The sequence below is a fragment of the Lycorma delicatula genome, chromosome 2 (assembly GCF_047948215.1).
Source record: "Lycorma delicatula isolate Av1 chromosome 2, ASM4794821v1, whole genome shotgun sequence".
NCBI lineage: Eukaryota > Metazoa > Arthropoda > Insecta > Hemiptera > Fulgoridae > Lycorma > Lycorma delicatula.
This window is the reverse complement of record NC_134456.1, coordinates 166076656-166288973: the sequence shown is the minus strand read 5'-3', so window position 1 is coordinate 166288973 and position 212318 is coordinate 166076656. Positions and strand designations below refer to the sequence as shown.

The 212318-nt window shown below is 32.3% G+C and overlaps 4 protein-coding genes across 9 annotated transcripts; 2 read left to right on the top strand and 2 right to left on the bottom strand.

Annotated features, from left to right (window-relative positions):
* The first annotated feature begins 15868 nt into the window (after nucleotides 1-15868).
* LOC142319403 (uncharacterized) lies at nucleotides 15869-120145 on the top strand. 2 transcript variants are annotated; one of them, XM_075356647.1, is made up of 22 exons: nucleotides 15869-15993; nucleotides 21358-21510; nucleotides 31598-31737; nucleotides 34719-34902; nucleotides 41000-41190; nucleotides 43966-44140; nucleotides 49775-49928; nucleotides 52014-52189; nucleotides 57875-58098; nucleotides 63745-63964; nucleotides 65356-65533; nucleotides 69388-69583; nucleotides 71850-72010; nucleotides 74531-74655; nucleotides 82421-82563; nucleotides 86055-86178; nucleotides 88102-88320; nucleotides 98978-99307; nucleotides 108426-108714; nucleotides 114726-114871; nucleotides 117124-117254; nucleotides 119747-120145. In XM_075356647.1, exons 4-22 carry the CDS (start codon nucleotides 34741-34743, stop codon nucleotides 119919-119921), a joined length of 3519 nt encoding a protein of 1172 aa, XP_075212762.1. In that variant the 5' UTR covers nucleotides 15869-15993; nucleotides 21358-21510; nucleotides 31598-31737; nucleotides 34719-34740; the 3' UTR covers nucleotides 119922-120145. The 2 variants fall into 2 exon arrangements, with proteins under 2 accessions (XP_075212762.1, XP_075212763.1); XM_075356648.1 differs by lacking the exon at nucleotides 31598-31737.
* Nucleotides 19821-25103, bottom strand: LOC142319405 (uncharacterized). Of its 2 annotated transcripts, none has more exons than XM_075356650.1 (2): nucleotides 22063-25103; nucleotides 19821-20497 (listed from the first exon to the last, which is right to left on the bottom strand). In XM_075356650.1, exon 1 carries the CDS (start codon nucleotides 25101-25103, stop codon nucleotides 24363-24365), a length of 741 nt encoding a protein of 246 aa, XP_075212765.1. In that variant the 3' UTR covers nucleotides 19821-20497; nucleotides 22063-24362. The 2 variants fall into 2 exon arrangements, with proteins under 2 accessions (XP_075212765.1, XP_075212764.1); XM_075356649.1 differs by having other exon boundaries at nucleotides 22098-25103.
* Nucleotides 26012-26425, bottom strand: LOC142319999 (uncharacterized). The gene has a single exon (XM_075357679.1). The coding sequence runs from the start codon at nucleotides 26423-26425 to the stop codon at nucleotides 26012-26014; it is 414 nt and encodes a 137-aa protein (XP_075213794.1).
* Nucleotides 120146-148125: 27980 nt separating the features above from the next.
* LOC142319402 (histidine protein methyltransferase 1 homolog) lies at nucleotides 148126-200199 on the top strand. 4 transcript variants are annotated; one of them, XM_075356645.1, is made up of 8 exons: nucleotides 148126-148377; nucleotides 152741-152941; nucleotides 154925-155094; nucleotides 165009-165136; nucleotides 167082-167180; nucleotides 186586-186701; nucleotides 194476-194567; nucleotides 199727-200199. In XM_075356645.1, exons 1-7 carry the CDS (start codon nucleotides 148317-148319, stop codon nucleotides 194517-194519), a joined length of 819 nt encoding a protein of 272 aa, XP_075212760.1. In that variant the 5' UTR covers nucleotides 148126-148316; the 3' UTR covers nucleotides 194520-194567; nucleotides 199727-200199. The 4 variants fall into 4 exon arrangements, 3 of the variants coding, with proteins under 3 accessions (XP_075212760.1, XP_075212759.1, XP_075212761.1); XR_012755193.1 differs by lacking the exon at nucleotides 199727-200199 and having other exon boundaries at nucleotides 186594-186701; nucleotides 194476-199684; XM_075356644.1 differs by lacking the exon at nucleotides 199727-200199 and having other exon boundaries at nucleotides 194476-199684.
* The last annotated feature ends 12119 nt before the right edge of the window (nucleotides 200200-212318 follow it).

Below are 212318 nucleotides of genomic sequence, written 5' to 3'. Positions count from 1 at the left end.
CAACGTGATGCTGGAATTGCCGCCGATGGCATAACCTCAGCACCACGTGCGTCACGGACACACCACCTCACATTCATACAAATATTTACACATCTCATTCACACTCTACTTACAAAAATATATATATGCACTGTACACATAACTCCTGACAGTGATGCCGACCCCAGACGGCAAGGCTGCGTCCTCCAGGAGCCATCGATGACGACAATGCAAGGGCACCCCCGCCATCCACCTCTGAGAACTGGCGCTCCATCACCGCTCCCACCCGACATCTTCACTCTCCTCCACGTGTTCTTCAACTAATCTTTGCCGAAGTACTCCTCGGAACCATTGAACATACATGTTCCAGCCCTCACCGGAAGATAGCATCAACTGCATGACACCCTCCGGTGAGTCCAAATCTTCCCGAGGTTTCTCCTCCAGCCACCTTGGGCAGTCAAAAAATGTATGTCTTACGGAATCCACCTCTCCGCAGTATTGGCAGCGATCCGTCTATCTTCTTCCAATTTTACGGAGGTAGAGGTAATGGATAGTTATATTGTCATTGAATAAATAATATTTTTTCTACAGTCACTTGCTTCTTTAATTTTTGATCGACTCTCACACCTTAAGAGAATTAATGTAATATATTAAGATATATGATATTAATGTAATGAACCTTAAGAATCATTCGGTTTTAAGACCTACTTTCACGAATTGAATCTGACTGAAGATCTGGTCACTAATGAAATGTCATAATTAAGTGCAACTTCTGTGAGAGAAGTTTGAAAGCATGATTCCTTTAGAATTGGAAATTGATATATGAACTAGTCAAATTGATGGGGAAATATTTGTCGAAATAATATCCGCCTTGGTATATGTAGTACCTTGGTTAGGGTAATTACTCTACGTATTTACCGCTGGTTCAAACAATAAATAAATATAGACATTTATCACTTCGTAATTAGATATGATCCTTTAATATTTGAATGAATAATACAAGATTATGTATAAGTGTATAAAATGCTTTTAATGATTCCATAAATGATACATTGTTAAAGAATATACAGAGTATTTCTAAAATGGTGGGCTGGCTATAGTTTTTCGGATTCTACTTGTAAAACTAAACAAAAAATATCCTTAGGAAAAATGGCAATTTATCCTTCGTTCTCCCTCTGTCCGCCATTTTGTTATTTTTATATAAAAGTTTACATCTCAAGTTCGGACAGACAAATCACATTAATATTTGGTAAGCATCTTGGTAATAAAGTTTTAAAATTAGGACTTAAATACCTTTGCAAATTACAAAATGGCGACCATATTTATTTTTCAATCCGTTATATCTCCGTAAATCATAGTTTTATCAAAATTTATGTTATGCTAAAATATTAAGCCTTTTATTTTTAACAAGATGAGCAAATTACGGCAGATAATTGATGTAATTTTGTGTCTATTTTCATGTCCGCCACTTTACGTTCAATTCGATGAAATATTAATTGTTTTTATTTAATGTTAAATCTAGTATTGTAAATTAGTATCAAATTAAGTAATAATTTTATTCACAATAATAGACCTAATAATCATGACACAAAATTACAACATCATTTTGCTCCCATCACTCAACTATTTGTTAACCGATTTAAAAAAAATAAAATATCATTTTGTTAAAAATAAAAAGCTTAATATTTTAGCAAATAATATAAATTTTGATAAAACTAATATTTTTGGAGATATAACGGATTGAAAAATAAACATGGCTGCCTTTTTGCAATTTGCAAAGGTATTTAAGTCTTGATTTTTTGCTAATTTTAAAACTTTATTACCAAGATGCTTACCAAATATTAATGTGATTTGTCTGTCCGAACTTGAAATATAAATTATTATACAAAAATAACAAAATGGCGGACAGTGGGAGAAGGAGAAATCGCCATTTTTCCTAAGGATATTTTTTATTTAATTTACAAGTAGAATCCGATAAAGTATAGACAGCACATCATTTTAGAAGACTCTGTATGTATTATATTTTGTACGTTCAGTCCATGAAAATTGATAGAAGAAGGCTGGAAGAAGACTGAATATAGTGCGGAGCCGGCTTATATAGTGTGGACGGAGCCGAGTGCAAACTGATAGAAAGTTCTTCAGATTTTAAACTCCTTAAATAAATTTTTAATCATATGAATCTGAACATACTGCCCGCCAAAAAATATTACAATGGTTTTTTTAAAAAATAATATTTAAATGAAATGTTGCAGTAAAAATATGAATTGGTAATAATGCTTGATTTGTAATTTATAATTATATAATGTAGTTAATGAATAAATAATATAATATACATGCATACAATGTATAATCTAAATGTGAATTACAAATATGTAAATTAAATTATAAATGCTAATACAAGGTTTATGAGTGTGCTAGCAATTTTAATTTATGTAGGTCTATATTTCTGCCCGCCATGATGAATCATAATGGGACAGATTGAAAAGAATTTGTTTGCGGTAGTGGTATACATCACTATAACCGATGTAGCTTTGTTCTTGGTTTGAATGTTTTGATTGTGGCTATATAAATTTTGATAGGGATCACTTTTATTATTACTATCATTATTATTGTCGTTTGTATTAATGTTATGATTCGTTTTTGGTACATTCCATTTCCTTTGTTGTAAATTAAAGGTTTTCGTTGGCATCCGTAGGTTTTTGTAAAATCAAATCGTTCCTTTTTAGGGCCTTTCAGATACCGTATATGTGTATGCTACGATTGAGGAATATTCTCTTGAGATAACTTACGCGATCTATTTTGATAAATATTGTCATCTCGTTGCGACAGATAGTTATGATCATCATCGATGTTTGAATGATCTAGTTTATTCTTAGAATATTGTAAATAATGTTTATTATTATTGTAAAATTGTTTGATCGATACGTTAGGTTGTGGTTTCTCAGTAATAAAATGTCTTCGACGTTCGACCCTTGTCTCATCTGGATTTGTTGATGCCCAGAATCATGTTCTATTAACTGTCCTTCGATTATCTTTTTCTTTATTACATTGCCAACATTTGATATGTATGGTTGAACTCTACCAATTTTTCTCTGTGACTGATTCTTAGATAAACAGTAAGTATTAATTTCAGAGATTACTTTCTAATTCAAATTTAGTAAATTTGTACATATGGATGACTGTATTGTGTTTCTTAGCACATATCTTGCATATTTTTTTTAAATAAATATTTTTAAAAATCTTACATTTAATTTTTTTAATAACATTGATTAGTGGAATCGCCTTTACGCAGACAATTAGAACAACAATTATTATTTTCTAAAAAGGCTTTATGTTCAGTTTTTGGTCAAGGTCGCAGACACAACGTTGTTCGAGAAACCACAGTTTTGCCGATTTCGCATTAACGGACTAGGGTTTGTCAACAAATCAGTGCATGGTGTTATAAACAACAAAACCCAAGGTTGTTTATTATTACAATTCTGACCTGTCTGCGAATGCCGTTACCAGTTGTCGCCAGTCTGCTCTCTGTCTGCGTTGGGTGTGTTAGCTTCGGTGCTGTGTATTGTTCTTTTGTTGTTAATATATCGTCGCGTCAAACTCTTCACAAGATTTTAGTTTTCTAAAGTCTTAAGTTTTAGACTTCGTTTTCTCACGGCTGTTTCTATATTGTCGGAAAAGCTAGAATTAGATTATTTTTTTAAGTGAAATTTTGTGCTCGGTAAGGCTTATCGTGCTGTGTGTTTTTGTACTGTGAGTTAAAATTATATGTCTGAATTACTGTTTTCTTTTTTATTCTGTGAATGTAATAATTATTCTCAGTTTAGTCTTCTGTTCTTGTGTTTCTAGTATAATTATAAATTAAACTAACTTCAAATAATGTTGATGTGCTGTTTAGTCTCTGCTCGCTACGACAACCCTCGCCTGCTCACCTCCACTCAAATCACCAGGATCCTCGATGCACCACCCATGGCCATCCATCAGCCAGCCACTTGAACAGGTTGCTCTGTACTACCACTGAATCGCTCAACGCTCTTTGTGCTCTTCAGGTGCTCTTCAGTGGATAATTGTGACGCTTTTTCTGTGATCATCATCAGTAAGAATCTCAGCCCAGCTCTCCTTGAGGCCTGGGAATACAAAGTCGGTCAATCCACGATTTTCCCGTCCCTGTCGGAGCTGCTCAAGTTTCTCGAAGGCCGAGCCCGTGCCATGGAGACCATCGAAGCCCGGACAGTTGCACAGATTGATGCTCGGCTTTCTGGGTCATCTCAGAACCGCTTTCGCTCTTCTCAGCAGACATCTCTCTCAACACAAGCGGTGTCTCATGACACCAGCGCTTCCAAACCGTCCAGCTCAGCTCAAGATGGGAATTCATCTGGTACTGAACGGGTCTCCTGCTACTTCCGCCAGGGTGATCTTTACATCGCATATTGCTGCTCTTTTCAGCAGCTCTCGGCATCGGAGCACCGACAGTTTATCACACAGCAACGTTTTTGCTACAATTGTCTGGGTTGACATGTTGTGCAGGCATGCCGCTCATCTAGACGGTGCTTAATTTGCCGAGACCGTCACCACAAGTTGTTACACCTGGAAACCTGCTCAACAGTGCCTGCCATCGAGCAGGCTCAGGCTGTTACACCGGCTTCACCACCTCCAATTTTAACGTCAGTCAATGCACTGGCTGTCAGCTCGGCGGATTACTCAGCTCGGTCATCCTCATCGCTGCTGACGCTTCGCATCACCAGGTTAGAATTTTACTGGACTCCGGTTCAAAACTTTCTCTACTCTCCAAACAGCTCGCTACACGGCTGAATCTTTCTAGCATGCGATCCTCGGTGTCGATCATTGGAGTTGGTGGTGTCTCTTCTGGGCGCTCATCTGATCTGGTTCAGCTCATCCTTCATCTCGCTTCTCGGATTTCACTCTCGATTGCTAAGCGTTCACACTCAACAAGGTCACTTCCTCTCTGCTTGCCATTCCCCGGTTGGAACTCTCGGCTGCCGTTCCCCTCAGCCGGCTCATTCAGCATGTTATCGACCAGTTCAAGAAGCCTGAGATGCGAATGTTTCTATGGACCGACTCCTCGGTAACTCTTGCCTGGATCAACTCTCCTCCTTCTGGAAGGAGGGAATTCGTTCGAAATCGAGTTGCCCTCATTCAGGAGCTCACGCCCACTGCTCAATGGCGGCTCATACCCGGGAAGGAAGGAAACTGCGCATCAAGAGGATTGTCAGCAGTTCAACTCGTTCAGTCTACTCTTTGGTGGTCCGGCCCTCCTTGGCTCATTCAAAACTCATCTCATTGGCCTATGCTCGAGGTTACTCTTGATCCAGCTACACCTCTCGAGGAGGTCTCAGGGATCTCTCTAGCATCCTCGCGGTCACCGCAACATTGGGACTTATTAAACAGATATTCATCGCTCTCTCGACTCTTGCGTATTACGGCTATCTGTCATCGCGCTCTTGTCCGGTTTCGGTGCCTTCCCGGCTCCTCTCTGCTCTCGCCAATAACGCCGGCTGACCTGGAAGCCGCTCAGCTCTTCTGGGTTCGCTCCACTCAAGCCACCCATTTCGCTGCTGAACTCAGCCTTCTTGCTCAAGGCCATAAATTATCAAAATCGAACCCCCTCACCCGCCTCACCGCATTTGTTGATTGGAGTGGGATACTCAGTGGCCGTCTCCAGCATGCTCTCATCGGGGAAGACGCCAAGCATGCCATCATATTGCCTCATCACGCTCAACTCTCTCATCTGCTTATCCAGGATGCTGATCTTCAGACTCTTCATGGAGGAACTCAGCTCACTTTAGCTCAACTTCGTCTTTTGGATTCTTGGTGGCCGCGCGCCGGTTCGCACTTTCATCTTTAACTGTGTGGTCTGTGCTCGCTTCAGGGGTCAGAGAGCTCAACAACTGATGGGTCAACCTCCTGTATGCAGGGTGAATCCCACTCGTGCCTTTCTCTCCGCGGGATTTGACTATGCAGGTCCAGTTTCTATTAAGTCTTGGAAAGGGCGCGGACATAAGTCCTTCAAGGGCTGGTTGGTCATTTTTGTGTGCATATTCACGTCAGCGGTTCACCTGGAGCTAGTATCAGACTACTCCGCTGACGGATTCATCTCGTCATTCCGGCGGTTCATCTCGCGTCGAGGTCGCGGTCAGTCTTTGTATTCTGATTGTGGAACCAACTTCGTTGGAGCGGATCAACAACTAAAACGGCTGTTTTCTCGCGGGACATTGGAATGTGCGCAGCTCTATCGTCTGTTTTACTCAACGATGGCACTCAGTGGTCGTTCAATCCTCCTGGTGCTCCCCATCTTGGAGGAAAGTGGGAAGCAGCCGGGAAATTAGTGAAGTTTCACCTTGCTCGCACAGTCCGGGACGTTGTGCTCACGTACGAGGAGCTCAGCACGCTTTTAACACAAGTTGAGGCCGTACTCAACTCTCGGCCGCTCGAACCACTCTCAGAGGACCCGAACGATTTTTCGACGCTCACACCAGGTCACTTTCTCATTGGGGAAGCTCCCATTACGGTACCAGGACCTTCTCTGCACCAGCTTCCAATCTCTAGACTTACATGATGGCAGCTCATTCATCAACATCTGCAGTCGTTCTGGAAGGCCTGGTCATCTAGTTATCTTCAGCAACAGCAGTCCATCTTTAAGTGGCACCACCCCACTCATGACATCTCAGTTGGCTCCTTGGTCCTGCTCATAGATGAACGGTTTCCCCCTTCAAAATGGCCGCATACTCGTGTTCTTGCTCTTCACCCTGGGAAGGATAGGCTCGCTTGATTGGTTACACTTAAAACCGCTATCTCTACTCTTACAAGACCTACCTCAAAGCTTGTTGTTCTGCCCATTTGCCCCCAACCCTGATAACACTAATAAGAATTCTATGTGCCGACCGAAAATCGTCAACAACTCCATTGCTGACTGCCGCGGGAGAATGTTCAGTTTTTGTCAAGGTCGCAGACACAACGTTGTTCGAGAAACCACAGTTTTGCCGATTTCGCATTAACGGACTAGAGTTTGTCAACAAATCAGTGCATGGTGTTATAAACAACATAACCCAAGGTTGTTTATTATTACAATTCTGACCTGTCTGCGAATGCCGTTACCAGCTGTCGCCAGTCTGCTCTCTGTGTGCGTTGGTGTGTTTGCTTCGGTGCCGTGTATTGTTATCAATATATCGTCGCGTCAAACTCTTTACAAGATTTTAGTTTTCTAAAGACTTAATTTAAAGTTTCACTTTTCTGCTCACGGCTGTTTCTGTATTGTCGGAAAAGCTAGAATTAGATTATTTTTTTTAAGTGAAATGTTGTGCTCGGTAAGGCTCGTCGTGCTGTGTGTTTTCGTACTGTGAGTTAAAATTATATGTCTGAATTACGGTTTCTTTTTTATTTTGTGAATGTAATAATTATTCTCAGTTAAGTTTTCTCTTCTTGTGTTTCTAGTATAATTATAAATTAAACAAACTTTAAATAATGCTGATGTGCTGTTTTATTTGTTTTTTTTCTTATTCGTAATCACTACCCAATCCAGACCATCAGATCCTCTCAGAACACTTTACGATCATCAATTGACAAATTTAAAAATTGGGATAAAGTTGAGATATTTGGAAAAATTGCATTTATGGTCCGATTTGGCTCATATTCAGAATAAATATTAGTTACGTGAAAAGAAATATTTTTGCGAAAAAGGGAAGAAGGGAAGAAGAGAAGAATTTTTTTATCAAACTTTCATTTGTGTTAATTTAAAATCTAGCAATAGCGAAGCATTGCCGTGTCTGCAAGTACATATATTTATATAAAAATGAATGGTATGCGTTCCTATACCACTCATCCGATTGCGGTGAACGTTTGGTGAGTTGTGCGCACGTCCTTAAGGTTTCTGAATTAATCTGGACCCGCTAGGTGGCGATATATTTCGGAAAATTGTATTTATGGTCCAATTTGGCTCATATTGAGAATACATATTACTTATGTGAAAAGAAATATTTTTGCGAAAAATAGAAAAAGGGAAGTAGGTAGAACGGGGGAAAAGGGAAGAAGAGAAGAAGGGAAAAGGAAAAATGAGAAGACGAGTAAAAGGGAAAGGTTAAATTTTGTGAAGTTCTGTAGTGTTCAGATTTTTAATATTTTATTAAATATTTATTTGTGTTCATTTAATCTAAATATATACTCAAATCTAGCAATGGCGAAGCATTGCCGGGTCAGCTAGTATGTTATAAAAATGCTGCCACTCTAACACATTATCTCTAGGCACAGGTATATTGATTTGTTGTAATAGAGTTTGTTTAAATATTGTATTTGAATTAATTTCTTTAATAGATGATTTTTTATCATTATTAGTATCATTTATTAAATGTTGCAATTTGCGTTCTTAATACACAAATCTTGTTCGACTTGTTCACGATCCAAAAATAAATCATCATCAAATTCCATTTCAAATTTAAATTGAATGATGTTATATCTATCTTGCAAACCAAGAAGATTTCTTAACTTGATTTGTAAGTCAATTCTATCATCTTGTAAGGGATCAAATTTATCAGTAAAGTTCCGAATTCTCGTTATAGAGACCTTTACTGACCCTCTTTGTCTAATTAATTGTTCCCTATCCAAGATAATAATTTACATTATTATCATTATCAAAAGAACAAAAAACACATTTCAATTTTAAGGGGTTGGGGTTGATTTTTGAAAAAAGTTTTCATTAATAAAGGAGAGAAGGCTATTAAAGAATTTGATATTTTGATATCGCCTGCCGATTTTCTAAACGGATTATCTAATTTTTTTTCTTCATGATATTATTTTAAAATCTTAATATGTGGCTGAATTTGATAGGTTTTATCGTTGCATGTACATCTTATTTCATTAACTAGTTTATAAAAAGGAGGTACAATGTTCTTATTGTGTTAGAACATTATCATTTGACTCATCTTAGATCAAGTGAACGTTTCTAATGATGCAGAAAATACAAAAAAGAAATTGTAAATGAGTTTTTAATTGGTTAGGTTGTATTTTTCTGTGCAAAGTAATCATTTTAACTTATATCCGGGGAAAAGAAATTCAAATTCAATTTTTTCGGTCCTGTCCGTCGGATTGCTAGAAGGCAGTAGTTTTTAATACTCACCTTTATTTGCTGTATATTTCATTGTTTCCGTGAGATATTTATAAAAAATATCAAACATCTTTTTTAGTAAAATTCTTTTTGTGAAAATAGTATTATAATCTTAGCTCTGTGTATATGTTCGTTTCACATTAGATTTAATTAATTTTGCGTTTTTGCAATTGATCCCTTGTTTATTAAATTCTATCAGTTTCTATACAAAAATAATGTTCGCACAAAATTTTGTTATAAAAATAAAAATTATACATGAAAAATGAAGATACTAGGATTCAACTATTTTTAATTTTGGTTACTGTTTCCTGGATAGTGAAAATTAATATAAATAAAGCCTAATAAATAATATAATATTATGTAACACTATATTGATTTGTGTCTGAGTCCATACACAGACAATAATGTTGAAAACAGCAATCTATTCTCATGCTAGAAGTCACAATTAATTTAAAAGTACCACTGGAACGTGACTATACACAGCAGTAATTTGTAAACTCTCGAATATGCACCTCGCCTTTTCAACTAGTACTATCATTTCGTGAACAGTTATATGTCTCGATAAAAATTTTAAAAAGAAAAGCAGTTTAATCTGCTATGTGATATATGTATATATCTGGTGATTTTTGTGAGTCTGTTACTCTTTCACGCCAAAACTACTCAACCAATTGAGCTGAAATTTTGCATGAGCAGAGTTTTTATACCTGGGAAGAACGTAGGATTATTGCCGTTTCAAGATGGTGGACCTTTTAAATGGCTTACGATACAACCCGCATATGCTCCTTACCAATATTCAAATTTACTGGGGCAAATCGTTGGTCGAATCATGTTCGGAAACCACTTGCAGTATTGGAAATAAAATCTTTTATAAAAAGGTTTCTTGGTCTTTCTCTATATCTCTTTCGGTAATTGAGATAAGTAGCTTTAAATGTACGACGTTGTGTGGTATATATTCCTTCAGACTTGCCATTCACTTTCAAGCGCTTCCAGTTTGAACTTAAAGTTGCTTTTTCGGTGATAATAAAAAAAGTCACAAGGGTAGACGCTTCAAGTGGCTGGAATCCATTTGGAGAATCAATGCTTCTTGCATGAGCAACTATTTGTGGCTTGCTCCAGATTCTGCTGTGGAAACAATCTGTATATATACCAACTACAGAGAGAAAGGCTGTAAATAGTGCATACAAGACCATTTATTAGATTATGTTGTTTATAAACTGTTATACAAAAGAAGTTAAAAACAAAACAAAAAAGATATGCGGATATGCGCATATCAAAAGGTATGCTGGATTAGATTATCGTAATTTTCTGGCTTCTCAAAAACTTGATGGCACATTACTCTTCTAAAAAATGTAATTAGGTTTCAAGAATTCTCCGGACACCGACTTAATTCTGCATGTATACCATTTGTCTTTAGTGCTTTGATATCCTTAGCTTTATTCACTCCCGTTATCAGCTCTGTATACTTTATCGGTGAATCCAGAAATCCATTCATTCTAATCGAAACGGTATAAGCTGTGGGGATTGCACAACGATCAAATGACAGCAAGTTATGAAAATGTTGCATCCATGTTTCTGCCTTAATAGCCACTATACACTTAAAACTATTTTTTTTATTTTTCTAAACATTTAAAGTCCTCTGAATCCCTTAAGTTACAAAATCTTTCCCTCAACCCATTGAAACCTTTATTTTTTTCCTTTTACATAAATTAACATATTTATTTTCTTCCAAATATCGAAATCTTTCTGCTTAGTATTAATTTTCCTATGAAACAAAAACACTTTTCCTGGCACTGTTGAATTTCCAATCAAACCAATTTTGCTTCTTCGGCCTAAAACCTTTCCCCGTATTTACAACATATCCTTCATTTGCGTCATAAATCAAAGTCAATATTGTTTTTATCCTCCGTTGAGCGCTTTTATATATATTTACCAAGTTTCAATCATAAAAGTATCGGCATAGATGTCAAACTGCTTTATTACTTTTACTCACCTCCAAAACAACTTTACCTCGATCGGTGATTGATCTGAAAAATCAGTAGGAAAGACTTTAAAATTATCAATAACTCTTAATAAACTGAACAATACAAAACATAAATCAATTACGGAACTTCCTACATCCTCAGTAAAAGTAAACTTGTCCTTTCTTTCGCACCTAGTTCTACCATTCAACACACACAAATCAATATGTTCGAAACTTTAAGACTTCTTTTATTCACTACTGAACTTTTAGATCACATAATCGTATTCAAATTCCAATTACTCTCAACTATTTCGTCAGTCAGCTTTTGATTGACCTATATTCTATCATTAAAATTTATTTAAAAAAAAAATTACTTCTTTGACCACTTAATTCCATTAAATTTCACACAGCTTCAAGGAATCTTCTTCCCTCATCCTATTACACCTGAGCTAGACAGACACCACATAAATTATTTATCGCTCCCATATTTTATCGACAGAACATGCTGTACAAGCCTACCGGCTTGAATAAAATCACACTGTGCCCCAACATTCAAATTAATTTTATAGCCATCGTAATAAAGCCTCCGTTGCTCTCCCGAATACCTAGTTGCCGGTACAGAAATAATTTTATCTTCATGAACAGGAAATTCCTTCCCTTTCAGTCTGTGTGTAATTTTCAGGAAAATTCCACTGCTTACAGAAAGTAAGCTATAACTGGTGGCTTATCCTTTTTTACCTAGAGAATGTGCTCGGTTTACAACAGTCTACTTGTTATACTGCAATTTATTTGAAAATAAATATTTTACTATCTCACTACACAGTCACTATCACGTTTGTATTTCAGTCCATTTAAAACTGAGTCGTTACGCAAAGAACGACTCTCAAGATGTCCAGCCTACTCAGAATTTTTATTTTTTCCTCCCTCAGATGTTGCATCTGAGAGATGCAATCACTTTAATGATTTATTTTCCTCCACCAAAGTACAGAAGTCAACCGATACACCCATTGCCACCCTTTGTTGACAAAGTATTCAGTTTTTTCAACGAACGCTCCATATCTTCCTGCAATTCATTTTCACAACCCGAGCTACATTTAACTAATTCAGATGTACTCTCCACAAGCTTTGTGTACGCCCTCGCTTAGTATCCCGACTTTGCGTCATTATAGACTTGTCCAAAATATATATAATTGCCATTAAGTTGTATGGCTGAGAATAGTCTAAGAAAAGATGAATCATTGCATTCCATAAGTCACGTGTGTTGCCTACTGCTAGATTCTAGGAAACCCACCGTGTGAAAGAATGCAAGGCAGCTGCAATCTTTGTTTCTTTATGTTAATTGTAATAATAATTAGTCAGTCCTATACTCGCTTCGTTACAATGAAATGTAACTAAAACGTTCGTGTATGGCACTCATTCAGTGCACATCATCGTCTTATTATTATTAAGTTTGCATGTACGCATAACTTATTTTATATAATTAGTATTTGCGTTCATAACAAAGAGAAGTATAATATTAAGTGTTTATTAAAAATAAAGATTATTTTTTAAAACACTCATTCATTGTGTTTTAACATAAAAGTCGCAGTCGGTAGGATACCTTGAGGACAGCTAGCGAATATAATCAAACTTTGGTTTTCAAACCATTAATAAGGTGAACTAAATAAAAGAAGGCGGCAATCGATGTAGTTATGGGGACTACCTGATCGATTCAAACTTCAGCGACATAGAACTGAAGACATCTCTTACAAGCTGTTCCAATCGGCAGAATTAGTGAATATAATCCTGATCGACGACGCGCTCATCGAAGGCACGACCAATCGTCGAAGGCAACGGCAGACTATGAAGGCAACTATCAGAAAGCAGACTATATCGGCAACTCAACCAATCAACGAAGGCAGTGCAATCAATCGAAGGCAGCCCAATCAACGGAGTCAACCCAGTCAATCGAAGGCAACAAATCACCATGTATATAATGATAAAAGTAGTACTGTGAGTAAGAAAATATTTAAATAGTATATAAGAAATTTTGTGATATATATACAATGTGTATGTGTAATACAAGAAATATTCATATTAAGATTTTTAAGACACAACAAGTGTTATGTAAGTTACACAACTATATAAAAAAATGCAGAACATAAAATAGTATGAAAAAGACAATTTTTTATTATTATTGTTTTCATTATATTTTTAACTTACGAATAAATATTAATATTTATTTATATCAAATATTTTGGTTATCCTTTGTGAACGCTAATTATGAGTTGTTTTTTTAATATCTTTGATCATTATTATTTTTATTGGCATATTTTTTTAATATTCCAAAAAATCATACATTTTTGATCATTTCATCAAATTGATTGTTTTAATTTTTAATAATTTTTCAAAAAAAATCATAACACTTGGACAAAAAAATATGTAATTTTTCTCTAAGTATGATAGTATTCCTTGATTTGTTTTTGCGTTCATTACAGATCTGTAAATACAATTTTTTTATTCCCCTTAGTTTTAAATAAATTACGCTTCAAAAAAAATTAAGGGAAAATATAGTTAAAATCTGTTAAATTTATAATTTTGCATGACCATACCTGTGTTAGAATGATTTCGCTGATGATTTTCTTTTATAAATAGCCTCAGGCACATCTCGTATTAATGCTCGACAGCAATCGGCTAGCATGTTAGAATTCCATTTCCCTTTACAGCGGCTTACCATCACCGAAATTTCTAGGTAGAAACATTCACCATGTTTGTCACTTACGTCACTGAGGTTGTCCGGGGAAAAATCCAGATCTGAGTGGAGGAAAAGTATTTTCAAAGAAATATTACATCCCATAGCTCTGTATGGAGAAAGAAGTTGATTAACAATGTCGTGGTAATTGTCGGATTTTTGTTTGCCGAGAAAATGTTTGCAAACGTCTTTAAATGAAGCCCAAGCTACACTTTCTACATTATTTAACACTGAGTTAAATACTTCATCTTTGACCAACTCTCTTATTTGAGGACCAATAAATATTCCTTCTTTAATTTTCCTTCACTTACATTCGGAAATTTCTGCCTGATGTCAACTATCCTTCTTCATTGCTTTTACAAAACTTCTTATCAATCCTAGCTTGATGTGGTGAGGCGGGTAATAATATTTTTTTGGGTTCAACTAAGGGCACATGAATAATATTTTTTCCAATTTGTAGTTAAGTTGTCTCATTTCTTCCACTCTTTGTTAACATGTTTTTCCCTAGCTCGGCGTTCCCATTCACAAAGAAAACATATGTATTTTGTATAACCTAACTGCATACCTAACAAAATAGCTATAACTTTCAAATCACCACTTATGTTCCAGATATGTTTTTTATAATTTATTTTTTCAAGAACGTCTTTCGTCACATCATATGTTACTTTCAAATTAACACTATAAGCGATTGGTATCGAAGGATATTTGTTACCGTTATGTAGTAGAACCACTTTGAAACTATACTTGGACGAATCTATGAAAAGGCCCCAGTCCTCAGGTTTATGAACTTGTCCTAAATACAACATAAGCTCGTCAATATTTGTGCAATAAAACAAATTAATTATTTTCATCAATAAAGTACTGAGAAAGTTCTTTTTGTCGGCTTCAAAAGCCCGAAATTTTTGTATTTTTTTGAAGTAAATTCCAACCTTGCAGTCTTGATCCTAACAGTTCAGTTCTTGATTTTTTGATAAATTTAAATCCCTAACCAAGTCATTTAATTCACCTTGTGAAATAAGATGTGGCTTATTGGAAGATAATTCAAAATCAAAATCATTGTTGTCTTCTTCAGTACTGCCTGATTCTTCATCGCTGCTTTCGAAACATACATTCACTGGTGGCTCAGGAACTGGAATAATTTCACTGTGAGGTACAAACCTGATTGCAGATTGCAATGAAAGATATTTTACAGTATGCTTAGATTTTTTAGAAATTCCAGACACACTTGCCAAACAAAAGTAACAATCGGTTACATGATCCTTTGGTTCATGCCAAACCATAGGTATACCAAATGGCAAATCCTTCCGTGTACCTTTCAGCCATCCTCTTAAATATATAGAACAATTAGTGCATACTATATGAACAATTAGTGCATACTATTTCTGTTTGATTTTATGGTAAACTCACCACAAACATAATTTCATTTACATTTCAAACATTTACACAATTTCGAGGCATTATGTCACTGTTATTGTTAAAAAACATAAGACAGCAATAAGACTGAACAAACTCAATTCATTCCTAAATCCAGTGCTTAATACAAAAATACAGCTGTGTTTTCAGCTACATTTTTTTAACCTGCACAGACATGATTAATCTTGTCCACGAAGGCTCAGTCTTCAGTATTAGATATATTGTCAAAATATGTGACTATGATATCTTATGTAACAATATATTTGTAACAATATATTTATAGCTTACAAATTATGTTAATAAAGTTAAAAAATAAAAAATGAGCTAACAAAATACAATGTAGGAGCTTAAAATGCTAACTATATGTTGAAAAATGAAAAAAATCTAATTAAAATTTAAAACTTTTTCAAAAATGGTTGGTGATAGAAAGATACTGAGTTCATATTCGTTTTCAGCATCAAAGTACATATTAAAATCATGCATCACATGTTACAAAATAAAAATTATATTTATCAATGCAATTTTAATTGTTCCTTATTTATAAAAACAATTTTCTTCTTATTATTATTATTGTTAAGACTTATATAATAGTAAATGAAATGACCATATTTGTTTGTGCATGCAGATAATTTGTTAATCTAATCTATAAATAATTCAGGAAGAATTTTATTCATTCTTTTTTTATTGATCTTGACGTAATTGTTTATAAAGTAGTCTTTGGTTTTCTTTCATTTTAGTTATGCTTTTACTTCAGACAAGTAGACATTAATATGGACCAGTGCAGTATATCACTGAGTAAGTTTCTTTATAAGTTATAAAATGCACATCTATAAGTTATAATAATTAAATTATGAATATAATAATATTAAAAATAGTAAGAGCTTCTCTATTTGATCTATATGTGTTTTTGTGTATGTTCAAGTCTTATGCTTCACCAAACTAGATCAGTTTGATAATTCCTTTTTATTTTGTGCAGGAAATAAAGTGGTGATCCTGTTGTAAGCTGATGACACATAACTTAAGCTGAAGATTTTTTTAAACAAAGATTTTGTATTGTATCTAGATGATGTGAAGATATTTTTCTTTTTTTATCATCATTGCTTAGCATCACATTGTTATAATATAATGATACCTTGATGTCATTCTGATATTCAAAGGACTTTTTCTCAAATATTGAAGAAAATTTGTTGGAAAAATTAGGATAAAAAGTAATATATATTTCCACATCCCAGAATAACTTAGCTCATTTTTAATTGCAGTCTTTTTACATTGTCTCTCTCCATTACTTTTCTTATTTTTGTCAAGTTATGTTTGCATTTCTTGCAAGAATTTTTTCAAGGTGAGCAATATTTTCTGTCAGCCCACAATATTTTTTTTTTTTTTTTTAATAGTGCCATCCTAAAATAATGTATTAAAAAGTAATATATTTTATTTTTTCTAGAATTTCAATTTGTTAAGGATACCAAATTAAGAGTTATTAAATTGATGATACTTATTATTAAATAAGTACAAACTTCTAAACTCAAAATTTAAAGAGAAATTGTATTACATTTTTAAATGTAATTTATTTCAATAAAAATGTATTACATAATTTTAAAAATATATATAATTAAAAATCACGCACTTTCTAAATACAAGGAAATGCCTTGCTTACAGAAGATTTTTTCAGAACTATGATATAGTTCTTCCTTCCGCATTGGTAGCACATTAAAAACAGTAGCTGATAATTACTTCCTGAACTGATTAATTAAAAAACCTATTAATATATAGTCAATCAGTTTATTTAATCTGTTTTGCTAGCCTTCTTATTTTGTTTTTGGTTAAAAAATGCACTATTTGAGCACACATTAAATGAGTTTAATGTGTCCATTAACAACAACGCTATCTACATTATGCATTTTATTCAATTATGCATTGACAAAGAACTGCATCTTCATTTTGAAATAATTTTTTGAAGTATACTTCCATTTACTTAAAGTAAGCTATCTTTTTTTCATAAAAGTTAACCCACGTTTCACATCATGCTGATCTGCAAGAATAAATAAATTAGTTTTCTTGATTTTAAAAGCTAGATTTTCAAAAACGATTTGATTTTAAAAACTGTTATTCAGTTATGTTTTTAATTATTTTTTAGTTTTTCCCAAGAAGTTTTTATTTAGTAGTAGTAAGCTTATGTAGCAAAGCACAATATACTGTTATAACTGATATAATTACACTACGTATTATGAGAAAATAAGCTTGTATCATTCATGAGAATTTTCTGTTGTTCAATTTTGTCACCCAATTATGAATAAAAGCCAAAATTAATTAAAAAAATTATATTAAATATTTCTTAGAAGCCCGTGTTTATATATTTAAAAATTGTTAGATTGCTAAATTTTGTTTAGAAAACAGTTTGTTATTTTAAATTTTCCTAAATAGAATCAGTTAATTAAAAGGGATAGTAATTTTATTTTTTCATTATGTATTATTAAGAACATAAATGAAATAGTTATAAATAAATAATGGACTGGAATAATATCTTGTATTTTGTATTTTAAAATTGTAATTGTTGTTTATATTGTGGTAAAAGAATTAGTTGGATTTCTGTTATACATAAGTGAAATAATTTGGTTTAGATATTTTTTACATAATTTTGATCATGGGAAGAAGAAGATAAGCAGCATGTAATTTAAATTTTAAAATAATTAAAAGCTTTTGAACAAGTGAGGGGTAGCATTTTTGAATTTTCTACACAAATTTTTTTGTGAATAAAAAAAAATAGGATGGAGTAAAAAAAAATCCTGCATGATATAATTAAAAATAAATATAACCTTAATTTTTCATGTATTTTAATTTTCTAAGAATAATTAATTCACAGGATAATCTTTATTCTCTCAATCCTTATGTTGTAACTAAACTTTTCTTTTTTAGTGAATATGTTGCTATAAGATTTTTTATTCTGTGAGTCTTTTTATTAGTCGTTCTTAGGTTTCACTGGTGTTACCTTCATTGTTGTAGAATTTCATTCATTTAATTTTTTTTCTGAAAAACATTTCAAATGTTATCATTTACAGTAAAGTAGTAGTTTAACTACAAGTATGTTTCTGAAATAATAAAGGAAAATACTAGTTATTTATTTTTTGCAATTTACAGAAAAGAATGTGAATAAAAAGATAACACTTTAGAATGAAAAATTGTTCTCTGATTTTGTTTTACTAATAGAAATCCTATTTTTGTCAAAGAGTTTTGATCTAATTTGCTCAGATTCAAGTTCTCTTATTAAACATTTTTTCAATAAAAGCTATTTCTTTGAATTTATTATTATTTGATGATCTAATGATGTGATCAACTGCCAACTCTGGAATGCCCCTTGGTAGTTTTAATTTCAAACTGTACAGGACAATGATATAAAAATGGTAGTGAGAAATAACTCTTAAAAGTTTCTTAAATACTAAACAATGAGATTTGAATCGCAACTAAGTTCAGGAATGAAATGTACAGGTGATATTTATTTCCATAAAAATTAAGAAAATCTATCTGGTAAACTCTCTCATTTTAATTTGCTGTCTAGATAGAACTATAGCAGAGCGATAGCTTTAGAACGGAAAGTATTGTAATCGGTTGAATTTGGGCATACATGGTTTTCACCAGATCTTGACGTTAAGGACCTAAGGAACCTAAGGAACTCAAAAAACTGGATGGAATTTTCCGGATGTTAATGTTCATGTGAATGGTGTTAGCCTTTAAATAACCTTATATCTCCAGAATTACTGGATCGAATTTGACCAAACTTGGTAAGATTACTTCTATATATTGGGGGGGGGGGGGGACGTTGATGCCATTAAATTTTCAACTTAAAAGGTCAAAGGGATGAGGCTGTGAGCAAGGTCACCCTCAGTATCTTGAGATTTCGCCTAATTAAGGTCATATTTTTCTTAGACATATTTGTTATCAATTAAAAAATAACAATATTGGCAAAAATGTTTTGCAAAATCGCACCCCTATCCAAAAATATGCTGTTGTAATTGTCTGCTATGTTATGAGGATAACAGGCGAGTGGTAGAATTACATAAATGTATAATATTTAAAGTGTAAAAAAGTAATTCGGTCTGACTGGGTTTTGAACTCGATCGCCCGGTTAACTCGGTATCTGGTGCGTTAAACCTTGCGGTCACCAATTAGCTGACTCTATCAGCCGAATTTGTTCTATGTAAGCTGTGAAATTACATTAGTTTAGTTAGTGCCAACCGTCGCCGCTAGTACCGCCATACGCGATTAAATACGAATGCGAATTAAATACGGTGTGCGCGTGCGCCGTAGTTAGAATCATTGAATTAAATAAAAGAAAAAAATATTATATTTAAATAAAATTTTAAATTTTGTGTGTAAGCTGTGCATCAGAAACAATCCGGAGTTGTAGGACTTTCCCGTCTCGCGGCTGAGCGAGACGGGAAACTGTGTTCTTTGGTGGTTGGGTTTCAATTAACCACACATCTCAGGAATGGTCGAACTGAGAATGTACAAGACTATACTTCATTTACACTCATACCATCCTCACTCATCCTCTGAAGTATTATCTGAACGGTAATTCCCGGAGGCTAAACAGGAAAAAGAAAGAAAAGTAAGTTAGGCTGATCCTATATTGTGAAAAACAAAAGAATATTTTTATTATAATATTTGCCAATAAAAATAATAATTATAATAATTTACATTGTGATAGGTTAGATTAATTTATTACATAAAAATACAGATGTAACAAAGTGTTTTTATGGATCACTGTAGATTTTTATGATTTTTTGTTCTCCTGTATGTATCTGATTATATCAGCCCAATTCTATATTCTTAATAGAGAGGATATACTAAAAATTAGGCTGCTTTGAGTTTAGAGCACTTTACAATCTAGTTGTAAATTCAAATTAGACTGTAAGTACAATATATGTAATGGGTTTTCTTAAAGAGAATCTATTTTTCAAATTTCTGAATATATTATTTCTAGAAGACTTATGTTGCAAAATCTAAGATTATAATTTGCATCTATTATGATTTGCATCAAACTCTTTAATGATAAATCTGTAAAGTTCACCAGAGGATTTGGTACTCAATCATTTAATAAATTTCTTGGAGAATCAGTGATTTATTGCAATTTTAGATAATGTTATGATGATTACAGGCTGCTGGTCCACTATAATATACATAGATTTTTTTTATGAGATGTTTAATGTCATCAATATCCTCAACCTGAATGTCCTTACACACAACTGAGTTTTATTCTGTTGAGGGATGAGAGAACTGGAAGTTTTATATGGCATTCCCAGACCTGTAAAGAGCAAAAATAATTTTGTTTGAAGTGCCATCTGCATGAGAATATGATTGTTAACACATTTTACCTCTAGACAATGATAATGAAAACATATTTTCCCTGGCTGATAATAAGGTCTTGTTAATGATATTTTATTAATATCTAATATATAGGTTAATATCTAATATCTAATATATAAGTTCAATCTTATGCATCCCACTAAAAAAACAAATATTAATAATCCAGTTGAAAATCCATAATATTAATTACTCAACATACAAATCACCTGTGAAAAATATTAGATATTATCTAGGTTTATAACCATGTATCCTTTCAATATTCTTGACCATAATCTTGAAAATCACTTTTTATGATAAAGAAATATTTAATTGATATATTTCCAAGTTGAACCACAATTTTTTATATATTTTGGTTTACCAGGTACACTAACATGAAAATATAACTAAAAAAAGAATGTAATAATTATTATTTTTTCATAATTATTTCCTCTGTCTGAATATACTCGTATTATTAATAATAATTCAATAAATTATTTTGTCATTCACCATTAAATTATTTTTTACTTCACCATTTTTTTTTTGTACCTACTCATAATTTCCAAATTGAATGAGTTAACTAAATAATTAAAACTGGCATGAATCAAAATAATTGGTATTTTATCAAATTATTTTAATCAAAAAAAAGAAAAGATTATTATTATTATCAATAATGATTGAAGATAGAAGAATTTTAATTCAACATGAAATGAATTTAGTGATGGTGCTAAAAACTAATGTTTGATAAAATATAATCATGATAATTATTTTTCTTGAAGTTCTATTCTTTGAATTTAGAATGATTTGTGGTACTTTTTTCAGAACTCTGTATTTGGATCATGCAAAATAGAATACAGTTCATTCCCAGTTGCTAATAAAAGTAGACTTGTTACAAAGGTGTACTCTACAAGCCACTGTAAGAAGTCTGCAGTTCTGAGTAGATACAATGCAAACAGTGAACACCAGGAATTAACTGTGAGTGTATTTAAATTTTTTTTCTGAAATAAGTATATTATGATTAGTTTTAGAACTATTTGAATTGAAAGTCATGATATATGAGAGTTCTTATTCTATTGTCTTGCAGTTCTCATCCTGTGATAATGTACTTACAGGTGTAGATGCTTGGATAATGGGGATGTGTAAAAAAACAATTTTACTGAATTTCTGGCATAATCTATGATCTTCTGCAGTGATGTCATAATATCTGTGACAAACGCATAAGACTTTCTTTGCAGCTTAGTAAATGACATATCACCAATCTTGTTTATTCTATGTACATTTCAAAGCATTTTGTAATGCTAATGAAGTAAGAAATTTAATATATGGTATATTTTATACTGCATAATCAATTAAAACTGCTCGGTCTCTGATTCATTTGCATGTATGGAACTGGCATAACAGACTCTTCTAATAATTTGTGTTACGAGCTGTACGTTGTAGCAGAATAATGGACTGTATTATGCATAAATACTGATTGATAACTAAATAGACTATATTTATAAGATTAACAATATTAAACTATATTACTATAATGCAGAGGCCGTACTGGCGTGCATGCTTACTCTAAGACTGTCCAACTCCGACTGACTAGTATACAGAATGTTCTTAGTACTAAAGCTACCCATAGGCAGCGCTGAGTGTCTGACTTTAAACCAAACATACTCCCCGCACGTTGATCTTTGATCAATATTAATTACGTTGTCTTCTTTCACTAGCACTACTAGACCTGGTCGAATATTTTTGGAGGGTGACTTCCACTTGCTGCGCTGCTGCAAACCATGGAGATAATCATGAGACCATCGTGACCAAAGACTCTGTCATATCTTCTGAAGCTGCTGCCATCTGGAAAGCTTGTTACATTTTATATCTAACAAATTGGGTTCAGGTAGTGCTATTAAAGGGTTACCAATAAGAAAATGTCCAGGTGTCAAGTAAGATGGAACGCTAGGGTCATCGGATAAAGTAGAAATAGGTCTAGAATTGAGGATAGCTTCTATATCGGATAAAAGGGTCGAAAATTCTTCGAAAGTTAGATAAGTTTTACCTATGACTCTTTTGAGGTGGTATTTCATTGACTTCACAGCTGCTTCCCACAGGCCCCCAAAATGAGGTGAATTAGCTGGTATGAAGTGCCATTTGAGCGGTGACTTCGCAGCGTAATTTTCAATGTCTGTATTAAATTCTTTATCATGAAAGAGTTTCCTCAATGAATTTAACTCGTTGGCTCCAACAAAATTGGTGCCGTTGTCACTATACAAGTTGGCGACGTGACCTCTTCTTGCAGTGAAACGTCTTAAGGCTGCGAGGAAGGCTTGTTATGTTATGTAATGTTATGTAAGATTACTGACTAGCTCTATGTGAATAGCATAAGTTGCAAGACACACAAAAATTGCATAACATTTGGTTGTTATTTTATTTCTCGGATTCCCATACTTGATTTGAAATGGTCCCGCATAGTCTACTCCTGAGTTAAGAAAAGGACGACTAATCTCTACTCTGTGTTTGGGCAGCTGACCCATTAATTGATTAGCCGAGGATGCCTTAAATCGAAAACATGTTACACAGTTATGAATAACACTTCTAATTACCTTTCGAGCTCGTGGTATCCAATATTTGAGTCTTAGTGAAGCTAATAATAATTGAGGTGCAGCGTGCAACAACCTCAAATGTTGAGCCTTGATGATCAACATCGTAAGATGGTGTTTTGGTGGCAAAATAATCTGATATTTAATATCATACGCAATATCAGCATTATTCAACCTTCCTCCAACTCGAATTATGTTACGATCATCGAGAAAAGGATAAAGATTAAGAAGCTCACTTTTTTTAGGAACGGTAGAAGTTGATCGAAGATCATTAATTTCTTGACAGTGTACTTCTTGCTGTACCATCCAGATGCATGTTTGTAATGAATCTTGAATGTCTGCAGTATTAAGATTTCCTGTTTTCTTCTTTTTATTACGACAATTATAAATAAATCTCTTGCATAGGGCAACTATTCGTGATAATCTAGAAATACTTGAAAACTTACAAACTAAATCGTCATTTGGTGGAAAAACACATGTCACACTAGTTTCCGTTTGTCGTACTTCTGGAATATCTGAACATCATAATTGTCTGAATTAGGCCAAGAACTGTAGGGTAAATACAACCAGATTGGTCCACAGCACCAGGAGCTTTTATCTAAACTCTCTGGATTGGAACCTGTGGAAATGAGATCAGCAGGATTGTCTGAAGAAGCGACATGTTTCCAGTCATTGATGTCTGTTAGATCTTGAATCTGCGAAACTCGATTCGCAACGAACGTTTTCCACTTCGATGATGCAGGAGCTGAGATCCATGCCAAGCAGATTTTGGAGTCCGTCCAAAGATGAAACCTTTCAATCGACAAATTCAGGATTGGTAATGTTTTTCGTAACAATTTTGACAACAGTAAAGCGCCACACAGCTCTAACCGTGGTATGCTGACAGTTTAACTGGTGCGACACGAGATTTTGAGCAATGTAGTTGAACTGAAATCTCCCCCTCAGAATTGACAGAACGCATATACAGACAAGCACCAAATGCATCTCAGAAACCGTGAACTTCAATATCTATAGGATTATTGATAATAACTCTTCTATTTATTTTAATATCATCAATTAAAGAAAGTTTTGACACCAAAACATGCCATTTCTGGAGCAATGATGATGGTAAGTTATCATCCCAACCAATACCACTACGCCACAATCGTTGCAAAAATATTTTGTAAGAGATTACAACAGGACTGATTAAACCAATTGGATCATAAATGGAAGCTACTGTAGACGCTACTTCTCTTTTTGTTACTATGTCTTTAAATGGTGGATTTTTGGAAGAAAAATAGAAAACACATCTGGTTGAGGAAACCACTTAAAGCCTAAAGTTTGAATGCTATCTTTTTTCTCAAGCTGAATTGATGTTTTTGTATTTACAAGTTCTTGAGGTAATGACTTTAAAAGCGATTTATGATTAGAGCTCCATTTTCTCAGTTGAAATCCACCAGACCTTAACAACTCTATTAACTCTGATTGGATTGCCAGAGCTGTGTTGATGTCATTAGCTCCAGAAACTAAATCATCCACGTAGAAATCACGACATAAAATTCTGGCTGTAGTTGGGTACGTGTGTTTTTCTTCTCCTGCTAGATTTTGTAGGGACCTTGTAGCCAAGAGTGGAGCCGAGGCAGTGCCATAAGTAACCGTTTGAAGCTCATAGCATTGAATTTGATCAGTTGGTGAATCCCGCCAAAGAATGCGTTGTAAGCTGCAATCGTCTGGATGAATTTTAATTTGGCGGTACATTTTCTCAATGTCTGCTGTAAACGCAACGGCATGGGTTCTAAATCTTACCATAATCGAAAATAAGTCTTGCTGTACAGTAGGACCAGCCATTAGGATGTCATTAAGAGAAGTTCCCGTGGATGTTTTAGCTGAACCCTCAAACACTACCCGAAGTTTAGTTGTGGTACTATTTTGCTTAAAAACGGCATGATGAGGAAGGTAGAACTGTTGTTTACAATCATTACCTTGAAGAGGCTCTGGCTTCATGTGACTGAGTTCCTTATATTCTTGAAGAAATTTTGAGTATTCCAGATGAAGTGAATGATTCCTTTGAAGCCTTTTCTCTAACGTTTGAAATCGCAAACTTGCTTGATCGAATGAGTCTCCTAAAGGTAAATGATCTGGCTTTGGAGGAAGTCTGACGATAAGACGACCTGAAGAATCTCGGGTTGTTGTGTTCCGATAATACTGTTCACACTCGTCTTGTTCCTTAGCCTTGGGTAGAACAACCAACTCTTCTAATTCCCAAAATTGTTTGAGCTGTTATTGAAGTTGAGCATTTGTTAATGTTAAACATGTGGTTTGAGGACTTGAAGAGGTATTTTCTGATGGATATTTTTCTGATAGAATCCATCCTAATTCAGTTTCAACGATAACTGGAAACCCACCTGGTCTTATCCTTTTATCACATTTCATAATTTCGAAATATAGCTCAGCGCCTATTAACATGTCAATACTTCCTGGTTTATAAAATTCTGGATCAGATAATTTTAAATTCGAAGGCAGATTCCATGATTTGTAGTTGATAACATTGCATGGCATATTGCTAGTTATTTGTGGTAACATTAAACAAGAAATATTTGCACTAAAATCGTTATAAGTAGAAAATAATTGTATGTCTACACTATAATTTATTTTAGTAGGAGTATTATTTATACCCATAATTGGAACTGACTGACGAATTTTTCTTAAACCTAAACGTTCAACACAGTTTTCAGTAATGAAGTTTGATTGGCTAGCTAAATCTAATAGCAATCTACATGGTTGTAATCTTCCTTGATTATCTTGGACCTTAACAATCGCTGTAGAAAGAAGAATATTCGATTGCACTCTTGATTTGAGCGAACAATATGTATTAGAAGAGCTATGATGTGAAGCTGGAGAGATGGAAAATTTTATGTAGAATTTTTTAACTCCCATTCTCGTTTGGTTTTTGCATCTAATTTATCTATATACAGTTGACTTAAAATTACTTCATGAATTGGTGTTTGAATATTTAGAACATTGAGAGCATTAAAATTACTAATCGCCGTATTGATGAACTGACGCAATTCGTTGGCGTCTTCCTTACTAACTAACTTAATATTAATTATTTCTCTAACATGAGCCGATGCAATCAATCTCATGTTTTCGTATCGGTCTTGTAACAATTTCCAAGCAACCGGGTAATTAGCATCAGTAACAGCTAAGTTTTTTATTAATTGAGCTGCTTCATGTGTCAGTGTAGAATTCAAATAGTAGAATTTCTGAATTGGACTAACGTATTTATTGTCAAGAACCAATACCTTGAATGCATCTGCATAAGGCATCCAATTTTAGTACGTACCGTTAAAACGAGGTAAACTGATAGTTGGAAATTTTACTGAAAGTTTATTTTCGTTAATAACGCAAGATTGATGTGAGTTGAAGTGCTGGGTTTCTGAGACTGATGTTTCCTTTTAATATTCTTCCATTTGCGCCCTAATTTCATAATAATTATCTTCAAAATCTAACCTATCTTCTAAATGCGTATCGTAATTTTTCTCGTCCTGTACTTCTATCAAACTCTGTGTTTTATTAAAATTAATAAAAATATTTGGCAATGCATCATATCTAACTTTAATATTACTTTTTGGTGTCTCATTATTACATTTATCGACAAATGTTTTTATGCGTGTTAATTGAGCCTTACATACTCCTAGTTGTTTTTTCAAAGTTGTAATTTCTACTTCAAGAGACATAATGATAATTCTTATAGATATAACTATCAACGTAAATTAAAGATTTATAGGAAAATAAGAAATTAATAATTATTAAAAATATAGACGATATGGATGGAATTAATCAGTAAGAAATAATAATGTGAATGATAAAGGAATCAAATGAAGGATTAGTGAATGTAAATCTATATCATAGATAGGAACATAAATAAGGAGCTGATAATTCCCAATTTGTATTACTTATCTGCAACAATTAAGATAAGCGACGGGCAGCAGCTTGCCTGGCTTGAAGGTCATGACGAAATGGCTGTTTACTTAGCACCAATGATGTCGATGTCTGCATTCCAAGTCGAATTGTAATTACTGTATGATACATGGATATTAATCGCACTTCTTATCGATATTATTACGCAACTATATTATACTATATATTACGAACTATATTATACTATGTATTACGATATATTAAACGCAAACTATGTTCTGCACACAATAAAAAAATCCAGTTCGGACGACCAATAAAAAATATCCGGCCCGAAAGGACCAATGATACGGGCTGTACGTTGTAGCAGAATAATGGACTGTATTATTCATAAAATAATTACACACTGATTGATAACTAAATAGACTATATTTATAAGATTAACAATATTAAACTATATTACTATAATGCAGAGGCCGTACTGGCGTGCATGCTTACTCTAAGACTGTCAAACTCCGACTGACTAGTATACACAATGTTCTTAGTACTAAAACTACCCATAGGCAGCACCGAGTGTCTGACTTTAAACCAAACAATTTGCTTTATTTATTTACTAGTTCTAATGAGATTTTTTCTTTCATCAGTTATCTTTGAAAAAAAACTAACTCAAAGCAATCTTAAGTGTTTCATTGAAAAGTTCTGAGATAAAATAGAAAAGTATGAAAAATGTCAAAACATTTTTTCATAATTAATGCATTAGCTGTGAAAAATTTATTTTGTATCTTTAGTGTTGAACATAAAATTAACTCTTCTGATTATGACCACCAATTAGTAATATTTATTATCTATTGTTTTTTAATCTTACTTTAGCCCATTTATTTCAAGCAAAAAGAGATACCTTTTAAATAACAGCAAATCTGTTATTTTTTTATAATTGTTTTAAATCGTACTTTAAAATAAAATACTTTAAATGATATTTTCTGTTTGCTCAATGAAAGATATTTGTACAATACATTAAAAAACCTAAATAATAAATTATGTGTTTTTCACATATTAAATAATAATAATTTTAATTTACCACAATGTAAAATAATCTAATTTAAATATTACATAATTAAAAATAAATATGAATACACAAAAATTCATTATAAACACTTAAGAAGCTATCAAAAAAAGTTGTTTACGAATACTAATCCATAGTGACCCTACAATCCAAAGTGATAAATATAGGGAATCTCATATAATCACTGAAACAATAAATTACAGTACAGGAGTATTCAAAATATTAGCAGCCATAGATTACATGAGAAGACATGAGGTAACTGCAAAAATTGATCATCAACAATTAGCAATAAAGTTTAACCTAAACTCATAAAAAATCCCATATTAAAAACATACATCTCATTCAACTTATTCTTGTAAATTATATTTACAAAATTAGAAGAAGAAACTGCTCACTATAAATAATGTAGACTACAGTCTGATCAGTTCAATCATAAAAGAAAATGTTACCTTACAGTCTACAACCAAAACTTAATTTTCAGCTGTACTCTAGTTATACAGTTTATATAAAAATAAAGTATCCACTTACCAACAATTGTGAGTATTGACTATCCAAGTGCTTTTGGATTATTCCTCCATCATCAGGGATTACTGATTAATTAGGAATTTTATAGTTGTGCATATAAATTTTTATAGAAGGCAATTAAAATGAAAATAAAATTTAAAATTATTATGTTCATAACAGTTGATTGTCAATAGCTAAAATAAATCAACGTTAAAAAAACATCTTGTCAGTAAGATATTTACAACTGTTCTGAAGTATAAATTAAATCAGTTAGCCAACTTAATAATTAATAATTATTGTATAATTTACTTAAATAAAATATCATTATCAAATATGATTTGTTCATTTATAAATTTATTATTATTCATACATATATATATATGAAATTTCTCCAATATACTATTTTTATGAATGTTGTTATTTAAAAAAAAATTAATTTGGATTGTAATTAAGTTCATTCTCTACAATATGTTTAGCAAATTTAGATAGATTTCTACGATTTTTATTTATGCAATTTATGTGTTCTTTAAATCTAATTGAGAATGAATGATTTGTTATACCAATATATTTCAAATCACAATTTTTACATTTAAGACTATATACTCCTTGTTTTTCTATATCATATTTGTTATGATATTTTATTGTTTTAGGAGAATCCTTATTATTTATGTAATTTACTATTTTGTTAAGTTGTATTTACTGCTTTTAATTTAAATGTTTTAAATATTTTATTGAACTTATTATAATTTATATCATATTCTATTTTAGCGTGTTCTTCTGTAGTATTATTATTTGTTAGTCTTATTTTGTCCTTTATGTGTATTTTAAGTTTTATTTTGGTATATAATTTATCTATTAGTTTGCATCGTGACCCTTATTTAATGTGATATATTTCATTCTTTAGTTTTATATTATTGTGTTTTAAGTATTTTACTGCTCTGTAAATCAATGAATTAAAAGATGCTATTTTCTGATTCCACTGATGAAAAGAGTTAAAATGTATTACGTGTCTTGTTTGGTTGTTTTTCTATAAATATCAACATCAATTTTATTATTAAAATTTTTATCTAAGTAATCAATGGCATTATTATTTTCCCTGCTTAAAGTAAATATAATATCATTATTCAAAGAGTTCATTCCTTCAATTATTATGTACTCTTCATTATTATATTGTTGATCATAAATAATTAGAATGTCATCTTCATAGCTCTTGTATAAGATAATTTGACGTTTATTTATTATATCGAGTAAAAGGGTGTTTTCCAATTCATTCATAAATATGTTGGCTATAATAGCAGAAAGTGGGATCCCATACTAAAACTTTTTCCTGCTAATAATATTTATTATTGAATTTCAAATTATTATATCTAACAGATAAATTTAATAAATTTATTATTTAATTTATGATATTATTATCTATTTTTAATTTAGCTAGAATATTATTAATTACATTCATATTTTTATTGGAGTCAATGTTTGTATACATATCTTTTATATCTAGAGTTATAAATTTGGTTTTATTATTTATATTTATATTATTAATTATATTTATTAGATCGCAACTATTTTTTAAATTATATTTATTCTCAATATTAATGTATTCTTTTAATTTATTGGATAAAAATTTACTTAAGTTATTCGTGAGTGTATTTTTGTAATTTATTAGAGGTCTTATGAGCATATTATCTTTATGTATTTTATGCCTTTTTTTTAGTATTGGTGTATTGGCATTAGTTAATTTAAAATATTGTTTAGTGTATTCATCCTGGAATACATGTTTGCATTTTTTAATAATAGCTGAGATTTCTTTTTTAATTTTATTAGTAGGATCTTTTATTTCTTTGACTTTATTATTTTCTATTAAGAAAATTGAATCTAGTTATACTCTTAAGAATGTAAAGTTTTATCTTATAAAAAAGTAGTTTTATTAGAAATATTAAAAACTACAAAAGTACAAACTATTTGTTTTCTGTTGCCTGATTGGTTTAATACTTTAATAGATTTCTTCTTAATTAGGAATATTATATTTCGTTTCTTATAATTTAATTGATGTTTTCTTTTCTACACTTACATTTTAATTGTAGCATACACCTTATATCCTACATTTCATTTATGTAATTTACATATTATAAACTCTTGTCCTCAAATTTTTCAGTTCAGTTCTAGAATGTCTTCCATTATTAAATAAATCCTAAGTGCCTTAAGATGTATGTAACCATTCAGTTAACATTTGCCTTTAATGCTTCGTTTTCCTCCAGTTTGTCTTAAAAATTCATTATTTAAAAAGAGTAATTATATTTTTTTAGTCTCAATTTTACTATAAGTAAAATAAGCATTTGTTGGGACTTACCACACATTACATCATAATTATTCAAGAGCCACTGAAAAACTCCCAGTGATCTGCATGTCTAAAATTATTGTGTTTAGAACAGCTGTGTGAGATGTTTTCTGAACTCTATTACTTGCTTAGATTGAATAAAAAGATTTTTGATGGAACTCTTGTTGCATATGAGCTACATATTGGTATTATTTTAACATGATTTTGTTTGCATAGATATTTACAGATAACTCATTCTGAAGTTTTTTCTTCATCTTTTTGGTGAAAGTTGAAATGACTGAATATGAAAATTGGGAAAAGTTTAGTACAAAAAAATTTATATTTTTCTTTCCTATTTCATCTGCATCTGTTCTGATCTATCTATAAGAAACATTTTTGTCGGTGATAGCATTTTGACTCTATGTAGATTTGGGGTATCATTCTCTGGGGTTGAATATGGGATTTCTTATGAGTTAGGTAAAACTTTATTGCCAATTGTTGGTGATAAACTTTTGCATTTATCACATACCTTGCCATGTAATCTATGACTGCTAATACGATACACCTGTAATGTGATTTATTGTTTCAGTGATTATATGAATTTTCCTATATTCATCATTTTGGATTGTAGGGTCTCTCAGAATATACTCTGGTGTTAAGCAATTATTTTTTTATTTTGTGTTATGATTTTTTCAGGCTGCTCAAGAAACAAATGTAATTAAAAAATATTTATTGCCTGATTTATTGCACGATTTACCTAGTAAAATTGAAACAATTGAAAAAATTCATGGTGTTACTCATGAAGATGGCAGGGAATCAAACTTTGTACTTATTAGGTATGACCATAACATTTGTTTCTTTATTGTTTATTGCTCTAAATGAAATGGAAGTGTTAAAATTTAAGAAATCCATTGTTTGTACTAATTTGTGTTGTGTTTGTTGAATAATATTACTATGAAGCATGTCATTACTTTTTTTAACATGATTAAAATGGGTAAATCACTACCATTACATTTTAACTGGTCACAGGACATTAAATTCGTTTTTCGTCCTCACATTAAGCTAATATAATATAGATTTCTTTTCAGACACAATATAAAGAACAGGAAGACTAGGTTTTGCTGTCAGAAATTTTTTTCTCTTAGCTCTATGACATTAGTACTATGACATCAGACACTTGTGTACCTTACTCTATGCTGATTTGATTGTATTAATATTTTATCACCATTCTAACATTGTCACAAACAAGTTAATATGAAATTTTTATTGTTCACAGATTAACATTAAGCTTAAATTTATCATTAGATTACATATACAATGAACGTTTTATAAATCTGAAAAATGCAATAAAACAAATAGGATGTTAGTAATGAAAAAACTGAACACTAAAAATTATTTTCCAGCTAATTATAAAATATTCATTATGAAGAAAGAATATGAAGTCAACTGTGTGATTTCTTATTACAGAATCAAAAATGGTTACTAATATTAAATAGTTCTATAAAGACAAAATGTATTTTTAAACATTTCTCTTTTTTTCAAATCAGCTTGTGCAGATTGTCACTGAATGGAAAAAGCCATTTGATGTCTTATTTAAAATAATTGGTCTGACCTCTTTAGATCTGGCAGTTACACTAATAAATATTAATATGAAATTTGATAATTTCAAATAAATGATCATAAGCGTTCATTTGGTTTGCCAAATGATCAGCTTTATACAGTACTTGTCTTAGTTCAGCAAGCATTTGCTGTATTTAGTGTTGGCCATATAATCAATTTTATAGTTACACCAACCATTTATGGCCGCTATTTAAGGCAATCATTTGGTTTAATGTGATGAAGGAGTAACTTGTACGCTCGCTGACAGAGTCACCCCTTTTTCTCAAAGAGACTCCCTTTTTCAGTAGCTGGGAGAATATATAATTTATCAAAAATTATAACCCCTTCACTGTAGAAATAATATGTATTATAATATAGCATAATGTAGAAATGATATAATGTATAAATAATATGTATTATAGCAATTATTAAACACAAAATCCAGTTAAAAGAGATAAAAACCCTTACCATAACTTCTCACATTTGACAGAGAAAACTTTCTGCTGTGATAAAGAAAAGAGGTTATAATTTATGATAAAGATATTTTGGTTTGATATTTAAAATGTTTAAATAGTAATATTTTTAATTTGTATATAATTATTTTGGTAAGAATGAAAATATTTCTTGAAAATGGTATTTTTGGTAACTGTTTACCTTTTTTTAACTTGTGTTTGATGGTTTTATGGTTGCTGTAATACATAAATATATACCAGAGTGTACAAGCTAAAGGTATCCAAAAGTAATGCCCCATATTTAGAAAACCAGTCGTAACTTTTAAACATAGACTCAATCAACAAGAAATATTTTCAGATTTGTTCTGCATACTTTCAAGGTCAGTAGAATAGACATGTGCAAGCAAGCCAACTCACAATGCAATTGTAGTCAGTAGTAGTCAATTGAAGAGTGGACTGCACAACAAAAGGTTCAGTGCTTTTTTTTGGTTAGCAGAGTTTCAGTCAATTATGCGTTCAATGGTGTGAACGAACTGAATGAATATCGATCCTCCTATAGCCAAGTCGAATCATCAGTAGGATACAACTTTAAGAGAGACTGGAAGCTTGGTTTCACAAACTGAAAATCATAACAAAGTTTCAGTTAGTGATGGGACTGTGGATCATGTACATGATGCATTCACTGCCAGTCCTGGAAAGTCAATTAGGCAGGCTAGTGACAAACTGCAAATCCCTCATTCCATTGTTCACAACATTGTTCATAAGCAACTGCATTTGTGAGCATACTAGTTACAACTCCTTCATCACATTAAACCAAGTGATCACCACTATGATATCAATTTGCTGCAGAGGTGCACCATGCACCATGTCAAAAAAATTTTTAATTACTTGATACATACTTATTTAGTGATGAGACAACCTTTCATATGGTGGAAAAGTTGACAGACACAATTGTCGAATTTGGAGTACTAAAAACCCCCATGCAGCAATCGAAGATAAAAAGGGACACATCAAAAGTCAATGTCTAGTTAAGACTAACAAAAATTACGTAATCTGTCCATTTTTTTCATGGAACCCACTGTGATTGGATACTCATACCTCAACATGCTTGAGAATGGTACTGTTCCTCAGAATTCTGCAGGCTTCATTTTCTAACGAGATGGTGCTCCATCACACTTTCATCAAGGTGTTATCATGTTCTTTGAACAACACTTATCCGAGATGTTGAATCGGAAGTCCAACTGCATGGCCACCTAGATCTCCAGATATCACTCATATCACTTGAAATTTCTTGTCTAAAGATGTGTGTACCAAAGAAAATTTCAAAATCTGGATGATTTAAAACAAAGAATTGATAAAGCTGTTGGTCTAATAACACTGTAGATACTCCTAAACACCTAGCAAGAATTAGATTATTATCTGGACATCTGCTGAGATAAAAAAGGTGCACACATTAAACTTGATTAACATACATTAAAACTTAGTGAGTTGCTGTTTTATTTAAAAAAATAAAAATAAAAATAAAAACAATTATTAAATATTATTAATTGGTTTTCGTAATAAAAGCTGTTACTTTTGGATACCGTTAGCCTGGACATTCTGTATATACGATGCCATAAATTTCTTTTTATATATCGATTCACAGTCAACTATGAAAAGGTTATGATTTTGAAAACTGATTTTAATAATTATATTAATTAAAGTGGTCTCACAGTTGTCAATTTTGTTTGAAATATATTTTGGAATGTATTTAATTTTTTTTTTAGACAAAACATCACTTTGACAAAAATGGAAAATATAAATATATTTCTTGAAACTGATTTTAAAAACGATAATACTTATGACACAGTTACTTCTCTGCAGTACTCTAAGGTAGATTCACAAGGTCAATATGGATTGTTCTATTTCTCAAATGGAAGGAGCTCTAGGAATAGTTCTCATTTCGATATGGTAAGATTCATTTTTTTATGTTTCTTTAAGGTTATTTACTCACCTCTACTTAAAATTATTCTTTGCTTTCAACAATTTCTCTAGAAGATTTTATAATTTAATTTTTTTTTAAATTTATTTACAGCTGTAGTGCTGTAAGTGCTGTGTGTTGGAGTGATGCATTTCTCTTTCTGTGCTGGAGGTAGACAGTTTAAGACTTGGTGGGATCAGCAATATTTGAATACTATCGGCTCCTCTATGTTGCCTTTTACCCACAATTATGTTGTTCATTTCTAATTAACAAGAGTAAGGATTACTGGTTGTATAGCATCATTCACCTACACATTCTCCTTGGGGAAGTAAGTGTAAGAAAACAATGCATTCCTTATATGGGTGTATATCATAAATTATCACCCATGTTACATTTCACTGGAGATTATGAACACAAAAATCACTCAGATTTCTTGACCTCGCAGTATTTAAAATAGAAAAGAGACACACCTTTAAAATTTATAGTAAAGCCACAACAACTGACACAATCAAACTACCAAACACAGCATGAACAACCAGCATTCTTACATATGATTCAATTAAATACCTTTGTCAGTCAACAATTACACTGATGAACTAACTGCAATAAAAACATGGAAGTTACAGTAAAGCACAGATTAATGGCAATACACTAAGTTATAGATAACATGTATGTAATATACAGAGTGAATCAAAAGCACATCTAGCAACAGAAAATAATGACATACATCAATCAGTATTATACAAAACTGCATTTCTGGAAAAAGGTTACTGTGGTGCTTCCAAAACTACAACCAAAATGCTCAAAATCACTAAATAAACACATACTGGCAAACACAACAACCAGGAAAATACAAATTAAACTGCAGCAGTTGACTAAATAATGAATTGGAGAGAATGGACATTGATTTATTGGTACATCATATATTAAATTTGAATAAAATATAACACAACTAAATGTTTAATTATTTGTTAAGCACTAGTTAGGGAAAATATATATAATATTTTCTAATTCTGTAGTATTGTATGATACTGAACTGGGGTAAGTAAAATTGATTTAATTTTGGAAAAAAAACAAAACAAAAAAAAAAGTATGTCCATATATTTATGAACTGTAACAACTTTACGCGCAATATGAGATTTTATGCGACCATATCTTTTTAATGACATTTGTTTACAGGCCCGTAATCATTTCTGGGAGTTCCCTGTTGGCTCACCCGATGTAGAGGCACCTGGCTTGGTTTTTTTATACACAAACTCTCTTCCCGCCTTTTCACGGTGGTTCATCTAACACGGCGTGAGGCCTTTTCCTCACACCTTGCGGTGTAGGGCCCTCTCGGCAAATGTCTGAGATGGCTGTCCTCGGACACGGCCGCTCTCCCGAACAGTCTGCGCACTTGTGCTATGCTTACTTCTGACACGGGTTTTATGTCCGCGTCTTAGCAAAGTGTGGCGTTTTTGACAAACCACGGCGCTCCGAAAATCGTCTGCAGCGCCTTGTTTTGGACGGCCTTCAGCTTTTTATGGAACGTGGAGCACAACAGAGTTCCCCATGCCGGGTAGGCGTATGTCAGAATTGGCAAGATGTAGAGTCGGTATATGAGTATCTTAGTCGCCAGCGGAATGAAGCTGGCTCGATTAAGCACTGCGTATAGGGAAACCCTGGCGGCCTTTGTCCTCTGGGTCACATGTTTTACATGTTCCCTTAAGGTAAGCCGTTTATCCAGGACCACTCCCAGATACTTAACTTTTGTCTCAAAGGGTATTTTTTCTCCTGAAATTTCCAGCTGTCTAGCCTGAGCGCGTCGCTTGCACGTGAATAGCACGGCCATGGACTTTTCCTCGTTGACCCTGATTCTCGACATATCAAGCCACGGCTCCACTAAATCCAGCAGCCGTTGGAGTCTCTCGACCACGTAATCCAAATTTTGGGATTTGTAGTAATATGCCGTATAAAGCGGTGTTGACACCTTCCAACAACGGCATATCGTTTGTATATGCAGTGTACAAAATCGGCGAAAAGACTGCCCTCTGCGGAACCCCGGCGGTTATCGCCCTGGTAGTTGATAAGGATCCTCCAACGCGTACTGCGAACTGTCTTCTCAGTAAGTAACACCTTATTAGCTTTACATAGCGGCCAGGAACAGTCGTGTGAGCGAGTTTATATAACAGGCCATCATGTTAAACTTGATCCAAGAAACACATGTGTTAAGCATATCCAAGAAAACGGCCGCGGTCACCGCTTTCCTGTTCAAGCCTCCGACAAGGGTATCCACCAGTCGAACTAGTTGGAAGGTTGTCGAGTGGCCCTCTCTGAGCCCGAACTGCTCAGGCCGAACCTCTGGCCCCAAATATTGCCGAAGTCGCTCGAAGAAAATTGTTTCGAAAAACTTTGACAATGCAGGTAGTAAGGAGATCGGACTGTAATTCTGGGAGAATAAAGAGTTTTCCCCGGTTTGAGCAGGCATACCACCTTCGCCGTTTTCCAGCATTCTGGAAAATACCCTACGTACAAAATGGACGTGAAAAAGGTGGCCATGGTCGCTATGAGAGTGGGATGAACGTTTCGGTATTCTCGGTCCTTGAACCTGTCCACCCCTGAGGACTTATCGGGGCTTGTGGCCTTGGTAGCCGCGGTAACTTCTGCTTCAGTAACGCGGTCTATTTCGCCGGAGGCATCCTTTACTTGAACGAAGTAGTCCGTAAGGAAAGACTCCACTTCGGTTGAATGGTCGTTGTTCGGGCCGGCGGTGTTTGGAGTGAACTGTTCCTCCAGTGTCTCCGCGAAGACCTCCGTCCGGTCCGAATCGGAATATGCTGTGAAACCTCGTCGTTCCAGCACCGGGTGGCGAGGCTTCTTTCCTTCGCGTAGCCTTTTATTCAACCTGAACACCTAAGAAATATCATCCGAAATCGAGTCGAGGTAATCTCTCCAAGATTATTCGCGATGTTTTGTCAGCAGTACTTTCATGTCCCTTTGTCTGTAAAATGCCCGCTTGTCGACGGGGGACAAGGTCAGGCGATATCTCCTTCTCAGCCGGCGCTTCCCCAAGATTGCCTGGAGATGTGAGGTGGAAGATCGTTACGGGGGGGCGTGCGGCCTTCTCCGTAGTGCTATAAGACAGAGCCTCCTTTATGGACGACATGACGCGATCGAACGTATTGTCGATGTCCTCCAGTAGGGTCAGGAGTTCTGGATCTACCCTTCTAAAATCCCGTTGGAGAGCCTCATGGGACTTTCTCCAGTTCATTGACCTTCGGTGTGTTGGTGGTGGGTCTCGCCCGGCCTTTACTAGGCCTAATTCCAGTAAGACCGGAGAATGGTCCGAGCTGAGGTCCTTGATCGTTTCTATCGCGAACGGCATTTGTACCGCCCTCAGAATTGCGATGTAGAGCACGTCAGGTCTCGACCGACCATTTAAACATACGAAGATGGGCACTTCAGGGCTTATGACGACTAGCCTGCGGGCCCTCGTCTCTTCGCATAGCAACCTTTTCTTTTTCCTGTTTGGCCTCCGGTAACTACCGTTTAGATAATTCTTCAGAGGATGAATGAGGATGATATGTATGAGTGTGAATGAAGTGTAGGCTTGTACATTCTCAGTTCGACCATACCTGAGATGTGTGGTTAATTGAAACCCAACCACCAAAGAACACCGGTATCCACGATCTAGTATTCAAGTCCGTGTAAAAATAACTGGCTTTACTAGGACTTGAACGCTGGAACTCTCGACTTCCAAATCTGCTGATTTGGGAAGACGCGTTCACCACTAGACCAACTCGGTGGGTCTCGCATAGCAACCTGCCGCTTGCATTACGTTTCTATTCCAAGACGTGTGCTTAGAATGGAGATCGCCCATGAGTATGAAGGGAACATCCCAATTTTCCACCACGGCATCTAGGTCAGCGCCGGATACAGCTGAGTTCGGCCTGTTATATGCCAATACCAGTCTGTATACTGTTCCTAGATGCTGCTCATATATACAGGTCTGTTCCATGAAATCGGTGTGGATCTCGACCCGCATATGCGTGATTCGTCTTTCCAGAACAAAGGGCGAAGAGCGTAGCATAAACAATAGACATCAATATTGTACTTGTTTGGATTGGATATTATATACAGTTTATAAAAGTATAAATAAATATACATTGGTCTAAATACTAATCAGTAACATAATAATAATAATCATGTAACCGGATACATTAATCAAATAGTATTATAAACCCGTGCTCATTAGGCAGCAAGATACACAGCTATGCTGTTCATCAGATCTGTGCCAATTCGGCTTGGACAAGCTTAACGTACAAATTTATGAGTTTTCCTAACCTTTTCAAGTTGGGTCTCCTTAGCAAACAGTACTACCAATATAGCGGGTGGTATAGCTGCGCACATTGCGTGCGAGAGGGGTAGAATGATAGGACGGGTGGAACAGTTAGATAGTCATTCCTTTACGAAAACATCTCGTATAGCTCCGTATACTTACATAATATGCAGTATGTTGTCAGAGTTGTTCAGGAAAGATAATAACGCGGTAAGCCAGCCGTCAGCCTAAGTGCACAGCAATACGCCGCGCGGTATAACTCCACTAACAAAGGTGCTTCTAATTAGCTCCAAAGCAAAAATACTTTGGAATAAAAAGTTAATTATTTTGAAAATGAGTCATCTAGTATTAAATAATTTTAATTAATTGAAAATAAAAATAATAATTATTATTTATGTATTTTTTTAAATTTTAAACAATTTTTTTTCTTTATTTGAACAAAGTATTAACTCAAAAATAATGAAGGTTAATGATTTAGTAACCCTTGTTACTATTATAAGTAATTATGTGTGTTAAGTTATTGTTTAACAATTTTTCTGATAATGCAAGTCAAGAGCGGCGGTGGCTCGCGTATAGGCAGTGTGGAATTGCAGCACCCCTATTTCCACTTGATATTATCGATAACGTTTAATGATTCCTTTTTTCTTTTCTTTATACTTGTACAATAATATATAATTCTTAATCTTAATGTCAGTACCTATCCCCTAGTTTATGAAAAAGATACAAGAATCTTTTCATGGAACTGTGCGCGTCTCAGTTTCAGCGGTGTGGTGTTTGGCTGTTATGCGCATGCACACACTCTAAGCTGCACGCGAGGGAGAAAGAGCACTGTCGCTCCAGCAGTGCCGACTCTGGCATGATGGTGGAAGATTTTTTTTTTACTCGCGTGTGTGTAGAACGTTCCTTTTTCAATTTTAATCGGTGGAAGGAATATGAAAGTGGTTTAGTTGTTTTTTCAGTAGTGATCAGAAGATGGCAGAAAGCAAGGGTTCTTTGATTGCCAAATCTGTCCAAAAACACACTGGAAGGATGAAAGAGAAGATAATTAGTAAAACCTAATTATGTATTTGTTTCTGTGTACATACAAGTTTAAATTAATCACCATTGGACTATAGTGTTTTTAAGCGGACATTTTATTAAGTTATTATCTAATAGTACTTTCTTTCTTTCCTGTTTAGCCTCCGGTAACTACCGTTTAGATAATTCTTCAGAGGATGAATCAGGATGATATGTATGAGTGTAAATGAAGGGTAGTCTTGTACATTCTCAGTTCGACCATTCCTGAGATGTGTGGTTAATTGAAACCCAACCACCAAAGAACACCGGTATCCACGATCTAGTATTATCTAATAATACTAAAAAATATTATTTGTACAGACATTTTATTATTTATTCGGTTAAACCGAATATGGTTTAACCATTTGTGTACCATATTCTTGAATGTGATAAAGTGTAGAATTAGATTATTATCCTGCTTTCAGCTATTCTATTAGATACATTTTTTCGGTTCTTTTATTTTGCAGAAAATTTTAACTATGGCCTTGAAAAGGTCAAAAAATTTTTCTAGAGCAGCACCCCCACTAATTTTAGCTACGAGCCGCCACTAGCTAAAAGACACATCTTCAATGTAAGTAGGTATTTAAAAACTACTCTTTATGTTGCTCCGTGAAACTTATGTTGCCTCCTAAGGTTCGAAAATACGGAAAATTTACATAAGTACTTCTAAAGTTTGTTAACACAATTACTGATTAATATTTTAAATGTTTCAGGTTTTTGAGAGGCTTGAAAAAGCAGCTGCCTACTTAAAAGAAAATCATTTAGTTGAGGATATAGAAAAATTCTCTAATTCTCAAATAATAAATCAGTTGTTAACGTCTCTAAGATACCTTGATTTAAAACATATAGAAAAAGTTTTCAATAAATTATGTTCTGATTCATCAGCAGATGATATCATAAAGAAGTAAGTTCAACTGTTTTGTTAAGCTATATTTTTAAATTAAAAAAGTTATTACATTCTTTTTACTACTTTTTTTACATATTTCTGAATAATAAAATTTATATATACATTGGTTTTAATAGGTTTTGTAGATGTGATGACAGATTTGTTAACCGTTTGATTTGAGGTTTGTTAACAAAACCTCCGAATATTATTTTATATTACCATAAACCCTTTTAACAATAGAATTTGACTTTTGAGAGAATGACAAAATTTTGCTCTGTTAACGGAGATTTTATCAATTGAACAGTTTTATTTAAGGTAAAACTATTATAGTATTAAGTATACTATATGAAAAGCAATATGTAAACTAGATATGATTTTTAGTGTTATATAGTATATTACATTTATAGATCTTTTGTTTTGCAAAAAATAATTCAAAAATATTTAAATAGATTTTAAATCTTTATAAATTTATTAAATCTTAATTAATCTTGAATTTGTATGGAAAACACAAATTAAATAGGACGTATTCTTTAAATAAATAATGCATTACATAACATACAGTAATATTAATGTGAGTTAATTAAATTTTTTTTCAGCAAAAAATAAAAAATATAAGGAAATACAATTTCCTTTTAAAATTGGTTTCCAAAATTTCCACAATGGTGCATTATGAGTTTTTTCTTATTTAAAAAAGAAATAAATTGGAAATCTTTTAAAAATTAGCTACTGTAGACTATATTTAAATATGAATGTTATAAAAAATTATTTTTATTTGAGTTAGTTTTTACTTCCTTGTACGAAGTAAAGGAAGAATTGTGATCCTGAAAAATTTTGGTTTTTAGATTTCAACGGAAATATCCATTTTCACCATCTCTGAATTAATTTTGACTAGTTTTGGCGTGACGTCTGTACGTACGTACTATGTATCTCGCATAATCCAAAAACGATTAGTCGTATGCTGTTAAAATTTTGAATTTGGGACTGCTGTAACGTCTAGTTGTGCACCCCTCTTTTGATTGCAATCGACTTGACCAAAAAAGCCCAAAATCCAAAAAAAATTAATTTTGGATTTTTTCTTAAGGGTGTAGTAATAAGCCTTCATTGAGAACTTTTAATAAGTGGTAATTATTTTCATTGGTTCCAGGGTTATAACCAAATTAAATTTTAATTAATGAAATATTTTGATCTTACAAGGGAAAGGAACATCGGTTTGAATTCCACTTCATTTCCTTCTTTTTTTAAATTTAAATATATTGATTTATTAATAATTATTAATCTGTGATTGTAAAAAATTTTCACAATAAATAATAATAATTCAATAATAACAATAAAAAATTAAAAAATGAAAAAAATCAGAAGTTATTAATGAAATAAAGTTTTATGTACTTTTAAAAATGTGTATATGTAATTTAATAGGAATACAAGGAAGTCATGTAGTGTCCACATCAGATTTTTTATCAACATTAAGCTTCTTCAAAGAGTGCTGAGTGATACAGTGCTGTGGGTGAGTAGTGGTGCTTGAATTTGGTTTTGAAAAAAATTTATTGTTTTTGATGTGTTAAAAGTGTACTTGATTTAAACTGTCTTTGTTCAGTTGGGAAGTGTTTGTATATTTTGAGTCACTCAAGTGTGTCAGATGTTCATCCTTCATGGTTTATATGTAAGATTTTCATATTGTTTTCTAGTCAAATGTGTAAAACTTCAACATAAGAAGCTTATAAATAAACATAAAAAAATGACATACTTTAGCAATTTAGATTACATAAACAGAAACATATTAAAATGCACAAAAACAACAATCTAAATGAGCAGACAGAATTCAAATTGTACACAATTTTGAACCCATTAAAAACAAAAAATATCTTTCTAAATCCAGTTTAAAACTGCTGTTACATCTAACAGCACCACATCAATCAATGCTTCTATGAGTAGTCCCTGAAGCAGCTAGCTTAGACAAAGGATATGGTTTTGTATATTTCTTCCTAAAATAAAATGTATTATTAATATGCTACATCTTGAATATTAAATGCAAACTTGAACTATTATAGAAACAAGATAAAAGGAACCTACCGACTTTTGTGCACAGTAAGTTTTATTTTATTTTAGAGAAAATAGAATAACTTAGGATGCAAGAAAAGCTCAAAAATAATTAATAAAAAATGTTTACTTAAAATTTTAAGTTAAATAGTTATTTTGATTGTTAAACAGTCATTTGTAGATACTGAGGAAGCAGTACATTAAAAAAATAATAGGTAAATAAATAGATTTAAAAAGTAATAATGAAGAAATAATAATTATTATAATTTAAAAAATTAGCTATACTTATGAAACATTATAAAACAAGTATCTCTAAAAGTGCTAATAAAATAAAAAAAAGGGTAAATTTTGCTTATAAAATCCAAACTAAAGAAACTTCCTACTTATGTTGTCCATTTTGACCTATCATATAGAGTATATAGAGTTGGATAGATTAACACTTATATTATTGTGTTTGATCTTTTCTGTGTTTCCATGCCATTTGTGAAGGTTATTTTCAAATTGCTTGTGCAAAGTAGTCCTATGGAGAGCTTTTAATCTTAGCATAATCAAACATTCTAAAATAAATGAACACAATAATGATGTACTAAATGTGCAGACAAATTCAAATCCAATACACTTTTAACCAAATTTGGAATACACGTCTACTTAACTAAAAAAAAAAAACCCAACAACAACTTTTTAGGGCAAATTTCATTACATTGGTTTTATTTTTTGTAAACAGTTGATTCTATTGTTTTATTTTTTTTTTTTTAGGAACTTATTTTTACAAATATTACCAATGATAGGAACAGAATCATCGCTGTCATTTATTGCTAATTTACTGAAGAACAAAAACAACCTAGTAACTAACGTTGAACTGCTCCATATTTTAACGGCATTGCCATTTTATGTTGTTAATTATGAAGTGAAAATACTTGATGAGATGCAGGTAAGAATTGTGTACTACAGATAGTTTACTAATTTAAAGCTAAATTTGCTTTTCTTTAAAATTATGCAGTAAAACTTCCCAGTACTGGACACTCCTTGGGAACAACATCTCTGTTCATTATTTAGGAGCATCTGCTATTCAGAAAAATTTACATCAGTGGTATCCCAACTGAAGCCTAGCTGATGACTGTGAGATGTAATCAGTTAGACGGTCTAAAGGTGACTTCTGGTAAAGCCACTCAGGCTTTGGAATGGAGGGGGTGGTGTGGCGACTGGAATCGTCACAAGATCGTCTTCTCCTATGGGGTTGGGATGCACTACTATAATCAACCAACAAAATAAGAGAATAAAATTTCTGTACTTTACTGAAATGGAATAAAATACAATGTAAGCTATAAAAATACTAATCAAAGAAGCCATAATATACAAGAATCAAAACACACGTTAAAAAAATAATGTAAAAATCAAAACAAATCAAATATGGATACAATTTATTTATATGTAGATGGTTTAAAATAGCTATCTATTTTGGTTTGAGCTAAGTCCTGGTACATATTTTTTCTAATAAGCGACTGCACTTCTGATTTTAAAATAACGCCTTCTGGTAATCCTTTTTCTAAGAAATATTGATTTAATTTTCTAACCTCTTCTGTTGCTTCCTTACTCATGAGGTAAAACCGGGTTCATCGTCATTAGAGTCATTGTCATTTGTTTTAGAAGTAATCAAGTCTGAGGAAGCAAGAGCATGGATCTCAGTCGATATGTCCTCTGTGGTGAATGAATCGTCAATCTCTGGGTACTCTTTGTAGTTTCCAAATGATTCAATAAGTTTTTGTAATTCATTCTGTTCCACAGAATTTTCATTTGGTTCAGTAAGAGTTTTTAATGTCGGAATGGAAGTTTAGTTTGTAGAGGTTTAATACCGGTTTTTATGGAACAATTTCTCACTGTCATAGTAGTACCTGCTTTATTGCCATACGAATCCATAAAACTGCACCCAGCAAACTAATAATTTAAGAAAGCTCATCAGCTCCTGAACATCATTCACTGTTAACACCTTCGCACCATTGTTAACACTGTAACACCTTTTTTCCATATTGAATTTTGAAGCTGTGAATGATCCCCTAATCAAACAGTTGACATACTGCAAAACTATTTGAGGGAAGAAATATCCATTTTACATTTTCTTAGTTAACATTAGGGTAAGATTTTGGGATTGTCCAAGAATATTATAACTTTCCTATTTTGCCTTCTCATTTGATCAAAACTTAGCAACCAGATTATCATTATTTTGCTAATCATATAAGCTTTTTAATTTGAATACCATTCAATTTATAATGAATTTATGTTTACGCTTTTAAAACATCGTGGCTTTGCAGCTTTGTCGATTATTAATGGTTTTACAAATTCACCTGACATATTCACAGCCAACATAATAGTCTTTCTTTTGGTTTCTTTCCCCTGTACATTTTTTCTGTTTTAAGACATTGTTTTTATTGGGCAAAGCCCAGAAAAAAGACCACTCTCATCACAATTAAAAATGTTTCTTTCATTGTAATTCACGCAGATTTCATTTAACTTTTCCTTTCACTGAGACACCAAAATCTCATCTACACATTTATAACTGGACTTTATATAACTTTACATCTAGACATTTATAACAACTGCTACTCTTTCTTTTAATGTCAGGTGTTTATGTTTGTGAGATACTTTAAGTTGCGGTAGCAATAATTGTAACGATTTTTATAAAATATACAAAATTGAACATACATTTTGTGTAGAAAATTTTTTACAGTAAAATATACAGTAACCATAACAAAAATATTACACATGTTCAATGTACAGTATATTCTTACACAGTAACTGATGATGAATCATGCTGGATAATGAACTGATTGAAATCATAACACCAGTGTCTAGTCGGGAATTAGTCACTGAGTATTAAATAAAATAAAAAAATTGCAATTTTTATTCCTGCTGTTCGTTTTTCAGAACTGATTGAATAGTTTTTATAGGTAAATTTCTTGTCCAATTTATTTATTTAGCTGCTAGTACAGTATCCTTACACATCCTTCCTAGCTACTTCAGCTGTCTTCACCTATTTATCTTTAACTTATACATCTACTACTACAAGAGAAACATTAACTTTTTTGTACATTTGATTACTCAAACAATTAATTATTTCTCAATCTGGTCAAACAAGTAATTGTCAGTTACTTGTCAATTTCAGAGAATTTAGCTGTCAGTAATTATTATCTAAAAGTAAAGTAGTAGTGTACTCACTCCTGTTATCTATATCTGATATTTAAACTGACCCACCCAATATCCTCACTTTTTGCTACTGTATGCAATTGACTTGCACATTTAGATAGCCCCGTATATCTTTGCTTCTCATTATTAACATTGTAAATTTGTTTTTACTTGTTGAGTAAACAAAATAAGTACCAATTTTCAAGCTCTTTTATTCAACAGATTATATTCTTTTTTTTTAATATACAAGTTTCAGTTCTGATAAAAATATACCTTAATTTTAGAGCAAAAAAATGTAGACAGAAATACATATTGAAATAGATGAAAAAGAAGGAGACTGAAATTGTAAAGAATTTTCTCATTCTTGTTAATACATTGACTATCACATTAAAATAGGAAAAAAAATTAAGCATTACTTTCATCAACAGATAGTGCAAGAAAAATAATTAGAATGTTGTAAAATGTGTTTCACTGAACAGGTTTTTGTTATAAGTAAAGCTAAGGGATTAATTGTTTAACTTGCTAATCAGGTTTAACTGTTTGGCAAGGGGCTATTTACTATCCATTTTAAATGAATATTAGATGGTTAGATCATTTTAAGAAATCATATAAATATTTTAATATGTTTATGGAATGTAAATACAGTATAACCATTACATCATACTTCTGAATTGTAATAGTAAAAAACACATCCCGTCAAGTGCTTTTTGTTATTTAATATTTATATTGAACCCTGTTCATGTATACAACCATGCTTTTTCAAAACAGAAATTGGTTTGGTTTCTGAATTTATTTTCAAAATTAATGATCATTCTTTTTTTTACAAAAAAGATTATTTAGGAGCAAGTATGACTTTAAATTAAACTCTATGGACAATCCATCTTCAACTGTGTGCAAAAAATGTAATCAAAACACATTCTGTCAAGCTTAAACTTTCTTTCTATCATTTTCCTACTACAAGAAGTTTCTTTTATATTTCAATATAAGACGCTTTTTTCTACATACAACTCTATGCCTAAACATATTTATGTTGAGTTAATGTTTTTTGCAAACCATTTATATAGTAAATCTCAAAAAAGAAATGTGATAAACAAAATGTATCACAACTTATTTTTAAATATTATTCTTAATAGTGTTTCATGTCTTATTGAATTCATCCTGTAGATTCATTGTAGGACAAAAACAATATACCTTGTATTAAAATGGGATCCCTCTAGAAAAAGTAAAATTGCCCAAGTAACCCATATTGTTACTTGAATTATTTTCAATCAAAAACACGTGGGACTTTGACCATACTTGACCGGGCTGCCAAAAAATCTTGCACATGTAAAAAATATAACTTTATCCAACTATGCTAAGAGTTTTTTTAATGAATTACTAATTTTCACTTTAATCTTTTCATTTGAATAGTTTGAATTTTATGCATAATTGGATTAGATGAAGTATCTCCCTAACATTACTTCAGTACCTTCTTTAACTTTGAGAAGATTGAGGCTCTATATTAGTTTTTATCGTACAATGAATTCTACAGTGAATTCAGTAAGATACAAAACACTATTAAGAATACTATTTAAAAATAAGTTGTGATACATTTGTTCATCAAATCTCTTTTGTTGAGATCTAATATATAAATGGTCTGTAAAAAAGATTAGCTCAACATAAATATGTTTAGGCATAGAGTTATGTGTAGAAAAAAGTATAAGAGAAACTTATATTAAAATATAAGAGAAACTTCATGTAGTAGGCAAATTGTAGAATGAAAGTTTATTCCACTATGCGGAAAAAATACTATACTACTAATAAATTATGAAAAATATTTGACAGGATGGGTTTTGATTTCGTTTTTATCATAGTGTAGTATTTGAAAGTGAATTGCAAATAAGTCATTGAATTTTGTGGAGCTCATTAGTTTGAGGTAAAACATACTCGACCTTGGAAACATGGCTGAATAACATGTGTTGTTATAATACTGTATGTTGTTGCACTTATTTACATAAATGATATGAAAATGCAGCTATTAGTGTGGCTACAAATACAGCTGTTAGCACCTAAATTTGTCTGTTTTATGTTATATTAATAGTTGAGAGGGGTAACATTTTTCTTTCTTTTTATTTTTTTTCCTCTCAAATACATATATCATCTAATCAGCTGAGACTGGTTGGACCAATCGTAAATCTGAAGTCAAAAAGTATAGTTACTGAGATACTTAGAAGGTGTCGAAAAACCCTATTTTAAAGATTAAAGAGGTGTGTTGCCATCTCTCTGTTAAGTTGTCATACTTGCGAGAGGGGATGCTAGTGACACCCCTCGATATTTAACTTAATAAAAATGAAAATAATGCACAATAATGTTATTAAATCTGATATTATCCCAAAATCATTTTAATGTATCACCTTAATTTACATAGTTTAAAGATGTGTAACACTTTTCCTGATAGGAGAATGTCAAAGTACCTCATATGTTTACTAACACTACAATTAATTGTAAAAGTGTCACTACAGTTAAATTTGTCTTGTGATGCAATTTTATTATGATTTAAATATTTTATTAAATTATTTTTTGGTTTAAAGATATGGTATAATTTTCGGTATTTTACATATTAATTATTTTATTTTTATTAAACTATGATTTATACTTCTTGGTTTTAAAAATAATTAAATGGAATTATTGAATTTTTTTGTATTCTCTTTAGTGTAGTTTTTAACTGCATTTTCCATAAATTATTATATGCCTTTTTGCTTGGTATAGACTTTAATTTATTGTAATTCTTTGCCTAATTCTTTTTAAAACCTACAATAGCAATTTCATTAGTTTCATTAATATTTACTTTTGCATCTAAACAAGTTCTTATTCTATTAATGTCACTGCAAAGTCAATTTTAATTTATCATTAAAGGAATTCAATTTGTTTAAATGATAAATGTTAATTTTTATCCTTTAGTTAAATATTATTAAAATTTCATCTATACATCTTTTCATAAAAGAATATTATGTGTTGACCTTATACATATACTTTTAAGATAATGTATAAAGATTTCAGATGTAACACCTAGATAATGTTAATAGAAAAACCAAATCAACTAACCAACTGTATCCAATATAAATCAATCTTAACATTAAGAATTAATTCAGTTAAATCATGATCACTATCAGTTTTTATATGCAAAGATGGAAATGTGTTACCATCTTTGCACATAGTGTTTATTAATGATAATGAATTCCTGAAATTAAAAATTTTTTTTGTACTTGGTTTACATTGGTATACTATTTTGGTGAGTCATAGGTGATCTGTTTTAATAATTATTGATAGCAACATAACAGACAATATATATATATATATATATATGACAATAAATTGACTGTTATTACTTTTAATTGTTTTATAGGTGTTATTAAAAGTATCTGATCAATTTGGCCCTGAAATTCAAGATACTGCTGTTCTAGCCTATTCAATATTGTTTGGGAAAGTATGTACTCAGAAGTTATGTTCAGATCAATCTGTTCAAGCAATTTCAGAAGACTTCTATAATAAAATTAATGGTGAGTGATATTAAATTCAGTTATCCTATGTTCATATTTAGTTAAATATGTACAGTATACATTAGTTTTATTAGGTGTCTACCCAACTAAGAAATATCAAACGTTAATATCCATCACCACACAAAAAAAGGATATTTTTGTCCTTTTTTTTTTAATAAAGAAAAATGTATGTGTATTGTATCACTCTCCTTCCGTGTAGTTGTTATTTGAAAAATCGGTTAAATACATTAATACATTAAACCCAACTCAATCTGCTGTGTGATATGTGATTAGTCATCATCATTGCATCTCAACAAAAATAATATTTGTTTAGAGTGACATAGGATTAATGTTTAAATTAAATGTTTAAAATACTGTTGTTTAATTAAATATTCTTCTTACCATTTTACTCCTTGTTACCATTACTACTGTTGATTCATAGTAATGTCTCTGGACTTGTTTTAATAACACTATTCACATACAGTTTGTAGGTTCATGTATTAACATATTGTTAGTTGATATTCTCAGTGTTGTAAAGAACTTGGGTAAGATTTATCAAAAAGAAAACTCATTAAAAATTAAAAACGTGTAACTATGTTAGTTAATGGAACTATTCTTCCAAAGATCTTTTTATGGCTAATGACAATTTTAGTAGAATTTCCTTCCAGTAGCTCTGTTGTTAATTGTGCCTGTCTTGAAGAAATACGAAACCTCTTATATACACATAATCAAATACTAATATTCAGTTTGCGTTTGTACGAGTATAATTTGTTTTTGTCAAATTTAGGTTGTTTAATATTTTATATTTTTCAAGTGTGTTGAGATCTTGCTTTTACGTAAAGTGTATATATTTTAATGTTGTAATTAACATTTCAAGGCATGCCAATTATGATCACAATGTGTAAAACCAAGATCTAAGAGTATACATAAATATTTGACATTAACAGACACAAATTTGACAGAAACAATATAGATCAAGCATATTATTCACTTGCACACTTAAAGGGTCTCTTTATCTTTTCAAGTTAACAACAGCATTATCAGAAACTCCAATGATAAAAGAACTCTCCAAAGCCACAAACCTCAAAAGACATTATGAAGAGTAGTTCCTTTAATATGAAAGAGTCATGTACAACTTTTATTAATTTTAAAATGTTGTCACATTTTATCATGCTGTTCAAAAATTTAAGAAAGTAGCAAGCAAAATAATGTATTAAAGACAATTTCTTTTTCAAAATAAAGGATTTCAAACTTTTATTCTTTAAATTTATATTGTGATTTGTTATAAAAATGGGTTTAATGAACCATTTATTAAACACAGTTTTGGTTATCGGATTGTTGATCATTACTTTGTGCTCTAGTTTTTGTAGATATTATTGCCTGAGAATTTTCAGGTATTGCAGAAAAACATCAGGTTGTTACAAGATGTAGTTTACTAAAATAAACTGAATATGCCAAAAAACATTGTTTTAAAACTCAGTACTGTGAAGTGTTTCAGGTGATATGGAATTATCAGGTTATAAAAAATACAGTTTCATAAACTGGCTGATGAAATATGTTAACATTAATTTAAAAAAAAAAGAAGAAAATATGATGTTGCTTTCAAATTATATTGGTGTTCTGCTTCCACAAAATTTGTTTAGAGCTAATTATGCAGTTCCATCATCAATGGAGTTATGGTTGCTTTGCATTATTTTGCCCATTTTAAAGACAAATTCTATGTTTGGGTACTCTCAATACACATTTTAAAAGATTTTTTGCTAATTCCAAAAAGTATATTTGACACCAGTAGAATTTTTTCTGCTCTGAAGCTTTCTTTGCTTATAGCAGGTCTGCATTTGATGTTTTCTTCACTTCACCCATTCTTTGAAATTTTACTCTGAATAAAAATTTCTGAAACTTTTTGAATACTTTCCTCCTCTTGTTTTTAATTCCTCACTATCCTGCAGTCATTAATTCAGATTTTCAAATCACTCCCTTTTAAAACACTGGATTTTGTTAACTGTAGTCAAAAAATTATAATTTGATGTATAATTTTGTACTTTAGATGTTATTATGTGTATGTATGTATTTTTAAATAATATTACTGTTGTTATTCTCTTTCAGAAAACAAAGATAATTACAAGAAACAACTTGTATATGTAGAAGGACTGAAAAATTTGATGACAAAAGATGCAGCTGACTTTTTAGGTAAAATTATTTCAAATAAAGAAATTTCAGAAGATCTTAGAATACGAGCTATTTTTGGTCCAAAAAATCCATTGTTGAAAAATCCTTCCCTGGTAAGTGTAAAATGAGAAACTACAATATTTATATTATTCAGATTATATTTTATAAATTTAGTTTTTTAAGGTTGAAATTGTGATTTCATCTGTATCTACATAACCCTTTTTTTATTTTGTTAAAACTAAGTAGATTGTTTCTTTTCTCTTAAATATTGCATTGATGTAATTGTTAAATTTAATTAATGTGATGTAACTGAATTTTCAATGTTTAGATACAAGTTATGTTGTATTTAATTTCTAATCAATAATTTATTGACAAAGCTGTTAATAAACTGAATGTGTATGCGAATATCAGTATTTAGAACAATGCCGAACCAAAATAATAATCACCCTAGTGCAATTAATATATGAATAGAAATATCAAAATCAACATTCCTGAAAATTAAATTGTTCTTCAATTTAAAGCATTTGAATTTAAACATAATAATTTCATATGGAACACTTACAGCTTTTCAATTTTGTTTTGTGGTGCAGAATCTTGGAAGCTTAGAAAACTTGATATGAAGAGAATCGATTCATTTGAATTATGGATACATCGCAGGAGACAAAAAATATCATGTATCAAACAATATAGTTCTTATACTAATGTATAATAGAGAAAGGGAATTTGCATTTGAGATTCAAAAAAGAAAGCTGGAGTATTTTGCACATGTCATGAGAGGACCAAAATATGAAATACTATGAATAATTATGTCGTGTAAAATAGAAGGTTTAAATGGTTAGATCTATAGGAAGAAGATTGAAAAGAATCCTGGTTGAAAAATCCAAGGAAATGCTTATACTGTCTCATGTTGATCGGCATCATTGGCGTAAGGAACCAGCACCAGAAGAACAAGAATTTTTTAATGTAATACTTTCCCAGAGGAGAAGTATTGCGATCAGTTAAGATTGAACCCTTTCTCCAGCCTTTTGCATTTCTCAGTGTTTTGAGGTCCTCACATTACATCTGGTATGATAGCATGTATATATGTATGTTACTGTTGTTAACAGTAACAACATACATGCATGTATCTCTGTTTCTTAACAGAGATTGATTCTAATAAGATTTAGAAAACTCATATCAAGACTGAGAAGATATTAAAAAAAAATGATATATCTTAAAGGGGTTTTAAACTTAATGAAAATTTTATTTATATGCTATATATTTTTTAAAGGTTATTAAAAAATAATGTAGTTAAAAAGTTTTAGAAAAATATGAAAAGTTCCCTCTAAAAACAAAATCAAAAAAAGGTTCTTTTACCTTAATGACGTTTCAAGCTGTCTAAATGTTTAGACATTTTTTTCTAAGCGAGGAATTATAGGTATGGGAACAATCTTTAATCTAATGAGAGGTTGTGATGATGTACTCCATAAAATTATAATTATATAAATAATTTTTTCCTAACTTTTTACTATTTCTATTAACAGTACACTTTTTCTATCTATTATTATTTTTATTGAGATAAAAATATTTATAGTTTTCAAACTTTATCCTGGAAGTTGGAGATAAATTTTTTTCTGTCCCTATTTGCAGTGCAGGAGGGACATTATGTATCACATAATCTATTTTCTGTTTCTCAAATAACAAAATTTTTCTGCTGAAAACATCTTCATCAGACAACCATTTCTTTCATGGTTAAGATTTTATTGTTCTAATTGCTGTTCTTGAATTCTATCCAACAATGACTTTATCATAATTCTACTTCAAAACAATCTTACAAAACAAGCAAATGCTTGTTTGTTAAAATAAATTTTCATTAAAAAGTACAAGGTGTAATGTTTTGGAAATTAACCTTTTTTCCTAAATCAGTCAACAGCAGTTACATAACAGAAATATATCTGAACTCCACCAGTTTGATGCTTTCCTTATCTATTAAGGTATTTGATCCATCAGCTCCAACTACCATATGTATTATTTTTTTACATTGATATCCAGTTCCTACTTATGCTCTTAATCAAGTTACAAACTATATACTCTCTTCGTCTTCCATCAAAGCATTGTGGTCATTTCTGAATAAAAGGGAAAAACCTGATTGTTTAATTCTGAATTCATATTTTGTGGATATCCAGGTCCATTCTTTGCCAACTAAGTTTACTACAACTCTAGTTTTATTAGTTGTATCTTAATATCATCTCAGTTCTTTATGCAGTTTCTAAATTTTTTTAGAATGGCTTAAATTGATGTTTATTTTTAAATATAAACAATCAACACTCCTTAACTGACTCTTCTACTTTAATTAACTCAACTGCAGAGAAAAATATTGTTATCTATAATTTCGATCCCATATCCTTTCCTCTTGATTTCAGATAAAGCAACTATGTCCACCTGAAAGTTAGTTAGAACTGTGTATTTGTCAAAAAGTTCTCAAATGTTTCATCATATTGTTTTACCATATATCCCTGCCAAAAATCTGAGGAATAATTTTATTTTTGGAGAACTCTTCTGTGGGTGATACCATGAAATATGTACTTTTTAAGGCCAATTGAACCCATCATTTCATCCTCTTTCATCCTGTTATACAACAGTAAATTTTTGGTTTTTATTACAATATATATTTATGTTCAAGTAGCCTGAAATTTCTTAACAGACTGTATAACAGTCTTGATGTAGAGTAGCTTATCAGAGGATAAAATTGGTCACATTATATAATGTTCTAATAGTTTAACAAATTAATCTAGAATACTTTTTCATAGTTTGCTTTTGATAATAAAATAAGAAGATCATAACGGTAATTAATTTTCAATTTTATTCCTTTGGAAATTGTTAAATTTACAGATATACTTAATTTAAAGAAACTTCAAGTCATTGGCATCAGGTTTGTTTTTCAAACTTAACTTAATTATTAATACATTCTGGGACCACATAACATCATTTGTGAACTATGAGTGGTTCCAGCAGCATCACTTCAATAACCTTAGATACCAATAGTTTGCAATTAGCTCATACTCTGAAAATGTTATGAATTACAGACAAATGTTTTTACATTAATTTCAACATATTACTTGTATTCTAGGGACAAAAGGGCAGTTTTTAATAATTTCGTTATTTATGTAGTTAGGAACTACATTTGTAGTTAGATTAGATTCGATTATGCAACCCCCACGTGTGCATTTAGATGATTTTTCAATGTTTTACTATATTTTATTTTTACAATTGATCTTCCTACTAAAATTTTTAAGCGATAGGATTCATACAGCTTATGTACAATTTAAAAGACAATTTCTTAATCATTCATAATAATTCAACTGGTATCAAGAGACTTTAATTTTAATTTAAAATGGGAATACTGGAAATATTTAGAAATTAGTTTACAGAATATAGTTTTAGTTTCAAATTATAATCAGCTTTAAACAGCAACCCTGAAGAGGTCAGATATAAGTGCAGAAATATAATTAAATATATAAATTAAAATAAAATATTAGAAAACCTCAAACATTGGATATTTTCAGACAAAAAAATCTTACACATAAAAACATTGACTCATTTATTAAAACATTCAATTTTTAATTATAAATTAAGTAAAATATATTTTTTTTTAAATCTGAAAATTGAAAAGACTGTAAGCTCTGTCATTATTGGTATTACTGATTTAACCCACCGGGTTGGTCTAGTGGTGAACGTGTCTTCCCAAATCAACTGATTTGGAAGTCGAGATTTCCAGCATTCAAGACCTAGTAATGTCAATCATTTGTAAACAGATTTGAATACCAGATCGTGGATACTGGTGTTCTTTGGTGGCTGGATTTCAATTAACCACATATCTCAGGAATGGTCAAACTGAGACTGTACAGACTACACTTCATTTACATTCATACATATCATCCTCATTCATCCTCTGAAGTATTATCTGAACGGTAATTACTGGAGGGTAAACAGGAAAAAGAAAGAAAGTATTACTGATTTAAACAAAAAAAAGTTATAATAATATTAAAATACAGGAAGTGTTTACAAAAATGAATATTTTAATGTTACTGTAAAAAAAACAGGGGTGTAACGTATTGTTGGTCAATTCTCAAACCATGAGCATTATTTTGTATTGTATTTATTTTATTGTTGAAAACGTGTTTCATTCTTCTTTTTCTATTTAACAGGACAGACAGTGATCAATGTAGAGAAGTGTTTTTATTTATTATACAAAGTATAGGGCTTTGGTAGTCTATAATCTTGATAACATAACACAATGGTCATTGTTTCATTTATGTTAAGTGGAATGTAAAGAAAACAAATACTGATTCGAATTAACAGTTGTATATTAGTATGTTCATGATTTAATTTAATTTGTATTACATTATTGAAAAATATATACAATTTAATGTATGTACATGTCTACTGTATGATGTGTAAAGTTTGACTGAACAATATCAGTCTTCAAGTGATAGATCGAGACTAGACTAGACGAGACGAAACTGCCGAGTCTGGCTAGATGAGACGAGCCTAAGACGAAACTAGATTGACTAGACGAGACAAGACTAGAAAATTCTATTGTTGAGCCGGCTTATGTAGTGTAGATAGAGCCAAGTGAACTGCCAGGAACTGTGTGCGGTACATAGCTGAGTGAATCGACAGGAGCTGTGTGAATCATACGGTGCCGAGTGAATCATACAAAGCTGTGTCTCAACATACTGCCCGTCATAATTTAACACATCTTACCATAATATAATAAGATTGAATCCAACAAGCTTGGCGACTAGGACGTATCTTATGGTTGCATGTTACGCACTAACAATTAATGAAAAAAAAAACACATGTTTAATAAAATATACAAACAAATTATATTGAAAAGAAGGAAAAAGTAATATTTAACATTACATGGTGCCAGACAGCAGTGCTGCTGGAACAGTCATCTTTCAGAAGAAATTATAACATTGAATTGATTTTAATGTGAATATCATAAGAAAGCATTTTACAGCAGTAACTCCATTATGAAGACAGTTGGTTTCTTATACCGTTTGACACTTCTGTAGTTAGAACAATAATTAGATAGGTATTAACCAATATCTCCCATTACATGTTGTAATTTACAACCACTTCTGGCTTTTAAATCAGATCTATAATTATCAGTTATATTAACCAGAAATAATATCAACAAACAATACATGAAATTTGTGTTGTAAGTGAAATAGTGATGCTACCTAAATATTTTCAGGAAGGTTATATGGGAAAGAAAAGTTGAGTGGTCTATAATTGCAAGTAAAAGATATTAATGATACCAACCCTATGAGCTTACAGAAGTCATCCCTATAGAAAAATGCAGTATGATTTATAAACTGTAGTGCTGCTGGAAAAATGGGGGTTGTTCCAGCAGCAAATGGGAAAATGGGGGTTTTATCTTACTCACATCAAAAAATCCTCCTAATTATTCAGAGTCAATACTACATCATAGATTTTTTCCTCACTAAATATGTCAAAAATCCCTTCATAATCTATGTGTAGGCACTCAGTCATATGTTGCACTAATAAAAATTGCCTATATAAATATCCACAAATATGAAAATTCTGTAAATTGCAGTGTAAGATCCGCCCCTCCTTTTTCAACTAAATAGCTTAATTATTTTAATTTAAAATGTTTTAATACTGTAGTTAGGTGTTTGTATCTATATTGTTTTGATATTTGGTGACTCCTGTATTTACTATGTTCATGTTTATTCATATTTAGTGGTAACATTTTGTTTTCTTATTTTTTTTTTTTGTTTCTTTTACAGCTTTTTAAAGTATGTTTGCCCGTCTTGGTTGATTTTAATGAACATGTTGATTTAAGAATTGCTGCTCTTTCAATGATTATTGAATATCATATTTCTCATCCTGATTCTTCAATGTATACTTATCATTGGCATATGGTCGGTGAACGCTCTCCCCATGTTTACAACTATTACTACACACTCCTACAATCTTATGCTGAGAGCAACAATCCTCATCATGAAGCAATGTAATTATTTTTTTCATTTTTGTGTTGGTTGTTATGTTCACCATCAATTTATTTTGAGATTTACTATAATTTTAATTATAACAAATGTCACTAAAAGAGATTATTCCTTGGTACAGAGAAATATATTAAACTGTATCCTTTATCTTTGTAAGAGTGGAACTAAAAGTAGAACTAGACTACAGATCACATATTAAGGCAACTAGGATTAATTAATTCAATTATTAAAGAATTGTAGAGGGTAAACACTGAAAGGAAAAAGGTTAGATGTAGTGAACATTTTGAATTAAAAGATTTACACAGAACAAAATGGAGAACAAGTCAAGCATCTGAAAACCAACAAAAGAATGAGATTAAAAATGACCAGTAATCATTGCTTGATGGTTCCACAGCACTGATTTCTCATAGAACAGCTTCTGAAAAACCAAAAGAATTTGAAGTAAAAGTGAAATTCTGTTATTAAAAGTCATTTTATTATACTGATTCCTATAAATCACTTAAGTTAGGTAATACGGAATACAATTTCTGTCTGGTATATTTTAGCTAATGATGTTAGTTGTTTCTCTCTACATTATGCTAAATTTATATCAGAATTATATGTTTGTTATATTAACTATACTTTTTATCACAAATGTGAAGTTAAATTTGGGTTGTTGTTGTGACGTCGACGGGATGCCCTTGTTCAACAGTGTTGCAGTAGATTTCAGAGGGTGAACTGTATGTGTTCATAGGTGATGAATGAAAACAACATCTTGTTGATTACTGAAGGATTGTTAATTGGTTGCCGTCTTGGCGGTTTAAAAGAATTTTTTTTCATAACACTTGTAAATTATAACTTAACTTTAAAGATAGCAAACATGTTAAATAAAAGTTAAAGTAATATTCATCCGAACAAGAATTGAGAGAATCCGGACACGACCGCCTTGGGTCAGGTATGAGTGCATACTGGCTTAGTAGACGCTATGTACAGTGCTCGAGGGAGCAGCTTGTGACGTGGAGCGGCGTGATGGTTTCAGCACCCGACTGCAAGAGGGGGTGAAAATGTAGCAGTTATTATGATTGGACAATCAGCTATATTTCAAGGAAACTTCATGCTTTGCTTGTTTTCTCTTTACAGAGTGTTCGTAAAGTCGAGCAACTCAATTTTTTCTGCATTGTAGGAATGACAGTTAAATTTGTAAAAGATATTTTAATTATGGTAATTTTTTGTGTGATAGAATAATATATAGTAACACTGCTAGATCACGCCTCCGGGCAACAGTGGGCGTGGCACCAAGCAGTTTGTGTAGTCCGAGCTGCAATGTCTTTTAGCAAGGTCCACGCGCCTTTATTGTTGTGAGTTACTTCGAATCGAAATCGTACGCAAAGTGTCAAAAAGATTTTTTAAATGCCTTTCCAGATGCTAATGAAACAAATCCACAATATGTCGTTTATTACTCGTTTTCTGGATACAGATAGTGTGCATGACCGTAAGCGTACCGGAAATTCAAGTGTTTTAACTGACGACAGTTTGCAGACGATAAACGAAACACTTTTTCGTTTTCCAAAAAAGTCTCTTCGAAAACTTTCTAACCACATTGTGCTATCTTATGGAAGCATTCATAAGGCTACTTAAGTTCTAAAATTACATCCGTACCGGATTAACGTAAGTCATCAGCTCTAATAATCAGATAAGGAGAAACGAATGCAGCGGTGGTTTAGAAGCTTCATTCAAAATAACATATCTATTCTAGACAAGGTTTTTTCAGCCATGAAACTTGGTTTCATCTTAGCGGATATGTTAACAATCAAAATTACAGAATATGGTCTTCAGAAAATCCACATGTGTTCCACGAACAGCCATTACATTCGCAAAAAATTGGGGTGAGGTTTATCTCGTCGGAGAATTGTCAGGCCTATATTTTTTCGGAGACCATCCCAGATGAACGGTATCAAGAAATAATCATGTAGTTTATAGCTCTGCTACGTGCTCATGAACGTGATTGCTGGCTGCAGCAAGACAGAGCAACTGCACACGGCGAAAGTAGTATGTAATTTCTTCGATGACCGGATAATTTCTCGTGGGCTATGGCCTCCTCGTTCACCAGACCTGAGTCCTCCCGATTTTTATTTGTGGGGGTTTTTGAAAAATAATGTGAACTCAAATAACCCGCACTTTTTAGTCTTGATGAATTGAAACAAACAAAACAAATTTTGATTGTATATCAAATATCACTGCTGCTACATTAAAAAAGGTCGCATACATTGTAAGAAAATAAGTTGATGCATCCATTGGAAATCATGGAGGATATCTCCAGTTCTTATTATAAACTAAAATACTTGTATAAATGTTAATATTATTTTGCAAATTAATAAATAAAAAAATAATAAAAAGGCTTTCTAAAAACAATTTGTTGTCATTTGGGTTGCGCAACTTTACGACACTCGTTATATAAATAAAATATAGAAATGTAAACTACTAATTCTACGAATATCATTTTGAGTTTGATTCGGTTGTTACATAATGAAACAATTATGCACTCTATTTTGATTAAAAATTATTAATTAAAAACATTGAACTGTTAGGTATAAGTCTCTAATAATAAAATGTTTTGAGTTTAATCTAATCCTTCTCCCATCACAATGATCCACGCTAGATTAGCGCTCTGCGAAAATGTGTTGGTATCTGATTGCCTCCCTTCAGTCTTATGCTACCCTCTTGTGAAAAAAATTACAGTATATTAAAGAGATTTAACAGATTCTGACAAAAAAAACGTTACAATTGGATATTTTTTATGCCTGTAACAGCAATAAAATTGACACAGTACAAAAATTACGATAATTTAATTGCAGAATTTTTTTGCGCATTTCTACCGCGTTTTTTATTAGGGAATTTTTTTTTTGCTTTGCGTTTATGAAACATAGTTTACTTATTTTAAAAATAATGCTTTCAAGCAAATCGGTTGAAAATTGGGCAAAATGAAAAACCCGTGTCATAAATCACAGATTAGTAACATATATTAGTATAAGTGAAAGTAGATTCAGAAAACTACGTTTTATAAAAATTGCCACCACTCAAAAGGCTATTCAGATTGACAAAAAAACCATTTTTACTATACTAGTCATACTTTACGTAACAAATTATCTAGAATATAAGCTATCTTATTATAAACATATCAAAATATTTTGTATAGTAGGCCTACATTATTATCTGAAAAAATACATGCTGTGAATTTTTTGGATACATTGTTTACGGTTAGAAGGAACGGTGTTTTTAGCGGTTTTAATGGCTTCATTACTCGTCAACCCCTTTGAGTAACAAAATAAATTTTATATAGTTTTAAAGTACATAAAAAGTACTTACTACTGTAAAAATTTCAAATTTTTGCCACCTGTTCCACATGTGGGCTTTGGGTCCCAAAATTGAGACATTTTCAAAATCTTACGATTTGGCGGCTATTTTTTTTAATGAAGGACTTCGGTAATAGTTCAATGTTTTTTTTTTTTGTAAGTACTAGTAGTAACTAAGAGTTAAAAAGTATAAAAGAGGCCTGTTACCCTAAGCCCTTCATCATTTATTTTGGACCCAACATTTGAAAAACCAACAATTTGTAAACGTAACTTCACAAGATTTAGTTGTGTAACAAAATGAATTTTCAGTACACTAAGATGAAGTTCTATCTTTACTCTTTACAAAAAGCTCTTTTTTGACCTCTGTATGATGTAAATTAAGAATGCTACAGCTCATGGAAAAAGTAACGAAAATGGCTGTTTTTATCTGCTGGCAAGCTAGAAAATAGTCTATTACTCAAGAAAAAATTTTTTGTAAATATAAAAAAAATTTTGGCCTCTACGATGTGGGTAGTACCAAATATAATCAAAATAAAAAAATAGTAAAGCAATAAAATTTTTGAAAATTTGTTCAATTAAAATAAAATACCCCAATTCAAAATGTTTCCCAACCTAGCCTAGCATATTTCCTTTCAGTTTTTACCCTCTATAATTCTTTCATAATTGAATTAATTAGTCCTGTTTGCTTTAATGTGTGATGTATAGTCTAGTTCTGCTTCTAGTAAGAATTTTTTATTAACTTTAAACTTACATTTCAAATTTTTTAAACCTGTTTAATTTTCAGGATTCTCCTATATATCTTATTTTATATGTTTACTGTTGAAATACTCACTAAATTCAAATATTTTAAAAATAATCTCAATTATTTTTTTGTCTCAAAATCTTAATCTATTTATTTTCAATAATTAATCTTTTCTATAAAGATTCTCCTTCTTTGTGTTATCTTGCTTTTATATTTCCCACGTACTGCCCATCCTTTGTAATTTGACTGCCTAAATAACACAATTCCTTGATGTCTGGTTCATAATCTTAATTTACAATATTTAATATATCGCCTGTCAGTTAGGGCTCACTTCGCTTACCACTCTTCCTTTCTAGCCAGGGAGCTCTGCTTCCTGGACTTGCTATGTTCATTATGGTTGTGAAAATAGTACTGATAAATAATAATTGAAGACTGAAAAGCTCTTTTTCCTTTAATGTTTCCCTCATTCTTGACATAGAAGCTCTGATACCTCCTCATATCCCCCCAAGGGTGCTAGGACCCTGATTTATGGCTTAAACCCTTCCTTGGAATAATATGAATGTGTCCTAAAAGTTTGAAAGCAATTGATCAGTTGATTTTCACGTGATGCTCTGATAATACCCCTCTGATTATTTAAAAAATAATCAAGTATTGGCAAAGTGCCAATTGATTCATCAGGTCATTTTTAGTCCTTTCTTAAAATACAAAATTTGTTTTTCTTGATTTTGTATTAGTGTTACACGCATACATGCATGTATGTACACACACTCACTCACTCAGTTTATTGATGGTATCTCCTCTGTTCTATCCCTTTTTTTTTAACTTATACTTCCAATAATGAATCTATAACATTCACCATTATAGTTTCAGCTAAAAGAATAATAGTGAATCTTAACATCTTAATTTTCTTAAATTTTTTCAAATTGTTCTTTCAGATCTTTTCCATAAATAAGGTAAAAAGCAGCAGGAACATAAGATATCCCACAGCACTATTTCTATATTGTAGGCTTGCCGTTCTTGGTTTCTATGCTGCTTTCAGCTACAAAATTCTAGTATTGATTATAAATACTGGTATTTCTTTTTATTATAACTTTCATTCTTTAAATTGTTAAACATTTTATTCTACTCACAACAATGACCTCAAGATTTACAAAAGTATACATTTACAAATGTACTCATATAGTGAACTTTTTTTTATTTATTCATTTTTACTCTGTTTAGAAATTTACTAAGAAATAAAAACAGATTCTTAACTGAATTTGTACAAAATTTAAATGAAGATTTTTTTTGTCTAGAATTAAATTTAAATTAGTGAAAAGCCTCTTTTTAATCTTTTTTCTTTCAAAAAGATTTTTCTTTCTTGAGGTCAACATTTAATTGACAGTTATACTGATATCAATTGGTTATAAATTCTAGAAATATATTTATATAAATCCTGTAAAGAGTTTTTATTCATATTTAATAACAAAAAATTATAAAAAAATTAGTTTTATCTAAAGGAATAATTATAGTATATTTGATGAATTGTGTATAATCTGTATGAATTGTGCTAAGCTCTAAGTTATTTTTTTTTACAGTAAAAAAGTTTCTCAAAAACTTCTAAAAATATCAAAAAAGCCACATTCACAAATTACATTTGAAAGTTTTGCCAAAATTTACAACTACATTAATAAAAATACTGGTAATGGCCATGAATTTATGTTTAATATGATTACTGATCCACAAAGAGGTTTACCAAATACATTATATGGTGAATGGAATTTACTCTACAATGATAATGTACTTAATGTAATTGGAGTAAGTATTTTTTAAATTATAGTTTTTTAACATTTTTTTAGCTAATTATTTATTTATTTTTGTTTTGATTTCAGTTATTGCCTTGAAAATTCAAAGTTCTATTGTATTGAATAGAACTGATTATAATTAATAAGTATTGTAATTACTTTATACTATTTCTTCACATCCTTCCAATCCAGCTCTGGTATTAGCTTCTACATTTAAACGGTTATAATATATTAAAAACTTTATATAAATAAAAATTAAATGTAAAAAAGGGAACTTCTCAGTTATCATTTTTAAAGACTGCATAGTTCAGTTTGTTGTAATTAAAGGAACAATTGTTTATAATGTTATAGTATGAATAACAAAGATTTTATTATAAAATAAAATTTATATTTTTCATGCTTCATATTGTTCATCATGAATATTAATTTTGTGTAGCTCCTACTGCATCTTTGAGAATAATTTTTCATGAAGTGTATCTTAAGTATGTACTACTAAATCATGTGTTTTCCTTGCGAATGGGAACACCGAGCGAGGGAAAAACATGTTACCAAAGAGTGGAAGAAACGAGACAACTTAACTCCAAATTGGAAAAAATGTTATTCATGAGCCCTTAATTGAACCAAAACAATATTTGTACCCCCTTTCCATATGAAGCTAGCACGAATGAAAAATTTTATAAAAGCAATGAGGAAGGATAGTACCGGATTTTTGTATATCAGGCAGTAATTTCCGAATGTAAGTGAAGGAAAAATTAAAAAAGGAATATTTGTTGGTCCTCAAATAAAAGAGTTGGTCAAAGATGATGTTTTAACTCGGTGTTAAATAATGTAGAAAGTGCAGCTTGGGCTTCATTAAAAACGTCGGATTAAAAATCCGACAATTACCACGATATTGTTAATTAATTTCTTTCTTCATACAGAGCTATGGGATTTAATATGTCTTTGAAAATACATTTCCTTCACTCAAATCTGGATTTTTCCCGGATAACCTCTGTGACGTAAGTGACGAACACAGTGAATGTTTCTACCAAGACATTTCAGTGATGGAAAGGCGCTCGCTGTAAAGGGAAATGGGATTCTAACATGCTAGCGGATTACTGTCGGACATTAATTTAGGATCTGCCTGAGGCTATTTATAAAAGAAAAGCATCAGCGAAATCATTCTAGTACAGGTATGGCCATCCAAAATTATAAATTTTACAGATTTGAACTATATTTCCCTTATTATTTTTTTTGAAGCGTAATTTATTTAAAATTAAGGGTGATAGGAAAATTGTATTTATAAATCTGTAATGTACGCAAAAAAGCAATTCAAGAATTGTTATCACACTTAAACATTACAAAATGTTTTTGTCTATCAGTGTTATTTTAATTTTTTATAAAATTACTGATGATTTTTTTCAGGTATATATGAGAATTAAAGGTTTGCAAGAAACCATTTTGAATCGCATTTTTAAAGATGTGAAATCTTTACCAACAATGATAAATGAAAAAGAATTTGATGATCCATGCCATATAGAAATAATTTCCCAAAAACAAGGTTATACTACGTCTGTTACCTACTACACTGACGCAAATATAGGTATTTGTAAGCCATATTTAAAAATCTTCTAATAATACAGTTTTTTACTTTTTTTGTTAATATCTATTAGAAATATTATATATCTATTAGATCCACCCGCCTTCACTTATTCATGGAAATTTATGAAATAAAAAGGAAAAAAAGCAGAGAAGCATTGAAAATTGTCATATGTATTTTTGTTCACTTTACTTACTCTTTCTAGAATTAATAAATTCAATACATGATCAGTAACATCACTTGTTCTGGAGAGGGAAAAGTAAAATTTGTTTTTTTTTACAAATGTGAGCATATAAAAAAGATTGTAAAAAAACGTTCAAGAAAATTTTTATAAAGCTTTCAGAATTTCTTAATTTTGTGTTTTTGTTTGGTTGTTGATCAAACAAAAATTGACTTAAATACTGTTTGGAAGTTCTCATCGTTATGGTCCACTTAAAAAACCTCATTTTATCACTGCTTTTACATAAAAATTAGTTGTAATAATTTTTTAAGTTAGCATGCTTTAAATTAACATACTTTTCAAAATCGTCAAGAATAGATGATACTAATTGTTGTGAATAATAATTTATAACTTGTAAAATAATAATTTTAGAGTAGTCAAAGACTACTACTACTTTGAAGTGTGAAAGTAAAACACTGCTTTTCTGACTTTCTATGACTGGTAGTAATTATCCTGAAATTTTCAGTTAAATTAAAAATTTTTATATTTAAAAAATGCGTTTATTTAAAGCTGAAAAATAAATTTGTGTTCTTTTTCATCTCAAAAAAATTTGAAAAATTTGTGTTTTTAAAAAAATTAAAAAACATCCATCTTATCATCCCAGTATCAGAGACTGTGTATCAGATCGGAGCACTACTGTCTCATTGGTATGAAAGAGACAGTATCACTGGATAGGTGCTGAAGTAAAAATTATGTTACATGCGTTTTTTCCTTTATTATTATATCTACAAAAATATAAACAATTAATTCATGTTCATCTATAATATAAGATTAATTGTTTTTTAGTATAAATATTAATATTAAACAAACATTTATATTTTTTTAATGAAATTTATTTTTAAGATTTCGTTCAAAATTAGATTTTGAATGAAAACTAAAAACTATAAATGTCTTTAAATGACTGAAATATTTACTTAAATAATAACTTCATGTACAACAGTGTTTTAATAGCAGCAATATTGTATTAATTCACAATTTCTACTTCAGGTCAAATTTTTCATGGTAATAAAATATTTTTATAAAAAATATGAATTTTTTAAATCACTTTTGATAAAATAAGGCTGTGTATTTCTAGCTCATTTTTAGCAATTTAAATTTTGGTTGTCTTGGGTTTATCTCTACCTATAAAAACTTGTCCTGACTGATTCCTCAATGCCCAGCAAAAATTACTGAAAATAAGTTGTTGAAAATTTGTACACATGTTTTTAAAGTGTAAGTGCACTAAGTGATTTTTTGAAATTCTGAGTTTAAAGGGTTAAAATCAAGTAACAATAAAATTTACTATTTTTTTTATTTCTCAGTAATAAATCAAGGTATCACCTTGATTTTTGGTGGGTAATTGTCATGTAAATATTTATAAATTCTATGAAATTCCAAGTTTTAAAGTGTTAAAATGGATTTTCAATGTTTTTTTTTAACCTTGGCTATTTTTTGGAAGTTTTCAGTAGTAAATAAAGATATCAACTTGACTTTTGGTGTGTGTAATTTACACATAATTATCTAAAAACTAATTTCTAGATTTTCGAAATTTGACCTTGAAAGCGGTGAAGGGTAAAAAGATTTGGACAATGATTATAAATTTTCCCCACTTCCGACATACTAAATGAGATTTCACTACATTAGGGCTTGCATTCTTAGGGCTTACATTAGGGCTTATTCTTCATATAAATATCAAAAAACCATTAACGGGTATTTTGAGGTTTCAATTTTTAAGGGTGCGATGTGTGCGGCTTGACGTTTTAACCATCATATTAAGTAATAAGTATACCTCATATATTAAGTAATACTTCATTGAATTTGGCGGGTTTCTTCAGCGACTATTTAATTTTAGAATTACAACCTCAGACATGTCATATAAAAATTTTAACAAATAATATGAAATGAATGAAATAATAGGTGAAAAATGTCACCCCAGCTGGAATTTAAATCTAAGATCTACTGATCCAAAAATCCATCTTCATTAACATGTTTATTATTAACTGGCTAGCCAGATGGTGTGCTGTTATTGAAACAAATATGCAATTTTGGAAATTTTTGACTGTAACTTGATTAGATTTTGTCACACAGCAGTGAAATAAGAATTAAGCTTACTCAAAAAATTATCAGCATTATTATTAGGATTGGGAGAAACTAGTGCTTCATCCACGACGCCATCATCAGAAAATGGACTAGACAGCAAACCGACTTCTTTCAAAACCTCCAACCTGATTGCCGTGACAATACCCTCAGACACCCTATGCCATATTTTTGCCATCTTTATCTATGCCATCTTTATAGAATAGCTAAAAGAGATCAGCCTACGTGCATGTACTGTGTAGAACAAGATGATGCTGAGCATACCATTTTGATGTGCCATAAATGGCATGAGTTATGGCAGCATGCAGGTATTAGTGGAAAGACGTCGAAGGAAATAATTGACTATATGCTTGAGAGTGATGTAAAATGGAAAAAGGTTGCTGTTTACATAACAGTTTTAAAGCAAAAGAATATAGATGAAAGAAATATGGGGTACTAGATCGTTAGGTGGGGTGGACAGCCTCAGCAGTGAGAGTCAGCATGCTGAGGTGTGCTGGTTTCAATGATCTGCTGAGTACTCCTTGGGTGTGTTTGGTAGGAATAAAAAGATCAAAATATCAAAAGATCCATGGGCTACACCATGGCTTTGAGGTATGGTGTGGTGCCATAAAGGACAAAAAATTAAATAAACCTCAAAAGAACTACCGGTTAGCCTGACCTGCCATGACGGTATATAGCCGGTAGGTGGGGAGGGCTAATTAGAGTAACGAACACTCCCCTGGGTGGCGTAATACCATCAAGTCGGTCCGGCCCAGGGGAGTAGAGAAAAGAAAAAAAAAACCCTATGCCATATAAAGAGGGACTTTTGTTGGTCAATGATATTTTGGACCATCTTACCTTGCAACTCAGGGAAGCACTCCATCATGATGCGGTGCACTTCAACGCTGTATGGTTTCTTTTCTGTTTCCATTTTCGTTGTTTGAAGGTAGGAGCAGTAAAGGAATGTGTTTATTTCCATTGTCCATTTAAACCGCTTCCTGCCACGGGTTGTAAGAATGGGCACCTGAGTTTCAGGTGCAACGTCGTCTACAACATTGGACGGTCAGGTTGCTGCTCACCAAGCGACTGAGGAGTGAGGCAGCTGTTCTCTTCCCCATAAGGAGCCTGTCATCTTAGTGCGCCAGTTGCAGGCTCATTAACTGGCAAATCCGAGGCTTTGCTTCCAATGATTGGAGCAATTTATGCACGGCAGGTGAGCTGCTGACACACCTGCCGGTTGCCTGTTTTGGTCTGCGGGTTGTATTTCATTTCCCATCTACATATCTGCCGAGCATTCCCCAATCCGCCACCTGGGGACACGCCTGATGGAGGACAGGCAACCCTGCATGGTGTTTGTTTTATATTGTTTTTAAGAGAATTTTTTATATTTAAAAAATTTTTATTTTAACAAGAATTTTTACATGTAAAAGCTAATAGAGTAACGTGTAAATGGAAACAGTCTAAAGATTACTATATTGTATATATAGATTAATATATATGTAATAAATGATTATATTTTCTAATTTAGTATAATTAATATTTTATTACAATTAACAAAAGATATGTGTTTTTTTCTTTTTAGGTAATGGATTACAGCAGTTAATGAAGTTTAATAGACAGATTATCTCATACATTCATCTTGATGAAAAAACTGTAATAACTGATATTGGTGTACCTTTGGTTGTTGGTTCTGCTCATCCTTTAGTAACATCTGTAACTGGATATACAAAATTTGATGCCCACACATATCAAGCAGTTGATATTAACTTGGATATAAGGTAATAAATATTTTATGTATGCACCTTTAACTTCTGTCTAATTAAGACAAGTAACATAAATGAATGCCATAATTTCAGGAAGTGATTTGGGGTTTTCAAAGTGAGAATGTAAATTCATAAATATGTATCTAAAAACACTGCCTGTCTACCTTATAATGATTTTTTTTTCTAATAAAAATTAATATCGCAAGAACAGTTTGAAATATTCTACTAAAATTTGTCTTTATGTGGAAAACTCAGAGTAAATTTTGAGCCATTTTTAATTTCCTCCTATCAAAAAAAAAACAAATAATAAAAAAAAAAAAATAGATATTGCTTGTTAACAGATGATCTGGAAATACTTAAATATATTTTCATTACAAGATCAAAAAAATCTGATACGGACACCACATGTTACATATATTTTATTACTTTTTTTTTTTGTTATTGGATTATTATTTATTAAATTTTTTTTACATTCAACAGTTAATAATTATTAATATATCAATATATTTAAATTAAAAAAAAAAGTTTACAAATAAAACGAAATGAAGTCGAATTCTCGTCAATGTGCTTTCCCATTGTAAGATCCAAATATTTCATTAATTAAAATTTTATTGGGCCGTAACTCTGGAACCACTGAAAATAAGTACTACTTATATATCGATCAAAAGCTCTCAATGAGCTTTATTACTGCACTTAAGAAAAAGTCCAAAATCCAGATTTTTTGGATTTTGGGATTTTTTTAAACACTTTTGGTCCAGTTGATTGCAATCAAAAGGGGAGGCTCACAATTAGATGTTACAACTGTCCTAAATCCAAAATTTCAACATCCTACGGTTAATCGTTATTGAGTTATGCGATGTACATACATGCATATATATGTACAGACATCACGCCGAAACTAGGCAAAATGGATTCAGGGATGCTCGAAATGGATATTTCCGTTGAAATCTGAAAACCGGTATTTTTCACGATTACAATAACAATACAAAGAAAAAATGCTCTATTGACATTAATAGAAATAATTTAATCTCATAAGGTTAAATTTTTTTTAATACAAAAATACAGCTCAGATTGACTTGTATCTCCTACAGTTAATTTTTAAAACATGGTGTACAGTTGTTAAAAATACCAAACTTTGATGCAAATGTCAACATATTGCAATAAAGATTTTTGATCATGTTCAAAATTCCTTGTAGTGGTGGTAACGTTCCTTTTAGTGTTAAATTTTTATGCATCTTTACTGTTAAATATGAAATAGTTTTTTGTCTAAGATTTCAGTACTGTACACAAGTCCCAGTAACTTCACAAATTCAGACCCCCACAGGATGTAGTCTGATGGATTCAAATATCATACTGATCATTGAACTTTGAACCCTTTCTACCTAATGTTGTAATGGTTATACACTGTCAAAATACTCCCTACCAAGATTTAAAAAAATACTTAACAGTATGTTTAACTATTACTTAAACAATATGTTGTTTAGGCTATAAGATGTACAATTGACATCCAACAAAATTTGAAATATTGTTCTGTATAATCTTTGTAAACTGTACCATTTAAGTATGGAGAAAGGTCTTTCTTTTCCTGTTTAGCCTCTGTGAATTACCGTTCAGGTAATTATTTCAGAAGATGAATGAGGATGATATGTATGAGTGTAAATGAAGTGTAGTCTTGTACAGTCTCAGTTTGACCATTTCTGAGATGTTTGGTTACTTGAAACCTAACCACCAAAGAACGCTGGTATCCACGATCTAGCATTCAAATCCAATGGAGAAAGGTTTAAGACCCTATTATCTTATCCATGATAGTTCTGTACTGCACATTGAAATTAAAATGTTCTTGACCTAATTTCGAGCATGAAGATTTTCTTATGCTTAAATATGGTTGTTTTTGAGAATTTAATATACCATCCCTTGAGAAGTCTGTCTTATTTGGAAATACAATTTGACCAGGTAAATTTATACTTTGAATTTGGGTTATCAATAGCTAATGATAGAACTCTTATCAATCTAAATAATTTTGTACCAGAAGTTTCTGTAATGCTATTAGTGTTCATGAATAATACTGCTGTACATTCATGTATTTCAATCCTCAGATTCTTCTTTAATTACTTAAATATTTTTCTGCATTCCAGTGTATTATCATGTACTAAAATGAGTTCACTGACCAGCCAGCTGACTGTTGTTACTGGTGAATTGAATGCTGCATGTTAGTATGTGATTGTTTGTGTAATAAAATAAATATGTTGGTTGTTTAAAGTTAAAAAAATCTGTGTTGCAGGCAATGGCTTGATGGACATTCCAATATGGCTATCTTTAATCCAGTCTCAGGCACTTGGCACACCGTAGCTAAATCATTGTCACTTGATACCCAGTTACCTGTTAATGCTAAGATCTCATTGAAGAAACAGACTTTTGAATTCACTGTTGAAAAAAAAGAAGGTTTGTTCTTTCATTTATTAAAATAATAGTAATTTTTATATATTAGAATAAAAAAGATACTAATTATTCTTAATTTGTACAGTTTTCTTTCTGTGTTCTTGTTGATGTGCACTTGAAATGTTTTTCTACAAATCTCGGTTGTCAAACTAATGATTCAGTTATATGAGTTGTGTTAATCTTTAGAATTACTGTAATTTGTTGTCTGATTTATTTTTATAAAAAATGTAAAAACCTGGTTGGATCAGTTTTAGTGTTGGGCTTATCTTTGTTTAAGCGTATGGCACCAGGATTTTGGTAGAAATTTAAAAAAATTGTTACAAGTGTTATTTAATAAAAGTTACTTCCAAGTTTCATTGAATTGTCACTAAGGTTGCTAAGATTATCACCTATCAGTTTGGTGTCAACTTTGTGATTTTAACTGAACATTGGCAGAAATAGAAAAAAATATTGGAAAAATCAGTACATTGTGCTGATTAATAGCACAGATTATTTATTAGATGATTTTATTGGTAGAATTCACATGAAAGAAGGTGTAAAGCCATTTTTGTAAAGTATAATAAAGAAGGCATGTTTAATTATACAAGTAAATTTTAATCAAAAATGGACATTGAACTTACTGGAATTCATAGATAATAAAACAACAATAGGTAATAACTAAACAAATGTTGCTGATAGCAAGTTTGATAAAGAAATAGTGATGATCAAGTGTCAAGTTATAAAGTTCTCAATAAATAGTAGTGAAGTGATGAATGGTTATAAAATAAAAAGAGCTGTGCTCCAAGAATACAGCAGAATTAAAAATGAGGTAGGACTGGTCATATGTGATCTGAGAAAATGAGCTTAATTTGAAACTTAATAAACTATTTATTTATTACTTTTTCTGTTAGGAAATAACAACTTAAAATAAAATCCCTTCAAGAAATTAATTGACGGCTGAAAATTTACTGAAATTAAGAAAACAGGTGAGGAAAAAGTATATTTTGAGAAAAGAAACAAGAAACCACTATGGATAAACAAAGATATAACAAAATTTAAAATAAAACAAATCTAAAAAAAAAATACAAAAAGCAAAAAGGGTAAAAATCTCAAGAAATTTAAAAGCATCACTGAACCTTAACTTGATAGTTTGGAAATTAATAAATTAGGAATAAGATGCTGTTAATCTGAAAAGCAGTGACTGTCAAAGGTGGCACATTTCTAATAAAAGTGTTCATCAGAAATTAAGTTTATATAGAATAAAGAAAATATAACCAACAAAGGTTCAAATTATCATTAAGATAATTTACCAATTTATTCTATTATAGAAAGACAGAAAGACTATTGGTTGTCGGGTTGCCAAATGTTCATGGTGTACCGAGGTGTCTTCGAAAGCATGACCTCATATGCAGCGCTCATTTGGGCGCATAGGTTGGATAGCACCAACTTTTGGTTGGATAGGTTGAAGTACTTGTTCAAAATTTAAGGAGTGCCCAGCGAAGAACCTTAATTTTATGCACTAATGTTTTTAAAACAACCTCCTACGAGGCTACCACTGTATTGGGAAAGACTCTCCCAGTCGATTTAGTGGTGAAAGTTTGGGCAGCCATGTGGAGATTGTGAAGAGGCAGGGAGGCCGAGGTATATGGGATATGGTTTTGAGCAGGGTCTGTACCGGAGTGGAACAGTGATCTCAATACACCGGTTTTAAATTTCAAACAGCTGCCCATCTCCTGCCTGCGAAGGAGGCTTTACAGTCTTTCGATGGAAGCATAGCAGCAATAATGGCATGCCACAACTAAGGGAAGGTCCTTGTATAGATTTACACAGGATTTGGGAGGATGGTATGCCTCTCCTTTGTTTTTAAGGGCAACACGAGCCCAAGTGCTCTCCAACTATGTAAATTTAAACCAATATTTGTTTCGGTTCTGCCTAGCAGCTGATGAGCTATGTGTCTGCAGGGAAGTTCAGTCAAATGAACACATAATGTTTGACTGCCCAGCTCTTGGGAGAGCCAGAACTCAGGCAACCCTGGAACTTAGAGGTTAAGGGGAAAATTGGCCACTCACAAGTGGCGAGTCAATGTGGCGAGAGCCGCATTGTTGGACAGTGTGGGAGTTCCTTGATGCAGTTGCTTTGTTCAACCGATATCAGTAGTTTACCTAAGCGAAAAGACTCCTACCATGTTGCTGTAGGAAGCTAACATGTCTGGAGTTGTTGCTTTGGCCTAGCAATGAAACCATTGATAAAATCCAACCTCATTACTGAAGTAGTTGCATTTTTGGAAAATGGTGCAGAATGAATTCTGTTTAGCCATTTAAAATATTTATTAAATCTAAAATTTATTTAAAAATTAAATCTAAAAAAATGGTAGTGTAAAATTACAAAAGATTTTCAAGAAAAAGTTTGGTTTTAGAAGATAAGGATTTTTATGATAGCATCTTTGTTATAGAATGGCCATTCCATCTAAGTGGTAATCATATCATACCACATCATATAAGGTATAAAACATGATGTTATTAAAGATAATAATATTTTTTTTAGGAGATGGTCACATTGGCATGCAAGCATCTACAAGAAGTTACTCAAGTATTCATGAAACAGATAATCCAGTTCCTATGAGTTTTACACTTATGAAGCAAGATGGTCTAAAGAAGTTGAGTCAGTCTGTAAGTTTTGTTATAAGATAGGTTTTTAATTATTCTTGTTCTTGCAATTAGCTACATATTATTTAAAATAATTAATTTTTATTACTCTTATTATAAATAATATTAAAGAACTTTTTCCTTAATGCTCGGTCAGTACAATAATTTAATTTACTGAATTTTTTGATTTAAAGTGCAAAAATGAGCTTATAATTTTTTTATTAGGCACATTTTGTTGTGTATCAAGAAAATATTAGTTGCTATTAATTTTTAGCAGCGTTTATAATAATTTCTTGTTAGTGTCATTAAAAAGTTACCAAGTGTTGTAAATTTACAATTTCTGATGTTTATTTTGTACTTTATGGATTTCTTTTCCATCAAAATTCACTGATCCCGTAGTGGAAGGCACTCTCTGCCACCCCCTATGTTCCAAGCCCTTATGGGCTTTACTGCAGGTCATCTTTGAAACCTCAACTTTTGACTTATTCCAGTCTGTCTTGGCCAGGATGCCACCAATGTGAATGCCACGAGGGACATTCCCATCAGTGTACTACTATTTAATGAACTCAAAACAAAACACATCTCACCGAGTCTTATGTAAGACTGAAAGGACCTAACTAAAGGAATTGAACTACCTACCTGTAGAAGGTAAGAGTGAGTTCAACACATAACACGAAATATAAAAATATTACACAAACAATAACAACACAGTAACATTGAAACAAAACAAAACAAGGGGCAAAAACAACAAAAACAGAAAACAAGAGAAATCCAAGCAGAGCTCTAGATCTCTGTAGCAATCCTTTCCTTTGCTAAGTACACTATAAAACTCTCCACTATTGGAGAGTTTTACACGGAGATGCAATGCGGACTCGATAAGATCAAGGCGACAGATGGTCGCCTTGGTCACTCATATAGAACATGGTAGGTGTCGTCCAATTGTCCACACTGACACATCCCTGAATCTGCCAGGTCGAATTTCTGCAGTCTGTCTCTAAAAGCACCATGGACGGAAAGAAATTGCGTCACATATTTATTAGGGTGTACCCAAGAGGCGTCTCGCAAACCAACAACATTTGGAGAGAGATCATGCGTATAACGCCCACCATCTGCTCAACCCATCCGGCCTGCTACAACGCATTGCCATGTTGTTCAATTTCTCGAACTTTATCCGAAGTTAACTCACCGGACTTCTTAGCAACACACCGCTGCTACTTCTCAGATGCAATCAAGTCTATCGGTTTCACGCCTGCAATCACTAAGATTGCCTCCCGTGAAATAGTACGGTAACCACAGTTGCCGTTAACAATATTAGGCATTGAGCCCTTAATAATATGTCTCTATAACTTTTATATTTTAGCTTATCCGCCCAAGACGCCGCGTATAGAATAACCTCGCACACGCCTTTATACAGAATGCTCATGGTCTTAAAGTTTAGACCCCAATCAAAATTGGCCACACGTCGAATACCGAAGAAGGAATTGCAGGCTCTCTCCGCGACGTATTGAAGGTGCTTCTTAAATTGCAGTTTCTCATCAAGAAACATCCCGAGGTACTTCTGAAACTGAACATACTTTATACGCTGGCCTGCCATCGAAACACGGACATGCAGACTCATTGCCAAACGCCTTTGAGGAGCATCATTGTGGTCTATTCCGGGCAAAACTTCAACTTGTTTTGATGACCCTACAGCTCAAGCATCCTGCAAGCTTGTGTGGCTCGGAGTTCAACTCCCTCCGCGAGCTTCCTTCGACCAGCAGGAACCCATCGTCAGCTAAACCACGATGCAACACCCGCTTGGTAACCTCAGCCACAGGAGAAAATCAAACTCCACCAACCACAATAATGGACCCAACACACTGCCCTGCGGACAACCTTGCCAACCTCATGGCTACCCTCATGGAGCAGCACGTCCCGATGACTGAAGTAACTTTCCATAACTTGCATTCACTTACAGTACATTCTTTTTTTTGGAGTTGGTAAATAGCAGAACACCACCATAGATTATTAAATGCTCCGGATATGTCCAGGAAAATTCTCAGGACATATTCTGTCTCACTGGTCGTTACCACACTCATCACACGGAGTATGGCGTCCTCAGTACCTTCTCCGGGACGAAACCCGTACTGATTCTCCATCAACAATCTTTGCGAGGTTAACCTCTCACTTATACGCAGATACAGCACCTTCCTTACCAATAACCGGAAGTAACGTCAGAAGTCTATACGACAAACTAACAGCAGGATTCTTGTCGCCAACTTTAAACAACAATTTCACAATCCCCTTCTTCTAACAATCATCCAACCCGTAGGGGAAGACACTCGCCTTGTGACGCTTCCGGTCACCACACCACACCCCTCGTTCCTAGCCATGATAGGTTTTAACGGTAGTCGTCTTTCGTCTTTTTCGAACTTTTTACATCTCATAATAATAAGCCAGGCGTCGTTGGAATGCGACTGATGTAAATGCCTCGGTAGACGTTTACATCAGTAAAGTTACAACTCTTACAATCACCCCAACTGAGCGAACAAGAAGCTCCGCCATTATTCCATCAAAGCCTGGGGCCTACCCCTACCTAAACTACAGATAGCTTGACGCACATCAGCCTCGGTAATATCCTAGGACACTGCAACCCCGCGGAACTGACTTCTCGCTGCATTCGCAGATAGTATTCGATCTCTCCAGCTTCACTATCATCAGGCAGTAAATCGTTAGTAATTTTGTAAAATCTCAGAAGTATCCGAAATTACACCAAACCTGGTCGAGAGAACAGACAGAAGACCGTCCTTTCATCGTTTGTGTCCCAAGATCCCATATATACTATGCCCCAGGGATCCCTGTTCCCCTGCTCATGAACAAAGAAACGTTCCTTTTTGAACTCCGGACTTTATGAAAGTAATGACATCTCAGGGTCCTGTATTCAGCAACAAGGACTGCCTCCGGACTGTCGTTCCGAATCACCCTCACGTTGAGAAGCTCTCCGCAAATGACAAACCACCCTCTTCTTGCTGGACAGTTCCCTATTCCAACATGATGCAATCCTCTCTCAACCAGAACTTCGGGAAATTGAACATTCAGCGGCATCAAGAAAAGCTACCGGCAAACCAATCTTCAAAATCCAAGACATCCAGACTTCCACCTAAAACTAGGAGCCTGGTCGGAAATAAATCGACAAGTTTATTCCAGTGTGCACGCCTGTGCAAGGAACGACCCTGCTGTATCAGAACGTTACATCGGTAGCGCTCACTCAAGCCACCATCAATTTCACAGACAATCAGTCAGTCAATGATCACTCAAGCAATCAACCTTCCCATTATAAACACTGGTAAGGATAAACCTACCAATGGTAACATCGATGTTCGTTCTACCGAACAATCGGCGTCCAACTATCATATCTACGTAGGTGGGTAACTCACCAGGAACATTATATACCTATAGATCATGCTGAGCTAAAAAGTCCTCCATTAATTCACCGCCAACATCAGCGAAACCGTTATGCCACAAGAACGACTCAGCGTTCACATCCGCATCAATAAAGATTGGATCAGTGCCAGAGAATAGTAGGATTTTATCCCAGACATGAAGATGACGATCAGCAGGGTCTCTATACTGGAAATATAAACTAGCAACATGCAGATGCAAGTTCTGAACATCCACACCACAGACAATGACATGATTATCCGAGAGCTGTCAAATAAAGACACAATAAAGTTCCCTTCTACAAAAAACAGCGAACCACAATAGAACTTCTTCCAACGAGAAAAACCTGGCAGATCACCGGATACAATATATGAATGCTGCAAAAAACTACATCCAAACGTCTACATGATACAATCTCTCCAAACTCTACCTGAGCAATATAAGCACCCTGAGCATTTAACTGACCAAATCTAATCATTTAATGAAATAGAATTATAAAACATATCGAGAGCTCTCTGAACACCCACAATCTTTACTGTTCATAGAGTGCTTATGATCCTTCCGAAGACGTTTGCAATTAACACAAGTCGGAACCTCCGACTTCTTTGGACACTCCTCATGCATGTGTCCTTTATCACCACAATGAGCACAAACTGCAGGATGTTCACAGAACTTAGCCCTGTGACCAAACCTGCAGCACTTAAAACAGCGCTGGATATCTAAATACTCCTTGACCTTACACAAAGAGAAGTCTACGAACAGTCTGCCATCTGCAGTGAAGCTGCCGAAAAGTTTAGGACTATCTTCAAAAATCCCATGGTAGCGCTTCACCTCGCGCCTACCAATTTAAATAATAATCTAAATTCAGACTTGAATGTAGCCTCATCCATCTGAGTATTTTGTTCCCTAATGAAAGCCACTAATTCTTCATGAGACAGCCGTCCATCTATGTCATAAACAATCACTTTAGGACACCTCTTGCCTTTAGGGTCGACTTTCATGTCGAACTTTTCGACTTTAAAGGAGTCAGAGATGACCCACACAATTTCTTTGTCATCAACAATGACGACTAAACCATTCTTCGTCTCTCTAATTTTATAAATTCTTAGTTTCTGCCTCTTATGTCAAAAGACGGCCTGAAACTTGTCCTTCAACTCCTTAGTTGTTTTAGTAACTGCCCCTCTCTTTAGGTTGACGAACACAACCTCTGGCTGCTTATGGAACAGACTAGCCTCCCGCTTTTCTTCCAGCACCTCTGCGTACCATTTACCTTGCAGCAATCCCTGCTGTGGAACCATGGGAGGGACGGAAACTATCTTCCGCATAACCTCTCTCACCTCATGCTTAGTGGCCAATCTTTCGTTGAGCCAAGGCTTTTACAATGAGTTTGAGTTCCCTGATCTTAGGGAGGATCTTACCTAGCACATTAGCCTTAGCACCTTAGCACTTGGGTTCTCCAAACTTTGAATCAACAAACTCCAGCAATAACGGGACTGGAACTCAAGCCCTCCCCCATTACCTTCAGAAAACTTCTCAATCATTAATTAATCTTTACTCTTCCCAGCCCACGAAGAACCGGAAGCATTTGCTCCCTACCCCTAATTTCCAGAAGTGGATAGTTGTAGAGCCTAACCTCAATCGTCTCTGTAATCTCTTCGTGAGGTTTAGCCCACTTGGACTTACCCTTTTTTACTTCAGTTTTAGACATTTCCGAAATCATAAATACAGTATCTTAGGCAATGGTAATTAATTAACACTAAACAAAAAATTAATGAAAACAATGTTTGCTTTCAAACTATAAACACAAACTCATAAAAAGAATTGACCAATAACAAGCACACACAGTAAAGACGTTGACCAAGAAGAAGCTACGTACAAACAAAGATCGTTGCTATCAACAACAGCTGTTAAAAAGAAAATAACAGCTAACTTAATAATAATAAAAAATGTCAGAAACTGAAATAACACTAAACAATAAAAAGAAACAAATATACAACAGAACACAATAGAAATGATAGTTTTACCCCGGGTGTGCAGTTCAAAGGGAATTTAAACTACACAAATTAATATCAAACAAGACTTAGATACTCCAGAAGCCCTAAAACAAGTACAAAACCATAAACTAAATCATAAGTCTAACTAACACAATCAACTAAAAAACTATAATACAACAATAAATAGCGGATAATACATATAAATAATATAATACAACACCAAATAGCTAAGCCTAACACAAACTCAACCTTTCTTACTCGTGTCGCGTGTAGAACTCCATCAAAATCCACCAAATCATTTCACTCACACTGAGATACCATATTCAAACACTGGCCCATGTGTTTTGTCACTGAGTTTTTGTTTATTAAAACTCAGGCCATTCAAACAAAATAAAAAAGTATTAATATACCTTGTAACTAAATATTAGTGTCATTGAATGTAACAAATCTGTACTTTAAATCTTAGTGATAGAAACACTTTCCATTCTTAAAAAAACAAATTAATGCAATAAAGTTTGTTTTTTATGTTATTTGTGTTAAATTACCAGGAAGTGTCTGGCACTTTTTCACATATTTAATTTATCTCTTCTTCAATGTTAAAATAAGTGCAAAAACATATACGAGGTGAATTTCAGATATAGAAATGCTAAACTTTAAGTACAGATTTCACATTGGTTGAAAGGGATATTTTAGCCAGTGAGGAAATTATACTATTGCAGTGTAGAGGCAAAACACACATGTGATTTTCTCTCTCTCTCTCTCACTCTGGTGTGTATGTCTTTCTAAAGGAAGCAGAATCATGTTTTATTCCTCTTCCTTTCCTATATATTACCATTACACCATTTACAAACATCAATCATACCCAGAGACGAGTAAAATTAACTACTAGGCATTAACCAACAATGTTTACGAAAGTTAGACTTTTTTTTTTCTGTTTAACCTCCGGGTCCACAGTTAAGCATTACTGCACATTGGATGAGATGAATGATTTGTAGTGTGTGTGAAAAATGCCATGCCTGACCGGGATTCAAACCTGGGACCTCTGGGTGAAAGACCGAGACGCTACCACTCGCGCCACGGAGGCCAGCATGAAACTTAGACTTGCTATACCTTAAGAGCATATCTTAGAAATCATAAACATTACGCAGAAAAAGTACTTTACATTATAAAACAAATATTACTCAAACTAATGGTTTTCTTTCATTTTGTCCTACGTGTTCCCCTACTTCCAGTGACCTTACTGAAATATTTCTATAATAAATAAAACTAATATACATACACAACAACAACAACATTCGTACTCACAGAACAATATATTGGAGCAGATATTGATGATATGATTTTATTGTACCAAGACAATGTGAACCATCATTAACATATGACACAACAAAACACATCACAAATTAAATGTTATAAATACAAACAAAAAACGAATACTTTTTTAACCTCATTATACAAAAAAATAAAAATAAACAAAAAATAATATACTTTTAAATATAACATAAAAAACAAGGATAACAAATATTCTCATTAACAATACCTCAAATCAACCAACCTCACATAAACTATCTGCTTTTCAAAGCATCTCCATACACAGACTACTAACATGAAGTACCTTTACTAACACTCATCACCAGAAGTCTTCCTCAAAAATGGGTATAATAACAACTTACTGTCATATTTGTATATTAAATAATTAAAGTTAATAAACAAAAAAATACATCACTTAATACACACAATCAAAGACTCAGAGAAAATAGCTCATAAATTTTTAAAATCTGGATACAATGTAACCTTCAGAACAGTAAATAAAATAAATATATAAACTAAAGTTTTTTAATAGTACAAGGTTCTAAATTGATCAAATGAGATGAATTTTAAAACAATGATACAATGAATACTGAAAAGATCTTTGCAGCAAAATAGACAACAAAAATTAAAATCTATAAGTATATGCTACTCTTCTCAAAGCTGTGTGCTATTTAAGCTCATAAAAGTGGATCATTTATTTATTCTTATTATATTACACCAGTCCAAGTTACATATTACTCATTAAAGTTAGTTCAAAATTTTTCATTATTAAAACCCTATCATTCATAATCTATTTCTCTGTCAGTGCACAAGACCAATTACATAAAAATATTAAAATCCTTAACTACATTGGAAAAAAGACAGCATGAAATGCCGATTTACACAGGGCTTATCATAGTTAATAATGTTTATGTAGAAAAATTATGGCTATTAAATCTTAATCGTTATTCCAGAAATATTTAGAGCAATTTTATTTTTCTGGAAATAACTAAAATGTTTTTTTATTATAGTTATTAAAATTAAATTATCCAAAAATATTTTAATTTTGGGTATTTTTTTTTCAGGAATCTAGTGCTTTAAATAAAATAATAATGTTAGAAAGCGAAGCACTAGCTTATTCTGCTTTCATAAATACACATGAATGTAGTACAAATAAAGAAAATTCAAACGAAGATGGTAATACATATTTTGAAAACTTTAAAGACAAGTAAGATTCTGTTTAATTACTTTTGTGTAAAATTAACTATTTTAACTAGAATGAATTTAATTGTTATTTGCTTGATTTATGATGTAATTCTGTTTAAAGAACCTGATTCTTTTTAAAGAAAGTCATACGCTGAGATGAGAGATAGCTAGGAGGATTGTTGAAATATCTCTGGAATCAACACAGCTTCTTTACAATCTACTTTTCTTAAAATTGAATTAAGTAGTATTAATTAATTAGTTTGAATTAAACTAATTTTTGTAACATGAGCAGTAGGAACAACTCCAGCTTTTGATACACTAACATCTAAGGAAAAATTCCTTTTATCACCATTTGCCTCTACAATTTGTTATGGTTATTATTTTTCTGATGCTGCATCATCTTCCTGAAAACAATATAAATATGAAACGTGCACAGAGATAAGATGTGTAAATAATGATTTATAAATTCATAATAAATTCATTATAAATATATATAATAATGATTCGCTAAAGAGATTACTTATTTAGCAAATTACTTTTATTCCAGCGTTTTATTGAAAACAACTTTCAAGCGTAGAAATACTGTTCATATATTTGTATCTCAAATTGGTATTTTTCAATGTTTTAAATACCTAACCATGTACTATAATCAGGAAGGAGATGCTATTTTAATCATGTAAGCGGGTGATTAAAATAAAAAAAGATTTTTTTTTTCTTTTATCATTATTCTTAACCTGTGAAGTGAAATTTAATTTATTTTTTGGATTCATCCTGTAATCTCATTTTGAGATTATATCCCCATTATCAGGTTAAGTAAAAAAAAAAAAAAACACATTAAAATAAATGAATCAAGTAAAAGTGATTTTCCTGCACAAAAAAGTAAAATTTTTCCAGAAAATTTTGTGATAAGATTTTGATTAGAACTGAATGTCCTCTAAGTAGTACTACTAGGTAGACAAAAAAGAAATTATATCTTTTAGCTAAACTAAACAGCAGAAACCAATCTGGAGAAGTCCAGATTAACAATCTGAATCTGTTCTACATTATCTAAAGACTAATTGCCAGAATACACTCAGCAACTTTTATGCACAATAGAAAATTTTCTTTTTCCTGTTTAGCCTTTGGGAATTATTGTTGAGGTATTATGTCAGAGGAAGAATGAGGATGATATGTATGAGTGTAAATGAAGTGAAATCTTGTACAATCTCAGTTCAACCATTCCTGAGATGTGTGGTTAATTGAAACCCAACCACCAAAGAATCAATAGAAAGTTTAATTTGAAGGAAGTCTCCCCCCCAAGTGACAATCTGAAAGGACAATCAACAACTGTTTTAAACAGTGCATTCTGATCAAGGAATCTGGGGAATTGAAATCAATATACAAAATTAAAAACCTGATTCTTAATGTAATACAGTGTTTAAACTTAAATAGTAAAGGAGAAATGGAAAAATTATAAAAAAAGAAAAGAAAAATTTAGAACCCACAAAAGTGAATAAAACCTAGAAAATAAAAAATTATTTCAAACTACACCAAACCAGAAAACTTTTTCATTCTATAAGAAAGGAAAGATTGTTTCACTGACTCTTTCAAAATGGATAAATATAATTGAAAGAAAATGTTCTAATTTTCTAAAACTCTTTAATAGAAAAACTAAATTAATTTGGTTACTAGAAGTCAGAAAATACTGGTAAAGAAAAACGCGTCTGAAAAGGAAATCCAATATTGGGAAATTTTTAGAAAAAGATTGAAAAATTGGAAGATTTCCAAGTCAAAATAGAAAAATGAAGGAATATTGGAAAACGAAAACAAAAGAATAAGATGAAATAAAAGTTCTACAAGGTCCAAATAAGAAATAAAAAAGTACTGCATGCATATACAGAGTGTTTCTAAAATGGTGGGCTGGCTATACTTTTTTGGATTCTGCTTGTAAAACTAAAAAAAAAAATATACTTAGGAAAATTGATTTCTCCTTTGTTTTCCCCCATCTACCATTTTGTTATTTTTATATAATAATTTATATCTCAAGTTTGGATAGACAAATCACATTAATATTTGGTAAGCGTCTTGGTAATAAGGTTTTAAAATTAACAAAAAATCAGGACTTAATACCTTCACAAATTACAAAGTGGCAGCCATGTTTATTTTTCAATCCGTTATATCTCCATAAATATTAGTTTTATCAAAATTTATGTTATTGCTAAAATATTAAGCCTTTTATTTTGAACAAAATGACATTTATTTTAGAAAATCAGTTGATAAATAGTTGAGATATGGAAGAAAGTTGATGTTGTAATTTTGTGTCATGATTATTAAGTCTATTATTGTGAGAAAATTAATACTTAATTTGATACTAATTTACAATACTAGAATTAACAATAAATAAAGACAATTAATATTTCATGAGTTGAATGTAAAGTAGAAGACTTGAAAACACAAATATTTACAACACCAATTTTCTGACATTTTGACTCCTTTCCATCAGGCTTCAATCTCTTCCTATACAATTCTATTTTCATAATTTTACTATTCTCTACTATACCTTCATATCTCTCTCTTCCAAGTATTGGCCCATTCTAAGATAGTTTATTGTAAATGTCTAATATTTTTGTTGACCAGAACAATATCATTAGCACCCAAAGAATGCTCAAACATTGGCTTCAATTTCAAGCTATCAAACTAGTACTTTCTTGTTCTTTTCTTGCACTGCTAAATGAAGAGAGTCCAAGAATATTATAAACAGAAGAGGACTGAAGAAGACTCCCTTAAGGAATGTATAGGAAATTGACTGGTCATCTGACTTTGAATTCTTGATATTCTCTCTCTTCGTGCCATCCGTACTGTGTAATATTGCACCTGTAATAGTTCACATTTTAATACAATTAAAAAAAAAAAATAGAAAAAAGCAGTCTCTGGAATTTTACTTTTTGTTCTTTGAGCAAATATTATGTAAACTTTCTTTAAAAATATCCAGTATTTTATTTTATTTTACATTAGCCATAAAGGAGTATTTCATTATTTAATAACTTTGTATTATACTGTAACTTGGTTTAGAAAAATAATCTTGTATTCAAAAGCTTCTTGTGCTCCTTTCAAACACCACTGACTTCCTATCAGTGTCCTTATTAATAAATGCACGCATAATGACTCAGAATAACTTGATGAAAAAATAAAAGATGGTTAAGTTATTAATATTTGTTTAGTTATATTGTTAAGTTTTCTAAAATTCAATGTAAAATAAGGAACAAAGGAATAACACCAAATGACTGTAAATAACTTAAACAACTGTTATTTGTTATTTAAATTATTCTGATAATCAAGGCTGAAAGTGGTATATAGAAAGACATCTTAGCAATGGTGACTTCACTCTTATTACTAATGCAGTGCATTTATTAATGTCCATGATACCAAGTCACTAGTTTTCAGTGGATAGAAATCTTCATATGTGTCCAACGTTTTTCTTTCTGGATGAAATTGGTTATTTTTTGGTTACAAAGTTATTTTGATTTATTACAGAGATAGTCCATTTTATTTTCTATGGATGATGCTGGGCAAAACTACCGTAAGAACACCACACTCGTTTGATAATTGTGCTGTTCAAATATTTGCATCTCCAACAACGAAAAATTCTGGCTCTAAGGTAATTGATTCAACAACATTTTTTTTTCTTTTAAGTTGTTAACTTGAAATAGTTTCAAATTATTTGTTATTTCACCATACATATTAGTTATCATTAATGATGGTTTATAAAATCATAAATTATCTTTCTTAAAAAACATCTTTTTTCCTATTTCTTCTAACTTACACTGCCATTCATTGTTCCTTTCTTTTTTTATTTCTAAAGCATTTCAGTGTATTTCTACATTCTGTTCCTAATAATTTCATTATTTACTCATTAACTTCCTTAATATTGTGTCTCAAAAGTGAATCTGTCCAGTCATTTATAAAGTGTTTTCTGAAAGTCTTATCTCATCTTCATGAAATTTTTTAAACAATATTATCCCATTATTCTCTGTGGTAATTGATGAGACAAGTTTTATGTTGGTCAAAATATAAATCTAATCCAATGAGCAACACACGCTGTCCTTCAGACTATTCTTAATCTGCAATCAGATCCAGTGTCAGTAAAGTATATCAGGGAAGACACAATGTTTTATCTTTGCAGTATGGATGTTGTGATATTCAGATAATTCATGTAGTTAAAAAATGACAATGAAAATGAGCATGTATCTGGTCATCTGACTTCCAATGAAGAACTCATTGTGAGAGTGAGAGAATGAATTCAAGCATTCTGCTGTACAAGTATGATAATCATTGCAGGTGATTGGTATTAACATAAAAACAATTCAGCAAATTTTATTTGAAGATTTGGGTAAGCAGAAAATTTCTTCTTAGTTTGTGTCACATTTCTTTATCACATGATCCTCATAGATTCCCTACTTCATAATAGTCATACTTTAAACTGGTCTCATAAATGAAAATTCTAGAATTTGATTGTTTTGGAGGTGAGAATTTATGTTTTTGCTATGGTCTGCAACAAATATCAAAGTGTTAAATGAAGACCAAATTCTCACCACTGGTTGATTTAAACTGAGGAACTGGGTGTATAATTCCATCTTTCTTTAAGTATCTGATTTTAGCAGAACTGATTAGAGAAAATGGAACTTTTGAGTGATGAATATAAAAAGTTATCTTTTATTCTTTGTGTGATTTTCAGAAAATATTAAATATTTTAGCATGGCTTACTACTGAAACAGTAATCTTAAGTTGAAGGCTAAAAAACCAAATTGATGAGAGCAGAATACCATAACTTGATAATTTTTCATGTACAATACTTGTAGTAGTTTGTAAATTACCATTTAAACAAATTTAGAAAGAATCTTTAGGCTTGTGCAGAAAACTAAAAATACATGGAAATAAAGAGATATGATATACAGGGCAACCTATTAAAAATATATGAATACAATTATTAATTATGGTGCTTTCATTTATTTATAAGGCAATAAACACTTTCAAGTAACAGTTTAAAAAAAATTTAGGCTGATTATTTATGATACAAGAGATATAGCAGGTAGATGTAAATTTCCAAAGGTCCATGCAACTACATTATTTATATGTGAGCAGAGTTGTATAAGATAAAAGTTCATGGAGAAATATACTTTATAACATTAATAACTGTGATAATAAATGTCTTTCATTAAAAGCTAAAGCAGCCTTTATTTAAAGTTAAAGCTTTAACAACCTTTAAAATGTTTTACTTAATTGAAGAATTACTCATTTTCCTTAATAAATATTTTTAGGTTTAGGATTGGTAATATACTGAAAAGTGTCTTAAGGGTTGATGTAAAAAATGGTATTTGAATATATATATTTATATTACAGATTACAGATTTTATATATTTATTTATATATATATATATATATATATATATATATATATAAATATATATATAAAATAATTACTCCTACTTTAGTTCTTTATATTGGATATGCTGTTTTTTTCTGTAATTTACTTTTGTGTCTATAAAATGTATAGAAAAGTTATGTATTTTTTTTTTTACAGTTTAATATTAAGATTAAAGTAAATGGTGGAGAGGTTGGTAATCACCCATTACCAGGATATAAATTCAATGTGGTAGGAGATGTAGAATTGGTAGGAGAATCAAAAGACAAGTCAAAATCTTATTCTTTTAATTCTGATGTTGATAGTTCACCAAATGGAGTTAAAACTATTATCAAGACGAAATTTTCAACAGCAGTTGGTGGTGTTCCTCAAGGAACTGTAAGTATAATTCTGTTTTTTTAAATGTATAACAGCAATCATTTAATTTAGAATTTTAGATGAAAGCATCTTTTTAGTAGTACTAGGAAACTTCTTATAAATACAGGAAAACTGTTTTCTTTTTTCTTTACATGCACACAGTTGCCATTATTTTATAAATGTTTGGACAATGTCTCACCATTGAAACAGGAATCTTAGTCCAAACAAGCTCAAGCCAAATTCAAGGCCTAAACTCAATTATCTGAGCAGCTGAAGCTTGAATCAAGCTTTCTGTCTGTTTGTGGGTTTGCTTCTGAGTAATGAGTGATAGGTGAGGCACAAGTGTAACTTTAGAACATAAGATTAATTAGGCAGAGTCTCTTTTCTACATCTGTTGTCATTATAAAAAGAATTCTTTTCAACAGATTTTTAAATTACTATATGACAATGACATAGAAAAATAAATATATGATGAATGTGAGAAAACATCACAAATCCACTAAAGTTAGGAAACTGATTCTTCTTTATTAGAAGTTTATCACTAGGATTGAAAACATTTTAAACTACTTCTCACTGTTCCCTTCTGATTTACTCCCATAAAAAATGAAAATACTCAATTTTTTTTCAAAATGGATTCTAGTTCAGAAAAGTATACAACTACATAAAGGAGTGATTTATATCCCATACTCTACAACTGGCCCCTACCGCCCCCTACCCACCCCCCTAACCTAACCTTTCTCTACCTGTCCCCTAACCACCAAAATAACAGAAATTAAAGTACTGCTTTATTAAAACTTTTTTTTTTTTAAATCATAAAGGAGAAAAAGAAAACCTTGCCTTCTTGCATCCTTAACAACTCATGCTTCCTTGTCCCCCACATACATGAAAAATAACAATATCAAATCATTTTTTTCTACAAAGGTCCTACTATCTGAGAAAATTAAAATACATCATGGTATCCAAGGATTTCAGACTTTCTTCCTCCTTCATAACCCTCTAATCATTTTTAATTCAGTCAACTAAATTATCAAAAAATTGAAGTAAACTTGAATCATTCCTTCTTTCAAAAAGTATTTTATCTTCAAAAAATTTAAAACCAGTTAGTAGAAGGTTTGGGACTACTTTCCTCCAATTATTTCATACCCCCTCCCACAATTAACAAAAATTAAAATGTTACAATATTTTATTGTTCTTTTTTGGAATATTTTTATTTCAGAAAAAATTCAAAAAAAAAATCATAATGTTATCCAAGAGTTTGGATGCTCTCAGTGCCCTCTGTGATGTCATCAATAGATTCAAAGATTTAACTGTTTTCCGGTATTCACAATTATTCCCAGTATATTCACAATTATTAGGGGGATTGTCAGTCCACGGTCTTGCGTCCAGTTACTTACAATGTCCAATGCTATGTTACTGCCATGTTATGACGTTCTTCTATTTTGGTTTTGGTTCCATCTTTCACTAAGATGGTGATATCATCGGCATATGCCAACTCTTTCGTGCCCTCTGGTGATTGTAAATTCAACACACCATCATATGCTAGGACCTATAGCAGCAGCGGTTCCAGCACTGAGCCCTGCGGAACACCACCAAACCCCACATTTGGAATCTTACTTGGTCTTCTTGTGCATCTATCATATTCCATCTTTCAGAGAAGTATTCTCTAATCTGCCTGCATAAATACCGACTTACTCCTTTTACTTCCAAAGCAGACATAATAACTCTCCAGGGTGCGGTGCCAAATGACTTTTTAACATCTAAGGATATGAATCATTATTTTTAAGAGGTGGAGGAATCCCATTTACGGGCGCCGTAGCAGTGTCGGACTCGCTAACGGGTTCCACATGATAGTAAAAAAGGCGTATCTATTCTTGTGCACTACCGACTAAACCTCCGCCCCTGGCGACCCGACCCTCCTGGAAGTAGCTGGTTTACCCATTACTTCAGAACGGGGGGGGGGGGGGGGGGTAAGCGCTCACACACACACACACACACACACACATTCAGACAAAGCAAATAGCAAGGGACATACACACACATAACTAAAAAACCAGCACAAAACAACACCAAGCAGACTTGAACCAAACATACCAACACATATACACCACCCGTGCACATACACACGCATACCAACAACTCTCACAACACTCATACTTACCATCCGTATACTTACTTGCTATCACTTTAACTTGGAAGGAGGAAGCCCTCAGGACCCCAGTCGGTGAAGTGACTGCGGCTTCATTGCATCCAGCCGACCCCCACAAGATCGGGGGGCACTCTAGACACTTGCCCGCGGCCTTGTTCCCCCACCGGGACCCAGGCCTCTATTTAACTTGCAGCTTTCTTCGGCAGAACGAAATTTCTCCATAACTGCTTTAGCATATCGGGCAACAGCCGCGCAATGATTCTCACTGATTAACATAATTTCCTGGAGGTCCTCAGGTTCAAAAATGTCCTCTTTGCCAATAGCACTCACGATCTCCTCACGCTCTACCACAAATCTAGAACAGCAAAAAATACATGAAAAGGCTTCAACCCCACAATCAGGGGAGCTATCTGAGTGGACCAACCCAAATCTATAGAGATACACCCTAAATCCCCCATGGCTCGCCAGCAACTGACTAAGATTAAAATCCAAAAATCAAAAAGATTAAAATCTTGAGTTCTCCCAGACTATCTTCCAACATCACATACCAACCTGTAGGTCCATCTGTTCTTCGCACAGCAGTTCTATCTCTTCTGCCAATTCCTTTATATTTCTTCAGTAATTGTCACACTCACGTCTTTCTTTTCAACTAAGGTCATAACTCCGTATTCACGCATCCTCTTTCTATACATAATCACGAAGTCAATCAGGCGCAACCCGGAAATGACTACCACGGCCTCCAAGGAGACAGTGCTGTAGGCTATCGCAACCCTGAGACAACACTTCCTATGGAGAGCCTTCAATATGCCTCTGTATTTCCTATACTTAAAATAACATACGCCCAAATTTCAGCACCACACAATAAGGTTGCATATGCCACTCCGGTGAGTAGCCTCCTCCTCTGTTGCCCTGGGCCTCTTAAATTAGGTAAAATGCCCGCAATCTAGCACATATCTTTCTCCGCCTTTTCAGAGGCTTTAAAAGTATGCCTACCAAATCTCAGTCTAGCATCGATCCAAATGCACAAATATTTTATCATGACCTTAGATTTAATTCGCCTACCCTCCAACTCAATCGTCAATGCTGGCCTGCGTTTAGCAGAGGAAATTACAACTATTTCGGTTTTCTCCGGCGCCGTCTGGAGTCTAGCTTCCACCATCCAAGCTGCAACAGAGTAATAGGAGTCGCTGATCTTCGAGGCAGCGTCCCTCCGTGTATTCGCCTCGGAACAAGTAATAGAATATCTGCTAACCTATGATCGTCACCTTCGGAGATAGTGGGACACTAAACACTTCGTCGTAAGTTATATTCCAGATGGTTGGTCCATGGACCGACTCCTGGGATACTCCTCTGTCCACTTTACCATCGAGGACGTCACCATCAACATCACGTATGATACATCTGCCTGTAGATACGAGCAGATGAACCGAACTAAGTATAGTGGAACTCGAAACCTTTCTAGCGGCCGTCTGATCGCGACGTGTGAAACACTGTTGAACGCTTTCTTCATATCCAGTGCGACCAGAATGCAAATCCTTCCTTTGCATCTCCGGCGGCCAGCAATGATTCGCTCCGTCAAACCCCATACATCTGCAACAGCATCCAGTGCAGATCGGCCTTTAATGAAACTGTACTGATTTCGGTGGAGTCTATCCTTCCCTTCCACCGCGCAGGTTAACCGTTGCAGTATCATTCTTTCAAAAACCTTGGCCAATGTATCTATCATAGATAAAGGCCGATGGGAGGACGGCAACGCCAAGTCCCTACACGGTTTCGGAATCAAGACCAGGAGCTGGCGCCTGCACCTCCCACCTTCAAACAGGTGTTATATACACTTAAAACACCTCAGAATCAGCTCCAACTGCAGCCTTAACAACCATATTTGGCAGGCGAACTGGGCCCAGTGCCTTCTCCAAGGTCACTCGCAACATCGCTGAATTGAGCTCCCCTACTTCAAACAATGGCAGTGTCCCCACATCTAGTTCCACATCAGCTAGTGCCCCATCCCTGTAAAGAAAGAGCTCCTCAATTATGCGCACAACCTCTGTCGCATCTCGGGTCACTAGTGTTCTGGTGACCTGTGTTCTGGTCACTAGTGTTCTGGTGATTCTCTCCTCACTAACAACCTGTAGGGCTTTCCCCAAGTATCCGCCTCTTTCTCTTCAATTAAGCGTCTCCAACATTGCCTCTTCGTATCCTTTATCAGCCGTGCCAACTCTCTCTTCTTCTCTTTATATTAGGCCAACAGACTTAGTCGAGTAGAGATACGACTCGTCGCCGCACGCCTGGCCAGTAATCATTCCCTTCGCTTATACGCTTTCTCAGCCGCCCACCAGAATAACGGAGGACGACCTCTCCTACTGTATTTTCTACGGAGCTGTAGATCACGCGAACGCAGTAACAATTCGACCAAGTGAGTAGCTTTGTCCTCTGCATTGTGGGCTTAATTCACCATCCGAAATTCAGATTCTCTGCAAAGGCAATCGGGTCCATACCTTTGGCGCTTCAGCCCTGTTGAACACCAGTGCCAGGGTCAGTTAAAGTCATAGTCACCGCCTGATGGTCACTGGGTGTGAATCCTTTGTAGACCCGTCAGTCCCGAATTCTCGGAGCCAGAGTTGAAGCGGCAAACGTGACATCAATAATAGAACCAGTCTCCCCTCTTCTGAATGTGAACACTCGCCCTACACTCATACACACCACATCCAGTTCTGCAATGATATCATTAAGCAGCCTGCCCCGTAGATCGGTCCTGACGGACCCCCAGGATGTAGACCAAGCATTGTAGTCACCCTCTAATAACGCCGACCGATGAATAGAAATATCCCTAGCAAGGACGACCAGGATCTCTCTATAAGCTTCTGAGGGTATATTGGGCGAGAGGTAACAGGACTAATAATACACCCCGCCAACCCTCGCTCTCACAAATCCTCTCCCTCGATGGACATCCCGGACAATCCGATGGCCGCACCCCCATCTTCAGACAAAACTCATTCCGGCTAAACCCGGGGCTAATAAGGCTCGGAAATGAGCACAACATCTGCACCCATCTCCGATATATACTCGAGAGGGATGTCCTTCACGTACCTTTTCTAACTTCAGCAGACCAGTTTACTGCTCTAGATATTACTTGTATCGCCTAGCGTTTTTTTCCAAAAACTCATATTCTTCGCGTTGATCTCTGCGCCTTCATTTAACTCCTGTATGATTCGTGAGACCAAAATCTTTACAACAACTTTTCCCAAAGTATAGATGAGACTCAATGGTCTGTATTCAAGTCCACCGTCATTGTGCTTACTCTTTGATAGAAAAACCACATGAGACTCTTTTCAACATTTAGGAAATCTTATTATCTACCAGTGTCTAGCAACATCCACCATCGTCCAAGGAACTTTATCTACAAGTCCCTTCAACACGGCTGCAGGTATGCCATCAGGGCCATGACTCTTTTTATTGCCGAGTTGGCGTATAGCGGTCGATACTTCGTCAAGCGTAAAGCTTCTCTTTTCACATTCCACAGTCTCGTCTACTACCTCCTCAGCACAGGGGAATAATACTGAAATCTGCGATCCAGCCTGCTCTTTAGTTAACACTGGCAGACGCCTACCAAAGCGCTTTGTCACAATATGATAGGCTTAACCCCATGGGTCGTCATTTAATTCTTCACACAGTTTGTGCCAGTGCTCACGCTTGGATCTTTTGATTTCCCTGTTTAAGGCTCTCCTGCATACTACATACCGTAACACTCGAATGACACAAAACACTCGATCCAAAACCCTCGAATGACACAAGTCCTTATCCCATCATCCGTCCAGGATCGTAAGGTCTAAAACTGAAGTGTGTCCCCTGCCCTCGTACGTCGGGTCCCGTCGATTCTAGCATATCGGTGAACACTTCACCACAACGATTGTTGTACATACTTCCAGCAGCAACAGCCTTGCTGTTAAAGTCACCCATCAGTGTTACTCTTTTATTTGTACTTGTGACAACTCTGTGTAATGAATTGGTGAAACCATCAAATATCACCTGGTCAACATTGGGAGAAACGTATGCCCCTATGATCACTGCGTTATCAAGCTCAATGGCAATGAAATTTCTTCCTCGACTGAATAAATGCCAGGCAAGTCTTCTAATCACATCATAGATCGCGACGTCACCTTCAGTGTCCTCACACCAGCCAGTCCTAGCGGCAACATATCTGTTGGGCTCAGTTGTTATTATTAAATCGGCACCTCAATCCTTCGTGGGCTCCCGCCCTAAATCATGGGAGAGCGAGCTCCTATTTGAGTTTGTGAGCATTAACTAATATATAATTTTTATGAAATAAAGCTATATATCATCGCAGAAATAGATGTTCTTAATGAATAAGGGGTTTTTCGATAAATATGTTATAATCTTTATAGTTTCACGTTTTTTAATTTGAAATTTTTGTCCTTCTAACCATGATTTTTTTTCTCCTAACCCGTTTATGAATCGCGTTGCTAGATAGTAGTACTTGATAGTGTTAGGTAGCGTACAAAACCTTGGTAGTGTATACTTGAAATAATAAAATTTAAAAGAGATTATAATAGTTTTATTAATAAAAAGAATAAATAAAACAGAAATAAATTGTTAAAATTTTTATTCTACAATTAGAACTATTTGGTGGCGTTGGGGTCGTGATATCTCGAAAAATTGTATTTTTGGCCCGATTTAGCTCATATTCGGAATACAAATTAGTTACGAGAAAATACATATTTTTGCAAAAAGATTTTCATTCATGAAGATCGAGTGCTTTATTTGATGAGAATTTTTAAATTGTTTTTTTTTCATAGAAATAAGAAGAATCTTCTTATTAACAAATGACTATTTATTGATTAGAATTGATACATCGTCCAATCAACCAATTGCATGATTTCAAATTTAGAATATTCTTGATGTTCTATTCAAGTTGAATCCTTTATGCCTGAAACTAATTCTATGAAACGAATACTATGTAGCTGATTGTAAAGTTGAAAAGCTTTTACCAAATGCCCTGAAAAAATTTAATCTCTGTTACAGAGCAAGATTCAACTTGATCTGCAACAGAGATTAAATTTTTTCAGTGCATTTGGTAAAAGCTTTTCAACTTTACAATCAGCTACATAGTATTCGTTTCATAGAATTAGTTTCAGGCATAAAGTTTTGTCTGATTGAAGGCAAATTTCGATGATATCCAACATAACTTTCATATTTACAAATCTTAGATTATATGAAATATTCGACAATTCTGATGAGATGTTTGGTTTGAAAAACGACACATTTTATTATTTGGAGATTTGTTGCAACTTCAACCAGTGCGTGCAATCCAACTTACATAAAAATTACTTTAGATAAAACCAATAAATACTTAAGATCATTTGGTACCTTTGATTTATGGAAGACTCTTTTCCATTACGATGAATTGACTATCAATATGCGACAAAAAAAAAACGATTAGAATATTCAGAAATACTATCTCGAATTAAAATCGGTTACTTGAACAATGACGATTTAAAACAACTTAATTCTGGAAATTTGTTTTTACAAATACTGACTACTATAAGAATTTGCTCGATAAACTACCAATGGATAGGTTATGTCTTCTACCAACCCGTTACATATGTGAAACATTAAATACAGAAATGTTAAGACGCTTCTCTTCTGAAGAAATTGAATTAGTTGCTAACGATTCATTAGCTTGTGCAACCTATTTGAGGAAAAAATCAATAAAGCTTTAAAATCAGATGGTGAACATTATTCTAAGACTGGAGATTTTCCTAAGAACATTACTATAAAAATTGGTGCTAAAGTCATGTAGACGAGAAATATCGATCTATTTCAAGGATTGGTTAATGGTACCGTAGGTATTGCAAAAAATATAAAAAGAAACGTTGATGATAAAAATGATGTTCAACAAGTAACGATTACTTTATTTTCTGAGGAATATCGTACAATTGAAAGGATAAATGTTAAATTTGAATTGATGGAGAAAGTTTTCGTTATGCGGAAACAATTTCCTATTTACTTAAGCGTTGTTATCAGCGTACATAAATCACAAGGAATTAATATAAAAAAAAATTATATAAATAGAGTAAACGTAGACATGATAGAAATAAGAAAATTTGTACATGAGAATTTCAATATTCAACGACAAGATGCTGATGAATTTTGTACATATTTAATTGACAAAGTTGAACCTTTCAAGAACATTATAGAACACACTATCCAGTACACGATTATTTGTGCAAATGATAAATGTAAGTATGCTTCAGAGCACAAAGAAAATTAGTGTTACACATAGATATTAAAACGTATAGTTTAAAGAAAAATAACAGTTTAAGTCTCCGAAATTTAATTCATAATTTTAGTGAAAAACTTATGTAAAAGGAAATTGTGCTGAATGAGGAAACACAGATTTCATACACAGAATGGAAATTCATTCTTTAGGAAAACTGTTGATCATTCAAATAAAATTATTCGAAAACGACACAGTATGTTTACGCAAAATAACTGAAACTAAAGGATCAAAAAAAGTGTCTATGATGCTTGCAAACTATTCGGGAAAAAATATAAAGTTATAAGTGCAATATTTCATGACGGGTAGTCAATGACAGAAGGACATTATACTAGCATGATCAAAATTGAGAAAAATTAGATTGAAGCTAACGAATGATTTAATAATTGCAAAAAAGGTTTGCCACGAAATTCCAAAAACGTTTATGTTTTAGTTTTAAAACAAATTTGATTTTTTTATTAGATACCTGAATACAATGGACGAAAAGTTATTAGCAAACTCACGATAGATACCAGAATATTTATAAATATAAAAATAAACAGTGAATGAATAGAAAGCAAAAAACAGATGATATCTGAACTCCAAAGACAATAAAATTGTTAAGGTTTCGGGAGAGTTTGCCGTCAGTTGAATACATCAAAATTCAACAATTTATTTATAGTTATTCAGAAAGTCAAGAGCTAAATAAACAAATGTAGATATGTATGAAAAGCGAGATAATTGTTATATATTTTTCCTATTTCGTTTTCTCAAACACAAAAATGTAAACCTTAAATATTTTCTTACTATATATTGGATATTAAATGTTCATAAATATTTTATTCATCTACTAATATTGTAACTAAATGATAGAAATGTTTAATATAAAACAAATATGAAATCATCGAGAAATAATTGGATAAACAATTTTTTTATATACTTGTATATATACCTAATAACACAAATCACATAATAAAAAATTCGTCAAATTTTCTCAAATATGTTGATTGAAAATGCAAAGACTCTTGCCAGCCCGATTTCATACTTTTAAGAACGAATTTGATCGAAACTTCAATATTTTACGCTTAACATATCATTTATTGTTCTACGCAAATTTATTACGATCTCAAAAATGAATTCAACTTTGTCCGTTACGGCGAAAAAAATTTATAAAGAACAATAATCAATTTCTGATTTCAATAACAAAAAAATCACTTAATGAACAGATCAAGTGTTCAAAGATCAACATTATGTGAACTAATTATCATTCGTAGGTTTCTATTGATATATTTATCATATGTTCCTAATTGGTAAAAAGCTAGACAATATTACTCATAAATCTTTAATAAAATGTTTCCTTGATATTCTGAAAATTCATTTTTATTAATTCATTAATTATTAAAATTAATAAATTAATATAATAAAATTCATTAATTAACTTGGAAAAAATGAACTTATTGAATAAAAAAATTATTAAAACATATTTCAGTTTTGTGATCGAAATGTTTTGTTTTGCTGTTTTAAAATTATACAACATTTTTTTCTAGAATTGAATTAATTTTTGTAACAAAGAAAATTACGAACAGTTAATATTTATTCAGCTAATTAATTAATTATTTTCAATGATTGAATCATTTGATACTGTCATGAGTAAAAATTGTAGATCAACATTTTTAGACATTGTCAATTATTCAGAGATAAAAAATTAAGTAAATTAGAACTAGAGAATGATCACACTCATATGATTTGCATTGTGAATTATCGTCTTTCAAAAGCAAGTAAAGAAGTAGAAAACTCTCTTATGGATCATGAATTATTAGGATTTATTAATTTGTTTATGTTACATATATAAATGCAGTCAAAATTTCAATTTGTTAAACCATCAGAAAACGTTTGAGAGAGATGGTATTACAAAAACTGTAACAGGTAGCAGCACTCGTTTAAGTTAATATGCAATTTTCATTATTTTATTTTAAATTTTTATTATGCAATATTGGAATTATTTCAATCATGAGTGATAATGCAGTTCTTGTAGAAGTACTTTATGAAAAATTATGGTAAGGTATGTCTTATTTCAATATTTTGTTCTACGTGGTTTATTTAAAAAATGTAAACATAATTTAACAGTTCAGAGGAATAATATGAATTTTAAAAAGCTTAAGTTTTGTAAAATAAAAATATTTGTGTTTTAATATTGAAAAGTACATGTTTATTTGATTGCATGTTAATGAAAATGTTTTTTTTTATTTTACTTTCAGCCTTATGTTATTGACTTTGAAAAAACATACCCTCCTATTGGTGAAGATCCCTTTAAATATGGGTGGGGTGATGAAAGTGTTAAAACAAAATTATCTTTCTCGGGTCAATCAGAAGAGTCTTTGTCTTTATCACTTGACATAGTAAGTACAGTATCCGAAGAACAAAAACAGATAGCAGGAAGTGATGTATATCCATATAATCAATGTGAAGCAGAAAAGAAAAAACCAGAATGGCAAGGACCACTTTATCCAAGAACATGGGCTTGCTTTGAAGGTGCTGTAAGATTGCTCTATGCTCGACAATTAAAGATTGGAATGAAGTATGATAATGTAAGTTGTATTAATTTTTTACATTAATGCCACTTTCTTTTATCTTTTTATTATTATTATTATTATTATTATTATTATTAGTATTAGTATTAATTTTAGTTTATAATAATATTTTTTTCACCAAACTATAATACTTCTCAAAAGGATTCACAAAAACTATAATTTATGCCAAAGTCTTCATCGCAAAGGGTAAGTAACCGAAAAAGGACGAATTCTTTTTGATAGATGGGCATTATAGAGTAAAACATTCAAAATATAGGATCCCAAATAGAAAATTTCTTATTTATTTATTAGCTGATTAATAATTAAAAAGAAAAGTAAAATAATTTGATTTAGTAGCTTTTGAATATGCATGTTTTCCATTCAAATTATTATTTAATAGATGACTAAAAGTTGTTTACAGCTGTAGTGTAAAAGAGGAGTGTTTAATTATTCAGTCTAATCCAATTTTAAACAAGAGAGAGAGAGTGGAAAGGGGGAGAGAGGGAGGGAGGGAGATAGAAAGCAATTGTTTTTTTTTGTTAGAACAATTGTTAAAACCAAATTTTAAGATCACCTACAACTGGTTTAACTATTGCTGAAAAAATATTTGACTGATTTGTGTTTCAGGATTGATATAATGTCATAAGTACGAAAGAAAGATCACTTTCATTTCTTTGCTTCCTCTCTGTTGGAAAGTCAATTTTTTTTCTGCAATGTAATTGCTTATCTCTCTACTCTATTGTGTTATAGATTTATCCTCTCTGAATATGTTATCTTTTTGTAAAAGTAATTACAGTTACTTTACTTCAGCCTCTCATGTCCTCACTTTCAACCGGCCTACTTTGCTGGAGAAGGTAAGAGTGAGTACTCATCGATTGGATGTGTGGGCATTTGTCCCACAGCCAATGAGATGCTTTAAGTGCCAACACTTTGGCCACACCGTTCTTAGATGTGAAAGACCGCAAACATGCGTGTGCGGTGATGAGGTGCATAAAGGAGAGCCGTGTAAAGAGGCCTCCTACAGGTATCAATTGCAAAGGACAGCGTTCTTGTAGATCCAGGAACTGTCCTGTCTACAAAGACGAGGTGGCTGTGAGGAAGTAAAAACCCTGCAAAAAGTCAGCTACTTCGAAGCAAAAAAAATAGTAAACGCCCGCAAACCTAGAGCAACAACAACCTAAATGAGATGCAAAAAAGCCCTAAACATCATAAAATGTTTATCGAACATCAATTGGGGCTCAGATAAAGAAATATTATTGACTGTATAAGGCATTGGTACAATCGAAACTAGACTACGGATGTATTGTATATTCATCCGCTAGGAAGTCGCATTTAAGAAAGTTAGAAGTCATTCATAATAGCGGATAAGATATGCGACAGGTGCTTTCCGCACAAGTGTGGTGACTAGTCTAAGTCCGAATCCGGAATAATGCTAATATATTATAGAAGAGAGATCCTTTAGCTAAGATATGCAGCAAACAAATGGGCTTTTCCTGCTCATATAAATAATAAACTTTTTAATAACCATCCTTTGGCTGCATTATATGAACATTGTGCTACCTATTCCAGACCAGCCGGAATTAGGTACCACGAATTAAGAAGAAAACACGAAATTGCTATTCCAGACACACTAGAAATTTCCACGAGAGAAATACCGCCATGGCTCTTGCCAGCGGTAAATACAAGGTTGGATCTCTCTCAGGAAGAAGTAAAAAAGAAGCCAGCAGTTATCATCCAACAGAAAGTTTTAGCAACAGTCAGTACCCGCGAAGAACATATCAGAATTTATACTGACGGCTCTAAAACCGAACATGGTGTTGGATGCTTCCATATATGTAAATGGAGAAGCCCACTTTTGGAAACTGCCAGATATGGCCAGTGTCTACACGGCAGAACTTACTGCCATACAGCAAGCTCTTCAGAACACAGAACACTATTGCAAAGAGAGAGTGCTAATATTTTCTGATTCTCTAAGTGCACTTGTTGCAATTCGGAACAAGAACATTAAGGATGTCGTAATTGCAAACATCCTGTCCATTTTGTACGTTCTAAGTCAACGAGGACAGCGATGCGTATTTGTATGGATCCAGGGCATGCTGGTACTACAGGTAATGAAAGCGCAGACGAAGCTGCCAGAAAGGCAACAGTCTGCGATGTTTTGGATGCAATTCCTGTAACGGTGGCAGATGTTAAAAACTGTCTAACTAACATAATAAGAAACAAGTTGAATATTGATTGGAAGAGTTTAAATACAAAATTAAACTCAATAAAAACTCCGTATAAATGGAAAAGCGACGTGAAGTTGACTCACGAGAGCAAGTGGCTGTGACCAGACTTAGGATCGATCACACGTGAATAAAAAATTCATATTTGTTAACCGGTGAAGAGAGACCAATGTGCAGTGTTTGTAATAAAACACAATTAAGCATCTAATGGAAGAGTATACCATATATGAGAACCTCAGAAAGAGGTTCCTGGTAAGAAATGATATTGCTGCTGATCTGGATAATAGAAATGAAGAAAAGATAGTTGCTTATTTACACGCTAGTGGACTTCTTAGAGGTCTATAAAAGTGAAAAATTTAAAGCTGTGTTAAACAAACTCTAAGAGGCAGTTTTATATATATAAGGGAGTCTCGAAGCGTGGCACGTATAGTGATGGGAGGTAGCCCTCTTGCCTAGGCCACCCTGGTTCGCCTGCATTCAAGAGCAGTGAGTTGGGGTATGTCCAATGATGGCATGGGGGACCCTCAAGGGTGGACTGAGGGTGCGCTTACAGGGTGGACTGGCATGCATTGTGCTTACTTGTAGCCAAGTAGGTCAGGCCCGGGAAGGGTAGCCTCACCGCCGAGGGGCTTTTTGGCCGTCCTGAACCGGTGGTCAGATTGCTCTTATGATGCAGGGAGGACCCCGATGGGTTACGTCCTACGAGACTGTTTGTAGGGGGGACTGCCATGGCATCCTGGGGCGACTGATATACTGCTTAACGGCGGTTCTGGTCGCCCAGAAGGTGCTAAAATTAATAAATAAACGAGACAGGTAGAAGGAGATAATGGTATTGTATAGACTTATATTTTTACTTTCATGTTCTTTGAGAATTTCATCTCAAATTTTAAGATCGGAGCTCTTTACACCCCTTAAGTGTTGTTTTTTTGTTGTTGTATCTTAATGTTTGTGTGTAGTTTGTGCTTTTAAATAAAATGTAAGGCCCTTTTACACCCTTACATATGACGACCCTGATGGTGATACTAACCTCTTTTTAAGAATGTGACAAGGGCTAATGACCTTAGCAGTCAATGCCCGTAAAGTACAAAAAAAAAAAAATTATTATTATTAAACTGATTTCTGTATCTACCAGAAGTTAATTTTATGTATATATTGCAAAATACAAAGATTAATAAAAAAAATACTTGAAAGGGTAGTTTTCAAAGCATTAACAAAGTGTGGATAGAAAATAATTGAATGATTAATGCTTCACTGGAAGAATAAATGTAGTATGTCGGGTATGAAGGGGACTGCTAGGCACAGGAATATCTGTTACCAGAAATAGTGAACTAAGAAAAGTGTAACTATCACTAGAAAGTTGTGGTGAAATCTTCATTGGGAATTACAAATCTCAAATTACAACTCTTATAATCTAGAATTTTAGACTCAGATTTCACATAGAACTGTAGCCTTTCAGGTACAGAATTACTAACGTATTTTGAATGTGTCCTATTTTCTTCAATTTGGAGTATACATGTGAGATAGATTGATTAAGAGGTACATTGAACACCTTAAAGGAGTGCAGTGAAGACAGTAATATGCTGGTCTCCACAGCATATTACGATCGCCATTAATAAATTGATATTAGCCATTCCAGTAGAAATCAGCAATGTTGATGATTTGGCAATTGTGTATGCCAGCAACAAGACTGCTATGGTGAAATATAAATTACAACGCGTGATTAACGCTGTAAATGAAGTTGCAATGAATAATGGATTCCAATTTTCACCAGAAAAAACATGCTGTGTACAATTCTGTAGGAAGAGAATTCCTCACCAAAGTCCTATTTTGACAATCGGCAACAATCCAATACAATATAAGCACAATGTGAGATTTTTAAGACTGGTATTGGATAAATCCCTTACGTGGGGATTGTGGGGACCTCCACAGAATTCCTTGACTTCTCAACGGTCAGAATTTTGCATTTGAGTAAGCACAGCAGTTTCCGAACATCCAGACCATTTGCACTGGAAAACAGTGTACCATAAAATATTGTCCTGAATATCAGTATCAAACACTTTCATCTTAGGTTTTTGGATCACATTCGTAACAACTTTCCTTGCATTAATGTGCTATCATTACGTTTTAATCTAATCCAGTTGTGACTCCTCTCTGCTAACAATGACTCTTATAATGATTTAACTACATCATATACAGGCACAACATTCTCTATAAAATACTGTTTGAGAAGTAGGATGAATTATTCCACAGATCATTCCCAATTAATAGCACCAATGATTTTTTGAGCTTAGTGTATATTGTCTACCAAAACAAAAAATAGAAAGTAAATCATAGCTTGTTAAAGTATTTTGAATTAAACATTGAAATCTGCATTGTAAAAAAAAAATTATGATCTGATTAAATTAACGTAACATATTGTGAAAACAAAACAAAATGGAAAAGTTACAGTTTTAAATCTTCTAAGAAAAAACTTTAATAAATTATTTAGATTTGTTAATGTGATAAAAAAGAATTTCTTTTAAGAAAACATTTTCTGTATTATTCTGAAAAAATTAATTTTAAAGCCAGAAAAAATCTGTTTATCCTCTTATATTGAAAAGCAAGAAGTAATGTAAAATATTTGGATTTTGGTGATGAAAGAAAAATGTAGGAGAGTGATAACATCAAACTGAATTATAGAAAGGGATTCAACCTGGTCTGCATTAAATTCTAACAATTCTACACATTCAAATAATTATACTGTATTCAGTTAGCTTGTATAGTGAAGAACAACAAACGTTGTGTTTGTGTGAGTTAGTTTGTGTCTTGATTCGCTGAGTCACGTCCTGTGTATCAGTGCTAATTCACAATATGGCCAAATGTGTAAACAATGTTATAATCATCTCTCATACTCATATAATATGTTATATATTATTCTCATATATTAGTCCTTATATAATTTGGTCATATAGTAACATTTATATAATGTAATGTCTTCTCAGTTCTATTAAAAACCTTGATCTTTTCATATAATCATTCTTTGGTTCTCGCATTCAATTTTTACATTTCAGTTATTTATTTATTTACTCTGTTATTTAAAATTAATATAATGGAATTTTTTTAAGTTTACTGGAACATGAGTGTTGTAGTGTATGCCTATATTTGTGTCTGTATGATTTGAATTGTACCATTATTTTAACACCATTTCTGATACCAATTCAGCTGACAGTGCAAGATTACTGATATCCCCTCTGAAAAAAGGCCATAAAAAAAGCCTTGTCATGCGAAAAAACACATCATTATAAATGCTTACAAAAGTGAATTACAGACTAATCCAATAGCATTGATTTTGGATATGTGTAGCTTATCCAACCGGTAATAAGAGTCATCAAGTAAAGGTAAGTGTCTGATAATTACGCGTATCAGCTGTGATATCGGGTTCATCAGTGGTGGTCTCTGGGTTCTTGAATCTAAATCTACAGGAGATGTATCATAACGAGATGAGTGGCATTTCTTTTGAGAAATGGTTTAGTGATAAGTTACCTCTTCTGGAAGATAATTCAGTTATTGTGTTAGACAATACCCCTTATCATTCATGTAAAAAGGAAATAATTCCAGCCATGTCTTAGAAAAAGAATATCAAAATGTGGCTTAGTTAAAAAGAAGTGATTTTTTTCAAGAGGATGAACTTACGGTATAATTATTGCAAAGGGTTTTCGCCTATTAAAAGTAATTTTAATGTGTATAAAATTGAAGAGTTAGCAAGATCCAGTGGTAAAACTGTGCTTCAACTACCTATCATTGTGAACAACCCAATTGAGTTAATCTGGGGACAAATTGAAAGTTATTTACTATCAGAAAATATACTTTAAAATTATCTGATGTTAAAAATTTATGCTAAAAAGCCATGGATAAAATGAGTTAGCAGAAATGGAAAAACTGTATAAAACATTTTACAGATACTGTTGGACCAGTTGGGAATTGGATATATAATGAAAAACAAATTTGAGTCTCCTGTTGTATCTCTTAATACTGACAGCATTATAAATTTCTCATCAAATGACAAAAAGTAATTTGAATTTATTTTTGTTTATTATCATAGACACTTAATCTAAAATATTAGTGAACTTTTACTCTTAGTGGTCAACTGACAATTAAGTAACTCTTTAAAAAATCAAGGAAAATACATAATAAAATAATTTGAATAAATAAAATTCTCATTAAAACAGAAATGGTGTTAAAATAATGGTACAATTCAAATCATACAGACACAAATATAGGCATACACTACAACACTCATGTTCCAGTAAACTTAAAAAAATTCCATTATATTAATTTTAAATAACAGAGTAAATAAATAAATAACTGAAATGTAAAAATTGAATGCGAGAACCAAAGAATGATAAATAAAATTCTCAAGATTACACTGGTCAACATTATTTTTGTTATTATTAATGCAGTTTTTTTATCCTGTTTTCAAATATGTATTTGGAATTTCTCCATCACCCACAGTTTTTTTATTTTAACTTTTTAAATTTTTTAAAACATTTTTTTGTCCATATGTTCATTGTCAAGTAAAAGCTGCTAGATCATTGTAAATATGATAGAACCAAATGAGCTAACTCAAAGGGTAGTGTTGCTACTTTTGTGCAGGTTCAGACATATATAGACATGTACAAACGTGATATAGTGTAGCACACATTCATCAGAACGATGCCAGTAGTGAGATAGTACCAGTAAACACGTCATTGTGAGTGCTTTGTGTGTCTGAATTGTTGTGTATTACATATTTAAAACTTTATTTCTTTTAATTAGTCATTAGTTACAAAATGCCAGTTTGTTTAAATCATCCTAACAATTTTTGTCATGTTTGTGGTGAAGTGACACTCAAGTCCCAAAGGTGAAACCTTACTCCATTAGTAAAAAGGTGTTATGAACTTTATTTTGGATGTAAAGTCGAGGACCAAACAAGGGCATGGGCCCCACATATCTGTTGTTTATTGTGTTCTAGGCTTCTTACAGAATGGAAAAATGGCACACGCCACATTCCATTTGCTATCCCTATGATTTGGAGGGAACTCAAAGATCACTCTTTTGATTGTTATTTCTGCTTAACAAATATTAAAGGAATTACATCAAAATCAAAACAAACAGTGGTGTACCCTAACTTTCAATCTACAATGAAACCATTTGCACACTGCGAAGAATTGCCCATACCAAATTATGCAATGTATGCATCTTGGTTACACAAAGTATTGTTGTTTTTTGTGTGAATGGGATAGTAGGGGCAGACTAGACAATTTGATTAGAAAAGAATGGATTGGATTAGAAAACATGAATTCCCCCATTTCTAACAGAAAAATGTGAAACACGAGCCATTGTGTAATCCTAAAAATGTGTTTCTACTTTCATTATGTATTAAACTATGATTAATGAAGAATTTTGTCAAGGCCATGGACAAAACATGGTTTCATGTATTTAAAACAGAAGTTTCCTAAAATTAGTGATACAAAAATTAAAGAAGGAATATTTGTGGGTCCACAAATACGATCACTAATTCATGATGAAAAGTTTGAGGAACTATGAATCTACTGGAGAAAGCAAGTTGGCAAGCACTCAAAAATGTTACTCAAGAGTTTTTCGGGAAATTGAAATGCAGAAAATTACCATGATATTGTCAACGATCTTACAACATCTTATAAAAATTTGGGTTGTAATATGTACTTAAAAGTACACTTCCTACACTCGCACCTAGATTTCTTCCCGGAAAATCTTGGTGCAGTGAACGATGAGCACAGGGAACACTTTCATCAGGAGATTTCAGTTAAGGAAAAGAGGTATTAAGGCAAATGGAATCCTAATATGCTGGCCGATTATTGTTAGGCCATCAAGAAGGATGCTCCATGTAATTTCTTACTTTCTAGGTATGTCAGATGTTTGAATATTGTGTAGTTAAGAATGAAGAAAGTATTAAAATGTTTGAAATTATAAATGCTTGTTTCTCAGAAACTTTGCGTGATGGGGAAAACTGATATTATATTTGAATTCAAGTGAAAAAATTCTATATCAGTATCAGATATATTTCTTTCTGAGAAAAAGAAAATTCTTTTTTGTTTTCCAGTGTTATCAGCTGTGCCGAACAAGATAAGAAATTTTTTTTTATCATTAATCATGTCAGTTTATTGAAATTTAAATATACATATAATTTTTGTAAAATATAATAGCGCAAAGTTGCTGAATAATAACGTTGCATAGTTTCTTTTATTTGCATCAAGATTTTTTGCTTGTGAATTAATCTGCACACTCATATGCGCAGTCTGTTTACTTGAACTCTATAAGATAACTGAATTAGGTATAATCTGTTACATTTTCATTCTGAACAGATTGTACCTGTATCTATCCTTTCATAATTTGGGAATAATTTTGCAATAGTTACTCAATTTTATTAAAATCTCTAAAACTATAAGTAAAGTATATATTAACAATATCCCCAACTGTGAAATAAATTTACACCCTGGAAACACATCTTAGCACATATTGAGATGAATAGTAAAAAAAAAAAAAAAAAAAATGATAGTTTGAATATCAATATTTAAAACATTGTTTACTATTAGTTAGAAATTGTGTATAAACTTAACACAAAGAAAAAATTGATTTGAACATTTGTCATTAAATAGTAGTTAAAAATTATAATCTGGAGTAAAATATAGTTTATCAAAAAATCACTTTTAATGCTTAGAATTTATGGTCAAAAATGTATTAGTTAGAATATTGGTATTTGTTTCAAATTTTTATATTTTATTGTAACTAAAATATAAATATAATAATTACATATAAAAAAATATATTTTATGAACAGGTACGTCTTGAATGCCTCAGAATAACTTGTCTTTAAATTTCATGTATTGTAAAGTGTTTTTTAAATTATTTCAGATTCCTGTCCTTAAAAATATTATAAACGCTCTTCCTACTATTGCCAGTGAATATGTTGAACAAAATATAAATAAAGAATCAACTTCTGTTGAAAATGGCAGTGGAGCAGTAAATATAACCTTACTCCATAGAGTTTCAAAACCTACAATGGACATAGAAGTATTAACAGCTGATAGATATCTTAAATTAAAAGATGTACCAGATATCAATAGAGACATATACCAACTTCAGCTGGATAATACACATTTCTCAAAGTCACTTCAATTAATAGAATCTACAGGCTTTGATAGTAAGTTTTTTTTTTTCAGTGACATCATGGTAAGCATTTGAATGACAAATGTTTATTATCACTGTTACTAAAATATTAGTGGTAACTTAATAAAGAAGTCTAATTTTGACTAAATTTGTAAACTGTTGTAATACAATTGTTTTCATTTATAAATCATTAATAGCAGAAAACCTAATTTTTAGTGTCCTGAAAATAACAAGAATAGAAATTAATTTAGAAATATTTGGAATAATGTACAATAAATGCAATTGAAATAATAGTAGATTTAAAACAGTTAAAAAGCTATTCTTAAGAGTATATTCATGAATTTAAATTCACAGAAAGTCTCATACTGAGATTGATTAAGGAAAGACTGTATCAATTGATGAAGAATCAATTGCTACAAATTTTTGATTTGTTGGTGAAATTTTAATTTTTTTATGTTCATTATTATTATTACTACATTAGTAATAACTAAAAATCAAAACTATTACTAATTTTTTAATCAGACTGAAAAATGTGTTAAGACTGAAGAATACTACTGCTGGGTACTTTTGTTTAATATTCTATTTTGATGGTTCATCTGATAGTTCGATGCTGATAATTAGTAAAATAAATCAATAGTAAATGTACACATTACTCAAATCAAATGTTCAATGTATAAATTCATATAATTTACACATAATTTAATACTAAGTATTTACATATGCTTTAAACTAGTCATATTAAATAAATCAACTAAGTTAGGATAATTTCAATACAACGTATTCTAATTTTCTCTTCAGTCATTGAAAGTCTGTGTTGCAATATATTTGTTCAATTTAGTCAAGTATCTTCTTTTACTTTTTACTTATCTAAAATATGGGCAGTGTTAACATATGACAGTATTTAAAGGTTGTTAAAACTTTTCTCTCTACTGCTTCAGTAGGAAGAGTGTAATTTGCGGTTCTGGTAATTGTCATTCATAGTTTATGTATATAAATCTATAGTATATATTTCTATCTTATATATATATATATATATATATATATATATATATATATCTCTAACAGAATAATCTCTACCTTTTAACCTTAATCTCTACCTTTTTTTAATAATCTCTACCTGGATGTTCTAGATTCAAAACCTGGTCAGGAAAATTGTTTTATTTTGTCTTCAATCATTTGAATGGTTTGATGCTGCTCTCCAAGATTCCCTATCTAGAGCTAGTCGTTTCGGTATACCCCCTACAACCTACATCCCTAACAATTTGTTTTACATATTCCAAACGTTGCCACCCTACACAATTTTTTTCCTTCTACCTGTCCCTCCAATATTAAAGCGACTATTCCAATATGCCTTAATGGTCTATAAGTTTGTCCCTTCTTTTAGCTATATTTTTCCAAATGCTTCTTTCTTCATCTATTTGCCATAACACCTCTTCATTTATCACTTTATCCACCCATCTGATTTTCAACATTCTCCTGTAGCACCACATTTAAAAAGCTTCCAAGTTTCACTTCCATATAAAGCAACGCTCCAAACATATACTTTCAACAATCTTTTCCTGACATTTAAGTTAATTTTTGATGTAAACAAATTATATTTCTGACTGAAGGCTCATTTCGCCTGTGCTATTCGTCCATCTTTAGTAATTCTACTTCCCAAATAACAAAATTCTTCTACCTCCATAATCTTTTCTCCTCCTATTTTCACATTCAGAGGTCCATCTTTGTTATTTCTACTACATTTCATTACTTTTGTTTTGTTCTTGTTTATTTTCATGCGATAGTTCTTGCGTAGGACTTCATCTATGCCGTTCATTGTTTCTTCTAAATCCTTTTTACTCTCGGCTAGAATTACTATATCATCAGCAAATTGTAGCATCTTTATCTTTTCACCTTGTACTGTGACTCCGAATCTAAATTGTTCTTTAACATCATTAACTGCTAGTTCCACGTAAAGATTAAAAAGCAACAGGGATAGGGAACATCCTTGTCGGACTCCCTTTCTTATTACGGTTTCTTTCTTATGTTCTTCAATTATTATTGTTGCTGTTTGGTTCCTGTAAATGTTAGCAATTGTTCTTCTATCTCTGTATTTGAACCATAATTTTTTTAAAATGCTGAACATTTTATTCCAGTCTACGGTATCGAATGCCTTTTCTAGATCTATAAATGCCAAGTATGTTGGTTTGTTTTTCTTTAATCTTCCTTCCACTATTAATCTGAGGCCTAAAATTGCTTCCCTTGTCCCTATACTTTTGCTGAAACCAAATTGGTCTTCTCCTAACACTTTTCCACTCTCCTCTAAATTCTTCTGTATAAAATTCTAGTTAAGATTTTTGATGCATGAAATTAAACTAATTGTTCTGTATTCTTCACATTTATCTGCTCCTGCTTTCTTTGGTATCATGACTATTTTTTTGAAGTCTGACGAAACTTCCCCTTTTTCATAAATATTACACACCAGTTTGTATAATCTATCAATCACTTCCTCACCTGCACTGCACAGTAATTCTACAGATATTCCATCTATTCCAGGAGCCTTTCTGCCATTCAAATCTTTTAATGCTCTCTTAAATTCAGATCCCAGAATTGTTTCTCCCATTTTATCCTCTTCAACTTCCTTTTCTTCCTCTATAACACCATTTTCTAATTCATTTCCTCCGTATAACTCTTCAATTTATTCCACCCACCTATCAACTTTACCTTTCGTATTATAAATCTGTGTACCATCTTTGTTTAACACATTATTAGATTTTAATTTATGTACCCCAAAATTTTCCTTAACTTTCCTGTATGCTCCGTCTATTTTACCTTTTCTCTTTCTACTTCTGAACACTTTTCTTTAATCCACTCTTCTTTTGCTAGTTTGCACTTTCTGTTTATAGTATTTCTTAATTGTCGATAGTTCCTTTTACTTTCTTCATCACTAGCATTCTTATATTTTCTACGTTCATCCATCAGCTGCAATATATCGTCTGAAACCCAAAGTTTTCTACCAGTCCTGCTGTTTGCTTCTGTTGTTTCCAAAGTTTGCTTTTGCTGATTTATGAATTTCCTTTTTAACATTCTCCCATTATTCTTCTACATTTTCTACCTGATCTTTTTTACTCAGACCTCTTGCGATGTCCTCCTCAAAAATCTAAATCTAAATTCCACAGATTCATCGTACACCTTTTCTTCTGGATTTTAAACCCCAATCTACATTTCATTATCACTAAATTATGGTCGCTGTCAATGTCTGCTCCAGGGTAAGTTTTGCAGTCAATGAGTTGATTTCTAAATCTTTGCTTAACCATGATATAATCTATCTGATACCTTGCAGTACCGTCTGGCTTTTTCCAAGTGTATATTCTTCTATTATGATTTTTAAACTGGGTGTTGGCAATTACTAAATCATACCATGTAAAACTCTATAAGTCGGTGTCCCCTCTTTCATTCCTTTTATAAACTGTAAAATTTGTAAAATGTATGCCATTTTCCACATGTTGAAAAATTAATTTCAAAAGAAAAAACTGTAACTGGGCATCAGCCTACAGTTGCTGGCCTAGACAAATAAATTGGAAAAGTATTTATTTTAATGAAAAACTATGACTAGGATACTCATATTTACATATATACATGTTATTTGACAGTTAAATTAAATTTTTTTTATAATAAATTTTTACAAACTGTGGATTCACTATGAGAATACAGTAAACCAAGCCACTCATATACCAATCATATTTTATGTTTGATTTGAGAAGTATTTATTTAATGATTGGATAGTTCTCTTATTCTACATAATAGGTAGACAGTTGCCAGATAAACATAAATGTATGAGCTGTTTTCTCATTTACTATGAGAAAACAGTTAATAAAAAAAAGAAAATTGCGAAGCATAAATGAGCAATGCTTGCAAGCTGTTTATCATAGAATTATGTGGTATGGCAGAGGACAGAGGTGTCAAACTTTCACTCAGCCTTCAATCAAGCTCTTTGTTTGGCTTCCAATGCAATAGGCTTTTTGAGGCTTTTTGCACTCTTGGCCACTCATTTAACTGAGTCTTGCCATTTGTGATGAGATCTTGTTCTGAATCTTGGGCATTTTGAGTTGTTCACTTCTACTTTCACAAAATCATTGATAAATATTATTACTCCACTGATAGTATTATCATTAATCTATAGGTACTCTTTCACTCCTGAATCTCAAGTCAGACTGATGCAGCCGGTGGTACCTAACTTATACTGTAATATCATGGCAAGATTTCTAAAGATGGCCATCTTTGTTACACCCCCTCTTCACAACTCACACATTTGCCACAACCGTTTTACAAATATATGTCTTCTATCCAAAGGTACATAAATCATTAATGTAATTTTATATAATCATTTACTTCTAGAATAACATTTCAAACTTTACACTTTTGATCATCCAAAACTCCATTCAGTACACTCTTACCAAGACTTAAGGAAAGTTATAGTTTTACATCATAAATCTTTTTTATTTCATATTTATTACATGAGAAAAGAAGTGTTCAAAGTTCTATCATTCTGCCATTATTCATGACAATGTTTAACCATTGATTTTTCAATCAACAGTTTGACCAGTTCAGGTCACTTGAATTTGAAGAAAATACTATTTTAGACAATTTTCTGGCACAAAAAACATTAAATCACATGTACATGATGACCACTCAATTTTACTTTGGCATCCTATATATTCAATAAAAGTTTAACTGAGGTGATCTCTAAGTTTAAGAGCACAATGAGAAGGAACCCTACCTTACTGCCAAACATAGGATTGGTCAGTTGTCTAATACTGAGATTTTAAAAGTTTGAAAATAATAATGTTCCATAATATCTCAAAATATGAATTGCTTGTAACATTTCTATTGAAGAAATATGGAAACAAAACTAATTTTTTGTGATCATACATAAAACAAGAAAAACAGATACATGAAGTTCCTTCTCCACAAATATTGAGGAATTTCATCAAACCAATAAATACAATTATAATTGTTTATTAGGCCTTCAGACTGTATCCCTGTGCTGGAAATATGAGGAACAATTTCACCACAAATCATAAATAAATTCTTCACAGATTCCACCCTTCTTTAAAATCATCTCCACTAAGTGTGAGAAGTCATTTTTAAAAGTACCATTAAAATATAAATTCCTTTAGAATGTTTCACAAACTTGTTCTGGGTATTTCCAGCGTAACCCACCGGGTTGGTCTAGTGGTTAACGTGTCTTCCCAAATCAGCTGATTTGGAAGTCGAGAGTTACAGCGTTCAAGTCCTAGTAAAGCCAGCTATTTTTACACGGACTTGAATACTAGATCGTGGATACCAGTGTTCTTTGGTGGTTGGGTTTCAATTAACCACACATCTCAGGTATGGTCGAACTGAGAATGTACAAGACTACACTTCATTCACACTCATACATATCATCCTCATTCATCCTCTGAAGTATTATCTAAATGGTAGTTACCGGAGGCTAAACAGGAAAAAGAAAAGGGTATTTCCAGCATAACAGATGCCTTTCTCGTTCACATTAGAGGGCTCTTTATTGTCTCCAGAGTAACTATTTTTAACTCTACCTGATCAGCTTATACAAATGTTGATAGTTACAAAACCAAAACTATTCACCTTTTTTGGAATGTTACAGGGGAACTGATTTTTACCTTGCTTGTATTCTGTTAATGAATATATTTACTGATATTTATTATGAACTATATATAAAAAAAATTATCTGCAGTATAAAATTTATTTGTATACATTCTATTTTAAATAATAAAAAAATAAAAAATAGGTAAAGAATTTATTTTATTTTTTAATATTCGATTACATATTTTTATGTTATAATTTTAATGGTTTGAATTTAATGAATTTAATTGGCTTGTCTGCATGCAGTAGTATATTGGGCTTAGCAAAAGAAGATAACCCCTAATAATCCTGGGATGAGATGACAGTAATTTTTTAAGAAGTTAAGTAATTTTTTAGTATTTTTTTAATTTTTGTGTGTTACAACATGTTATATCCTTATTGTGTGTTTTCTTTATTTTTTAGAAAATTGTGTTATAAGCTCAGCATCAGTACTGACATCAGATAATAAAACAGTAAGCCATCAGCTTGGTTCAGACTTTGAAGTTCTTAGTAAATTTAGCAAAAGCTCTAAATATTCAGTTTCTGCAAAGAAGAGCTCAAATGGACTGGTAATTATTATTTTCTTGTTAAGTTTAAAGTAATTATTTTTTTCAGCTATGATATTTATTACTTAATGTTGTAAACTTTTATAAACAGATCATGAAATATAGAAGTCTCTCACCCTACTTAACAAAAAACAACTTAGTAGTTTTTTTTAAAGATCTCCATGTACTTTCTATGAGAGTTATAGATGCTACCCCCTAGTTATTCTAAAGCTTAATTATAAACACATTAAAGCACATATGAAAATGTTTAGAGCAACAATATATTGTACACTATAGCAAGTTGTTGCCAACTTCTGTGGCAGATTGATAGTGCCTCAGTGTGATGTGAAAGGTCAGATAAATGAAAGAAGTCTTTGAAACTGTAACTGACTTACATACCTGTAGTGTAATATCAGCTTAATTTCTTCTACTTAAAACAGTTGGCAATAAAAAATCTTGATACATAAATTGAAGGTTTATGTTATATCTGTAAAAACTGTATATCTGTTGTGGAGTACTCATAACAAAGGATATAGTACACTTAAAAATTTATAACATAATGAAATACAAAAAAGGTGAATGTGGTAGTATAATCACAATAACAGCAGTCAGTATTTGGGAATCATAATTTCTTTAATAATGTGGTATATGTGGTAATCAAGAAGCAGAGCCACATTTGACAGACTGCTAGAAAATATTTTCATATGTTCAGATGAACTAAAAAAAAAAAAAAAAGCTGCATGAGCTAAACGTTTTTTTAGGCAGTAAATAGTCTGTTTATTTTTAATTGCATGTTTATAGGCTTTATTTAATAAACACCCCAGTCTAAGGTTGGTCATTTCAAACATCTTCCAAATAGGTATCTAGGCAAAGCCACCTTACCAAATCACATAAATGTAATATAACTTCTACAAGGCACACATCCTTAGTATGGACAGAGCAAAAATCTAGCAAAAAAAAACACTGAACACTCTGGAGAAGAAGAAATCGTTGTAATTGAAATGGCTAGATTGTAAGAAAGGTATAATGTATCTGTAAAGAGACTGCAAAGACATACTCATTTAGTGAGAATATTCTGAATCCTCCAGGTAGTGTATATACATACCTCTCCTGTTCCATAATACCTTGGAAAATAAAGATGTCTGTCTGTACCCAGTATCAGAGCAGCACTTTAATGATTAATTATTCTGTAATAACTAGGACTAAAATGTGTCACAATAAATCAATTTTTTCTCCTCTAACCAAACAACCTTCTGCAAGCTGCCTCAAGTTTCACTAAAGAAAACCCTTGCTTTTTTATATAAAATTGATGACATTTGGCCATATTTAAATATTTTGATTTATAGTAATCTGTTCCTTATAAACTAATTAAGTGGACTATATAATTAATCCAGAAAACCCATCATCATTCCGACTAATTGAAGTATATAATTGAATAACAATTCCATTCTTAATCAATTACAAATCATTGTATCATAAATAGTAGATGTATTTCATTCATGAACAATCCCACAGTTAAAGTATACCCAATTCAATTTGGCTATACACAGGACAATCTGATGGGCTAATGTATGACCATAGGACATAATATTTAGTTTCTAATGACCATGGGTCATGATGCCACTGTAGTTTAATCTATTTGTTGCCTGCAGTAGGCATTCTGATTAGAAAAAAAATTATTTATTGATAAATTTAATATTCATGATATATTTATTGTTACTAATTACTTATTGCTATGATCATGTAATATATCAATATCCATGTTTTTAAGCCATAAATAAACATTGAAATTAAATGAGTCGCTGAAATATACATTAAGAATAGTAGCAGACTTTCATAAATTTCTGTACATTGATAGATGGTTTATTATAAGTGAGACATATCAATTTTGAAAAGATATACTTATCAAAATATTTAATACATCTTCTTCATCTCTTTTACTTTATAATCTCTGTCCATACTGAGAATAATTCAATATACAGGTGTACATTGTGAATGTGAATGAACAACCAGCTGGAAAACTTGATTTGCAAGTTCTGATTTGAAAACTTGATTTCAAGTCTTTTGCCATAAAATATAAATGAAAAAATATCTTTTTTTAAACTTTACCTTATAAAAGGGGTTTCTATCTTTATTTTTAAAGCAATGAGTTTAAAAATTTAAATAGTACTTAAGGATTACGTTTTCTGTGATTTTATTTATTAATGCAATTAGAATTAATTTTGTTTCTTTTACTCAATAGACTTCATTCAATTTAAATGGTTACATTTTTTCAGGTTGCTCAAATTGTAGTTGGTGATGCAACAGTAGAAATAAGTGGTACTACTGCAACACTGAATGGAAAGCCAATTCCAGATATTGAAAATGGTTTCCAGTATCCTCCTGATGAGCCTATTTATTATTTCAGGTGAATTAATTAGACAATTTAATAAGTATTTATTTATTATATTTGTTTTTTGTAAATACACAGAAGATACAGTTATTAACATTCACATATTTGCAAACGTGTCCGAACCTTATAAAAATTGTTTTCAAAATAATTTGTCAAATATTAATTTTTGTATAAATCACGCTATTATTTAAATGTCCTTTTAAATTATTTTATTAAATGTGCTAATAAAGTCAGTACAAATTGAATCGCAACTGAATTATAACAGATATCAGTTAATTGTGTTATCAGCTTAAATGCTTACAACCTATATTCTGAATAAATTTACCAACTTTTGTTCACACTTTCTTATTATTATTGTTATTATTTATATATAATTATATATATATAATTTTTCTTTTGTACCATATTCACAAGATACTTTTTATAAGAGTGTATTTACAGATTTAATTTTTAAATGATTGTTTTCTTTCGATTTTACTTAAAAAATGAGTATTATAAAGACAGCAGAATTAAAAATAGAAAATTAAGTAACGGACTGAATTTTAATATGAAACATGACTGCAGATGTTCAACCTATGTATAACTAAATTAATAAAAAACATTAAACATCAACATAATTGTTGATGTAAGTATGTTTTGATTAACATAATTTTATTGGAAATGTTCAGGAAAAAATACGTTATTTTAGAGAAAGACTGTGAGAAGCATTAAAAAAGGGAGTAAATCAGTTACATAACTTTTTCAAATGAGCTAGTTCACATTCAAGTGTTTATTGCGGGAACTGTAGTAGCACAGGCAGCAGTATTTTCTATTAAAAGGAATTTACACTAAATATTTTTTTTCTGTTTAGTCCTCCAAAATAAATTCTTGTGTCATTTTCGTAATAATTATTTTTTTCTGAGGTATGTTTAAAATTACAACATGGGACCATTGATTGTGCTCACTTTGTAAGTCTAATTTCATATATAGTTTTTAAATACTAGTGTAATAAGAAAAATGCACGTAAAGAAGTTAAGAATAAAAAAGATGTTTAGAAGTTAGTCAATGGATGAGTGACTGACCGGTCAAAATAAATTACGAGTATAAGTACGCTGTAATACATAATCTTCTGAACTTGGTGATACTATATGATCTCAGAATTGTATAATTAATGAGATGTGGCTTACACACAATATTTTTTTTTAAGTTTTAAACTCCTGAATATGAAATAAACGTAGTTATTAATTTAAAAAAAATCTGATGTGGATACTACATGACTTCCTTGTACGCCTATTAAATTACATATACATATTTTTTGTTGCACTTCTTTTAAACTTATTTCATTTGAAAGTTATACAATCCTCCAGTTTTTTAATAAACTGGATAGTTACATAATTAACATCAGTTAATTAACATCAAATATTTATACAATTATTAAAGAGGAACAACACGTTAGGACCAAGAAAAGAATAAAAAGTTTAAGAGAGGATGATAAAGAGAGAAAAAGTTTGAAAACTGGAGTACGTGTATACAAATTACGATCAGAATTTTATCAAACCAAAGAGTGATTAAATAATTGGCAACAAAAAACAGATAAACGAAATGATGACAAGACTCTGACGTAGGGAGAATATTGTCAAACAATATCATAGGAGGAATGAACTAAAAGATAAGAATATTTTGCAATTTATTAAGGATCGGGCATGTATGCCTCAGTGTGTATATGTTCTTGTGAGAGTCTATTTTTCAGTCAGTCTGTAGTTAACTTTAATATGCATAAAATTAAACAGAAGTTCCAGAATAATTAAATAAAGTTAAACTGAAATTAAACTAGAAAATCCAAAAATAATACGATTCTAAATTATAATTTTCAATTATTATTAAATAATCAGATGTTTCACCAAATCTGTTACATATACACATACACATACGTAATAATGCCTATTACATACACACATTTTTAAAAGTACATAAAATTTTATTTCATATTTTTTCTATTTTTATTGTTATTGAATAACTATTTATTGTAAAAATTTTTACATCCATGGGTTAATAATTGTTAATAATAAATGTTTTAATTAAAAAAATAGGAGATGAAGTCTGATTCGAACCGATGTGCCTTCCCTTGTACGAACCAAATATTTCATTCATTAAACTTTTATTTGGCTATAACTATGGAACAAATGAAAATAAGTACCACTTATGATACATTGTTGAAAAGCTCTCAATGAGAGCTTATTACTGCAGTTAAAAACTCAAAAATCCAACCTTTTTGAGTTTTAACTGCAAATTTTTTTTTGGATTTTGTGCTTTTCTGAACACTTTTGGTTCAGTAGATTGCAATCAAAAGGGAAGGTGGACAAAATTGTTCGCGATCAGAATACTTCCTTTACTTCGTACAAGGAAGTAAAAAAGGATGAAACTCAGGAATTTTGTCAATCCCATTCTTTCCATGATTAGAATAATAATTCAATTTAATTTTAAGTGAGTCTGTAAAAATATTTTGGTAATTTAATGAATGTTTTCAGGATATGGAGTAATCTTGGGCATGTAACACTTTACTCAAGACGCATTGGATTTTATGTTGCTTATTCTCCTGTGTCAGTTGCTCTGGAACAAACTCTTCTCTTTTCTGGTCTTGTGAGTGGTTTATGTGGCAATATTAATGGTAATCCAAATGATGATTTTTATGAACAAATGTAACTCTTTTTCATTATATTTTAAAGTAAATTTAAATATTGGACATGAACCATATATTTTTATGTGTTTTGAATGGATAACTGATGTTACTTTTGTATCTTTGTAATAATATACATATTTAATAGTAGTAATAATATATGTAGTTAGGATTGTTAGATTGTTACTATAATCTGTGTTCATTTTAAAGTATTTCATTAATAGTAATAAATATAATTGTTGGCTGATTATATATATATGTTTATTCATTTATTTACGATCATTACATTATCTGCAAAGTTATTCACTTATAGAATTCAGTCATTAAAATTAATTTTTTTCAAGACTCAAAAACTATTTTTATGAAGCCCCATGTTTAATTACAGTCAAAGTTTAATTTCATAAATCTGTTATTGTATTTTTCGTCAGCATATTTGTTAAATAATAACACTGCGTTTGCAAAACTGCATGATTCTCCTTTTTATAAAATAAGAAATGTTTAAGGTTATGTTATCATGTATGCATCACAGAGTGTTTTTTTACTGTTTAGCCTCCGGGAACGGAACGCAAGGATAGCGGGAGTTTGTTTTCTCCCTATTAATTGCAGAACCTGGACAAATTTCCCTTGCTGGTGTGTCTTTCTATTTTATCTGGCGGTTTATCATCTGTTTTGAGGCGGTTATAGATTTTATTAATGGACGGATTTCGTATTTGTTTTTCGGTCATTTAGACCAATGAGAAACAATTGACTGGGGCTGGTACGGGGATACTAAGCGTGTATGTGCTTTGTATTTCCGGCAATATTCCCCTTCAGTCCGTCCTCTGAAGTCCTTTCGGTGCTAGAGCCTTTCGGTCAAACAGGAATTTGCCTTCCGTTGGGGCCCTAGTTTTTGGAGGAAGCTTTCAGATACACGTGTGTCCGGGAAGGGTTTGGAGGATCGCGTGGATACTGTCATTGTGCTGGTTCACCTGAAACATACATAAAAAGGAGGCATGTTCTGTATTGTAAGAAAGATATAACAGACCTCGTTCAGGACAATATGACAAACCTCTCATGTTTCAACCTATCAACTAATTATTTTTTTTTATGAAGCGGGGCAAAAAGCGGGGCAAAATCGCTCTTAACGTTCCCGCTTGCGCAAAAAAAACCCTAATAAGGTTGAAAAATGTTAATTAGGATAGCATGGGCTTAGATTCAGATGTTTTCAATAAAATTTGAAATTTAACAATTTATTTCATTTATCATTTTGAATAATTAACTAGTCTACTAGTATCTAACACTGGTCAGGTAAGATATATTTCCGTTAGTAACTATTAAATTAGATTGGGATCAACAAAATATAAAGTCAACGGATTTGGTATAAAAGGTTTAAAAGATATTTTATTTATTATGTTTATTTAACTGAAGACTTCCACAAACTTGACCGTAAATAATGAAAAGAGGCCGGACAGGTAGCAGCGTCTTATCTATTTCCTGTTAAGGACACCTTCCGAGCATAATAGAACATAACCATGTATGTGTTCAATTATTATTAAGCACTCGTTAGGACAAAAATTTTATCTGTATATGTTCTATTGTAGGATATTATAATTGGGTAGATTAAATTAATATTGGTTCATGTATTTATTTTGAATAAAATACAACACAACTAAATGTTTAATTATTTGTTAAATACTAGTAAGGGTGTTATGTTATATTTTATAATTCAGTAGTATTGTATGATACTGAAATGGAGTAAATAAAACTGATTTAATTTTGGTTAAAAAAAAACCATATGTCTATACATTTATGAACTGTAACATCTTTACACATATGAGGCTTTATGCGCACATCTCTTTTTTAATGACCTTGCAATAAAGGCAAGCAATCATTTGTGGAGCTCACCCTATGTTGGCTCACTCCGATGTAGAGGCTCCCGGCCTGGTTTATCATACAGAAACCCACTCCCCGCCTTTTCATGGTAGTTCATCTAACACGGCGTGAGGCCTTTTCTCACACCTTGTGGTGTAGGGTCGTCATGGCGTCCCTGAGATGGCCGTGCTCTGATACGGTCGCTTTGCCAAACAGACCGCGCGCCTATGCTACGCCCACTTCCGACACGGTTTTTATGTCCGCGTCGTAGCGAAGTGTGGCGTTTCTGACAAACCACGGCGCTCCGAAAATCGTCCGCAAAGCCACGTTTTGGACTGCTTCTAGCTTTTTCTGGAACATAGAGCACAACAAAAGCCCCCCGTGCCGGGTAGGAGTATGTCAGAATTGGCAAGATGCAGAGTCTGTATATGAGGATTTAGTCCCTAGCGGAATCAACCTGAACACCGAAGAGATATCGTCCGATATAGAGTCGAGGTAATCTCTCCAAGATTTTTCGCGATCTTTTACCTTCTCCGTTTGTCTGTGAAATTCTCGCTTGTCGTCGAGGGACAGGGAGAGGCGATATCTCCTTCTCAACCGGCGCTTTTCCAAAATTGTTTCGCAGATGTGAGGGTGGGAGATCGTTATGGAGGGGCCGTGTGGCCTTCTCCGTAGTGCTATTAGACAGATACTCGTTTATGGATGACGTGATGCGACTGACCGTGTCGTCAATGTCCTCCGATGTGGTAAGGAGTGCTTGATCTACCTGCCTAAAACCCCGTTGGAGAGCTTCACGGAACTTTCCCCAGTTCACTGACCTTCGGGGAGTTGGTGGTGAGTCTCGCCCGGCCCCTGCTAGACCCAACTCCAGTAAGATCGGAGAATGGTCCGAGCTGAGGTCCTCGGTCGTTTCTATTGCGAACGGCATTTGTACCACCTTCAGAATCGCGATGTCGAGCACGTCAGGTACATTTGTACCGACCATTTGCACTCACGAAGGTGGGCACTTCAGTGCCTGTCACAACTAGCCTGCGGGCCCTCGCTTCTTCGCATAACAACCTGCCATTAGCTTTTATTACGTGACTATTCCAAGACGTGTGTGCTTATAATTGAGATCGCCCAGGGGGTTTTCCAGCACGGCATCTGAGTCAGCGCCGGGTACAACTGAGTTTGGCCTATTATATGCCGAGACCAGTCTGTATGCTGCGCCTAAATGTTGCACATGTATGCAGGTCTGTTCCATGACATTGGTGTGGACCTCGACCCGCATACGCGAGATTTGTCTGTAGACTAAAATAGTGGTTCCGCCACTGGCTGGAACTGTAGGTTACCCTGTCGGTTCTGTAGGTGAAATAGTTTCGAAGGTCAGTGATTTGTCCGGCTTGAGGTGCGTTTCTGCTAACAGTATCACATCAATTTGTAGGTCATCAGCCAGACGACATAGCTCCGCTATCTTGCCTGCTAGGGAACGCGCGTTCTATTGCAGCAGTCGCAAAGTTTGCCTAGTCAAACCTGGTAAGTAAGATCATGAGGGTGAGTAAGGGTAAGTAAGATCAATCAAATACTGGAGTAGGTCCCTAAAGATTTCGCCTGTAACAGGCGGGCCAATACAGCCAAAATTTCGGGTAGGACGCCCTTTATTGACATCCTCGCTAGAAAGTCGTTTCCGGAGCTCTCCTTTGAGAACGCGGCTTCCGGCTTTTTCCCGTTGGGGCGGCTGGGTGTTTTTGACGCCACCTTTGGTGGGCGCCGAGCCTCAGGAGCTCTTACGGGTTTTGCCACAGTTTGAGGTTTGGTTATCACCCGCTTGGTTTTCCCGAATTTTTTGATTCTTTTGTCGCCTGGAGGTTAGTCCTAATTTTGGTTTTGTGGCCACGACCTTCTCGGTCGCTGAAATCTGTTGCGGCTTTTGCAGTGTGTGAGGAGGTGGCGCCTCTTTTCCCACCGCTGTGGTAGCCGCGGGTTGAACTTCTTCCAGCTGGGATTTTGGTATCCCCTGACGACCCGCGCGCAGCTACGCCAGTCAGTGATAACGGACTTTGTGGGGTGCCCTTGTGTTGGGCCAAGTGCTCCTGGTAATAAGGGTCCCCTGTAATTAGCCGGGTGAGGTCCCTTGCAATTCGCACACGATGAGGGCTCTTCTCGCGACTTTAGGCAAGACGTCGTCGTTTCGTGGACCCCACCACATTTGATGCAGAGGTGTGCCCTGCGGCAACAGTTCGACGAGTGGCCGAACTTTTGACATCTGTGGCATTGGTGGGGGCTCCCTCGTGACACGAATGCAGTCACGGTTATTTTACAGTAAAACATACTGTCCAGTTTGTAGATTCCCCTGGTGGCTGGCGTTCTTTTAAGTAACACAAGGCATGTAGGGGTTTCCCTACCGTCCCTTGTGGTCTGCTTTTTTACTGACTCCACTTCATAGCCTAGTGAGGAGAGCTCCTCTCCCACTTCTTCGCAGGTGGCCCCAAAGGGGATACCCCGGACCACGTCTTTAAGCTCTCTCTCCTTAGGGAGCTAGTAAGTGTGGAAGGCGATGCCCTTCGAGTGCAGAAAGCTTTGTACTTCCCGGAAATCGCCTTCGCTGCTTAATTGCAGCTTTATTGAGAGCCCGATGTTCTTTGCGACGAGGCGCCCGCGGACTACGGCATATATGGCTCTCGCCAACGTGGGCCACTCCCTAGGGCAGTCCAACATTATGGACGGGATTATCTCCCGCCTCTCGACCGATGGTTGTGAGGGGGTTTCCCTTGTAACTTCCATGATGGCGGCTACCGTTTCCGAACCGCCCTCTGTTATGGTTGGCTACATGGACTCAATGTCCATGGCTACCAACGCCTCGCGCTTGGCCCTTTTCCGGGCTCCCAAGGTTCTGCCGGAAATTTCCGGGGATGGAGAACGAGGAGGTGTTGGGTCATTAGCCGAAATTAATAAAAAAAAAATTATATTCAAATTTTAACACTACTATAAGTTTAAATTCACAAAAATAATAAATTAACTTATTTTTAAAAAATAATAAAGATTAAGTAGATAATGACTTACATTAGCATAAATTGCTAATGCAAGGGGGTGGTTAAACCTGGAAAAGTCTCTTATCAGTGAATGTCTAAATAAAATTTAGGTGATTTACTTAATGATTTCCTTAATACTAATTACTACTTAATCTCTAAAATAGTTCAAAAGTAATATAATTATTTTGTCATAAGCCTAAAAATAAATCTACATATTTAACTGATTGTTAGACACTATTTAAAATAAAATTAAAGTAAACTATGCTTAAAAACTTATTCGTCAAACAAAAAGATATAATGCTATCTCTGGCTGGACTGGGTGTCCTAATGGTATTTGTGACCACACTGGAAATGTTATTCAGGTACATACACACACTAGAAAACAAAATACAGCACTAGAAAACACATCCTTTCACAACCACTGCTAGATAGAGACTTGAATCATCATCAGGTATTACTTCAAAGGATGAATGAGGATGATAATGTATGAGTTACGTGAAGTGTGTAGTCTCTTGTACAGTCTCAAGTTGACCATTTCTGAGATGTGTGGTTACTTGAAACCCAACAACTAAAGAACACCGGTATCCACAATCTAGTATTCAAATTCGTATAAAAGTAACTGCCTTTACTAGGATTTGAATGTTGGAACTCTTGACTTTGAAATCAGCTGATTTGCGAAGATGTGCTCGCTACTAGACCAACTCTGTGGATATGTGTCCTAGGCTGATTGGAAGCTGCCGCACAATCCTACTTACTGTTCAGTAATGTCAATAATTTAAAACTTGCCTGCAGCCAACAAGAAAAAACTTTAAAAATTTCAATTGATTTGTTTTAAAAGAGTTTCTGAAAGAATTCACTATTTATTCACACAGGTAGAGCTGCTATTTTCATGTTGTTTTTTTTTAATACCTTCACTGAATGATCTGCCGACATTATATTATTATTTGAAAATTTTAAGTGGCATTTGAACAAAGTGAGAACTAATTTCTAGACTTAAAAACAATACATTTAAAGCATTTCAAGAAATGAAAAACAAAATGTTTTTTGTTGTCTTATAATTCTTCATTAATCATCCAGATTCTCATTTGGTTGATTGATACAACTAGAATGTAATACATGAATTATTTAGTTAATACTAAATGTTAATACATTATTATCAGATTGATACAATTCAGATAAAAACCAGAAGGATGTCTGAGAAAATACAAACATAATGATGGCTTAGATCTGTATCATTCATTCTTGGAAAGTCTGCAGGTATATTTTACATCCTTTAATGTAATTTGCTTGAAATTTTAAAGAATAATTTTGACAATCCATTTTTCTACTTTATTTAATTGTTAACTTCAGGATAACTAAGATAATGCCTGGTTATCAGTCCCCAAAAGAAATTCCCTACACTCCAGATAACATGTGAATTAATCTGCTCTAAAACTTCTAAAACATTCAAGCTAATAGGTTGATGGGATTTTTTTCAAATGGGGTCAAAGTGACAAAAATTTCTAAGTCATTGCTGAGGAGCAAGATTAGATATTATTCAACAATGCTTGATCACCAGAGTAAGCCCTTTCCAAGTTGGTTATCCATTACATTAGTACTGCAAAGTGAAAGTAAACCTTCTCAGAGAAGTTAGTAAAAGGCCAAGAATCAACAAAATATAGCAATATCATATAAATAAGAATTATTTGTGAAGTTAGAAAATGTACTTGGCAAAAAAAAACCCTTGTGAATAGGAATCAATTATTTAGTACTAACTATATTATAATCCAATGCAGCAAAATATTTACCTACATAAAGCCAGCTGAAATAATTACAGGTGCTAATTATAATTTATACTCCTTTTTTGAGTAATAAAAAAAAAAAAAAAACTACTACATACAAAAGTTACATGCATACTTTATTAATCTTGATACAGTCCCCGCCCAAATTCAAGCATTTTTTATATTGTGACATCAGCTTGTCAATTCCCCCCAAAGAGCAGTATCACCGATGTACCCATCCTTGAGTTCATAATTGCTTTTGAAGTGTTGAGAAGCCAGCCAATTCTTCAATTTTATCAACAAATGAAAATCAGCCAAATAAGAATTTTAAGGGAGATGGTAAAAAATCTTCCACTTAAATTTGTTTAGAACTCCCTTAGTGTTAGCAGCAATGTGAGGTAGTGAATTGAGGCCATGTAAATAAACGATCCTTTTTTAGTATTCCTTGCTGTTTATTCTGTATCATTATCCATATCATTGTTTCACATTAAACAGCTGCAATTATTGCCATACCCAGCTTCATAAATACTGCCAATAAAATTCCTTCACAAATCCAAAACTTGGTATATATAATTTTTTTATTCAAATTGGTTCACTTGAATTTTTTGGTGTTATACAGAGTGTCCCATATAAAACGCAACCCAACCTTATATTGGTAGGTATTGAAATAATAAAAAGGCATGTGTAAATGTAAATGTAATTTTTATTATCATCCATTGCCTTACATTTAGAGTAAATGTTGGAAGTGGCGGTACTGATGTTTTGTTAGGAGCTGGTTTATCTGGGTACTTATGGCGAAAAAAATCTTGCACAGCAACCACTGATTTCATACTGAAGTCGACTCAACAATGAAAATACGTTCCACTGATTTCGTACTGAAGTCGACTCAACAATGAAAATACGTTCATCTAGTGAAAACACCATCTTGTCTCTAGCAATACACTGAACGTTATGATTGCATTGTTGTTACTATCAGTAGTGTTCTGCTGTGCACCGCGATGTTCAGATATTGGACGAGTCCATTTCAGTAACGAGTAGGGGAGTAAGCTTGACTTTTGAAATTTCATGGCTGAGTGATTGATGGGTTGTGTTTTATATGGGACACCCTGTATATTTACATTCACTATTTGGATTGTTTTTTTGTCCCTATATTGGCGAACTGAATACATGTCTCATCTCCAGTAACAATACTATCTAGAAATTCACTTCCTTTATTCGGATATTGCTGAAGAAAATCAATGCTGCTTCTATTCTTTTCATTTTGTGGGCATTTATATGTTGTTTAGGTACCTTATCATGCACATTATTTATAAAAACCCAATCTATCTGCAACAATAGCATGAGAACTTTTAATTGTTCACTGAATTCAGTAATTGTGAAGCAGTGTTTATCACAAATGGCATGTCAATTTTTTTCAACAAGTCCATCACTCACAAGGAATGTCATCCTTTATCTTCATATTAATTCATCCTTCCCTGAATTTCCTACTCATTCTCTTGCAGAACTTATTACATTATTACCATAAAATATGCACAACTGACAGTGGATCTTGGCTGTAGATGTTCCTTCCACTTGCAAAAAAAGAATGATGTTACATACTTCCCAATTGGTGGGAGCCACAACAATCACCTCCATACTTCTCCATGCAAAACTCAAGCAGTACAAAGCAGAATGACAACTGACTGTATATATCACCTTATTAAAGCAGCAGATGATTTCTGCACATGCACAATGTTCTATGGAAACCAGTCTGTTTGTTTAACACCTAGTCAAGCTAGGTAAGCTCTGATAATTCAATGTACATTTTTATTGTTCTTTGTACAAATCAATAAAATAATACTTTTAAATTTGATCTGAGTTAAAAATAAAACTATTTATGGTACTATAAAAAAATGATCAAATTAAAATAAATTGATAAGTAGACATGATAGTATTTGCAGACTCACTGTTACACGTTAAAAAGAAAAACTTTTCCAGAGACTGACTTTAGGAAAAATTTTGGATTGATCAGCATTCAATATATAGATATTTCTAGTTTTTTTTTTTGCTCACACAATAATAATTGGATAAATTTTTAACAGTTTTAAATTTATTTGAATGAGTTACAGATTGTTTAATCTTGAAAAAATTTAATTTGAATTTTACACAAGTTAAAATGAATTTTCTCATTCTTTTATAAATAATTATATGTATGTATATCAACTTATTGTATAATTAACATTGTTTAAGCATCAACATGCTAGAAATTATTTATTCTATGGTAAATGCAGTTAATGTTTATAATGTAATAATCAGACTTAAAAATTGTTGTATATGAAGTGCTGCCAGAAATTTCCTTTTACACCTGTTGTAAGTTAATTGGGTGCTTTAGTTAACAAAGAAAAATTTACATTCCTACAATCACGAGTTGGGAACCAATATCAGTTTATGAAGTATTTGAAACTTCAATTCAAAGACTATCCAGTTTGGTTTAGTTTGTTGGTAAAGCTCAGACAAGAACAAACTCTGGGGAAAAGACCATCTTCTAGTAATATTTTGGATTTTTTTACCTATCATTTTAACTTTCTTTTTTTCTCACTAAAATATACAACAATCACGCATTTAAAATTTATAAGAATGCTTAATCCAACTGACACATGTATTCACAACACATCTAATCACCCTACACAATACAATCATTCTTACACATGTTAAGTGGTAACAATGATAATGTGATTTTGCATGTTATATTGAAAAGCTGACTACAACACTGAAGGAGATGGATACATACAATAAAACATCCGGAGAAGCCAGTAAATACAGGAGAAGCCAGTAACAGGCTCCACTTGTTACTGGCTTCTCACCCACAAGTATGGGCAACATGCTCCATAAAATACAGAATAAAATTAAACATATATCTAGGGGCAGAAAATATGTAACAGTAACAAACATCAATCAAGATGTACAATATTTGTAGCATTTTCAGAAAAGATTACCACCTACCATTGCTTTCAAAATAACAAATAAAATGAACAGCTCACACTTTATTTATTTATAAAATAAATATTATACTTACAAAAAATATTAATATAATATTTACAAAAACACAAAATGACAGAAAACTTAGGAGATTTTTTCATCATGTATTTGACTAATTTGATAGTAATCTTCATTTCTTTCTCTTCTGTGTCTCTTTGAATCCTAGCATAATTGGAACATCCCATCTCTTTCATTATCTGTAAATTATCTATAAATTACAATATTAGTTTTCTACAGTTTTTACTTTCTTCACATGCCTCAAATCATCAATTAACTAAATTTGAGATGTTTTATATGACCCACCAAACTAATTCACCCATTATAAGATTCTGCCTTGAATTTCTTTCCTCTCCTATTCAAATTAAAATCTCCTCATTTCATACTACATCAGCCAGTCTAATTTTAATATCCTTCTGTTACATCCCACTTCAAAGGCCTTTCTGCTTTATCGTCAATATTTGCTTACATTAAGCACAATACTCCACATATATATTTTGAAGAATATCTTTTTAATTTAAAAATCTATATTTGTTAATACCAGACATCTTTTTTGCATGAATGCTTATGCCAATTTACTTTTGATTTTTACATTCAAAATTTACTACACTTTCCTTGTAACTTACTCCCTAAATAGTATACTTCTGCAACTTGTGATGTACTATGTTTATCTAACTGAATTTTTAATTCTTTGTTACCTTCTGTTCTTTAAAATTTCATTACCTTTGTTTTTTGGGTAGATTTCATAATAAAGCTACCTATTGTAATGGGTACCATGATTCGACTTCTGGAAAATTTTGACATACCTTCACGTTTCACATCCCCCAGTCCTCCCAAAACCACCATCAGTAGTAAATTATATATATATAATATACATATACATATATATATATATAACTTATCCACCAAATACAGAATAAAGTTAAATTAGGTAGGATAACACTTGATTGGTAACACTGCGAGCGATCTGGCAACGCTGTATCTACCGGTCTGTGCATCCCTTCCACATGCTCAGTACTAGTTTCAACTCCGTTCAGCACATTATTTTTGACAGCGCCATAAGTGAAGTTGTGTTTTTGTTGTGTGTTACGAAAATGGAGCATCGAAATTTAGAGCAACGTTGTGCAATCAAGTTTTGTGTTAAACTTGGGGAATCCACGAGTGTGACCTTTGAAAAGTTGAAACAGGCCTATAGGGAACATTGCTTATCAAGAGCAAAATTTCCGCTGGCACAAATCATTTTTGGAAGGCCGAGAACAAGTTTAAAGATCAACCTCGCTCAGGGAGACCTTCAACTTCAAAATCTGACGAAAACGTTGAGCGTGTAAGGGTTCTTGTGAGATCAGACCGTCGTTTAACAATAAGGATGATGAGTGAACAGTTAAATTTAAACACTTCCTCCGTACATCAAATTTTTACAGACGATTTGGACATGCGAAAGGTTTGTGCAAATTGGTGCCGAAAACCTCACAGCGGAACAGAAGGACAATCGAAGAAACGTGTGCGTTGATCTTCGTGAGAGGATTGACAATAACCAAGAATTCTTCAATCGTGTGATCACAGATGATGATGAATCCTGGATTTGAGTATGATCCTGAAGCAAAGTGGCAAAGTGAAGAGTGGCACACTCCGTCATCTCCTCGTCCGAAAAAAGTCGAATGAGCAAATCAAAGACCAAAACCATGCTGATTTACTTTTTTGACTGTATGGGTATCGTGCATAAAGAATTTCTTTCTCCAGGACAAACTGTCAACCAAGTGTTTTACAAAGGTGTCCTTGATAGGCTCAGGAAAAGAGTGATTCGCGTGAGACCAGACATTGCAAACAAGTGGATGCTTCATCATGATAATGCCCCATGACACACGGCCATTTCCATCACGGAATTTTTTACCTCAAAACGCATTTCTACGGTTTCTCAACCCCCTATTCACCTGATTTGAGTCCTTGTGACTTTTTTCTTTTCCCGAAATTGAAACATGTCTTAAAAGGACGTCATTTTGGAACTCTGGAGAACATTCAAAAGACTGTGACCGACCAGTTAAAAACCCTACCAATTGAAGCCTTCCAGCACTGCTACCAGGACGACCTCTTCCAGTGGAAACAACTACTCCGCCGGTGTATAGCTGCCCGAGGGAACTACTTTGAAGGGGATAACATTGTTGTTTGAAAAAATAAAAACTTTGGTAAGTAAAAAGTCAGTCTCATTGCCTTTTCTCACACACCTCCGTATACACAAGAGTACTGTCACGATCTTCCTGCATCATCAATTGTAACATCTTTTAACTGTTCACGTAAAATTACATATATTATTAATACACAACATTAACAAAATAAAATCTTGAAAAATACAAGAAAACAAAATTTGTTAAAACTTTGGATATAAACTTTAAAATCAATTCAAATCAAAATGGAATTAAAATTATTTCTTTTTTTAAATTAAAATTTAAGATTTAAAATCAAAATTAAAAGTTAAAATTAAAAATTCCATATATAAAAATATGTGTGAAATAATAAAAATATTAATTAAAATGATAAATATGTTAAAAAAGAATATGTATATGTGGTTTGGCTAGCCAATATTATATTATTGTGTCTGAATAGTACAGAGAATATAAGTATTAAAATAGACTTTAAAAAACATATATGTATTTCACTTTCTTTTGGACATGATAACTGCCGTAATTTTGCGTCAATCACTTTCAAATTGTTAAATAAAATATAACGACCCAAAATCTCGGTTGAGTTCGTTAATGGGCAAAATCGGACCATGGGGGCTTTTTCGAAAAAACAAAATATCGCTATAACTTTCTTATTAAGTAAAATATTGAATTTGTTTAAAGTTCCTACTATTCTTTGGATAAGGGCCTAAAACTTATCAAAGTAAAATTTTTTTATATCACCAACCATTGGCCCAGGGGGTGTTTCGAAGACAAAAAAAAACATACCTCCCTTAATAGGCACAGTATCGAATCGGTTTAAAGTGGTAGTTAATCCTCTAAACATTACCTAAAACTTTTGTCTGAAACAATTATTGATATGACCAACCGTTCCGTTACAGCAAGGCATGAGCAAAATGTTGCTGGAATTGTGAGAAGATGGGCTTGTCATATGCTAAACAGGTGAAACTTTTTTCACATGCAACTGTTGTCATATTGAGTAAGTTTAAAGTTTTTCTTAACTTTAAGGTGTTAATCTTTTTTACCCCTACTTAGCACCAGTGAAATCTACCTCTGCTTTCCGGCATGCCGAAAGGGATTTTTTTTTTACTTTCATCTAAACTTCTCTTCTAGCAATAAATTCATTCCATTTAGATTACCTTCTCACTTATTTTTTGTATTTGCCAAAAGCACAATATTGTTTCAGTTTGTAACCCAGGAGTAAACAAATTTAATTACAATTATCATACTAAATACTACACCCAAGATACTGGACACACACACATTCACCCATAGGTACAAAAAACACTTACAGGCATAGTATACATTCAAGAAAAGTGTATAACAGGAAAAATAATAGATGCAGTATAAAACAGAATCAATTTTTACAAATCACCTAATAGAAATAGGAGATGCATATAAAAGCTCTTACGTGATTCCCTAATGAAAATCATGAAAAATATCAAATTTGTTATTTTTGCTTTTTTTATAATTTACAGAATACAAAACCAACAGAAATGTGTTGAACAATTATTAAAACATGTAATAATAGTAACAAGTGTCGATGTTGAATTTTTCATCAATTTCTTATTTTTTTAATTTTATAAAAAACAATAAAAAAAAAAATATCGTTCTTGTCATACTTACTTCCTGTTATTTTCAACACCCTTGTTATAATGCATTTTACAAAAAGATAAAATAATTAAAAAATTGCAGTATTTCATTAGTCTAATCAACTTGTTTTATTCTCAAGCAGACTGTACCATTGTTAGGATATGTTAAGTAGTACTAGTGTGCTGTTTGTTTTCTTATTATTTTAGTATTAATTGGTAAAAGTTCAGTTTGAAAACAATGAGAGGTGTAAAAAATAGTAAAAAAGCTTTGTCAACAAAGAACTGAAGTAATTTAAGAAAGAGATGGAAAGCAACAAATTAAGATTTAGAAAAATGGAAATCAATAAAAATAAGTTTATGTCAGTGACAAGTAATAAAAGTACATTTGAAAGTAGTGGCAGTTTAAATGAGAATCATGATGTACACCAATGACCTTCTACTAGAGTACATGATACTCACTCTAGATTTGTTTTGTATGACAGTTATCCATAAGTGAAGTTTGATTCTGATGCTCACATCAATATGTGATTTAGTTGTAACAAAGCCCAAAAAAGTACATAAATGTATTTAGTGTAAAAAGTATGACAATCTTAGCAGAAAATGTATATATTTTAATAATTTCCAAGTTTTATTTTATATTCCCATGTAAAGAATGTTATTCAAGAAGTACTGATGAACAGTTCTAATTCCTAAAGGTTATACTAATCTTTTAAAAATCTCTTGTTTATTATGTGTACAGAATCAACTTTTTGACATGTCAGGTTATGTAACTGAAAATTAATCAACTAGAAAAATTTTAGGTGTAATTCGAAAAGTGGTGAAGGCTTTTACATCAATGGGAAAGAGACACGGAGCATTGGAAACCTGAACAAGAAAGCAATGTAAAATGAAATCTATAATAAACATATTTTTCATCTTCATAAGGCTTATAAACAAAATGTTCAAAAATCACTTGAAGAGGCAGGTGGTGAAGTTAGAAAAGCTATAAAATATTAGGTAATATTTTATACATTTAATGTTATATATTTCAAGGACAAATAATTGAGATTACTATTAGCTATTTATTATAAAAGCTGACAAAAATGTGGCTTTACATCCAAACATGGTATTTCATGGTACACTGAAGTTGTGACTTGTCATGTCATATATTTTGACTTATTATCAAAATACTGCCGTATATCTGAAAAAAGGAAAACAGAATTCACTAATGATTCAAATCATATGTAGGTTGGTATGAAACCCACAAACACAAATGTGTCGATTAATACAATGGCTCCTCTCTTGTCAACTGAAATACAGAAAGTTTAATGCTGAATCAAATAGAAAAATGACTGAACAGGCTTAAGAAAAATTGTAAAAGATAATGTCCTCCCATTGACCAATGTTCAATGGGAGGTCGATAACAGTCTTCTATCACAACAGTATTAAAAGAAATTGGCAATGTTGATAACATGAAAAAGTCAATATTTGCCACCCTTTCTCACTGTCAGTCTACTAATCATAAAAAATATTCTGTTTAAAAACTCCTTTAAAGAGAAAGTTGTAAGTAGAATTTTACCTTTACATCAAAGACTAGCATCAGATTCTACACTAATAATTTGTATGACTGATTGGCAAAATGCTAATGAAGCATTATATATCATTTGGACCAGTGTCCAAAAATTCTATTCACCTCGAAAGTAAGGTTAGAAACTGGTTTATATGAAGCTGTATGAAAGTATAATACTGGATTTTTGAAGAACTTCGTCACTTTTCAAAAAGCTACTGGGATGAGTACAGCTAAAACAGCACAACAATTTTGACAAAAGAGATTATGACTAGCTAAAGCAAGTGTTCAAAATATGAAACTACATAAAAAGCTAAAAGTTGCTCAGCTGCAAGATGAAGAAAGAAGGAAAGAACAATAAGGGCTGCCATATGGAGCAGCATAATTTTAAAATCATAAACAAAAAAAACTTCATAGAATTTATAGTGTATATATTTTTTAAAGTTATAATTTCCATATAAGACATATTCATATAAAATACAACCAAGTAATTTATAAAGTAATATTTTATCAAGTTTACATATATTCAGTAGATGCAAATATAAGTAGTTAGTAGTAAGTAAAAAAATAAGTGATCTAAAAGTGTATAAGTTTTATTGAACAACAATACAAGTGAAACTTTGAATGCTCTTTTGCAAAGATTGGGTTTTTCATTTTTTCAAAGTTAAGAACTGATGTAACTCAAAAGCTGTTTACAAAAAGACGCTCTGAAACTTTGCACACTTTTTTGTAACATTATAATGAATGCTTTATGGCATAATGGAATGTCTGCTAATTTTTAGATATGGGGTCATTATATGTTCAAATTGGAATTATTTAGATGAATTTTTTTTTATTAATATTCTATAACTTGATGAAGGAGAAAGATATAATTTTAAATATATCCATCTGTTTAATACTTTTTAGGGGCTTTAAAATGATCCCAAATTCATACATTTCTATCCAGTAGTTTTTAAGTTATATCATACATTTTCTTTTTTTCCAAAAGAAAGTGTTAAAAAAGCAAAAAAATAATAAAGACTGAGTTCCAATTTAGTTCTTCCTATGTTTTAGAAGGCATTAAACATGAAAACAGCATTAAAAAAAATTGTAGAAGAAACAAATAGATTTTAAAACAAAGATTTTCAGTAGGGATTCCCCTTAACCACATTAGCAAATTTTATGCCTAGCACATGATATGTAGTAAAATTTCAGTGCACTTGAACAACATTTAATTTAGAAACCCAAAAAATTTGACAAAATTATAGTAACTCATAGCATACTTCCCTTCTAGTGCAGTGAATAAAGAGAGGATGGTTGAGTCCTGAGGATTTACAAAATATTGTGAAATAACAATAATTTAGAGTATAATCCCACTGAAAAATTATACAGTATGATTTTCAAACATAGAAATTAACATAAAGGCAAGGAAAAACATATATAACATTAAAACAAGAATGCAAAAATTACCAAAGCTGAACATATCATATTCAGTTGAAGTAAAATAAATTAGATATGTCAATACAGAAGACAATTAATAGGTTTCATAGATCTGTTACCCACAAACAGCAGGTACATGGTTGAAGGAAGCACATATGACAGAATGAAAAGTGGTAGGATGAGCAAACCAAGTTGCAATTAGAGTCTTCCAAGGATATTTGAACATTATTAATATGTTGATGAGAAAATATCCTTGATAATGGTTTAAGTTAAAGCAGTTCCTTAAAGAGGGATTTCCTGTATATTCTCTTGATGTATTATTATATAAATTATTTGATCACTGAGAATACTGAAAAACTAAAGTTATCAAGTTGTAATCTGCTGTCATTTGGTGCATATTTTGATTTATTTATTAATCAGAGATGTCAACTATATTAGAATCTATTTAAAATTAGATTTCCCTTTAAACCATCCTTAAGAGGATAAAGCTGAAAAAGTGTGTATACATCCAGTTTATAATTTTAAAGAACTACAGAAAATTTTGCAATAAACAACCACTCATAGGAGAATTCCTTAACACACAGCCTTTGATATACTATGCTTAAATATTTAAATTGACTGTACTCTAAAAATTGCATTTTTTCAAACAGTAAAAGCTTGAAATCAAAAGTTCAAAGGAATACAAAAGAAAGGCTTTAAAATTTATTATCGTACATCTGAATTCGTAATTACTTAGTCTACTTAATATAATAGCTGAAAATTTTCAAAAAGTAAAATAACACTTTTGCAACAAAATTAGTTTTCAGTCAAATATGCAAGCTAATAAGAGCTTTGAAAGTGTGATATATTCCTATCTATTTTGGAATATTAGTTGAGTTTTAGATTCTATTAACAGAAAATGTTAGCAACACATTTCTTCCATTTCAATTCAAAGTTATTGTAAAAAACAAAAGTCATACCCAGAATATCCCTGCAATAGTTTAATAAAATTAAATTAATTGTGGTGAGTCAGATATATAAATTAAATATATTATAGAAATGAATGGAAAGTAAAATGTCTTTTCTCTCTTTAAGTATTAAAATAATAATAACAAATACGAAAATTCTTCATAACACATCTCTGTGGTAATATAAATACAAACTCCAACCACAATAAAATTGTTAAGGTTTCGGCGAGAGTTTGCCGTAAATTGAAAACATAAAAAATCCAAAATCAAAATTCAATAATTTATAGTATTCAAAAAGACATTGTCCTAATTAAAACAGGTGCAGATATATATAAAAAGCGAGATAATTGTTTTATATATTTTTCCTATTTCATTTTTTCAAACACAAAAATGTACACCGTTAAATATTTTCTTCCTATAAACTGAATGTTAAATATTCATAAATATTAAATATTTTATTCCTTTACTAATATTGCAACTAAATGATAGAAATCTTTAATATAAAACAAATATGAAATAATCGAGAAATAATTTGAGATAAACTATTTTTTTATATACTTTATGTACCTAATCACATATCATATAATAAAAATTCGTCAAATTTTCTCAAATATGTTGATTGAAAATGCAAAGACTCTTGCCAGCCCGATTTCATACTTTTAAGAACGAATTTGATCGAAACTTCAATATTTTACGCAACATTTTATTAAAGGTAAAAATTATGATTAATATTGTCTGGCTTTTTAACCATTAAGAAAATAAGATAAATATATCAATAGAAACCTACGAATGATAATTAGCTCACATAATAAGGTGTATAACATTCACTTTACATTGCCACAACGAGCCGTACGGCTCCTAATGTTATCTTTGATCAACACTTGATCTGTTCATTTATGTAATTTTTTTTATTTATTTATTTGAAATCAGAAATTGATTATAGTTCTTTATAGAATTTTTTCGCCGTAAGTTGAACTTATTTTTGAGATCGTAATGCATTTGCTTAGAACAATAAATGATAATGTTAAGCGTAAGAGTTTCTGCATTTTCAATCATGATATTTGAGAAAATCTGACGAATTTTTCATTATATGATTTGTGTTATTAGGTATATAAAAAATTGTTAATATATTAATTGTTAATTAATATATACAATTAATATATATATAATATATTAAACAAATATATTTGTTTATATTAAAAATTTCTATCATTCTATCGTTCCAATATTAGTAGAGGAATAAAATATTTAATACTTATGAACATTTAATATTCAATATATAGGAAGAAAATATTTAACGGTGTACGTTTTCGTGTTTGAAAAAATGAAATGGGAAAAATATATAAAACAATTATCTCGCCTTTCATACATATCTGTACTTTTTTATTCGGACAATGTCTTTTTGAATAACTATAAGTAAATTGATAAATTTTGATTTTCGATGTATTCAACTGACGGCAAACTCTCTCCGAAACCTTAACAATTTTATTGTTTTTGGAGTTTGGATATCATCTGTTTTTTGCTTTCTACTCATTCGTTAAATTGAAGCTGTTTTTATATTTATAAAAATTCTGGTATCTATCGTGTGTTTGTTAACAACTTTTCGTCCATTGTATTCACCTATCTAATAAAAAATCAAATTTTCCAATCAAATTGCAATTATTAAATCATTCATTAGCTTCAATCCAATTTTTCTCAATTTTGATCATGTTAGTATAATGTCCTTCTGTCATTGACTGCCCGTCATGAAATATTGCACTTATAATTTTATATTTTTTCCCGAATACTTTGAAAGCATCATTCGACACTTTTTTTAATCCTTTAGTTTCAGTTATTTTGCGTAAACATATTGTGTCGTTTTGGAATAATTTTATTTGAATGATCAACAGTTTTCCTAAAGAATGAATTTCCATTCTATGTATGAAATCTGTGTCTCCACATTAGCACAACTACCTTTTACATGAGTTTTTTTCACTAAAATTATGAATTAAATTTTGGAGACTTAAACTGTTATTTTTCTAAAAACTATCCGTTTTAATATCTATGTGTAAAACTAAATTATTTTCTTCGTGCTCTGAAGCATACTTACATTTATCATTTGCACAAATAATCGTGTACTGAATAGTGTGTTCTATAATGTTCTTGAAAGGTTCAACTTTGTCAATTAAATATGTACAAAATTCATCAGCATCTTGTGGTTGAATATTGAAATTCTCATGTACAAATTTTCTTATTTCTATCATGTCTACGTTTACTCTATTTAAATAATTTTTTTTTATATTCATTCCTTCTGATTTATGTACGCTGATAACATAGCTTAAATAAATAGGAAATTGTTTCCGCATAACGAAAACTTTGTCCATCAATTCAAATTTAACATTTATCCTTTCAATTGTACGATATTCCTCAGAAAATAAAGTAATCGTTACTTGTTGAACATCATTTTTATCATCAACGTTTCTTTTTATATTTTTTACAATACCTACGGTACCATTTACCAATCCTTGAAATACATCAATGTTTCTCGTCAACATGACTTTAGCATCAGTTTTTATAGTAATGACCTTAGGAAAATCTCCAGTCTTAGAACAATTTTCACCATCTGATTTTAAAGCTTTATTGATTTTCTTCCTCAAATAGGTTGCACAGTCTAATGAATCGTCAGCAACTAATTCAATTTCTTCAGAAGATTAGCGTCTTAACATTTCAGTATTTAATGTTTCACACATGTAACGGGTTGTTTGAAGACGACGTATCTATTGGTAGAGTTTATCGATGTAATTGCACAATTCGAGCAAATTCTTATTGTAGTCAGTATTTGTAAAAACAAGTTTTCTAGAATTAAGCTGTTTTAGATAGTTTCTGTTCAAGTAACCGATTATAATTCGAGTTAGCATTTTTTAATATTCTAATCGTTTTTTTTGTCGCATATTGATAGTCAATTCATCGTAATGGAAAAGATTTTTCCATAAATCAAAGGCACCAAATCATATTAAGTATTTTTTGGTTTCATCTGAAGTAATTTTTATGTAAGTTGGATTGTCACGAACTGGTTGAAGTTACAACAGATCTCCGAATTATAAAATGTGTCGTTTTCCAAACCATCAAACCATCTTGTTCATCAGAAGTGTCCAATATTTCACGTAATCTAAAATTTGTAGAAGTGAAAGTTATGTTAGATATCATCGAAATTTGCCTTCAATCAGAAAACTTTATACCTGAAACTAATAGTATGAAATGAATACTACTATCTAGCTGATGGTCAAGTTGAAAAGCACTGAAACAATTTAATCTAAGTTACATAGCAAGATTCAACTTGAGTAGAACAGCAAGAATGAATGTTCTAAATTTGAAATCATGCGATTGGTTGATTGGACGATGTACCAGTAGTGCATAAATAGGAGAGCGGCGTCAGTTTTGCCCTCCCCTTCCGCGGGGAGCGCTAGTGTCGCGTCCGCCATGTTGGTTTTTCCTTCTTTTTTCCTGTGGGAATTTCCCTTTTCCCTGAGCGGGATGTTTGAAATTCTGCAGGGTAGCCAACGTTGGTAATATTTGTTTGCTTTGAATATTATTTATAATAATTAATTCCAAGGTTAGTACCGCTGGTGATCAGCTGTTGTGTATCGGTCAGTATGAATTAAATAAATAAATAATATTTAAAGGGAAAAAAACCAGGTCGGCTAGGGATCGAACCTAGTCACGGCGAGACGCGACTGACTGACTGACGCCTTAGACCACTCGGCTACAGCGGCTTCACTGGGTGGAGAACGAAATAAGTTGTATATAAGTCGCGGTCGACGACGACGGCGGCGGTTAGCCCAGCCTCCATCTTGCGACGTCACACCTGGCGCGCAATACGGTACTCTATTTGTTTTGCAATCTTAGATGATGGATAGTAGTAATTCTGCAAATAAATATATAAAATATTAGTTTAAAAAAAAATAATGATCATATTATTGTTGCATTTCCACACCACCCAATAGGTAGCAACCGTGGCGCGTTGAGATTTTTTTTTTTAGAGTGATATCTCTCCCCAGTAGGCCTACAAAACACTCATCTACAGAAAAAAAACATCTTCATGATATGTCTTTACAATATCGCGATACGACAGACATCAAACGCAAACGATGGATACCGATAAGCTTGCACAACACATCTATCTGAAAACAAAAAAACCGTTAACTTTCATATATGCGAAACAAATGCAAGTTTAAATGATGGATACTGCCATCATTTACGTTTGATGTTTATCGCATCATGGTCTTGTAAAGAAATACTATGAAGTAACATGAAATAAAAATGTTTCGCATACAAAGTTGTATAAAAAATATTTAAACACTCTCCTGACCATTTGCAACATAATCCGATAGTAGATAAATCTATTACCAGATCGTGTCGCGGGCCTTGGAACCACTGCATTCAATAAACGTAACTAAATATCGTTTTCTTTCTTGTTTTCTTTAAAAGAAAACATTTTATAAAAAAAAACAATAGTTGGTTACAGTTTTTTTTATTTAATGGGGGTTTAAAGTGTTTTTTGTTTTGTGTATATATGTGTGAATATATATTTGTGTATATATTGTGTTGAATGTGTAATGTGTTGTAGTCCTGAAAAGGACTATTGTCTTTTCTATACCTCCAAGTCTAGTCGAATATTACATCGTACGCATTTCCGACTCGACCCTTAAATACGAGTGTTAGTTTCATTTCTAATATCGACTGGCCCTCTTCAATAGTCGAAGAGAACCGCTTCGGTAGGAATACATTAAACGGTTCCTCCTCGCCGCTGCCTCTTACAGTACACACAATACTCTTACCGTATTTTGTGTCTACGGTCTTCAACGCTAATATTTCATACGGTTTACCAACAGTCATCGCCGTCACAGTTTTAGTTTCGGTTAGACGAATGGTTTTGGTATCTAACCGTTCAACGAAAGTTTTTCTTGTCGATGCGTCGTCTGTCATGATGTATCAGTAGTCAGCGTTAGAATGATCCTTATGCTGTTTAGCAACCGCTATTTATACTCACTAGATGAAAAAAAAATGTTCCCCCTCCTCGTAACTAACCGCAAACGAACAAGTCTGAACCTGTTTATCATCATCCCGCATCCGGTTTTCCAAGAAGCAACGCAATAATTAATTATGTTTTTTTTAATCAATTACCACATCTGCTATTCTAAGAACAGATGCAATAAATAACGGTTTTTTTTCGTTAAACCGTAAACGAATCAGTGTGAACCTGCTTATCAACAACCCGCATCCGGTCTTCCAAGAAACAACGCAATAAATAATTATGTTGTTTATCAACTAACACATCTGCTATTCTGTGAACTGATGCAATAAATAACCGTTTCTTTTCCGTTAAACAGGAAACGAACAAGTTTGAACCTGCTTATCTACCACTTGCATTCAACTGACTCGATGTAAAAAAAATGTAATTTAAAGAAACAATAATATTAACTGAAGACAAAAAAGCTATTACACCAGATCATAGTTACAAAAATATTTTTGTGATTGAGTTGCATTTCCACACCACCCAAGAGGTAGCAACCGCGGCGCGTTGAGATTTTTTTTGTTTTGAGTGAAATCTCTCCCCGATAGGCCTACAAAACACTCTCAACTGTAAGATGTTACAAACTTACTTTTAAGTCTTCGGTCAATCCATCGTCTTGCTTTCCGTAATATGTTAATTTCATCGAATGTCGTCTTACAACAGACATTTCGTCATCGGTAAATCTGTTTGTATATCTGGTCGGTAAATAGATTTGAAAGCAACCCAGTTCGTTTGCAACGGTGTCGTATAATATGGTGCAAATACGATACTCATATAAAGATGTAAATACCTTTCTCATATCCAATATTACGTAGTCTACACTGGTGCGAAGATCAGTCAGCCGTTTCCACGGTAGTTTCTTGAGAAAAGAAACGTCATCGTTGAAAGCGTTAACAAACGATATGGCATCCAAATTCACACTCGCAGAGTTTACACTCGACTGATCGGTTGACGACGATGACCGTACCGTATACATACCTTTGTCATCCGCATTACTCCTGTCGGCAATTTTACAAAATAATCGATCAAGACCGCTATCACCGATCACTGAACAAGCGAATTGATTCTTCCATAAAATCTCATATTTATTATCGCGTACCATAGTGTACAACCTTTTTGCGTTTTCAATAATCATCTCACAGGAGCAAAGGTATTTCGGTAGTCCAGGTCTGCTGTAACCAAATTTCTTACAATCGACGCTATGTATTATTTCATCGTCACAGTGAACAGAGTGAGCGACAAGCATTATAAAACTATATTTACAAATATGCGATGCAATAAATCTCAATTCGTTAACCGAATCGGTAAACGTTTTCATCGCTACTATATCGGTTCGCCACTATAGTGAATATAATGTCTACACAATCCGTCTACAGTATCGATTTTTAAACTGTCTAAATACTCCTGTAATCAGTTGTGAAGTTCAGCGTATGTGGCTGCGTAATTGAAAAGTACTCTAACCGTATTGAAACGATCAACGTCCACGCTTATACTTGTAGCGGGCGGAAACGCCACGGATGTAAGTTTCGTCAAATGACGCAACGATCTTACACGAGGATGTGGAAACAATCTAACCATCCAAACCGATGCGGATATATCTACATCCATCGTTAAACTGTTAATGGAATTAAGTATTAGTTCCCTTTTAAACTCTCTATACATACATTTACCATTGTCTTCGTCGGTTACATTTCCACACCACCCAGGAAATAGAAACCGCGGCGCGTTGAGATGTTTTTTTTTTACATGAGTGAAATCTCTCCCCGATAGGCCTACTATAAAACACTCGAATATTTTTTTTTGCTTTGATTTATTTAATTTTTTGTTTGTATGTAGTTTCTCTCACAAATGTTTGTACTTGATTTATTACAAACATTAAGCTATGTCATTACGACATATTGTTCTTTCTTCGCATGGAGGTTGTGGTACGGACAATTTACGATGTAATTATGTTTCGGTTTTGGTGCGTTTTCCGGTATCTCACGTACGTCGGAATGAAATCGACGCAAGAATTCTGCTTTTTCCAGTCCTTTAGTGTATATCGTACCGAATTGTGAAAAAAACGCCTTCATGATATCATCGCTGTATACTGCCTCACCGTAATCCCAACTGATTTTGTGAAAATTTCTCTCCAACCATCCGGCCATCCGTTTGTACTTAGACGGTAACTCAGACTTTGGATACGGCGATCGGAAGTGAAGAAGCATATAGCATTCTTCTCCGACAACAGCGAGTTCTTTGATTATAAACTCTCCGCGTTTGCCGACAAAGCCGTGATACTCGATAACTCCTTCCATGACGACGACTCACTTTCGTATGAGGACCGACGTAAGTTCTTTAGACGTTTATTAAGGTGTAATTACAATTGTGGTGGGGATACACCCCCTACCAAAAACACACCAAATATTTACTGCGTGCGATCGTATAAAGATTCGTATACGTCATCAAAGGAACAGTAAATACCGTGTTTGGCTAATTCGTCCTTATTTAACACCAACGGTGTTATGCACGACTTTTTGTCTTCTTGTTTTTCGTCGCTCCTCTTTGACGGTACCGTCTTCTTACTGTTATGTTTTTTTATCGTCCTTTTAATTTTAGTGTTTTCATCCGTCGACGATCGTTCGTACGGCTTATTACGCGGTTTCTTTTTTTTTCACCGCTGTTTTTTTGTTTTGTCGGCTTCGAAGATGTTTTCTTTGTTTTCTTATTAACTAATGAAGACTGATCTACGATATCGTTATGTAACGATATCATAGATATCAAATATACTTTTGTATATGCCGTCTCTACTCCACCTTCGAGAGGCGTCTGCTTTGTTAGTTCGACATTTGCCGCAACGTACCTGTAAAAAAAATAATAAAAATAGTATTAGTATGTTTACAACTATATATTTTTTTTCTTTACAGCTGTAAAATAAAAACATATTGTTAATATAACAATCAATAATTGATAATTGTAAATAGTTACCGTTTTACGTTGCCGTCGAAACGTCTACCTTCTTCCTTCAAACGGTTTAGGATATCAGTCTTGTATCGTTGAAGTGTTGACAGAAGGTACATCTCATCAAACTCAGTTAGGTCCCATCGAAGACGGATGACATTATTATTAATTGCACGGACGACGACTGAATTAGATTGCATTTTTTTATGATTTCTAACAAACAAAAAAAATATTTATAGTAACATATGTTTTTTTAGACAAACTTAATAGTAATTATTTTGTTTGTTTGTGTGTTTCAGTGATGATGGTGACGATTGGTGATGACGAAAGCTACGTGTGTATATTTTAATCGTGTTTTTGTATTATATTTTATTTATATATTATTTTACCTCCTCTATGAATCATGAGACCTTGCCGTTGGTGAGGGGGCTTGAGTGCTCAGGGATACAGAGTAGCTGGACCGAAGGTGCAACCATATCGGAGAGGTATCTGTTGAGAGCCAGACTAAGGAATGATTCCTGAAAGAGGGCAGCAGCTCTTTCAGTAGTTGTTAGGGGCGTGAGTCACAATGACTTAAACGGCCGTATCAACATCACTCAGTCCTCTGAGTACTGCGCAGCTGAAAGCAATGGAAAACTACAGCTGCTTTTTTTCCAAGAAAATGTGGCTCTCTGCATTTTCACATAGCAATAATGGAAGCGCCTTCCTTGGTAAAATATTCCGGAGGTAAAATAGTCCCCCGTTCGGATCTCCGGGTGGGGACTACTAAGGAAGGGGTCACCAGAAAATTAAAAAATAACATTCTACGAGTCGGAGCGTGGAATGTTAGATACTGAAATGAAACGACTAACACTAGATAGGGAATCTTGGAGAGCTGCATCAAACCAGTCAATTGACTGAAGACAAAAAAAAAATTATTTTATATTTTAACGTTTTTATATTTTATTAATTTTATTTATTCATTTTTTTATTTATTATTGTTTTATGTTTTAATCGTTTTTATATTTTATTCATTTTAATAGTTTTTTTATTTTATTATTTGTATTTATATTCATTTTTTTTATTTTATTGGTTTTATATTATTAAATATTTAGTTTCTTTTAATTTGTTTAACTTTTTTTTGTATCATACCATAATGTCATATTTAAAGTAAATTAAACAATAGTTATTACGTATTTAGACTTACCTAAATGCAAATAGCACTCTTTGTAGAAAAAATAGTATTTTTTTACAATTGATGTTCACTCTTCTAAATATCGCTCTTGCAAATAATATTTTTTTACAATCGACGATCACTCTTCAAAATAACGCTTTCACAAGCAAATAATACTTTTTTTACACACGATGTTGACTATTCAACAGTTAGTGAAAAAATGACTAAATGTTGCGAATGCTTTATATATACACACGAAAGGAACTGATTAAAAAAGATGTAACCATTTTCTTTAATTATCCATTTTAATCCGACTCGGTCGGTTGTTCACCAGTGTGAACTGGTTTGATGCGGATGTATACATCACAAGTCGAGGAGGTGGTGGGTACTGGGTTTCAGACATTGTGATTGGTGGACAGCGTGGCAGGTGAAAAAAAAAAGACGCCACCTAAACTAAAATCATTACGTCATTTATTCAGTTGAGCGTTGGATCGTGCACGGTAAATATGTCTGTGTCCGTGGACGCACGCACGCGCAGTCATCGCACACTATGACAGTATGGTGAGTATCTTAAACGCAGTCAAACGTTCGCGTACCGTATTGCGCGCCAGGTGTGACGTCGCAAGATGGCGGCTGGGCTACCCGCCAGCGCCATCGTCGTCGTCGTCACCGTCGACCGCGACTTATATACACCTTATTTCGCTCTCCACCCAGGGAAGCCGCTGCAGCCGATTGGTCTAAGGCGTCATTCAGTCAGTCGCTTCCCAACCTTTGAATTAATTATTATAAATAATATTCAAAGCGAACACATATTACCAACGTTGGCTACCCTGCAGAATTTCAAACATCCCGCTCAGGGAAAAGGGAAATTTCCACAGGGGAAAAAGGGAAAACCAACATGGCGGACGCGACACTAGCGCTCCCCGCGAAAGGGGAGGGCAAAACTGACGCCGCTCTCCTATTTATACACACTACTTTTATCAATTCTAATCCATAGTCATCTGTTCATAAGAAGATTCTTCTTATTTCTATGAAAAAACAATTTAAAAATTCTCATCAAATAAAGTACTCGATCTTCATGAATGAAATTTTTTGGCAAAATATGTCTTTTCTCGTAACTAATATACATTTCGAATATGAGCTAAATAGAGCCATAAATATAATTTTTCGAGATATCACGACCCCAGCGCCACCAAATTGTTCTAATTGTAGAATACAAATTTTACCAATTTATTTCTGTTTTATTTATTTCTTTTTTAATAAAACTAGTATAATGTTTTTTAAATTTTATTATTTCAAGTATACATTATCAAGTTTTTGTACGCTACCTAGTAATATCAGGTACTGCTACCTAGCGACGCGGTTCGTAAACGGATTCGGAGAAATAAATCAGGTTAGAAGGACAAAAATTTCAGATTTTCAAATTTCAAATCGTGAAACTATAAAGATTATAACATATTTATCGAAAAACCCTATATTCATTAAGAACACCTGCTTCAACGATGATGCAGCTTTATTATTAGCTTTAATATGCTAAAGCTAAATCCATATTTATATAGTTTAAAGCTATAAATTAGTATAAATATAGTATAAAGCTATTTATTCATAATAAATGCTTTTATTATTATCTTCAATATGATATAGCTTTATTTCATCAAAATTATTACTGTTTTTACATTTTAAACAATTTAAAAAATTTTGAAATCTTGATTTACGAGAAAATACGTCTGTGGTGTTTCCGTCGTCGGTCTTTCTCTCGTCGGCTTTATTCTACCGAACGACTTGGTAATAAAGTTATTATATTGTAGTGTCGATGTGTCGAAAATGTATTAATTAAACTATCGATTATCTCGTAAAATATCGAGTTAATCGAGTTAAAAACATGTGGCGTTGTGGTACAGGTATCTATATGAACACACTTAATTAAGGAGTTCGTTTGTTGTTGGGGCTTTACAGTATGTTTCGATTTGATTTTGCTCAAGAGACTCGTTCTTGTTCTGAAGTTAATGTTGATGAAAGTAAGAAACAAACTTTACTGGAATATGATTTTTATCATAACCTTATTAGAAACCGTATAACTTTATTGCCCTTAAGCGATTATTTATTTATTCATTCTTTCTCAGTTAACCTTTTTGATCTCTGCCCAATTACGGCTATGCTATATTTTCCGTGATGAGAAGTGATATCTGATGATTGTGTAAAACAATCCCAAGCCTGACACTGATCGAACCCAGAATATATGTATGCCACCTTATACGTGGATAAATCTTTTTTTAGTAAGTTAAAATACGTGTTGGCTTAACTGATTTTTTTTTGTTATTACTTAATATCCTAACTAGTTTTATTAATATGAATTGTAATAGTAAATGTAAATTTTATTATCACTTGTTAATTTATATCATTGATGTGATAATCAGTTTTTATTAAGATTGATAATAATGTAAAAGTGTTTTGAGTCCAGTTAAAGGAATCTTCATAAACAAAAGTGATGTTATGTAAATTACTTAAGTGATTATACAATAGTTATGGTCTGCATTTTTTGGTAATGTTGAAAACATTAATTGAACTGAATTTACCATGAATATTATTTCAAATGGAATTTTTGACTATTAATTAACCCAGTTCTCTTTATTGCACCAAATAATAATTACACAATTGTGTACACAATTTCATACACATTGTGTGTACAGTCAATGGCTAAAATGTTTATTACACCATTGTATTCTTTTTTATAAGATTAATTAATTGTTCATACCACATTAAATATGTTTCATTTCATTTCCAATAGTAGCTTTTCTAAGAATTTATCATACTCTAAATGGGAGCTTTTTTGAAATTATTTAAATGATATGAAGTAATAAATGTATACAGCTAGTAAACTAATATATTACCTTATATTGTATGTATTATAACTTCATAGAGATCTGAAACCAGAATACAGCAGTAGGAATTAATAATATATCAATGCAATCTTTGTTGTATGATGAGTGTACTGAAATTTTATGCTTTAGTTTGAAAATTTATGATAGGAGAAATACCATAAATTTTAGATTAAGTGTAATTCTTACTCTACAAAGACCACAGGAGCAGATAATTGATGAAAACATGTTGTGTTTTAAAAAGCAGGCTTAAAAAGAATAGTGCTACCTATTTGGCATTTGTAGATCTGGAAAAAACATTTGAAAATATTTTAAAACAGTTCAGACATAAAAAATATAATTTGTGTCAGAATAATGTAGCAGTTATAAGAAAATAGAGGCAGGCTTTGATTCAGAAAGGAATGTGAGAAGTAGGTAGCTTGTCTCATTGCTATTCAACTTGTGCACAGCAGAACAACTCAGGAATTAAAGGAAAATTTTGTGGATGGAGAAACTTTCCAAGGAGAAAAAAGAATGTTAAGATCTGCTAATGGCATTGTTCTTTTGGCAAAGGCCAAAGATGAGTTAAAAGAAGTACAACAGGCATAGATTTATTATTATGAGCGAACTTCAGTCAGAATTAGATTAGAGTAAAACAAAGGTTATAAAATGTCAGAAAGGAGGATAATGGATTAAATATAAGATGGGGAATATAATAGTTCGAAAGTGATGTACTTTTGATAGTAAAAGAAAGAATAAACATATACAAACATCAAATGTGAAAATTGCTATAGGAACAAGAGCATTCATGCAGAAAAGAAAAACTGCGAGTACCAGTTATAGATATAAGAATTGGAAAGAAAGTCTTGAAAATTATTTGTTTGGAGTATAGAACTTGATTTAATGAAACTTGGAAAATAGTTATATCACAAAAGAAAAGACAGTAGAGCTCTTTGAAATGTGGTAGTGCAGGAGTAGGGTGGAAATTAGGTGGGCTAATAAAATTCAAAATTAGGAGGTCTTAAGACAAATAGAAGAAAGAGGAATTTCTGGCAGACTTATATAAAATGGCGAACTAGTTTGGTTGACCTTATGTTAATGCAACCAGTTTAATTAATTTGGTGATGGAAGCATGTGTAGAACCTAGAAACTACGGAGAAAGATAAATATTATTATGTGTGAAGTAGATAATTAAGTTAAGGATGTAACTTGTAAATATGTTGTGGTTAAAAGATTAGTGAAAAATTAGAAAAGAAAGCATTGGATAACATAAACCTGCCCAAGAAATTTAGTTTTTTAATGTTGTATTGTATTTTCTTTATTGCAATAATGCATGCTGTTTTCAGAAAATGAGTGTATAATTAATAAAGTGCTTATTCTTGATCTCTTTCTCACCTGTATGTTTTATGAAATTTGGCTAAATGTTTGCATCCTTAATAACTGTAATGTTTAACATTTCACAATTTTGATAGGTCATTTATAAACATTAAATAAAATTGTGATATTTATGTAATATAGATTTTACAGCGTAATCATTAAAAATTGTTTAATTCTGAGAAAGAAGTAAACAATATTTTTTCTTTTATAATAATATTTTATGGTCAAGTCTGTCAAATGCTTTTCACAAATCAATTAAAAGCCCAAATAAATTTATCTTTTATCTAAATGACCATATATGTCATTATGAATGCATGGGTTAGATCCATGGTTGATTTTTAAGTGATGAAACAAATTACCCTCATAAACTTTTTACATTCTAAAAAAAAAGTGTAAAATTATTTTTGAAAGGTGGGTATTGAAATCTATTTTAAAGGAAACTGGATTCAGTTTTGAATTGTTATTGAATGTTAAATCTTTTCCCGACTATTTAATCGATGATTTGAATGAAAGTAAGGTTGGAACAAATAAATGTGTATATCTATGATTCATAACTCATAACAAGATCACTGCTTTTTTGTGCATTTTTTTACATTTTTCTATTATTCAAAATATTGAACATTCTCCAACTGTTTACTCTCAACATACTCCTTATGTTGGTGGAAATTACTAATCATTAGCTCTAATGTAAAAATTTTATGGTATTGTGTAAAGGTTTCTTAAGGGATTACTTTTTTTATTTTAGATACGTGAAGCACACACTGGAAAGTATTAGGAAAACTTATGTGAAGTCTTGAAAATATTCACTTGATTTAAGTTCAAAGTATATTTCTATGCTACAGCATTTAATTTCAATTCAAGGTAGATGGGTAGAATTTTCATTAATTCTAACTATTGTTTTTAACTGTGGAAGTGGTATTTAATGGAAAATATAAGGGAAGTTGAAGGATTTTATTTGTAAAATGTCTCAATAATGTGTGAAAAAAATTCCTTTCAATTCATTACCTTACATCTTGCAAATATGAGGCACAGTTCCAATGTAAGGACTTTACTTTTAAGGTTCTTATTTTTTACGCTTTAAGGCATACTTAAGATCAGTAACAAAATGAGGACAATTGAAAAATTTATTAATGTTTTCAAATACTTATATATTTACTTTATTTTTCTATGTAATTACCATTTTGTTCCATCATTTTTGATATCATAAAACAAGCTTCTTCAAAACCTTTGCATAAAATTCCTCTGCCTGGGATTGTAGCCACTTTTGCACCAAAATTTCCAACTCTTCACTTTCCTTGAATTGTTCAGAAGATAGCCAATTTTTGAGGTGGTGGAAGAGATGGTAGTCGCTGGGTGTGAGATCAGGACTGTATGAGGGATGATAAAAAATCTATCATCTGAATTTTTGAATTATTTCTGTTGTGCATGCAACCATGTGTGGATTTGTGCTATCATAAAAAATAATTCCTAATTTCTGCATTCCCTGTCGTAGGTTTTGAATGTCACGATGATGTAGAAAGTGTTTCACAATAGACTTTTTATGTGATTGATGTTGTTCCAAATTCCATGAATTCTGAATGATTCTCAACAATTTTGTTTTTTAAAGTTATGGAAATTCTAGAGATAGTTTGCCAATCACAAAGCGTTTTATCTCATTTTTGCATTCACATGTTCAACAAGATCGTCAATACAGTAGGCCTGCCACTTCTTTGTTCATTGTGGCATTTAAATGGGCTTCCTTAAACTCATGACACCATTGCCTCACTTTTCCCACTCATTTTTTTAGGCTCATATGTTTCACACAATTGATGGTAAATTTCAGCAGCATTATGTCCATTTGCGTTTAGAAATCTAATCATTGATTGAACTTCAAAACTGGCAGGATTTGTTATTACTACACTCACTTTAATACACTTTTGCGCAAAGGCAAACAATAATGAACTGATGGTAATGTGGCAGTTAACATACCCAACAGACCAACTAAAGTTAATGTACATATGTGAACCAATCAGTGTTACCATTGCTATTTGTAACTCAACAGCCCTTACTTTTGAATCGCACCTCGTACATATTTAAAAATAATAATTCTTATTAATTGCTTGTGAGTAAAGTTTTAAATTCATAATTTAACTTTTTTCTTTTTTAGAAAATAGTGACGATGGCTTAGAGTGGATCTCTGCAAAACAAATTACACCACTTTATGAAGACATAACATTACCTGAGGCTTGGGGATTAGTGAAATTTAATGGTCTTGAAATATATTATATTCTTCCATCTGAAATTATTTCATTAAGTGAATCTTACAAAGATATATTAGCAGCTGATATCATTACAGCTAAATATGAAGGTATATTTTTTTAGAAATGGATTAAATACTAATCATTTATTATTGTAGTTTTCCATCTGAAATTAGTTATTCATTGAATCTAATAAATATATTTCAGCAGCGGATATCATTATAGCTAAATACAAAGGTATATTTATTTAAAAAAATGAATTAAATACTATTCACTATATATCAACACTCAAACACTAAAAACTTATTAAGTTGATATAGGAAATGGTACACCGCCTTGTTAAAGCAGTCAAGAAAAGCATGTGTAGATTTCGTTCTGTAATTTTTGTGAGCATTTAACTTTCGGCCCACATAGTTTACAATAGCCTAAAAATAGTTATTCTTTTTAAACATTCTTTTAAAACAGTTATTCATTTTTAGTAGTGGCATTTTCATTGAATTATCTCAGCTTTCAAAAGTTACAAGATTCATACTGATCCTTATATTGAAATAATTTTAAACTTTAGTAAAAAAAAACTTTGGGTTCATACATATCAATTGATTAAAAAAGAAGTAGTATTTGCTTCAACAAACAGTTATATGTCACAATATAATCAATTATTGTCCTCTATAGTTGTTTCTTAATCTGACATCAGAAAACAAAGGAGATTCCTTTTCCCTTTTCTTTCATGATAAAAATGTATTTACGCTTCTTTCAATAAATAAATAATTAAGTCATCATTTACAGTAAGATCAGCTGTAACATGGAGTTCTTTTTGTTGAGTCCTTCTGTTGATTTTTGTAATCCTACCTTTTTAGTTTTTATATTTAAAAATATTTTCTGCCATATTTTCTTTATGTTTTAAAGTTTGTTCTTTCATGCAGAAAAATTATTTTAATTTGTAGTTAAAATAACCATATATTTGATGTATGTTATGTTGCTGATCTTTCATGTTGTGAAATAATTGTACAGGGAGAATGTACACTGCTAAAGGCATCTGATTTTCAGGCAGGTCAACACTTCCCTTTAGTAGAGGCCTTTCCTCCAATATGCTGGATAAAAAGAGTTAATAGGGTTGTAAACTTAAAGAAATACAATGGATATAAGGACCAGTCTCATTCAGGGCTTTTTCTATTTGCAAGCATGTGTTTGTGTATGGTAAACTGTAGTTACATTTTTTTGATGTTATACTTCTTTTGATGTATTAGGAGAAACTGATCAGAGGGTATGTTCAGCAAGTTATGGAAGTTGTGCGTCCCGATGTAACACACCATGAAGATTTGCGCAGGCCCAAGGGGATCAGTTTCCACGCACATGCGTGTAGTGTCTAATTCAGTCAGTTGTTCTATGCAATTAAGTGATTGCATAGACATTGTAAACATAACAGATATTGAGTCATAATAAATATATATTTATATACACAGATTTCTGAAGATGGATATTTAAAACTGTAAATATTGTTCATATTCTTAAAACTTTATTATATTGCAGCATATATTTATTTTTTTTTTTTGTGAAAATTGTGTATGAAGATTTGAGGTTATGTTTATGTAAGTGTTATTTTTTATGAGTAAAATTACATTTTTTAATAACACAGAAAATAGCACACATCAGATAGATTCTTGATTTTGCATAAATAATTTTAAATTTACCAAAAATAAAGTTTTGATAAAGTATACTATTATAAAATAAAACTATTTATATTATATTTTTCATATCATAAGCTGCTGATAATCCTCGTGCCTATTCAATCATCATCTGAAGAATTAATGGAACTGAACTAATCAAAATATATTCGATGAACTTTGTTTTATATGACAATGAATACTTCAATACTTTTTAAACTGTATAAAATAAATATTATTTAATTTAATTTGTTATTTATTTAAACTTTAATTCATGTTATTTTATGTTATCTGTCAGTCGTTTGACTTGGTTAAAAATTATTTTTTATTCACGCCAAAGAAGTATAACTTCTTATTTGCATAATATGTACACACAAGCTTTTTTTTTATTATAATGTAAATAGTAATCTTTATTTTTTTTAATTTTAGGTGGCTTAAAAGTTTGGGATTGTACACATCATCTTGCTAACTACATTACCAGTAATATTTCTCCAGTAGATTTTAAAAATAAAACTGTTTTAGATTTAGGATGTGGACATGGTCTTTTGGGAATTTTATCAATAAAATTAGGAGCAAGTTCAGTTGAATTTCAGGATTATGTAAGTGCATCTCATATGTTAATTCTTTATAAGAATTTTAATAGCATCTGCATGTAGCCAACTTTTTAAAAATATTTGTCATTCTTATTCATTTATTATGCAACAAGAAGATCATGAACACAGTATGAGTATGATACAGATGCAGGCATGTATGCATTTTATTAAAAAATAAAGTCAGGATGACCTTGGATGTCAAATATGGTATCTTAATATCATTGTAAATAAACACATGTAATTCAAATGCACTTTTATATTCATAATATGTATATGCTGAATTCAAAATACCATTAGCAATAACGTTAGCTGATGTCATTGTGTAAACAGCAGCTCCATTTACAAAGGATAGAGGCAAAAGTGACTGAAAACATTTTAAGATGAGTTTCTCAAAAACCTTTTGTTATACAGTTTGGTTTGATGTGTTATGAAAGTTAACGTTTTAAATTAATATAATTGACATTTAATGTCACGGACAACAAAGAAAAATCCATAAAATTTTTTAAAACTTGATGTGACTTTTGCAGCCCACATATTTATTTTTATGTACAACTTTGTTATGAAATTATCTCAATCCTGTATTGTGGTTGTTATCAGAATTATATCACCTTAGGTTTTTATAGTACTTGATGTGAGGGTTTAATAATGAATAAAATTAAAAAAAAATAATTATAAATCTGTGTAAAGTGGCCATTAAATGACAATATTTATGCAATTTTTATCTATTATAAATCTTTCATTGCATCTTATTCATTTTTACAAATAGAAATTGTTGTGGCATAAGGACGTTGTATTATATATGGCAGTAAATGAAAAATAAGAAACTAATAAATATAGAAATTATTTAGTTAACTGATAAATATTTGACTTAGTTGTTTTTATTCAATGTAGTTAGTTTTCTTCTTTTTTTTTAAGTCACTTTTTCTGAATTGATATTGAAATCAATAAAAATAAGATCAAGAAGGCTACTGCTGTACATGTTTTGGAATTCAGTAAGTTAGCTAAAGTTTAACTCAGTTTTGTTATTATTTATTTATTTACTGTTTTTCTTTATTACTCACAGTGCAAGTTCCTATAGTCTTCTACTTCTATCACTGATGATACCAGGAGACAGTTATTCAAAAAAAAAATGTAGTGACAGTAAGAGGGTAATGTAAAAGTAAACAGCATACATTTCTTAGGTATAAAAGGACTGTTAGCCTGTAATGTTATAAAATGTTAAATGACCTCTCCCATTCATTTTTTTGCACAGCATTCCATCAAAACTGCTCATAGTTTTGATCTGTATGAAGTGACATTATCAAAATGCTAGTACCTGCACAATCAATGATTTTTAAGAATGGTGTATTATAGCGGAATAAAAATATATTCCATAAGTAGTTATAACTGAGTTAATGAGTTATTTATAATTTTTATGCTATAAAATAACTATTTCAAAAACTTATCTATTATGATATTTATTTTGGATATAATTAATTTTTTAAATACAAATGAAATTGATCGTATCGTACTGTAATTTGTTCATAGTAAATGATTGAAATATAGTAACTTTAGTTGCATAATTTTATCTACTTGAAATAGAAATGAAAGACCAGATCTGTTTGACATATTTGCTGCTACAATCACAAATGTGTGAGTAGGATGGGTACACTTTGTGGTTGATGCTATTAATGTTATCTTCAGTATTTCTGTTTCTGTTGGCTCTGACTGTGGCGAGCAAGTTAACTCTTGTTATATAATAGAATGCAAAATCATTTTTATTATTCTTTATAGTACAGAAATTCTAGTTGTGATTTTATTTACTTGTACTAAATTGCATTATCATGTTAAAAAGAACAAGGGATTTCAGTAATATGTGAAAATTACTGTATGCAGCCTATTATGACAGCTTATATTATATTACAAAGTAAAAATGATCTGCATATAAAATAATAGTATAAATTGAACTATATCTATAGTGTATAAATAATATTATAAATAATTTAAAATTGGATCTAGTATGATTGAATTTGGTGGGTTTTTATTCATTATAACAATGTTATCTAGCATTTTTTTTTTAGTTTGAAAAGCAGTTTCGTTTTCTTTCATATATTTTATTTGTTTTTACTTTATCATTATTAGTGATTTTTTCAATACTAATCTCTCCTGATTTATATGTTGAGGAATATCTTTGATTATTATTACCATCTTACTTTTGCTTTTATTAATAGAAAAAAGTAGGTTATTTCAAACAAACTCAATTTTAATAAAGTGACTTTATACTGTGTTGATCCACCCTGATGACCTAAATCGTTTAATTTTGTTTATTATGATTATAAAGCAGAAATAATAATTTTATGTATTTAGTTATTAATAATATAAATTCAGATTTTTTAAAAATCCAAAGAAACATTAACAAAACTCCAGTATGTTTTTAAACAAAAGCAAGATTTTACTGCAATTAGAATGTTATTACAAATTTTACGAGTATTTGATACTGGAAGTTGCAAAAAAGAGTTTTTTGCAATAATTTATGTTTGCTTTTATTACTCAGTATGCTAGTTTTTAATTTTTAACTTTGATTAATTTTTACTATGTAAATTAGTACGTAAAAATACTAACCATAAAAATATGATTGAAAAGAAAAAAATACTACCATTTAGGCGAATTATCAATTTGTACTGAATTATTCTGCAAAGAAAAGTAAATTCTACAGCAGCGTAATATGACTGCTGAATTTCTGTTACTGTAGAACATTTTATGCATTGTGTCTAGGGTTGCCATTCATCCTGGTTTTCCAGGACTGTCACCGGTTTTCCCTCAATGCCCTGGTGACCCGAGAAGACTTTTTGGGATATCAAATTATCCCAGTTTAGTAAATATTATAAACATACGCGGGTAAAACTTTTGTGGAAGAGAAATTTTGCTCAACTTTAGGGAAATTTCATGCGTTGGGCGTTGGCAACCTATGATGCGTGCATGACTGCAGACAGCTGTTGTGAAACCAAAACAAAAGCCAAATTTGTCAGTCATTTCACTGCTCACAGACAGTCAGTGTCATTACTGTTATTTTGGCGTTTTAGCGTATTTCATCTTGCACATATTTAAGTTGTTGTGTAGTGTGTGCGTGCACACGTGCGTGTATGTATGTGTATATATATGTACGCGTGCGTGTGTGTACAATGCCAAAATGAAAATGTCATTTCAGAGAAGAATATTCTAAAGAGTGGACTTTTATTAAAAAAGGGAAGAATGAAGAAGATACATATTGTTCTTTCTGCAACAGCTTCATTTCAGTAAGTCACAGCGGTGAGCTGATTTGTTAGACCACTTAAAAACAAACATAAAAATAACATGCAAAGTGTGACCTCTAAGCTGACGGTGATTTTTTTGTAAAAAAAGTTCCAAAGAAGATATTCTGGTAGCTGCTGCTGAGCTTACAACAGCGTACCATGTTGTGAAACATCATCACTCTTTTTCAAATCAGTTGATTGTTCAAATAAATTAAATCCGACTATTTATCCCAACTTGTAAGGTTGCAATCAAAACAATCTACAGCACGTACTAAAGCTACTGCACTTATCAATAATGTGGTTTTCCACATTCAGTTAGTACTTGTTTTTCAGAATTAGAAAAAATTCCTTATTATGGGGTTTCAATCGATGCTAGCAACCATAAAGCAGAAAAAATATTTCCTCTTCTTGTTCAATACTGATGCAATTTCCTCTGATGTTCAATAGATGATGGTATTACCAGTAAAATAATAAAGATTTAATTAATGAAAAATGACACTTCAGGTAACATAATCAGCTGCTGCTTAACAAGCAAGCCTAGCTGAAGGAAACATCCCTTTAGACAATTGTTTGTCATTTTATGGTGATAATCTAACACTAATTTTGAAGGTGCAAACTGCAAAAGGGTAAACAACATTTTCCACAACTCCAAGGTAATTTGGGGAAAGACATAAAGGGAATTGGGTGCCCTTTTATTTTTCTGTTTAGCCTCTGGAACTACGGTAAGGTAATACTTCAGAGAATGATATGTATGAATGTAAATGAAGTGTATTCTTGTACTGTCTCAGGTCGACCATTCCTGACATGTGTGGTTAATCGAAATCCCACCAACAAAGAACATGGTATCCATGATCTAGTATTCAAATCCATATAAAAGTAGTTGTTTTTACTAGGATTTGAACCTTAGAACTCTCGACTTCGAAATCAACTGATTTGCAATGACAAGTTTACCACTAGATCAACCCAGTGGGTTGGATTGGGTGCCCTGCACACATATTACACAACATGGTTTCTTGTGCAGCTGATGTCCTTGCTGTGGATGTTGAAACAGTAGTTGTCAAACTCTTAAACTATTTCTCTGTTTATACAATCAGAACTGAAGAGCTTAAAAGTTTCTCTGAGTTTGTTGACAACTTACAAACAGTTGCTTTACCACACAAGAACAAAATAGGTATCACTTATGCCTGCAATTGAACGCATTTTAAGTTTATGGGAAGCTTTGAAGGCGTACTTCCTCATCAGGTACTTCCTCAGTCGGGAAAAATCCCTTAAGGTGGTCCTGAAATTTTTCTCAACTACACTGAGTGAGGCCTGTCTGTGGTTTCTCCACAACCAGCCGCCTTAGTTTCATCGAAAAAACAATTGAATCTTCAAATATTTCAGTTATTGTTATTTCAGTAATTGGTTTATTGACTTCAAAGTTTTGTCAATCCTTGACAAAAGTATAAAGGCTCTTAAAAGAAATAGAAGAATCTCTCTTTATCGGGTTTAAAACTAAGCAAATTATTGCTAAAGAGAAAGAAAGTGATAAGGAGAGGTTTACTAGGGAATGTAAGGAATTTTTCTAGATAGCTCATGGTAACTTGGATAAGTGGAGTGAGTCCCACTCACAGTTCAGCACTTATCCACCTTTGACTGGATGATGCTAGGCAATCCCAGATTGGGGTCAAATAGAAAATACTCTGGCTTATTTTACTTCAAAGAATACTTCCTTCCCAGAAAGTGAGGTTTCTGATCAGTTTCTTTGTATAAAGATCACGATTACAGTTTTAATGGACAAACAGCATGACGAAGAAGAGTGTAAAAGGGAGAATTTAAATTCACATGAAAAGTGGATTAGGTGCTTTGAATAATACTGACACTTATGAATAAGTGTCAGTATTTTCACTTGTTGAAAATGTGCCAGTACTTATTTACTTAATGTAAATCTGAATAGACTTTTTGTCATCTTAGTGACTTCATTGCAAACGTAGTTGCGTTTGATGAACACAAAACTTCAAACAAAACCTATAACCAATAAAACCTCTTTTGAGTTTTACAATTATGTGAAAAATCAACCAGACCTTATAAAAGCTGCGAAGTTGTCTGAGAAATACAAGTGATACACCGGTACTCAAAGTGAATCTATTCAACCTGTTACAGTAGCCGTAGAGACTTGTAATCCATGGCTATGTAAGTTGGAATGATATTTACCTTATATTCTATTATTCTATATCTAACTTAAAACAGTAATATTGTAATTATTTTAATTTAGTAAGTAATAAAAAAGTTTTTTCAAATGTTAATTTTTTTAGTATTTGAGCAGAAAGGCCCCCCTTGGAGTACCCTTTTTGTTGGTGGAGGGGTTCATACTCACTAGGTAGGCCATCCCATAATCAAGTGTCCCAGTTTTACTCAATGAAAATATGGCAACCGTAATCTTACCTCAACTGTGCTGCAAAGTGCAAGCTTTAGTTTCTTAATAATACATATATATATGTTTTTTTTTTGTTTTATAAAGAATGAGTATATTGCTTGAGTATTATTGCTGGTTAATTACACCGTTATTTAAACTAGAAAATGCAAAAAATATAATCAGTACTGGATGCATCTACACTAGTGCATGTATCTTCATAATAAACTATTAAGCTTATCAGCAAATGCTTTAATGGTGCATATCGTGACTTATTTCTCTGTATTATGTACCTTCACAGTAAGTATATTTCAAGAACTGGATTCAAATCCTTATTTCAACGAACATCACCGTAGATATACCATCTTTGTGTTTGCAACTAAAATTTTTCCATTTGTAACCAAGATATTAAGTATATTTTATGTTACATAACCTAATTTTATAAATGTACAGGAAATCAAAGATAAATTAAAAATTGTAGGAAGGAATCTTGAAAGCTTTTTTTTTCGTAAATGTCTTTTCTTTCATGAATAATTTCATTGATTTCAAACACTTCAACTTACCTTTCTTTTTTGTTCTTATATTTTACCCTCAACATACCTTCTACATTTTAAATTTCTAATTATCTATATAACATTCCATTTTAATTTTTTATATTCTCTCTGCTTCCTAATTAAATTAACTGATCCTGGATGTCTCTGTTTACTTATCTTGCTATTTTTTTTTTTCAGTATATGCTTCTTCAGTTCATCTTAAAAAATTTTCATTTCATTTGTTATTAACCCAGTTAAGCCCTTAATGCCTGACCACATTAACAGTATTGTGAACCTGGTGTAACTTTTCTCAATAATTACATATTTAACATGAATAACATTCATGCATTCTATTTCAATTTCTTATCAGTTCCCAATATATGATTGCAGTCATTTATTTTTTTTCAATTTTACCTTAAATTTTTGATATTAATTTTTCAGTATTACAGTGAAACATTGCGTAATTTTATAATCATAATTACATAAATCTAAATTGAATTATAAATTACATATTTTGTATTTACATGCTCAGAAATTTATTAACACTGTGCTTTAGTGCTATTCTTAACATTACAATAGATTTTCATTCTAATAAAATCTAAGAGTTAAAATGTAAAGAAGAAATAAAAACATTCACATAAACACATCATCTATAAAAAAAAAAACTGTAAAGAAGTATTTCTAAAACAAACATTATGTAGGACATGCATTGTAGAATTTATACTATAAAATATGATATTTATTTTTAAAAAAGTTAACTTTTTTGGACATATAACATGACCAGTTAAATATTCCATATTATATTCACTGTGCAGCTATATAAAAAAAAAAAACAAAAAAACTAGTCCCTGTTGCAGCTTTGCCCACGCTATATGGTTACTTGCATTTGCCGTAGCGGTCAGTCTTTTTATTTTATGTATTTAGTCAAGTAACCGGAGCAGGTACAGCTAGTCACACATACAGTAATGGTAGAAATAGCTATATTGGTTGAGCCACAGTGCCATATATACCATATATATTGGAATTAATAAAAATTGGAATTAAAAAAACCCAAAAATGGTATTTAAATATTTATCTGAAGGAAACCCAAATTTACTGAACATCTTGTTTATTATAGTCAGGATTGGGAAAATTTACAATCATTCAAAATTGTTTTACCTTTCTTCATTCCCTTTCAAGGTTGAATTTTAAAAATCTAGAAATTTGTTTATTGACATGAAAATTAATTACTCGCCAAAAATCACGTTGATTTTGTCATGTGTGACAGAAATTAGAAAAATAAATGGGATCCAAAAAAAAAAGTCAAAAATCACTTTTAACCCTTGAAACTTGGAATTCTAAAAATCTAGAAAATGGTTTATAGATATTCATAATCATTCAGTTAAACCCAGCTGACACACTGATAGACACTCACAATTCATTGAAGTTTCTGCTTCAACTGGCATATTTCCACTACTATGTATATGTTTTTTTTCAAAATTTTTTGAGATGAAATATATCAAGAAACCTTCTCAGTTAATGCCAATAAACTGGGTAAAACTTTGGTTGTGACTGATCAGTTAGTTTTTTTGTTTATCCTGAACAAAGGAAAGCCCTCTTCCTTTTTATATAATAGCATAGGTATACTACTTTATTTAATGTAAATTTAATTCTATTATTGTGTAATATTATTCATTTGATTGATTCAAATTATTCAGTTCAAACTCTGTTCACAGTTCGTTAATTCATTTCATTAAAGTTTATGCTTCAAATGGGAATCTCCAATCCTATATATATATATATATATATATATATATATAATATTCTTTCAGCCTCCACAAAGCACAGAATTAGAGAAACACTCTTACCTTTAATTTTTTACTTCATCAAAGCGTTTTAGGGCATAAGCCCATCCTCAGTGATATCTTTTATAAATTCTTAAGCTGTTTACATGTACACAATAACTATATTAGCTTTTACCATTTTGTAAAAATTGTTTGCTTAAAATAAAAATTAAAAAAAAAATTAAAAACAGTTAAAATAAATTTAGAACAAATATTTGTTCAGTCAATAATGAAAAAAAAATATAAAAAAAAATATTTTTTTTTTTCGAGGTGAATATATTAAAAACCACCTCAGTTATGCCAAGAAACATTGGTAAAAATTTGGTTGCAATTGATCTGGTAGTTTTTTGTTTATCTCGAACAAAGAAAAACCCTCTTCCTGTTTATATAATAGTATAAATAGATAAAATTTCTCCCAAAGACTACCACGTCTATAATTCTGTTAAACGTCAGGGTATTGTAATCTGTATTGTATAAAAAGTAACACTATAGAAAAAGTATACCATCTTTATATATTTGTATGGACTAATATACTGAAGGATTCATTTTCACTGCTGTTTCATATTTCAAAATATTTTGTTTGGTTTTTTCATTCTTATTGTTTGTTTTTGAATTAAAAAACAGTTGTGTTGGAATAAAACAAAATGTTCAGTTTGACTTTCTGAAAATAAAATCGCTGAAATCAATTTGCCAATTCTCATGATTAATGCAAAAGGTAAAAACAAGGGAAGAATTTAATAAAAATTATCTTTTATCTTTAACTGCTGAATTAAAAAAACCCCAGGAAAACATGTTGATCACATCATGAAAGTTTAAAAATGATTGAAATCAATTTTGTAGATAAATGGAAAATTTATTAAAATTACTGTTTTTAAAATAATTTTCCTAACCACTCATTTGATTTCTGATTTTAACAACTTAAATGAGAACTGCACATCAGAATGTCCTTTCCATGGTGGAAATATGTTACTTTCAACTTTAAGTATGATGTTGTGCTTACAGGATAGATATGTATTAACTCATATCACGTACTATCTATTCTGTAAATAGGAATTCAGTGATGTTGAGATGTGAATGTGGCTGAACAGAGATTTTTAAAATATACTGTTAATTTTAGATTTTATGATAAATCTTATTCTTGAAAGTTTTGAAAAAGTAATTTCAGTTAAAGGGAAGATAAAGTGGCACACAGTTCTGCAAAGATTAATAAATAATAATTAATGAAAAATATGAAACAGTAATTATGACATTTGGTATACAAGTATCAAATTATATAGAAGTATAAATATGTTTAGTATTGCAGTCATATTATGTTATATTTATAAGTGCAGTCAAACCACAAGAATTACATGGTCAGAAATTCCTCCCCTTTTGTCTTAAGAACATTCAAATGAATTCTGATCAGTTTAGTGGTTTTGTATTCAGAACATCTAGATGAATGTTTTGTATTTGAATTTTTTTATGAAGTCTGGTTAAAAAAATCAACTTCTGAAGGTGGCAATACTATAGAGCAATGAGATCAAGTCACTCCCCATAATATGATATATTCAAAATAAAACTGCAGTTGATGAATATAGGGGAAAAAAGACATCCATAGAAGGTCACAGTTCAAAATGACGATCGAACACACAAGCATACATTACTATGGTGGCAAGGAATGTTCAACCTACAGAGCTACTGAACTGGGAGAGTAATTTCCAAATTATGTTACTAGCAGATTTTTTTTCTAAGTGAAAGCTATTTTTGCTTATGTTAATTTTCTTTTGTCTTTATTATTTTATTTAGCTTATGTAATTTTGTTAGCTGCATAAAATTTTACAATTTAAGTGTATTACATCTATTATAACAATTTTTTCACTAATTTTCTTTTTATTGCTGGTGTTTTGGTTGTGTATTTTAGAATGAGGATGTCATCAAAATTGTTACCATTCCAAGTGTTTTAAAAAATCTGATACCAGATGTTTCTTCAGTTCCATGTAAATTTTTCTCAGGAGACTGGTTGTCATTTAGTCAACTAAATAATAATAGGTAAGTTCTCGATCTTGATTAACTCCAAACAAGTTAACCACAAGGCGATCCAAAAAGTAATAGTTTGAAAAACCTATTCTGAATCTACATCTACATATTCCTTTTCAAAATAGTCTCTCTTAAGTGCAACACACTGCTTCCAGTGTTTGATCCACTTTTCAACCATGAAATTTAGGCCATTTTTCGAAAGTACTTTGCATTTTACCTCTATGGCTTTTATGACCTCTAGATTCATCGCAAATTTTCACTCTTTCAGATCCTTCTTCACCTCTGGGAACAGCCAAAAGTTCCACAGAGCTAGATTTGATTGTGTGGTGGGTGAGAAAAAATTTTTAATTTTTTCACTTAAATTTTTCACAAAAATTTACAGACCATCTGATCAACATGGAGGTAAGTATTATCATGTTGCAACAGAAATTCTGCAATTTTTTTCCAGGGTGTTTTTCTGAAGTGAATCAGCATTATTTTCAGCAAATTGATTTACCAGAGAGGATTTACAGTTATACCCTACAGGTAGCTGATGTTGGTAAATGAATCCTTCATGGACAAAAAAAGATTATCATTACTTTACTTGGCTGTATGCAACATTCACTTTTTACCGAGGTCGTGTAGAAATTGACTTCCATTGGGAAATTGGGAGCTTTGTTGTTTCATCTCAGGATCATAATGAGATAACCAAGACTTGTCAATGGTTACCAAATTTTATAAAAAGCATGTTCCTTCCTTCTTGAAGTAAGTCAACAATTCTTTGCAGGTAGATGTGCAGTACTTCATTTGGTAAGGCATTAAGAGCGTGGAACCCAACAACATGCAACATTCATTACCATTCACTCATTCAGAATATTCTGTGTACTGCTTTTTGAGATGTATAGCAGTTCTCCAGCTGCCAGACACTGATACATTGATTTTCTTGAATGAAGACACTCTCTGTGACTGTTCATCATAATGTTAATCATTGTACTCAATTAACCTGCCTTCATCATGTCTTCCACAATCTTTCATCTGACCAAAAATGTGGCATACCAATAAAAATATGCTGCACGTGACATACACTCTTCATTGATTGCTTCTTTCAACATTTTGTATGTTTCGAAAGCTAATTTTTTTAAATGGACACAAAACTGAATCTATAAGGATGTTTGATATTTCTTTGATGATAGGTGATTACTCAGCATACTTTATGTAAGTGGTCACTAATACTCAATGATTACAACAATCAACTTTAAATTGACACAGGAGGTAAACAACATGTTACCTGCATATGAAATGCTCCCTCTTGGAGCATTTTAAATTTTCTTCTGAAAATCAGCTTGATTACCTTTTGGACCACCCTCATATCTGTCTGTATGTAAAATAAAATAAAAAAAATTTTTTTTTTGTGGCCTCAAAGCAAATTAAATTCCTGGGCCATATTAATCTCTAATTATGCATTTGAATACTTTACATTTCTGAGTGAGTTTTGTTTTTATTACACTAGTTGTACATTTTTGTGTTATTAGATATTATTTACAAGCATACTTAAGTTTAAAAAAAATAGTACATGAAACCACTCTACTGAATTAAAGCTAGCATGCAACTTGCTAAATTGTATATGCCCTTTAAAATTGGGGATGAGTATCCCCTCCATGAAGTAAATCTCTTACAGACACTAAATACATTCTAGAAATAAGCATTGCCCATGTTTACAACTATATTCAAAATCAAGCGATGAGAAATGTAAACAGAATTTTTGAGAGCTATAAATAAAATCTTTTAATAATAGACTTGCTAATTCAAAATATGATCTGTGTTTCTAGTTAAATAAGATTTCTTTTAATAATCTGTAACTTTCATTTCTTCAATTCCTTTCTATAGTTGTACAAGTCTTCTAGAGATAAGTTATTAAAATAACAGATATTGATTAATTTATAATTTAAACAGTTATGTTACTTTTTTATTGTTACAGATATGATATTATTTTAACTTCAGCTACTATATATAATACCAATAATTACAAGAAAATTCTTAAAGTGTTCAAGATGAATTTAAAACACAACGGCTTAATGTATCCTTTCTTCTATATTTATTTATTTTTTAAAACTATTTTGATTGAAGCTCAATAGTTTAGTGAAAGTTTTTTTTTATATTACAAAATTATCTGCCTTGAAATATATGTGAAGTAAATATTCACATATTCAGAAGTTTTTATTATTTTCACTAAACTCATGTATTTTGGATTCTAGAAGAAAATTATTGTGCCTAAAGATGGGCTTGTCTAGTCAGCTTTAGACCATGGAAGATAAGTATGGTTTACACATAACTTAATTTTGCTTCTGCATTAAAATAAAATTTAACAAATTTTTTACCTCTAGTAGGAAATTACAACAGCTCATTTACATATTTTTTATGGATAATTATTCATTTTTATTTAAGTTAATTAAAAAATATTTTAAAATTCTTTATTTTTTACTTGGGTCAGTAGTCTATCATTCAATACAAAAGTTAAGAGTGACAAATCTGAAATGCTAATTTTAATATTAATTTTGATTTTTAATGATCAGGAGATGAGTTGGAAAAAGTTAAGAAGCTGAATCCTAAGATAGTACTAGTAGTAGTGAATATTTTTGTGACAAAATTCTTATAAAAGCAGTAGGAATTTAGGTAATATTTATGGTTACTTTCTTACTTTCAAAGATTTTCTATTTTTGTTTTAAGGCATACTTTTAATTATGTTTTTCTGCTTTCAGTAATCTATATTGTTGTAGTTATATTTAGAAAAAAGGATCTTATATGAATGAAGCATATTAATTATAATAATATTCTCATCTATTGTATCTATTTTCTAAAAAATGTACTCTTAGAAACATGAGTAGAATACATAATGTACTTTAGTTAGTTGTTGCCTCATCTTCAGTCAAGATCTACTTTATGTTTTTATAATAACTAATAGATTGTACAATGAATACACACTTCTTATCTATATGTACTTCTAAGTTTAAATTGAATTTAATAACCTCCTCAGGTGATGTCACTTAAAAATATTTGAAGTAGTGCTAGTAGTGAGCTGGTTACAGCTTTTGTTTAGATTATTCTTAGGTTAAATAACCATGCCTACACAGTGAATTAATAAAATAAACAGAATAACATAATACTTACCTTGTCACCAACCATACAATCAAACTCCCTTTAGTTTATCTCTCATGAAAATATTGCTGATGGATAGGATGTAGCTGCCTAATTGTGTCACCTGATACATTTTGGATGTTCTGCATGCTGTTGAAGAGATACGTTCTAGATGTACATCAAACTGTAATGGTGTAGAGCTCTTAGAAGATTATGCACTTTCTGGATTCATTTAATCCATGAAAATAAAAACGTTTTAGGCTAGAATATAGCATGGATGAATAGTCTTTCCATGGGATGGGAAAATATCTCGTTCAGATTTAAGTCTTATGTAGTTTTGAATCTGCAACAAAATATAAAATAAAGTTCTTAAAACACTCATTTCTCAGGATTCATATGGTATTAACAAATAAGACTAAAAGTAGTCTTATTTTTTATAATAAAATTGTGTTGCAGAGGAATCTTTGAAGTATTTTTTATTAATAAGAAATTTGAGAGCTGATTTGGATTACTGAATTTGATCATTGAGGTGAACTCTGCTTGCAAACTTCACAGATGTAACCAAAGGCAAGCAAAGTTATCTATATTTTAATTATTACAACACAAAACTATACTCATTAATTATAAAATAACACAAATCACTGAAATCTAGTTGATCTCATTTTTTAATTTCGCAGCTTTAATCGTATTGCTGCTGCAGCAACATAGATGTAAAGGATATGTTCACAGATAAATAAAAATTTTGGGTCTTGGGTTTTTGCAGATGTTGATGTTTCATGATCCCAAGTTACAGCTGTAGCCCATTTAGCGATACATCTTGGGAATAATCAATGAGTTTTCTTCATTGAGATTAATATTCAACAAGTCATTGACAATCCATAGAAAAACAATCTTGACCACATTTTTTGAAGTGTGTTCAAAAAAAGATGATGTAGCTACAACATCTTTATATTATGAAGTTCCACAGTATTACACTTAGTCTTATAATAAATTTTCTAGAAGAAAACGTGGACTGGATGTTGAAGTCCATCCTGGAACCAAAAAGGATACAGCACTTGCTGGAGTTTACACTATTTATCCTAATCAAATTGAATGTTTTCACTTGAGGATGTTATTACATCAGATTCGAGGCCTACTTTATTTGAGAGCTGGATACCATTAATGATATCAATCATCCTAATTTCAAAGCTGCCTGTTGTGCACTTGGTCTATTGGAAAATGATGATCATTGGAAAGGTACTCTTGCTGATGCTAACATATCACAATTTGTTCCAAAGATGAGAGATTTATTTGCTATTTATTAAATTTTCTGTCAACCATCTGAGTAGAATTTTATGGTAAATGTTTTGAGTAGATTTTTGTGAATATATTATATAATAACACCATCGATTTAATAACATGGAATTAATTTATTCTGAAGAAATTTTTAATCATTGTTTGATTGAAATAGGATAAAGTCGTCTGTCTCTGAAAAATATTTGACTGAATTTAGATTACCTTCACCGATTTGGGATGAACAAACCTCTATCTTGATAATTTCTTCTTTAGGCGACCTCACATGAAAAATAATTTTGTAAAAGTACAAAAATTAGTTTTTGTGAATGATCGTGAAATGGGGAAAACCTTTTTTTAACCAGTTTATTGTTGGCTCAAATAAGATATACAGGGAGTGTGGCATTAACTATAGGATGGTCAGGTATTATAGTGACCCTTCTCAGTGGAGGTAGGTCTGCTCACTAAACTTTCAAGTTACCATTGAATGTATTTTGGAGAGGAGAATCTGTTAGTCTGAATATACTGTTAAAAAAATAAATAACCTTTAACCTATGTTATCCTGTGATTTGTTAGAAAAAGATGATATGTAATTTTCTGATTATTGACTTTGAATATAAACTAAATAACATTTTATTAAAATTATTAAGGTTTTTGACTTGTGTTTTAACACAGTTCTGAATGAAATTCATTTTCAGCTATTTGTACAATTTTATTTAATAAAAAGAAAAAAAAATTCATTTGACATGAATTACACAATCTTTAGCTGCAAGTGTAAATATTTGCTGTACAAAACTGTAGTTGATCATGGTCCATATCATCAGTGACATTTATAATATTATCTCTGATTATATGGAGGATATCAATCATTCATTCAAGGCTTTCTTTCAAGCATCTATTCGGACTGATCAACACATTCCCACCATTCGATATGCAATGGTTTTTATGCAATTCTCTAGTGTTTGGATTTTTCTCCTGTACCCTCTTTACAGCTTTGATACTTGAACTTCATTAGTAATAAATTAATATCACTTTGGCACCTTGATGAAGTGATGAAAAAAGTGCTACTCAAAAGAGACAATTCAGATCATTTCTTTCATTTTTCACCATCAAATATTGACCAAACTTTTGCATCAGTGGCAAAAAAACTTTATTTATAGACCCGGCGAATAAATAGCTTCTGTTTTTTTTTAGACTGAGTGATCAATGCACACAAATCAGGTTTGGAGAGGGAAATTGTGTTTTGCTGCCAGTCAGCCAAACACAATTTCAGATCAGAGAGATCTATCAGACTGACATACTTTAACTATACCTAATTCAGGTAGCTTATAGAGTTCAAGTATACAAATTGTGCGTATGAGTGTTCAGGTAACTAATAATAATAATCTTCTGCAAATCCTGATGTATTAAAAGAAAGTAGGCTACGTTAATATTCATTAATCATGCCCTATTATATTTTACAAAAATTATTCATATATTTTAAATTTAAATAAATTAAGATAAGTTAAATGATCATAAGTATTTCTTACCTTGTTTGGCACGTCTGATCACCCATGAGCATTTTATTCAATAAAAGTGTTTATTGTTATGTATTTCCTTAAGTTATAAAATTGTCAGTTGTCCACTAATATTTTAGATTAAATTTCTATGATAAACAAATATTAAATCCAATTCAGTTTTCGACATATGATTGCAAGAAATTCATAGTGCTGACAGTACTAAGAGATAAAATGAAAGGCTTCATTTTGTTTTCTATTAAATTATCCAATTCTCTATAATTTGGTTCAACAGTTTCCGTTATATGTTTTATACAATTTTTCCATTCCTGCTAGCCTATCAATTATTTTATAAGTAGTATTTTCTGATGCTACATAACGTTTGATTTGTCCCAAACAATTTACTTGAGTTCATAATGATGGAGAGGTAGTTTTACCACTGGATCTTGCTAACTCGTCAATTTTATACACATTAAAATATTACTTTTAATATGTGAAACCGTTTGCAATAATTGGGACCTCTTCAAAAATTACTTCCTGAAGTTAAGCCACATTTTGATATTATTGTTTTTCCAAGACAGCTGGAATTTTTTCCTTCTTACACAATTGATAAGGGGTGTTGTCTAAGACAATAACCTAATTATCTTCCAGAAGAGGTAACACATTGCTAAATCATTTCTCAAAAGACGTTATGGTGTCTCCTAATCTAGTCTCGTTGTGATAGTCTCCTGTAGATTTAGATTAAAAAATCCAGAGATCACCCGGTTCACAAACCCGGATCACCCGGATCACAAACCCGGTATTATTGCCAATATGTGTAATTATGAGACACTTTCTTTACCTGATGGAGCCTTATTATCATTTGATAAGCCACACAGAAAGGCTTCTTTTAACAAATTCACATCTTTATCTTTCCAAATGAAACTTTTCATGTAGCTTTTGTTGACCCAAGTTTCATCCATGTAATATATTCTATGGCCTTCTTGCCTCATTTTCTTTATTTTAGTGAGGTAGTGTCTTAACCATATAATGCTTTCATTCTTGTCAATTAAAGCACTTTCCTGACCCCGTTTTTCATATTTAAAATTAATACTTTTAACAATTTATAAAATGTTGTTCTTTGGAAATCTGGTAGATGTTATTGTCACTTACAACTTGTAACATTTTGTCTGTTGTAGGCAATTCATTTCAAAAATAAAGTTCATGTACTTTTTTATGAGTCGTGTTTTTATCGAAATCATCCAACAATTTCTTCAATTAACCTGCAGGGTTTTATTTTCTCAGAAGACTGTAGATCATTAGTACAGCGTTTTTTAAACTTTTTGGTAAGTGGAACCCTTTTTAATGTCCACTTTTTTTTTGTGGATGCCTGGTTTGCTTCAATAGTGTGGTTTTGATGCAATATTTTGTAAATGGATTTTTTCTAATAAAGATGACAATTATTTTGAACAATATTTATTTACTTCAAATAATAATTTTAAAATTAATCCAAAAGTTCTTAAAATAACTTAAAAATAAGGTATTTAAACAGGATTTAAATTTTAATGAGATGAATGGTGCTGCTTTTTATTATCACAGATATACTTAATATTATAGATGAAAGTTGATTTCTCACGTCAGGTTTGGCATTCATTCTGTTGTGGTATTTATTTTTTGTCAACACATAAGCTGAGAACCCTGTTCTACACACACACATATATATATATATATATATATATATATAGTTGCAAATGGTAAAATTGCCATCATGGCCTTTTGTGACAAATAAGGATATTCATCTTTTAAATTATACCAGAATATCACTAATGGTATTAATTTACATTTTTTTTACTACGATGAATCCGAGGTCATTTCAATAAAATTTTCTTATTCTTCTGCTGACATAGTTGAAGGTTTTCCATTAGCAATAAATGGTTTTTTAATCTACAATAGATTTTGATATTTAATCTGTTCATTTGGAAAATACTGATTAAAAGTTTAACTCAAACCTTTCAAGTGCTGAATAATTTCTTTAATATATGATCCTTCTATTTCAACATATTTCTTTTTCTGAAAAGCTTTTTATTGTTGGGAAACAGTCAGAATCATTGGAGCTCATACAAATTGTTAAAATTCTTTCTTTTTTTAAAACGAGAATTTTTTCATGATTAGTATATACATTTAATCGTTTGCCCTGAAGGGTTAAATTAAGGTAATTGATTTTTGTAAAAATGTCGCTTAATGGATCATTTTAAATAGCCAATTTCTACCAAAAAATTGATTTTACAATTTGAAATTGTGTTCTAAAAAAAAAAAGCATGCATCATGTCCTTTAGCTCAAAAATATGGGTTAGTATCTTTCCTCGAGATAACCATTGGACGAGTATGTAAAAGAAGAGATGTTTGTACACTTTCCATATTCTCACATCGTATTTTGAATATGATTATTTGTGGCCAAGATTTTATGAAATAATCATTTTGACAACCTCATCAAAAGCAATTCTGTAACTGGGAGACAATTTTTTTGCAACAAGTGCCTGCCTATGCATCATGCAGTGGCTACTAGAACAGTTTCTGGTGATATTTTTAATAAGCTGTACAGCCCCATTAATGATGCCACTCATGGCCTTTGCGCCATCGTTGCAGATATCAATACAGTTGTCCTATGTTATTTGATTCTCTTCAAGAAAAGAATTGAGGAGATCAAATATTTCCACTCCAGTAGTAAGTGTTGGTAGAGATTTACAGAACAAAAGGTCCTCCAACAATGTGTTTTCATGCTCATAATTTGACAGTTAGTATGAACGTTATGACAGTTAGTATTGTGAGTCGAGCTATATCGGTAGATTCATCCATTTGTAATGAAAATTTGCACAAATTAAGATGAAAAGTAGGTTCATTCTTTATACTGGCTGCTAAATCTCTGATGCGCTGAGCTGCCTTGTCCTTCGAAAGTGAGATCTAGCAACTTCTTTTACTGATTTGTCATCTAACATACATTTTATCATCTACGTAGCAAAGGGTTTAATAAGATTTTCCACAATTGAGTAAGCTTCATTGCGTTGAGCTATCTGATAGCTGACTAAGTAAGAAGCCTCAGTTGCTTTTCATCAGTTGCTTTTTCATTTACAGTTTTTGTGATTTGAGCCATAAAACTTTTTAATTTAAGTTTTATGAATTCTTCACTTTTTCGAATAAAGAATTCAACATCTTTTTTGTTAAATTCGCTATGAACAGATTCCAAATGCTGATGCAATTTAGCTGGAGCCATAGAGCTATTTGGAGAGAACTTTGCAGCATATAACATACTGTAGGTTGCCATTATTGTTCGTGAATCCTAAAGACATATAACTTTCATCATAATTCTTAAGCTTTTTAGTAACTGCTCTTGATTGATTACATGTAGAAGCAGTAACTGGCATAACTTCTTTTAAAGTCATTTTGTTTGTAGCACTATTATTACAACCATCATTATCTTTAGCAAAAGAGCTAGTTGTTGAGTTCGAAGAGTTAGAGTAAAGTTCTGCAATAGAACGCTGTAGAGTGCCGTTTTTTAAGCTACCTTTCCATCCTGCAACAAAATTTTGAAAATGATTTTTGAAGCAAAAAAACAGTGTTGCATCTACCTTTCAAGGTGGAATAAAATTGATATTGTTACAAACCATATAATGAGTGATCTCCACAGAATCCCAGGGTTCTGTGAATCACAGTTTAAGAAATGCTGCATTAGTAGATTTATACTTGCGAATCACATTGTACACCTAGCAGATTTATTAATGATATCCAAAATCAATGCTCTTTGGTTACTATGTAATTTGCTTTTGTAAGCATTTAAAATGATGTGTTTTTCCACATGACTTAAGGCCTTTTTTCGCAGCCTTATTCTCAGAGGTGATATCAATAATCATGCACTATATCAGCTGAATCTGTATCAGACATGGTGTCAAAATAATGGTATAACTATAGTTGTGCAGACACAAATCTAGAATTACATTACATTCATGTTCCAGTAAACTTAAAAAAATTGCATTATATTAACTTTAAATAACATTAGAGTTAATAAATAAGCTACAAGAACAAAAGAGTGACCATATGAAAAAATCAACAGTTTTAATAAAACTGAGAAGACAAAACATTATATAAACATATGATTGCATGACTACTATATGACTAATTATACTAATATACGAGTAATAATTATAGTGTTGTATATAGATATGGCTGTGCTGTGAATCAGCACTGATACACATGATGTGACTTGCAGAATCATGATGAACTCACACAAATGTAACATCAGTTTATTCTTCATGTTACTAGCTAACTGAATATAATATTTACTTTAATTCCCGAAGACACTTCCATTTTTTAGCTATATTAGTTATTATTGCTTAATGTGGGTTTTTATTACCTAAATAATCTGCACTTTTGTGAATCTTAAACCAAAATTCCTCTGTCCTGTTTTCCCTTATAAAATACTTAAATACCCTTATAAAATACTTAACTCCCTTATAAAATACTTATATATAGCAGTCCGATGTTGTTCAGGGAAATATAATTCCAATATTTTTCACTTGGTTTAGGCAAAACCGTTTATTTGCATTTTTCTCTTTTGTAAAATATTGATCATGATATACTTATTTATTTATTTTTAAAAAAATGCTTGGGCTCCCTTTGCATCTGTTTAGCTGTATTATGTGCGCAATTTAAAAAAAATTAGGAGCATCCATGTAGCCAAAACATGAGTTACTATCAATGGAATAAATTATTTAATAAATTAAATATTGCCTAAAAAACTTAACACAACTAGCTTGCTAAATCGAAATTAGGTGTGATAAATGACCCATTCTAAAAAAAAATTGTAAAAATAATTTATATCCTGTAAAATTACAAGATTCTAAAAACTATAAGAAATTATAGAAATATGAAAATGATAAAAATGTACATATCAAGTTTCATCATTTTTCAAAACTTGTTTTAAAAAAATTGTAAAAATTTGCTATTTTTCAAAGTTATCCTCAAAATGAACTTTTTATTGTTTTTCAGTAACATTTAGTTATTTTTTACAATAAAATGAAGACCAATACTTTGATGATTTTGCTGTTATCAAGATTTTTGGTTGCTTACAGAAACTATGACATTTGGAAAGCAGCAGAGTAAGAATGGAATTTAAACTGTCTCGGGAAACATTGAAGTCACTACATCAATCGATGAACCTACATGTTCAAAAAATATTTTCCACACTGAAAATTCAGTGTGGGATGCAAATTTACTGCAAAAATACTTTTCTAGTGAAGATGACAACTCTTCAGAAGGTATTGGTTATGTACAGACAGCAGGTGCAATTTCATGACACTGACAAAGAATCAAAAGAAAATCACTTATTGGACAGGCAGATAGTAAAAGTGAAAGATATTCTGAACAGTGCTAGAATAACCAGTGTCACATGAACCATTTATCTGTTGATACTTATATTAGGAAAATGATAAAAAATCACAGGAATCCGTATTCCTGTTGCGTTTGGTTGGTACTATGCAAAAGAAAAATCTTTAATATATATTTTTTTATTAATGGAAGTTAAATAAGAGTAAACAAAGTCTACGTTTTAAATACTTTTCATTTCAAATGCTATTATTTAAATATAAAAAATGAAGAACTAGGTGAGTTAATAAAAACTGATGAATGAGGAAGATACATCTTAAGTACAAAATCTTTAGATGAAGTAATTGAGAATTTCATTAAACACATTGCATAATTTCCTTATATAATCCTTTCATCTGTGCAAAACAAAGATTAAGTTATTAGAAATTTTGATACCTTAGGATTAGCAACTGCTCAAAAAAGTATACAATTTTTTAATGGAGTTGAACAATTTCAAAAATGTTCAAACAGGATACAACATGCTGTTGCATCGTGTTTTATAATTAGAAAAATGGACATACATTAGCAACCTCTTTCACTATCAAATTGTTTTCAATTGCAGATTCAAAAATATTGGAAAGTTTTTTAAGGTGATAGTTGATTAAAGCGATGATGAATTCACTGAAGTCAGTTTAAGAAATTACAGAATCATCACACAATTAATTAGCAATACTAATAAGTCAGTCTCAGCACAATTTATTTATTATTAGAACATTTTCTGAGAGAATACCACCATCCGTTTTACAAGACCTTGCATAAAAACAACCAAAGAAGTGAAGAGAGAAAGTGGGATGAAGGTTTTAACATTGTATAGACTAGAATTCTGTTTGTACATCATAATTTTTTTTTATTATATTTATTCTAAATTCTAATTTTACTTGTTTCAAAGCTAGAAAAAGTTAATTTCTAATTTATTCAAACTTATTTAAATCTTAACTCCAATAAATTATTCTATAATGTATTCTCACATTCTGATATATTTTCATGTAATCAAAGTAATTTAAAGGTGTTACTTTTGTCTCATTTTAATATGAAATAAAAGTAGCAGTTTTATGGTGTTTTTCATTAGTCAAGGTATTGTATTTTGTTTTTATTCTTTATTCACTGGCAGATTTTTAGGATGTGTTTTATTTATGGTAGTTACATAGTTACTTTATGATTTAAACAAACCATTTTTGGGTATCACTTTATTATTTAATATACGAGGTCTGTAAATAAAAGTAATGAGACTGATTCAGAAATCAGAAACTGATTCAGACTGAATCAGAAAAACTTTTTATTTAAAATCCAATTATACATAGACTCTACAACTTCGAAATAATTCGCTTGGGAAGCCACGCAACACTTCAAACGGTTTTCCCACTCTTCAGAGCAGTGTTGGAACTCAGAAATCAGAATATCCTTCAGATGGTTGGTTACATTTCTTTTTTATGTTTTCTACTGTCCAAAATGGTGTCCTATGAGGTGTTTTTTAAAGTCGGGAACAGGAGAAAGTCGCAGGGACTCAAGTAAGGTGATTAAGGTGGTTGAGGAACTACAGGAATGTTTTTCTTTGCCAAAAACTCATTAATTGAGAGTGCAGTGTAACAAGGTGCATTGTCATGATGCAGCATCCAGTTGTCTTTGATGGCTGGTCTCACGTAGACAACTCTTTTCCACAGTCTTTCAAGAATTTCTCTGTAAACATATTGATTTACAGTTTATCCTGTAGGCAAAAACTCCTTATGGACAATGCCATTATATCAAAGAAACAAATAGCATGGTTTTGATTTTTGATTTATTCATTTTTGCTTTTTTAGGACGTGGTGAGTTTAAAGTGTGCCACTCCTTGTTCTGGTGTTTTCTTTCTGGGTCGTATTGAAATATCCAAGATTCATCACCATTAAAAACAGTTTTTAGAAAATCAGGATCAATTTCAATTCACCCTAGAAGATTGCGGCAACTCCCATCCTGTTGTTTTTCTGTTCAGCAGTGAGGTTTTTTGAGACCAAATTTGCACAAACATTTTTCATGTCCAATTTGTTTGTCGGAATTTAATGGACTGTGGTATGGTTCAAATTCAATTGTTCTGCAGTGATTCTAACAGTTAATTGCCACCGGTCATACCATATCAAGTCTCTGATTTGCTGAACATTGTTGTCACTTTTTGATATTAACAATATTCCAGACCGTGGATTGTCCACAACTGATTGCTGGCCATCTGAAAATTCCATTTAAAACATCTAAAAACTTGGGCTCATGACAGAGCGTCATCTCCATACACCCTTTTCAATTTAACACAAAACTTGATTGTACAATGTTGCTCATAATTAGTATCACTCACTTTTGTAACGCATAACAAAAACTCGTTTCATGAAAAGTTTGTTTACGTCTCATGTGGCAACAATAAACTAAAAATATTAATACATAATGTAAATCAGCTGTTCATATAACCATATGATTACTAGTAGCGTTACAGTTTTGCCACTTTGCCTGCCAAAAAAACTATTCCATTTTTTTTTAGTTTTGTATCCAAACACTTAATTTTATAATAAATTACACATTTTACCTGTTGGTAATTTTATAATCTTATCTCAGTAGTTCACTTTTATTTACAATTATTTTAATATTAAAAATAAAACTTTTATTAAAATAAATTTTGTATAAAATTCACTTTTTATGTAAAAATATTATTCTGAGAAATTACATTTCTTGACACGAAAGTAGATAGTTAATTTTAATAATTTCTTATTTATTACATGATAATTTATTCACTCATTGTCTAAATTTATGAAATTACAGAACTTCAAAAGAGAAATGGTCTATTATTTAAAATTTTGATCCAGTGATCACAGACATAGTGTTATAAAATATTATATTTATGTTGCAAGACATTGTATAGAACACTAAATCCATTTATTCTTTTATCCAACAAGATTATTTTTTTATTTCATAGGGAACTGTTAAAAGGCATCTAACTAATTAATTATCCATTAAAGCTTTCTAGGAAAAGTTTCCAAGGGTTTAGAAATTTGAAAATTCTAAATCTGCTCTCTTGTAAATCTATAAAAAGTTAAAATGTGACTTAATGTTATGTGTACTTTGGGTTAACCGATTTCTGAGTACTTTAGAGTTATTGACATTTTACATATATGTATCTAACATTTCATTATTGTTAATTTTTCCCCTGCTGAAATATTCAGTATTTGAGTAGTGAAACCATCGTGACAAAAAGACAAGTGGTTTACTTAATAAATAATACCTTAAATATTTATTCATTATCAAACAACTACACTTAAAACATATCAGAATTTAAAAAAAAAAATAATCATGTTATGTACACAGTATGTTTGAAAAGTTACAAACTAAATTAAATAAAAATACAGATTTAAAGAAAGCGAATTTACTCACATCAGTCATCTACATAGAACCCTACTCTAGTTATACACTCGTTGCAGTGGTGGTAGAGCCTATCAACTCCTGCTTTGTTTGTCATCCAACGACTCTCTTCCGTCTTTAAACCACTTCCACAACGTATATGTTGTAGTAAGACATGTGCCTTCATCACCGAATGCTTGGTTATCGTAGAATAAGTTTCAACGAAAGATTTTTGAAGTCAAATACAAAATTTTAACATGCTTCTCTGTTCCATGTCATGAGCTTGCACAAGGTCAGATGAACACAACATACATGGCCGAATATATCTCAAGACTGGAGTGACGAAACGTGATGAACTTTTGTACACACAGACATTGTACTACATATTTCCTTGGTTATCTGAGAGATGGCGCTACTTGGATCTACTACAGAAATTTAGTTTAGTAACTTTTCATACCTGCTGTGTAACAGTTATAATAAAAACTGTTCTACTCAAAACTATTTAAAAGCATCATTACTGTCAAAATCATGGTATTTGAAGTTGTGCATGATTAATTTACTTACATTTTTCATGTAATACATTTGATTTAAAAACATTTCATTATTGTTAAACTTGTGGTATAGAGAAGGTCACTTTTCTTTCAGCATTAACACTAATTCACACATTGATCTATTTGAATAAAGACCTTAAAACAACTAAAACAATTTTTGATTCATAAAATAATGTACTTTAGGTCCCAATTCGCATAAACACTTATTTTATTATGTATAGATATTCAAATCAACCTCTTGACTAAAATTTATTAATTTTTAAACTGTTCTGTTAATTAATAATAAAAATAATTAATTTTTTGCTAATTTCTTTGTTAAGAATTATACAAAATATTACAATACATGTTACTGAAAATGTTGGGATTATTATCAAATTATTGGATAATTTAAAACTTCAATTTACTCTCAGGGATTAAGAATCAAAATATTTGTAATGAGTGCAAGTATAAGAAAATCTGATATGGACAACACATGACTTCCTTGTACACCTATTAAATTACATATACATATTTTTTTTAAAATGAAAAGTACATAAAATTTTATTTCATTAATAACTTCTGATGTTTTTTCATATATTTTTTTATTGTTATTAAATATTATTTATCATAAATATTTTCTACAATCAAAGGTTAATAACATTGATAAACATAATTTTTGTTTCCTAACATGTGATACATGATTTTAATCTGTTTTTTGATGCTAAAAACGAATATGAACTCAGAATCTTTCTATCACCCACCATTTTTGACAAATTTTTAAATTTTAATTAATTTAATTGATTTTTTTTTTTTTCATTTTTCACTGTATAGTTAGCATTTTTAGCTCCTGTATTGTATTTTGTTAGCTCATTTTTTATTGTTTAATTTTGTTAACATAATTTGTAAGCTATAAATAAACAATACTAGACAAAGATTTAAATCTTGTCATGGTCACATATTATGACATCATATCTAATACTGAAGGGTGAGTCTTCATGGACAAGATTAATCATGTCTGTGCAGGTCAAAATATGTAGTTGAATCCACAGCTGTGTTGTTTGTATAAGCACTGGATTTAGGAATGAATTAATTTTGTTCAGTCTTATTGCTGTCTTAAGTTTTTTAACAGTGTATTGTCAAATGCCTCAAAATTGTGTAAATGTCTTTTGTTATGTATGTGGTGAGTTTATTGTAAAATGAAATAGAAGGAACATTACACTTTTAATTAAAAAAGCATATCATTTGTTCTTTCAGTGTAAAATTGGTGATCAGGATAAGACATGGGCCCCTCATAGTACGCACTAATTGTTCTATATATTTAAGAGGATGGCTGAAAGGTATATGGAAGGCTTTGCCATTTGGTGTTCTTATGGTTTGGTGTGAACCAAAGGACCATGTAACCGATTCTTACTTTTGTTTAACAGTTGTGTCTGCAATTTCTAAAAAATCTAAACATACTGTAAAATATCCTTCATTGTAATCTGCAATCAGGTCTGTACCTCACAATGAAATTACTCTAGTTCCTGAGCCGCCAGTGAATATATGTTTCGAAAGCAGTGATGAAGAATCAGGCAATACTGAAGAATACAACAATGATTTTGATTTTGAATTATCTTCCAATAATCCACATCTTATATCAGAAGATGAATTAAATGACTTGATTAGGGATTTAAATTTATCAAAAATTAAGAGCTAAACTGTTAGGATCAAGACTGCAAGCTTGGAATTTACTTCAAAAAATACAAAAATTTCAGGCTTACAAAGCCGACAAAAAAAACTTTCTCATACTTTATTGATGAAAATAATTTGTTTTATTGCACAAATATTGATGAGCTTATGTTAGGACAAGTTCATAAACCTCAGGACTGGTGCCTTTACATAGATTTGTCAAAATATAGTTTAAAAATGGTTCTACTACATATTGGTAATAAATATCCTTCGATACCAATTGCTTATGATGTTACTTTGAAAGAGACATACGATGTGGTGAAAGACGTTGTTAAAAAAATAAATTATAAAAAAACATGGCTGGAACATATGTGGTGATTTGAAAGTTATAGCTATTTTGTTAGTTTGTACTAAGTACATGTGATTTCTTTGTGAAAGGGACCACTGAGCTAGGGATAAATCTTATGTTACCAAAGAGTGAAAGAAATGAGACAACTTAACTCCAAATTGGAAAAATATTATTCATGAGACCTTTGTTGAACCCAAAAAAATATTTTTACCCCCTAACCACATCAAGCTAGGACTGATTAAAACTTTTGTAAAAGCAGTGAAGAAGGATACTCCCAGATTTTTGTACATTAGGCAGAAATTTCTGAATATAAGTGAAGGAAAATTTGTTGGTCCTCGAATAAGAGGCTTGGTTAAAGATGATATATTTAACAAAATATTTAATAACGTAGAAAGTGCAGCTTGGGCTGTATTTAAAGATGTTTGCAAAACTTTTCTCTACAAACAAAAATCCGACAATTACCAAGATATTGTTAATTAACTTCTTACTTCATACAGTACTATGAGATGTAATATGTGTTTGAAAATTCATTTCCTCTACTCGCATCTAGATTTTTTCATGGACAACCTCGGGGACGTAAGTGACGAACACGGTGAATGTTTCCACCAAGACATTTTGGTGATGGAAAGCTGCTGTAAAGGAAAGTGGAATAATAACATGGTAGCTGATTACTGTTGGACACTAATTTGGAATGTGGTTGAGGCTATCTATAAAAGAAAAGAATCAGCGAAATCATTCTAACATGGGTCATTCTAACATGCAAAATTATAAATTTTACAGATTTTAACTATATTTTCCCTTAATTTTTTTGAAGTGTTTTATTTAAAATTAAGAGTGATAGAAAAATTGTATTTACAGATCTGTAATGTACACAAAAAAACTATTCAAGAAATGATGTGCTTAGAGTAACATTAAAAAAACGTTTTTTGTCTATCAGTGTAATTATTAATTAATCAATATACTTAAATTTAAAAAAAAAAAAAAAGTTAAAAAGTTTGATTGGAATCTATGTGCCTTCCCAATATCTAAATATTTCTCATTAATTTAAATTTTATTTGGCTATAACTGGAACCAATGAAAATAAGTACCACTTATGATATATCGTTGTAAAGCTGTCAATGAGGGGTTATTACTGAAGTTAAGAAAACATCCAAAATCCAAATTTGTTTAGATTTAGAACTTTTTGGACACATTTGGTTCTGTCGATTGCAATCAAAAGGGGAGGTGCACATCTAGATGTTACAAAAGTACTAAATCCAAAATTTCATCATCCTATGGCAAATTGTTTTTGAGTTAAGCGAGATATATACATACGTTTGTACAGATGCCACGCCGAAACTAGTCAAAATGGATTCAGGGATGGTCAAAATGGATATTTCCATTGAAATGTGAAAACCAAAATTTTTCATGATCATAATCCTTCCTTTATTTCAAACAAGAAGGTAATTAATGAATATTGTGTGAAGTGTTTGTTTTAAAGTATTTTCTATTGTTTAATTTATTTCAGTAACTGTAGTATTTTTTGAAACTAAAAAAAATTAAAAAGTCTTTGTTTTGTTCTGCTTTTCTAAATTTATTTTATACTTAAGACAAAAGTTTTATTTAAAAATATTTTCCTGCCAAAGTTTCAGATTTATTTACCGAATAAATTATTTATCTAAAATTTCCAATTTTGTAGTATTTATATATGTATTAATTTATATTTGTTGTGGATGTTACGATTTCATAATCACGACTAAGCAACAAAATGAGAAAGAGCTAAATAGAAAGACATGTGATCTCTTCACTTTTTTTATTTATATTGCTGTTGTTGTAGTACACCCTAAAAGAAAGAAATATTTTCTTGGGAGGCAATACATATTGACTAGCCATATTATTTATTTTATTTTAATTATGTATTAAGAAGTATTATATAATGTTTAATATGTTTCAGAGACAATTTTCTGATATCAGTCTGTGATTTATAACTAAATTGGCAATAGTATAATTAGCACTTAGTACTAGTATATATGACAGAATATAATTAGCACTTACAACTGATTCTGCATGTACATTGATTTGTTCTCTCTTTTCTGTGTACTTGTATATAATTTTATAAAAATTAATTTTTCACTTACCATTTTATTTTTCTTCTTATTACTTTAATAAGGTTTATATCTTCCTTTTACTATTATGTGTTGTTTTTTTTTTTTTTTTGATGTAAATTATATTCTTCATGTCTTTGTAGATTCCTTGGGAGTACAAAGCCTCCCAATCACTTTAACACAATATACAAATGACTCAGATATACAATTACATATTCTATTTTTTTATTTATTGTTTTTGTCATGTCATTTGATTGGTATGATACCCTTTTCCATTACTCTCTAAAGTGTGACAATCTGTTAATCTCAATATGTACCTTACTTCATTAACCTCAATTATCTACTACATATATTCTTTCTTTCTTTTTCATGTTTAGCCTCTGGTAATTGCCTTTCAGATAATACTTCAGAGGATGATTGAAGATGATTTGTATAAGTGTAAATGAAGTGTAGCCTTGTACAGTCTCAGTTCAACCATTTCTGAGATGTGTGGTTAATTGAAACCCAACCACCAAAGAACACCGGTATCCACAATCTAGTATTCAAATCCATGTAAAAATAACTGACTTTACTAGGACTTGGACGCTGGAACTCTCGACTTCCAAATCAGCTGATTTGGGAAAACGGGTTTACCACTAGACCAACTTGGTGGGTTATCACATATATTCTAATTTTATCTTCATTTACTCTCTGCACCTTCTAATTTTCTTCCAAAAAGGAAATTCACTTAGTTACGACCGACCAATCTTTTCCTTTCTTGGAGATCACAAACTTTTCATTTCATCTTAGAACTTCTTCAGTTCCTCCTCCATCAACCCTTGTTTTTAACAGCCTTCCTTAATACTACATTTCAAAAGCCCATATTAATCCTTTTCTGGCTTCCCAATAACCCATATTTCACTTTCACAAAGTACATTTACTCAGTAAATGTACTTTGATATATTTTTCAGATTTCTTATAAAAATAATAAATTACACTTCTTTCTCTACATTTCATCCAATTTTTCTTAAACTCATAAATATTGTATTTCATACTACTTTATGGAAAATTCTTTCAAGTTCTTCAAATTCCATTCATACAGTCCTGTTTTTCTTGAACTTGCCCTCTAAAATTAATTTAATGCTAAAATTAAGCTCCCATTATTTTTGTTTAACAGGATTAGTCTTCATCTACACTTTTACTTACCATTATTCATCTATGTATTGTTTGAAATAAAACTTTATGAGCATGAGTATTAAATTTTCACTGAGGAAGTTTTTACTTCTGTTTTCTATGGTATAATAAAAATAATGTTGTTAATGAAATCTGAAGGTGCTTTGCATTCTAACATGTATAACCAATAATCAAATTCCTGTTTTTCTACAGAGCAGAATATTCAGATGAGACTGCTTTTTCTTTCATGACTACACTGAAAAACTTTAATATGTAATACATGTTGTAATGTAATCCCTGCCAAGAGTTTTTTTTAATCTGATGATGTAGTTTTCAGAGTTCAGTAATTTCAACTAGCGAGTTGAGATAGTGGATACTGGTATTTTTATTTATTACTGAGTACCTATGATAGAAGTGATGTGTTCTCTACATTTCACCACCCGTAAGTCAAATGAAATATTTGTACATAATATCTGTGTTAATATCTAACAGCACATACATATCTGTGCTAATAATTAACAGCATCTAAGTTTCAGAATAAAATTTGGCATAGACTTTTCACTGCTGTTGATGTGAATGCTTGGATACTGGGAATATAAGATGTTACTGACTGTTTAGTGGTATCATAAACTATTTAAATGACAAATGTTTCAAAAATGCATGACTAGCTATCAGGTCATAGATTATTATTATTATTATTATTATAAACCATTTAATTTTGTCTTCCTGAAAAAACTAACTTTTAATATCAATGAAACTAATAAAGCATTTATTTTTGTTTAAATGTAAAGAATATTAAATTAAAAATTTAATTAGCTTATTTAAAAAAATAAATATCTTACTTAATTTTACATTAGATTACTGTCCTTTCAGAAATATTTAGACATTGTTCCATCTCATAAGGTGATATTTTGTTATTCATACTTTAAATTTCTAGAATAAAGCATGTTTTATTGCTGGTTCAAACATAATTAAAAATAAATTTATCGTTATTTACTTTTAAAAAGTATATTGTTATTTATGGTTTTCTTTAAAAAAAAAGTCTTATAGCTGCAAAAACATATTACTTTGGTAATGGTGGTGGAACAAGACAATTTGAAGAAGCAGTTGAAAGAGATGGTGTGTTTCAGACAGAAGTATTATGGACATCAGTAGAAGGTAAAAAGATAATTATCTTTTTAAAATTTTATACTTCTCTTATTTTAGACATAAGATTTGCTTTTTACCTTTATACTATGTGAATCTGGATTTATGCGAATCATTAAGAAATTTGTTTCTCATGTTATAATGATTTTATATAACTTTTTACAATAAAATTATGTAACATAGTTATCATCCTTATTTTTTTTTATATTTATAATTCACAGTAGGCCACAGTTTAGTAATGTAGTGAATTACTTCTCAAGTATTTTTCTGCAAATTTCTACTCAATTAGACAGAATAGTTTTTTAAGCCTCTTCTTAACATCCTCATGTACAGGTGATTCAAAATAACAGGAAATTTTAAAAATTAAATAACGTTAATGAACAATTTTTTTAGAAAATGAATTTTATTTCATGTAATTGTACAAATGTTGCCATTTTAGGATACATACATTTTAGTTTATTTTTTAAAGATGACATCTTCCAGGTGATCTCCTCTTTTACGTAAACATTCACGAAGTCTCTTCGTTAAATTGTTCATGGTTTGACGTAACATCTCAACTGGAATTTCCGCAATTGCTTCTCGGATCTTTGCCTTCAGTTCTTCCGTTGTAGCAATTCTCCCTACTGTGGAACACTTTGCTTTTAACGTGACCCCACAAAAAGTAATCGCAAGCTGAGAGATCAGGCAATCTGGGAGGCCATCTAATGTCACCATTTCATGAAATGACACGTCCAAACAATCGGCGTACAGCTGCCATCGATATTTGTGCAGTATGTGACGTTGCTCCGTCTTGTTGAAACCAGGCTGTGTTAAGAATTGGTTGAAATCTCTTTTGTTGTTCCACAACAAAGGTTTCAAGTATGGCTACCTAACGAGCCGACGTCACTGTAATCGCAAGACCGTTGTCTTGCGATTATAACACATGCAGCCTATAACACCGTAAGATGACATAGCACACCACACAGTCACTTTCTGGCTGTGCAATAGATGCTGGTGTAGCTGTGTAGGATTTTCTTGTGCTCAGTATTTGAAATTTTGCTTGTTAACAAATCCACTGAGGTGGAAATGCGCTACGTCTGACATCCACAGTTCGTGAACAAACTCTTCGTTATCATTTATCTTCTGAAGCATTACATTACAGAATTGTGCTCGCACAACTGCATCGTTCGGTTTCAGTTCCTGGACGATCTGCAACTTGTATGAATAGTATTGCAAGTCCTTCACTAACATTCTTCGAACACTTGAACTATGCAATTGTAAAGATGCTGAGACAACGGATTGACCGATGTGGACTTTGTGTGACAGCATCTTGTAAAGCTTGAAGATTCAGTGGTGTACGAACGGTTCACTCACGGCCTGGAGGTTTCTTTTTCATTGCCGAACCAGTTTCCTCAAAATTAGATATCCATGTTTTAATTGCATGTGCTGATGGAACACGGTCGTGCCGTCCCAGATTAAAATGAGGGCGAAATTCTCTACGCGCTCCCTCCACACTGTCATTGTTTTTGTAAAACACTTTGATAGCAAATGCACGTTGCGCACCACTCCAAGGATACATGACAACTAAATGGCAGGTTAGGTTAGAGAGGCTGGCGCCACTTATCAAGTGGTACCAATCGCCCACGGCTGTCAACACAACTTTCAAAATTTCCCGTTTCTTTGAATCGCCTTGTAGTTTTAATCTTTATTTATTTTTTCATAGTTTCATTTCTCAGTTGTGTCATTTGAAGGAATTTTTATCTGATAGCTACCCTGTAAATCCAGAACACTTATCAAACTTCATTAAATAGGCATAATAGTGATGTCTGTTGTTTCAGTTTGAAGTATAGAATTGTGTGACCATTTTTACAAACCTAAAGATGAAATATTTTTATTTTATCTCATGAAATAAAAATATTTTATTTTAAACTCATCACATGGCATATAAAATAAAAACCAGATTTCAAAAATAGTTGTAGGGTCATAACAATATTATAAATAAATGTAGCTACAAAATTTGTATTAGTAATAATAATAATGAAAAAATATGTATAAAATTAATATGTATTGTGGATTAGCAATAGATTATGTATGGTATAGGTGTATAAAAAAATTAATTTATTTTTTCATAAATTTAGACTGCTTTAACATTTTATGGGTTAAATTTATTACTTTTTATTTTTATTACTCTACAGTTGTAAGTAGACTTATTTATAATTTTTTAACTGAAATTTTTGAAATTTAATGTCTGTTTCATTTATTTAACTTGTATAGATTAGTTAGAAATTTAACTTTCTTCATTATTTCATTTGAAATTCATTTTTTAATAAAGTATGGTAATTGTTTACAATTAGGTCACATCAGATTTTGATAAAATTTGGAAAATACCTTACTAGGACCTAAGTTATTCATTACAATTGAAATTTTTCATCAGACAAACCTTTCACCTGAGTTATGCTCCTCATAAATTACAACTCTTATCAAAAATGTTGTAACTTAACAGGGTGAAATATAATTCACCACTGTACTGAACTTCGTATGATTTCAACATACTCTAATGCTCATTTCGCTTGCTCGCTAACCTCTTCTGATTAACTTGAAATATTAAATTAGCCAATTGCTAGACTGAGACCATAATTATACACAATAACCAATTATTTAGTCTAAAAATAATGTATATTACACTTCTACAGTGCTGAATTACAAAATTTTTTATGATTGTACTGTATAAATTACAAGGAATATAACTTGGGTGAAATGCATTTTAGATGAAAATCTCAGTTGTCACGAATAACTTTTTTTTTTTTTTTTTTTGTCTTCAGTCATTTGACTGGTTTGATGCAGCTCTCCAAGATTCCCTATCTAGTGCTAGTCGTTTCATTTCAGTATACCCTCTACATCCTACATCCCTAACAATTTATTTTACATATTCCAAACGTGGCCTGCCTACACAATTTTTCCCTTCTACCTGTCCTTCCAAAATTAAAGCGACTATTCCAGGATGCCTTAGTATGTGGCCTATAAGTCTGTCTCTTCTTTTAACTATATTTTTCCAAATGCTTCTTTCTTCATCTATTTGCCGCAATACCTCCTCATTTGTCACTTTATCCACCCATCTGATTTTTAACATTCTCCTATAGCACCACATTTCAAAAGCTTCTAAACTTTTCTTCTCAGATACTCCGATTGTCCAAGTTTCACTTCCATATAAAGCGACACTCCAAACATACACTTTCAAAAATCTTTTCCTGACATTTAAATTAATTTTTGATGTAAACAACTTATATTTCTTACTGAAGGCTCGTTTAGCTTGTGCTATTCGGCATTTTATATCGCTCCTGCTTCGTCCATCTTTAGTAATTCTACTTCCCAAATAACAAAATTCTTCTACCTCCATAATCTTTTCTCCTCCTATTTTCACATTCAGTGGTCCATCTTTGTTATTTCTACTACATTTCATTACTTTTGTTTTGTTCTTGTTTATTTTCATGCGATAGTTCTTGCGTAGGACTTCATCTATGCCGTTCATTGTTTCTTCTAAATCCTTTTTATTCTCGGCTAGAATTACTATATCATCAGCAAATCGTAGCATCTTTATCTTTTCACCTTGTACTGTTACTCCGAATCTAAATTGTTCTTTAACATCATTAACTGCTAGTTCCATGTAAAGATTAAAAAGTAACGGAGATAGAGAACATCCTTGTCGGACTCCCTTTCTTATTATGGCTTCTTTCTTATGTTCTTCAATTGCTACTGTTGCTGTTTGGTTCCTGTACATGTTAGCAATTGTTCTTCTATCTCTGTATTTGAACCCTAATTTTTTTAAAATGCTGAACATTTTATTCCAGTCTACGTTATCGAATGCCTTTTCTAGGTCTATAAACGCCAAGTATGTTGGTTTGTTTTTCTTTAATCTTCCTTCTACTATTAATCTGAGGCCTAAAATTGCTTCCCTTGTCCCTATACTTTTCCTGAAACCAAATTGGTCTTCTCCTAACACTTCCTCCACTCTCCTCTCAATTCTTCTGTATAGAATTCTAGTTAAGATTTTTGATGCATGACTAGTTAAACTAATTGTTCTGTATTCTTCACATTTATCTGCCCCTGATTTCTTTGGTATCATTACTATAACACTTTTTTTGAAGTCTGACGGAAATTCCCCTTTTTCATAAATATTACACACCAGTTTGTATAATCTATCAATCGCCTCCTCCCCTGCACTGCGCAGTAATTCTACAGGTATTCCGTCTATTCCAGGAGCCTTTCTGCCATTTAAATCTTTTAATGCTCTCTTAAATTCAGATCTCAGTATTGTTTCTCCCATTTCATCCTCCTCAACTTCCTCTTCTTCCTCTATAAAACCATTTTCTAATTCATTTCCTCCGTATAACTCTTCAATATATTCCACCCATCTATCGACTTTACCTTTCGTATTATATATAGGTGTACCATCTTTGTTTAACACATTATTAGATTTTAATTTATGTACCCCAAAATTTTCCTTAACTTTCCTGTATGCTCCGTCTATTTTACCAATGTTCATTTCTCTTTCCACTTCTGAACACTTTTCTTTAATCCACTCTTCTTTCGCCAGTTTGCACTTCCTGTTTATAGCATTTCTTAATTGCCGATAGTTCCTTTTACTTTCTTCATCACTAGCATTCTTATATTTTCTACGTTCATCCATCAGCTGCAATATATCGTCTGAAACCCAAGGTTTTCTACCAGTTCTCTTTATTCCGCCTAAGTTCGCTTCTGCTGATTTAAGAATTTCCTTTTTAACATTCTCCCATTCTTCTTCTACATTTTCTATCTTATCTTTTTTACTCAGACCTCTAGCAATGTCCTCCTCAAAAATCTTCTTTACCTTCTCTTCCTCAAGCTTCTCTAAATTCCACCAATTCATCTGACACCTTTTCTTCAGGTTTTTAAACCCCAATCTACATTTCATTATCACCAAATTATGGTCGCTATCAATGTCTGCTCCAGGGTAAGTTTTGCAGTCCACGAGTTGATTTCTAAATCTTTGCTTAACCATGATATAATCTATGTGATACCTTGCAGTATCGCCTGGCTTTTTCCAAGTGTATATTCTTCTATTATGATTTTTAAATTGGGTGTTGGCAATTACTAAATTATACTTCGTGCAAAACTCTATAAGTCGGTCCCCTCTTTCATTCCTTTTGCCCAGCCCGTATTCACCCACTATATTTCCTTCCTTGCCTTTTCCAATGCTTGCATTCCAATCTCCAACTATTATTAAATTTTCATCTCCTTTTACGTGTTTAATTGCTTCATCAATCTCTTCGTATACACATTCTACCTCATCATCATCATGGGCGCTTGTAGGCATATAGACGTTAACAATCGTTGTCGGTTTAGGTTTTGAATTTATCCTTATTACAATGACTCTATCGCTATGCGTCTTGAAATACTCCACTCTCCTCCCTATTTTCTTGTTCATCACGAAACCTACTCCTGCCTGCCCATTATTTGACGCTGAGTTAATTACTCTAAAGTCACCCGACCAAAAGTCGCCTTCCTCTTCCCACCGAACCTCACTAATTCCTACTATATCCACGTTTACCCTATCCATTTCCCTTTTTAAATTCTCTAGCCTACCAACCTTTTTTAAGCTTTTAACATTCCACGCTCCGACTCGTAGAATGTTATTTTTAACTTTTCTGGTGACCCCTTCCTTAGTAGTCCCCACCCGGAGATCCGAACGGGGGACTATTTTACCTCCGGAATATTTTACCAAGGAAGGCGCCTCCATTATTGCTTTTGAAAATGCAGAGCCACGTTTTCTTGGAAAAAAAAACAGCTGTAGTTTTCCATTGCTTTCAGCTGCGCAGTACTCAGAGGACTGAGTGATGTTGATACGGCCGTTTAAGTCGTCCTGACTCACGCCCCTAACAACTACTGAAAGAGCTGCTGCCCTCTTTCAGGAATCATTCCTTAGTCTGGCTCTCAACAGATACCTCTCCGATATGGTTGCACCTTCGGTCCAGCTATTCTGTATCCCTGAGCACTCAAGCCCCCTCACCAACGGCAAGGTCTCATGATTCATAGAGGAGGACGAATAACTTAAGTCTTAAATAAGATATGTTCTAAGTTTCATAAAAATCAGAGGCGAGTCCCTAATTGTAAACAATTACCTAAGGTATTTTTCTATACATTTTCTTTCACTATCATCTCGCTGTATTCAAGATTTCCTCTCTTTAGTCCCTCCCTTACTCTTTAGCTCTCTCTGTACATTAATATCATTGTCACTGTTTTTATGATCAAAGCCGTTTTTTATTTTGACCTTCTATTATTGCAGTGTTTAAGAACTTATCTCATGTTGGATTTATAAAACAAATTTAAAAAAATTATATTCTAATCAATATTATGAAAAAACAAAACTGAAATTAATAACTACAGAATTGTGAAAAATCCCTTGTTGCAATAATTAGCGAGAAAGTGAAATACCACTTAACAAATTTATGTTGCCATATTAAAAAACAAGTTAGTCAAATATTGAAGAAAAAAAATAGTATCTTGAGAAAAATTGAGTTAAGAACACTTTTTGAAAGAGAGCATTAATATGGTAAAACATTTAATGAAGAGTATTTGCTGAAAAAATATAAAAAAAATCAGATGTTTAATTTGGATATTGTGCATATATTAAAAAAAAGTGAAATGAGGTATAAAATTTAGACAAAGAGCAGCTCTTGAAAAAAGGCAAAAGCTAAAGTGGATAATCTGGATGAACTCATTTAAAAAAAAAAGAAAGAAGAAAGGTAATTTTGGTGAAAAATGCCCTTTTCAAAAAGAATAAAAGATCAAGTGAAAAATTTGTGCAAAAAAAATTGTAGTGTGAAAAGAGAGCAGTAGATTTAGTAATATTATAAAAAATAAAACTAAGAAAGCATTAGTGAAAAAAAAATTACAATGATTTATTGACAAAATGTTAATGATTTGTTTGAGAGATATTTATTTAAATATCTTTCAAATAAAGAGATATTTCCTGAATTTTGGAGGGGTAGCAAGATAGTTTATGGAGACTAAATAATCCTTAGTTTAATAAAGCTTTATAATTTTATTGGGACGTTACTATAAAATTGTAGGATTTAGGCTCTCTTTAGTTGACTTTCCCTCTTGATTGCATAGCTAGTCATTAATTGTAAAAAAAAAAATGACACATGTTCACATAATTTAGACTCCTAGTTGTGCTTTTGTCGTAAAATTTAGTTAAATCTTTAGGTAACCATTGCTTGGAAATATTTTTGATCTATGTTTACAAGAAATTTTGTCTATGAAATATTTAGCATTTATATCCGATACTTATGATACACGGTTCAATTTAAGTTTTTTATTTCATCTGAAAACCAGTAATGTAAATTTCATATAGTACTTATTTGTATTTTAATGAGAAGTTATTAAATGTTTAAATTTTTTTAAAAACTATTGCAAATGTCTTTTATAAACATGTTTTTATCAGTTAGTAGTTGATGATTGAAAAAAAAAGATGAACATTTTAGACAACTCTTGATCTACAAATTTTTCTTATTGAAATACATAAATAATGACAGAATTAATTGAATCAATTGATAGTATTAATTCATCAGTTTATTGATCAGAAAAATTTATAGATGGTAACTGACATAATTGTAACCATTTAAAACTATTCTTAATTAGAACTTTTTTTATTTGATTTTTAAAACATTGTTTGCAGTTAATTAACCAATTGTACTTGTTATATCAATTTAAAAAAAAAATTATTTTTTATTTATCAATGTTTAATTTAAAATCTTTTTTTTTTCAGGTGTTCAGCAAGAAATATTAAAAATAACATACAAAATTAAGTAATTATTGTACTACAGTAGTTTATTTTGACAAAAATTATTGTGTCTGAAGGTATGGAAATTTTTGATAATGAAAATATTTATCTTCACCTTCATACAAATGGAATTTGTATTATATATAATTTTAATACAGCTTACCAAATCCCAATTTGATTTCCTTGAGCGCTTTCGGCTATTCTGCCATCTTTAAGAGGAGTATAATTATGATGCTGAGTTTCAAATGGAAGCTCTAAATTTTGTAGCCTTCCTCCAGCTTGTACAAGTCCAGATTTGTCCATTCATTGACAAATCTGAATTGTAGTTCGAGTATGGTTGATTTGTTAGATAATGGTTTCTCCCTTTCAGAGCAGTAAATTCTTGATAATAATAAACTCTTTGCGCCAGTTTGATTTCATCGAGTAATCTAAGAGAATTGTAGATGAGTTCCCAATCTTTCTGTGAAGTTGATGGGAGTTTGTCTTCCCAATTGAGATTTTGCGTCCAAAATTTTTGCATAAATATTTTGCAAAGAATTACTGTAGGAGCAAGAAGACCGAGTGGATCAAAGGTAGATGAAATAGTTGCAAGAACGTTTCTTTTCGTAAAAGTCATTGGTCGAAACTGTTGATCTGTTGAATTAGCTCCACTAATGATTCGAAAATGATCTTATAATGGTTGTCATCTTAATCCTTAGGCCGTGACTGTTTCAGTTCCATCTAGCTGAAGACAGCTGAATATCTTGAAGTTCGCGAAGAATTGTTTCCAAGAGCTGTCTATTATTTGATGCCCATTTGCAGAGTTTGAAACCGCCACTTTTGAGAAGTAATTGTAGTTCTGAGACTAGTTTAATTGCCTTTTCTAGTTGATCTGCACCTGAGATGCAGTCATCAACATAAAAATCATTTTTTAACAGTTTGATGGCCTGCTCGGAGTAATTAGCCTGTTTATCATCTGCTAGTTTCTGTAAACATTGAGTAGCAAGGTACGGAGCTGATGATGTGCCATAAGTTACTGTAGTAAGTTGATTTTCTTGTACAGGTTCACTTGGTGAATTTTGCCACAGTATTCGCTGGCAGTCATAATCAATCATCTGCATGAATTTTCACTTGCCAGTACATTTCATTAATGTCTGCAATAAATGCAATTTGGCATGCAGAAATATAAAACAACTGAACACAAATCTTGTTGTACAACAGGACCAACTCTTAAAATATCATTTAGGGACATGTTGTTAAACGTTTTAGAAAATGCATTTCCCAGTCTAAGATATTTATTAAGAAATGCACGATACACCCTACTCAGATTCATATGTGAGGCAAGTCGACATTCAATACTTTGTAAGCGTTGAAGAGCTACTGATTTGGATTCACCAAGAGTTGAAATGTCCTACTTTAGAGGTAATTTGACAATAAATTGTCTTTCCTTATTCCTTGATGTGTTGGCAACAAAATGCGCTTCACAATCCTTTTCTTCAACTGACCAAGCTGGAGCATTGACCTCTTCAAGTTCCCTAAACCTATGAAGCTGATCTTCAATTGAGTATTGTTGTACTAGAAGACCTTGCTATTGGACAGAATTTGCTTGTTGTCTCTTATTATGAAACTCGCTGCTCACGATCCAACCAAGTTGAGTTTTATGCAAAACTGGGTAAAAACCTGGATGTGTTTGCTGTTCCATCAACAATATTTTCATAAAGACCTGGGCAAATCTACACACTGTGGTATACGGAACCCTGGAACCGCAAGCTCATTATCAGATGGGATGTTCCAAGAGACATGTTTAATTTTGCTAGCTGGAAGATCTGTGGTAACCTTTAGAAGGATGTTGCAGGATAACTTCATGGAAAATTTTGATTTCAAAGAATTAATTTGTATGTTAACATTGTATTTGGTTTCATATGCTAATAATTAAAAGATTCGATAGATATTGGATTTCTTGAACATTTAAGATTAATTTCTGTACTGTATCTTTGGTTGTGAAATTAACTTGTGAGCCATTGTCAAGGATTGCACGACATGTTATATAATTGCCATGGTCGTCTTGCACATTAACTAAGGTTGTAGTAAGTAAAACCTGGGTTTGATTGCTTGGGCTAGCATAACAACTTCTAATTGATTGATCTGAAAAATCAGGTGCCTTATTTTCAAGAATTTGTTTACTCACTACAAGAGATTGATTTGCAGTTGAATTGTGCGACTTGTCTGTTCTTTCCCAGTGAAGTGATGTTTGATGACCCTTATTACATTTGAAGCACAATGTCGAAGAAGAACAATGTTTGGCTAAATGACCTGGTTTGAGGCAATTCAAACATAAATGGAACTGTTTAACTCAATTCAGTTTTTCTGACAGACTGAGCGAGTTATATTTGATACATTTGTGTAATTTATGAGTGCCCTTACATAAAAATCAAGAAGATAAACTAAGCTACCATAGAATTGGTCTTATTTGATTTACTGTAGGAAAACGTTGAATTTGGCTGGTTTAGTGTAATTGAAGGTACCTACTTGGTTCACTATGAATTACCTACTCTGTTTGACATTTATGTTCTAGAAAAGTAATAAGAGATTTTGTTCTGTTTTATGCGATGATTCAAATTTTGTTTTCGTTAACAGATCAACTTTGTTTAATATTAATTGTACCAATATTAACTGCTCTAAATTTACTTCTAACTTTAGCGCTGTAATAGTGTCACAATTAGTTGACGCTTCATTGATCAATTTATGCGACTGAATAGGAGTATTTTTGCTTGCTGAAGGTAAATTTAATAATGATTTGTAACAATTATTCATTTGTTATTATGCAAAAAGGACCAAAATAAACAGTCATAACGTAAATGTCTAAGTGGACTGTATAGGTAGTGGTAATAAAATCACTGGATGCGCGAATCACAGTTAAATTTAATTTAAAACAACAATACGCTATTAAACAGAAAACGTACTAATGAAAACAGAAAACTAATTAATTATAACTATGAATTATGTCAATTTTCATATGACTCGTAAAGGGAAAGGCGCTAAGCTGACCTTCTCTGTCCACGCCACAAACACTACTGGTCTAGTATATTAACCCGCTCATACCAGAGCGTACCGGTGATGGCAATAAACAAACATATACAATAATAATAATAAATGAACAAGTCAAATTCGATGATGATATATTCGAGATTCCACAATTTACAGAGCTCATAACAGTTGAGAAACTATTACAATGCGAATGTAGTCACTTAGACTTAAAACTTTATTCACAAATTTTAACAAAATGACTATCATTTGTTTTATATATAATTTAATTATGTAAGATTATAAAGTTAGTCATAATTATACTCCTCTTGAAGATGGCAGAATAGCCGAAAGCGCTTGAAATCAGATTGGAATTTGATAAGCTGTTTTAAAATTGTATATAATAGTTATTATACCAAATGGTGCCATGTTCGAAAAACTAAATTTATAAGTAAGGTTTAATTTTAATTTGTATGAAATGTTTTGCAATAATATCTGGTAAAAATGGTGTTGAGCCAACTGTAAATTATATCAGGATGAATTAACCTGTAGAAGCTTTTTTCAACTGAGTATTCTCATTATACTGTACCTACTTTTCATCTTTCTACCTATTTGCAAGGTACCATTAATTCCAACCAGATTTTATTGGTCCTAAAAAATAAATATATAAAATATTAATCTTAATGTTATCCACTGTAAACATTATGTTGCAGTTTTTAACTTTCCTTCACATAGATAGTTTATAACTGCAAAAATCATTACCATTCTAAAGTTTTATTTTTTATCCAAAAAGTATTACCATTGTCATCCTGCTTAATTGTTGTAGCAAAATAATCAGCTTTTAGGGTCATTAAAAAAATTAGTCTTTAGTACAGAAAACAAAATATAATGCAGATGATAAACTTTATAACGTGGAAGAAGATAAAATGATAAAAGAGGATGAAATGAAGAAGATAAAATGATGCCAAATGTTGTTTAGTTTTTAATCGAGGTACGTGGACTATTCATTGTTAGATTTATGTTAATCATGCAGTTGATATTGAAATGAAGATGCAGAAGACTAAATTGGCAATTTTTTTTCCATTTCTTTTACATTTTAACTAGTTGCTCAAGGGATCGTTTGTTGTTCTTGTTTTTATTTATTCTGCATCTTTTTGTTTATATTATGTTTATTTGCTAATTAATTCTATATTTTATAAAATTAAATATTATTATTTGACATAATGTAAAATTTGTATGATGAAAAATTGACTGTATGTTTAATATTTATTGTAATAGCTGCAATTACAGCTTTACACAAACAAGGACAAAGAAAATAACTAGAAAAATTATTTTATCAATATGTGAACAAAATGGTTGAACAAGTATTAAATGTAATATTTTAACCATCAAATCTGTAAAATAGTAAATATTCATCTTGAGATTGTTCCATATAAGCAAGAAGATGTTACTGAGGTCACAAAAATTGAAATCTGGGAACTTATAAATAATATTATAAATAAGATTAGCTTTATCCCTTTTACTAGGATTACCTAGAACGATATAAAGAAATTACTGGTGGTAGAAACTTTACACTTTGCTCAAGGCAAAGCTGGATTCTTGTAAAGAACTGAGTCTTCCAACTGAACAAAAAATAAATAAAAATGGTACAACTCAAAAGAGAAAATGTAATGTGTTTAAATATTAACTTTTAAAATATCAAGTAAGAATTATTATTAATATAACAGTATAAATCTACAAACAAGTAATTAAGTTTAGTTACAAATATTGAATTATTAAAACAAGATTAAACTGCTGGCTAAGAATTAAAAAAAAAAATAAGAACAGAAAAAATTATCACTTATAAATTAAAATAAAGAATTTAACCTATGATACCCCTGAGATATTTTTTAACATTCATTCATTTAGATAGAGTGAACTAGATTATGTTTTAAAAAAGTTTTTACTTTTATCACCTACTTTGGCAATGCTAAGACTAATAAAATTTAATGACCACAGAATTTTTAATATAATTTTTTAATAAGCTATATAATAAGAATTTGTCCTTTATTTTTTGTTTTTTATTTTAATCATACATTTATATAACTACTGTAATTTCTAGAATGTGTAAAAATTTCCTTTTTTCTTACTACTTTATGATTATATATTATCATCAGTATTAACATTTAAAAATAAATAATTATTTAAAAGATTTTTTTCAATTATTTATTTAAATACTTACTTTTTGTTTTAGATTTGCATTAATATTTGCAAAAAAGTACAATAAACAAAAAAAGAATAATTACTTTGAATTTACCCATCTATAAGTTCAGATCCAAAGGTACTAACCAAAGGTAATAGAAAGAAGGCTTAGTGGAAAAATTGTATGTTTGTATATTTAGTAAAAAAATTATTTATCTGGTGATAGAAATATCACAAAAATTAGCTGGTTGTTGAAAAAAAAACATAATGATCTGCATATAAATCTTGTCAAAACAATGAGTGATGAAGGTTCTTGTGGGGAAATTGGCTACTGAAATATTGGAGTCATTGATTGTCATATGGTGTGAATGTCTGACAAAAGTGAAGTATAAGTAAAATGAAATTGGCAAAGAGATTGTGTTTGTATTATATCTACATATCTAATTTTCCTGTAACTACAATAGTTAAAAACCCCTCTCTATTCCTTGTTATTCCTTAGTTACCTACTTCACTGCCATAAAGTGCTCGAACGAGTATACTTTTTATACAAAAATATCTCCCAAGAGCTCTTCTTAAATCTATGTTTGGTAAAACAGATTTCTTCTCTGCTTAATTGCTCTCCTGACTTGTGTCAGTCTGTATTTGATTCCTTTTCTTCCATCTTATTGCCCAATAACAAATTTTTTGGCTTCTAGAATTTAAAGTTCACCCACCTTAATATTTAATCTATCATTATCTTTCTTTTTATCACAGTTTATTGACTCTATTTATTTTTTCATTAGAATTTTTGCCAATCAATAAATCCATAATATTCAGAATTTCTTTGAATTAATTTCTAATTCACAGTAAAAAAAAAAAAAAAAAAATTTCATCAGCATATTATAACATTTGAGTCTTTATTCCTTGGATTGCTACTTTTGTTCTGAAATTTTATTTTAGTTTTATTGTTGCTTCATCCACATAAAAATTATAAAGGTGACAGGCTACATCATTAACTTACTCCTTTCTTTACTGCAACTTGACTTTCCAGATTTTCTACTATTATTATGGCTATCTGTTCATTAAATATTTCTTTTTTTATATTAACTATTAACAACAACTTTTTCTTTCCTTTACATCACTCCATTCTGTTTGTTTCTCCATTCTACAGTATCAAATGCTTTTTAAACATTTACAGTGCTACGTATAACGTCTACTAATTGATTGAATTGACAGTCAATAATAAATATGGGTGAATAATCTCTATTTATTACTCTAGTAGAAGTCTAGTAATTGATCCCTTAAAGTGGACTTAATCAAAAGAAAAGTATAAAACAATATACTTAAATCAGAAGGCACTTAAGGTACTTTAGGACCAGTTAGTTTCTAAAATAATTTAATGCCAATTAAAATTTCTCTTAACACCAATGGTGTTTCTTTTCATCTCTGCCGTCTAGCTTGCTAGTGTTCTCCTTGTAGTATAAACATGTTTCTAAAACCCATTTTTTTTTCAAAAGTTAGCAGTTTTAAAACTCATCTGCTTCTACAACAATTCTTGCTTTATGTTAGAACCTGTGAAGTAACATATTTTTAAAAACTTTTCAAATTTTAATACTCAGAGTGAGTCAGGAGGAAAGTAAAATAATTTGAGAACCGATTCTAGAGCTTGAAGTAAGGAAAAGCTCAGACAAGCTCAAAGTTAGTAATGCTAAAAGCTCATAAGAGTTTTCTGTTTTTAATAATAAAATTTGATTTTTTTTTTTTTTTTTTTTTTAGACTTCATTACTTTAGATTTCCCAAATTAAATTATTCACAAGTTTTGATAATAAAAGTTATGCATTTATTGTTAATCATTTAATAAAGTTGTACTTCAGAGAAAAAAAAAATGTTTTTCATCACCAGATTTTTCTGATTTATGTTGGATATCATGAAAACTATAGAGGATACAGTTCTGGGACCTGTTTTATTCTATTTTTCAGGTCAAAAGAACATCAGAAACCATCAAATTTACCCCTTACATAATAAAAATTTGGGAAATTGTTAAGCCGTAACTTGCAAAGCATTTTCAAACATACGTTTGTGTGAAATCTCTTCAGCTCTAGAATCAGTTCCCAAAATATTTTCTTTTACTCTTGAATCTCTTGTTACCACACGAATATGAACATTTCTTTATCTATCAATAATTAATTTTTGAAAAAATCTCCAAAGGTTGAAATCAAACAAGAGGATCATTAATGTACAATTTACCTTAATGTCATAAAGTTTGTAAAAATTAGGAGAAAAAAACATATGTTACATAAATAAATAAAAATTCAGAACATAAAGTGGTATGACAAGTGTAACATTATTATTTTTTTTGAGGTTTTTAGGGGCATCGTCTACTTTGGTCATTAGCCCCGTCCCACTTCAAAAAAAAAAATTTAAAAAAAGGTTCAAAATTTCATTATGTAATACAACTTTCGAATCCAATATTTACCGTGTAGGCTTTCCTTTCGGCCATCCATTCTTGCACCGTTTCTCCATTCTACGAACGGCTTCAACTTCTGATGAAAGTGTGTCTGAGGCCTCGGACATGGCATCTTCTTCTCTTCTTCTTCGGTGATGCCAATCACCGAAGCTGATGCCAATGACGTTCGCCGGCTTACATCAGATGATGAAAGAAAGCTTCGCTGGTGCAGTTAGCATCTTTGCTATTGAATCTAAACTAGCAAGCGATGCACTTCCGGCGGCTGCGAGCTGGATTCGATCTCTAAGGCTGGGCTTGGGCCGGCTGATATAGATGCTCTCTGAGCTTTTGGAGGCTCTATGCATACAGTTTTATTATCATCTGTGTCTGCTGCTTTCTCAATAATGACATGCACCTCCATTTCGGTAGACCCAGACTTTTCCTGTACTTTTGGCACAATTTCCTTAGCTTTCTGATTAGAAGAAAGAGTGATCTTTTTTCCTTTTCCGGATAGATCAAGATTTTTACTCATTACGTCAATTGGTGGCGTTATAATCGCAGGTTTTGCCGGTTTTTTAAGCTGCGCAGGTACTTGTCTTAAGTCAACGACGTCAGTCCGGGAATGAGCCTTCTCATGTTTACTTTGTTCTGTCCGATGAGTCGACTCAATCTTTGAATCAATGATTCTATCATTGTCGTAAGACTCGGTGACATCTTATTAAGCAACTGCTCCACATTAATTTTAGATATGGAAGGAGCAGCCGCTACTTCTGCATATGTAGTCGATGGTCGAGGTGTTTGTGAGTTGACGATTTTCTTCGCTTCAGGGTAACTAATTTTTTGAAACGTTTTAACTTCCTGAATAGCCATTTCTCAAGAATCTCACCGTTTCTTCTCATAGTGAGTTGCGACAGTATGTCACTCCCTGACTAGACATTTCCTGTACTATTTCTTCTTCTGTACAATTTAGAAGATCAGGCAAACAACAACTCCTCTGGATGTGTTAAGGGTGCTATGCGGTTGGGCAGATACCACAAATCCACCGATCTTCTTCAACGCCTGGACTTTCTGGCTTTGAATGTCGTTGATAGTTTCGATATGCAATCCATTAAAAGTCTTCCGGATTTCCTTGACATGACCACCAGCACAATTAGCAATCTCTCTAGCGATTAAGATTCGACTAACCTTTTGGAAATTACCATTTGTTTCGTAATGACCAATAATCTTGGTTTGGGAACATTATTTCCAAAGCTCTTCTTAAATCTCTACTAATTTTATCAGCATCTTTTCTAATCTTATCAGACTCTTTACTTTTTTCCTCTTCGCTTGTGACGAATCGGAGGTTTCTAAACGAGGGTGTTTACGTGCACCCTCTGCCACGTTTGATTGTTCAAGTATATTCATAAAAGTTTATCCCTTCTGTAGCAAGGCTAGCCGCCGGGTACACCCCCACTCCAGGGCTACTAACCTTGGAGGTCCGATCCGGCACTCTGGTGGAACCGGCATATGTCCTGGCAGAGAGCGGATGCGCAATTTCTGCACTGACTCCAGGCTCCTACTCACCGAGGCTTTCAGAGCTCCCATGCACCGACATACATGGGCACCATTGCTACATGCTTGCCATCGCAGAGGGCATGTGGACAACGGAAGGGTCTGCGTTACACCTGCAATAACATTGACCCTGGCCGCCACATCGCCAGTTCTAAATATGGTATGTGTCCACTTCCTGATCGATTAATTGTTCGTATCCTCAGGTGGCCGAAAAATCCAATCCGTCTAGGGACCTGAATATGGAAGCAGGTCAAAAAATAATAATCGGAGGAATTTACTCGGACCCCCGCTATATGTATTGTACATAAGTACAGCTGTTGCCGCCCTGGACGTGGAACATAAATGTTGTGTTCCGGACGTGGGGATTACCTACCTCAGGGCATTATTATTATTTTTTTTTTTTGAGGTTTTTAGGGGCATCGACTACTTTGGTCATTAACCCCGTCCCACTTCAGAAAGAAAAAATTTAAAAAAAAAGTTCACAATTTCACATTCTGCTATAACTTTGAATCCAAAGTTTACCGCCTAGGCTTTCCTTTCGGCCATCCTTTCTTGCACCGTTTTTCCATTCTGCGAACAGACTCAACTTCCGATGACAGTGCGTCGGAGGCCTCGGACATGGCATCTTTTTCTCTTTCTGATGCCAATGACGTTCGCCGGCTTACATCAGATGATGAAAGCTTCGTTGGTGCTGTTAGCATCGTTGCTATGGAATCTAAACTAGCAAGCGATGCACTTTCGGCGGCTGATGAGCTGGATTCGATTTCTAATGGAGTGCTGGGTCCAGCTGAAATAGACGCTCTCACCGAAGCTGTTCTTTGAGCTTTTGGAGGCTTTATTGGTACAGTTTGTATATCGTCTGTGTCTGGTGCTTTCTCAATAATGACTTGCACCTCCATTTCGGTTGACTCAGATTTTCTTGTCACAATTTCCTTAGCTTTGTGACTAGACGACGGAGTGATCTTTTTCTCTTTTCCCCATAAATCAAGATTTTTAACTTTCACGTCAGTTTGTGGCGTTTTAATCGCAGGTTTTGCTTTTTTTTTGTGCTGCGTCGGTACGTCTCTTACATCAACGACGTCAGTCTGGGAATGAGCCTTCGCATATTTGATTGGTTCTGACCGATGAGTCGACTCAATCTCTGTATCAATGATTATTTTTTATTGTTTTTGTATTTTACGGGCATCGACTGCAAAGCTCATTAGCCCTCGTTACATTTATAAAAAGAGGTTAGTATCACCATCAGGGTAGTCATATGTAAGGGTATAAAGGCCTTACATTTTATTTAAAAGCACATACTACACAAAAACATTAAGACACAACAACAAAGTAACACTTATGGGGTGTAAAGGGCCCTGATTTTAAAATTTGAGATAAAATTCTCAAAGAACATGAAATTCAAAATATATGTCTATACAATACCATTATCTTCTTCTACCTGTCTCGTTTATTAATTTGTTTAAGCACCCTCGGGTCGACCAGAACTGTCGTTAAGCAGTATATCAGTAGCCCCAGGATGCCGTGGCAGTTGACTCCCCCCTATAAACAGTCCCGTAGGACGTAACCCATCGGGGTCCTCCCAGCGTCATAAGTGCAATCTGACCACCTGTTCAGGACGGCCAAAAACCCCTCGACGGGGAGGCTTCTTTCTTTTTTTTTCCTGTTTAGCCTCCGGTACTACCGTTTAGATAATACTTCAGAGGATGATATGTATGAATGTGAATGAAGTGTAGTCTTGTACATTCTCAGTTCGACCATACCTGAGATGTGTGGTTAATTGAAACCCAACCACCAAAGAACACCGGTATCCACGATCTAGTATTCAAGTTCGTGTAAAAATAGCTGGCTTTACTAGGACTTGAACGCTGGAACTCTCGACTTCCAAATCAGCTGATTTGGGAAGACGCGTTCACCACTAGACCAACCCGGTGGGTTCAACGGGGAGGCTATCCTTCTCGGTCCTGACCTACTTGGCTACAGGCATGCATTGCGCTTACCCATAGCTTTGCGCCCCCAGACCACCCTTGAGGGTCTCCCATGTCATCATTGGACACACCCCGACTCACTGCTCTTGAATGCAGGCAAGCCAGGGTGACCTAGGCAAGAGGGCTACCTCCCGTCATTATACGTACCACGCTTCGAGACTCCCTTATATATATATAAAACTACCTCTTAGAGTTTCTTTACCACATCTTTAAATTTTCATTTTTATAGTCTTTTAAGAAGTTCACTGACGTGTAAATTTACAACTATTTTTCTTTCATTTCCATTATCTAAATCATCAGTAATATCATTTCTTAGCAGGAACCTCTTTCTGAGGTCCTCATATATGGTACACTCTTCTATTAGATGCTTAATTGTAAGTGGTTTATTACAAACACTGCACATTGGTCTCTCTTCGCCGGTTAACAAATATGAATTTGTTAATCGCGTGTGACCGCTTTAAATCTGGTCACAGCTACTTGTTCTCGGCCAGTGAAATTCACGTCACTTTTCCATTTATATGGAGAAGTTTTGACTGAGTTTAATTTTGTATTTAAACTCCTCCAATCAGTACTCCACTTGTTTCTTACTATGTTAGTTAGACAGCTTTTAACATCTGCCACTCTTACAGGAAATGCATCCAAATCATCGCGGACTGTTGCCTTTCTGGCAGCTTCGTCTGCGCTTTCATTACCTATAATACCAGCATGCCCTGAGGTCCATACAAATACGCATCGCTGTTCTCGTTGATTTAGAACGTACAAAATGGACAGGATGTTTGCAATTAGGACATCCTTAATGTTCTTGTTCCGAATTGCAACAAGTGCACTTAAAGAATCGGAACATATTAGCACTCTCTCTTCGCAATAGTGTTCTGTGTAGCGAAGAGCATGCTGAATGGCAGTAAGTTCTGCCGTATAGACACTGGCCATATCTAGCAGTTTCTAAAAATAGGCTTCTCCATTTACATATATGGAAGCATCCAACACCATGTTCGGTTTTAGAGCCGTCAGTATAAATTCTGATATTTTCTTCGTAGTTACCGACGGTTGCTAAAAATTCCTGCTGGATGATCACTGCTGGCTTAAATTTTATTTCTTCCTGAGAGAGATCCAACCTTGTATTTACCGCTGGCAAGAGCCATGGCGGTATTTCTCTCGTAGAAATTGCTAATGCATCTGGAATAACAATTCGTGTTTTCTTCTTAATTCGTGGTACCTAATTCCGGCTGGTCTGGAATAGGTAGCACGATGTTCGTATAATCTAGCCATAGGATGATTTTTAAATGGGCAGGAAGAGCCCATATATTTGCTGCATATCTTAGCAAAAGGATCTCTCTTCTATAATGTAGTGGCAATATTCCGGCATCGGACATAAGACTAGTCGCCGGACTTGTGCGAAAAGCGCCTGTCGCATATCTTATTCCGCTATTATGAATTACGTTTAACTTTCTTAAATGCGACTTCCTAGCGGATGAATATACAATACATCCGTAGTCTAGTTTTGAGTGAACCAATGCCTTATATAGTCTCAATAATATTTCTTTATCTGAGCCCCAATTGATGTTCGATAAACATTTTGTAATGTTTAGGGCTTTTTTGCATCCATCACTCAAATCCTGTATATGTAATCCCCACGTAAGGGATTTATCCAATAATAGTCCTAAAAATCTCACATTAACCTTATATTGTATTGGATTATTGCCGATTGTAAGGCAGATTCTAGGACTTTGATGAAGAATTTTCTTCCTACAGAAGTGTACACAGCACGTTTTTTCTGCTGAAAACTGGAATCCGTTATTACTTGCAACTTCATTAAGAGCGTTAATCGCTCGTTGCAATTTGTATTTCACCATAGCAGTCTTGTTGCCAGCATACACAATTGCCAAATCATTAACATAGACGCTCTTCCTGATTTCTACTGGAATGGCTAATATAAATTTATTAATGGCGATCCTAAACAAGGTACCGCTCAACGGCGAACCTTGTGGTATGCCATTTTCCAAGATTCTTACAGATGAATATTCATGGTTGCCGCGTACTTGGAAAGTACGGTCATTCATATAGTTGCTGAGTAAGACTGACAGATTGGCACGAATGCCCTATTCATGTATCTGGAGCATTACTCCGTGTCGCCAGGTCATATCAAAAGCCTTCTGCATATCGAAGAAGACTCCGACACAATGCTTCCTTGTGATAAAGCTGTTGTATATAAAATTCTCTAAGTTGATCATTTGATCGGTGGTAGCATGGTATTGCCAAAAACCTGCTTGATATCAGGTTTTCTTTTTCTAAAACACAAACGAGTCGATTATTAATCATTTTTTCGAGTATTTTTCCCATAGCGCACGTCAAGGAAATAGGACGATAGCTATTGGGAGCTGTTAAATTTTTATTTTTCTTCGGTACTGGAACAACATGTGCTTTCTTCCACTGCTGCGGGTACATTCCATCCCGCCATATTTGATTATACAACTCTAATAATCTGCGTTTTGCAGTGGTATTCAACTGCCTGATCATATTATAATGAATTTCATCCGGACCAGCAGCTGTGTTGCCTGCTTTCTCCAACGCTTTCACGAATTCTTACATTTTAAATTGTATATTATATGAGTAATTATACTCAGTTCTGAAATTTAAGAACTTGAATTCTTATTTCGTCCGAAAATCTTCTTCGTAGTTAGTCGTTTTGCTGGCCTTCTCGAAGTGATTGGATAATAACTCTGCAATTTCGTTTGGAGTGTCCTTAATTTCATCTTCATCTTGAAGGCTAGTTACGGGAGCAAAGTTTTTACGCCCACAAATCGTCTTCACTTTCCTCCAAACGTCTGATGCAGTAGTAGTTCTATCAATGGATGACACGTATTGCTGCCAGGATCGTTTCTTCGAATTTATCATGAGACGTTTTGCATACGCCCTGTATTGTTTAAAGGGAATAAGATTATCTGTGGTAGGACGTTTCTTAAAGGCGTTATACGCTCTTTTCTCTCTCTTAATAGCTTTACTAATTTCATCATTCCACAATGAAAGGAATGGGTTTCTTCGTAAGTTTCCAGATGTTTTGGGAATATATCCCGATGCCGAGTCAAGTATCGCATTTGTTACAGCGTCGACATCGTCCCCGATAACTCCAGTTGTTTCGGGGAGTATCGTCTTAGTCGTGAAGCTCGTCCAATCTGCCTTATCAAATAACCATCCTTTAGAGATGGGGTATATTTTTCTTGTAACATCAGTTACAATTTGCACAGCGAAATCCATGCAAATCGTCTAAAACATGGAAGGTGTACCTCGGTGCTATCGATCCGCTTATGAGAGCAAGATCTATACAGGACGTCGATCCAACTCTGGCATTGAAAAAGGTTCCTGACTCATCGTTTAAAAGAATAAGTTCGGAATTCATCAGGAACCTTTCCAATTCTCTTCCGCGGGGATCTACTCGATCCGATCCCCAAAGAGAATAATGAGCATTAAAGTCACCCACCAGTAAAACAGGTGGGGGAAGCTCAGAAATTAATCGCGGTATGTCATCCTCATTCCAATCAAAATTCGGCAAGTATATGCTGCAGATAGCAATTTGAAGCGGACGCTTCATTCTAATGGCGACCGCTTGTAGGTTTGTATTTAGATCAACCGCTTAGGCGGTAGCTCTATTCGATGTTAAGATGGCTACTCTACCTCTAACTCTTACATTTGGCGAAATATATCGTATCCTCTTAATTTAAAATTTTCATTTCGGCAGAAATGTGTTTCTTGCAGAGATATACAAATTGGGTCTACATCATGTACCAAGCGTTGGAGCTCATCGATGTTTGAAGAACATTCATTGATGTTCCATTGTACAATCGACTTTCTGATTTTAAATTAAATTATGGCCTTAGTTTACCTTTCGGCCAGCCTTTTTTTCCTTTTCTTCTCCATACTGCGAACAGCTTCGTGTTCGCGGAGAACGTCGTCGCCCGTATATCCTCCGGTCTCCAAATCGGAGACCACCGAAGCCGCCGACGACGACGGACATGGATCGGCGCCGGTTTCAGGCGCCGATTTAGAAGCGGAAACCTGACCTACCCCCGACACAGGGATCGCGCCAGTCATCGCCTCCGGTAGGGGGGATACTTGTCCTCCATGTGTAGTTTTTTGTGGCCTCTGTGGTTTAGAGGCCACCTCAGTTGCAGGAGGCTTGGAAGCCTCCATAACGGACTGCGAAGCAATCACTTTCTTCTGATCATCTAGAATCTCTCTTAGACGGACTTGGACTTCTGGTTTATCGTCCGTTTTCTTCTGAACAGGAGCAACTTTCTGTTTCAAAGATGTATCTTCAGGAGGCTGTACAATTATCTTTGGCTTAACAGCTTCTTCAGTGCTGAAAGGATTCATTTTGTTTTCAATGATCCTTTCAATTAAGCCAGCCAAAGTGGGCGCAAGTTTGTTAATGATTACATTCTCATCAGCAGCAACTGGAGTAGGAGCAGGCACAGCAGCCGCAGCCGCAGCCTGAGCATAAGTTGTTGTTACTCTAGGTTTGCGGGCATTTACAATCTTCTTTGCTTCGAAGTAGCTGACCTTTTGCACGGTTTTTATTTCCTGCACAGCCACCTCGTCTTTGTAAACAGGACAGTTCCTGGATCTACAAGAATGCTGTCCTTTGCAATTAATACAAGTAGGAGGCTCCTTACACGGCTCTCCTTCATGTACTTCATCACCGCACATTCATATTTGCGGTCTCTCACACCTAACAGCGGTGTGGCCAAAGCGTTGGCATTTAAAGCATCGCATTGGTTGCGGGACAAATGCCCGCACATCCAATCGATGAATCCCCGCTCTTATCTTCTCCGGCAAAGTTGGCCGGTTAAAAGTGAGAAAATGGGAGGCCGAAGGTAGGACTTCGCCATTCCTTCTCATGTTCAACCTCCGACACTCTAGTACTCCTTGCGGTGCTAATTCTAAGAAAATTTCCTGCTCCGTGCAGTTAAGAAGATCCTGACAGACCACTACACCCCTTGAAGTGTTGAGCGTGCCGTGGGGATCGACGCGTACAACAAAATCTCCTATCTTTTGGAGCCCTAGGATCTTCTGAGACTGAGAATCATTAACAGTCTCCACATGAAGTCCAGTTAAGGTTTTTCTTATTTCCTTAACAGGGCCTCCGGCGTATTTAGTTATTTCCCGAGCAATGAGAAAGGGACTCACCCTCGATAAATTACCATCCTCCTTTGTAATGACCAGATACTTAGGTTTTGGAACATTACTATTCTTGAAGAAAGCTTTTTGTAAGCTTTTTATAGCCTCAACTTCAATTTTCTTTGACTCTGCGCTCTTTCTCCGTTTTGCCTCAGGCAAAACGGCCGGTTCTAAACGAGGGTGTTTACGTGAATCCTCTGCCACGTTTTGTTTTTGATCAGTTTGCATGACCATTGATGCCTTCTGTGGTAAGGCTAGCCGCCGGGGTACACCCCCACTCCAGGGCTACCAACCCTGGAGGTCCGTTCCTGTACTTCGGTGGAACCGGCATATGTCTTGGCAGAGAGCGGATGCGCAGTCTCTGCACTGACTCCAGGCCCTTACACACCGAGGTTTTTAGGGCTCCCATGCCCTGAAAAACATGGACACCTTAACGTCATGCTTGCCATCACGGAGGGTATGTGGACAACGAAAGGCCTCCTTTGCACCTGCAAATAACTTCGCCCGTGGCCGCCACATCGCCAGCTCTAAAGGTGGTATCAATCTATGTCCATAATCGTTAAAAATTTCGTACCTGCAGGTGGTCGCGAAATCCAGTCCTGAAATTCGGCCTGTAGATGTAATTCGGCCGAAAAATAGCATGTTCGAGAACAACACTCGGAACCCCGTTAGGCAGCTGCATGAATTGTACGTGAGTACAGTGTTGCCGCCCTGGACGTGGAACGTAGATGTTGTGTTCCGGACGTGGGGATTATCTACCTCAGTGCATTATTATTATTATTATTTATATTATTATTTCCCACGGTGTTTCAGGGGCCATGGGTATGGGCATCTGGCTCGTGGATGTAAGGGGCCTGACAGAAGCCGGCTCTGCCATAAGTACGTGTTCCGCCCCCGCGGTGCATGCTCTATGCAGAAAAAGGGGTGAACGCTTCGCAATTGGCTCACGCACCTGGAACAAGGGAGTGTCAGGTCTTCCGGGCAGCCCTGGAGCAGGCGAAGAAAAGGCTCCGTTAAAATGTTGAACATAATACAGGCCAACCTTAACAGGAGCCGGCTAGCTGATGACTTGCTGCTGCAGCTAGCCAGAGACAGGGAGGCCGATTTGGTGCGTATCAGCGAGCAGTACCGGGACCGTGACGACTCCCAATGGTTCCAAGACTCGCTTGGGATTGCCGCAATATGGATTCCGTATCGCAGCAGAGCCCAAGTTCGGAGGCACGGCGAAGGCGAGGGGTTGGTTTGGATCTGCTGCGGTGAAGTGACGATTTTTAGCTGTTACCTCACCCCAAATGATTCGAAAGCGGACTTTCGCCGGAAAGTTGACGCACTGGAGGATGTTATCCTCGCTGCCGCTGGTGAGTTGGTGGTAGCTGGGGACTTCAACTCCAGGGCGGTAGACTGGGGTATGGCGCATTGGTTAACTGGCATTTCTCCCGCCATCACCTCATTCGATCACCCTAGAGCATAGACCAAATGGCAGTGCCAAGATACGGCTACTGTACCTC

What these genes read in the sequence shown, in the direction of transcription:
- LOC142319403 (XM_075356648.1), top strand. Translation starts at nt 34,741, where the DNA reads ATGGAAAATATAAATATATTTCTTGAAACTGATTTTAAAAACGATAAT. An exon ending in AATCCTCATCATGAAGCAAT is followed by an intron (nt 58,099 to 63,744) that starts GTAATTATTTTT and finishes TTTTTTTTACAG; the next exon opens with TAAAAAAGTTTCTCAAAAAC. An exon ending in TAAAGAAGTTGAGTCAGTCT is followed by an intron (nt 74,656 to 82,420) that starts GTAAGTTTTGTT and finishes TTTTTTTTTCAG; the next exon opens with GAATCTAGTGCTTTAAATAA.
- LOC142319999 (XM_075357679.1), bottom strand. Translation starts at nt 26,425, where the DNA reads ATGCCTTATGCAGATGCATTCAAGGTATTGGTTCTTGACAATAAATAC.
- LOC142319405 (XM_075356650.1), bottom strand. Translation starts at nt 25,103, where the DNA reads ATGAAGCCAGAGCCTCTTCAAGGTAATGATTGTAAACAACAGTTCTAC.
- LOC142319402 (XM_075356645.1), top strand. Translation starts at nt 148,317, where the DNA reads ATGTTTCGATTTGATTTTGCTCAAGAGACTCGTTCTTGTTCTGAAGTT. An exon ending in TGAAGTTAATGTTGATGAAA is followed by an intron (nt 148,378 to 152,740) that starts GTAAGAAACAAA and finishes TTTCTTTTTTAG; the next exon opens with AAAATAGTGACGATGGCTTA. An exon ending in CATTACAGCTAAATATGAAG is followed by an intron (nt 152,942 to 154,924) that starts GTATATTTTTTT and finishes TTTTAATTTTAG; the next exon opens with GTGGCTTAAAAGTTTGGGAT.